Genomic DNA, 279,557 nt, shown 5'->3' with positions numbered 1-279,557 from the left:
ATTCACTTTGCTTTTGTCCTTTTAGATGTGTACTCTGCTGCAATATTTTTGTGACTGTGAGCTACGTCACAGAGTGGAGGCCATCACTGCCTTTTCAGACCAGTTTGTCAGCCAGATACAGTCCAACCAAAGGCAGCGCTACAATGAACTTATGATGGCCTTCACCATGAGTGCAGCCGAGACCGCCCGCAAGACCCGTGAATTTCGCTCCCCACCACAGGAGCAGGTACACCAAGACAAATACACACAAAGACCAAATTTTTTTGATTGTTTAATTGTATTAAGAATTGTTAAGTTAAAGATAATGTCCATTCTAAAATACACAAACGGTGTTTGAAATTAAAATTACCATACTTGCTGTTGTGTAGGTCAACATGCTCATGAACTTCAAGAACTGCGCTGAGGATGAAGAATGCCCTGTTCCTGATGAAGTCCGTGAATCTATGCTACTTTTTCACAACGCTCTGCTGGTACACTGTGGTAAGTCTTCAACAACAGTATTAAGTCTTGTGAAATCAGCATTTAGAATTAGCAGTGCAGATTGCAGCTTTTAGTAGAAGTTACAGTATCGTGTTTAAAACCTCAGGTGTTCATATTGAAGAAGAAGAACAAGAGGAAGAAGTGGATAATTCTGTTCGTGGACGACTGCTCCGTTTGTTGGAAAAGGTGAAAAAATTCCGTGAGAGGAAGGTAGAGGTCGAGCCTGAGCCACAGGAAGATAAAAAACCAAGTGAGCCTCTCATCTTTTGCATGTTATGTAGAATTTACCATTTCAGTTTTTTGCCAGCCCATATATGTACCCCCACTCCATACATATCACCAACCCTTATAATCAGTTTGTTACAGTACATAGCATCTTTTGTTATACTATTGCTTAACTCTTTGTACTCTATTTACCAGGCACATTGCAGGAGCTGATTTCCCACACTATGATCCACTGGGCCCAGGAGTCATTTATCCAGAACCCTGAGCTAGTGCGTATGATGTTCAGCCTCCTTCACAGGCAGTACGATGGGCTGGGTGAGCTCATGCGCGCCCTTCCCAAGGCCTACACCATCAACGCAGTGTCAATTCACGACACCATGGACCTGCTGGAGTGCTTGGGCCAGATCCGCTCTCTGCTTATTGTCCAGATGGGTCCAGAAGAGGAGAGGCTCATGATTCAAAGCATCGGGTTGATATATTGATTGATTCTTAATTCCTTAAAGTGAATTCTTTTATAATTGCATATACGTCAATTTTTTTTGTTTGTTTTCCTCAGGAACATCATGAGTAACAAAGTTTTCTACCAGCACCCAAACTTGATGCGAGCTCTGGGCATGCATGAAACTGTCATGGAGGTCATGGTTAATGTACTGGGTGGTGGGGACTCAAAGGTATGTTTTTTGTTCTACTCAACTGTATTATAAGAATGCTTAATGTACAGTTAGACCTTAACACCACGTAATAGAAAATAATAAAATAAATAATAAAAGTAAGCAATAAGACCAACATTATATGTTACTGAACTTTACTTTTCTAACATGCCTTCTTCCAACAGGAGATCAGATTCCCTCGAGTGGTGACAAACTGTTGCCGTTTTCTCTGCTATTTCTGTCGCATCAGTCGTCAGAATCAGCGCTCTATGTTTGACCACCTCAGCTACCTTCTCCAGAACAGTGGCATCGGCCTTGGTGATTGTCTTTGTTGAGTTCCAGTATTACTCTTGATTATTTGTTCTTAATGTGTGAACTGTTCTAAAGCTGGAATATTCTCTGCTGTTCTTTAGGAATGCGGGGCTCCACCCCTTTGGATGTGGCTGCAGCCTCTTGTATTGACAACAACGAGCTGGCATTGGCTCTCCAAGAGCAGGACCTAGAAATGGTAAAATACAGTTAATATGCACAAAACAGGCATTGTGCAACATTCTTCTCATTTCGCTTCTTTACTCACTTTAGTACACTGATATCTCTTCAGGTGGTGAAGTATTTAGCTGGATGTGGACTTCAGAGCTGTCCAATGCTACTGGCTAAAGGCTACCCTGACATTGGCTGGAATCCTTGTGGTGGAGAAAAATACCTTGACTTTCTTCGCTTTGCAGTATTTGTCAATGGTCTGATTTTTTATTTGCTACACAATGCAATATTTTATTCTAATGGCCCTATTGTTTCCCTTTTTCTCCCTTATTAATAACAGTTAATGTTTTTCTTTCCTTCCTGTAGGAGAGAGCGTAGAAGAGAATGCCAACGTAGTGGTACGTCTCCTCATTCGCAGGCCTGAGTGCTTTGGTCCAGCCCTAAGAGGGGAGGGAGGTAATGGTCTGCTGGCTGCAATAGAGGAGGCCATCAAAATATCAGAGGACCCTGCAAGGGATGGCCCCAGTGTAAAGAAAGACAGGCGCTTTCCTATGTAAGAGCTCTCAGCTTTGGTTCGAAAGCCATCTGATGGTATTTAGGCGCCAAAGAGTGCATTATCTCCTCGTGCTGTTGCAGAAAGATTGAGAGCCACTGTCTTTTTTCTGGTAGGTTTGGAGGAGAAGAGCAGCATGAGGAGAACAGGGTGCACCTGGGAAACGCCATTATGTCTTTCTACTCTGCCCTTATTGACTTGCTGGGACGTTGTGCTCCAGAGATGCACGTAAGCTGTTTAGTAGCTACCATACTGGACAAAGAAAGAAAGTTACAGGAATAAGAAATCTAATTGAAAATGTTCTTTGTAGAAAAACTGAGCTTTTGTCTCTACAGTTGATCCAGGCTGGTAAGGGTGAGGCTCTGAGGATCAGGGCCATCCTGAGGTCTCTGGTCCCTCTTGAGGACCTGGTGGGAGTCATCAGCCTTCCTCTTCAGATACCTTCTTTTGGAAAAGGTAAACACTTGGGTGAACATACTGAATTTATGAAGTTAGGTGGCTTTAATCAGTGTTTATCCATGTAATCAACACACAGAGTATGCTGTTAGTATCCTAACCAGTGCTCAAGGTTTAACTACATGTAATGTGAACATAAATTGTATACAGCTGTATGCTAAAAGCTCCCTTTGCCATCCGATCACTTCTGTCCAACTTTGCATTTTGTTAATCATTTTTCAAAAATGTTTTCTTTATGACATGCTTAGACAACAGCATCATAGAACCAAAGATGTCAGCTAGTTTTGTGCCGGATCACAAGGCTCCCATGGTTCTGTTCCTGGACAGAGTGTATGGTATTGACAACCAGGATTTCCTCCTCCATGTGCTGGAGGTGGGCTTTCTGCCCGACATGAGGGCTGCTGCCTCTCTGGACACGGTGAGCCTCAAACTATTTGCAAACACACAGTTGTATATGGTTGTTGGGGAGAAGTGCAGAGCAGGATTATAACCAAACTGTTGGACCTGATTCACAGGTTGCTTTCAGCACCACAGAGATGGCCCTCGCTTTGAACCGCTACCTGTGTTCTGCTGTGTTGCCACTCATCACCAAGTGTGCCCCACTCTTTGCTGGCAGTGACCACCGAGCCATAATGATCGACTCAATGTTGCACACAATCTACCGGCTGTCTCGTGGACGAGCCTTCACAAAGGCCCAAAGGGACATCATCGAAGAGTGCCTCATGGCTTTGTGCAAGTGAGTTTAACCTCACGGCAACTTTTCATGTCATTTAATATTGCCGTGTTTCACAGGTGATGTTAACTTTGTTTATCCTTCTTTCAGACATTTACGTCCATCCATGCTTCAGCACCTGCTGAGGCGGCTGGTGTTTGATGTGCCCATTCTCAATGAGTACGCCAAAATGCCACTGAAGGTATGAGGACCTTAAGATATTATGAAACTCTTAAAAAACTTCCCGTTCAGTTATCATGTTTTTCTGGTATTAATTTTTTTACTTTCACTTGTTCATCAGCTTTTGACCAATCACTATGAGCGGTGTTGGAAATATTATTGTCTCCCTAATGGTTGGGCCAACTTTGGAGTTGCATCAGAAGAGGAGCTGCATCTGACTCGCAAACTGTTTTGGGGGATCTTTGAATCGCTGGCACACAAGGTGGAGCTCCTTCAATATGAGGTTTCTCTTTATCCGTACATTTGGTGTATGGGCATATTGTTATATTTTGTTATTGTGATTACAGAAATTTGATGCTGAGATTTTCAAAATTTCAATGCCATGCATCTGCGCCATTGCTGGAGCCATACCCCCCGACTATGTGGACGCCAGCTACTCCTCCAAAACCGAGAAAAAGGCATCAGTAGATGCAGAGGGAAACTTTGATCCTAAACCAGTAGAGACCACCAAGTAAGAGGATTTTTGTCATTATGTCTTTCAAGATATAAAGTATCTCTCTGTAAAAGAATCAAAGCTAAAAATCATCTGATTCTTCCTCCAACCACAGCACTATCATCCCTGAGAGACTGGATCCCTTTATCAACAAATATGCTGAATATACACATGATAAATGGGCCTTTGAAAAGGTACGACTTTTGTTTTCATCCACACCTAATCACTTACAATTGTCTAATACTATTATTCAGCAACATTGCTGAGTTAGTTTGATCAGAACAGGTATTAGGATCTATAATTCCAAATGGATTCAGACTTAGTGCAAGTAAGAAGGAAGGCATTAAATATTTGAAAACCTGAATGACAGCTTTAATCTATATTTTGTATATACATGTATTTTCAGATCCAGAATAACTGGTCATATGGTGAGGTGCTGGATGAAAATGCAAAAACTCATCCCATGCTCAGGCCTTACAAAACCTTCTCAGAAAAGGTAGGTCTGCACTCACGCTGTGCATTGACTCTTCCTGTAACTTCATCAGTACCTGCTTCTGATCACTGTGAAATTTCTTCTGGCAGGACAAAGAGATCTACCGTTGGCCAATCAAAGAGTCAGTCAAAGCCATGATTGCATGGGAGTGGAACATAGATAAAGCTAGAGAGGAAGAAGAGTCCGAGAAGAAGAAAGCAGCATCACGAAAAATCTCACAGACCGCCCAGGTATAGATTGGATGAATTGTACTAATACTTATTAGTGTTATCACAGCAGTATATAATGATTGCTCTTTTGATTTTAGGCAACGTATGACCCAAGCCATGGCTACAGTCCACAGCCCATTGATATCACACACATGGCTCTTTCAAGAGACCTGCAGGTATGGCACTAAATATTTGAACCTTCTGTGCTATAATCTTAGTATCTGATCAATATTCATATTGATAGATTATTAATTCATCATCTGTTTACAGTCTATGGCAGAGCAACTGGCAGAAAATTACCATAACACATGGGGACGGAAGAAAAAGTTGGAGCTACAGTCAAAAGGTAAGATAGTTTTTAGTGGAGGGGACCTAGACCTATGAAAAATGAGAGATTTGACTGTTGCCCATTTTCTTTAAGAGTATTGATTGTGTTTCTGTTATGTGTAGGAGGTGGAACACATCCTCTGCTCGTGCCCTATGACACTCTGACAGCAAAAGAAAAGGCACGAGATAGAGAGAAGGCTCATGAGCTGCTCAAGTTCCTTCAGCTTAATGGATATGCTGTCACAAGGTAATAATGCAGAAGAATGGTTCATGTAGAAAATCTAGCAAGGACCTGTATTTGTTTTTAAACTTTAGTTTAGTATATTAATTATATGGCCCTAGCAGATAGTATCCTCAGATCACCTGCCTATACAAATGACACGATTAAGAGCAACAGGTTACATCTATATGAATTAATACCAATATACATCATAGCAATAAGTTGTAGTTTTAGGTAATACTTTATGTTTCTGTTTATGATAATTGATCCTTTGACTATAAGGGAGCCAGTAATGAAGTTGCATTATTTGCATCCTGAAATTATGTTTTATGATGTGTCACACATACTCATGGTGGAAAGTGTTCATGTACAAAGATTAAATTCAGTTTTACTTTAGGGGCCTGAAAGATATGGAGTCTGACATCTCATCCATCGAGAAGAGATTTGCTTATGGTTTCCTGCAGAAGCTGTTGAAATGGATGGAAATTGCCCAGGAGTTCATCGCTCATCTTGGTACTGTGGAGCAAGGATGAAGAACAGATACTTTAACATCTAATAGAATTGTGTTGGTGTAATTCAAAGTAGATCTTTCTTGCTAGCGTTATTGTGAAACTATCATATTTGTTGTACAGAGGCTGTGGTAAGCAGCGGACGAGTGGAGAAGTCTCCTCATGAGCAGGAAATCAAATTTTTTGCCAAGGTGAGACTATTGTGTAAAGCTAGAGTGGTCACAATTTTGAAGACCCAACTTGTTATCGTCACTGTGCTAAGTGTGAAAACTTTCTCTCTCAGATCTTGATGCCTCTCATCAACCAGTATTTCAAAAACCACTGCCTATACTTCTTGTCGACACCTGCAAAAGTTCTGGGGAGTGGTGGGCATTCTTCCAATAAGGAGAAGGAGATGATTGCAAGGTGATTTCCTGTCTTATACAGAACACACAGAGACGTTATGTTTTGTATTCTTTTTGTAAATCACTTTCTACCTTTTATGAACATTTCCCTCTTCTTGCATTTTCCCTTCCTTCCCATTCCTTTCCTTTCCTTTTCATCATAGTATCTTCTGTAAAATGTCCGCTCTGGTGAGACACAGAGTTTCTCTCTTTGGTAAGATGTCAAATTCTTTCTGAATCTTTTCACTCTTTCCTGTGTTTCTCATATGTGGCTGTATTGTATACGATGTATTGTCATCCAGGTTAGAGCAAGTGCAGTTGATCTTGCTTTATATGTATTCAATATGTTGTGATCTGAATTCTACATCACAGCAGAACTGTATTTTTATGTGCAGGAACTGATGCTTCAGCAATCGTTAACTGTCTCCACATTCTGGCTCGGTCACTTGATGCAAGGTTTAGTATTTTTAATTTACTCACATGATGTGTGTAATATAGTTAAGATGATTATGTTTCTTGTTTTGTTCTTCATTAAAATCTTTCTTATGTGCTTTATTAGGACCGTAATGAAGTCGGGGCCTGAGATTGTGAAAGCGGGGCTACGATCATTCTTTGAGAGTGCTGCTGATGATATTGAGAAGATGGTAGAGAACCTCAAACTGGGCAAAGTATCCAAAGGCAATCAGGTAATACAAGGACACCATATTTGAAATATTGCTATTCCTGACTGCAAACAATCTGTTAAACATTGCACCTTAAATATCCTGCTGCCTCCCTTTTTTATAGCAAGTGAAAGGCGTGTCCCAAAACATTAATTACACAACCATCGCCCTGCTTCCAGTGCTTACCTCCCTGTTTGATCACATCGCTCAGCATCAGTTTGGAGATGATGTTATGCGTGAGTACTTTAACATTGGTACTATTTCTGATTTTACATGGTGTTTATTTATTAATTCATCTATCCTGACACTGCTGTACCTGTCACTGTTGTTTGCATACAGTGGATGATCTACAGATGTCATGCTATCGCATCATGTGTAGTATCTACTCCCTGGGGACTGTCAAGAATCCACATGTTGAGAGGTAACTCCATAGCTGCATACATTACAATCTGTAAAGTGAGTTAGAAGTAGATACGTGTGACCATTTTTTGCACTTATCCTTTACGTTTACAGGCAGAGGCCAGCTCTTGGAGAGTGTTTGGCTCACCTTGCAGCAGCTATGCCAGTGGCCTACTTAGAGCCCTATCTAAATGAATTCAACGCTTTCTCCGTCTACACCACAAAGACACCCAGGGAGAGAGCCAGTGAGTGCATTACTCTTTTCTCTGATTTGTTTTCTGTCTAAAAAAATCTTGTTTTTAACTTTTTACTACTTCTCTTGTGAAGTCTTGGGCCTCCCCAATGAGGTCCAGGAATTATGTCCAGACATTCCAGAGCTGGATGCTCTGCTGAAGGAGATTGGGGACTTGGCGGAGTCAGGGGCTCGTTATACTGAGATGCCTCATGTGATTGAAATCACTTTGCCCATGCTGTGTAACTACCTGCCCCGCTGGTGGGAGAGAGGACTTGAAAACTTCCCAGAGATGGAGTGCCGGCTCTGCACCAGTGTCACATCAGAACACCTCAATCAGTTGCTGGGCAGCATCATGAAAATTGTTGTCAACAACTTGGGTATTGATGAGGCCTCTTGGATGAAGAGGTTGGCTGGTGAGTTTTAAATATTAATGTTTCACTGAGTACACCTGAGTCATTTTTTGTAGAGGTGTCATGACACCATTTGTCTTGTCTCTTAGTGTTCTCTCAGCCTATTGTTAGCAGGGCAAAGCCAGAAATGCTGAAGTCCCACTTCATCCCAACAATGGATAAGCTGAAGAAACGCACTTCGAAGGTAGTGGCTGAAGAGGACCATTTGCGGATGGAGGGTAAATCAGAGGGGGATGAAGAAGACGGCACTATACGTGATGAGTTTGCTGTCCTCTGCAGAGACTTGTATGCTCTCTACCCTCTACTTATTCGTTATGTGGACAACAACAGGTACAATAAAGTAACAAACACCAAGATATTACACATCTTGAACCATGAATCCTAACTGGTACTGACAGAATATTTCAACATAATGCACTTATGTGTTCAATTATTGCTTATTAGCCAAACGTTTTGTGACTTAAAGTAATGTATTCTGCTACAGAGCAAGGTGGCTGACATGCCCAGACCCAGATGCAGAGGAGCTCTTCCGAATGGTTGGGGAGGTCTTTATTTTCTGGTCCAAGTCTCATGTGAGTATGTTCATTTGGCCTTTGAACGCAGCCATTTCTTAGCAGCTCATTCATCCTTTACCATATGTTTCCTGTTTCTCTCTTTATTGTAGAACTTCAAGCGAGAGGAACAGAACTTTGTGGTGATGAATGAGATCAATAACATGTCATTCCTCACCGCTGACAGCAAGAGCAAAATGAGCAAGGTGAGTTAATGAAAGGCAGAGCCAGTGCTGCAGTGACGCTGGTAGTGTCAGATCTCAAATCAGGCATATTGAGCAACAGCTATATGTCTCCCTTTCTTTGTGCCCTTGTTTTTTTATCATGATTTTAAGATGTTGTTACTTTACCGACCATTTTCAGCCATCCAAATATAAATAGTAATTATTGAACTCTATAGTTTTGTATTGGCCTTAGGAAATTCAAAATATTGTATCATTGACTATAATCCATCAAAGCAATCTAAAACAGAAAGGCACTTAACCACCAGGTCAGTGCCTAAGTTTCTGGTAGTTTCTGATTTTGTGTATGTACTATTTTTTTATACTCTTGCTTACTGGGCTTGGTTAAACATAGCGAAGCCTGCTATACCTTTGGGAGGTTTGATTTTAATTCGCAAATTTGAGAACGATAGCAGCTGTGTTAACATTATTCTCTCTTTGGCTGTCCCTTGTCCTCTTCTTTTTGGTTGCGGCTGGGTTTCCAGGGCGGGGACTCAGAGGTTAGACTTTGTTCCTGCACGACCGCTGTGCTGATCGCATGGCACCTCACTTTGGGGGAGCTTTTCATCAACCTCTCCAGCACACTGGCACATCTGATCCACATACATTTAAAACCACACACTTGCACAAGCCTACTTACTCGCTCATGCACACAGACACACACAAACAGACATGTGCATTCCATTCATAGAGACACAACCCAAGACAACTAATTTGGTGCCAGTGACAAATGCTTTTTCTGTACATGCAGCTGTGTCTGCTTAGTCATGAATTCTTTGCAGTCTATCATGACAGGAACACAACTCAGTTGAGAATTTGTCATTGCTATAAATATATAGTTATTTATATTAATAGAATTTGAAAATCCTAGCCAGAAGTTTCTTCAAAGAAGCAACAGATGGAGTTTGGATCCCCTTACACCGCTATTAGCATTGCTATACCCCAGGGTACGAGCCTCTGCACTTGTGCACTGACACACAGTCTTAGATTGGATCGCTCCATGTCTTACATAAAACTACTGATTTATGCCTACATACTATAGACCTTAACTAGTGCAAACTTATACATAAGGACAAACTTTAATGCGTACGCACTAGAGAGAGACATTCACGTTATTCTCATAAAGGATCACTGGACAAAAGGGAAGGTCCCATCTGTGGGCCATCCCCGGTCCTGCCAGTGTGTGAGGGGGGGAGTCTGGAGGCGCTTGATGAAAGTACTCAGCTGTAGAGTTGGGCTCATGGCACTGGGCTTTACACCAAGCCCAAGGTGGTAGTGAGAGCACAGTGCCATCATCCTGTCACTGAGTTTGCTCTTTTTTGATCATAGTTGAGTTGGAGTCTTCTAGTATGTCTTTTGTTTCTTTTCATTGAAGGATGGTTGACCTGTAGTTTTTGTAATGCAGCTTTTTGCCTCTAGGGGATGATGTTAGTCTTCTCTGTGCTCTTTCTTCTCTCCTCCCTGGAAATATCATTTCACATCCTGGTTTCCTTTACACTCCCTAGTATTCACACTAACACAAGACTTGATGCTTAACATCACTGAAGCAGATTTCTTAAAAACATTTGTTGGGTTCCATCTTTAGATTTTGTGCTCAAAATGACCATGAACCTAACCAATACATTAATTCACTCTTATTATCTAAAGTATTCCCTGAAATGCTTTGCAGCCTGTTTCCTCTTAACTAGTCTTTCATAACACACTTGCATCTGGCACTGGACTGAAGCAGAAGCTGTACATCTGGCACTGTTTGTTATTTAACTTGAATAGGGGGGCGAAGGGCCTCTGGGGTTCACTTAATTGTACATGTCTGACAATGACACCCCATCAAACACCTATGATGAAAAGATTGCCATTAGATAGCCTGTATCCAGCCTCTTCTGTTCGTTTTTTCCATTTCAGCCTTAACATATGTGGCTGAATTGTCAGGTTGCAGACACTTGATGAACAGATGTACCGATAAAATCTAGCCATTATTTTCACAAGGCAAACACTGTAAACAACACCATAATAACTGACTGTGGATTTTGTAAAGGTCAGTGGACCATATTAGGTTAATCAGTAGTATCAATATCACTCATCAACACAGTCGCCAAATTGTGTGAGGTGGCTGTTACTGTGTGATGCTGATATCTACACTTCTATGGCTCAAATAGAAATACCATGTGACCTATTCATTGAGCATGCATTTAATAGACTAAACATTCATATGGCAAAATGCATTTATACTGTAAACTGTAAACTCTCATACATGTCAACATACATTCGCACATCTTGGAGGACTCCAGAAAGAGCAGATAACAGAAGGACTGAACTCTCACAGGAACAGAAAAAAAGAGTTCAGGAGCTGAGCACAGGGACATATCCCATAGATTTGTTTTACAGTAGTTGTGTGATCTTAACAGCCTGCTATTAATCGGTCTAATTTCAAGAGTTTTGTGTCAGTAACTTCGTCTAATATTTTAATCTTTCACCACTTCAGTTGTTCCAAAATGTAATTCACAATTAGAGAAAAAAACATTTGAGTTTATTTTAGCTATGTATCCTGTTCAAGGAATGCTGAATGGGTTGTCACTTGAATGAAATCTGTTTTCTGTTGCATGTTTTTAAAATGCAATTTCACTGATTTACTTTCTTATCCCATTCCTTTCAGCTTCCCTTTCCCAAAGCCAGCTATATCCCCACTTTGCCCTCACATTGTCACTACACCCTCTACTTACCAGTCTGAGCTCAGAGAAAGAATGTTTTTCATATTTGGGGAATAACAGGAATGTAGATATTTAAATGTAGGCACTTATGTTTTATTTACACGTAGCTGACAGTAACATGTTTAACAAGAATCCCCTGTGAATGTAGCTGGGTATAGCTACACAGAGAGATCTACTCATTACTAAAAGATAGGGTGATGTTCAGTAGTTATTATTAAAACAATCACCAAGGTTTGTCATGAATTCTAATTAATTCTGACTGTGTTGACAAACTCATGCTCATACTCATGTGATGTACAGTTGCATACTGTGTAGAATCAGTAGCATATTTACTCTTGTGGTGTTGCAGTCAGTCCTAGCATTATAGGAAAAAGTAGGTAATTACTAATGAGAGTTTATATCCATGAAAGTGACTGTCTGGCATTGAATCAAGGCTGTTTGATACAAAGCAGTGTTATCTGTGGTGTTATACCTCTGGCATTTTATGAGATACTGTGAATGCTTTTTGGTTTTTTGTCCCTTTTCTCAGAGTGGAGGCTCAGATACTGAACGTACCAAGAAGAAAAGACGGGGAGACCGTTATTCTGTGCAGACTTCACTTATTGTGGCTGCCTTGAAAAAGATGCTCCCTATAGGCCTCAACATGTGCTCTCCCGCTGATCAAGAGCTCATCAACTTGGCCAAGATCCGATACTCTTTGGTATTTTTTTTTTCTGACTTTGAATGAACTTGGTTACGGTAAACATCTGATACCTGATTTGTATCATGTTGAATATGTAGTATAGTAACCATTCCATAGCTATTCTCTATTCTTAGGAGGAAAATGATTGATAAAGCTTTTTACTTTACAGAGAGACACTGATGAAGAAGTAAGAGAGTTCCTGCAGAACAACCTTCATCTTCAGGGCAAGGTATAATTCCTGGATTGTTAGTCCAAGAGTGTTGTATTTGCCTCTAAGGAATCAGATTTTAATCTGTCACAATATATCTCAGAAAACTTTTTATCCCTGTGTTGTGGACAGGTGGACAACCCATCCATGCGTTGGCAGATGGCCCTGTACAAGGAAATGGCAGGGAAGGCTGAAGATGCTGATGCTCCCATGAAAGTTGTGAAGAGAGTGCAGGAGGTTTCTGCTGTCCTCTACCACCTTGAAGTTGTGAGTGGCCATACTCAACCACACTCACTGTAGTAGACACACACAGTTTCTCCAGCACAGAGAATGAGAAAATGACCACTGACAGAGATGGAAATAGCTTTGAAAAAAAGGATTGTACTTAACCAGTTGCGTACATGTTATTTGAATTAGATATAAACATTCTACTATAGTGTGTGAATAATAAATAAAAATAATAAACAAAGTGCTAAATATTTTTAACAACACAGCAATCATTCCTAAATTCCAGAAAATAATGCACAGCAGCTTTGAGGTCATAGAAGAACATGTCATGTTTTCAATAATTTTACAATCTGACTTTCGCCACCAACATACTACAGAAACAGCAGTACTAAGAGTAACTAATGACATCCTCAGGCAGGCTGACAATGGCAAACACTCTGCACTTTACTTTTTTTTATTTTACTTACTATTTAATTTTCTTAAAGAAACCTAAGAAATTAATGTTGTATAACCAATCCATGTTTTATCAGATAGCAGATAAAAACAGCAACAGCTTAATTTCAGGCGTTGCTGTCTTTTTTTAACTACAATATACTCCATATTCTTATCATGGGGTTAATATATAATATATAATAATATTTCCCTGGTGTATATAAAAAGTTACCATAGGAACTCTTTTGGCCACTTTCCAAGAATGTTTACCTTTTCTGGTATAGACGGAGCACCCATTTAAATCCAAGAAGATGGTGTGGCACAAACTGTTGTCCAAGCAGAGACGCAGGGCCGTGGTCGCTTGCTTTAGAATGACGCCGCTTTACAACATTCCAAGGTAAAAAACTGTGAGAACTGACATGTTACCACAACAGATGTTTGAAAATGCAAATACAAGCTGTTTTTTGTTGTATTTTTTTGCATTGCAGGCACAGAGCTTCAAACATGTTCCTTGAGGGATACAAACGCAACTGGCTGCACACTGAAGGATATTCATTTGAAGACAGGATGATAGATGACTTATCTGTGAGTGTCATCTCGCATCTGTTTCATCTGGAATTGTTTGTTTTTTGTGAACCATTGCTCAGTCTTCCTCTCCCTGTGCACTCCAGAAAGCAATGGAGCAAGAGGAAGGAGATGAAGAGGAGGAGAAAGAAACAAAGCCAGATCCCCTCCACCAGCTTATTCTGCATTTCAGTCGTACCGCTCTAACAGAAAAGAGGTTAGATAGGTTCTCGCTGATACAGCGAGACTGAAATGCAGAAATGTAGAACAAACACAGGGCTTTATTTATTCATTTAGATTTTATGTATTTTGTGTTATTCCTTGTTCACCAATTGTTTCCTCTTGTCCCCATTTCAGTAAACTTGATACAGATCATCTTTATATGGCATATGCCGACATTATGGCAAAGGTGAGTGATTGCAGAGGGGTTTGGCTATGAGTTGAGGTTTGATATATGCATAATAGAAACAAGCTTATTTTTTTATTTCCCCTCTCTATTTATTTAGAGTTGCCATATTGGTGAGGAAGAAGAAGGGGGAGAGGAAATGGTGGAAAATGCTGAGGATGAGATGCCCTTTGAGGTGCGACAGTCAGAACTGGTAATGGGCGGCGAGGGGCTGGGGACCAGGAACACAGTGGAGCGGTAGCTCTCAACGCATTGAGTGACCTCATCATCGGCACATTACTTCACAGCCACATCTCTCTCTTTCTTTGTTTTGTCTCATAACCTCTGTCTGTCTGTGTTCTGTCTCTTCTGTTTGTATGTTGTGCTTCATTCATTGTGTGTTGCTTGATTTAGAAACTCAAAGTTCCAATCCAGAGTTTTTTTTTATATCTCTATCTTTTCAAATACCACGACAACTTGAGACAAGAAAAAAAAACACTGCAATTATTTAAATGTACCATTTACTGTATCAAAAGATCTATTAGTCGTGTTTACACTTTTTTGTGCCATGAATCTGGATTGGGTCTAAATAGATTAAATTAACTGAATGTTATTTAACATCAATAATAATAATAATAATGATCAAAATAATATTTATAACAATACAGATATTTTACTTTTTAAAATAAGATATCAACTCGGCTTGATGGACAATGGAAACCACCTTGGATAAAGTTATGAAAAAATGAGAGTTAAAGTTTTTCCTGTTACACCACATAGCCCACTGCAACACTGCCCATTCATCTTGTTCTACTCCGTATAGCTCATAGAACTGGAGTGGACTGGCAGGGTTTTCTATACTATAACTTACTTTGAAAGGCAATGCCAGCTGCCACTGTGCAGTCCTTTACTACATTCCTTGTGTCAAGTTCACACAATGTAGTCATCGATACACCCAGTGCTGACTTCACTGTTCGAATCAACTGAAGGTGAACTATTAAAGTTCAAGATTTTTATTTGTTTGACTATAAACTTTTTTTCTTCTTTGTCAACATGTACTGTCGATTTAAACTACTAAAAGATATTTATGAACAAAAATGCTTTCAAAATGTGTGGGCTTATGTTAAACTGGGGAGTTAGACATACTACAAGACTGTACAAAAAGCCTGGAGATAAAATTGGATGTGTTGTTAAAGGCCATTGAAATTCTGTGTCTGTGAATTTGATCCAACACAAACAAACATCATTGACTAGTGATGTCATTCCTCCCAGTTTATATAGCTGTCCCATTTGTCTTTCTCTCTGTCTCTTTCGTCATCGTTCCATGTAATCCTTCTCACCCTCATAACACCAGTCTTAATTAACTGAATGTTACTGATCAATGTTCCCTTCCCCCACTCACATAGCATACTGACGGACTACAGTGAAAGCCAGTATAGAACATGCAATGTTAAAAGCTATATATTCATACACATAGTCATAGTTTTAAAAGTCAATTCACACACATCATATAGTGCATAGTTCATAATCAGCATTCATTAGATAGTCAGGGACTGCAGCGTAGCCTTGAGGTCCAACTGCACGACACATAGTGGGTAGAGCATGGCCAGGCATACGTGGGTGGGAGGGAGGGGGGGTTGGGCATGGGAAGGGAGGGAGGGGAGGCTAGGGGTGGCAGGGTGGGGGTTGTTTTAGGGTCAGGATGTGGGATGCTACAAGTTGATTTGTGATGTGGCTGAACAGAGGAATGTCAGTTTGTCCTCTGGATTCAGAGATATTCATTTGATTGCCATTTTCTTTCCATAAATGGCATTTCATTTCCCAATTGGCTCACCGCTGAAAATTTCTACTTGGTACAAGTAGAAATTTACTTTGCATGAATATTTCGAACCATTTCTTAAAACAAAGGCACAATACTATAAAATGCCAAAGAAATATCTCTGATACAGAGGGATCACAGCTCGTGTCCAAAGTATGTTATTTGCAGGGCTACTGCAATAAAGACTCTTTGGTAAGCTGTATGGCTAAAATGCTAAGCCAATGGGGCTGTTTCCTGTAGTCTAACGCTTGCTCCAGCCAGCAAACGTGAGGAAGTAGTGTAACAACTCCATGACTAATACAGTGGGGTGACAGAATGTGTGAAAGTGTCAAACAGGTACTTTAAATGGACAGTAACAACCCATAATGCAAATGAAGCGAGTGAATATTTTGATTTAAGGAAAAAGCATGACATGACATTGATTTTATTAATATGTAATTCCCAGAACCTTAGTTCCATGATGACCTGTGGTAAGTTGATTAGACAGTAATAAGGTAAACAGTTAGGGACTTGAGTGAAAGGTGAGTGAATGTGAGTTGACATTGAAAGAATTTGAATAGATAGAATGGACAACTTTTTAATGAACAACACCTGCAGCCAGTTGCACCAGCTGTTTGTAATTTCAAAGTTAGATGATTTCTAACAGAAGTGTTTACAAATGGAGTTTTGTGCATGAATAAAAAGCAAGTTGCACCACACAGTTTAGTCCTTGTGTAGAGATAAGTTGTTACTAAATATTATATTATACACCCAGTAACTGGCAGTTGTAACTGTTGTGTACCAACTGACTAAACTTTCAAAAATCTAATATATGACCTTTTTATAGTGAAGAGTGAAATATATAATAATGACAACACCTATATATTGACATATCATAAATAAATTAAAATAAATCTTGAAAATTCTGCCCTACATTAAAATAACAGACTGAACAGAAGGACATAGTAATGGATTGGTGCAACCCAGTCCTGGTGTATTGGAAACTGCCACTGAATATTTCAACAAATACCTGACCTGAAAGAGTCCACTCTATCTATTTAAATTCTCTGTGATAAATACAACAGCAGCATATGCTCATAATGTTTGTGTCCACCGCAGGAAAAAGAAATGGAGAAACAAAGGCTGTTGTACCAGCAGTCCAGACTTCATAATCGTGGTGCTGCTGAGATGGTCCTACAAATGATCAGTGCCTGCAAAGGTAGTCTTGCTTGATCTTTAGTTTTCCATTCTTGCCTGCAAACCTGCCTGCATAGTTATTCAGTTTACCCCTGCCAAGTTTATGACTATGTCTTTTTTAATGTAGGTGAGACCGGCCCTATGGTGACTACAACCCTCAAGCTGGGTATCTCTATCCTTAATGGCGGAAACAGTGAGGTTCAACGGGTATGTGTTCTCAAAACAAATCCTTTTAGGTTATGTCATTTTGAATTTGACGTTGGCTTTAGAGGAGCACTTTTTATGGATTACCCCCTCTTTTTTTGACAGAAAATGCTGGAGTACTTGAAGGATAAGAAGGATGTAGGCTTCTTTTTGAGTGTCCAGGCACTGATGCAGACATGCTGGTCAGTTTTCAACAACAATCTTTAACTTTTGAATTGTAAAGTAACTAATGTGTCTAAAAATGGGTTTACGTTTATGTTTATGCTGCAGTGTCCTGGATCTGAATGCCTTTGAGAGGCAGAACAAGGCAGAGGGGCTGGGCATGGTTTCAGAGGAGGGCACTAGTAAGTCTCCCTACTCTTACAGCGGGCAAAACATCACACCACAGACATTGATGTTTAATTTAATTTGAGGGCACAGATTACATTATTGATTACACTTACCTTACCCATTTCATTAAACAATAATGTACACAATCACCACCGATGGGGTACAAGTGAAAATGCCACACATTATGTCTGCATGAGGAATCAAATGCATATACCGTACAGTGCTTTGCTGTTCCTTGTATGCCACAACAACAAAGTAAACACATTAAAAGCACATTCAATTCACAAATAGGTGAATACCAAATTATGCCATTGTCCCACAACTTTCCACTCAGCAACAGACTCAGAACAACATTTACTAAGCCTACATGGACTATACCCCTAAATTATTTAAGCAGATGTAATAATTGTATTTCCTAATTTCTTGTCACTTAGCACTATAACATTTGCTGATGTATGATTGGCACTTGTGCGCAGCAAGTACGCCAAAATAAGCTGATAAAAATCAAAATCATGCTTATTTGATATGGTTGAAGAATAGTTTCTTCATTTGCAAGAGATATGTGTGTCTTCACTTGACTTGAAAACTGTGTATGTCCAAAAACAAACAAACAAAGTTTATTCTGTGCATTGTAGATTAACACAAAAACACAAGGGATTTCATATTTTTGAGCAACATCATATGCTTTTTGAAGAGATTATTATGAAGTAGACAACTCTGAGAGAATATGCTGATCAAGTGATGTTTTTGTTAGTGACTGTAAATAAGGTATTTGCCTCATCACCATTAACACAGAAAAAAAATGAATCAGTCAAAATAAGACATGAATTAATAGATACTTTTAAGACCTTCTGAGCATCTATTAATTCATCTTCCATCTGCAACATTTGCTGTACAAACTTGAATTAAATCGAATGATTAGATACCTAACATTAAATATTATTAACACTTGATAACTGTTAAAGGATTCAACTTAAGGATTTCATTTAACTTGAGTCAGTTTACTGTTCTTTTCTTTTTTTTTTCCACTTAGTATGTCCAGTAGTTTGACTTGTTGATTGGGCTTCACCTACTCTTTTACCAACTTTTGTCATCTAATTCTGGAGGTTTCATTTGAAATTCTACCTGAATGAATTTGCCATGGAATGTTGTTAATCTCCCCCTCCTCATCTCTTAGTCCTCTACTGTTGTCAACACACTGATCCTCTCTCCCTTCCTCACGATCACTGCCACCTCTCCCTTGTCCCTCCTTTCATGGTCCTCAGACTTGAACCTAGATCGGGGTAAATCATGTTTCTGCCCATCTGCCTCTCTTATTCCTCTCTCTCTACCCTGTCCCTCTTGCTCCATCACTTCATTTTCTAACACTGAAGCTCCACCAAGAGAGGATTGGATGCCTCTGTCCATCTTTCATGTTCATAGCTCGTGCCCCTTCTCACATTTCTTGTTCATTTCCAAAGCAATGAATGGAATCTGGTCTTTTCTGCTCATGAAAAACTACTAAAATTGTGGGTGAAACCTTGATGAAAATTGTTTGTTAGAGTATGTACCCTGTGCAAGAGTGATGGAAGTCTTCATTTCAACATTAATAACTTATTTAAATTTTTCAGTCGCATCATTTATAGAGAAGCTGTTCTTATTTTGAAATATGGCTACAAACACTGTTGTAACGTAGTCAGTCTTAATGACCAATGTGCATGAAGCTTGCAAAGAAATGGCACACACAGATCTATCGGAATATTATTTTGAACGCTATTTAAACACAAATATTGAAAAAGAAAAGTCTGGTAGATTAGCCTACACCAAATTTTTAATTTAATAATTTAAAGGACCAGTGTTTAAGATTTAGTGGTATCTAGTGGTGAAGTTGCAGATTGCAACCGACTGAATACTACTCGCCTTCCAAGTGTGTAGGAGAAACTACGATGGCCACAAAAACAACATGGTGGTCTCATTCTGTGATAACAAAAACATGATCCTTATTTTTAGGTGATCATATACTAATGAACACATACTTATTATATTACATTTTTGCCAATAGAGCCTCCTAAATGTTACACACTGGACCTTTAAGAGATTAAGTTCAAGCCATGAAACCGTTTAATATGAAAGATTAAACATTTCCATGGTACATCCAAGTGCAAGTCTGTTGGAAGTCATTAGATGGAGAATGTGCAGTCCCTTCCTCTGCTATCATACACCGATCAGCCATAACATCAGGGTGCCCAGGTGGCCTTTTTGTTATGTCTGATCGGTGTATATCGTTGCTCTGGATTCCCTTCAACATTTTGATGGACAATGCCCCAATCTCTCTGACATTTAACTCTGCTGCATTAGAGCAAAGTTAGTGTGTGCTGCATGATTCTGTGTCTGTGTGTCTGTGTGTGTTCATTATGGGCCAGTGGTGGACTGGGATTTTAAGAAGGCATATACAGTATACAGACCAGTGACGTTACATACAGGATGATACACACCTAAACACCCTGATCATCCCTTATCTGCTATTTTTATTTATTTTTTACATAATTAAAAGTTTTTTTTAAATAGCAAGTTGATTAACAGCCCATCAGTAAACTCACCAGTTCACCCCTGAGTACTGCAATATTTTAACTTGAATGCAGTTTTTCTATCTGTACAACAGTGCATTATTATTGTCTGCTTAGTTTTTAAATGTCGTTAATGTCACTGTATGTCTGATGTGTTTTCTGTGTTTACTCTTTATCACTGGAACTTGTTTTTATGTTAACTGTGTGCATGTGATGCATGTATGTTGTTTGACATTTGATGGTATGTCAGACCATTGTCAGACCCCAGTCATTTGTATTTGTTCCATTAATATTATTTATAATATTGTGTATTTATTTTTAGTTTATTGTAAAACAAAAACCAAAAAAGCAACAGTGGGTCAGAGGTGGTTATTGCAGTGTCTGTTACTAAAATCTATTGAGAGATGAAGGTGAGTTGAGCAATTAATTTTATTCTCATGCTGATTATACTCAGGCAAACTGTTTCAGTAATTACCAGTAAGACATTTTACCATCATATTTAGCGTTATCTCATCTGAATTTAGGGTGTAATTTAACATTCTCGTTGGTTTCATTTTTTTTAGATGAGAAAGTGATGGCAGATGATGAGTTCACCTGTGACCTCTTCCGTTTCTTGCAGCTGCTTTGTGAGGGTCATAATAACGGTGAGAATGTTTTAAATGCGAGTAAAATTCAACTGAAACCAAGTTATGAATTTCATTGAAATGTAAAATGTTACTATTTTTCAAAATGATCCCTATTTTGCTGCAGATTTTCAGAACTACTTGCGGACACAAACAGGCAGCACAACTACCATCAACGTCATCATCTGTACCGTAGATTATCTCCTCAGACTCCAGGTGCAAACCTTAGTTCAGCCTAAAGATGGTGCAGTTAATAACGATTAAAATCAAAGTTTGAAAGGCCATATTGGGGATTATATTGTCACAAAATCTACACGTGCTATGGGGGATGTGGTATTGAACGTGTAGCTGGTTGGATTGGTACAAAATTGGATTGGTACACATCCAATTTTGCTATACAACTTTGCCTTCAATCATGGATTTTCAGTCATTTTATAGCTCCAAAGGCTTTTCATTTGGTAGCTCAGATAATCAAGAAAGTCAGATGACCGGGACACTGTAAGTACTTTGTATGTAGTATTTTAAAAATAGTATTTTAAAATAAGAAGGGATTTATATACAAAGACATTTTTTTTTCTTTTACCCTGATAAAAAAAATCTTACTTCTATGGTATAAGAATACTGTACTTACATCTCTTTTTTTCAATGAAGGAGTCTATCAGTGACTTCTACTGGTATTACTCTGGCAAGGATATCATTGATGACCCCGGCAAAAAGAATTTCTCCAAAGCCATGACAGTGGCAAAACAGATTTTCAACAGTCTAACTGAATACATTCAGGTAAAAGCTGAACAAATCAGGCATTTACACTTGCTGGTTTGATTGTTTATTATGTGCGTAACACACAGTTTCTCTCTTTAGGGCCCATGTACCGGCAACCAGCAGTCCCTGGCCCACAGCAGGCTGTGGGATGCTATTGTCGGATTCCTTCATGTCTTTGCCCACATGATGATGAAGCTGGCACAGGTACGCACATATCATTCAATTAATTATACTTCCTAAATGAAAAATATTATATAATATCTTTAAACATGTCAAATGAAGGAAACTTAGTGTTGCCTTTCTGTATCTTCATGTGTGGACTGAGATCACTAAACTCAAATCTACACTTACACGATCAGTATTGACAGAATAAATCTGTTCTACAACTTTGATCTCATGACATATTTTATTTTAAGGGATGTTCACCATTGCAGCTTATTTTCTGTTTCATTTTGGCTCTCTGTTGTTATCATGAGTCTCAAAAGTAAGGGTCAACATTGCACTTATTGTGCACGCCATCATTACCAAGCCTTCGGGAATGTCTTTCTGTGGATTTTTGGTAGAGTTTACCTCTACTGGGTACATACAGTATACTGTACATATAACAGTATAAACAACTCCTTACATGTGCATGAAAAGGACTATGTTGTTACAAGCCTAATAGTAAACATGCTTGCAAACTTTTGTTTAATAGGTGGCCAGTATACACTGCATACAGTACGCCTGAATATTACATGTAGAGACCAAAGTCACTTTGGATTTCTTGAGTATTTCAACCATTTATTTGTACCTACACAGTGGGGTGGTTTGAAAGTGGTTCTTCACATTCACTTTAAATCTGAAAGGATATGTCACAGTAGGAAATGCACAGGTGTAAATAATAACATTAATGATAAATTACATTTAGCTGCTTGAGTCTCAGGGTCATGGTATTGTTCACACTGCTGTGGCTTACTGGGACACACTGGGAATAGCACAGAGTCATCTTTAATGTTATAGTAACTCCTGTGCTTTTCCTTCTTCGACAAATCAAAATGTCTGCTCTAAAAAAAGGTTTTAATATCCACTTAATGTAATACACATAAAACACATAAATATAACACACTTAGTACCCCAACCTGACCAAAAGTGTGGGATCACATTGATTTCAGACTATCTTGTACAACTTTATTGCTACAAATGAAAGGTCAAAATACTTTGAGGGAAATCACATAACTTTTCCACTCTATACAGTGCAGTCATCCTCTGTGGATGACTGAGGCTAATGGCAACTTTATTATTCGCACAATGTTTTGCATGCATAACCCTTTAATCATACATTCAAGTTAAGAGCCGAGCCATACTTCATCCATACGTTCCCAGCTCAGCATACGCTTAACACATATGGTGCACCTAACACAAAATTACTTTCCTGTGTGCTGTTCTGCTTTACAGTCATTGTGTTTGAGGTACTATGGTAAACCAGTGAACAGGGGATTTTAAATGTGCAATTCCAAAAAAAAAACATTAACCATAGTAGAGTATGTTAACGATGTGATGTATGTATTATTTAGTGTGGAAATCTATACTAGCCCAAACATTGTTTTACTGTCGAACAAAATATTTTTTTTGTCATACAAAAGAGTATTTGAAAATGTAATACTGTTTTTAACTGTTTGACAACTGAATAATTGATTTATTATTTAAACTGTCTTCCACATGGTCAATGCAGGGTAAAGTATGTATCCATTTTATTTATCTATTGATGTGATATTGTGTTTACTAGTTTGTAATTTATTCAATGTTGGTTTCCCTTATCAGGTTGTTTTATATCCACCTGTTTTTAAAGATGAAATAAGAACACTTAATTAGAAATGTCTTAATTAGGGGTTTGGTTATTATGGAAGCTCTAAAATGCCTAAATTTAAACAAACCAAACAAAGAAATAAAGTTAAATACAATATAAATTGTTAATTGGAATACCTTTTTATGTATGCATTAATGTTTCATAATTAAATGAGAAACAAATGTAAAAGATGATTATTTACATTTTTCCACTGTGACATGACTTTTCCATGCCATATTTAACTCAAATTACAACACAGAAAACAAAGTGAGAAGGTGTATTATATTTCAGGGTTGCCAAGCAGAGGGTAACTTAAACTTGACAATACTAAATACAAACCACTCTCATTAGTTTTCATGAGGAGATGCAAGGGAGCTTCTTCTTTTTAGTAATGTCACAGTCAATATAATCAGTTAGTAACACATACAAAGCTACATAACTGTCTTTTAATGAAGGTTTTTCATTTAACTGTGACACACTAAATGCATACATAAAAACAAAATATTATTATAAAATAACAATGTGTATTTCACTTTATTTCCTTGATTGATTTATTTTAATTTAGGCACTTTAAATCTTCCACAGTAAATAGGACTTACTTTTTAATGCTGAGATCAATGTCTCTCCAAACTAAACACAAGGTAGAAGATGAGTTTTAAAACTCAGATTCTTCAGCGCCTTGTTGAGTCATTGTGAACCACAAGTTTTTCAACTCATATGATCAAATACACACTTCAGAAAATACTAATATTTGTGAGAGATCTTGCTGAGAGGCCCACGTTAGCTACATTAGATCATTTTTGAAAAGCATTAAGAAACTTGTGTCTATGCTTTTATTTTTTGCATTAAGTAAAAACATAATGCAATAACTTACTCTCAAATATAATCTGAAAATGTTATATACCACACAGGTCATTAAACCACATATATGATTTTTGAAATGTTTTTTTTTTTTCAATATAACCACCAATTGACAGCTATTTAAGGAGTATAAAACTAAAGGTCTTTTTAAAAAGATAGTAAACATCTACGTGTGTCTCATAAATCAGACACAAAATAATGTATTCTGTGAGAATGAAACCTCTATTACTCTGTAATTACTCATAACTGTCAGTACATTTCAAGGCACGCCAAATTACTGTATAATTCTGGTGCAAATGGTGAGGTCATTATTCAAGAAAATACACACAAACAGATCAATAATATGAAAGTACATTATTATCTGGTCAGTGCGTCTTTTTCTAAACACTTGAATTAAATATTGAGGCACGCCTGCTTATGCATATGGGACCATACTAGGCTACAGGAATAACTGAATATATTATTTATATAATTTAATATTCTCCCTACTCCAAAGCCTAATATGTACAGCACCAGACATTATTATACAACAATATTATAATTACCAATAAACATTGTTTTTTTCTGAATCAGTTCATTCACAATAAAGAAGCAGGTGACTACAAAACTTCCTGAGAGAGGGACCGACTTTTAACTTCCACTGTTGGAGTATAAACATGAGATTATCTGGTGTTGGAATATACGTTTTAATGTGATATCCACTTTGTGTGCACACATTTAACATGGGCTACAATTCAGTTGCCATTTTCATTCACTAATAAATTAACCTTATGGAATATGCCTTTTATTTGTGTTGTGTTGCTTTGTGGCTTCTGTGTTGCTTTTATTATAACACTATTTAAGCATTAATATAACATTTGTATATAATATAACATTAGTCTTATTTGTAGTATTATTAGGTTGTCCTAACACAAACCATAAAGACAGTAAGATCGGGCCATCAAAAAGTATTCCGATCTTTATTTTTAACTGGCTACTATATCTACTGAGTTCCGGTTTCTCTAGATGAAGGAATAATTAATTGAATAATGAATTAGCAGGTGGTGCAACGTTTGTTTGCAGTGAAACGTGTAGACTTTTTCATTGCGCAGGCATTGCAGATGGAACCTTTATTGATGGGTCGTTAAATACTAAGCTGTTCATTTTGTGTCACAAAAGCTTCAGCTATTGAATCTAATGTGCACTGTCATGAGGATTTAATCATTGTTCAGATAGGAAAAGACATTTCCAAAGACATGGTTCCGTTTACATTTTCACATTCAATATTTTCCTAAACCATTTTTATAAAGTCTCTCAGCATGAGGGTTTGGTTATTTAACTTCTTTTTGCAGCACCTTCTTTGTTGTGAATGTGACTGTATGCAACACAGTGTTTTGAATGCACACCTCATATCATAACAAGTATTTGTAAAAGTATATGTTAAAATAATTTTGTGTGATAATTGTTGACACTTTTGACTTGTGTTTTCCTCTTCACCGGTGACTATTGCATCTCTATAAGTCTATGTAAACCCCTAATATTTTTAAATGATATAAGACCTGTTGTCATTACTGTAAGATCTTGTGCATCTTTTTATGGTCACAGGACTCCAGCCAGATTGGTCTGCTGAAGGAGCTTCTTGACCTACAGAAAGACATGGTTGTTATGTTGCTCTCACTATTAGAGGGTAAAGGTTTCTGTCTGTTGTTCAGTTTTCAACAGTTTTCATATTTTCCTGTCTTGTCCTTTTTAAACATCTGCTTGTATTTTACTCTGTATCATACAGGAAACGTGGTAAACGGTACAATTGCCCGCCAGATGGTAGATATGTTGGTAGAGTCCTCCAGCAACGTAGAAATGATCCTCAAGTTCTTTGACATGTTCCTCAAACTGAAAGACATTGTGGCTTCGGATGCTTTCCGGGATTACGTCACAGATCCTCGAGGGCTGATCTCCAAGAAGGACTTCCAGAAGGCCATGGACAGTCAGAAACAGTACTCCCCCTCTGAGATCCAGTTTCTTTTGTCCTGCTCAGAAGCAGATGAGAATGACATGATCCACTATGAGGAGTTTGCTAATCGCTTCCAGGAACCTGCCAAGGACATCGGATTCAACATCGCAGTGCTGCTAACCAACCTGTCTGAGCACGTCCCCCATGACGCCAGGCTAAAGAACTTCATAGAACAAGCAGATAGTGTGCTGAACTACTTCCGCCCCTTCCTTGGCCGCATTGAAATAATGGGCGCCAGCAGAAAGATTGAGCGCATCTACTTTGAAATCAGTGAAGTAAACCGCAGACAGTGGGAGATGCCCCAGGTCAGAGAGTCCAAACGACAGTTTATCTTTGATGTTGTCAACGAGGGTGGTGAATCAGAGAAGATGGAAATGTTTGTCAACTTCTGTGAGGACACCATCTTTGAGATGAATATAGCCTCGCAAATTTCAGAGCAGGAGGAGGAGGAAAGGGGAGAAGAAGATGATGAAGGAGATGAAGTGGGAGGTGAGGGTGGAGCAGTAGGGGAAGCAAGTGGAGGAGGTGATGAGGAAAGCAACGGAGAGGAAGGGCAGCCTGAATCAAGCTCTGCCTTTGTAGACTTCATAAACAGCATAATAGGCTTCTTCAGCATTTTCACCTTCCGTAACCTCCGCAGACAATATCGCAGAGTGAGAAAGATGACCATCAAGGAGATTGTAGTGGCTCTGTCCACTTTTTTCTGGACCATCCTGATGAGTATACTACACTTGATTTACAATGTGTGCAAAGGCTTCTTTATGATCATCTGGCAGACACTCTTTGGAGGTGGCTTAGTGGAGGGAGCTAAAAATATCACTGTGACTGAGATTCTAGCCAGCATGCCAGATCCTACGCAGGACGATGTGCACGGTGATGGACCAGGGGAGCCAAGGACAGGGGAAGAACAAGACACTGGAGGTGTAACGGACACTGGGGAGACAGGGAGTGGAGAGGAGGAAGAGGAGGATACACAGGAAAAAGAAGGTGGGAGGATACCTGGTATTGATGCTCCAGGTGGACTGGGAGACATGGGTGTAGAGACACCAGTTGAACCTCCCACTCCTGAAGGAACTCCCATAACGAAGAGGAAAATGGTGAGAAAAATTTAATAAAATATGATCTAATTCACCGGGTGGTTATCAATCCAGTTCCTCAGTGGTTTGCAATCAGGTTTTTTTGATAGACATCTGACAAACATTGACAGAAAAAAAAAAAAATATTTGTACAGTGTATTTGTAAACAAGAAGGTTTGGAGCTATTGTGACTGTTGTTTTTGTTTTGTTACAGCCAGCCGAAGAGGCCGATGCTAGCCAGAAACCACCTGAACCTGTTCCGGTAGAAGAACCTGCTCCAGAGCCTGAAAAGGCTGAGTAAGAGCCTCGGGTTGTTTTCTTGTCTTTGCTAATTTGCTCTTAGCATTCCTTCTCTCTGTCATGGTTCTGTATAGCAGACTAGACTTTTTAGCAGTACAGTACATAAGAATATTTTACTCAGTTTAGGATGGTTTGATGTTGTTGTGTTCTGAATTCATAGCCTTAGTACATGCCTTGGATTCATTGTTTGTGCTAAATGCCAAAATACTGCACCATCGACATTACTACCTACTATACCTACAATATACTACATAGTATGTATGTATGTGGGGAGGAGAGACATAGACAGACGGATGGAAAATACAAAGGGTTTCACATCTGTAGCAGTGACAGGGCTAGTGCATCATGATTTGATTTATATGTTGATGAAATGCAGAAATAAAACAATAACTGTACTGTGTTTGGCTGTCAGTGTTGAAACCGGAGAGAAAGCAGAGAAAGAATCCCCGAGCAAAGAGGAAGAACAGCCAAAAGCGCCGAAGAAATCTGCGAAAAAGAAAGAGAAGCCCAAAAGGGAAGGAGGTTTCAATATCTGGACTGAGCTGGAAACCCAACGAAATAAATTTATGGTGACACATTTGCCAGTATTTGTTTCAGAACTGATTGCTGGCATTATTTCCATGTCGCTCTTCACCTAAAAATATTCCTCTCTTTTGTAGAACTACCTGTCCAGAAACTTCTACAACCTGCGTTTCTTGGCTCTATTCCTCGCATTTGCCCTGAACTTCATTCTGCTGTTCTACAAGGTAAAAAGGTTATTTTGTATTGCACTTGAATACTCAGGTTACATTCTCATATCAAAAGAAATACACTATAATCACATTTTGTACTTAATTATGTTGTTCAGTGTATCAAGCTGTCTTGTCTTTGCATTGTTTTGTTCTGTTTAGGTGTCTGACACACCCCCTGAGGGCGAAGAGATGGAAGGATCTGGACTGTCGGAGGGCAGTGGGCTGTTCGAAGGCTCTGGGTTGTTTGAAGGCTCGGGGGTAGAGGCTGAGGGATCTGGAATGGGTGAAGGAGGAGATGAGGATGAGGAAGACGTCCCAATTTATTTCTATTTAGAGGAGAGCACCGGCTACATGCAGCCCACACTGGCCTTCATTGCCGCCCTGCACACAGTCATATCATTCATCTGTATCATCGGCTACAACTGCCTCAAGGTACGATGGGCACAAACTGTGAACCGTGCTCTGTCTTATAACAGAAACTTATTCCAAAATCTTGCATACCTCGGTTAAACGGCATTTAAAATTGTTTTTGTCAGATTCCACTGGTGATCTTCAAAAGGGAGAAAGAACTTGCAAGAAAGCTGGAGTTTGACGGCCTTTACATCACTGAGCAGCCTGAGGATGATGACATAAAGGGCCAATGGGACCGACTGGTCCTAAATACACCGTACGTGGATAAAGAAACAATTTCAAACTAGTTCAAATACCAACAGATTTTCTTTCTTAATTGAAATAATAAATGATGACCCTTTTTCCCCCACAGCTCCTTCCCAAACAACTACTGGGATAAATTTGTCAAACGAAAGGTGAGTTGAGTTTGATTTTGGTTGTTTTAAAATGATCTGTGTAGAGCAGGTTTAATGTTTAATGTAATGTCTGTGTCCAGGTTCTGGATAAGTACGGAGACATCTATGGCAGAGAAAGAATTGCTGAACTCCTGGGTGTCGATTTGGCCTCCCTGGACGTGAGTCAACAACACGAGAAGAAACAGGAGGAACCAGACAACTCTGTGTTTGCATGGTATAGTACACATTTGAATAACAAAGATTACATTTTGTTCATTTTAAATGGATATCAACCAATATTGTATCGTTTTAGGATCACCTCCATTGACATCAAGTACCAGATTTGGAAATTTGGCGTTGTGTTCACAGACGGTGTAAGCAAACACTACATTATACAGTATTATACTATACTATGTGAGCACAATGTTAATTTTAGGAACTAAAATAACCTTCTTTGTTATCTTTTTGTAGACCTTCCTGTATCTCTGTTGGTACACGATAATGTCTTTGCTTGGGCATTACAACAACTTCTTCTTCGCCTGCCACTTGCTGGATATTGCCATGGGTGTTAAGACTCTGCGCACTATCCTGTCCTCAGTCACGCACAACGGCAAACAGGCAAGGGCATAAAGAAAACTAAACAGAGTTCATTTGCCGTCAGTTTGAATGTACTAACTCTGGCACCTTTTTGTCTCTGCTAGCTCATGATGACAGTGGGCTTGTTGGCTGTGGTGGTGTACCTTTACACCGTGGTTGCCTTCAATTTCTTCCGCAAATTTTACAACAAGAGTGAGGATGAAGATGAACCAGATATGAAATGTGATGACATGATGACTGTAAGTCACCGTTGATCTAAAAAATATTAATAATAATAATACATTCATGTCCGCACCACTTCCCAAATGATGTGTGTTTTCTTTACTTCACAGTGTTACCTGTTCCACATGTATGTGGGCGTGCGTGCTGGTGGTGGCATTGGAGATGAGATTGAGGACCCTGCTGGAGATGAATACGAGCTTTATCGAGTGGTTTTTGATATAACATTCTTCTTCTTCGTCATTGTCATTCTGCTGGCCATTATTCAGGGTAAAGACAATGCTGGCCTGGGAGACAATTTTAAAATTTTACATTTTTTGGAGACTTACTTAAAAACTGTTGGGATTTCAAGGCCCTGTTCACACCTGGCAGTAACGTGCAACTTGGATGATCTGATCACAAGTGGACAGCTCCGAGTACATCAAGTGAATTATTTAGTTTCTGTTGTACAGACTCAAATGAAAATGCGTGTTTTGTGTGTATTCCATCCATGAGAATCAATTTTGCCTGTTGCTGTGTCATGTTTCTTTAATATGACGATGTTGGCTCGTGATTTAATACGTACTTCCGCTAAACGCAAAAGACATCAGTTCAGTAAGAGGTCCTTTAGTTTGGCCAATGTGACACACCGCTAAAAGAATGTTGCCATATGCGGCACCACCTCTGAATGTGATCTGAGCGATAGGATCTCAGTGCGTAGAGCTGTCCACTTGAGATCGGATCGCCCAAAATGCATGTTAATGCCAGGTGTAAATGGAGTGTCAGGTATATTTGACAGATTTTATAAACGCCTCTAATCATAACATTACTGTAGGTCTGATCATTGATGCCTTTGGAGAACTCAGAGACCAACAAGAGCAGGTCAAGGAAGACATGGAGGTACCGTATAATACTTTAACTTGTACCTACTGTCACTTATTCACAATGTGGCTTTAATCCACATCACTGTTTTTGTGCAGACAAAATGCTTCATATGTGGCATTGGAAGTGACTACTTTGATACAACACCGCACGGCTTTGAGACCCACACTTTAGATGAACACAACCTGGCCAACTACATGTGAGTGTACCTCCTCTGTGTTGCAGTGTGTGCATGTAGAAATGAAAAAATATTAACATGCGAGTCTCTTTCAGGTTCTTCTTAATGTACCTCATCAACAAGGATGAAACAGAGCACACTGGACAGGTCCGTCTGATTTGTTTTATTACAATTTTTACATAAAGTCAGCTCCCATCAGTTTCTTGTCTCATGCTGTGTCCTCCTTTGAATTCTTCTGTTTTAGGAGTCGTACGTGTGGAAGATGTACCAGGAGCGCTGCTGGGACTTCTACCCTGCTGGTGACTGTTTCAGAAAGCAATATGAGGATCAACTTTCCTAGCCAACAAAAACCTTTACACACATGGAGTGAAAATGACAACTATTGAACTACCCGTGTTCATCATTTACTGACAAAACTCACCACAGATTGATTTTGTCATGAAAAATGCTAAATCATTTTCTTGGAACGATTGGAACAGCATGAACATTACAAGAACCTTTTTACTACAAAAATGTTAGCAGATAGCGAACAACTGCCAGTAAAGAAAGATACTTTTTATATGCAAATGGGATTCACACAAGTTTTAAGTGCAGTCATTTATTTAATCATATGAATACATTTGTTTTAATTTGTTGTCCGTTGACGAGGAGAGGTTAAAACCACTGTTTATGTGACAATGTGATAAAGTGCCTTAGCAGTAACACAAGTTGCATCAACTAGCACATAACAGAGTGTAGTTGCTATAAAGTTAGCTTCACACTTCTGTAATCAATAGTTTTATTCAAATTCATTATATATTTCCTTTGTGATTAATTTCTCACTTTCAGTTTAACGTATTCATATGTCTCACTGAGTGTTTTTTTTTTTTTTAGTTTTCTTCAGATACTGTAGCTTAGATGTTTGAATTTAAGTTATTTTATTTATTTTTCAAGACAACTTAAAGTCTGTGATGATGAATAAATTCTGTGTAAGAAAACGCTTCATTGTAATGTGAAATTGATTTGATCTTGACCTCAAACTGTATGTATAATGTAAAAGTTATGTAATAGTTATAACTGTCCTGTCCGTGAATGCTTAAATGTTGGTCCTAACCTGCTTCGTTTACAGTATAGATTCAGTTATTGTTCAATGAATGATTTTTTTTAACTTTAGATCAGTCTGCACCTTTGCAAAGTCAGTATCATAATTGAATATCTTTTTTTCTCTTCAAGTTAAGTATTTAACAATAAATGTTCGTGTTAATGTTACTCAATGTTGTAGTCGGACCAGATAAGCCAGTCTTTTCATGATGGCTGTGGAACTGTTGGAAGGTAAAAAGGGTGCATTTCTGGGCCACAATGATGGTTATGGTTATTATCATTCACACTGAGGGAGTCATTACATTTACTAGCTGAAGTACTGTAGTTGTTTTCTCTACCACTTTAATGAGCCCAAGAGATTTAGTGAAACTGATATCACTTTTAATTCTGTTTATGTAAAACTGAACTGATATTAAAGATGAATAATGCTGACACACTACAGCAGTGTGTGTGTGTAACATCTCATCACAACCCACTTTCATACCAATCTGTTGAACTGTGGCCCAGTGGAACATCCCGGCTGAAATGCGGATTAAGGCTGAGTATTAAAAACTCACATTGAGCCTCATGTGCATTTCACTCATCCTGTCCTCAAACATTTCTCTCCGAGCCTGTTCGACTGGAACATGTCGGCTGTTAACATGAACGTCTCGGGGATCCACCATGGGACGCTCAGGATGTATGGTGAGTTGATCCTCTTCTTCAATGAGCAAGTGGTGATATTATATATCTCTATAGTACATGGTGTGGTTTTAAAAAAGATATGGTAACCTCCAAATGTGATGTCTGTTCACTCTCAAGCCTTTATAAATGTTGTTTGTATTTTATCAGCATTGTATAATTTTAATTAGATTCAGCATCATGGAGGTGTGATTATGTTGAATAATTGTTTAGTAGGATAATGAATAAATTTTGTGTCTCAATGAAACTCATCAGACTAAAATGAGACATTACAGCATGTTATCATATTGTTAATAGAGTCAGCAATACTCCTGACACCAAGTAAGATAAGGAAAAATAGCCTCTCTTTTTATCCGCTAAATGATCCAAGTTATCAGGATTTAAAAAAACTAAATAATATTTGTTCAAAGATAACCCTGATAAAACCATAATCTCAAACTGTAACTGAAAACACACTAAAAAGATCAGCTGCTTTGTCCTGTCTCATTAGCTCTTGGTATTGTCATTGTTATGTGCTTTCTATGTTTAATGCCCATGTGCTTTTACTGTATGTATCTAAAATGAGTAGACCCAGATGTGGACTCCGGTCAACACTGGCTGATTGGTTCAGTCCCACATCCACACCCCTTGATCCTCCAACCATCTGACTGTCTCTAATCTGTTTGTATGATAGAATAACAGAGTGTTCGTGCTTTAATCCAGCTGTACGCTGCTCCCACTGCTATCAGGATCACTGTGACCATGCTTAATACTGTCAATGAGATTTTGGTGTTGGGTTATGATTAGACGTGTTTATCACGGCATAATACTTCAACAAATACTATTTACTATTGAGTGCTATTTCCTGTTCCTGTTTCTTTTCCCCAACCTACTTCTCTTATTCAGGTGGATTTATTTTCAAACAGTGGAAGAAGAGGTTTCTGCTCCTAACAGCTGAGGGCAGTCTCCTTGTGTGCCATGATGTATCATCTCCCCCTGACCAGCTGGTGCTGTTGCAGAGCAGTTGTGAGGCAATTGTGGAAGGCAAGGATATCCTTGACCTGCCTAAGTTACCCTCCGGTGGATGCAGGGATTGCTGCTTCGCTCTGATTCTCCCCCAGGATAAATTCCTGCTGTTGCTGACCGAAACCGCTACAGACTGCAGGTCACTGTGTTTGCTTTACTGATTGCTTTGCTATGTTCCAGTAGAATGATATATACTGTTCACATCTTGGATTCAACTTAAGTTCAACTGAGTACATTTAACACCAGTTACTAGCAGTAGTAATAGTAGATAGTTCCAGTATATTGGAAAATATGCTTTTTCACATTTTTACCAAGAGTTAGACGAGGAGATTGATACCACTCACATGATTGGAAGGCTGAAAACAGGGAAGCATCTTAGCCTGGCTACCCTTAATGTATAAACGACAAGAAGAGAGTCCAGGAAGTCACACTGGTCCCGGCCAAAAAATAGTCTGGCACATAACCCCTGCAAGCGACTTGTAATTTTTTAAAATATATATACATATATTTGGGCTTTTATTGCCTTTAATTGATAGTGACAGCTGGAGGGTGACAAGAGAGGGGGAGAGAGAGAGAGAGAGAGAGAGAGAGAGAGAGAATGGCACGCAGCAAGGGGCCGCAGATCGGAATCTAACCCATGGCAGCAAATACTGCATATTCTGTTCCTGAAACCTATGCATTGAACTATTAGTGCTGTATTGATGGATGTATGATTTGTATGGAGGTAATAACAGAATATTTTTTATCACTTTTTAGTCAATGGCTGAATGTGCTGAGAAAAGTGAAAAAGGTGAGTTAATAATACATATTTATTAAGGTAATTGTTTATTTTGGAAATTGCGTATACCTAACAAGACTATCGGCTCTGTGAGGCTGTGTTTAGGCACAGTGATGCTTCGAGCTAAATGCTAATGTCAGCATTACATCATAGTTTCTTCTATTTCCTACAGAGTCTCTCATCACCTCTCAGTCCTTGTATGCGACATCATGGGCCACGCATTACTCTTCAAGACCTGGTGCCCGAGCAAATCCTGGACAAAGATGCACCAACTCCACCCGCCAGCGACACAGAGGCACCCTCCCCGGGGCCTCTGACTTGTGGTTCCCCAAGGGAGAAAGGTGAGTTTGGAGCGTGTGCTCCTCTTGTCTGTAACATTTTCTTGTAAATAATCAGGTTAACATGTTCATCATGTTTGACTTCATAACATGTCATAAAAACATGTATGTTTTCTTTACACTGCTCAATCCAACAGGCAGGATTTCTCCCCATACAAAGTCTTACAAAGGAGGTGCACATTCAGTAGGGTGTCTGCGTCATGGCACTATTAGTAATGCCCAAGCAGTGCGGGCGGTTTATCTGCTGATGGGAGGGGCTGCTGCTTCCTCTGCTATGGGTTACCTAGGTGCATGCTCGCTCTCTAATCTGGAAGCCAAAGCTCCTGACTTGCCACTCAACACGGATTTCTCTGGTATGGGACCAGCAGGAGCATACCACACCGGTGGCCCCGCACTTGACTCCCCTCACTATAACAGTTTTGACTTTGAAGTGGCAGACTCTGATTTTGATGCTTTTGATTGTGGTGGATTTACTTTCTAATGATGTGCAGGAGGAGGCTATGCATACGGACAGCTTTCATGAAACTCACTTGATATTTCATCATAATTTGTCAAAATGACACAACTATATGAAGGCCTCTAATTAAAGCTTTTCATGCTTTTATAGGGAATAGGGTAAATAACTGCAATAAGGGATTGGCCAACAGAAACAAGAGTGAACACACTACTGACATATCACCTTAGCCAACTTACACTTACACAGTTCAAAATAGTAAAGTAGTACAAGTAAAAGTACATAAGTATTATCAAGAATATGTATAAAAGAAAAGTTTGGCTGTGTAGTTTTAACATTATTATATATTATACTAAAGGTCCAGTGTGTAGGATTTAGTGTCATCTAACAATGTAGTTGCAGATTGCCAGTGTTTGGGTTGTCTGTTCAAGGCTACTGTAACAAACATGGCGGTTCAACATGGCGGCCTCCGTGGAAAGCAACCCGCTCCCTCTGTAGATAAAAACGTCTAATTTTACGGTAACAAAAACACAACAAATTTTTACTTTAAGGGCATTATAAACTAATGAAAACACACAAACAAACATGAATATTGTATTCCATTTCTGCCAATAGGTCATCCAAAATGTTACACACTGGACCTTTTCAACTGCATGATACGACTTGGCTCGACTCTACTCACTCTTTTTTGGTTTTCCATTGTGGATAATACCTACTACCACCTTGGTTGGGATTCCAGGCGAGCTGAGACAATACTAAAACGTGAAAGGAAAAGACTGCAGACCAATGACTGGTCAGAGTAGTGTAGTGAGTATGCGGTTGAGTAAAAGAGAGAGCGAGCAGCAGAGAATGACGGCGAATGTGAGCGGTGCAGAGGAAAAGGAGAGCAGTGAAGTTGTCAGTCTCAATAATTTAGAGAGCTGAGTTTTGGTTAAAGTTTGTGAGTGAATAAAGGCTGCAGCTTCTCAACACCAAACTAAAGCTCCTGTATGTTGTTTCACAACTGCTGGAGAAGTGTTGCCATGACACTCAGCTCCACCTCCTGAGGGAGATTTCTGGCTCTTTAGCTGCGTAATGCTCCAGATGCTCACCAGTCACTGACTTTGTCTGCCTAATGTTTGGTGCTGAGCAGCGAGTGTAGCTACTAAACACATTAATCTGTTACTCCAGTTAAACTTCCTCTATTATATTTCACTGACTTTAAACCAACTCCCCGCCCACATATATATATATTTTTAATTATAAGTTTAAGTTAAGTCAGGCAAAGTAAAAAAGTTGTTACCATGTTGTTGTATTATATGCTATAACACCTGTGTTGTGATATGAACACTGTGATAATTATTGCTATAACAATTTTGTGCATATTGCCCAACCCTTGTATATACACCATTTGTCACGATAATGACATCATCAACTCTATCATTGATTGTGAGTGTGATAAGAGTTTCTGAGAATGCATAATATGCTATGTATGTACGTGTGTATGAACTGAATGTGTAAAAAACCATGCTATGGGTACTGATGGGAGATTCGCAACTTGACTCACTTGTGTTCCAATTCTACATATTGTTGTAGGAGTATTGTGCTTATTTTATAACGTTCAATGGATTAAAATAGATCTGCATCAGATTTTTCATTTAGTTTACAACAAGTTACAACCTCTGGCTGTGGACTAATAAACCTACTATAAGGCTCTTCCAAATCTCAGCACCATCCACTTTTGTGCATGTACTGTGTTTCTTTCAAAGATCCAACTGTTACTGTGTGCTTTATATCTATGTTAGGTTAAAAGCAAAATTTGTTGGTCTATTTGAGCCAATTTCACTTATTTGAATAAAACTGACTGACTGGGAATTTGTCCATTTTACTTTCTTTTCTTCATACATTTTCATAAATGTAACAACCTAGACTGTATTTCCCACAGTGACTTTAGTGAAGTAAATTAACAAACACATCTGCAGAAAGAAACTGAGCTGAGCTGTATGAGTGAACAGAGAACCATAAGAAAACTGTGTTGCTTACATACTCAATTGTACAGATCTATTAGTCCATCTAAACTGTCCAAATACCTGAAGCATTCACAAGAATGTGCACCTTCAACTAGTTTTACCAGCTTGTAGGGTGAATCACAGGGCAATTTGGTGAAACATGTATTGCCAAACAACTGCCTTTGACATACACACAATCATTTGTGATCAATCACAATAAAACCAATCCAATTGAGCTGGTGGCAGGAGCTGTATGACTGAAATTAAGCAGTTTAAATGTGTTGCAAGTCTCTTATTTTGAAGGGGAGGCATCCTCAGGATAACGTCACATAGCAAATACTAAAACAAATATCCAGTGGTATTTAGATTTCTGCTGCTGTTACTATAAATGTTCTCCCTCACTTCTCTCAGAAGATTCATTGACTTAAAAGTGATTATTCTTTTCTTAGCTCCACACAAATCACCAATACATCAATTAAAGTGCACACCAATGAAACAACAGCATAGGTTGCATGAATGAAATGTGCAGCATTTACACACTTTATTGGGTATATACTGAATTGTTACTATACTGTATGATTGTACTCTAGGAACCCCCCACTCAAGCTGCAAAGCCACTTGTAACTGTCACCAGCACCTTTCAGCTTATTTACCTCACTGACAGTGAATATTCATGTGACCTATGTGTCTCAGATGTGAACTTTCTGGTTATTAATACGTTTTTTTTTTTTTGTTGTTGTATCTTATTCTGCATAATTTAAATACCAGAAGCTAATTCATATTTAAAATAAAGAATCACCATTTTCCTGGAGGCTCATCCATTCTGCCTCCTCTCCTCTTTGGGATTGCCTTTTCCTTTGTGTATGACTATTTGTTCTGCAACCAACTGCACATTATTATCATTTGGCTATTTCCTGTTTTTCTCATTATATGTGTGTGGGGAAAAGGGGGGGGGCGTGGCCTCTGCTGCGGGCGCTCGATGACGCGGTGCCGGTCTGGTGCGCCCCTCCGTGGATACCGCCGCAGTAGCCCCGCCTGGTTCGGTGAGTGTAGTAGGTAGTGGTAGCAGCAGTGGTAGCAGCAGTGGTAGCAGGGCCCTCCCTCTGTCTCTGCAGATAAATACTCGCAGCCTGCCTCTCCCAGGCATGGATGACGGTTGCACTCAGACATGGCACTCCAACTTTCCCCTTTTTTTTTCCTCTTCGGGGGGGGGGGGGGGGGGGGGGGTGGGGGTTTTGATTTTTGTCTTTGTTTCGGGTTTAGGCCCCCACCGGGGGGGGGGGGGTTGTTTGTTTGGTGGCTCCCCCCCCCCCCCCCCCCCCCCCCCCCCTCCTAACATCAACCTGCTAAATCCGTGTATCATTCGTTCTTTCATATTCATTGCGACCAAAAAAAAAAAAAAAGGTTTGTTATTTCCTTATTCGTTATGAATCACCAAAAAAATAACGTTCATTTTTACTTTCGATTTATTCTCAGATCAAACCAAGGAAATTAAATAACGGGCCACGGATCGATTTCATTTTGGTATTTAATGGTTTGTGTGAACCGGAAGTTATTGTCTCTTGTGTGTTGCGACTTGTTATTTAAACCAAAAAAAGCAGTATTGTACTCTGTAACACAGGACTTATTGTACTCTGTATTTAAGGACTTTTTTTACTCTGTATTTAAGGACTTATTAAGGACTTATTTGAAACTGCAGGTTACAGCCACTGGAGATCAGTTGTTCGACAGCCCTTTTTTTTCCTCTTAAAAATCACAATCAAACACTTTAATAAACCCAGGGGGAATTACTTTCGGGACATGCTCCATAGAATTAACATAAATATATTAAAATATAATATAATATAATAAAAGAACAGTGTAAAGTGGTCAGGCTTCCTCTTCAGCAGAGGCTCATAGCAGATGTTGGGTTTGCAGAGGGATGTACGACAACGATTACGTCACCCTCCCTCTCCCCCCGACTAACATCAACCTGCTAGTCTGTCACTGCCCTTCAAAACAGTAACGCTTTATTGATCTGGCGATCAAACCACCGGCATTATCAGCTGTTCTTTGACACATGTGTGGCGACATAAAAGAAAAACACAAAGTCTCAAACAACCGTAGGGCCAAAAAAAAAGAGAATAAAAGTTAAGAAGTTAGAAAGCAGACTGGAGTAACAGTCACTTTTCGCCCACGCGCCAGGAAGATGAAGATGAATGAAAGATGAAACTCTCCATCATTGATCCCAGTTTTGAAGACTAACGTTAGTTAAACTGAAGAAGTGAATCAAGAAAAAAAAAATATTTTTTTTTTTTTAAAAAAAAAAAAATATTTATTAAAAAAATAAATTTTTTTTTTGGCCTTTTTTTTTTTTTTTTTTTTTTTTTTTTAGAAAAAAAAAAAAAGTTAAAAAAAGGAACCTTTTTTTTTTTTTGGTATCAGATTCATAAACGAATAAGGAAATAACAAACCGTTTTCATTTTGGTTTTGGAATCAATTGAATAAAAAGAACGAATGATACGGATTCTGCTAGTCTGTCACTGCCCTTCAAAACAGTAACGCTTTATTGATTGGGATCAAACACGGCACATCATGGCACATGCGTGTGTGTGTGTTTTGACAAGTTGGGGTTTAGAAGTGAAAGTTAACGCGGGGGGGGATATATCGGTTTAATGTTATTTGCATGGTCGTGTGTTGTTAGACGTTACACTTTTTTTTGAACTTGTCTGTTCAGTCCTATTGCTCTGGATAGCGGCCCCTCTGGCCATGTCAATAAAGTATGTTCAATCCGTGGCTGTCGCACAGGAAGTGGCGCATGTTCGGCCATGTTTGTAGTTTTATGTGTCGAAATCTGAGACGTAGAGGCAACGCTGGCAAAAGTGTTCAAATCCTTTACACGTGTAAAAGTAACAGCTAACCAGAAGTTATGCGTTGATATATTCATGAAATGAAAGTAGGTATTAATAGCTAGATGTAGTTAATGTATTAAAAGTAAAAGAGCTGATAATGCTGAAGCATTAATACTGATTGTGTATTATTGATATGGTGTTACTGATTTATTAGGATGGAACTTAGCATTTTACTGTAGCTGGTCAAGGAGGTTTTTCTAATTATGTTTTTATATACTGCTGGGTTGTTTAATCTGTAACATATTTTATATGATGATCACGTGCTTTCTATGTAAAATCTTAATAAATAAAGTTGTCAAATAAATGTTGTGGGGTAGAAATATAAAGCATCTTTGAATATAAATACCGAGACACTGAGGAGCTTTGAAATTATACTTACTTATCTGGCAAGAATGTTGTGTGTGAGGTATTTGAGTATAGCGTTTTACTCTAAGACTGCTAAAATGAGTGGTTACGTTGCAGATTAGGATTTTAAAATGAATAAATGATGACCCTATAACATACATTGCTTTGTTTAACACTACATTAAACTACAAAAAGTGTTTCAGCCACAACCAGCTACAACATTAAAATGGTGCTTACATGTTAATCCATCTGTAATAATTTAGTGATTATCCAGCTGTATGAAATATACTGATATGACACTTCCAGGGGCCTTTCAACCTGTATTAATGAGTACTTTTACTTAAATACTTACCTTGAATGGACCTTTACTTGTAATAGAGCACATTTTACATTGTGTTTCTATTTCAGTACATGGTCTGAGTTCTTCTGTCATAACTGATGCCGAGAAAGTATAAAGGGTTATTATTTTTTCATTGTTCCATCCTCTCTTTTTCTCAGTTGACTCTTCTTCGACAGTTCCTGGTCTACTGTCCATATTTCATGAGCAGGAAATGACAGAGACTGTCCATGACACAAATGGGCATGGATACCTTGCTACTCTTGTAGGGAAGAATGGCCGGTAAGAACAACGTCTTTCACTTGCCACATTTTTTTTTTTTTTTTTGGACAAACAAAATTTCTTTGGCCTGTCAGTGCAGGAATTTTCAGAAACATCTAAGGGTCATGTTGTTTGTTACGGATCTGGTTCTAACCTTCCTGGGGCCCTAAGCCAGATATACCTGACCCCGTAAACCATGTGAACACTCTCTACAATTCTTCCTCCTTTAACATCTGCTTACATCTGTCGGGTCTAAGAAATTAGTAGATCAGTACAGAACAGAATGAGGTAGAAACAAAAAATATTTATTCAATATAATATTTTCTATAGAACATGATTAACATTAACATTGCAGAAAATATAAATGTAGAAAATAATAAAAACTAAAAACTGAGATTTTGTTCTGCTGCCTGGTAATTAGTCCCGTATTATCCTCACAATATTATAAAGTTAGTCTTGTCTATACAATGTAAACATAAGCCTATAGGCTCTAGCTGCAGCTTTAAGTCTCAGAATATATCACGCCCATTTACACTGGAAAGTAGTTACCATAACTGGATGTGTAGTAAGTTTCTCCAGAATTTGTTGTTGGGCTTCACATATTTTTTTCCTCATTGTAGCAACAAATTAGCTTGCCCTGACCACACAGCTGAAGTAACTGTGTTACACCGTTGATGTTGAACTGGATTCATGAATCGGAGCTTGCCATTTTGTGGGTATTTCATTAAGGAAGCCTGCAATACACCCCTGACTATGAAACAGCACACTTTATACATACGATACGACACACACAGACTCTGATGCATGTAGAGATGAACTACTATCTCTCCCTATCGGTTTCTGTTGTTCAGTTAAATTTAGTGTTGAAAGGCCGGTACGGTCTGCAGCATGTGTGCATCGTGCAAATGTCTTTTTATTTTAAAATAAAAAGACATTTGAAATTAATTTTATTTATTTTTTTCACTCAACACTTGTTTGAGATTAAAAGCTCTCTGGTGTTTCTGTGGACAGATTCCAATCATTTGTTAACAAGGCTTTTTTTGTATTGTATTTATCAAAGTGGATTTAGAAAGACTGGTCTGGCAGCGCAGCAACAGAAATGCTCTCAGTGGGGTAACCACAGGCGTGTGTGATTCGCAGCAGTTCAGCAAGGCAGTCGTCACACACTGCTCACGCATGCTGTGTGCACAGATGGGTAGAGGACGTACTGATGCTTTCCACTTTAAAAAGTGTCACCATTCAGAGTTCTTTGTAAAAGAGGGAACAACTAACGTTTTTATAGCCACCTTTCAAGGCAGGCTGTAAGGTTTTGAAAGTATACATTTTGGATGGAGTATCAATTTAGTCACATAAAATGTGTTACTCAGTTTATTGCTTTGTGTCCATCCCTTTATCTCCACCACTTCTTTTCTCAGGTTTGCTATTCTGCGCGTGCACTCCCATGGGTTGGTCACCATTGATCTGCAATGTTATGAAGAGGATAACATTGCACAACTAGACAATGTAGGTTATACATAAATACTACACAATATTTGATCCATTACATAAAAACCAAAACACACAGGAAGTCCCACGGTGTAGCACGTCATGTGATGTTGCTGACTTTTAAGTTTGTCAGGGGGTTGTAAACGTTTCTGTTATCACTCATAACATTTAGTTGTCAGTTAAACACGCTTTAAACCACCACATAAAGATCTGTGCCAAAAAATATTGGCATAGAAATGAGGGTCAGTGTGCATGTTCTCTACTTGCTTCCGGTGCCCAAACACACACTTTCCATTACACAGCACATTTTGCACTCCTCTACAAATACAACTGTGCCCCTAATTGCTGTGGAGCACTAGTAGAGCTGAGTGAAATAATATGGCTGCTGCACTGTTCACTGTGCCTATGTGTTTTGGCATTTGAGTGCTGCCTATGGGGCCATTATTATAGCAAAACTATTTTACAAATGTGCGTGTGTAACTGTATCTGTATCTGTGTAGGAGATTTGCAAATATATTTAGATTTGTCTGTGTGGAGAGATGTTTGTTGAATTTTTTTTAACCTACAAAAACCACTGATACACACGTGGATTCTGAACACACATTTGCCGATTCCTGTACACATTGACAAATCTCTGTACGTATTTAGAGATCCTTTTACACATTTTCAAATCTGATTACGCACACACATGGATTGAGATACAGTTACACAACTCTCCACTCATTTTTGTAAATAGTTTCGCTACAATAATGGCCCCATAGCCACTTATTTAGCACTTTAACGTATTCCACTAATTGATGGAGATTGTTGTGCCCTTTTTTTGGTAACACATACTCAGTTGTTTCTCCACAGCTTTTAAATGCACTGGAAAAGAAGCTTAAGGTTCTCTTAAATGGCAATATTACAAGGATTAAAAGGTACGTATCTGGAGGGTCATGTTGTCGAAAAGTGATCAGCATATTTCATGCAGCTTGCATTTTGCAGTAATATTGATTAATTTTGTTGTTCATCATTCACCTCGAGGCTCCCAGCACTCGTACGAGGAGCAAAAGTTGATCGCTACTGGCCCACAGCTGACGGCAGACTGATTGAGTACGACATTGACCGGGTGGTGTATGAAGAAGATTCTGCATACCAAAACATAAAAATTTTGCACTCACAGCAGTTTGGAAATATCCTAGTGCTCAATGGAGACATTAGTAAGTGTATACAACACTAAAGTACATGGCATGTTTGTCAATTGTCTTTGTTGATGGTAAATATAGAAAGTGTACATAAAGGTAATGCAATGTACCAGATAAAACTCAAATTCAATGGTGATTATTGTATTAGTTTGTATTATTTATAATATCTATCAATTAGTTTAGTGTGTGACTGATTTATTTACCTTTCAGACCTGGCAGAGAGTGATTTTGCCTACACGCAAGCCATCATTGGTAGCGGAAAAGAAAATTATGCTGGAAAAGAGGTGCTGATATTAGGAGGAGGTGATGGAGGCATCCTTGCTGAGGTGGTCAAACAAAAGCCAAAGATGATCACCATGTTGGAGATATCCTTTATGAATTCTGTTTTGCTGAACTTTTTTTTTTTTTTTTATTCCTCAGTCTATGTAGTTTTCTCTCACAGCATTTTACAAATGTGTATAATTGTACGTCTGCACCTGCATTGATCACACCTTAACAGAGTGCGTACATTGACCAGAAGGTGATAGATGGGTGTAAAACGCACATGAGAGAAACCTGCGGCAATATCCTCGACAACCTGAAGGGAGACTGTTACCAAGTGAGTGCTGATTAATTATTTATATTTTACTTCCTAATGTTGTGATCCTGAATAACCAGTTTCACAAAGCTGGTTATTGGCAGGCTGCGTTAAAGCTGTTCTGTGGGCCTTTTCTTGTAAACTAGTCAGTCTTGTTTACAGTCATTGTTACCCAAATATATATATATATATATAGAGCCCAAAAGATAGCTGATTAACATACTGAATTTGATACAAGAGCAGCATATATACACATCTTAAATACAATTGAGCATAAACTGAATGAATCTTCCAGATAAAAGAGAGAAACTTAGGAGGAAAGTTGATTGGACTCTCCTTGTCTCATTACAGATACTAGTTGAGGACTGTGTCCCCGTGCTGAAGAAGTATGTCCAGGAAGGAAGGACGTTTGATTACGTAATTAATGACCTCACTGCAGTCCCAATATCCACAGAGCCAGAAGAAGGTTTCTGTATTTCTCTTACACATACATGCATTAATGCAGTACAGAGATGTCATTGTTCAAGGTATGTCTGAACCTGTCCAACTGCCTGTTGTAGACTCTACATGGGAGTTCCTGCGTCTCATCCTAGATCTGTCAATAAAAGTCCTGCATCCCTCTGGGAAGTATTTCACACAGGTGAGTCCTTTTAGCAAATACTGAGTTAGGGAAATGCAAACTGTTAATATTAGCATTGTTAATACGTCAATGTTTGTTTGATGAACTAAGGTGATCCAAGGTCAGACAGAGATGCTTTTAAGTTTTCCTCCCCACCTCCGTTGAATAACTATGAAGAAACAAACTTACCCTGAGACTAACCTTTAAAACCTTAAAACTGCATTACTACAGTATCTTGCTTCCTTTATTGTATGTATTTCCTGTTGAAACAGGCTATTTGGCCAGGACATATGGCAAAGAAGGTGATAATGGCAGTGTTATATAATGGGAGAGATGAAGTAGTTCTTATATAGAAGCCTTACGGTCAATATTTTAACATTTAAATTTAGTTTTAAATTGTCAAACAGAAATGTTTTATGGTGTGGGAAATCAGCTAACATGGGCAGAAGTTCCACTTCTCCAGTTCTTGCTGGAGAAAAAATCATTAGCTAAGTTAGTATGCGTGTCTCCTGACATTTGTTTTTTCCTGTCACTGTTCATCAGGGAAACAGCGTGAATCTGACAGACGCACTGAGTCTGTATGAGGAACAGCTGGGAAAGCTCTCATGTCCCGTGGACTTCTCCAAAGAGGTGGTGTGTGTACCCTCCTACTTGGAGCTGTATCCTTTTTTATCATCATACGCTAAAAAAACAAACAAAGACATACTGTTATCTGTTTACATGCTGTCCCATTTTGTTGTGTACAGTCCTTAATTGTACTGTCAGATGGGTTTTCTACACCGTGTGGAAGAAGTAAAGACCTCCAGTTTCCTCTGCTTGAAGCCCCAGCGGCTGGAATGTTAATGCTCCTCCTATTTCTGCTGTGGCCTTGAAGGTGTGTTCAGACTGAACATGACATGAAAATTAGAAGCAACACAAAGTTTGGATAAAGGCATTGTTAACGTAGCTTTTAAAATAATAAAATAAAGAGTGGATCCAGAGAAATATAACAAAACAATGTTCCTGCAATGTAAACTGAGTCTGAGCAGTAGATATGTACACAGGCACATTGCACACACTCCTGGCAGTCCATCCTTGTTCACCAAAAACAGCCAATTACAGAACAGATGTTAGCTGTAGTCAGTCAGCTGTAGCTCGCTAATAATAGGCATAGACTGCCTTGAGTATGTGTGAAATGTTTCTGCTATGTAAAATTAAGTATTTCATACTTACATCAGAAAATATATGTAGTGCCTATTATTAGAGAGCTACAGATGACTGACTACAGGCAATGTCTGCTGTAATTGGGTGTTTTTGGTTAACGAGCATGGACTTCAAAACACTCCAGCAGAATAAATCAAGATGAAAATTCACTGTGTTCAGTCTGAACACAACTTAACAGGCACAATGACTTTGAGTTTTATCATCCCCTCTCGTTTCACCCTGCTCTCTACCCTGACCTTCCTTCTCTTTCTTCCTGGTTTAGTTGTGTTTTACCATTGTTTTGCTACAACTTATCAGTTGTACTTCATTTGTGTAACTTAATTTGGGATGTCCATTTGCATGTACTCTGAAGGAACTGTTAGATGTTTGAACAGTGACTTAATACACTGATAATGTGGTGCAACTCCTCACTCAAGGTGTGCGTTCTCTGTTTTCTTAGTCTTTTTTTTCTTTACTTTGAGTTATGAGCTCAAATGGTGTGATAGGGCAATCTAGAGGCTCAGCGCAGCTGAAGTGAGTTGCTTTTAAGCTCTGTTTTTGTTACTGCCTCTCAAATGTGATTTGATTCTTTCAGGTTGTATCAAGACAATGTGATCATGTCCAGTGAGACTGAAGTGTATGAGTCCAAATGTGTTTTTAAAAGGGAAACGATTCCACCACTTTAAGGCCACCTCTTTGCTTGTGCTGTTTATATGTCATGTTTTATTAGCACCTTTGGTTTCTCCTGATATATTTTAAGTTTTCTAAGACTGTGTTAGGTGCATGTAAAGGACAGTGAATGTAGCTTACATATACAGTACACAGCACGTTTACGCGTGAGCAACCCTGTGGGACTGAGTTACATTTATTTATTCAATATGATTTCACCAAATGCTGTTCTGTCCTACTTGAGACCATTTTTGTGACCATCTACAATTAAAGTGTTTTGGGGGAAAATGTCTTGACTTTTTTTTTTTTTTTTTTTTCAAAAGAAAAAATAATAATCAAGGACACACTTTGGTTATGTTAAGATAGTATGTCTATAAACAGTGAGCAGGGGAAAAAACAATGTAGATCCAGCATGTTTTGCACAGTTGTGTTATGGGTCTCAACCAGTATGTTCTGCTGGAGGAAACAATTGTGAAGGTTTCCAGCTTTTCTCTGTATTATATGATAGTGAACTAAATATGTTTCCTGAGAAAAGCTATTTTGAAGACATCACCATGGCCTCTGAAGACTTTATAAGCCAAACAGTTAATCAAGAAGTTAATAAACAGATGAATTGATAATTGTTTAATAGGGGATATTCTGCTGCACACTGCTTTTGTAAAGCATCTGTCCTGGTTGTGTATTTCTCAAGACAAAAATCTACAGATTATTTTACTGTATTGGAGTTGGTAATAACGTTTGTCATATATATGTATTTATGTACAGTTGAGAATGTGAGATCTGTGCTGTATATCTTGCATCAAGACAAAACATAAATATGTCCCCATGTTGTCTGGCCAGGTTTTAACACACTTTGCATTTCTAATATATTTAAAATGCCACTGGGAACAACATCACAGCGTTATGGGTTGTTAGGAGCTTCAGTGCTAGGGTTTCGGTGTTGTGGATGTAAGGGCCCTGCACACCCATGGTACATCTATACAGGTGTTTTCACTTATGTTTGCCAGATTAGACATTTTCCCAGTGTTCAGGAAAGTGCAGACTGTGTTTGATTGATTTGTTGCATCTGAAAAGAAACGAATGGGCCTTTTTTCACAGAAGACATTTTAAAATGTTAGAGCAGGAAAAGCACACATGTAAATAATAAAATTAATGATTGCTGAATTCCATGTATCTGCTTCAGTTTCAGGGTCCTTGTATCGTGCACACTTGAATAGAACAGAGCCATTGTTAATGTTAGTAGTAATACCAGTGCTTTTGCTGTGAAAAGAGTCTATAACATCTTATTGTTATTAGTCTGGCCCTAAATCCCAGCATAGCCTCACCCACATTCAACCTGAGCAGAAGCTCACCGATAAGCCATAAAATTATGACCACAGACAGGTGAAGTCAATAACACTGATTATCTGGTTGTCATGGCACCTGCCAGTTAGTTGGGATATAGCAAGTGAACATTTTGTTCTTAAAGTTGATGCATTAGAAGCAGGAAAAATTGGCAGCCTGAGGATTTGAGCGACTTTGACGGGGGCCACAATGTGATGGCGAGACGACTTGGTCAGAGCATCTCTAAAACTGCAGCTCTTGTGGGGTGTTCCGGGTCTGCAGTGGTCAGTTCCTTTTAAAAGGGGTCCAAGGAAGGAAAAGCAGTGAACTGGAGACAGGGTCATGGGGGGGGGGGGCAAGACTCATTGATGCACTTGGGGAGTGAAGGCTGGCCCATGTGGTCCGATCCAACAGACGAGCTACTGTAAAACAGTCAAACATCCTAATGCTGGTTCTGATAGAAAGGTGTCAGAACACAGTGCATCACAGTTTGTTGGTATGGGGCTACAGAACATTATGACCACCAGGGTGCCCAGGTGGTCATAATGTTGTGGCCAGTCTCCTGCTGTGTACACTACATGCATTCACCCATTCATACAGTGATGACAAAGGCAATCACAAACAGAAAGAAACTCATTCATACACATTCACACACCGATGCACAGCATCAGGGGCAATTCAGGAGTTCAGTATGTTGCTCAAGGACACTTCAACATGCAGCAGGAGGATAAAACCGACAACCATCTGAATCGTGGACAACCCGCTCTACCACCTGAGCCTCAGCTGCCCCTTCAACTAAGCTATACTGTTGATATGTGTTTATTTGGGGGCATTCATTCTCTCATTGCTTGGAATCTTTTAGAGCTGTATCAAACAGCCTCTTCCACCACATTTGACTGTGTAACATAATGTCTCTGACTGAAATGTATATTTAAAATAGTGATACAAAAAAAACTGAACTGAATTGCTGATATAAGGAGCTCGGTCTAGACCTGCTCTATTTGAAAAGTGTCCTGAGATAACTTCTGTTATGAATTGGCGCTATACAAATAAAATTGAATTGGAATTGAATTGAATTGAATAGCCACTTCTTGTCCTAACCCTAACTAGACTACAGCCATGTACTGGCTGTACTGACTCAGTGGTGCTGTCAACTAACTGCTAACTTAGTTTGGTATGTTATAATGATAACATTTGCCAATTAGCATGAACTACAACCAAAGAATTTGACTTGATGGTGCCAAATGTACAGAATTTCATCTTAACCCCTCCTCTGTTTGATTTCAGTCTGGAAAGTCATTGCCATTACTGTAACCACTGTAGCAAGACTAAAATGGGTGCAGGGAGGACAGTTAAGAAGATTATTTGAACACGTAGTAGTCAGGAAGTATCCATGAATGTGATAGAAACATCACAGTTAATGCAAAGTGCTAGACTACGGAAGCGTATTGCATTCACTTGAAAATGTATTTTTTGGTATGTTTTTCGGAGTATTTTTTTTTTTCTGTTTTTCAGAGTAATTTACTTTTATGGTTGGTTTTTCGGAGTCATTTTTTTCTGATTTCTGAATAATTTTTAATTTTCAGTTTTTCGGACAAATGTTTTTTTTCTGAGTTTAGAGAGCATTGAGCGATTGCACACTAAAATTTTTTTGGTTTGTTTTGAGTAATTTTTTTGTCTGTTTTCGAGTAATTTTTTCGTTTTCTGAGTAATTTATTCAAATTTTCTATTATTTTTTCTTTTTCGTTTTTCGGAGTAATTTTTTTTTGGTCTGTTTTTCGGACTAATTTTTTCTGAGTTTAGAGAGCATTTGAAACAAGAGACGCATTCATTCCTTTATTGAGAGCTCGATTTAATGGAAACAAACATAACGGCTTGTTTAGTTCAATCAAGTTTTACTTTGATCTGGGTTTAAGACACTGGGAGATAGTCCTGTCTTTAAGTCATATAGATGGTATTATCATTAGTTTGTCAACTCTACGCAGGCACCTGAGGACTTTGCGGTTGTTCAGAAGGAAAGCCCGTTCAGATCTGCTAGACATAGCAGTGTTTCTCCAGGATCAGCTGGACAGATATGGCATGCTCCATGGATACAAGATGATGCATTTGAAATGCATTCAGTCTGGCTACGTGGTGACTCAAGAGACGATCAGGAGACTGCTGAAAATATATGACCCATTGGCGTATGTAGCAAAATTGAATCCAGGCCCAAACTTTTGTGGCATGTAGACTCGTATGATAAACTCAAACCGTACGGGATCTGCATCAATGGTCAATAGATGGGTTTCACGAATGGTGATTTGGCTACATGCTTACTCTACTAATAGTGATCCCAAGATAATCGCGCAATACTTCATTGATGAGGTGTCATCAAGGAATGGAACTGCTGCCCGAATTCGTTCGGACCTCGGAACCGAAAACTGTTACGTTGAACAAATGCAGATGTTCTGAGGCACGATCATCTGGACAACTTTTCCACAGATGTTATCTGTATGGATCGAGCAATCACAACCAAAGAATAGAGAACTGGTGGGGCTTTTTAAGAAGGCAACACGCACAGTTCTGGATGAACCTGTTCCAAAATTAAAACTCAGACTCCTTTCGGTGACTTCCTGGACAAAAGTCTCATTCAGTTCACATGTCTTGAAATAATAGAGGTAAGAACTGCAATACGTTTATGTTGTTTTTTTCCTATAGTGCTATATTATGTCAGAACAATACTGTGACACCTGCTTAGGGGTTAAAGTATTCAGATGTTTTACTTCACCAAAAGCAGTAGTACCACCCTGTGTAGTGGGTTCGTTTTAGTGTAGTGTTACTAATATCATAGGCCTACTGATATTAGTGAAAAGAGCTCACCCATGTAGGCTTTATTCAAAACCTTACTAAAGTAAAGGGACAGTATTATCAGCAGTATATATTCAAAGTACTTAAAGTATGAAAAGTATAAAATGTTCCCTGTCAGTGTTTTGATGTTTTTAATTGCATGATAGTTTACGATTGCAGATGTTTAAGTTGGAGCTGATTTGAACTACATTACTGGCTAGTTTAATGCATTATAATATCTACTGCAGTTGGTATAGCAAATGTTCGACCTGATTTTCTCACTTTCTATTTTTATTTTTATTTAGAGAACTGATGGGTTGTTCACCCTGGAACACTCACAGAATTCGCCCATGCAGAAATGCTGTGTCTCCAGGTGGGCGCCCAGTGATATGTACACCCACCCCAACTTTGGTGCCAGAGAGTACCGAAAAGGTATCCCAACAAAAGATAGAAGCCTGCTTAGAGGAATGCCTTCAGAGAGGACCGTATCCCTGTATGATACAGTGTTTGACATTTGCTCCCCATGGCAAAAACAGTCTTCATCCACCCATCTCTCCAGAGAAGCTATTCAGCTTTACAGGTTCTTACGTCTTAATACAAGCTCAAATTTAATGATCACAACCTGCTCTACTGGATCAAATGACTGGATGTAAGCCTCCACATAAGGGTAAAAATCTATGGACCATGAATTTCACTGTATAGGGTATTGTGTTTAAACAGTAAATAACTGTGAACTCTTACTATGGACATCTCCCCTTTGTGCTTGTATATCCACTTTCTATTAATTATGGAAAAATTACACATCAAAATAAGTGCTTACAGTCCAAAACAGCAAAAGCAGCAAAACAATTACATGTAACAAAATTTGGTGAATATGTATGCATCTAAAATTAGTTGGTGATTATCATGTCATCTCTCAAACATATAAACAGATCACACATCATTTTCTTATGTATTTGAATGAAATGTCATTCTACAAATTTATGTTGAAATGCAGTTGTCATTAAACTTTCAGCAAATGAAGCATATATTATCTTTTATTAGGGCATGCATCTTTCCTTGAGTTTACACACATTTGATAACTTTAACATTTCACAATACAAGCACCCCATAACAAAAGGACATCTTCAATTTTAAGATTGTGGGTGGAAACATATCATGTCTCACAGAGCAGGACTCCGACTACATGACTCAACAGTAAAGACAGTCTGTTTGAAACGTTGTACAAAATAAACACAACCTGTGATTCTATTTGTAAAAAACACCTCAAAGTACCTTTTAATGTAACAATCAGATTCACAAACACGTCAGTATTAACATCGACATGAGGTAGAGGTTCAAATGATATTATGACTTAACAGTGAAAATATAACAAAAGTATTTCTAATGTCCAAACATTCTCATCCTAGACTGATAACAAAAGTGTCTTAAATCAAAGTAAATTGTTAACTGTTTCTGATATGATAGAAAAAAATATCCAAAATTAAAAATCAATCTGTGTTTATCACACAGCCCGAGCTAGTCACATATTCTCTTTACATGCTCTGATAACCAAAAATGTCAAGTAAGTCTGTTAAGTTTTGTTTCTGATATAATAAAAATAAAATCTGAAAGGTACAGTAGATAGTTGATTTTGGGGAGATCTCTTCCATTGGTGTGTTTCTCTTGTCCAGATTCTGTTGTGTTTTCATGTTGCACATCTGTCTGTATATCAGCTCCTTCCTCTGGGTCATCTCCACTGGTCAGGGTCTTTGTGAACAAATAAAATCTTAATAACCCCAATTTGTGTGTCTCGTGTCCCCCTCCTCTCCTTCCTGAAAGTCAACTACATCGTGACTGAACTCTTCCCACTTTCCCATTATTGATTTTCATTAGGGAAAAACAGTTTTTAGTTTGTGCCAGAATCTCAGTTTTAGTGGCATTCTTGTTAATATCAAGAACTCTGGTTCCTCCACCACTGCGTTTTCTGACTTGTCTGTTGTCATGTATCCACGCTAATTCTATTTTTCTGGTTGTCTTCCAGGCTCTCTTATTACTTTTTAGACGCATATTTGTTGGTTGCACTGTATTCTCCTCCACAAAACTTTGATCGCTGTCTTTGTTGCTCATTGTGCCCATTTTTTTTTAGTTTTGGAATAAGGACAGTCTTTTGTATCATCTCCACCTCTTCTCTGTTTTCCATACAGAAACGCCTTGGCAATTGACCATAGCTGAATGTAGGAGGCCATAGTGGCATCATCTATTTCTCCAATTATCGAGCTGTCAATCTGCAATAAAAACAAAAATATACATTAGACAGAAATTTTTTTTCTTTAAAATCCAACCAATTTTCCTAATAAATAACACAAGGGAAAAACAGCTTAACTATAAAAATTCAGAATTTATTCCTTCTGCTAAGTTTATAATACATCAACAGTAACTTGAAAGGGTACCTAATCCTGTTCACCTATGTTTTAGGTTAAAGTCATTTTTTTTTTAATTTATTTTAAATTGTTTTTTTTTTTTTTTTTTTTTTTTTTTTTTAATTTTTTTTTTTTAAAAAAATTTTTAATTTTTTAAAATTTTTTTATTTTTTTTTTTTTTTTTATTTATTTTTGACAGTGTTGCTCTAACTGTTCTTATACCATGTACATCATCTTATGATCATGATGTAAACATTGCATCTAAGTTATCAAATTGATTCATTTGTTGCACATTAATATTATTAAAAAATTTTTAATTTTTTTTTTTTTTTTTTTTTTTTATATTTTTTTTTTTTTTTTTTATTTTAAAATTTTAAAATAATTTTTTTTAAAAATTTTTTTTTTAAAATTTTTTTTTTTTTTTTTTTTTTTTTTTTGTTAATGTTGTTTTCTCCCCTCCAGGCTGCATTGTTGGAAGGGATGCTTGACAAATGAAAATATTTGAACCTCTGGAACCCTTTGTTGTCAAAATATAGGCATCGTTTGAAATTCAGTAAAATATAAAAAATATAGTTGGGAAAATTATTTTAAAAAATATACCCCACTCCCTGTGACTTACATGATCTGCTGCATTTTCTGAATACTCTCCTCAAAACACCTCTGTTGCGAAAATATCAAACCATCACTTTGTGGGAGGGCAGGGGTTGAGGATGTAGCCATTGCTGGCACTGCAAAAATGGTTGGAAAAAAAAATTTTTATAAATATTTTTTTTTTAAAAAAATAATAAATTTTTAAAATTCCAAAAAAAAATTTTGTTTTTTTATTGTTGGATTAAAAGAAAAATTAAAATTTTTTTTTTTAAAATGGGTGTTTCATGCACGATTCTTCCTCACTGTGTTTCAGGTATGCATGCATATATTAAATTGCCTCCAGGAAATAGCAAGGAGAGGGAGCCCATAACAAACCACAGCAACCTCAGCAACTCAAAACATCGTCATGGTGCGTCAATGATGTCAATATATAGTGACTAGTCTACTGGCCACGTCTGTTTGTATGCATTTTTTTTTTTTTTTTTTTTTTTTTTTTTTTTTTTTTTTTTTTTTTTTTTTTTTTTTTTTTTTTTTTTTTTTTTTTTTTTTTTTTAACTTTTTTTTTTTAAATTTTTATTTTTACTTTAATTAATTTTTAGATTTTTTTTTTTTTTTTTTAATTATTTTATTTCCCTTTTTTTTATTTATTTTTTTTTTTTTTTTTAAAAAACCGGTTTTTTTAAGAGTTGGAAAATTTTTTTTTTTTTGTGGTTTGGGAGTTTTTTTTTATTTTTTTGTTTTTTGGGGTTAAAAAGTATCTCGAAAAACAGGGGGAAAAAATTACCACGAAAAACAAGGAAAAAATTACTCAGAAAAACAATGAAAAAATTATTAAAACAAAAAACATACAAACAGAAAAAAAAATTACTCAGAAAAAAACGAATTATTTTCAAAAAAAAAAAAAAAAACAAACAAAAAAATAAATTACCAGAAAAAACTGAGTTTTTTTTTTTTCCCAGGTGAATGCAATACGCTTCCGTCCTAGACCCTAGTCCTGTGGCTGGGTGTGAATATTTTTTTAGCCACTCGAGTTGCAATTATTGGATGGATTGCCACCTAACACAAATTCAGTTTCCCCACAGGATGAATCCACAGGAAGTTCCCCTTACTTTTCAGCTAGTATGAAAGTCTTCACTCTTCTACCACACAGCTCGTAGGATAATTACTTAATTACTGTCAACCTTAGCAGAGAATAACTGGAAAGCTGTGACATTAGGATGCTGACATGCTAATCATTAGTCTGCTGCTCAAATCAATTATGCTAAATGTGAGTGTAATTCTTTTTTATTTGATATAATTTACAGTCAAAATCTGTAAATGTACAGCTCTACTTCGTGTTAACCCATTTATTTGACTAATATAGGCTATTCAAGCATTATAAAATGTCAACACAGAGCTTTCTTATTAGAAATGTAGGATTTATCTGCAGCATACAGGCGTTAAAGGTCACTGAGTCTGTGAAGTTTCTCAATATTGAATCTAACATGTTGGACTGGACTGGTACCAGTCTGTTGAGTCAGCATCAGAATATAAATCACTGTACAAAGGAATAAAGATTGTAAAATTAAAAAAAGTATAAACATAAGTGTGTAAAAATCAAGTGCCATGTATAATGTGGGCCTTCCATTGCCCCATTAAAAGTCATATAATACATGTGACATGCAGATATACAGTACATAAATTATTCTCTATTAATGTACATTATATACAAGTCAGATCCACTAAACAGTCTGTTCTGTCCTTCTTGGATCAGGGCGCTCATCGGTTTCTGTGCTGGCTGTTGAGCTCGTTGAGGATCACATCCATACTGGGGTCTTCATCAGCTGTGATTGTTCTGTCTTCAAATGGGCTACCTGTAACACAGCACTTCTTCATTATTTCTGATAGATAAAACTATTTTATTTTATACAAAAGCATCATCTGAAATCATAATATATATAATAATAATAATAATAATAATATATTATTATATTATTTTTTACAATTTTAAGCCAGTGAGCCCTCGTCAAACATCAGACTAAACACATGTCAATTCAAGGTAAATTGGGATACTATATTCAATGAGCTACAGCAGTAGATAACACCTGTTTATGACCCAGTTTTGCAGATTGAGCAAATCCTGCTACTAAGACCTACCTAAAGCTTATTTAGTGTATGAATCAGTAGTCTAATCGTGAGTCTCATTGTTATGAGTTACAAAACATCTCACTGTCAGGGGGCTGTAACTTGCACAATCACAATCGCAGACTGTCTTCACTTACCAATGCCGTTAAGCTCTGAAGAGTCGCTGACGAGGAAAGTAGAGGAGTTGGATGAATTGTTGGACGTGGAGGAGTTGGAGGAATGAAGAGATGTTACTCTGGTCACTGATGACTTCTTCACAGTCTTCTGTGTTGCAGTGCGACTCCATTCTGTGAAAAGAAATTCAACAAGGTCAAATGCAATTAGGTTAATTTCTCCAGTGTCCTTGACCAAGGCACTGGCTCAGATGTGGAGTTGGTCCCTGGGTGTTGTACAGTGGGTGCACACTGCTGTACTTAGGATGGCTTAAATGCACTGGACAAATTTTATTATGCCGTGCATGATTGGTGTATAAGGTTGATTTTATTCCACTGAATCTTTTACTTTGAAAGAATAGATGTCCACATTCAAAGGAATCAGAAACCAAACAGAAGGATACATGAGTGTGCAAATGAAATGTGAAGTGAACATCTCTAACCTGAGTTTTCTGCTAGTCTCATTCTGCCACAGCACAGGTAGGTCCTCCACTGCTTTCTCACATTTTCCTTTACCGCACAGTGGAACACAAATATAAAGAAACCTACGAAACAGAAACAGATACACCAAACGTTTTACAATGTGGTGTACAGTGTGTGTCAGTGTGGACATGCAGGTAACAGACAAACAAACACTTGAGAGCCTATGAAAAAATACTTTTTAATTAACATTACAAACACATGGGGGTCATATTGGTGTGTCAGCCGGTACACAGTTGGTCTACATTTGTCGTATTGAATTGTTTTACAGTTGTCTGGACCTGCAGTTTTGCAAGAGATGATTTCTTTAGGGCTCAATTTTTTTTTTTAAACTATCAAAGTGAAAAAAGGTTGACCTATTAAAGACAAAATGAGGGAGAACATTAAAATTATTACCTAAAATGTCTGCAGTAAACATCGATTAGAGTTTACAGGGCAACTTCATTTTTGACTTTGACCTACTCTACTTGCCGAAGTTGTGCACACTCGCGCATTTTCTTATGCATGAGGGATTACTACTGACATTGCCTCATGTGCCCTTACTTTGAGTTTTATCACCAAACCAAGTGGTTTAGATAATCTGGCTAAAGTGTTAGCATGTTGTACAACCAGTGTGATGCAGTTTCTTTCCCTGCTGGAATTATATTGCCATTGCCAAGATTTCAGCAATTCTTTGGTAAATAAAATGTCACAAAACCGATTAAAATGATGGCCTAATCTGAGTTACCCAAATCCAATCTACCCAAACAAAAATGTATTTTGACCCAATGACAGAACAAAAGTTTTACATTTCTTTTTACCTTTCACCATACCTGTCAAAAATTATGTGTGAATGACCATAGAGTACTCGTTAAAATTAACACAGTATTATGTTATGCAGTGATTTTTAGTGTGTACAAATAAAGGACCCAAGTTGTAATACGCTCAAATGGTCCTCCTTTTCCTGTGGATCCCTCATGGTTACAAAAATGACTGTACCCAGGCTTTACTTGACCCACTATAATGTGAACAACCAGACCCAAATGAGTCAACTCACCTTGCAAGGAGTTAAAGATGGCAAAGAGGTACATGAATGGCAGGTTAACGGGCCCCCAGGCAAAAAAGGCAAAGCCCCAAGTGAGGCCCAGGAGGATGGTTATCCCCACCACACTGCGCGCATCCTGCATTGTGGTGCGGTGACTCGAATTGTGAGGGTTCTGCCTCTTTATCCGACACAGCTGCACCAACACCACAGTAAACATGACAAGGTTGAAGAGAAAAATGACACAGAAATAGGCCACCACTGCCACATAGAAGGCGATGTCATTTTTCAGCCAGCAGCTGTGGGAGAAGATAGGGTGGAGGATGGTGGATAATTAAAGGGTTGGTTTTGTGCAGGTTATATATCATGTATCTTGGTATTCGTGGAATATTTTGAGTTTGTGTAGAATAATGTTCATGTAACTGCAGATAAACTGTCAAAAGACTCACAAGTCATCACTAGTGCCATCAGGAAACTTCCCATAGGAGACAAGGCCGTAGTTATCCTTGTCAATCGCAATGACAATAATGACCACAATCATTGGGACCCCCCAGCCGACCAGAGAGAACTTGAGCATGTAGTGTGATATGTAGCTATTGAAGACTTTCACAAGGGCCAGGTACATGTGGACAGCCTCAAGTCCCATCCAGGTGAAGGTAACAAGCAGGAAGTAGTGAAGGAACCAGGCAGTGGAGATGCAGAGGCCCACGGCGTCCGGGTAGAGCGCCAGCCACGCATCCACCAAGAAGACCAGGTTCAGCAACAGCAGTGCCGTACACAGCTGGATTAGGATTTTGGATGGAATGTCCTTACGCAACTTCCTGCAGTGTTCAAATGGTGTAGACAACATTAAACATCTCAGTCACCTGTCACATGCATTTGTGAACTCTAGTGGTAATAAACAACAGTCTGAGAGACAGAATAATATATCTGTTATATATGTCGTAATTTGGTTGGTGTTAATCAAGAATGCAGCTTTCACTCTTATATGTAACAGTTGCACAGGCAAGTTTTTGTTCAGCATTGTACATCACAAGATGATATGGCATTAGATCGGAATTTGAAAAGTTGAGAAACGTCTTTTAAAATATGTCTGCACTGTTTTGGTATTGGATAACTAAAAGAGACAAGAATCCAAGACACTTAAAACCATAAATTAGTTTAAAAAATGTTGTTGTAACATGGCCAGAAACCAAAGTGTTTAAAAATAAATTTTTGGGGGATTTCTGTCTTTTGCTGGTTGGGATGAAAATAAACAGGAAGCGGGGGGGGGGGGGGGGGGGTCTAACCCACTGCAGCAAGGACTCAGCCTTGGTACATGGGGCGCCAACTCTATCAAGTGAGCTATCAGGGTGCACCAGGAAGTGTTTAACCTTTGGTGACCATTCATGCTACTTCAGCGGTAATTGCTGCGTGTTGGATATGTGTAATTTATCTCATGGCTCTCACCCAAAGGCCAAGTAGGTGAGGAGCGTGATAGACAGGAAAATGGCAGATATTCCACAGCCAATATACGTGATGAAGGTAAGGATGGTGGCCTGGAGACGACTGGTTAAAGGCTCTCTGGAGAGGTCCTGTAGGAAAAAAAAGAAAACGAAGTTACAGACGAGTGGAATTGTGTTTAGAATTAGGATGGGAAGTATTATTATTTTCACCAAACAAAAGGATGCAAGAAAGCGATCTGAAAAATGATCTTCTTCTTACCAGCAGGATAGCAAAGCTGGTTAAATGGTTGCAGCCACAAATTGTCTCATTGTCTGTGCTGTTTCGGACAGAACAGCCATTTGAATTCCAACCACCTGATCCGTCTGCAAGTAAAAACACAGATGCACCATAATTTCATGTTTTGTTTTTTGTATATTCACTTAATTCTGATTTACTGTCCATTGTTATAAAGCTTACCATTGAATGTAAAGTCCCAAAAAACACATTGAGCCACAAAGTTACCCTGTAGTTTGGGAAAAAGAGTTTGTATCAGTTTATGATCTCTAATCATGTTTCTTTTTCTCTGTTGAGAGTGACAGCTGCTACTCCTCCAGCACATTTGTGGCCTATCTGTATTTTGTATTTGGCAAACAGACTCACCGGAACGGGTGCTGTGTTCCTCAGGTGAATTACAACATCGTCCTGCAGTCCTTTGATTGACAGGTTGGCCACACTCGCTCCCAGGATCCCACTATTAAGTTTGCGTTCTCCCAAAGATTTATCCTGTATGGTTGTGTGGAGACAACACAAGAAACACAAGATTGTAAAGACAGTGTTTCAGTGCTTAATTTCAAATTTAGCCCTTTAGTTTCCTTTAAAACACAAAACCAGGGATTTATAATTGATAAAAGTAAGACATTTGCTTCTCCTTGAATAGGGATGTTGAATGTACAGACCTGGAACACTGTGCTCTCCTGGTAGAAATTGAACTGGACTCTGGAGGCCAGCTGCTGTTGCTCGGAGGTTAGGTCCTGTGTGAGAGATGGGGGCAGCCTGATGGAGCCCTGTGGGATGGAGGAGTCTGCTCTCACACTCCTTCTGAGCCTGGGAACCCCACGGACCTGCGACACACACGGGACATGAATAAAGGGACACGCAGGCTTAACAGCTAGATTTTATTATCATAGACTTTAATATCACTTTTTCATTTGGGGCAACTGTCCAATCAGTCCATCAGAGATCACTGTTTGCAATAGCTGGGCTGCGATAGCTCAAATTAATTTCTTCTTCAAAATGTTGCTACATGTACAAAACAAAAAGTTTAATCCCGGGATAAACACATAAAAGTCCTATTAAAAAAATCACGTCATTGTGATGAAAAGAAGTAGGTTGCCAGACTTTCTGACCCAGTTTACCTCACTGAATTTTTTCATGCAGAAGCAGCAAAATCCTTCCACATTTGTAGAATATACTGAATTCCAGACTATTTATTAATGCAAGTATTTTTTCAGCTTTGAGTTCATTGTTGAATTCTGAGAAATTCACAGTTTAGAGCAAATTGCTTATAACTTGTGTGCAAATATATGTATTTACAGGTTATGTTGGAGAAGTATTTGTTACCATTAAGAGGTGAAGTAGAACATTATGGAATCATTTGCAACAGACACTTTTCCACAGCAGAAAATTTTACTTGTAATAGCAGGTACAACATATGAATACCAGGGTACTGGAACTTGTACACCTAAATCAAAAGCTCAAAGGCAGCTATCAACCATCATTCATATCATTGATTACACTTTCATGTTGTGGCATGTCAGTGTTTCTGTGGTATAAAAAGATGCTAAACTTGCTTCCACTTGCAGAGTTTTAAGATGGTCCAATGTTATTAACTCTCAACTGCCTGTATGAAAATGTAGCTGCAGGTATTTTAAGTTATACATTAAGTATAGTACAGATCTTTTAATAGTACCAATATAGTATTATAGTACTAATACACCAATACTAAAAATACACTACAATACAACTAAAACTCCTGCATTCAAAATGCTACTAAGTAAAAGGATGGAAATATTATCAGCTAAATGTACATAAAGTATTAAAGTACAAGTACTCATTCTGCAGTAACATGTCCCCTGTGGCTGATATATTATTATGTATGACATTGTTCGATAGTTAATACTGATGCATCAGTGTGTAAGCTGCATTTTACTGTTTAGGTTTGACTTATCTTCAAACCTAAACATAAATAAAATTACTCAGTGGGAATTCCTTTAAACAAAAAAATACACTGCTTCACAGCCATGTAATAAACTGGACTATTCATGTCACATACCTGTACATTATTGGGGTCTGAGATGGAAAAAAAGGTTTCCTGGAAGTTGGTGCCATCTGCTGGTTTCACAGACACAGCAACAGCCGGGGACAAGAGGGTCTCAGGCTGGTCGTCAAGGACAAGCTTTAATGCCACTGTGTCAACAATCCCTATAATCCTGATGAAAAAGAAATGCTATTATGCAAAGTAACAATCATTCTAATATTTGCAGAGCCAATACAGTTATATCAATGGTTCCCAAGCCCTGGGCTGACCAGTAGTAGGCCTTGGAACATTTGTTATTAGGAAGTGATATGATTAATTAATGATTATATGCATGTACCTTTATAGGCTATTATATGTTATTTTTGTGGTAAATCTTTAATCCATAATTACAACGTTCGAGCATTGAACAGTACATACAATCTGTGAGGCCACTGGTCCACATTCATGTGAACTCACAAACAGACTAATGAGAGACCCCCTGTCTAACTTTATTTTTCACTTTGTGTAGTAACAGGGTGTGGAGAACAATTAGCTCAGCTATTATGCGCTCCCTGGTAGGGTCTGCAACAAGACGGTCAATATAAAAATGGCTCGAGGGCCAAAAAGAGTGAGTAATATCATCTGATTCCTCTAATTTATACACAATATCGAGAGATGATGTCAAATAAAATCATCTGTAACCTGTTGGAGGAGTCGGACAGCGTCTCAGGAGAAGCACCCAGCAGATTGCTGACGATGTGGACAGAGGTGTTTCCCAGCGCCAGGCTGACGTTCGGGCCTGATAAAAGATTCTCCAGCTGAGACACCAGCTGATCCACCTGGCTGGAGTTCAGCATGGACACATCCCTGGTCATCTCAAGCAGTGCATTGGCTTGGCTGTCAGCTGTAGTCAACAACGTATTAAAGAGATGCTATAATGATGTAAATGTTGTACACAGAGTTGTACGCAGTACTGAGGTGATAACAAACCTGATTCTGTGGTTGTTGGGATCTCTGATGGGGTCACAGAGACATTCGTGGTGGTTGTAGCTGTGTTGAGTGTCGCTGTGACATTGGGAGCAGTGGTTGTGGCATTTGGGGCTATAGTTGTTGTGTTGAGTGTCGCTGTGACATTGGGAGCAGTGGTTGTCGCATTCGGGGCTATAGTTGTTGTGTTGAGTGTCGCTGTGACATTGGGAGCAGTGGTTGTCGCATTCGGGGCTATAGTTGTTGTGTTGAGTGTCGCTGTGACATTGGGAGCAGTGGTTGTCGCATTCGGGGCTATAGTTGTTGTGTTGAGTGTTGCTGTGACATTGGGAGCAATGGTTGTCGCATTTGGGGCTATAGTTGTTGTGTTGAGTGTTGCTGTGACATTAGGAGCAGTGGTGGTAGCATTCAGGGCTTCAGCAGTTGTGTTCAGTGGGGATGATGTTACATTTACAGACGAGGTGGTGGTGTTAGGTTGTGCAGTTGTCACATGTGGGCTGGGTGTGATAAACGGCTGTGGAACACACTCCTCTTCCAGCAGCACAAGCACATTTTGTCCATTTTGGCTATTAAAAAAAAGGACAAATTCAGATAAGAATTATTTATTTTTATAGTATTTGTGTTACATTTTTATCAACAACAATGTTACATTAGTGCAGAGGTGGAAAGAAGATAATACAAACCAATTAAGGATGTCAGAGTCTTCAATTGTCATACAAAAGTTAGCAGGCTTTAGGTTGACTTTAACATATGTTAGCTGGGAATTTAGTGGATTGTCGCTGTAATTTCCACAAATTGCTATGTGACATACAAGACAAAAACACAAATTAGAAGTTTTACAGGACACAGACAGTTATTTTCTTGACTGTATGAATTGATGTTGAATGGACCCACTGACTTCCTGTAGTTAATATACAAACCTGCTCGAGTCACCAATCCGTTGTAAGTGATTTGTTCCTCCGACTGAATGACATTCATCACAGCCGCTGCCAGAGGGCAGATAGGAACCATGTGGGCAAAGTTTAAAATAACTTTGCAACTAGAATTAAAAAGTCAGAAGAGCAAAAGGTTTCAGTCACTTCAAATCTATCAGTGCATAGAAAGGTTGTTCCTTCAAAGCTAGTAATATTATTAGACTCACTTTATTGGTAGGCTTCCACAGATCACAATGGCATCCTGAGTAGAGACTTACATTTTAATTAAACTGTTAAACAACATAACTAAATATATAGGAAAAATATACTGAGTGGTTACTGAGTAGATGTGCAGATGTGCTCAGCTTGTCAGATAGATAGATAGATAGATTTGGCTCCTCAACTAGCTACTGTGTATTGTATTGTTTCATCACATGAATCATTATTGCATATCTGCATGTGACAAAAAGTACAATAAAAATATTCATATTCATTTCATAGTTCATGTAGAATAAGCAGAAAACTGTGTTAAAGACTCCTGGAGAAAGCGGCCAGTGTGATCAATTCACAGATATTCATGAACTAATCATTACAAATAATAATAAATAATTCATTCATATAAGAGTCTGTTGAGTCTGTTGTAATCATTGTCTACTATATAGTCCTCCATTAGGAAGTAGTATCAGTTCAAGTATGATTCATCAGTTATCAAGTCGTTCAAGATTCATTTGTCACTCTTAATTAACAAATCATTAACTACTTTTGATTAGGAGTTACTCATTAACTAATTGTTCATTGTTTAACATTTTGTGTCCCTTATTGTACAGTGTTACCAATCAATTAAGTAAAGTCTATGCAACAGTAAAAGATACATTTCCTTTAAAACAAATCAAAAAGGCATATTAGTTCATCTCTTACTAATTTTACTTAATATGGACAAAACGGTTTGAGTACATCTGGACTGGTTTTGCAAACAGTCATAGTAGAAAAGGGGAAGGTTTAGGTAAAAAATTATTACCTTGTATTCAGATGCAATGATGGACAATGGACATGAAACACTGCAACGCAACATTACAAAGATTGTGATTTATTTTAAATGTGATGAAAGGGTATGTAAAGAACATATGACATTTAATTTGGATATGCTTAAAGAATGGCAAAACTCACTTCGAAGAGCATGCTGGTGGATGTGTTAAATTATTAATCTATAAATATTCAAGAGATTATGACAAAAATTGACAATTAAAGACAAATAAAACACACACACACATACACATGTATAGATGTTCTATGTGTGCATGTAAACTTACCAGGGTCGAGATATTTAAATCCTCCATTGTGGGATCATTTAATAATACATTGAAAGTATAGTATGCATCTAAAAACAAACAAACAAAAAACAAATTAACTTTTACATTAGTTTTCAGATGAAACAATCTGGTGGTTTTGTGACATGACACTCACCAGTTCTTTTGCAGTAAGCAGAGCAGCTGCAGCTGTCGTTCTCCTTATCTGAAACATGCAACAAGCATGTTGGTTTACTGTATTCAAATGTCAGTGTGAACAGAACCACAGCCCTTCAAATTCTTCATACAGTATTTAACTTGTCTTACTTTACTATACAGTTTGTGGCACTGTGCCATAATGTAAAAGTTGACTGAGGAGAAAAGAGACTAAATTGAAAATGGGCAGTTATCAGATGTTAAAGGAAATCAGAACTCACCTTCACATTGGGTTGAGTTGTGTTGAACAACCTTATATACAGGCCCAGACTCTTCACTGTCGAAAGATAACCACATTTGATAAACATAATAAGTGTGTATCACCCAGTAACCTCATAAAATGTTACAAAAATGCAAAGGCAATACATTACATGCAGACAATGCTTTAGAAAATACTGCTGGGGTTAGAAATGGGAAGAAATACCAAACATCTTACCATGCTGCACCAGTTTGACCAGTATAAATGCAACTGTTTTCTTCCGGTGGATTGCTATTGCACTCATTTTGCAGCTCACCTGTTCAGTGACACAGAGGGTTAATTACATTATGCAAAGTTATTAGGTAGGTTAATTCTGTATTTCAGAGTATGCAACACTCACTCGTCCTGTCTGCTTTTTTCCCCACCACAGTGATGTTAGAGGATGTTTTGTTGGCCGCACAGAGCGTGCGGAGGATACAGCATGGAGGTATGCTCTGCTTCAGCTTCAGCATCAGGGTACAGTTGGTGTTTCTGAAGTATAAGGTCAGTGTTAATAATGTTAAATACGTTCTTTACACTTGTTTTAGTCATTTGAAAACAGTTTGTTTTGTCACTTACCTTATTGCGGTCTCCATGGCGCAGGTCACCTCAATTCCCTGTTAAAACAATAAATCTTGATATAAATGATCCTTCTATCCACGTACTGTCACACACAGATACATTTAAAAGTTAACTTACTTGAAATAAGCCAGTTGTGTTGTCACTGGTAACCCCACTGAAAAATAAAGTGAGACAACATTAATGAGAAACAAAATCACTTTAAAGCAAGACTATATAACTTTTAAAACATTTTTTTTCTCTTACAAACACACGCTTGTGTAATTTAATACCCCCAGTGGTTTTGTTACTTCAGTGTCTGGTATGACTCAAGAGGATAATAGGAAGTGAAGTAATATTCATTGTGCCATCATCTTGTAATCACTGTTCAGCTAAATAAATACCCTCACCTTAAATCATAAATACAACAAATCACATAAAAGGTAGGCTAGTTGTTCCTAGAACCTGTCACTAAAAAATATGCAGTTTGAAGTTTAGCACAGCACAATTACAACCGTTTACAGCAGAAGCTGCTGCTGAAGTTAATGCTTGTTACTTGTTTTTCCTATTCAGTGTAGAAAAAGAAGGATTTTTGTACTAAATCACAAACAACACCAACAAAAGAGTGAGTGGTAGTCACCCTTTAATTCATTTATTTATTAATTTTATGAGAAATCATTGTAGTGATACCTGGTTTGTGGCACAGCAACAAGAATCTCACGAGCTACTCGCTTGATTGAATTGGAATTTGGGTTAGGATTGTCCTTTCCTCCACTGCCGGGCACCTTTGCGGTCACACTGGAATTGGGCAAAGAGGTTGTTGTTGGAGCCACTGTGGTTAACTGATTTGTTGCAGCTGCAGTTGTGCTGATGGGTTTTAACGTTGTTAAGGTTGCAGCTGCACTTGTGCTGACGGGTTTTAACGTTGTTAAGGTTGCAGCTGCACTTGTGCTGATGGGTTTTAACGTTGTTAAGGTTGCAGCTGCACTTGTGCTGATGGGTTTTAACGTTGTTAAGGTTGCAGCTGCAGTTGTGCTGATGGGTTTTAACGTTGTTAAGGTTGCAGCTGCACTTGTGCTGATGGGTTTTAACGTTGTTAAGGTTGCAGCTGCAGTTGTGCTGATGGGTTTTAACGTTGTTAAGGTTGCAGCTGCAGTTGTGCTGACGGATTTTAATGTTGTTAAGGTTGCAGCTGCAGTTGTGCTGACAGGTTTTAACGTAGTTAAGGTTGCAGCTGCAGTTGTGTTGTTACTTAGTAACGCTGTTGATGTTGCAGCTGCAGTTGTGCTGATGGGTTTTAACGTTGTTAACGTTGCAGCTGCAGTTGTGTTGTTACTTAGTAACGCTGTTGATATTGCAGCTGTAGTTGTGTTGTTACTTAGTAACGCTGTTGATGTTGCAGCTGTAGTTGTGTTGTTGCTTAGTAACGCTGTTGACGTGTCAGCTGTAGTTGTGTTGTTGCTTTGTAATGCTGTTGATGTTGCAGCTGTAGTTGTGTTGTTGCTTAGTAACGCTGTTGACGTTGCAGCTGTAGTTGTGTTGTTGCTAAGTAACGCTGTTGATGTTGCAGCTGTAGTTGTGTTGTTGCTTAGTAACGCTGTTGACGTGTCAGCTGTAGTTGTGTTGTTGCTTTGTAATGCTGTTGATGTTGCAGCTGTAGTTGTGTTGTTGCTTAGTAACGCTGTTGACGTTGCAGCTGTAGTTGTGGTGTTGCTAAGTAACGCTGTTGACGTTGCAGCTGTAGTTGTGTTGTTGCTTAGTAACGCTGTTGACGTGTCAGCTGTAGTTGTGTTGTTGGTTAGTAACGTTGTTGATGTTTCAGCTGTAGTTGTGATGTTGCTTTGTGATGTTGCTGCTGTCGTGTTGAGTGTCGTCTCATATGTGCTTGCAGATGTAGTTTGTGGAGAGGTAGGTAGGGCAGTTGTTTCTTCACGGTTTGGAGACAGGCAGCTCTCCAGGTTGTTTTGGAACACCTGGACAAGCTGAGAAAAAGAACACGATACTCAATATATTACGTCATAAGATTTAAACATGATATAGCTATAATATTTATTAAGCAACTAGTCCATAACCAGTTTTCCATACCCAGGCCTTAATTTCTGATGCGTTCTTCTCCTTTCCATTGACATCCACAGTGACATGAACAAAGTAGTATACTGCCATAAGAAGGGACAAAAGAAGAAAGTTAAGGAGACGATAACTGCAGCAGAGACCAAGATATCCTGACCCTGGGTCCTGTATTAGTCATAATGCAACCAATAGCAACCATTTTAAAGCTCTGTGTCAGCAGTTCGTAACACAGGCTTTCTGTCTTAAACTTGTAGTCTCTTAAAACCCAAGCTGAGATAACCTAGATGATTATCCACATCTGAGAACCACAGAGGACATTATACAGCTGTTTTTACAGGTTTCATAATTAGTAAACTGATTTTCATATTAGTTTCTGTTGAACTTCACAATAAATTTTTAAGTGACACTGTTAAACATTTTCAGCCATCATATTGTGTGGTGAAGCCAGCAAGGCAATACAGAGAAAATACCCCTTAATAAAGTTAAAATACTTGGGAATTTGGGTCACACATGACTTTAAAGACTTCTCTAAAGCTAATTTCCCCCAACTGCTACTTATGCCTGATAGTGATATCAATCTTGTCATCTACTGCTCAGCAAGAGGAATAATATGCGTTTCCACAAAAAGTGTCAAAGAATTTATTTATGTGAATATTTCCATGAATATTCACTGAGTGATTATCATTGATCTCTACTGCATGACACGTCTTGTGTCCTGTCTTTAGTCTTCATCAGTTACTAAGACCAGATTGGACGAGAGAGGTTTGGATTGAACAGGTTGGTTTTCATTTTCAACCAGTGACTCATTATAATAGATGGTTACAGCAGCAGTATGATGATGAAAAGACTGGAGGACAGGTTGTGAGAGACAGTTGCAGTTCAGAGGCTTAAATGAATATTTTTGGCCCCCTCTGATTACAGACATTTCTACTGATATGGCAGTGAGTAGGATGGGTTGTTGTTTACCTGAAGTTGGTGCATTTGTTGTAGCAGAAAAAAGGGAAGGAGCAGCAGAGGTCTGATTACAGGAAGCCTGACCTGATGGGGGGGAAGAACAACACAAAATGAATAACAAAGAGGAAGTTCAAACTTCAATTATATAACTTCAGTTTAATGATTATGACCTACAGCCATAACACTGTATAGCACTGACACTGGACATCATGACAATATTATTGTACATTACTTTGGACTGGACTTGGGCTTGGACTTCAGTTTATACATGAGAATGTCTTAATTCAATTCAATTAAATTATATTTGTATAGCACCAATTCATAACAAAAGCTATCTTTTAGTAAAGTCATCACTTTTCAAATAGAGCAGGTCTAGACCGTACTCCTTATAAAATTATTTACAGAGACCCAACAGTTCCCACCATGAGCAAGCACTTGGAGGCAAAGAGAAACTTCCTTTTAAGAGGATAAAATCTCAGACAGACCCTGGCTCTAATTTACAATACTACATTTAATTAGTGAATGTATAAAGGTTTCTTGAAGATTTTATAGACAGTTACATTGATATTTAATAATTGGTAAATAAATAAATAAAATAAAACAGAAATATACAAATTTGTAATTACATCTATAAAGGAAATGATTAATTCTAAAATAGACAATAATATTTATAAAATATTTAAAGAAATTATCCTTCATAATAATCCTTAAAAGTGGCTGAGAAGCTCGGGTATATGTGGTAGTTGTTGTATGCTCTAATATCCTTTGTTTCTTTTTATTTAAAGAAGTTACAGTACTGTGAAGTTTTGTGTTATTAGGAAGCAGACAACAATCAGACGAGAACAACAGGTTATGGAATAAATTGTGAAAGAAAACACATTCATTGTGTGTGTGCGTGCGTGTGTTACATGACAAACGTTGAATGACTGGCATGTCAGACATTACAGTTTATAAATAGAGGTGTAGAGTTGTCCATCCAGATAAGATAGCAGAAGCTGCTGCTCCATTGTCTACAAACAGCCTTTTTTGTTTTATTCTAACTTGTCATAGCTGATGTCAGACCATACCTGCCAATATGACGACCAGCAGCTGTATGTACAACCAGTGTGGATGTCTGACATGTGAGCTGGGCTTCTTCATTCTGTAATATAACAAAAAAGAGTTATTGACTTAGATGGAATGACAACATTTTTTGATTTTACACATCAGCTCAAAGGAGTGCAAGAGTGAGTCATACAAAAAACTTCTCAGGCATAATCATGAACAACTCTTCCTATCACACCCATGCTAATGACTGCTTTCATTAGCCTTCCCTGTAAATATGTCTGAAAGGTTTTATGTTTGCTTCTGAACATTTGGACAATCTTGCAATGTCCTGAAAAAATTAATAATCAATCAAGTAAATTCAATGCTTGAATGCACTCCTATTCAGACACACCTTTGAGTATAATCAGTGTACAAACACATTACCTTTATCACAGCTTTGGGAAACACTAACATATAGAGAGTAGCACATATTGTACTGTATAGACACACATGGTGAATGTTTGCTTGGGCCAGAGTGTTTCAGAGGTGTTTACATCTTTAGCGACACAGTGCTGTTATCATGCAGTGAATGAAACAGTGCTGTGGGAATAGAAGTTTCAGTTAACTTTAACTGCCTGCTTTTCTATTTTAAACATTTGTGTTAATGTATTTAAAAATCACGAAGTAAAATTAAATAAAAAAACACAATATGTGGTCTGATTCTACAAATATTTTACCAAAACCAAACCAAAACGGGCAGTCCAGACATATCAACAGAATGAGATGTAGCAACAGTAAAGTACAGGTTCATAGACTACATGAGTGACTATAAAGATTTTGTGGTTATTTTAGTATCAGTAAAAACATTCACTCCCTCTCACAGCGAGTTTCACAAACATCTTTAAAAAGTTTCCTGGATGGAACAATAAACATAAAGCGTCCAAATATTGGAAGTTGATTGGGTGATAAGATGCTAATGGTGAGACTCATTTGTGAGGAAGAACAGAGTGAATGAGAATAAAAAACAGATTATCGAGAGAGCGACTGAAGAGAGGAACAATGTTGTCTCGCCCCACAAATCCAGATGTTTTGTGTAAGTTTGTAGATGTGGATAGATCTGGACAAATCTGTGGACCCATCCTTCCTTAGAAAGTTTTCTTCAGCTCCTTAATGCAACACCACACTGTTGCTGGTACTTGCTCTCATATATTCTTAGACAGATTATCAATAACTGCACATAATATTTAAGAATAGAAAAGTAGAATTAAACAGTATATTCACAAACCAAGAGAATTAAAAACACAAAGATAATTTGACAAAAAGGAAAAGAAACATATATTTTATTTTTAAAAAGTGATTAGGTTGGTGGTTTGAATCAAGAAATAAGAAAGGTAAGGAAGGCCCTGAATTTATGTCTATGTATCTAAATAGATGAGCCTGATAAGTAATCCTGAATTAAGATCCGCCTGTGATTTGTGAGATGATCTGTGATTGGAATTAAGGAAAAGGAGACACACTACCACCACAACTTTACCTGACAGAAGGGGCAAACATGTGCCAGCCTGAAGGTCCATCAGAACACCGGCTGGGAACTTTATTTTCATTTTCATGGAACATAATTATCCTTGGGCTAAATCCAGCACTTGAAAGAAAAGCCAAACCCCAACACGTTAGATATTCATCTCCTCCTCTTAATCGACACTGCTGCTATTGCTGTTAGCAGGCTGCTGTGTAAGTTCCCTGTGAGAGTGTGTTTCACACACAGGATCAATAGCTGTCACATGTGGCACGCCCCTGAAACGTCAATCGAACAAGTGAACATTGCATGCATTCACTTTACCTCAAGTAAGTCTCACTCAACAATTGTCCTTCTAATGAACTGGAAATTAGTGGATTTTATACAAAATCAGAACACGCCCATTGTGCTGTACTATCATCCAGAACAATTCCTGTACACCACTAATTTCCCTGTATGTTTTCTGAAAGGGAAGAGATTGATGTTTTTCTATTTTTGTTTGGCAGTAAGGGTGCGCCTCAGGGTGTGGCCTAAGTAACCCTGTGACTGTTCTCAGTGACAGACGTGGTTATGAACAAGTGTTTCCAGGGTAACACTACAGAGTCCTGGCGTTGAGACATTTCACTGTTGCGTCAGAAGAAGTTACGCCCCTGCAGCAGTTTATGTCTGTAATGTTATGCACCTGCTTTTCAGGACTCTGAATGGGAGAGACTTGTCACACAATGACACTTATTAACATAACACACATACACACACACACACACACACACACACACACACACACACACACAACAAATGATTTCCTCCATTATTGTGGCTCTATAACCTGTATTTAGCTAAGCAAACACCATATTTAATACAGTTACACCCTGAAGATTACGCTCACCTGGAAGTGTGTGCAGGTGACTTAATATTGAGATTATCTTTAAAAGTCACATAGTCACCTTGACTTGAGTATATAAGGAAATGACGATCAAGTATGAACATGAACAAGAAAATGTTCTAATAATAGATATAAAAAGCTACCAAACCTGTTCTGGGATAAAAAACAAAATAGTTTTGCGTCATAAATGGAAAGAAAACCGGATCTGCAGGCTTCCTCCGGGAGCTCGGGGGTCAAACTGCAATGCAGAAATAAACCAAATATTTTTTAATATAATCACATTTTCTTGTACTGAGCAAATTTGCCGGTGGGGTAAGTCAGTTTTGCTTGGCTAGAATTCTTAAAACTAACATAAAAAGCCACTGAGAGACTAAAATATTTTGGTCACTTTATTGAGCTGAATTTAAGAATTTGTACCTTAATCTTAGATTAATAATAAGCAACAAAAAAGTGACCTTGTATTAAATGAAGGCATCAGAACTCTGGGACAAAGACTACTTTCTCTTAAATTGAAAAGTTATGCAAGTGGTCTTACTCTTAAAATAAGAAGTGCTGGGATATTATTACCATTGTTGTAACTTGTTACAATTAGCTGTAAAATCTTAAATATTAAAAGTTAGATATATTCTCTTCAAACCAGATTCATTTTCTAACGCAAAACATGCTTGACAAGATCATTTTTTCTTTTAGACTAAAAATAACACTCATTTCCCAGAAACAATGTTATTTTTTTACTTTCTTGATACTCCTTTTTGTGTCATTAACTAATAAAAAGGCAAACTATGCAGGCAGAGGATATAAACAAAGGGTCTTGAATTTTATCCATTATTATTATTATTATTATATGCTTTATTAGTAAAGTTTTGCTGTACCAGTTTGAGTTTCCTACAAATAAAAAAAAATTAAACTGAAGAATAAAAGTTATAGTTCTCTATCTGTACACCAGGGGGAGTCTGGAGGACACAGTGATGGCAGAGCAGATCCAAATAGTTTCTTTCAACTTCAAATGCCTTAATCTTTGTAGGGCTTCTTTATTCTGTTTGAAATAAAATAAAAGAATGAATATCTTTATCAGTTTAAGATTAAGCTGCTGATCGTTGGGCATAATGTTTTGGTCTGATACCGCAGCATTCACAACATCTTCAGAGATCAGTAAGTGCAGTCACACCCATACATCATTACTCGTATGACAAACTACCGTGGCATCAGATAAACAGGGTGGTAGAGGAGTCAAGAAGATTTGTATTATTGAAGCTCTGGCACCTCACTGTGGAGGATGTTTATAACCTATGACAAGTTGTTTCTCTGCCTCTCTTTAAGCAGTTTGGGAGACAGACGCCTGGAGATCTGACAAGTTGCGCAAGCTGAATGATACTTCTTCTCATACCTTACCTTAAAGGTTATATATAAGTTGTTAAACATTGATATAGCAGCAAACAACTATCTGCTATGTAAAGCTATTGATGCGTAATGGCGTCCATGACATCAAAATGACATCACTCTCCCTTTGCCCGTGTTGCTGTCCCAGCCTCTCTGTGTTTTGCTTACAAAGCCGGTCCGACCTGCATGTTAGTGCATGTGAGACCTCCATGTACAACTGAGGAGACTGAAACTGCTGTTTGTCTCATCTATTTTAGTGAATTAAGGATTTATTTTGACCAAACCAGAATAGGTGATTAAAGGCTGTAGTAAAACTAACAAAGATGGTGTTGGTGAGTTTTATTTTTTTCTATCCAGTTTGAAGTGTTTTTTTTTTTTTTTTTATGATTTTCTGCTTTTATTTTAAATTACTGGTCTTGTCTGTGGAGTCTGGTGAGCCATTGTTTTGGTCTGAGATGCTGATGCTTTATAGCAAGTGGATGTAGTATATATAACATTTGAAGGTGTAAATACCCTTTTAAATGAATAGTTTGACTTTTTGGCATATATGCTTATTTGATTTCTTGCCAAGAGTTAGATAAGAAGTTTGATACCACTCTCATGTGTGTCAGCTACAGTTAGCTTAGCTTAGCTAAACATAAATACTTGAAACATGTGGAAACTGCAAGCCTTGCTTTGTTCGAAGATTAAAAAAAGAAACCTGCATACCAGCACCTCTAAAGGTCACTAATTAACACATTGTTTAATCTGCACAAAAGCGTAAAAACAACAATCCTATCGACAGCATGAAGATGCCAGGAAACCACTTAAATATTTTTATCAAAATGAATATATATATAATATATGTATATATATTTTTAAATTGCCTTAAAAGTTTAAGATAAAGCTTAAATACCTAATGGTCACTTTTAGCCATATTTTGATTTATGTCCCCTGCTGAACCTTTTGAACAGCTGGTTCTGGTGTTCCATCACTTTTTCATTATTGTTATTCATCACATTATCCATCAATCACCTCTGATGAATCTGACGTCCTGCTGGCTTCATGTACACAGCACAATGTTATGCAACTGAATATAACTGACTTTATGGCATTTAATCCCCTCTCTCCATATTTTCTCCTACTCTCCAGTTCTCATTTACTAATTGCTATTTTATAGAAATTAGTTTAAAATATTGTTTGTATTGTATCGTATTGTGTATTATTGTAAACAGTATAGTATGTAATTGTGTGGACAAAGTTTTGAGTATATTGTACATATATATTTATATAAATACAAATATAGTCACTGTTGTCCCACTGAGGCAGACAATACCAAACATTATTAGGGGCTTGTATGTGTGTTTTCTATCCACAGTATTAATTACATAAGAAAACATTCTCACCACGAGGTCCATTTAGTAGATGTTGATATAACCATAATTTTGGTTTCAAGGCTGCAACTTTACTGTGTTAGTTCACTCGTGGCTGCAGTAGCAGTGAAAAAGCTCTAAAAAGTCTGTACCTACACTACTTACCCAGCAACAAATGGTAGACAGGCACAGTTAGTGAGTAACTGGTGAGCATTTAGCAGTTAGAGTTTGTGGAGTCCAAAAACAGAGCTTAACTTTAATATTGAACTTACATTTGTCAAAAAACGTGACTCCAAATGAATGATAATGTTGCTCGGTATCTATAAGTACATAGGCAACTTTTTCTGAACACTTTCATAATAACAACTTAAAAAGTGATCATATGTCAGTGTTGTGTTTACAGCACGTTCTGCTGCCCCCAAACAATCAATTACTGCTCAGAGGAGTAGTGGAGGAAGTGAACAGCAACGATTTCATGATCAAAAGCTCTGGAACTGCTTCTAAATCAACCTTGTGGTGAGATTAATTTCTGAACTCCTGTTGCCAGATCAAGAATGAACTTGATCTTGTCCTTCAGATTTTCTTTTGTGTGCCTAGGCCTTGTGGCTAAACCTAGCACATCACATTAATGTAAATTGCTGCCCAAGTTAAATAAAAAGTAAAACAAGCTTATCAGAAAACACTTAGCTTGACACACATCTTTTAAGAGCATACATTTATTTTTCAAGACGTTGTACAGTAATTATACAATTGAATGTTTTGTTTCTAATCAAGCAATAAAATAAAATCCTAAAAATGTAAATATATTTGTTTGTTTAAAACTTTTTCTTATAAAACAGGCATGCCAAAAACACACATAAACATCTGCAAAAATTGCAGCCATTCAACGCAACAGCTGATCTCGGATTTTTTTATTCCAAGTTACAACTGAAAACCTCTTGAGTAGAAGACATCATGCAAGATATCTAGCAGACGCTGTGCAAACTTGAGCGTATTTGCAGCCTGTTGGTGTTACACTGTATAATGGTGAATCCTGTTTATTCTGCTGCACAGTTAATGTACTATGCATACATACTCCAGTAAATTATGTTGAAGAGCAGGTAAGCCAGGGGAAATATGACTCTGGAGTAGGAGTCGATCATGTAGCTGTTGCTCATTATGAAGCTGAGGTTTTGTCTTAAAGGGTGCTTGCGGCGTAGCCTGGTGCCTTCCGTGGGTGCAGAGGCATTAGAGTTTCGAGACTGGGTGTTCCTCTCTGTGTTTGGGGTGCTGGAGACCTCTGGAAAAGAAGTCAGGTCAATTTCGTTGTCATGGAAACAGCCGTCGAAAGCCATAGCCTGGCTGGCATTGTAGTTGGGGATCTGCAGCGACAGGGGGAGGAGAAGAGAGTTAGGATGTGAGGTCAGCGAGCTCCAGCTGTCAGAAAGTGATTTTCTGCGGGTCAAACATGTCACATGAGGTTTAAGGAGACATTCGAGGCCACTAAAACAACTGAATATGAATGACCTTTGCACTCCTGAGCTTCTTCATCTCCTCCACTGTGGTGAAATAGTTGACAGCAGCGTACTCGATGACAGACAGGAAGACAAACAGGAAGCTTGCCCACAAGTAGATGTCTACGGCTTTGACGTAAGACACCTGTGGCATAGAGGCTGAGACACCGGTGATGATGGTGGACATTGTCAGAACGGTGGTGATGCCTGGATACAGAAAGCACCAGCACAACACATCGTGAGTATTAAATATCCATTGTTTGGATGGTTTATACTACACTGGTGAATGGAAGTCACCAGGTCAAACACCACCATACTATAGTGGATTGGTAACCAAGAGCAGCAATAAGATACCCAAATTACATGGTAAAAAATATCTGTATGATTATTATATCTGGTTGTACTTTACCAATATTTTTTCCAGTCTCTGAGTCTCAGTTGTGTATTGGTGTCTCAGTTTGTTTAGCATTTTAATATTTATTTGTAGGAAAATACATTTAATATTTTATATCTAATGCACACCCAAAAGCAACAGACCATTTAGACTTGAATCTGTGTTTTTCTACCATAAAGTAAGAAAAATTTAACAAAAATGCCATTTTACTTTTAACTGAAATAACTTTACCTAACTTTAGCCACCAAAGCGCTTACAGGAATAGCTCAACATTGTAAAACATGCCTATTTGCTTTCTTCCTGATAATTAAGTATATGAGAAGATCAATACCACTTTCATGTCTCTTCGATAAATGTGAAGCTAAAAGAGAAGATTAAACAGTTATAACACATTAATTAGTGAGAGGTGATGGTAGGATATGTATTTCCCCATATGTTCAGTCATTTTTGTGCTAAGTTAAGCTAACCAGCTGATTGCTTCTTTATGTTTAACGTATAAATCAAACTCTCAGCAAGAAAGCAAATAAGCATATTTTCCAAAATGTCGTTATTTCTTTACCAAACAAAAAAAAAACTAGTCATAGTGATATATTTGTGCCAATTTGGATGAAGATACATAGCCAACAGTACAATTATTTGTTTAAAATAATCTATCTGTCATTTCCAGTTGTGCATAAAATAAAACGTGTGTTTTTTGTAGGATACTCTCTACAACATGTGTGAATGTAGGCTCAGTACCCAGAGAGACACGGGCAGGTACAGCCCTCCGGTCTATCCAGAAAGACACCCAAGATAGCATCACCATCAGCATGGTGGGAAAATAAGTCTGAAGCATGAAGAAGAAGATATGCCTCCTGAGAATGAAGTTTATGTAGAGCCGATTGTACCAACCTGAAACAGAGATAAATGGACAGAAAGGGGAGGCAGGCAGGGTGGGGACCAGGGGAATAATAACAGTGGATGGCAAGAGAAAACAAGACAGTCACTGGGAAATGTCACACATGCACAGGATTGTGCTAGTTGTCAATCTAAGAAAGTACAAGATGGACAGAAAGAACTTAGAAGAAAAGTAATTATTTTCTGGGGCAGATCTGTCTAGAGCTGAAGTTATATAACAACCTCTTAGAGCGGATAGGTCTCCACAAGATTATTTCACACTGAGAAGAAAATCTCCCTGGCCCCCTTTCTATCTTTCTTTCTCACACTGAAAATGTGACAGAAGAAGCAGGCAGGGTTTCAAAAAGTGGGCTTAGCAGTCAGCAGTAGCAGCATCCCAAAGAAGCTGTATTACATTACATTTAATGCTGTAAATACAAAGGCACACAGTAATATCTGACATATGATAGTAGAATTTATTTTATTTGCCATATGACCTTTCAAAGAGATGGGGAGCCTTAAATCCTTTAATTTCTATTTAGTAATGGCCTTTAATTGATCTATTACAGATTCTATTTCAATATTTTCACAAAGAATAAAATGTAGGCTAATATTGGTCCTACAATGTTATTGTATGGATTTTAGTACGAACACAGTCTGTCCCCACTTTACCATAAATTGTTGTGCACACAACACAAACACTCTCCTCACCATCTGTTATCATATCACATCATGTAGTTAAAGGTCCCATATGTAAGAGTCTGAAGCATTTTACATATTATTTTTAATTATTTATAAATGAATGGGATGTAACATAATTTAAAAACTTGGTTGCCTGTTCTATGCATTTCTATGTAGGAATGTGTGACGGATTTTCCCCGAAAATCCAAAGGATGTGACGATTATGTGCGCCTTTGTGTGCCTTCTCTCTCCGCTTCACTACAGCATCAACAGTGTTCAGCAGCTAACGTTAACTTAATAAATTAATGAATGGAGCCCGCTGACATCATGCAGACTGTTGGCGCTGATCTGGCTGGATTGCCGTTTGCAGGTTAGTCTGTTGGCTGGGTTGCAGCCGGCTGGCTAACCTTAGCTCACTTGCTTGCTAACATTATCAATAGCAGTTACGTTCTGAGTAGATATGTTAGTTGGCATGCAAATTACTTCCCCAGGTAACATGATCTTATGTATTATGGCTTTAGCCAACAATAAATGATGTAACATAACAAAGGTAAGGTAAAGGTACAAAGCAAACAATTGCTTTCTACTAGCCAGCAGTGATACAAGATAGAGGCTTTCAACTAACTGCAAATTAGCCTAAACTAAGCTGCGGTTGGCCGGCTGGCTGTGGCTTGGCTGCATGATGTGGGTCTGGCATTGGTTGCTTTGTGCTGTTGGCTGATGTGGTGATTTGGGAACAGCAAGCTACTCAGTATCATGAAGTCAATAAAATATAGGAACGTTGCAGATAGTAAAGCTGTCTGAGTGCAGTTCACTTAGCGGCCACTGGTGTCCCTATTAACAACGGTTTTCTAATAGTTACATATGGAACCTTTAAGCTGAAGCCACTTTGCTTAAAGCTTACTGACTGGAAACAGGGGAAAGAACTAGACTGGCTCTGTCTGAACAAAATAACCTGAATTAGTGAGCTTTAAAGATGCTGGTATGCTCATGCCGGTTTGTTACCTTTGGACAGATCCAGGTTAGCTCTTTTCCCCTGCTTAGGCTTGTCATGCTCAGCTAAGCTAATAAGGGGCTGGCTGTAGCTTCATATTAAGAAATAAGTGGTACCAATCTTATTATCTAAGTAGTTTTTTTTTTTTTTTTTATGAGGGTTTTAATGAAATCAGGAGCTCTCTGGTTGTTCCCAAACCGGGTACACCTCAGAGGGACCCAAGGCTCCAACCTCACATACCAGTACTGCTGTAGAAGGCAAGCCCAAAGGAAGGCTGGAAGTCTTCAATAAAAAACTGAGAGAGCACGATCTCGTCAGTCCTTAATGAATCGTTCCCGTTCTTCCAGTAGAGCATTAGGTCGTTCTCATTGTAAGCATCTTCAAGAGAGGAGAGAAGGGGAGGAGGGAGAAGGAGGGGGAGATGACACCTTCACATGTTGCCTCTCTTAGAAGAATCATGGATGTTTTTCTCAGAGGAGAGGAGAGAGTGCACAGAAATGGGACTCCCGACTCTCCTCTGAGATCAGGATCCATGCTTTACCCATGTAATCATTTCAGGCAGACAAATAGCGATAAAGAGGGAAAAGCAGGACAGAAAGACAAAATAAAATCCCTAAACTCTACGCAGAAAGTAATCCTGACTCTGTCGTCATTTTTGACCAACTTCAATCTCAGAGCAGAGCAGAATGAAAAATAATAAATCCTGCATCAGAAAGACTGACATGTATAATAGACAGAGATTGACCTGGTAGAGGATTATGATTTTATTTACTCCATGCTAAAAGAAGATAGTGATGGTTACTGTGTGTTTATGAAGTACTTTAACGCACTGTGAGCTGCACCGTGTGTTTCTGTCCCATCAGTACAATGCTTAAAGGTAGTATATTTATAGATGGTGCTTTACCAACATGGATGCTGTTTGATCTAGTGAGCTCAAAAGCATCACTAGCTTGTGCATTTAGACTACAAATCCCAGCGAAGGTTGTGTAAAATGTTTTCCAGTAAAACATGTCAACATTATGTAAAGTTGATTTTTTGTACCTGTTTAATGAAATGAACCATGAAGTCCTCTTAAAACTGCTTTGGACATTAGGCATTTGCAAAAAGCAATATCCCAACTGTAGTTTGATACTCACAGCTCTCTAGCTCCAGAGAGCAATTCTGTGTGTCCAGGGGGAAACTACTGAAGTCCATTGAGCAAAGTGCAGTCACAGTGATCCTAAAACAAAGCTCACAGTTAAAGAAACGCCCACATATATCAAGCAATCATTCAGCATCAGCAGTTCACAGAAAATGTCATATTTCAATTAAACTGATTAACCTCAGTCAACCAGCTACTGTAATACGATTTTAACAAGAGTATAAAATAAAACTACTGGACTGATCTGTTCTGTCTTTTTCTGTCTGAATGGCTCTGTGGCTGTAGCAAGCTGTTAGGAAAGACGCCATATTGTCGACATCTGTAGCTGAAATGGATATGATGATCTCAGTCTGAAAGCTTACTGGCCACCCTCTCATATTCCTTTCAGGCTTTGCCCATTAAACCTTGCGGTGGTATTCCAGTGGATTGTTTTATATCTTGGTTGACTCTTCAAAACATTTTAACAATATTCAAATCACATCGCATTCAATTATTGATGTGCACGTCTGTCATTAAAGCAAGACTATGTGACCTCTGAAAGTAGAACTGATCCACTTTTCCTCTTACATATTATTGAATTCATATGCAATAAAACATACCCTTATTTATTTCATTCAAGGTTGTTTTTTTGCTGCTACAGATATACTTGGCCTAATATGATGTGTTAGCCAATGTCTTTAAAGCAACTGGCTGAAAATAATCTTGTATTATTATTATTATTATTATTATTATTATATATTATAATCCTGTAATTACCACTTGTAGCCACAGTAGTCATTCTCACTTTAATAATTTCTACTTTAATGCTGCTAATCTTTTCATGACTAACATAAAATATATTTTCTTTACCTGACACTATAGAGGATATTGCCATCAGGATAAACCCTCAGCATGATGTTCTCCATGGTTGTGTCATGGATAAAAGAACGCTTAGAGTGGACAAAGAACACATCAGGAACCCAAATCTTCTTCACGAGACGTGCATCAAAGGTACGACTCTTGTTGCTGCTGGAAGGGAAGGCCAGGCGATCGTCCTGCCAGTAATGCCTCAGGTACAAAGTCATGGTGAAGTCCTGGTAAAAACACTGGTGTTAAAGCCCAACAGAGGAAAGGGGACACTGTATAGCTGTACAATCCTAGCGGCACGCACCATGTTTACTTCTGATATGCTGTCAATGCTCTCCACCTGGACGTCGATGCCAACAGGAATAGCTGAACCTGCAAAAGGTCAAACGCTATAATACATCAGCTTTAAGCAACAGTTGGATCACATCCTCCATGAATCATCTGTCTGCACATCTGCCAGAGATTATATATGTGTAAATCCCACTGCTGAGCTATACGACATAAGCCACATCATAAAGACAACAGAGACAAAAGGTTGAATGAAAGTGATGACCCTGACATAATGCTGGTTCTTAAGCATGACTCCGCTTCAAGTTGGATTGATATCTTTTGATAAATACTGTATATCTACAACATCAGATACACTGCCTTGGGTGAAGCAGTGATGCTCATTCTCATCTCCACAGGTCTGCTGTTCACTCAGGAAGCACGGATAAAATGCCACGAAAATACGTGAAGGTTTATAGCTTGTAATCAGCTTTTCATTTTCTGGATGAGCTATAAGTAACCAAACCGTATTATGAAATACATGTCTGGGAAAGACTATTTTCTGAGAAACTCGAACAATTGTATGTTTTCAGAAGATCACTAACTGTCCTGCTGTCAAAATCTGTGACTAAATCTCCTTAAGAGACCATATAGTTTGAACTTACATAATGTTATTTGTAACAGTTGTGTAATTGCGAAAATTACAGGCAATAGATCCAAAGCTGATTTTATCGTTTCTGTGAAATCTGGCCTGTGGGAAAAACTCTGGCTCCCTAACAACCTACATCGATATAAATATCCCTTGTGTTTCGCAGTCAACAACCTATGTAGATTAAAAAAACACTCATTATTTAACTGCCTATTTCAATAAGAGTCCGAAGCCTATCCCAGCATGGACTAAGACCAACAATCACTGATACTAACAATCCTATCAATGGGCATTTAAGTCCACGTGTCCTGGAACAAACCCAAACAAATACTGGAACAAAATGTAGAGAAGGGGTCAGAGCCAGCAACAAACCAGGGCTTTTCTTGCTGTCAGTTGCCTGTTTCAGATCAATGACAAAACAAAAGAAGAGCCAGCTCATCATTGAATATTACAACAAAGAGGTTCAACTTGGACTGCAAGCACAAATGTGAGTGCAGCAGTCTGAATGAATAAACCCAAACGTTTGCTCAAGAAACTGAACTGTTACAATGCTACGTTAAATACCACCACATTGCACTTTTGCATAAATATTCAAGTGAAATGGTCCTTATGTCATCATCCAGTGGCAGAATACTGTAAACGTATGACGTGTACTGTAAACATCTCGTTCTCTCTGTGCCATTATCTAATGAAGGCAAGCACTCAAAACCATCCAGTCTACAATAACAATAGAGTAGTGAAGTGGGAGGGATTATATCAGGCAGCTAGGGTCCTGCAAGTCCTGTTCATTTTTTTGCAAGGTCACTGAGGCTCTTTGAACTCTTTGACGGGGCATGAAACTCTCCAGTGCCAACAAAGAACACCTGCAGTTGAAAGAATCAGACGCATTGAATAAAAAAGGAAACAACACAAGACACAAAACATAAAGCATTTTCCAAAACATTCAGTCCAGCCATCAACACTTTGCTAATATTGTATCTTATTGTTTGCAAAAAAAACATAATGGCGTTGATGGAGTTGACACAGCCATAGAAGAAGTCTGTTACAGTCAACTGCTCACAGCACAACACCCCCACAATGTATGTTTTATGTGCAAGAATGCATATTTGCTCTGTCATATGGCACAACTGCTCTTACAGTAACTAAATGGCAGGTGGGAGCCAGGTTTGTATTTAGGAAGGACTGTTACTTTTGAGTCTCAGCCACATTCACAAGTTACAATATTTCATATATTATAACTTCTGAGGTAGAATTCAAAACAGAGAAACCCACTCAGAAGATTGAGACATCCATTCAATTTACTGAGCCTATACAACCCCTTCTGACTGCAGGAAATGGGCCTTCAAGGGGAATTCAAGGTGAAATTGGAAAGGATTTGCAAACACGGTGAACATGAAGAGTCTGAAGCACAAGAAAAGATTATTTGAATGTAAATGATAATTGAATTATTACTGTGCACCATTTTATGGAATTACTGGCCAAAACAAGAAATTAAAATGAACTCCAGACTTATACAATACAGGTTTCTGAATATCCTCTAATATCAGGCTCTTCTTTTCCCTTTCCCCCACACAGAATTAGGTACGCAGTTCAGATTATTTCATCTGTACTACCGGCTGCAGTCATTGTCTCACACAGCAGACTATCTAGGTCACTGAGGGTTTTTTTTGGAAAGCGTAATACCAAAGACAGCACAGTAACCTACATTAACCTTATTGAGTTGCCAGAGAAGCACATGGTTATCAGAAATAATAAAGAAAAATAAAAACAAAGAAGAAGAGGTGAAGTAAAATACATAGATTAAGTGTGTGCCTTACCTCCAAAGCCCGGCCTCATTGCAAAGTCATGATCTTCAATCCGAAGCAGCTGCTCAGATTTAATTAGCATAGACTTGGTGCTGTCCATCTTTTTCAATTTAAGATCCACCCGTCTGAGAACCAAAGAGAACAAATGACAGCTTGCGTAGAAACTCCATCTTCCTCTTTCTAACACACACACACACTTGAAGCAGAAGTGACATCTGGTCGAGGGAGTTAGTGATGGTTAATTGGACTTTAGCACTCTTGATTACAACGAGAGGCCTTGGTCTAAAGGAAATTAAAGTCCTTTTACTTTCAGGGTACTGACACTGGTCTAACCCGGTTTAACTAGGTCGGACATATTGTGAGGCCTCTCTTGCACCTGAATTGTTTGTTTGCTCTAAGAGGCCCATCTGTCCTCATTGTTTTGAACCAGCAATATACTATTTTAATGATGAAAATAACAGCTTTTTCCAATCACTAAGTAATATGCACAAATATTGATATGTACTTGAGAAGTCTGAATATAATTTTATTAGAAATGAGAAAGTCAGTCAAATGCACAGATTATCTTTCACCTCACATGATCCTATCACCTGCTCCTACCTTTACAAGCTTATTTCTGATGGCATTGTAAAGTAGCATACAGGAAAGCCACAAAATATAGCTGTCAGGGGTCAAAATGTACATTTTAACTGGAGAAGCAGCTCCACAATTACTTGTCATACAAGAAATCCCACTTTGGCTTACCCTCCATGTTTTTGTTTGGTGTTCTCTCCGACGTACAGCTCCTTGTGTCTCCTCTTGTTCGGGAAGTTGCTGCTGTTGAGCTGGGTGACAGGCCACAACCAGGCCAAGCACATCAGTCTAAAGGCCAGGAGGACCACTCTCATGGTTAAGCTGGGGCTGGAAAGGCGAGAGGAACCCAAACGTCCCTCCCACTGCGTCAGTGTCTCGCCCAGGGAATGCCACAGCTGTCCCTGTCCTCTACTGGCATGTCCATGTCCCAGCAGCACTCATTCTGCCCCACCACGCACACACCCGGCTACTTCTGCATTATCCGGCTCTTTCATCTCCTGTAACATGGTGAACATCAGTCGAGATATCCAGTGCTTAGCTCCAGTGCACAGACATCCCCCCTGGTTGAGTTTGCTTGTCACTGTGCCATCCCTCTGCTTACGTCTCCTGACACAACATGTTGCTCCTCACTGTCCCCACCCTCTGATTTAAAACCAAATATCAATTTATTCCTACAGTGACAAAGGAATAGCCTACCATTAATTCCTCTCTAATCTTCTTATCTGTGGTTGGTAAAATCTTTCACTAACCTACAAACTGGAGGCAGCACAGGGTTGGGGGGGGGATAATACAACCAGCAGTTTCATCATCATTCTGACCAGATAAAAATAAAAAGCCTGTAGCCTACTTTTATGCATTGAGTTGTGGTGGGAGGACACAAATGATCCCATCGAGAGGGGGCAGATGCAAGCATATGCCTGTGCAACGTCTGAAAACATTGCATTTGCAGCTCCTGAGTGAGCAGATATTATTCACGGCAGAGGATGTGATTCCTACACTGAGGCTTTGAACTGTTTGTACAAATGCAACTGCATGCAACATAATTCACAACATGGGAACAGCTCATGCACTTCTATGTGATCTAGCATTGTGGTTTAGACCACAGGATCCCCTGCGTTATGGACAATAAAAGCAATTCTTTATAATAAAATTCAATCCAGTTCAACAAAAAAATACACTGAAATCTAAAAAATAGAAAGCTTCATGACATCTCAAAAGTAGCGTTTGTTGCAGATGTATTTTAATGTATAATAGTTCTGTTATTATGTTGTTCATCCTTTGTATGCGACATCCCTACCAAACTGTAGCCATTTACTGTTAATTGTCACTTCATCACCTTGTGGTCAAATTTGGCTGGCTATCCTCTACTAAACGCTAGGCAGCTCCAGAAGCAGCTGGGTCACACTGACAGGGCCGTGGTCGCTTTGCAGTGGTTAATAAGAGAGGGGAAAGCTGTTTGTCCACTTTCCCCACCCAGACTTTAGTAGATTAGGGACTCTAAATGTCCCCAAGCCACCTCTAAGAAGTTCAGGCTGCCACCACAAAACAGTCCCTAGACCTACATAGGCCTATACATATATGATATCAAAGGATGAGTGACTTCAGATATCGAAGGCAGGCAAACATTGTTCCCTCTGAAAAACTTGATTTCTAGTCTGTCAACACTGATTTAGATTTTTCATTATTATTTCAGGAATATCTTTCAATTGCACTTTAAGGGTCAGTTTCAAAACAGTTTTTACAGTTTAAAGCCATACAGACAAAAAAATAACTAACCTCAGACTTAATGTGAGATTCATTTTGTTTCTTGGTATTTTTCTAAATGCTTGGAAACTAATGCCATGACATCACCAGCAAGCTGTCCACATATAGTAGATCTGCAGCGTGCAATATACATTCAGCATGATATGATTTAATGTGCTAATAGTCTATGAGTTTATAGTGAGGGAAAGTAACTACTGAGGCAATGGAATAATTCTTAATAATTCAATAAGAAATGACAAGGCAATACAACAGGCTTATAGAAACAAGCATGTTTAATGATACTGTATTAAATCAAGGAAGAAATGAAAACCTGGAACAGAGAAAGAGAAACTTAATAAAAAATCAGTGACGAAACCAAAACATGGACAGCATGACTCCACTCGAGTAGCATGGTCTCTTTAATCTGGGATTAAAGTTGATTGAGGGCAGACATGAGCAATGTCATCTTAAAGAATCACGCACGTGGACCTTGGCTCTCTTGTGCATGTGACCACACAGCTGCTGGACAGCAGGCAGCCATTCACATGTGGAAGTGGCATCTCATCTGTGCCCTCTAGAGGTCATCATCTGTCATAGTATGTGAAGAACTGTATTGTGCATTTTTATTCATGAACAACCACATTCATGCCATAAACCTCCTGTTAATGCCAAGATATGAAAATAGATACATTCCAAACTTTTTGTAACTTTCTATTAATGTACCATCACATCCATTTATTTTCTATACAATGTAATGCTTCCATGTTGTTGAACAAAAAGGAAACATCCATATATGAAACAAGACAGCAATTTCTGAGATATTAGTTTTTGTTAATTTATCACTTTAATCTAGGAGATTTACTGCAGTTCTAATCAATCATATCACAAATAAAAGAAGAGTCTGTAAGAGAACAGCCCTTAAGTCAATGTGGACTAAACTGTGTATAACTTTTTCATTCATTGATTGAACACAAAATGCATTCAGTCATCACATCTTTCAGAACTCATAAACAGTTTTCTTACTTAAACTAAACCACCACCACATCTCTGTATTTACACTCAATTTTGTATTTACACTTAATATTTATAAACTATTGTAAAAACTGTTATATGTCCAAAACGTAACAAAAAATTTGTGTAAATTAAACCGAAATTGGAGGTGAAAAGTTTATGACCACCAGTCATATGACCAGATGTCCCTCTTGGATGAAATTAATGAATTAACAGGGACGGATCAGTCATGCAAAAAGATTCTTTCTCAGGTGGATTGCAAGAGCGGACATACAGTGAGATGTCATGCAGTAAAGACGTCCCCTTACCTTTGTTGTAATAGAATCTTGGTTTATGCTAAATAGATAAATAAATAAAATATACTTGAATATACTTGTGATTTGGATGTGAGAGGAGAACTCAGTTTAGAGAATTGTGGGTTGCCAATTGTAAAAAGGTGTAACATTTTTCATCAGGTTAATAAAATGAATGGAAGTTAAATTTTTAACGATCGATTTTTAATATTGGGATATAATTTAAGTTAGAAATATCTGTAGGTTTTGAGTCCTGGCATCCAAAAAAAATGCAGATAGCATACTAACTGTAACATTTTTCAGGATAGTGACAGGATTGTCACACAGGAGAAACAGACAGGCTTCCTTAACTGGTGTGTTCTCTTGTTGAATTTATTCAAATTACTGTAATTTCTGTCATTATGAGGATATGTCATTTGTTGGAGCTTCTTTCAAGATACAACTGCTGAACATCCTTTTGTAGAGAAGATATTTCGTGTATAGAAAAGAATACTAGGTGTTACATGTGTTTTTGTGAACTGTTTCTGTAGAGGTGTTGTGTAGTGAAGCATTGACAAGGAGGCAGGTTAAACGTTTACCCACCGGGTTAATTAGTCAGTGTTTCATTAGTGTTAGGAAGGATGTAAAGTGGAATCACACAGAAACAGTTCACTGCACATCAGTGTGTTTTCACACACATGCTTGCCAAAACTGTTACAAGATCGACAACTCAGAGCAGATTATCCGACATGGCGGAGGCACATGGACTTATGATTATGCTGCTTATTATCTTGGAGAAACTGTTACTGACAAACTCAAAAGGTATTGTAATACTCAAAATCTGTTACTATTCACACATGAGTAATTTATTCTGAGCAAAGGGACGCCAGTGGATGAGATGCTTTAAAGAGTTTTGCTGCATATAAACCAACCAACTGTTATGCAGTAAGAAAATGCTTTGTGGTACATTGCCTGAATTGTGATTTATTTTGATACCATTATCATTGGTCAGCTGATTTTAGATTTGCTTAAAAAGTATTTTATTGGCAAAAGAATAAAGTGAAATGTTGAGGAAGATATAATCCTTTTTGGTAAATAGAGTTGCTTATTGTTGCATACAACAATTTTATTAATTAATCTTTGGTATACTAAAAAGCAACAATTAAAATTGTCACTTTTTCACTTTTTCTCAAAAAATGCCTAAAATCATCAACATACATTGCAATTTTTTTAAATAGCTGCCTTGAAACCAGGCATTTTAGGCTGCAGCAATCCCCCCAAAAACAGCAAAATCCTGGTTTACTATTGTGTATCATATTGTGTTGTGTTTCTGCAGCAGTATGTGTTGAAGAATGACACAGAGCTTCAAATTACAGCTGTTACGGAGCAGCAGTAAACTCAGCTGCTCTGTGTCCAAAGAGTGTTACCCAGCTGTGACAGCTGTGCTCAAGAGCTGAACACCCATTAGGGGGAAAGAGACTCATAAAAGAACAATCTTTACTCTGGTAAAACAAACAGCTCAGATGTTTATTAGACAATTAAAAACAGAGGACAGAGAAATCAGCTGAGCTCTTTTGTAAGAATTTTGCATTTTTTTAAGTGTCATGCTGTTGTGAAATATCCAAAATGGCGACATGAATAAAAATTATGCAAAATTCCTAATTCTGATGCACTCTGTTGTTGCTGCAGCAGTAGATGTGTCTTTAAGGTCAAATGAAAAAATACTGAAGGCATGAGCACGGCAGCAGCAGTGATCTAATCAAAAACAAAATCATGTATTTTTTTTTCTACAGTTGTTCAGCATGTTCAAACTGTTTGTGAAGTCTGTTGACTACAGGCTTTTGAAAACTACAAACCCCAAACACCACAGATGTGGCAGGAAAAGGTCACAAAAATGCCTGGAAGAATACGTAATCATGATGGAAAATCCAGGAAATTGTGGTTACTTTTCTTGTAATTGTCATACTGTAGAAGGAAATTCTGAAACACAGAAATAAAACATGTAATACAGATTGACTCACTAATTTTAGCCTACAAAAGAGAATATTGATTTTTGACTATTAATCTAGAAGTCCATTATTTGATTTAACATTTAAAATGATATTATTATTATTATTAAGTCTTTTAAAATCTTGACTGTAGCTTTACCATCTCAAAGTTTTATTACCAGATGCCAACGTCACCTGTATCATCCCAGACGACTGCATCCTGCCCTGTAGCTTCAGACCCACCGGCACTGTGGTGATCCACTGGTACAAGCAGCAGATTCCTGTTCACAGCTACTACTACAACAAAGACCAGTTTGGACTGCAGAACAAGCACTTCAGTGGAAGGACTTGTTTGTTCAACTCCCACATCCCTCATGGCAATGCCTCCCTGCTCCTCAGGAGGGTCAAAGTTCAAGACAAAGGCAGGTACAAGTGTTACACGAGCACACGAAAGGGCAACCAGGAGATGTTTGTCAACCTGGAGGTGAAAGGTCAGTACAATTTGACAGTATTACAGTCTTATCAGAAACACATGCCAATTTCACTATGTTGTTTTTGGCTTTCTTCTTTGGTCTGAATTCAGCCAGTAGCTTTGAGTGGTGAAGCGTCTTCATTCATAAATTACCTCCGAGGACGTGACAACAAGGTGGAACATTTTGAACATTTTTTTCCACTACTGCCCAGCAGAGCTTAACTGTTAGTGTAAATTGTCGTATATGTTATACACTCAGTTTCTAGTTTATTAGGTATACCTAGATTAAATTCAGTCTTATACAACAACAACATTGTAATACATCAGATTCAGTTTAATTGCCAGATAACCCACACAATACCTAAAAAATGTGGATAGGCCTGCTGCTCTCTGCCTTTGGATAATCTTCACAGGATCCTCAGAGAAACTGCAGTATCTACCAACACTCTTTATCCATTATATCTAGTTTGTTTAAGATTAAGATAAGAGATTCTTATTTATAGTTACTAGCTTATAGGAAGCAATTGTTATGTATTTGGCTTCTATCTGTTCAAGTACTATTGATATTTACATTGAAATCAATATAATACATTATTTACAATTTAATACATTCAATTGGTAGCTGAGATCTGTTAAGCAAGCCACCTTTAATTTAGTTTACTTTATTGTTTTTGTCTTCTATATCATTAATTATAGCTTCTTCCTTAATTAGTGGAATAACAAAATGAATAACCAAAATGTCAGTTCATCAAAATGGATATTTTTAATTTGCAGACAACAATTTGGGGAAAATCAATAAATAAACATAGTGAAACAAATAGTAAAAAGAAAGTCAGATATGGGTTATAACTCAGTTTTGACTAAATATGTAGTTACTGCATTTTGCCTTTGTAGGGCTTTGAAGAGCAGCAGAAAAACGATTTTTTGAAAGAGAGAAGCAGCACACTGTAGCTTACAGTAAATGGACTGAGATAAGGTTCATATCACTGTGTGGGAGTGGGAGAAGCACTCATGAGAATATGTGTCAGTTGTTATTCCCATTAAAAGTTCAGTGTGTAACATTTAGGTGGATCTATTCCTACAAATGCAATATAATATGCAGACTCTAGTTAGGTGCTATTCGCGGTTTGTGCACATTTCTCTGCCATGGTCGTTTCTCCTTCGTGCTAGGAAGGGGAGGGTGAAGCGAGGGAGTTGCAATCTACAACCACACAGCTAGATTCCACTAAATCCTACACACTGGTTCTTTAGATGCTTACATGTTTTTGTTTTGTACGTTTCCATTCTAGCTCTCATCCAGTCAGTGATCATGGAGATGTCTGATGAGATGGTCACATGCTCCTCTCACAACATCTATCCAGTTCCTCAGGTGACGTGGGCCACAGACCCCCCCTCTGCCCAAGAAGCTCTAGAAAATTCAACCATCAAAACCACAGACCACAAGGGTCTGTTCACTGTGGTGAGCACACTGAGGATTCTGGATAGTCTGTCCAACTATACCTACTTCTGCTCTTTTATATCAGCTGACAAGACCCAGGTGTGGACTGCGTCTTGGAAAAACCACGGTGCGTTTTGGTTACATATAATTCATAAGGTTAATGATTTCTGACAAATAAAAGCAAACAGGTTTATGTGTAATATCTTTCAGAGGGTATAACACATGGAGAGGGTCACGCACTGTCCATCCCATGCATCACCCCACACAGTCTTCAGAATTTCTCACTCACCTGGACCTTCACCTCGTCCAGTGAGCCCACAGTCATCTTGAGATATGACACCAAAACCAAACACACCTTTAACCTGTGGGAGGGCCAAGCTGAACTGGACCAGGACCTGCTTTTTCTGGGAGACGGATCTCTTCTGCTTCACAAGCCAGACACCGAGGAACACTCTGGGACGTATACTTGCACCTTTTCAGGCCTGCAAAGCAAACACATCGTTCAGACCAAAGTAAACATCACTGTTTCACCAATAAGTGAGTATTAAATTATTCTGTTTCTGGGGCGATGTGAACTCTACTGTCAACGCTTTAAACACAGGAACTAAAATAGAAACCATTCACTAAAAGAAATGTTTATGAAATGTTTGCTCTGCAGGTGTGGATGAGCAGAGTTTGAAGAGGTCATGGTGGAGCACTGCAGCTTCTGCAGCTTTTTTCTTGTTCACCATCATCGTAGCTCTTCCTCAGTGTGTAAGGCAAAGAGGTATGTAAGATATTAAATCAGTAAGATAGCGTTTGTGACGAAGAAATTGTAAAAGTGGCATTTACTGGAGCAGTACTGAGATATGATGATATAAATGTATGCAATATCTCTGTGTCTTTATACTGTTGAATAACTCATTTTGATTTTCTCTTACTGGTACAGCAAAGGAGACCAGAACTGCCTCACACAGACACAATGGAGCAGGTTTTGTTGAGGGTGGACTTCACAAAGATCTGAACGCCACAGCTTCATACATAATCGGACAACATGGAGTTGAATGCAACAGACTAGAACTACAGTTTGAAGCGCAGGACGAACTGACAGACAGTACGCCAAACACAGCAGAGGACTGTACTGTGGCCTTACCCGCAGGTGCTAAAATAGAACCAGAAGAAAAACCAGTAGGACTACCTGTGGACTGAAATGATGGGCTTCAATTCAGTGGATTTGGAAACATCGAGCCCGGACTTCATATGCCATGAACTTCATGTTATTAAATACGCAGGAACAAATGAACTACTTTCAACAAAGAGATGGGATTCTGTCAAATTCATTAAGAACATCATCGTCAGTATACAGTAGCTGTATTGTATACCATAAAACACTATTATCAACAATGAGTGTGAGCTTGTTGTCCTGCCTTTAAAATAAACAGAAACTTAATTCTCCTTTTCTGTATCTTAAGAATCATCTTATTAGTTACACCTGTGTTAGGTGTGTCACAAATTGCAGCATTAATTGTATTACAATGTGTGCTGGGAAACTCAGTTTATAATATTTTTGACCCTCTGATGATATTGTAGAAGCAATTTATCATTTGTTTTGAGTATTCTATTTAAACTATTTATGTTGTTTTGTTTAGTTTATTTTGTTTTGTTTTGTAAGAACTGAAGGTTTTATATTGGCAGTCAGGTATAAGACGAGAATGAACCTGGGGGGGTTATTTGCCAGAGCGACAGAGACAACATGATTTTTTTGTTCTATTGTTGGATTACTTGCCAAGGTTAAATAATCCACAAGACAACCACAAAAGGTCTGCGGACGATGGACAAATTGACACTACAGATAGGGACATGATGTTTGTACAAACATGACACCGCTCAAAGTCAGCCTACATTACACCACAGCCATATAATTACAGGCTCAGTGACATAACCAAGACTCAAACATCTTGTTTTGTGGTTTTCGAGTGGACTTTAAGGCAATTTTCAAATTAAACTGAATTTGGTCATCTAGATAATTTAATTTAGGTAATCTAAAAATCAGCCTGCAAAGAGATGGGATGTGTAAATACATATTAAAGCCAACATCCTGCTAATTAAGTTTTCTTTATAGAAATAAACTGTGGGGTGATTCCACCAAATTGTTCATTTTGTCATTAGTGGACACAGGAAGTGTACTAAGTATATACAAATCTTTCAGTTTTAGGGGGTTAAACTTTGTGCCACTGGGCCAAAGTATAACAGTGTAGGTGAGAAAGTTTTTCTTTTCTTTAAAGGAAAGTCAGTTAACAAAATTAAAGATGAGTCATAAAAGCCAAAGAAAACAAACTTAACAGATCCACATTTAACACCAAAAAATCACCTAATGACTATGGCCTGTTATGATTGGTTGAGACACTTGAGACTTCTCACGCTGTGACTCAGATCTCCCGACAATTACCAGAGTTGATCATGCACCCACTCCCACAATCTGACACTAATTTTTCTTCCATCGTTCTCCCCTTTTCTCTACTTTTTCCATAGCCTCCACTCAGAATCACTCCACACATGGTTTCAGTCTATAGTTTAGAAAGGACATATACACACGCAGCAGTTTGAAGCAAATGTTGTGTGTGGTTTCTTTAAAATCGTACCTATTTTTTTAAAAACCTTATTTGGACGGGAAGTGGAACAGCTCAGTGACAATTAACTTTCTGTGTTAGCAATAAATTTAAAGGGTCCCAGTTTTCAAATGAGACCCTCCTGAGATTTATATGTGTCATTTTATTTTCCTGAAATTGTAAAGAACGAAAGAGAGAGCGAGGCAGACAGACTTGTGTGTTTGTGCATGTGTGTGTTTTTTATGACAAAGACCCCGGCTCTGTGTCTGGAAGTAATCATCCAGTCCAGCCTGCACTCCGCAGCCCCCTCCCTATGATGTAATTGGAGTTTTTTGCGGGATGGTTCAAGATTTTCGGTGGGATTCAGGGGATTTTTCCAAAGTAACGTTTCATTCATTCTTCTCTGATCTTGCTGCTTTAGCCTCTATGTTTTATTCACTTGTTTATATCCACATACTATCAGTTTTTAAAAAATAAATCAATTAGATCAAAGAATGATCAGAGCATTAGCTCCATGATAAAGTATGTGTAATGCCTCTGACTGTAAGGGGTTTTTTACTCTTTGCCTGCACAGTTAAGAGGGGGAGTGAGGTTGGCTGTGTTTCAGACACAGCGATGGGGCCTCCTCCCGCCTCCACATACTGCTGAAACAACAGTCTAAGAGTCAAGTATTTACCTACTCTTGTCTTTTCTCCCACTAAAAACACACATGGTGGGACTTCTCTGTGTGAAAACTGGGAAGAGTTTAGTTGGGGGGTGTTGATCAAACTGGCCAGACAGCATTAAAACTGTTGCCATTTTAAATAAAGTGTGTAGTGCAGACAGCACAGTCTATAAAGGTTTAAGGAAAGAGATTAGACTTTGTCACATGACAACTACAGATTTGCAAACCCAGTGTCTCCATGTTGGAATATAACATAATGATAACATGACACTGGAGCCTATTGATCATTGTGAGTGAGGTCAGAGGTCAAAATCAGCTAGAGACACAAGAATTATACTAATTCCTTTAAAGCACTTAATTAAAACTAATTAGAGTAATAATGCTGCCTTCGTTCCCTCCTTTTATTTTTATCCATTTTGCTCCTTTGCTTCTCAACAGAAGAAAAATTCTCTATCTAACCAGAGAGGGGCAGCAACAGAGCCTGAGGATGAAAAGTAAACACACACTACCCCCCCCCCTCTCTTGGGGAGGAGAGTCTGAGCAGAGAGCTGACGGAGAGGAGGGGAGAGGGTCTCCTGTCTGATCCTTTGTCATGGGAAGACTTTACTCTGCTGTTTCATACACTCAGAGAGGAGGGAGAGGACTTCAGCTTCAGCAACAACAGACACACCAAAAAACCCAGTGCAACTATGTGAATGGGACAGAAAACAAAGGTTAGTTTTTCTTTTCAGTCAGCGTAAATGTGGATGATATGACCAATGATCTGGGAAAACCACATGTCTATTTTACACCACTATGTTAGACTTCACGGTATTTTAAAGTTTAAGTTGTTTATCACATCCTACTGCATGTACAGATGTTGCCAAATGTAGAGCTGTTAACATATGCATGTAATTACAAAAATGCCAGAAAAATGACTTAACTCAGGCAGATGTGAATGTGTCTATGTTGCATAAGAAATGTGCAAAAAGTCAGAATAATGATTTTTGAGCTGTTATCTGGCTTAAGAGGCTAAATGGTGGTTGTTCACACACAATGTTTGTCTCTACTGACCTAACATTGCTGGAAAATGACACAATCATCTAAAAGAAAAGTGGATGACAGCCAGGAGTGGTTATCAGGAAGTTTTCAAACTGTTGACTGCATCCCAATGTGTGTGTTCGTATGAATACAGTATGTGTGTGAATGTATATGAGTTGTTAATGCCTGATGTTGAATCAGAATATTGTAAAAGCAGTGCATTGAGTTTAGAGCTGAAATGATTATGAATGATCGGTAAACTGATCAGTTGATCGATAGATCATCTATGTAGATGATGGATTAATTGTTTACGTTATTTTTCAAGGAAAAAAGATAAAAATTTCTCATGTATGATGTTTTATAGACCTAATTATTAGGTCAGGAAAAGAATGTGAAGATTGTTTGTGAATGAAAATAATCATTAGTTGGCCTGATCTATCAGACTTGTGAAGCAACAACAGTTTGAGCTTCATGCAATGTGAAAGCGTTTATCTTCACAGCGTTACCACACATGAAAAACATCTTATCAGACGCCATTCCTCAAACTGTTTACATATCTCTGTGTTTATGCTCTTCACTACCCTTCTTGCCTGTAGGCTGATGCAGTAAAAACTCTTGCTCCTGACAAGAGGCTGGGTTTTTTCCCCCTTTTTTCCGGAGGTCTGGAGAATGAACTCATGCTGATTGATTGTGTGACTGTGTAAAAGGATACCCTACTTCCTGTAGGCCTTCTCTCCAGACAGCAGGACCAGAAAACCTTGGATCAGCCATCTCTGTCTTTCTCTGCGGTGTGTGTGTGTGTGTGTGTGTATGTGTGTGTGTGTGTGTGTGTGTGTGTGTGTGTGTGTGTGTGTGTGTGTGTGTGTGTGTGTGTGTGTGTGTGCTGTCTGTGGATTCAGGAAACTGTAACGTCTGACTTTTAATATCCCTCTATTGGAACCAAGAATATCCTCACTCAGTTTGATCTTTCTGAGTAATGACCTGGGGTTTATTATTAATTAGATGTATTTATTTATTTTATCTTGATTTTGTCTTAGAAGAGAGAACAAGATTTTGTTTTTGTGCTGTTGGGCACTCAATTTGGCCAACAATTAGGCTAATAAGTCACCAGGACCCAATATTTTAAAAAAAGTATTTTTTTCACAATGATGTGAAATTGTGAAAAGGAAGCTATAATCTCCAAATATTTGGTATTTTTACTCAATAAATGTGAAAAATGTTTAGTGGAATTGTTTCAAATTGTATTAGAGTCAGTCAATGAACTAATGATTTCAGCATGGGCTGCAGGAACCCTCAGGTCCTCAAGCAGTCCACATTAATGCAGTCTGAACCTCTACCTTTGGCTGCTGTCTCAGTGAGTCTGGAGCCTTGAGGGAATACTTTCGAGGACTGGTCATGGGTTTGGGGCTAAAAGATCAATTAAGGCGCAGAGTGGGTTGCAGAGTGCTGATTTTCAGACTCGGTTTTTATTGGTAACACTGAGCCAGGCATAAAAAGTTTCCTCCAGATCTGTTTTCCTACTTAGTCTTGAGGAAAGTTCTTTCTTTTTTTTTTCTTTCCGTTTAAATATGCACATCTGAAATATCTGCTTGAATTGAGGTATTGTTGTAGAATTTTTAGAGGATAAGTTGGGGGGGACCACAAGGCTTGGATTCAACTTCCTGTGATGTTCTTTAAATCATTTGTTTCTATATTGAAAGATGGTACTCTATGAGGCTAGAATACTAGAGCAATGTGTCGAGAAGGAAAGTTGAACAGATTTTTACTTACAGTGTTTATTTGTATTCCAACAGATTAGGATGGATCTGTTTTATATCAGTATTTTTTTTTTTTTTTTACAGTCTTTTTCCTGTTTGTGGGTTTCATATTGATTTCTTCTTCTCAGGGAGCACAGCACACAGGGCCCAGCTGAATCCTACATCCTCAGACCGAATCAGAGAAAGGAGGTCAGTGTAATGAACAGCATGCTTCCTCAAAGGAGTGCTGTCGCCACTCTGGGCTACAACTCTGGTAAGACAACATTCAAGATTCAAGTTTTTGTGAGTGATGTTGAGATGAATCCTTGATACTGATCACTTTAATTGGGTCAAATCTCAGTAATCTACAGTTTATTTTAGTCATCTGTATTAGTTAAGTGCCGCACTTATCTGGATAACTTTTCCTAACCCCAAACCTGGAACAGCTCCTTTTGCATCAGTCTGTGTTCAAGACTTTAAGGGCTTCTGGGTTTTAGTCAAACCTATCTCCTGCTGGCTTATATTTTCAACCACGATCAGCTGAAAACACACAAAATGCTGATTTTAGCTCAAACTGAAGAGCATGCCAGAGCCATTTATTTACAGACAGAGGAAGATGCCAGCTTTATTCCTTCATGATCTTCGACAAAAAGTCTTAATAATCCAAGTTTTGAGGAAACTTTTACTTACATACATCCATTTTAAAGGCCCAGAGTTAATGTATAACACAGCAGGAAGGCATTCTTTAATATCACATAATCTCTGTAATTATATGTTAATCCAGCGTCCAGCCACCCATGACTCAGGGCACCGTCCTCACACTGCTGGCTGAGATATCTGGGCCATAGGGGAAGGTGTCCTCAGGATTTCTCTTCCAGTCGAGACTATGATGCATTCTGCCTTGTCTTGGTCCACCAGCATTCTTCCATTTTTAGAAGAAGCTTAACCACTGATTGAGCCAATGTTTATATTGGGCACAGAACTGTATGAGCGTACATTCTTTACTGCCCCCCCCCTCCCCTCCCCTCCCCTCACTCAGCACAAGTGTGATAGCACGACTCTTAGCTGAGCTGGTGCTTACTAAAGAGGTCACATTAAACCTGACTCTCTTACATATAGTCCAAAAAGAGGCAGGATTTCATGCTCTGAAAACTTTCTCTTTCTTTCAGACTGTGTGAAGATCGAGCACAGCAGCAGTGGCTCAGTGGGTGGGACATTGCTGAGGGGCTCCCGCTCCAAGGCAGAGCTACAGGAACTGATGGAGACGCTGCAGCGCAGGAAGAGTGCTCTGGAGGCCAGCTTGAGGGCAGCTGAGTGCAGCCGCAAGTACCTCAGCGTGCCTTCTCCTGTTGGATCCCAGTCCACCAGGCCGCTGTCAGTCCTCAGCAATACCGAAAGGCCTCCATCTGCCTCCAGAACATTCTCCTACATGACCAGCAGCAGCGTGCCTCCATCACCACGTCAAGGTGAACGCCAGCTGAGCACCAACGGTTTGCTTCGCCATTCCCACTCTCGCCACCAGTCACAAGACAGTCTGCTCCTTTCTAATGCAGCAGATGGAAGCTCTCTGCTCTCCTCCTACGGGCAGCCTCTACCTCGTTCTCCCAGGGTCAAAAGTGGAGCAGCCAGTGTGCCATCCAGCCCTCGCATGGGCCGCAGGCTCTACTCTCAGGGCAAAGCTGGAGGAGATTCCAGGCAGAGGAAATACTCCACTGGCTCCCTCAACAGCCTGGGCATGCACAGCCGCTCTCTGCCACGGCTTCACAACGCAACAGACCCCCCTGCTCTGTCGCTACCGTCCCGTCACTCAGTGGGTTCCCACAGAGGAGTGGGTTCAGCAGGCCCACGGCGCAGTCTCTCCTCCCTAGAGCAGCCACCAGATGTGACAGTACCAGCAAGCATGCCCAGCACTCCCAGAAGGGCCAGCCTGGCCTCTCTGAGCTCTCTGGGGATAGAGATGGATGGGACTGGCTTAGATCTGGGCTTTGGAGAGAGGAGGTTATCATTTGGGAAGGGTGGACTGGGTCCGGGACAGAGGGTGGGCAGCATCAGCTCTTTGAATGGCAAAGAGGAGCTGAGAGACTATCACCAACACCAGAGAGATGAACGACTCAGGGAGCAGAAAGTGCAGAGATTGGTGAGTTTCTCTTTGAACCTGATTCGTCCACTTTTATACTACTTGGTTAAAAAACATGAAAATAACTCAAACACTGTAAAATAATGTATGGATCATCTGTCTACAGGAGTGCCAGCGTCTGGAGACCATCTTAAACATGTGCACCGAGCTGGGCCATGTGGAGAGAGAGCCGGCGGGCTCAGCTGTGTCGGACCTGCAGAAGATCAATAAAGAGTTGGAGAAGCTGCAGGTGTCAGACGACGAGTCGGTGTTCTCCGACTCCCCCGGCAGCACTGCTCCAGAGAGCTGCTTCGGGGCCAAAGTCAGAGACTTCCAACTGGCTGAGGAGCAGCAGGTCGGCCAGCGCCAGCAGAGCAGCTACAGGGAGGCCAGGTCCCACTCACCTGCTATCAGCCTCAACAGCAGTGCTCCCTCACCCTCCTCCCACCACAGAGCCAAAGTAAGTTTGGCTTACAATAATGGAGTATTGAGTAATTTAAAATAAATGTTTAAAATTCAATTATGGGAAGGATTTTGTTATAAGTGGGTCATTGTGTCAAGTAGCTCCAATTCAAGTCAAGTAGGCTTAATGTTATTTATACAACTAAAAATCATAAATCATAAAAGTGTTTTCCTCAAAGTGCTTTGCAACAATACAAACAAACTACAGACAAATATATCTGAATATTAAGTTGCTAAATGCTCCACTATGTTCACCAGCGAGTCACTAAATATGTCTGCTTTGCTATCTTTGGTGCTGGGCAGCGTGTTTATCACAGTGGTGGAGACATTAACTCTAAGTGTTGTTCTGAAGTACAGTTTTAATCTACTTGTACTTTACATTATCTGACCACGTGTGTGATTTTGGCAATTGAGATCAATAATAAAATATTATCAACTATTAAACTATAACATATTATTATAGATTGTTGTAAAATACATATATAAAGTGGTTCAAACCAGCTCCACATTTACCAGCTTAAACACTGAAATGATGAACACATAATGTTTCGGTAATTATAATTAAATGATATAATATTATTCTGAAATCTAACTATACTTGAGTATTTCTACTCTGTGGTATTACTGCTTGTACTGAAAGTAAAAGCTCTGAATACTTCCACCTCTGGTTTATGAGCTTTTTTGGTGAAATTAGGAGGTTGACAGTGCGAGTGAGCCGAGAGTGAACCAAAATACAGATTTAGTTGCATTAACACAATGCACACTGGCTGATCACTGCAAGCGGCATATTTGACATTACTGGTATTATATGAATTAGGCTACTGTTAATATGAAACATATCTAAAGTTTATCTCTTCAACAGCAGCGTTTTAATATTGTTGGTAGTAGGGAATTAGCACAGGTGTTAAAAATTAAATGTATATGTCTGCTGTTGAACCTTGTGTCTGACTGTAGGACATAGGATTTGTGACTGGGCTGCATCACCTGAACTGATGTCAATCCACATCTTCTTCTCCTGTCTGCTTTCCTCCCATCCTTTATTCTTTCAGCTTTAAAGTGAGCAAGAGAGGACCAAGCTGTAGTGAAGACTAATGGGACACACCCCTCGTGTGGAATGCAGTTTATCAGACTCCTAATAGCTTGTTGACCTTTGTTTGTTTGTTTTTTACTATAATATCAGCGTAAATGCTTTCCATTTCCCTTTCCACATTTCCACAGAACAACTGAATTATGTGGGAAATGCAAATAAAATGATGTTGAAGATATCTGCTAGGGTTTGGAAACAACCAGCAGGGCTGAAGGGCATAAAAAATGTGATCATCATACACACTATGACAAATCTTGCCTTTTATTTGGTTCAAACTGGATTTGGATGAAAAGTGCAAACATGTGTGGCCTGAAGCTCTTGTGCAGAATGAGTCATATGCTGACATCCATTGCAGTTGCTTATAGTTTGTGTTTTTTTGTTGGTAGGTAGATTCCTCAACATCATTGAGCTTTTAGTCAGAAGTACTGTACGTGCGTGCAGTTAAAAGTTTGTACATTTCCTGTTTATGCGGGTTGTTCTGACTCATAAACAGGGAAATCACAGTTGCACAGCTCTCCTCACAGCTTTGATGTTACTGATTTGACCTCATCTTTTATCTCATCAACTTAATGATGAGAGACAACTGAATGTGTCAAAGTGGGAAGACTTACTAAGAAATGAATGATCAAGTTCAATTTGCAAATATAAATTCATCAAATATTGTGATTTTAGGCAGGCTACCTCCTCCAACGTCTTTGTCCTAGTGTCACTGATTTACTGTCTCTGTAAAAGTGGCACTTTTTCCCCAGTTTTCCAGTAACAACCTAGTGGTGTGTCTGGTTTTAATGAAGAAGCCCTAGTTTTGTTTCAGCACTCAGCCATTCAAACTGTTAAAGGAGGGGGGGATAGGGTGGGCAGGAAATGACTTTATTCCAAGGAGAATTAGTGTGCGTGTGTGTGTGTGCGTGTGCGCACACACACACATGCACAACTGTGGGTGTGTGTGACTGGAAGAATGCTAGTGTATATGCATGGCAAAGGCATGCGTTTTTCCAGATGTTTTGAACTTCATACGGAGGCTAAATGGATGGAAAGACATTGTGAAAATAAAAAAAGTAGTTAACACATTGACACAGGTAATCAAGCAATGTTTTTTATGTGAAACAGGCACTTTTAAAACACACCTAGAGTTTAGAGTAATTTGATTTCCAAGTTGAGACCATCATGTCTTCAATGTGTCACTTGTGACATTTTTTACGGGCTTCAAATACACTCTTCCATCTCTTGCATTCCTCAGAGCAGTCTGTGCAGGAGGAAAGAGCGTTCACTGCCCGCCTGGGAAACTATAAATCCTAGAGCTGCTGGCCACATGAGGCTTTGGCCACAAAAACAATCCTCCTGACTCCAAAATGGAAGAATACCTGTTAATGCAGGTTCTCTTAAATGCACCCACACAGGAGTATGCATGAATGTTTGTAGGATGTTGGTAGACATTTAAAGATGTGGGAGTTCTTTGGCATGACTGGCAGTGGAGTGCACTGATAGAGATTTCCATTACACCAACTGGAAAAGAATCCGGTTGTCAGTGATCCAGCTTTGGATGAGTTAAAACAGCAGCTGTCATCTAATTCAGAAAAAACTGATTCTACTGGTTGGCAAATTAGTTTAAGAACATACTGTATGTGTTATAAAAACTCTCTAAAACTTTGAATATGCAATCACCAAGAGAAGTTACTCCCAATAAACTTTATAATGGGGATTTTTATGTGCATTTCTTAATTTATTACAGTATGCATGAGTGTTTAATTGTATGTGTATAGAGCCAAACATTTATATGCATTCCTGATGTCACTACAGGCTTTGGAGAGTGTGCAGCTGAAACAGGAAGTAACGCATATAGAGGAAGAGAGGATTCAAGTCCTGAACAACATAGAAGAGCTGGAGCAGAAGATCAAAGACCTGGACAACCAGATGGAGGAGTCTGTCAGAGAGGTAGACAGCACAGTGCAGTATATGAACACAACTGACACCTGAGCAGCTGATATTGTTTGTTCTTATCTAGTGTCAGATAAACTGATTTACTTAAAAGCATTATGCAGTAGTTTATCCTCACAGTGAAGCTGATGAAATGAGCTGCTTAACGTTCAGTGGTGTTACAGATCGAGGCAGCCATCACAAATCGTGCATTATAGGTGTGCATTACTTTTTATTTTTCAGCTGTAGTGCCACTGTGCTCTTTTGTCTCCTCTGTCTCATTATGTATTTAATTCAGTTTGTTTTAAGTGGACAGTCTAAAGATGTTTTTTTTACTCTGCTTCTGTTTCCTGCAGATGGAGGTGGAGTGTGCTCTGCTGGACGGGGAACAGGAGTCGGAGATGGCTCAGCTGCAGAGGGACAAGGAACTTCTGGACCAACTTAAGGAAAAGATTCACAGTAGTGAGAAGAAGAGCCACACTGAGAAGTCACAGGTAAATCACAGGGACCAGTTCAGTTCAACCACAGCTTCCTCTAAAAGGGGTTCACTTACATTTCCTTTAAAACCAAACAAACAAACTATGTTTACAAGAAGAAATTCTTTCCCTAGACCAAGAGGCCCTGAAAGGCCTTGTAAAAGATCCTCACCTAAAGCTATTCAAATGACCTGAAAGACTCCAAACAAAGTAATACAACAACGTTGAGTACTCTGCCGCAGTACTCTTTTGACCAACTACCAAAATCAACTCTGTTGGACAATAAATGGCACTTTATAATCTATTCTCCAGAATTAGTTCATGTTAGCAGTGAGTGCCAAGACTCACAGGAAACCAAAGACCTCAGTTCTCATATTTCACCTGTGCAAACTATTTTTTCTTTTCTCCCCAATTTGTATCTTTTTGCACCTTTATTATCCCTCTTGACCTTGTTCTCTGTAATCCTGGTTCCCTTCTTTTACTTCCTGTCATTCACAACTTCTGTTTCGGACATGGTACCCCGTAGGCCCACATTTGGGAAAGGGGACCAAATAGTTACCATGTGCAAAAAACATTGTTAGTGCATCTGGTTCTAATTTGGTGGAAAACTAAAATGACCTGAAACCTGACATCACTTGGAAAGGCATAAAATTATTACTGCTAACTAGCGAGTTATAGTTAATGTGTGTGTGTGTGTGTGTGTGTGTGTGTGTGTGTGTGTGTGTGCGCGTGTGTGTGTGTGTGTGTGTGTGTGTGTGTGTGTGTGTGTGTGTGTGTGTGTGTCCTGTTTCTCAGGAGGCTGACGAGCAGACAAAAAGTTTGGAGGATTTGGAGTTTCAGAAGCTGGAGAGAGAAATTAATCAGGGCGAGGAAAAGGAGAATCAGAGTCAAGAGGTGCTGCGAGAGATCGCAGAGTGTCAGCGTCTTACTGTTACACGCAAGGTACAGCGAGTGAGGTTTTGTGAATGTGCATGTAGCATGTAGTGCATGTTTGACACTGCAGGTAGTGCTGCCACCGCATAATCTTTAATTTTTTAGCCAGAAATATGTACAGTATAGATACTACTGTAGGTATTTTTGGAGCATGATAACATAACGCACCTTTTGACCAGATCTGAACAAGATGTGTTCTGTTTAATGATTTATATAAAGTAGATCTTTAGTATTAGTCTGGAGTTTTCAGTGGATGTTCATACCAACAGAAGTCCCAGAAGCTCAGGCTCATTCTCTCACTTTCAAGTTTCAGTAACAGGCCCACAGAAATATTACTATTTTCATTTAAGAGGTAGACTTCTTATCAGTACTTACTTGTATGTTATTTTTCTTTTTTTTTTTTAGGGGCTTTTTCAGTTACTACATTGTGGTTTGTCATTAATCTTACTACAGGTTTTGCATGAAAATAAAGCTGCAAAATTGTGAGATTTGCAGCTCAGAGCATGAACTAATTAGAAGAAACAACAATACCAGCAATGGTAAGCATTAAATACTACTTGCATAGTAATAGAAAGATGGAGAGATTAATAGATTTTTTTCATTCGAGGGCAAAGCCACAGAGAGGCGGCAGAAACAGGGTGAGGATATTAGATTAATGTGTAAAGATGATTTAGTTGTAGGCAAACCAAATTAAATTTTCCCATCTCAAAATGAGAATTAGCTCTTGTTCACTCTGCTACTGCTTCATAATGAAACACCTCTGCTAACATGACAGCATTACTTTGCTTCATATTAAAATTGCAGGATATTGTCTAGTGAGTTTGTGCTGTTTTCTTGTCACAGGAAAGACTCATGACGCTGAAAAAACAGTCCACTCAGATTACCTTACAGGCTCAGCAAGAAAGAGAGAATTTCCAGAGAGAGAAAAACAACCTGCTCATCATGCTCCAGAAGGTAAGAACAATCTTACTACATACTGATATTGTAGTTATTTGTATTGTATTGTATTTACTTGAACATCCTATCGATGTCTGCAGGAGAGAGAGAAACTGGCGTCTTTAGAAGGAAAGTATGCAGAGTTGTCTGAGGGGCAGGCCTTCACTAACAACCCTGTAACCATCACAGAGGTGAGTGTCAGTTACAGTTACAATAATACTTAATATTTCCACCAGCAGAGTGCTCCTCTGGATTTTAACAAAGTATCTCACACAGTTAATAACCAAAGTTTCAATGTCTCTGCTGTGAAGTCCTGTTATTTTTATCCTTTGTGATTCCTCTGATTTCTGTGATCAAAGCAGCACTTGCACTCTCTGAAGGAAAGGAGAAGAAGCAGCAAAGAAAACTCTTCCCACCCGAGTGACAGCCTACCTCATAAGAGGAGCCAGCAGCTCCTCAACTCTTACGGCAGATCCTTGGGACGCACGCTTCCTCCCAAGGTCATTACTGTTTGTTTTTTGATCACAGCAGACATTAAAGGCTGGACACAGTGAGATCAAACTGGATGTCTTAAATCTGAAAAAAGGAAATATTTCTCTTATTTAAAGCACACTATAATACTACAGTAGAGCCTTAACAGCAAGAATTACCCAGATTCTGAAAGCTAGATCTTGAGATATTTTAATAAAATTGGTTTGGAAGAACAGTTTCAAAATAATATTCTGATTCTGGACTGCAGAAAAGGGGATTTCATTGCCCTGATTACATGTATCCAGAACTTTTTGTCCCCAGAGAATGATCCACCCAAACAGGAACACCCATCCAGCCCATGAACTACTTTGCAAATGAGATAAATTTTGTAGTTGTGTGAAGATTGTAGAGCCGGTCCTGAACAGCATGTGTGCTGCTGTTTCCTCCTCAAGGCCCACCTGCCTCTGTCCCAAAGCTCCAGCTGTGGCAGTGTCATCCCACAAGGCTTCAGCTTCTCTCCCCGGGACCTGAACACCCGCCGACTTCCCAAGAGTGAGTAACAGATTGTGTGCATCAAGTCTTTTCTGTGCGTGACTGGCTTTAAACCTCAGGCGTTACACATGTACATGTGTTAGGACAGGAAATGCTGTCGTGATGCACAGAGGAAACCACAAAGTCCAAATCTGATATCAAAGACTAAATGTTAGTCTTAAAGGAGCAGTGTGTGGAATTTAGTGGCATCTAGTGGTGAAGTTTCAGATTGCAACTAACTGAACATCCTGCTTGCGCCTGTATTTGACGACCTGGGAATGAGAATGGGCTGGGAAGTGTGTAGGAGACTAGAGCCTATCTAGAGCCAGTGTTTGGTTTGTCCGTTCTGGACTACTGTAGAAACATGGTGGTTCAACATGGCAGACTCCTGACTTGGGTAAAACTCCCCCAAAAAACATTTAACAGGGAAAAAATAGAAGAAACTTACGGAGGAGCCACAGAGGAAGGATCCGTCTCCCACAATGGACAGACATGCAATAGATGCTGAGTGTACAAACAAGGGAACAAACAAAGAAAATCACATTTTATACAAACAGTGTAGGTTTCCATCTAATGAAGCCATAGCTTGACGCTCTATCATCCCTCTCGTCCGTGTCCAAATCCACACAAAATCTGGGAGACCACTTGTAAAGTTAAATTCTTTACTTTAAGTCAAATAAGGTGATACAAAACAATATCTTTTCCATTTACAAGATAATAAAAATCAATATACAGAAAAGGAGAGATAGAGAAAGAGAGAGAGGTCAAAAAACTGTGTGTCTCCACTCTCTCCGCTTGTCTGAATGGCTTAAATACCTCTCAGTAACGCCCCAAAACTCCGGGATCATTAAAGGACCAAAATAAGTTCTAATACATTCCAATCATTTGCAAATTAAATCTACATATTTTCAATTATTACCACATTTTAAACCTAAAGAATCGTACAATTAACCTTTTGCATTACTGAAAATATTTTAATTACTTAATAATCAATGAACTCTGTAATTTAACCACTGAAACGTCAACAAATGCTTTTAGGCTCCTACAAACAGTGATGATTGATTGTTTTGAAGACTGAGAATGCAACTGCAAAATTTAAGCTCAATAGCACAATGTTCGTTTCTGTTTTAACTTGGCCCGGTTGCTGTAAACAGTTTTCATAAAATTATGATCACAAGATGCTGTCCCACCTGGCCAACTAGTTAATGAAGTGCAACTCTGTTGTTGTATTCTGCCTGATCTAATGTTTGACCAACTTTATCATCATGCATGCTGAGAGAATTTCCACTTTGTTACCGTGACATTCTCTTCCGTCAGCAAGCAACAGCCATGCACACATGAATGAAGACAGACAGAGAAGAAGTGATTTCTGCAGCAGGATGGTCTCTGACCCCAACGTGTACTTGGACTCCTTCACCTACCCGGACAACAGTCAGGCCTCAGATACCGTCAGCGTGGACAGCTCTGACAGCCTGGAGACCAGCTTCTCCGCCTGCTCCCCAGACAACATCTCCAGGTTAGAGATATACAAATGAAAGGTTACTTTGAAAAGAGAATATGTGTCAATATGTTGTATTTTTAGAAAAGAAGCTGGTGCCAAAAGGCTTTATAATATGTTGAGGAGAGATATTTTGAACATCAAGCAGAAAGAGGAAGTGCTTTTGAAGAGCCTGTGATGTTCTGTGTTAGGTCAGAGATGGTAATATCCACATGATATCTAGGTGTTCTTACACTTTCTCATACACATTAGCAAATTTAGTCACTGCCTTTGTAATGGTGTTCATGGCAATGGCAGCGCTGGCAGTTTGTCATGTTTATAGGGGGTGGTTTGTTATCGTCCCTCCGCATGGTGTTATTATAGTTACCCTCTTTTGCAAATTTGAACAAAAAACTGTGAACTAAAAACCTATATCAATCAATCAATCAATCAACCAATGAACCAATTACACTTTATTTGTATAACATACAGTTTAGTGCAATTAAAAGTGCTTTACAGACGATTGACAAGATGATAATCAGACAGGATGGAGTAAAAATTAAATAAGGTAGATTTAAAAATGAACTGTAATAAGAAAAATGACAATAAAATACAGGTATAATGATAGTATTTAATAAAAGGTATACTAAAACAAATAAAATAAATTAAGAAAGCAGGCAGAAATAACTATACTAACTATGATAACAATAAAAAAGTATACTGAAAATAATTTAATGAAATTTACAAAAGAAAATACAATCAGTAAAAAATAACTTATCTCCAATCATTTTATATTTGGTATATGTACAAATGAGTTGAGATTGTTTGCATGGCCCCATTGTTTTTTATCACCTAGATTTAGATTTTTTTTTTAGCTTACACTATATGAGTGTCTTCCTCCTTTATCAGAGAAATCTGGTTCTTCTTGTGTTTGACAACTTGTGTTTTCCATTTTTCATCAGTGCCAGTACGTCCAATATGGCGAAGATCGAGGAGATGGAGCGGTTACTCCGAGAGGCCCAGGTTGAGAAGCAGAGGCTCCTCGAGCATCGGGTAACTTGTCAAACCTAACCAAAACTCACCGTGCATGTGGATGTGTGTGTGTTTGATGATGAATGCAATTTGCTCTATGTGGCATATGCAGGAGCGCGAGATGGAGATGCGCAGGCAGGCTCTGGAGGAGGAGCGAAGAAGACGGGAGGAACTAGAAAAACGACTGCAGGAGGAGACGAGCAGGAGACAGAGACTTGTGGAGAGAGAAGTGAAACTCAGGGAGAAACAAAGATCACAGGTATTCAGAATAACAAGAGGTTCAAATCTGATGGGGTTTTTTGCTTCATGTAAATAACAAAGTAGTGCCCAATATTCACATCTGTTATGTAATTTCAATGCTTTTTCCATAGTCCCGGCTGTTGACTCGCTACCTCCCTGTAAGGAAAGACGACTTTGATCTTCATGGCCATATTGAGGCAGCTGGACACAACCCAGATGCCTGCTTCCATCTGGCCATCACTGATAAAACCTGTCGAGGCTTTCTGGTCAAAATGGGCGGAAAGATCAAGACCTGGAAGAAACGCTGGTTTGTCTTCGACCAGAATCGCAGGACGCTCACCTACTATGCAGGTGAGTAACTCTTCCTCTCAATTCTCTGTTTAAAGTCTGAGACAAAGTTACTGCAACCATATCAGGATACTTTGGATGCTGAGAACGAGCTTTGATCACAGTGTTAGTGGTCCATAAACTGTTCTGTTTATATTATCTGCTTCAGACAAACATGAGACCAAGATGAAAGGAGTCATTTACTTCCAAGCCATAGAGGAGGTGTACTATGACCATTTAAAGAATGCACACAAAGTGAGTCAGTTCATGTGCACGTGTCTGTGATGTTTAGCATCTGGCAACGTCTACATATCATTTTCTCTGAATATTGTTGACATCTGTTTTTCCTCTGCCTTTCTCCCTTCATTTCTCCCTCCCACACATATGCACAACCTCGCCCCTCTCCCTTCTACTCTCCATTATTTCACTTTTGTTTCTCAAAATTACATTCACTACCCGAGAGCCCCAACCCCTCGCTGACCTTCAGTGTGAAGACCCACGATCGGGTGTACTACATGGTCGCTCCGTCGCCTGAGGCCATGCGTATCTGGATGGATGTTATGGTTACGGGTGCTGAAGGACACATGCATTTCATGGTGTAACTGATCCCAACAGATCAGGGTACACGCCGCTAGATTCCTTTGGTAAACATTGTGACACATGAGACGGTCCCTCTGCACTCTGCTTGTGTCAGCAGCAAACAACAGCGTTGTGTAGAACTGAGATTGGATGTTCATCAGGTCAACAAAAAATGAACTTCTGTTTACACTTGTAGTATTTGTAGCCTACTACTCATGCTCAAAAGCACACTTTATAATGCAATTATGTGTAACAGATCAAATGAATCGATATACCAGTTTCATAATTAAGCTATTTAGGTTGTTTTTTTATTTTGTTTATGTACCGTGATTTGCTGAAGCATCACTAAATGTTGCTTTTCCCTTTTTCCAACTTTCTCCCTCCTTTTATAAAATCTCTGCTTGTCTCATATTCTCCATGTTATTTTTGGCTTTTGTTCAGACAAAACTTCAGGGATCAGGAAAGCTTCTAAATGATCAGAAACCCAACGTCTGCTACATTTCTAAACCGTGGTACACACTGATTGTGCTTCACTATAACAGATCTGTCTAACAGCTTTCTATAAACTGCAGCATTTTGTAATGTACGTATCCAATATTTAAGTTGTAGGTCCACCTCTGTTTCTTTGCCTTCTTCTTTGTCTTCGCTCCTCTTAACTTGTGGTTGGACTTTACAGTGTTTTTATTCTACAGTATATCTTAGTCAAACTCAAATGTATTTTCCCTTTGTATGTCTGAATGCCTGAATCAGAGGGTCACAACTTCTTCCTGATCTTTTCACAGATCATCTGCTCCGTATCAGTGGTTGCAAGAATGCACATTTTTATTTTAACTCAGATTTATTATTTCTATATTGACACTAATAATCAAATTTAATTAGTGTAAGTATTATTTTACATAGTTAACTCAAGCATTTTGATTGCTGCTGCCAAACTATCAGCATAACCTGGTCTTATTTAAAGCAAGGCTGAATGTCCACCATCAGTATTTCTTCAAACCAGATACATCTCTCTCTCCTTGCATCAGCTTTCATTCCTGTGAGTCTTAATTTGGGGTTTACTTCATTCATGAAGGAGAGATGATTAGAGGCACTTTTTACATTTTATTGTTATGTATTTTTAGCAAACATGCTACTCATAAAAGTAGTAACGTTTGCCCAAATCACATTGGTACTGTGTTTCATGCCACTGTGCAGCTATCTCCCTCTATCTATAGTAGTAGCTGGAGGCCTGATATGATAAGGCCATGTTGTGCAGTAGTGATGCTATATGTACTGCGTCACCCACATTTTCCTTGGCATTTCATTTTGTTTTTTCACCAGCAGAGGTCCTCAGTGCAGAGCTATTGCACTGAAATGACGTAATGCTCTGGCTGGCAGGCCCATACTCACTTAACTAAATGAGCAGTTCCTGAAGCATCACTTGGAGGATGGAGCGTCAATGATCCATATTTTCCAATGCTATATGTATATCTATAAATATGTGCATTTATAAGCACATGTATATCAAGCTTAAGATTTGCTTTTTTTGAAAGCAAAACATAAATCATTATTATGATCTTGAACACACAGTGATTTTTATCATTTTGATTTAAATGTGTTATAAAATCAATATATTTGATCTGTATATTCTTTGACTATTTGCAGTCTGACTGTATTTGATAATGAATGATCACTTTAACACCAAGTGACCAGCTGTTGGTTTACAGACTGCAGATCAGGCTGCAGGGCTGACAGTGTTGCAGATGAGCTGTTGCCTTTGCTGGATGCTTCTCAGTGAACAGAGATATCTGTCATGTTAACATCTCATCCACAGCCTGTCGTCCACTGTATGAGACACAAGCCTTGAAACCAAACAAATGGCCGCTTTGATATATATTTCTAAAAAATTTAGTATTTTATATTTTGTATACGACTGGCGGTAATTTTAGTCAAGACTATGCCACGTGTTTTTATAATTGACACTTCTCATGTTTCAGTATGAATAAGAATAAATAACTTTGATTGTGACGCATATTTGTGAAATGTTATGGTAACTTTGTCTGTTGAACATTATGTTACACAGGCTGTAAAAACCTGCTCATGTAAAATACTGCAGGATAAATGGACTCTTGTGTTTTGCTTTGTATGTTGAAGCACTGAAAAGAAGCTTTATGAATCCCAACACGGCAAGATGATGTGTTTTCCCATGGATATTGAGTACCATAGCATTGTTTTTACACTGTTATGTAATGTATCACCATGGGAGTCTATGGCCTTATTATACTGTATATGGCTGCATAATGCCCCTGTAGTGCAGTGTAACTAGACTCAAACCTCTTAAAGGAATCTGCCTTTTGTTTATCTTATAATAGCCTTTATGAGAGTCAATGCTACCATTACTGTGGCATTTTGTGCCAATTCACCAGTTCCCAGTATACTTGTCTGAAATGTCTCAGAAACTCAAAAATAAGATTTTTCTGGGAATGTAATACTATCTACCATACTACTCAGTGTGGTGCAGCCACAACTCACCAAATTATTTAGCTTTTTGACAGCATATTCAATAAATCACATTGTGTAGGTGTTTAGGATGGGTGTCTTCTGCTGGGTTTCACTTCATCCACAGACATACAATTCAGCATTGTTTATTTGTTTTTCTACTTGACTGGTTTAGCTCAGGTCAGTGCAAAAACTGTGTACAGTGGAGCATTATTATGATACACTAAACTGTTATAATGCAATAATTCCATTTTAAATGGTGTCAAAAGTAATAACTGATCTAATTAGCATGTAAACTGTGCGTGTGCTCATTAAGGCACTCATGGTTTTAAACTCCTCCTCCTGCCTTTCATTGGTTGACCTACTGGGGTTGGCATGGAAACACAGAATGAAGCATGCTAAATTAGGTTCTAAAGAGGCGCATCGTCTCTCCAGAGGCAGAAGTAGACACAAACATACAGATCATAGAAAGCCAGGGTGGCCTCAGTGCATTATGGGTGCTGTTGATCTGTATAACATATTTAAGGGAAGGGGCTGGTCTTAAAGGTACACCAACAACCTATAAACAGAGGTACTCAGACAGCTTATGCAATAGCTCAAAAGTTTATTCCTGCATGTTCCCTGGTTGTACTTCACTTAAGGCTGTTGTCATTATAACTTACAGTATAAGCATGAAAGCCACACTGCTGGGAAATCATGTGAATGAATGCTGACAAAAGGCAGCATTCAGTGAATATGCCTGTTTCAGTTTCCTCTTTGAAACTGTAGGAATCATATTCACACCAGCCGTTTCCTCTAATGGAGAGCATAATGTAATTTTTCACACTGTGGCACAATGTGAGCCCTCATAAGCAGTCTGATCTCTGCTCTAACAGGCCTGATTATAAATCTACATGCTGTTTAAGCCAATTTTCAAACATTTTAATCCCAAATTGCAGGTGTTAGCAAGAAGCAAACCTGTGTTATGTCAAAGCCTCAGGGGGAAACTGTTCTTTTTCTCAGGGAGATACTTTTACCCTCTGTAGTCTGCATCAGCACCTGATGTGGTGAAATCCTCGTGTTTTTCTCAGGCAAATGATGGTTCTCTCTTCTCAGCTTGCAGCCTCTGGCTTTCGTAAAGTAAACAGAGGTCTTTTTGTGTCACATCCACGATGCTTTTTTTGTAAAAAATTCACCCTTTGTCCTTTACTCCTTACTCCTAACATCAGACTCCTCTAAACATTGCCCCATGACTCAGATCAACTTCCCATCCTTAACCTGCGCTTTTAGTCACACCAATAATAGCTGTTAGAGTTGCTTTTCAGTGTTTTTTTTCCTGCATTTACTTCCTTTGTGCAGCATTGTAAGTAGTTCACTCCAGCCTTTTGTGTTCAAATAATGATCTGCATTTTGTTCTTTTCTGCAATGATATCAAACTGATACTAAACGTCTAAATCAAGTGATCCACTCAGTCTAGGGGTTGTTATTCAGCAGATGCATTGGTGCATTTCACACTAAGAATAGCAATGACACACATTTCCAAACCCTTTTCCTGATAATAAGGTATGCATGTTAAGCGTTTTCCCTCGCGGCTGATTGGCCAGGCTCTGCTGACATTCATGTGCTCGCTATTCAGGTCAGTGAGCTTTGAGTGTGGATGATGTTTGAATTGTGTTCTTATGAGGACACTCTGAGCGCAGGCTGTAGTAAGATGGTGAGCCACTGTGAGGATTTGTCAGTAAAAATATAAAATGTTTGACATTTCTCTTTACTATGATCTGTAGCTTTTAGCTAGATGACAGAGTTATGTAATTTCCTTCCACATAAGATGAACTCAAAAGATGATGTATTCCTAATACAGAGACAGTAAATCCCTTTAAACTGTATGTGGTCACATTTCTTATCTGGAAAAGTAGATAAAATACATTTGACAACTTAAACAGATCTCATCTTGCTAATTACTCATATTGTTTTATTGATTAAATAGTAAACATAACAACATATATGAGACTATACACAGATATTGTTCTCATCTGGTGGGGTAAGGATAAGGATATGCCAGTGTACGAGCTGGAGATCTCATCTCAGCATCCTCTGTCTTATTCAAATGTCCACAGGGCCATTCATAATGGCTGCTGCCCACTGTCCATTTCATTGGAAGGAGTTATTTCCATTCCTCCCTTAAAACCAGTCTCTCCCATAGTTCACAGTGAGATCAGATCAGGTTACATATGAGCAGACGGACACACAGGCGCTGTACAGTTCAACATCTTGTGCAAATATTAATGGCACGTTTTCTGCTACATACATCCAGAGATAGGTGTGGAATGTAAATTTGGTTGTTTTGCATTAATTTATAGAGCTCCTGCAGTTTTTCTCCTGGCATAAATAAATACGTAAAGGGACTGGTTATTATCAAAGAGACTTGCTTGAAAGAAAGACAAAAAAGATTTGACGGTTCCTACAAAAAGTGGGAGTAACAAAAGTTAAAAGTACTGTAGAAAAGACTGAACAAATTCTGAGAGTCTGTAGGAAAAGCACCCTTAAAAAGGCACTCGCCCATATTGTGTGTGTGACTGTGTTCGCAGAAGACCTTTAATCTTGCTTATCCTTAGTAACCGATGCTGCTGCGTGTTCAGGTGTGACCCTGAACCTTTCCTGAGTGCATGTCCAGTTGGCTCAGCACCAAAGAGCCAGGCTTTTTGCTTTGGCTCCCTGTGGAGAGGTTTTGTGCTTGAGTGCTGTCAGCCTCCTTGACTCTGTTACTGTTACTTATGATGTAGTGAAGCCAAGAGATGACAGAGAGACAAGCCAAGACAGTTATAGTATAGAAATATGAATTAAAAAAGAGTGGCCATGTAGTTATATTGGGAAAAAAATTGCAGTCAAAGCCATAATCTGTATTGTTGATTGATCAGTCCATTGTTTCATTTTCTTATCTGTGTGCTGCCACCCGTAGCTGCAGGTTTATTACCAACCCTGCGGACAGGAACCTTGGACATGGGTATCTTGGTGCGAGGGGGTTCTTTTGCTTGAGGGATTTGAGAGGCAGTGTGAGACTGTGCGCAATGCTTCACAGGGATCTTTGAGTCACGCGGTGAACTGGTGAGAACTTTCGGCTGTGGAGGGTGCTGACTCTCCTCCTGGGTGTGTTTTGAGGTGGGCACAATTGCCCCAACATCACTGATTTTATCTTTGCTCCCTGCATCATGTGAGTTGAAATGGGGCCTCTCTTCTTCTAGCACAGGGGTAGGTGGTTCCCTTCTTGCTTCATCATCAACATGTTGACTCTCCCGGACGGGTAGCTTACCTGGTCTCCCCCCTCCAACTACAGGTATTTTGCTAAGTCCTGATGGCTTTATTTGTGTTGTCCTCTTTTCTCTTGAGGGGCCCTGGAGGCTTGTTCGTGATTCATTGTGTAGTTCATCTGTTTTGGACGGCACTGTCTGGGCCCCCTGGAAACCTGTGCTACTTGGACTTGCTAGTTGCCCATCCACTGATGCCTGTCCATTTCCTCTCATCCTAGCAGAGGCTGGGGCCTCACTTGGGCATGGTGCAGGGGTAGAAGAAACAGAAGTGACAGGGTAATGGGCAGGGGCAGAGGTAGGTGCAAGAGGGGCTTTAGATTGAAGAAATGGGATCTGAGCAGGAGTAGGAGGTTCTTTAGATACAGAAACTGGGATCTGAGCAGGTACAGGAGGATCTTTAGATACAGAAATTGGGATACAAACAGGTGTAGGGCGATCTTTAGATACAGAAACAGGGATATGAGCAGGAGCAGCAGGAGCAGCAGGAGCAGCAGGAGCAGGACGATCTTTAGATACAGAAACTGGGATCTGAGCAGGAGCAGGAGGATCTTTAGATACGGAAACTGGGATCTGAGCAGGAGCAGGAGGAGTTTTAGATACAGAAACTGGGATTTGAGCAGAAGCAGGAGGATCTTTAGATACAGAAACTGGGATCTGAGCAGGAGCAGGAGGATCTTTAGATACAGAAACTGGGATCTGAGCTGGAGCAGGAGGATCTTTAGATACAGAAACTGAGATCTGAGCTGGAACAGGAGGTTCTTTAGATACAGAAATTGGGGTACAAACAGGTGCAGGAGGATCTTTAGTTAGAGAAACTGGGATCTTAGCAGGGGCAGGAGGTGTTTTAGATTGAGAAACTTGAATTTGAGCAGGAGTGGGGGGCTCTTTACACACAGAAACTGGGATTTGAGCGGGGGCAGGAGGGGATTTAGATGCAGAAACTGGCATCTGAGCAGGGGCAGGCGGCTCTTTAGATACAGAAATTTTGATTTGCGCAGGAGCAGAAGGGGCTTTAGCTTGAGACACAGGGATCTGACCCAGAGCAGGAGGTGTTGGGGATGCTGTAGACACAACAGCATGAGTGGTAGGGGCTGAAATTGGCGTGGGAGTAGGGGGCATCTTGTCTAAAGAGACTGGTGCAGGAGTGGGTTTAGTTGTGGGAGGAATCTTATCTGAAGAAGTTAAAGGTGGAGTTGGGACAGATGCAGGGCTGGATTGGGTTTTAGTTGTGGCAGTCGGGGTAGAGGAAGAACCAAGATGTGGAACAGTTACAAGGAAGGGAGGGGTCTTACTTAAGTCCAGTGGGCTAGAGGTGAGTACAGGCTTCGAAAGGGCCACAGATGCCGAGCTTGAGGTTGTAGTTGATGTGGGAAACGTTGTCATCTTGGAGAGGATAACCGGTGAAGAGGACGGTTTGGTTGTAACAGTACAGGCTGGTGATACTGTCACTGGGGCTTTATATTCTCCTGCAGCTGAACTTAGGGAAGGTTTGAAGGAAGTGAAGGTTTGCAGGTTCAAATTGCTAGCTGAATCTAATTTGGTAGGTGGAGGTTGAGTAAAAGCTACTGGGGCGGGAGGGCTATGGGTGACAGGTGGAGGTTTAGCTGGCGCAGGAGATGGAGTAGCTACAAGGCTAGATTTATTTACTGGAGGAGTCATTGGAGTAGGCGCTGCAATCTCTGAAGCCAACTTGCTGACCGTAGAGGTAAGAGTTGGACTAACTGAGGGAGCCTTGATTACAGTGGCCGGGGTGTTCGGAGGGGCGGAGGTGGAACTTGGTGTGGATTTAATTGTCGTCGAAAAGGAAGACATTATTGGAAGGCTTGATGTTGTTACAGGGGTAGTTGAAGGTTTTCCTGCAATAGGTGTAGGAGTTGATTTAATTTTAACGCTGGTAAAAGTCTCAGCGGCTTTAGAAGAGTCTGAAGTCAGTTTGACTGAGTTAGTAGTCAAAGTGGAAGTTTTGGTCAACGTTGTGATGATGGCACTCGGCTTGGCAACGGGAGAAGAGGATGGCGTTGTCTTTGTCAGAGGGGTAAAGGATTTGGTCGACGCTGTTGTGGGGACAGCTACAGGAGAGGGTTTTGCCGTAACAGCCGTGCTGACAAAGGTAGAAGTCAATGGAAAGGAGGGGGTGGGTTTGGAGAAAAGAGATGTGGATGATGGCGAGACTTCAGTCACAGCAGCACTGATGGCACTGCTGGCTTTTCCCCACTCTGCCTCTACATCAGCCATGATGTCTCCACCCCCTGAGATTGAGTCAAAGGTCAGGAGAGAAGAGATGTCTGCCAGCAAGCAGCTCAGGCTACTATCACCAGGTACCATGGGTGGTTCAGAGGTGGGTAAAGGCGGCACATACTCATTAGTTCTACTCACATTGCCTGCTGTCACCTGGGGTGTTATAGTCTCTGATGGGGTCGTGGCTGCACTGTCCTGTGTTGTGAAGCTCCTGATGGGCTCACAACTCTCAGTCTCTGGGCTGTCCAGAGAGCGAGGCTGGGATTTGGGAGTGAGGGTGAGGTCCTCTTTGATGATTTCCACACTGTTGGCACGGGACGACATGAGAAGTGGGCTCGGAGGAGCTTCCTCCTTCTCCTCTTTATCCTTTGATCGGAACATAACATTGCCAAAGAGACCCTTCAGCCCTCGACGTTGCCGACCCACTGGCTGGGACACGGTGTGGACTCTGCGGTCCCCTACTCCTCTCCGGCCACCCCTCAGTAACGACAGGAAGCTGAGGGACTTGGCTGAGCTTGCCGAAGAAATGGAGGTGCGAGCATGGGCGGCAGCTAGAACGCCATCTTCGCCAAGCTGCTCCTCCTCTGCCTGCTCCCTCTCTCCTTGACTCACCTCATGTCCCTGTTCCTTGTCTGGCTCCGGCTCTGAATCTGGTGCAGTGGTCTCCGATAATCCATCTTGGGTTTTGCTCCTGTTAACAGGTGACTTGTTGTTTCCATCCCCTTTGCTTCGAATAGAAAAGATGTTACCTGGCTTGCGTTTGCCAAACAGCTTGAATCCTTTTCTGATTTTTCCACTCGACTGGGATTCACAAGGCGGGGGGTCCATGTTATCCGTTTGTACATCCATCTTCTCTCTGTTTCCCCCTTTCTCTGTATCCTTCTGTCACTTGCTGCGGTTATTATTCCCCAGTCAGTAGTGTGAGCATTTATATCCAGACGTTATCTTTATCTGTGTCCGTAGCCTTGCTTTACCTCTGGTGCTCCAGTGTGTTTCTTTATCGGCTGTCTGTATCCCTCCCTCTTTCTATCTTTCCCATCCAGCCCTTTCTCCTCTATTTCTCCCTTGGAAGCCCCTCCCCTTTGCCTCGTTTTTGTCTGGCTGCACTCCCTTGTTGCCATAGCAACTGAGGAGCTAAGCAGCTTTCGTCAGCAATGCAGAGCCAGGGGCTGTGATCAACCCACCCTGAACGCAGCTCTCTCTTCCTCTCTGTCTGATGACTCTGTTTACATAAACAGCAAAGACAAATACTCCATTAATAGGGCCAAATTTTGAATTCCGAATGATCTGGCTTTATATAAACATTTCATCCAGATTAATGCAATGTGCTTCTATATGCAGCCTAATAATCTTTTAATGGAACAGATCAGATTTTTAGGGTCTTATTCACAGCTATTGTTTCGCAGCAACCTACAGTAACTCATCCCCGTCTGTTAAATATTTTATATAACCTCATAAAATTTTATAACTAGTTAGTGTAACAATTTATTAAATTCTAGTTTGGGAGATAATTAGCATTTTGACCTATATGCCTATTTGTACAGTATTTTCCTCTTCTATCCACATATGACTTTGGAAAGCATAATTTTAGCACCTATTAATAAAGTGTATTAAAACAAATGTAATACTTCCTGTGAAGTGTGAATGTAGCTATTACTGTCATAAAATCAAATTAAAAACGATTAAGTGTGTGACCTTTTGAACATCTTAACAGAGTCAAAAACAGTCCTGAAGACAATCGAGCCATTGAGAATGATTACATAATCAGGAGTGAATGAATAGATTTTATTTAAAAGGAAAAAAGGAAAACAGGACAGGGGAAGAAATGTAACTATATTTGGTAGTGTTTATACGATCTATCCTATTATCTGCTTTTGTCATTATTGTTTTAATTTGAGCATTTCCCCTTAGAATTCCAACATGCAGTAGAAGCTGAGATGAATCACATTATATGCAATCCTCTAATTGACACAGTGCTCAAGCTATTATTTATTTTCACACTTCAGGTGACTGATGTGACAAAACATTGTTTGGAATCTTATTTGCCAGTATATAGGAATAAATACCACATAAATGGCCTGATCATCTGAGCATCTCGTTAGTAGATAAAGATAAGTGTTATCAGTTTAATGGATATTCTGCTTGCTTGGCACAAGCATTTATAGGTGGATTTATTTATTCCTTTTAAAATAAGCATGTGTAATAGTAGTTTACCCAGAAACTTGCTGTCTATATTGTTTTGAAATGTAAACCTTTTGTTTGGGTTGAACTGAACTGTTTTTTGTTTTTTTTTATAAATTATTCATGTGAGGCAACTAGTTTTTTATTACCAGGTTAATGAATGAGGGGTGGATGGGGTGGAACAAGCATGGCCTCTTGTGGTTGCGGAAGAAACAACATGTGGCATAGTTTGGCTTCATATGGCTGTAAAAAGTGCACAAAGTCTGAAAATAAAGCTGCTGTCTCATCCACAGGCATTCCTTGGCCCAAATAAGTCTGAGTAGTGTAAGTAGGTCGACAATCTTTTAACAAATCTTTTCCAGGCTGCTTTAAGACACAGTATGAGGTTTAAGGGTACAGTCGCACTGGTACACAGCTGTAGAGGATGAAGAAATAAGTACTGGTCTGTTTTTACAGGGGGGCATAAATGATTGCAGGAGAGGTGATTGACATGAGATTCACACTAAAATTTAATTTAAACTAAATTAAAAATGTTACAAATACCTTCTTGCTTCTCAGTGAACAAAAGAGAGAATAAATCCTTTTTATTAAATGCATTTATGTTTTGTGCTTAAATACTCAGTATAGGTTAATACATAAACCTGGGCACTGTAATGAATACATACAGTACATACATAGCCAACTAAGTGCTGTGTCAGTATTTACTGTCCACTTTTTCTACAAAAAAATACATCAGATGTCCTTGCAGGACTCATTTTAACATCTCCACAGCTCAGCCTAAATAACCATTACTATGATGACCGTGGTCTATTTTTCTCACACACACAAACATGCATTAACACAAATAAATAGGTGTTATTATTTTTGTTTTCTAAGAAAATGTAAATATCTTGTTCTTCCACACACAAATATTCATAAACCTACACATTACCAGTCCAAAAGATCACTTTGCCAGTCGGCAAATATACAGTATGCTGTTACAGTTGTTTGTAAAATCTGTATTTTGTAGGAAGGCTCTGTTCCTCTGATCCAGATATCAGTTAAAAGCTGAAACTACAATTACTGCTCTGTGGTTGTATACTTCCACCAACCAGTCAAGTTGCAGTTTACATCCACGTCTGCTGAGACTCACATAATATATAGGCTAAATATATATATATATGTATATATATAGCTACACATATAAACTATTTTAGGCTAAATTGAAGTTATCACTATATTGATGATAAATATGATTCCAATGAATATACTTGTTATAAAGGAAAGAAGGATTATCATAGATGTATTGGCTAAACAGGTACACATGTAATTAAATTCTATGTAAAGATGGATTCTTATGTAGAGAAAGCTATACTGCATATACAGCAAGAAACGTAATAAGTGCATGCTGTAAAATGTCTGTTCCTTTAAAGGGTTAATTCACCCAAATCAAAACGGGAAAAATACTACCTATCAGATAGTGTTGATTCATTTCCACATGTTTTTGAGATATCTGTCTCTAATTTGTGCTGCTCCAAACATGGAAAAACATGGAAACAAATCAACAGCCAGCATCTCTTTCCAGAATCAATGTCCTGTTTACTCTGGATAACCCATACACCTCACTGTGGGCAGTCTTTAGAGGGACTATTTCTTGGTTCGAAAGTAGTAATTTGGGTGAACCAACCCTTTACGTTACCTGTTATCTACAGAATACAGATATTGACAAATGTCAGTGAGTGCTGTGTGAAAAGTACAAAAAATAGGCTAAAAGTCACCCAAGTAGTTCTCTTCCCTTACATTACAGAATGCTGTAATATAAGGGAAAAAAACTGTTACATTATTACATTATTATTACAAAATGTAATACATGTACAAACTATGTGTGTCTGAAGATCATCATTAAAGAGCAGTGTTGACATCCACTCTGTCATTGTCTGTTTTTTAAACGTCATGCTCCACGAGAGCTGCCTGCACGGCAACTTTGGCATTCTGGTCGTTGTCATGTGCCTCAGAGGGAAGTTTGTCATATATACGACGGTACAAACACCGGTTGACCAGAGTGATGATGAACATCTCCATGATCATCATCTGCTGACTGAGCACTGCAGGACAGAGAGAGAGAAAGAGATGGATTATTTCACTGCACACATAAGCAGTGCATGCAGAAAGACATTCAGAGGTGTTTCTTACTGGATCCACGAGCTTGAGAAGAGAAGGGCGGAGCACAGGCGATGGTTCCATCCAAGGCCAGGATGTTAATGATAGATGTCTGCAGCTGACTCAGTACAAGTACTAGCTACAGAGAAAGGCAATGCCTGATCAGGTATACATACAGTTAAAGGTGCACTGTGTAACATCTCAAAAAATCTGTAGTGCTTTTTAGTGCTTATGTTTCTCTAAACTATATTTCCCATAAACACTGTCACTTTATTTATATTATAACATGTTGGCAGAGATCTCTCCACAATACTTTCACTCCTTTATTTGCTGTGGTAGGAAACTTAAGAAGAGCGCACAAAATGTCATAAAAGGAAGATATACTTAATTGTATAGTAAAAACATCAGAATTTTTCATCATTTTGAGACATAAATCAAGCCGTAAAACAATTTGACACAATTTGGGACTAAATTTGCAGTGAAACAACTTATTGATTTAAAAATTCTACACAGAATAGCAAATGCTGCTATTTTTCATGTCAAAGCGTACAAAGAGGTTTCCCCATGTTTACTCACTTGATACATGGCATACTTAGGTACAATCTTGATACTGCGCAGAAAGCTGTTAGTGTTCATGAAGATAATAGCAACAGGCCAAAGGGAGATGATTGTGAGAACGCCAATGAATGGGTTAATCCAAATGGCTGTACCAGTGATCTCAAGCTGAAAGAGAAGCAAAGAAATATCTTGATAATTTCCTGTCATGTTCATTTAATTTTCAGCACAGTCAGATATGTATAGTGAAGCATTTCAAACACTTACATCAGAGAGATCAAAGTTGCCGTTTGTCCACAACACTATGGCAAGGACAGAGAGAACTGTCTTTAGGATTGCATACTGAAGAGCTCCCAACTTCAGCCAGAATAACAATCGTCTGAATGATCCCATCCAAAGAAAGAGCCACATTAGAAATGTACACCACCATAAGACAATGTGCAGTCAATACAGAAGGAGTATAAAGAATATAGAACAGGATTAAATGGATCTGAATTTATGAGCATTAAAGAACACAGGCTTGAGTTTTTAGAGCCAGACCATTAGTATCCAGACTGTATATAGAAAAGGTTTGTACCGTGACATGGGCACGCGGGGTAAACAGACACAGCAGCAGCAGCAGGGTCCAACGTTGATCCTAAAGGTTTCACCAGAAAATCGCTTCAGAAAATCACTGCTGCCCCCAAACTCCTCGATTATCAGAACCAAGACCTTATACACCACGACTGCAAAATAACTACACAGAGAAAGAGAAGTCATTTAGGTCGGTTTATAGAGAGCAGGTACATATTATTCTCAAAAATCACTTTGGAGTACTCAACTTTATTTATACAGAATGTGATGTTATTTTTGACCTTTTTCAGCAAGTGAACCAAATTACAAATGTTGTATCTCATTTATTCATTTATTACAGAAAAACACACTTCTGACACGTGAGAACAAACCAAAACCACTAACAAGGATATAGGATTTTGACCCAGCTGTTAAACAAACTGTACTGTACACAGAAAGTGCATAAAAGTTATCACTGCAGGTGGCAAAATCCCATAAAGATTCCTTGCATTTTATTGGAGTTGAAGGCATGTTGTATGTGGCATGACCTTTGTGTATGTAATGATTCATGACAAGTGGTTTAACTATACAGTAATCAACAAGTAAGCTTTTAAACTGTCATGGCTTTTATTACGTTTACTCTGTAGTCATTTTGTAACTTACGCTTGTAATGATTTGTCCAACCAAAACTACACGTACGTAGGGTTCTTTTCAGCAAGTTGCATTTTGTTCAGCCTTATTTACAATGACAGCCTGGCTGTTTCAAAGGCAATGAGTCTGCTGAGCTAATTAATAATTAGATACGTTGGAATTAAATAAAGTTATATGGGGGGAACTATAATAAAGGAAGATATAGATTTTTATTATAACCCGGAAGCCGATATGTCAAACATGACATCAGTAGTGGTGAGTTTACTGTAAAATGAGACATAGCTACCGGTCACAGCTATTAGATAACAGGCTAACATTGTGATGGTAGTTGTTACTGTCTGAAATCCAGATGAGAGATAACATCCGTAAATGCAGATTATTTTGTTTGCATATAACAACAGCTCCCATAGGGCATTAATGGCACTTCTCTGGCCAAGACTAAAATAACATGGTTGGTGGTTTAACTGATCTCATTATCAGGTATGCTAGAATATGGACAGATACCCCAGCAGCACATGTCAGCTTTTAGAAATCTCAAAGGAAGAAACTATGTTAGATTAAGAAGCAGAGTAGAGATTTCAACTCCACCTACTTCCATGGAGAAATGACAAGGTCAAAACTCCAGCTGCACAACAACTACATTATTGGACTGACATGTATTGACTTTACTTTTAACATTAAGAATAACGTTCTTTGTAATGTGTTTTATGAGGACAATGTTGGTCTGACAATAAAGTTCGGTGTAGTTGAGTGAAAACGCACCAGTTAGACGTCATGTCCGTGATCATGACTGCCCTCGGGATCCACATCCCAAAACAAGACATGGTGGCAATGACCTGAATGAGATAAATGCAATACAGTGCATAAAAAACGTAATAATGGTTTGTTTTTTATGTTCCATTTTCTCTGTTTCAATCAGATTTTATGTTGTATTTCAAAGAGCCTTTTACCAGAGTTGCTGAGTTGTTCATTCCATAAATAAAGTGGTTGATAATGATTATATTTCTATTGGTTTTAGAATCAGCAGCGTATTATAACATAAAATTAGGCCTGAATGCTTACAGGTGCTGCACCATTTATCCAAACGATGGTCGTCTTCTTGGGGTAGGGCAGCTTTTTATAAATAAAGATGCACAGCTCCAGGTACAGCAGCAGGGAGATGCAGGACATGAAGGTGAGCATGGAGTACAGGCAAAAATCAAACACATCTAGCTCTGATATAAAACAGTAAGAGGGAGAGAGAGAGAGAGAGAGAGAGAGAGAGAAGTTAGGATTATTACATACTACAATACATATACAGTATAAAAACATATATATACATTAGAAAAAAGAAATCTAAAAGAAATATGTATGAAATATGTAAAAGACATCTCAAACAACAGCACACAATGGATTCTGCTTTGGATACAGTGTGTAGGATTTAGTGGCATCTAGTGGTAAATTTACATGCAAAAGGCCCTATCTACAGCCAGTGTTTTCTTTGTCCATTCTGGGCTACCGTAGAAACATGGCAGTTTAACTTGGCGGTCTTTACGGAAGGCAACACGTGGTGTCTGTAAAAATGGCTCATTCTAAAGTTAGCAAAACCACAGCAATTCTTATTTTTAAGTGATTATACATTAAATCAAATAAGCTATATTATATTCAATTTCTGCCAATAGATCCTCCTAAATGTCACACAGTGGACCTTTAAAATAGGTGAGGAATGCAGCTTTTTTTTTAAAAGATAATTTGAATGAGAGGCAATGTGAGTATTTCAACAAAAAAAAAGTATTGTGTTGTTCCTACTGTAGCACAAACACATTTGACTCTTACTATACATCTATGACTGTGTACTTTTAAGTTCATGCAAACTATTTATTTTTACCTGGTGCAACATTGTTATATTTAGGAACAGAGGCAAATAAATTATCAAAGAAGAAACCATTATCATCTGGTACATTCAAGACACACATTAAGAGGCCTGACATTTACAAGTGAACTGTTAATGTCATTAGCTCAGATAAGAAAACATTATCAGTGAGCAGGATGTGGTAAAGTGGGTCACTTACGCTTGATCACGTCGATAGCCAGCGGGGGCTCTTGTAAACAAGCTGGGTCAATGGTAGCGTTGAGGGATTCCTCCATGGCGTATAGATATTCCCCTTGAGAAATTCAATGCACTGAAGCTGGTCTAGACAATTTAAATTGAATTCAGCTTTCTCTTCCAGCTGCAATGACTTTAGAAAAGTACCTGTTCAGCGGGCTGTGATTGTAAAATGAATCTGTTTTCCCTTTACATTGAAAGCAAGTGCACTTTACCCTTGTGGCGACATTTAAGGAGTGAATGTGGGATGAGCTCAGTTTAGAGCTTACACGTTTATGAGAGCACTTTAATATGTAACTGTTGCTCATTCATTCACAGACTTAAGTCACAATAATTTCAGTGACACCAAGGTCAGAGTTTTAGTTGAGAGGGTGCGACCCAATGAGTGTGTCAGGAGAGATGAACTTTGACAGGGTGAGTTGTTTCTTTCCCAGTAAATATAAAAAGATAAAGGAATTTCCTTCAAGTTTAAGCTATGAGGAACATAATTTAGTTTCAGTGCTTCTAGTGCACATACAGTACTTAATAATAATAATAATAATAATAATAATAATAATAATAATAATAATAATAAACTTAATGAGTTTACAAAGTGCTTTGACAGACAAAGCAAAATGATGGCCATGATACACAAAATACAATTAAATATAAAATAATGAATTTTAAAATACAATAATAAGAGCAGAATATGGGCCATAAAATAAAATGTAAATAAATAACTAAACAAATAAATAAAACAGAACAAAGTAAAGTCTAGGTCAGGTCACTGATTCTGCAAACCTTGTCTCCTCAGGCAGATCGTTCTAAAGCCGAGGGGCCCTGATGGTTACTAACTAACTCTGAGTAAAATAACATTAATTTACAGTTAACTTTTCAATACAGTTTTATTCACTTTTATTTGTATAGCACCAATTCATTCCAATAGAGCAGGTCTAGACCGTATTCCTTATAAAAATATTTACAGAGACCCAACAGTTCCCACCATGAGGGTGCTCCTGTGTTAAGGATGAGGATGGAACAATTGTGTCTGCCCTTTGGCAATCGGGAAGTCTAGGCTCCACAAGCACAGCGAGGCTCAAAGACGGATGCCAAGAGTGAGCTGGTGGTGAGATGGTAGTGGTGACTGTCTGCGTTACTGTGCTTTAAACCTGTATCAAGATCTCGATACAAAGCTACACAGCTTTGTATCAAACAGGCTGGGGTGAAGCTGAACATGTCATGTTGGTGTCAGGGAGGATGGTGTGGAGGAGGCTTTACATTCGCTGACAGGTGGAATGTGATGGTGTTACTGTCTTGATTTTTTGGTGCTTCTAGCATCTTCTTCATCATCTTCTTCCTCATCTCTTTGCCTCTTCCTAGTTGCCACAGGAAGTGGGTCCCCCTCTTCTTCTGCGACTTCATCTTCCTCATCACTGTCTTCAGAGTAGCTGTCCGAGTCACTGTCGGCAAATTCATCCCACCACCAAAATCTTTTACATTTACCCTCCTCTTCCTCATCCTCCTCATCCTCCTCATCCTCCTCCTCCCAAGGACGCCGCCTCAATCCACCACGCTTGGTTGGTTCTTGTTGTGCAGTGTGCTGGTCGATTGCCACATCAGCCTGAGCATCTGGGTGAACATCTGCAACATTGTGATTGTTGTTGTTGTTGTTGTTGTTGTTGTTGTTGTTGTTGTTGTTGTCATTGCCATTACGGTCAAGTTCACCCAGCCCATCTCCAGCAGCTATTAGACACCCCACTTTTTTGACAAACTGAAGGATTCTGTGTTCCTTTATGGGTTAAGAATATTCTCCTGCTTCTTAAGCTAAATAAACTATTGAAAACCACCTTGGATTATCTGTAAAATGCATTGTCACAAAGAGCTGTTTTTCTGAGTCCATGAAAAGCTGATTTCTTTACAGACACTTGGTTCTCACAGGACAGCGACAGCTACAAACATGTGATGATTCTATAGTATAAGATGCATTGCTGTAAATTAAACTACTTCTCAGAATATAAAGTAGTTAGAATGAGCTCAGTATAATATATTGATATATATATATAAGAGTAAAACAGTGACTGGGACCATTTGCTGCACAATAAGCACTTTTATTTTTGATTCTTTAAGTACATGTTACTAATAATACTTACATACTTTTACTTATGTATGGTTTTTAATGCAGGACTTTTACTTGTAGTGGAGTATTTGCACAGTGTGGAATTAGCATTTTTACTTAAGTAAAGGATCCAAACATTTCTTCAAACATTGCTTTTAAAGCCTATAATCAGAAGTTAAATTAAATTAAATGTGGGTGGTTGGTTAAGTGTTGCATTCAGATTGTCCTTCTTACCCTTCTTGAGTGAAAAAAGCATGAATGGTGTTAACCTTTTGCGCATCTCTTTTAAGAATATTACATAAAAGTAGGACACCTGAGTAAATAAAGAAGAAACATATTGATAATTATAATATCCTGGATAATTCTTCACAAGGGACTCAAAAGGGATCAAAGGGTTTACTCTTTGTGTGTAACGCTGAGCATTGAGACTCTTGCAACTTTATCTGTTGCATTGTTTCAGACAGGTGAATGGCACTGAGGTCATTCACCCTTCAGCAGCTACTGTAGCTGGCCAATCTTGTTCCCTGCTCGTATTGTTCCTGTGCCAGACAAAGATCAGCAAGTTCTCAACGCCTGCCTGAGCATGTCAGCAGTGTGAAGGGTGCAGTCTCGTGTCACAACTATTGCTGTGAACTACATATCTGTACATCACCAGCACTTTCTTATGACTGCTGATCTGAGGGCTATATACTTGCAACATTTACGACAGACAAGGTTAATTTTAATGAGCTGAGACGTCATAATCTCTTAATTGAGAATTGAGGGAGTACTGTTCCACGTTCCTCATTTAACATTTCTTCTACAATATGCTGGAGGGTGGAACATCCACTGCTGAATATTATTTGCAATATGAAATATCACAGTGACATAGTTTTACACACACATTAAAAATAAACATTACTGATCTATCATTATTGAGTAGTACCTAATGTTAAATATCAGATTGATGCATATTATGCAGACAGTACTCAATACGGCCCTCCTTAAGTCCATGTAAGCCAACACTTGCATTAGCACTAAAGACAGGAGAAAACCCGATGCAGGGAGAGTATGCAAACTCAGTACAGGACAAGGACAGGACAAGCTGAGAATTTAACCCAGGACCTCGTTGCTGTGAGGCGACAGTGCTAACTACTGAGCCACTGTGCTGCCCTGTACACATATATGTATATATTTCAGCCTGGATCAAAGTGGTGTACCAATAGACCAACGTCGTCATTCAGCCACATTAATAGAGGTTGAAAAACCAAGACAGCACTAGAAATTTCTTTTCCTCTTATTGTACAGATTTGCACCACAGATATGACTGTCACAGGAAACAGACCAAAAAGCAGAGATAACCCCAGTTTGACGACTGCTTTTCAATATTGTGAGGCACCCGCAGAAATCTAGTTTAAGACGATTATGATAAATATATCTGAGCTGTGGCTGTAATCCACAATTTCTACTCTGCAGAATTGTTTCACTGTAAAGTTAGGATTCTTTCAAGTCCACTAATTTGCTACAAATCACAGCACACAAGGGTTTAAGATGAAGAATTACACTTTATAGTGTCTTTACATTTATTGTTACAGAACAATGGGGATCAACCTGCATGAATCATTTCTTCCCATTAAAACAGTTCGTTACAGGCCGACCCTTTACCTGCTTGGTTCAATCAGTGAAGTTGGTTATTAAACTACTGTGAGGTTCTGTAAGTACATTCACATGTGCTACCATTCAGTCAGTAATATCTACACATCATTATTTTTATTATCTACTGATCACACAGCAAACCCCACACTGTGCTGTGTGTCTAAAATGGATGCAGTATAATGAAACAGCTGCCAGGAGCACAGAGAGGAGCATTTATGATGACACTAGCCTACTCTTCACTGGTATATGAAGCCCTTCTTATCTATTCTGGATCAGGCTCAAGGTCACAGTACATCAAATGTCCGTGACCTCTCTGGCAATATCTTTTTAATCATTTTATTGTGGTTTCATTTTGTGCTCTTACATTCCAACTTTCACATAAATGTCATCAATCTAGAAAAAGAAATCAAACAACACAGATTTGATTCCTTGGCATTAACACTCAAGATTAATTTTAAAACAAACACATAGTACACAGTAGCAAAGGATTGATCAGGAAAGTGAAAACAGTTCATGGACTCAATGAAGAGGACAAATATGACCGTCTATAAAAATAACTAAATAAATAAAACAAATAAGCCATAACGATAAAATCAACACACTGAAAAACAATGCAATTAATTTATAAAGCTTGAAAGCAAATAAATTATAAATGTTTATAGTGCAATGACAACTGGCAATCTCATTGATACTAACGGCATTATACGAGAAACCGGTTATGTGTCCAAAAAAATTATATAAATGAGATTAAACCATTTTAAACTGTAGTTAAACTGGATTTGGTCCTCACATTTTAAGCTTATATCAACGGTATGTTTGACAATAGTATAAAATCTGAAATGTAAAAAATAAATATATTAAAAGTGTAAACAGAAAGACCTTTCAATATTTTCATCACGTAAACTAAATTAGACCATGTGATAATTTACTGCTGGTCTAAGTAATTGCACTGTGCTTGGAGATTTGTGCACACTGTTGACAGTGTTGAAATGTCTCACCATTTTAGTGATCACTTTAGTGATTCCCACTGCTCTACGTCAAACATGACCAGGCTTAGTTATTAATGCTTGATTAATACTGATAAAGGATGATCCTCTATTTGAAATGTATAATGTGAATAACCAGTGTAGCTAAACACAGACCATGTAGACATACACTGGCTCAAGGGGGGGCGGAAAGCAGTCCCAGAGTTTTTACAGATGCAATAACAACATTTGAACGTCTTTGGCTTGAAACAAAGACAAAAGCTGTGAATCTCCTGTGCTTCAGACTGGTGCAATCTACGAGGTCGCTGTACAGTCTAATGACATGATAACAGTATTGTTGGGGTGCTGGTTTAAAAGCACGCGAGATGAAGGATGAAGGTGGAGGACGGCTCCTGTAGAGGTGCTGATGCTCCTGGTTTAAGGCATCATAGTTGACGAGCTCTTTGCTGATGCGTCTGTGATCTGCAGAAACGGCCATCAACTTATAAATAAACACAGGAAGAGGACAAACCAGAAGAAATTCTACAGTATTCAAAGCCATGTCCACATACCTGCTACGGCTCGCTCTCCATTGTCACAGAGACTGTCTGGCCTCTGTCTGAAAGGTGACAGTGAGGACACAAGAGATGTTACATAGCAAAAAAACACTTTACATACAAGCAGAAAATGAAAACCTGACAACATACCAATTTTTCCTTTGCTGTCGTCCACTGTGTGTTGTATGTTGTTACCAAGCACACAAGGGTTGGTCTCCCCATCAGCAGGGCTGTGATTAAAGTCACATTAAAGAAAACACCTAGTAAGCAAACCTGAAAGGAAACCGGTTCAATATTTGAAAAAAAAAAAAAGAAAAACAATACTCACACTTTGCCATTTTGCTGGAGGATACTGTTTGCTTGTTCAGGATCTATGTGCACCAATCTGGTAACAAAGGAATGTCCTTCTCCCAGACTGATGAACAGAGATAAAGTCAGCATTAGATGGATTCAGGGTTAATTGTATTTCAGTGTTTTCTCTTTGTTTCTCTACTCCATTTAAACAGCTTCAGTAGTAGATATGGAGTTTGAAGTCTGCTAGTGTAGTGCTGATCAGCACAGTGCAGAATTAACAGTAGTGCTGCCCATTTATTTGCATAAGTGACTAATTGCTGCTGTTCTATCAGGTCAGAGTAGACTTACCTTGAGAAAACAGGAAATATCCAGTACTTTGCTTGGTCTCCAAACACCTCAGTTACATTTCGGCTAAAGCCTAGAGAAAACCCGCTCTTGTCTGGACCGTTTGTGAAGACAGGGGCCCTAAATGCCTCTGAGAATTGATATAAAAATATAGTTAATCATGGCAACATTTAAAGGATATAATCAAAAGGTAAATTTAAATAACACATTTATTTAAAAAAGGTACCTATAGTGGTCCTGTTCTTTCCCACAAGCCACAGATGGTAACTGAGAAGTGACAGGATGCTGATAAAGAACAGGGCCGCCACAAAAAATAGAAACAAGATGTGGAATTTGGCATGCGTGTCAGGCAGTTGTTTCTTCAGACAGAAAAAAAAAAAAAAAAAAGCGTTAGTCTTGTCAGTCTGCAAGAATATTTCATGTCAAGTCATCTTTACCCAACAACTGACTGGAGTGGACAATTCACCTCGGCAGAGGACAGGTCAGGTCACAGGAAAACACCATCCATTACTCTCTTTGTATTTCTTACTATAGTACAATATACTCGTTCACTGTTGGACTACGTCACAGGAGCCATTGTCTCGTGGAAAGCAGCATGCTGAAGAAGATCTGATAAGCAATCACATGACACACTTGTGCACCACAGTGACACATTTGTAAGCCAATTGGTCGATATCTTACGATGCAGATTAGTGGCTGATCACATGCCTCATCACAGCCTGACTGCTCTTCATTTTTCAATTTCATTCAAGAAGATGAAAGTTATCCTAAGTTTAAAGCAAAGCATGTTAATGGTTTTCAAAACCAAGCCTGCTGAATGCTGATCTTAAGAGTAAGAATGGGCCTCAAAAAGATCCTGCAGCCTTTAATAAACTGTCACCACAGCAATCATTTACATGCAAGAGTACGCAGATATTTCTTTTTTATGAAAAGGGGAAAAAAAGGAGGAAGTGTCTGTACTTACGGTCCAGAATTTGATGAAATACTGGATGACTGTAGCACAAATGACCGCACAGTAGAGTGAGGCGTAGGCCAAGAACAAGACAAAGTACTTGTAGTTTGAGAATCCAACACAGTTATTCACCCTGAAAGAAAACATGACACAGACAGTGAAATGTGTTTAATTCTCTACATTTTCTTTATAAGAAAACAGATAAAAACTTGTATCATGATGAACTAGAAAGCAGCTTAAATGCACAGTTAAATGAGAAAAGCCTACCAGGGGCAGTGGTGGTCCATTTTAAGCACACACCTTGAAGAATACGAAAACATCCTGTTAGTACCATTTTAACATTTAGACATTTTGCTGATCTAGTGTCCCAGAGCGGATGAAAAAGCATAAGAAAATACACATATTGCTCATTGTTTAGGATGTGATTTAAAAACCACCACTTGCAACCAAAAACAAACATTGTCTTATTTCTCAACAGCAACATTTTCTTGTTCACTTTCTGTTAGCAGAAGTTGCAGTAAAGGTTTTTCTTAAATTTTACAGTGTGTACACTCACATCTCGCAGGTTGAGCAGTGATGGCAGCGGTCAGGTTTGATTATCTGGCAGTGGTCGCAGTATCGGATGGCTATTAAGAGAAAGCAGAATTATTAAAGTATTACTGTGTACCTACTGCCCTTCCCCACCCACACACCCCCATACAGACTGCTCTTATATGAAAGCCTGCATCATCACGGTGTACGCTGAGGAAGCCGATATTGCAACAAAAAAATTATTTGAGGTGTAGTCCGCATTTTTAGCACTTTGAAAATAACAAATAAATTAATAAATAATAAACTGATCAGCTACGTCTGCATCTTTCCCAACGTCCCTGTGAAACCCAGCGTGTGCCATCAGGACTGTTGACGAGGAGCAGAGCCAGGTGCAGCCTGTAGAGATAACAAGGTGCACCTGAGGCCAATTAACCCTCCGGATGCAGCTCAGTAAACAAAAGACAGACGAGCTTATCGGCTCATATCATACAGTGCGTTCTTTTTTTTTTTTTTTTTTTTAAGATGTTAACAGTGTTTTACTTTTATCCAAAAAGGGAAGAGGCGATGTAGCAACACATTTACGCAATTTCATTTATGTTGCTTGTTTGATGTGCTGAATCCTTTGAACGATGAGGAAAGTGGCACTGTGTGTGTGCAACAGTCCCCGGTGTATTACCGTGCGATAAAGTAGTAATCCCACCACAGTTAGTTTTTCCGCTGTGGTGAAAGCCTCACCTCCTCCTGCCGTGCGTGTATACACAGGTAAATTCCTCGCCACTTTCTTCAGAATCTCTTGTTGTGCTTCTGCTCGCTCCTCTCGCTCAAACAGGTCCTTCTCTGCTCTGGGCAGACAAAACTGACAGGAGGAGAAAAGACTGGTCAATAAAAGTCCCACAATGTTAAGATATGTTGTAAACTTGTATTGGACAGACATGCAAGGGTTTTTTTGTGACATTTCATTCTAAACATGAAAATAGGAAGTGTTCATTTGAAGACTTTTAAGGCTTGAATGATGAGTCTGACTAACACACACTCTTGGCTTACCTCTTTTGAGGGGCTGGCTGGTCTGGACCCAATAGTTTTCCAGTAGGACCATATAAACATGGCGAGGAAAATATGAAAGATGACCAAATAGCTGACTGTTGAGAGAAAGAGTTTGGTTTGCAGTTACATTGGCATCTCTGAATGTGACTGGAGAAAATGTGCGTGTGGATAACACTTACTTCGTTCTGCATTATTTGGGATTGTATCTACATTAAGCAAAGAAGAAAATATATTAGTGGGCAGTTATTAAAGTCCTAAGAATGCATGACTACACATCCCCCCCCCCCCACACACACACACAGACACACAACCCCTTTCTCGCACCATGTGGCAGCAGCCTGGCACGGCCAGCAGTGACCCACCCATAAGAGAGAGCTTTGTTTAAGCAGCAGGGATGTCCCTGTCCTGTCCACAGCCGCTGAGTTACAGACATAACTACAGTACGACTACATGCTGAGAGTGGTATCATCAGCTCCAGGCTCAAACAAACTACTGAAGTGTGGAGCTGAGTGTGGAGAGTGCATGCCATGGTACTCATAACTGATCAATATCTATCTAAATTAAAGATACATGAAGACCATCAATACTCATGTAAGCTGAACTGCTTTCAGACCTGCTCGTTTGAGTTCGGATGATCACGTTGGATTATGAGATAAAAGTAGGAAGTCATATCATCGGCTGAATGATTAACTTCTTTGTCTGAATAAATCATTTTTTATGGATTTTAAAATGTTGCTATTTGATCCTAATTAATTAGGAAGAGCACCATTTTGTGTTGTGTCAAATTAATTCAATTACAGCTTAATGACCACAGCAAACGTGTATTTTTTATTACAAATGTTTAGGTGTTGCCTGCACATTGGTAGTTTTAATGTGTCCTCTGCAGCCCTCATTACATCTTCAGTGAATAACTTGAAGCATCAGAGAGCCATCTCCCACTGTAACATTATGATTTAACTGCTGCCTCCCAAGGACTGTCCATTGTCACTCAAACTACTTAAGAAAATAATAAAAAATCATTGCCATTTGTAAAATGTCAACTTCTGGTCAATAGTTACACTAAAAGTAAATTTAATATGTCAGAATTAAGGCTATAATGGGATCATAGGAGCTGACATTAGGAAACAGTCCATTAACATTCATCATTTAACTAAATGTTTAAAACAGTGAAAACAAGGTGAATGATTAAAAGGGGATTTTAAATTAGAAAGTTAATGTCCATTAATTTAAAAAACACACGGCATGTTTAGAAGAAAAAAAACCTCAGTGAAAGTTTTACTGTTATCTTTTTGTATTTTTCCCAGTTAACTGACTATAATATCTAATGTAATATCTGATGTTACCCGCTGCAATACAACAGTCATTATAAAGTCATTCATTATTAATTATTGATTGCACAAGCTACCCAGACACTCTCTTTCCTCCCCCAAACTAACTATAATGAACTAAACTACTTATATAAACCTTATAACATTGCTGTCATGCAGGACTGCCTGTGTGTCAGTGGTTGGAGGACCAGCTGTAACATTGTCCCCGAGGTTTAAACGCATGTATCTGCAGCTTCGGGGATGATGTTAAATCTCACTTCAACTAGCCTGAGTCAAAGTTGGCAACCCCCCCCCCCTGACACTGTCAACACACGCCGATATCCGCCCACAAAACCGGTTAATACTCAACAAAAGTGAGTTTACTTACAGACACAGAGCTCCACCACGTACGCGTAGTAAGACCAACCAACAACCAGGTTTATAAACAGGACAGGTACCCAGTTCAGAGCCCGTTTACAGCACCTCAGCGCATGAGAGGGCGCCATCTTTAATCCGTGTAGGACGTTTGCTGGCGGTGACGTCATAGCCATGTTTTTTTTTTTTTTTTTTTCTTTTTTTATACGACCGAGCCAAAGACGACACGAGACCGGGACAGTTGACGGGGAACACTCCGGGGGGGGCACATGCGCAGATATGTTTGCAAGGTCCCGCGTGTTTTTGAATATAATGTTAAGTGATTGATATATTGTACTTATCGCAGTCTGCTGTGAGTTGACTACAGAGCGGTCAGACGATAACACAGTGACAGATCAATGGCCCTGCTGCTACATCAACTAGGTTATCATACTCAAGTCAGACATCTGGCATCTCACCCTCTTTGTTTGGCTGTGTCAACTCTTTAAATCACAGGCTGTTCATTCATAACCCTTACAAATCGTTTTAAATTGTGACTAAAGTACAAATATTTTGTTACAGTACTTGGGTTGTCTTTTTCAGGTGTCTGTCCTATACTTGAGTATTTATTTATCTGACAACTTTTTTTTTACACTTTTACACAAATATCTGTTTTTACTACTCCTTACTTTTCAAAAGAGGCTTGTTTTTGCATTATTGCACATCTTCCCAACATCAACAAAGGTGCAGATCTCACATGACAGACCTAACATGACGTAAAAGACATTACAACATAGCCTAACAAGACCAGGGGACCAGAGGGAGACTCGACCCCATCTAAAGTGCACAGAAACAGTTGATAGAAAACAGAGAGAGTACTTTTTACTTTTTTATACTTTGAGTACATTTCAGAGCCTGTACTTTTCCCTTTTATTTGAGTAAAGAAGTTGAATCAGTACTTTTACGAGAGTCTTTTTTTTACACAAACAGCTGTACTTCTACTTGAGTAAAGATTGTTTATACCTTTGTTATCTCTGGATTTAAAGTATCCAATGCCGAACAGTTAAGTTTAAAGCTACACTAATTATATTATTGTTTTTTCCACTTGGGGGCAGAGGAACTCCACAACAAGGTAAAAACTCATAGCATCTGACATAATATCACCTTAAAGTTATGGCAAAACGAATAACATTTGCATTCATGTGGAATCTTGTTAAACAGTGTGTTTGTTTTAAGATGCCAGACACATTTCAGAAAGATATTACATATATATTATAAACTAAATGTTTCTAGCCACCTAATTAGTGTAAGCTACACTCAATGTAGCTCTGTTTTGATCTCTGTGAACTCTTTTTATATATACATACATATATATATTGTTTTTTTATTTAATAGGACAGTGGGAGGACAACATGCAGCAAAAGGACCACAGATCAGACTTGGACCCATAGCCACTGCAGCAAGGATTCAGCCAGTGCAACCACCAACTTCTGGGTCTTTAGCTGCTAGATGTTCTTTCATCATCTGTCTTTGTCTGTCTTCTGTGCTGGACAGGTGACAGACAGGTGGTTTATCTGATTTTTTTTTTTTTAAGAAAAAGGTTGTAAAACTAAAACGTGACACCTTTCACATCACATATACAGTCATTTGATCCATTTTAATATTAAAAAGAATATCGATTAGAGCAGCTTAAACCTGTTAATAGATTGTTTTGGCCACTTGGTATGGATATAAAGAACCTTTATAACTTAAATAGTTATCAATTCCTATGAAGGCACTTTGAGGATGGGGATAACTATGTATGTATTTAGCTTCTAGACATATAGAAGGGTAACAAATGGCAAGAGACAAATCACATCTAAGCAAAATTTTAATAATCTTTTTGTTTTCTTTTCAGCAGATAAACCTTATGCACATTATGAGATATTGCACTTGCACTTGAATAAACTAGTAATAAAGTAGCCTACTCCCTTTTTATTTATTATTAATGACTGTAAGAATTTACAAGATACCCTGTAAGAAGACCAATAAAGAAAACATGATGAGCTCATTGACTACTGTATGTGGAGGAGGATTTGAGAGAGGAGCGTGTCCCTTTTTTGGGTGAGGAGGGGGAGGATGGAGGGGAGAGAGAGGAGGGGGACGGGGATGGGGAGGCAGAGGCGGAGGCAGGGGAGGAGTCAGGAGAAACCGAGCGTCTTCTGGTGGGACTGCTGCTGGGGGAGCCACGGGGTGAAGAGTAAGGTGACAGGGCCTGGAGCATACGGCCACTGCGCTCCTGGATCGCATGCTGGACAAGGACAGAGACAGAGGAGAGTGTTACTGTGTTGTAATGTTGAGCTTTGCAAACGTTCAGTGGATTATTTTGTGATGAATTGTTCTGTGTGTGTTCTGTTCATCAGTTATTTCCCACATCACCCAGAGTGCCTTTTATCATTGCCCACAGAATGACTCAAAATTGTGTTGTTTAGTTTGTTAAAGATCATAATAATTGTTGTTTTTAAAGTTCCAAATCTACGGATTTAGAAAGACTTGATAATGAAGAAAATATCTAAACATGCTAATTATGAGGCATGATCTTATATCTTATAAGGAGCCTCTTTTTCCTATGATTTTTAAGTATATTTATGGATAAGTATCCACTATGAGATACCCTCATAGATACCACTAACCCTGTTTCCTTCTTCCCCAATTTGCCCCACACAGTGGCTATACCATGAACTGCAACTGGTAAGCATAATGCAGCTTCTTGGCTTTTTTTATGCTTTTATATGAGTGCAAAATAAATAAAACACTTTTTAAAACACTTTCTAGCAAGCAAGCGTTGTGTCTTGCCACGTCCTGAGATTGTATTGCTCCACTGAGGCTACTGTTGGTGGATGTACAGTTGAAGTGTCTCTGCCTCCTCTACAGAAGAAACAGCTCTTCTCATTTGATAAAAATGTGCAACTAAGTGAGTCTAAACTGAAACACTTGCTCTCTGATTCTAATAAAGAGATGATAAAACCTGATGTTTACCACTGAAGCATAGAAATTTGGTTTCCTTCCACTTTCTATTGATACCATTTTCATATCTGTCAGTACAATCTGAAGCCAGAGTTAACAAAATCCTCCGACCATTGCCTCTAAAGCTCCCAAATTAACACGTTATATCTGGTTTCTTTAATCCATCAAGGGTAAAAAGTGTAAAAATGAGAAGGCGGTTATGTGTGAGACTATTTTTTGCCCAGGTTCAGTGACTTAATGGAGTCTCCCCTGGTTGCTTGGAAACCAAATTACCTCAAAATAACATAAAAACACAACCAAACAACAAACTCAACCTATAATAGAAGGTTCTATAAGCTCTTATGGTTTTTTTTCCTTCAGTTAGTGTGTTTTTGCATTAATGTTAAAGTAAACGTGCCCAGGCTCCATCAGGTCCAAAAAGCTCCAAGAAGTTGCCAATAAATTCCCGTGACTTTTCCTCCCACTTGTGGATGAGGTCTTGGCTCTTCTCTTCCACTCTGTAGACAAAGTGTTTGGACTTCTCCTCCACCGTTCGGACTGTCTCTTTCATCTTGTCCACCTGGTTCTGGAGCCGGTATTTCTTCTCCTGTCAGAAAAAGACAAAGCAAGTGACCATCAGCACATTTGTCCTTTTATTTCTGTATTGTTTGTTTTAAAAACATCAAATATTCTGTTTTTTAAATATATACTATAGTTTCACTAACATTAATGAATCCAACGTTCAGTTCTCGGGCTGTGTAGCCTCTCTGCAGGTTGCGTCGAACATAGATGTCATAGTCTCGGACGATACGAGTGATCAGATCAGATGTGGAGATGCCCTCCGTCCTCTGAGTGGCCACAAACATACCTGACATTAAAACATAAATGATTAACTCAAGTGATTAAATACATAGAATTCATTATGATGAGAACTTATATGATCATTCATATCCTCACCTGCTTCCTTGATGTGTTTATAAACATCCTCTGATCCAGCAGAGGTGTAAGGGATATCATCATGGGCCACAAAGTCAATCTGTGAGTGTAACATTACAGTGTTCAGACTGGTTGAACACCAGATATCTTTGCTGTTGTCACTGTGTGACATTGTAAGAAGCTGTGTGTCCAGTGCCTGCGTGACCTTTGACCTTATGTTTCTTAAGGAACTCTGTGGTAAGGGTCCAGGGAGCATCCCGCACCACCTCGTCGACGTAACGGCAGTGCGTCAGTGCGTCATAGCGTTCGTCCTCTGTCATCACCGTGTAGCCCTTAAACTTGTGGGTGAGTTCGTCGCTGCAGACTGGGGACACAGAGGGAGAGAAGAACCGTTGTATGTCTAAGCCTTACTAAACTGAAAGATTTATCCGCCTGAGATTGGGCTTCACGCTCAACTAATAAAGCCCCATTTCATTTACACACTTTTCCAGTGTTTTTACTGAAGGTCATTTCTCTTTGATACAGGGATCCATTCTTTACCTCCTACTATCAGGTATGTGTTAGGGAACACATTTTTGGCTTGCATCAAAGCTCGAGCGTGCCCCGAATGGAAAAGATCAAAGATCCCATCAGCGTAGACTCGTACCGGACGATGAGCTGCAAGATAAGAAGTATTTCTTCAAATACCAACATTACCTTACAAAATATCAATTTCTTTGATTTGAGATTTACTATATTGTGAAGCTGAGGGCAACATCTAATCAGCTTTTAAAGACCTTTATACTGTCTGTTTCTTTAATAGAATGGCGTGACACATTCCTGGAGAAAGACATCATAAATAACACCAACCCTAATTAGCCAAATAACCAGCAGTAAAACAATATGGTTCTGATTTATAGCTGATATCAGCTGATACCAACGTATGTAGTCTTCCCTTATTCCTTGCTGCTACAAGCAGGGACTGACAAGATCTGACATTCTCAGTTGCATGACAATTAGCAATGGAAACAAAACACTATTGAGAAAATGTGACCTGGTGTGCCCCTCCGTGCTTTGGCAATGGTCAGCTTTTCATGGGGGATCTCTGATTCATAACCTGTAGACTTGGCAAAGGCAGCCGGCTCCCTCAGAGCCTGAATAAAGAGACAACACAGAGAGAGCAAACAGTTTGATCAACTTAGTTAATCCATCTTATCTGACTGTTTATCCTGTTCAGGAAGGAAAACAAAAAGAGCAGTAGGACAATGATATGCAGCAACAGTATTGCAGAGCTGAGAATTCAAACACTGCAATATTAACAGGGCTGTTATAGGTTGTAGGGGTTGTAAATTTGTTGGTTGGAACTCCGCCATAGATCTGAAATGGTTAAAAAAAAGATATTATCAAAGCCCGATAAGCTTTGGTGATATATTCAAGACAGATGCAAATAATCTCAGCACTCAGAGGTAATGAGTCTCATTATGTCATGGACTTTGTGTTGTGTGTAGATGCATATACACAGCTTTATCTGCTGTGTTGTAAATTAAACTTTGAACTCTGATACTGATCAAATGTCTGGTGTGCTGTGTACAATTTTTCAGTTTACCTGATTGAATTTTATTTTGAAATGATCAGTACTCTGCGAATGTGAATACTATTGGCCTGCTTCCATGCTACGTATACAGTTTAGTCCTATAGTTATCGTTATAGCTATAGTTAGCCATGAAGTCAGCATACATGCAGGCCTGCGTATGTTTCCACATTCGCGACACAAATATTAGATATGAATTTCCACCATATAAACTTAAATCCTATTATTAAATTATCTGATACATTTACAGCAATAAAAACTGATTACAACAGAATGACTTCATGTTAAATAATGACTCAATCTATGATATCAAACAAGTGTATCACTTGAGAATAATCATGTATTCCTTGTCCCACCCAGCTAATCAGTAAACTCTCCACTCCCAGGCACAAGTCATATAACCACAGAGGAAAGGTTTACTTCTGTAATATTCAAAGCCTGACACATGAAAACTAAATATATAAGTCTGACTAATACCACTTGTACCACTTGTATATTATCTTCACTACATACTGTCCAAAAAACACAAGACAGCCAGAATCTCATTTATGGGACTCTGAATTCTCACATGTTATTTGTGTAAGTGTAAGAATAAAGACAGTGTCCACGTTTCATATTGACAGAGCAGGACTTACCCTGCGAGGGCCTCCTCTTTGGCTCTGTGAGGCCTGTTGTTGCTGGACGTTGCTGCCTCTACCTCGTCTCCTTCCAGCCATTCTGGATGTTCTGCTTCCTTCTCTACTAACTGCCCCGCTGCGCCCGCCTGCCGCTCCTCTCAGCCTGACTAACTAGCGAACAGGGGGGACTTCTCAGCCTGCGTGTGTTTTTAAGTATACATCCCATCGGCCTGCCTGACCCTGATGACGGAAGAATGTAGTGAGCAAAGTTCAAGCCAGCCTGGTAAACGTATTCAGAAATGTAGATTGCACTTGTCATCTCTCTTTCTTCATGTAGAGTGTAGCAATAGGGTGGTGTAACACTATTAGTAAACTCTAACACTGTGTAACAGTCCAGATTGCAGTGATTGTGAAAAATGCTCATGTCTTTGAAACATTTCTCATGAGAATAGAGGCTGCTAATAGTGTCACATTTTATGCTGAGGGAAGCTAAATAACATATGAAGTAAGAATGTGCCCAGAGCCTTTACATTGGCAGCCTTTGGAACCAAACACAGAAGGACGACATGTTCCAACGTTTCACAAAGCTGTCACAAGTGGCCCACAGTGTTACTATGCTGGATATTATGTAATTTCTGGTTTGGGTAAATTTTGAAATCAATGCTGCCTGCTTGTTATGGTACATTTAGTTTTTGACACCAACTGCTTCTTTAGCGTACAGGTTGTTTACATTAAAGTAAAGGTGGTAGCCTAAAGCTTAAAGGGTCTGATCTAGAGTGGGTGGCATGTGGTGGCAGCTGCCATCCCTAAAAAATGCTTTGACATCAAATTTAACACATAAGTTTAACTTGATTTTACAAATAACATGTTACAATATGGAAACCATCACATAGGCCTATGATTTCATGATCTGTTATGGCCACATTTTAGTCTAAATTATAGGCCTAAGTTTAAAGAAAAAAGACAATTCAGAAAATTTGTAAATAAAACATTGATTATTGATCTCTAATGTCACCTATTGACATTTTTATTCAATGCTTTAAGATAAGATAAGAAGTTCCATTATTGATCCCCGTGGGAGAAATTCAAGTTTGTGTAAGTGCGAAAGTGGAAAAATATTGGAAAAATACAACCCAGAATAGATAATAGAGAATATAAAAACTATAATAAAAGATATACACTATATGCAATAAATTACTAATGGGTTAATGTGCTAATATTGATATATGTGATTATTTTGAGCTCCTACAGAAACGGTTTTTAGAGCCACCAAATGACTGAACTGGCTGCCTAACCATACTTATACTATTTTTATACAATAAATCTCACAAGGTAAGGCTAATAATAATAAGAAAACATTTAAAGACCTTCCATGGCTCGCACATAAAAGCCAGACTACTCTCGACTACTGAAACAATACACAATCCTCCCACTTTATGGCCCGTGTAATACTTTGTGTACAGTCCCTTAGAAACACTGGCATTGCTATAGACTTGCCTTGTTATAATTGTGGATGTATTTGTATGTTCAAAGGTAATATTACGGATACACTATCATACATATTTTTATAATGCTTATGGTAATATAAGGTCAAGCTTTTGCTAAATGTCATCGTTATATGTTGTAGGATTTTTTTTTATCTATATCCTGAGAGAAATAGGTTGAAGTTTATCTCTGTTATCTTTATCTTTTTAATAGTTTCAAGAAGAAACGTTACACATTGAGTCCCTTTCAGTTTTGAGACAGCTGGTTGTCATAGAGAGAAAAATAAAGGACCACAAATGACACCATCAACTCCCATTTTAATTCAATTCAATTCAATTCAATTCAATTCATATTTATATGTATCTATTTGCACATAAAAAATACAATTACTATAAAACATATAACGTGTATACAAAAATACACAGAAGATACACAGACGCCACCTTCATATACTCAGATATACATGAATTTAAAGTAAAAAAAAGCTTGTGCAGGAGAGGTAGGGAATTAAAAGCTCATACAGAGACCTCTCTTAAAGTACCTAAAAACTCAACATAAATAGAAATAATGGGAGGTGGAAAGACTGCTACAACTTCTCCCAAATCTCTGAAATGTTCTCCAAACAGGCTATAAACATCATACTGTATGCAGATCAGTTTGCAGTGTAATGTAGGGAAATGCTGACTTTAAAGACTGTTGTGCAACTTCTCACAAATGTCAGTGGAGTTTTTCCTAAATCCAGGGAAGTAGAGCCTGACTAATTTCTAATTTTGGGTTGTAGTATTAATTTCTGTAAACCTTCTGGAAATACCCATACTATGTTTCACTTTCACTCCTTCTTCTTGCACATACATAAGAATGGACTCAATAAAACAGAGACAGTTTGTGTTAAGAGAGTTGTTTTTGCAGATTTAAGTTCAATAGAAACACAACAAACAGCCGCACAACCGGTTCAGAGACCAGGAGTAACTTCACAGGAATGTTTCACCTGTGATCACAATGACCTGGGGCAAGGGGTGTGGTTATCCTTGTGAGAGCATGCAGGGCGGGAGTATTGCTTTGCTGTTCCTCCTCTCACTTCCTGAACACTGCCCAAATATGTGGAGTTACAAACGCAGGATAACCTGTAGTATACTGGACCTTTGACAGACCGGACCAGGAAATAATATCCGACAGCAAAGGTAAGACTCTGATATTAATGAAGACATGTTATATTCTCTCAATGTTGTCAGATTTGTGAGGTTAAACATAAGTAAGACATTGAACAACTAGCAGACATTTGACGTCTAACTGTAAAATCTTAAAGACCTGTTTCTGCATATTTCAGTTTCACTTACAAAAAGTGTCATTGGTTGAGATTAATAACAGTGGGTGGAGCCAGACACAGATTGTCTGTAAGTTACCTAAATGGCACCAACAAAGTTAATTATTTAGATGAGCATTTCATTACATTGGAAGGTAAGTAGATAAGTAACTGACCTCTTTTCTTCGCTCTCCTTGTCAGAGAAACATCTGAAGGGTTGGGACAGTGTTCTCCTTCTGTTGCTGTACTGTTGTGTTTGTGTACGTGCGATTTGCTATGAGACAAATAATGATTGATGTGTTTATATTTTTTAGTCTGACTGTAATAACTCTGTCTACAGATTATTGGCTCGAGCTGGTGTAAACAAACATGTTCCTGTGGCAATATCTGACACTGCTCCTGCTGTTAACTGTTCAAATACGCAAAGGTAAAAGCCTAAAATGAAAATGATATGAAAATGTATGTATGCAAACACGCACACACACAGTAAGGGCCAGTAAGTCATAAAGTTTGTAGCAACTGTACACTGGAAAAAGGATATTCAAGCAATATTTGAGGAACTGACATTTCTTGGGAAAAGCAAGATGTTTACACAAATAGCCTTCATCGTGGTTTTCAAAAACCAATGCCACTATGTAAACCTACACAAGGCTCTCAGCTGATATATATGCAGTCATGCTACGGTCACATAATTTACATCTATTGTGTAACAGTTACTGAGAAGAACTGCTGATTGTTTTTCCTAAATATAAAGCTATACATTTTCGATCGCAGAACTTTAGTTCAGATAAAAATCATTATGATGTAAATAATTTTCTTAGCAGACTGATAGTAGAAATGTTTGTTTTTTGAATGTCTTAATGATTATTGGTTGTTTTGGCTCAATTACCATGTTGTTTGGTAGGTGACATTGACAAAAGATTTATATATAATCATTTTCTTGCTGAATTATCAGATTGTTGCTACCAAATGAAGCAACATAGTCCTTCTTGGTTGGGTTGTTAGACTGTTTTTAAGCATTATTCTTGCGCTTGCAGTCATGAATGGCTCTGCTAAGGCCCAATGACTAGTGACCCAAATTAGATTTTTTAGCTCATATGTGAAGCTGTTATTTTCATAAGCATGAACAGCCACATCAGATATAATCCGTTGTCATCGTGCAGGTCACTTCAGGGCTGGGACTTGACACTGAAATCTAACAAATAATGTTAACAGCCAAACAAAAAAGTTGAGCACTAAGACTTTCAGTGTGAATGTAGCCCAAGTGTATTAAAATGTGTCACTCAGTGACTACATGATCTGCTTTCCCAGTCAAACTTGTTTAGGATGTGTCTCTCTGGTGGGCGAAGCTGGGTTTGAAAACAGTTTCAGTATTAGTATTGCATCAAATACACCCACACTGAGTCATATATGGGCATAATGTCACTGATGATGGCAGTAACTTTGGATGAAAAATATCTTAAGGTTTTGCAATCTCTCTTCAACAATGCTTGTTCAGATCAAAATGGTCATGTCTCATGTATTCTTTTTTTGTCATCCTCCCCTACCCCCAAATTCTGCCTTCCTCACAGCCCAGGGATGTGATGAATTTACAGATCTAAATCTCAGTCACGCAATAATTGGAACCAGCCTCAAAACTAGGCTGTTGCTGTACACCAGGGATACTGTCTCCTGTGGTACACTCATATCCCACACCAACATGTCCACCCATCCCCAGTTTAACTTCTCCAGACCAACAACCTTCGTCATTCATGGCTATCGGCCCACAGGATCTCCACCAAACTGGTTGCAAAAAATCACGGAGCTGCTGCTGGCCAGGAAAGATGTGAATCTCATTGTAGTGGACTGGAACTACGGAGCTGCTAATGTGAATTATTTTAAGGCAGTGGAGAACACACAAAAGGCAGCTGACAACCTCACTGCTTTTATTCTAAAGATGCAGGTATGAGATGTATCTGATGCTCTCTGTGACCAACTCTGCTGTGTCTAGACACAAATGTCTTTACTGACTAATGGCTGATCTTTTCAGGAACATGGTGCCTCACTGAGCTCCATCCACATGGTCGGAGTCAGTCTCGGGGCTCATGTATCAGGCTTTGTAGGTGCCAAACTGAATGGGTCACTTGGAAGAATTACAGGTAAGACTGTGCATGTGCTGGCACATTCAAATTCAGATCATGTTCATGTCTTAATGTTTGTAGAAGAAGTCTGACATCTGGACTAAAAGTCCCAGTTTATAAAATAATTCTGAATATTGCTGTCTAGATTCATAAAATGTGAAATTATTCTTTTAGAACTAAAATTCAAATTCCTTCAGCTAGAGGAGAGCCATTGTTTGTCTGGGTGTGGAAATTGTCATAGTTCATTGCCAAACAGCATAATAATGAAATAAAGATAATTTAAACTTGTTTTTGTCAATTTAAAGGTCCAGTTTTTAATATTTAGAAGGATCTATTGGCATAAATAGAAAATTAAAAAAATAATAATAATAATAATATTCAAATTTATGTTTTCATTAGTGTACAATCACCTGAAAATAAGAATCGTTGTATTTTCGTTACTTAGAATGAGCCATTTCTATCTACAGAGGGAGTCCACTATGTTGAACCACCATGTTTCTACAGTAGCCCAGAATGGACAAACCAAACACAGGCTCTAGACAGGGCTTTTTGTGGATTTTGCAAGTTTTGCAGCTACTGTAGTTTGTCATGCTTTGAAGGCAAGCGGTATTCAGTTGGTTGCAATCTGAAACCTCACAGTTAGATGCCACTAAATCCTACATGGTGGTCCTTTAACCTTTACAGAAAGCAGTAAACATACAGTATGGATATCTGTGTAGAATTGCATGTTGTTTATTCTTATAGTTGTATGTTGACACCTACATCAGTAAGAGCACATATTGCCCCCGCAGTTTATTGAGTTACACAACCTTTGGCCACTTCTGCATCAGGAAATAAACATCATAGTTTTGGGCACTTAGCTTAGCACTCAAGGACATTTCTTGATAATTGTGACACTCGAGCGACCTGTAATTCCTAAATCATGCACATTACAAGTAACTACTAACGCAGATAAGTGCTTGCTGATAAAGGGTTTGGCAGATGGTGATAGAGTAGATGAAGGATTTTGGTTACGGCTGAGTTGTGGAGTTGTAACATATCACAGTCAGGTATCACTATAAGAAAATCTGCACAGTTTCGATGATTCCACCTGAAATCCTTGCAGAGAGATTGTAAGATGAAGGCAGAAAGTCCTCTCCACAGTGCCTGCAGTGTCAGTGACGAACAGAACCACAGATATCCAGGTCAGCACTGCTGTAAAGGAGTGGCAAATATAAAAACACGGAGAAAGCAAAAGCAGATCTAGAGCTTGCTTGTGAAACAGTCACATGAAACCAGACATAATGGTATCACAATACTAAAAATAATAAAAAAGATGTTTGGAAAACAGTAACACTGGTTTGTCAGATGTTTGACTGTAATCGGGATACAGTATCATTTGGATACACAAAAGGCATAGAAAGGTCAAGCAGTAAGCTTAGTGATGTCTTTATAATACCCGAGCCTTTTTCAGCTAATGTTGATGTGCTGCAACTGCTGAACTGCTGTGATGTCTCTAGCTCTGGACCCTGCTGGGCCTCAGTTCACTGGCACTCCTCCAGAGGATCGACTGGACCCCTCAGACGCCCAGTTTGTGGATGTTCTGCACACAGACATAGATGGTCAGTTAAACTAAAATACAATATTATATACTCATGGAGTCATTTATAATTGTTTTAATTTGGTTAAGATTTCTACGTGTAACTGTGTCAACTGTGTTCACAGCCCTGGGCTTCAGGGAACCTTTAGGTCACATAGATTTCTATGCTAATGGTGGAACTGACCAGCCTGGCTGCCCAAAGACCATCCTTTCCGGTAAGGTCTTTAACATGATGGGGAAAAAAGACCACAGTGCCTGTTAATCTTTGTCGGAAAGAAAAGACTGATTTTATAATCTCATGTGGTGATTTGTATTATCAAAAATGGAACAATACTGTATGGTTACACTCTCCTTTATTTCTTACCCCTTCACAGGAGGAGCCTATTTTAAATGCGACCACCAGAGATCAGTGTTGCTCTTCCTTGACTCTGTGAATCAGACGTGTGTCAGCAAGGCCTTCCCCTGCTCCTCCTACCAAGAGTTTCTGAATGGGAATTGCTTGAACTGTGACCGGTTTGGTGCAGCTGGATGTCCTGTCTTTGGTTGGTACTTTACTTTATCTCTTAGTAATTGTTTCAGTCTCAAGCTGATGGTCAGTTAGTCAGTATTTAAAGGTCCAGTGTGTAACATGTAGGAGAATCTATTGGCAGAAACTGAATACAATACTCACAGGTATGTTTTCATTAGTATACAATCACCTGAACATAGAGCCGTTTTTTATCTACAGCCATGTTGAACCGCCATTTTTTTCTGCTGTAGCCCAGAATAGACAGACATTTCGCAAGTTTTTTAAAAGATGCCACTAAATCCTCCACACTGGTCCTTTAAATAAAGAATGACAATACAGTTAATGGAAGGACTCAGTGTGGTGGTCGTTGTTGTAGATCTGACGCAGCTGTTTCACTCAAATCCAGGTTATGACGTCACAGACTGGAGAGACGTCCTGCTGAAGCTTGGCCAAACAAAAACATACTTCACCACAAATGCAGTCTCTCCATTCTGCAGTAAGTAACAGAATTATCACAATAATAATCACAATCTTAATATAACAACATAAAAACTTCAACTTCAATGTGGCATATAGACATATATGTTAGTAATGTTAAACGGGACCTAGAACTGGCTAAAGTTGCAAATGTTTAAGACTTCTCTAAGAAAGGGTCAGGTCAGGGGATTTATAAAAGAAATTTAAAAAGATACACAAGGCAAACTAAGATAAATAATTGTATTTAAATACATTATTCACTAAAAACACCATCTTCAAAATTACTAGTCCTTTTGGTGTGACATTTCCTCTCTGTGTCTCTCTGGACTGTGTGTCCATGCTGAGGTGCAGTGAAGGAATATAAAGAAACATAGACAGACTTTGAACCCCTCCTTTAAGATTTTAAAGGAAGAGGTTTTTTTTTTTGCTTTTTTAGGTTTACTCCATCATGTACTACAGTCTTCATTTTTACATCCATCTTTCCCCCACACTGGAAATTCAGCTGCACCTTGCCATCAGAGAAAAATAAAGTGACGATAGACTTTAAATTTAAATTGAATTTAAAAAACAAACAAAAATACAGTCTAAACAAGGTGCTTCTGTATTCTGAGCATCGAGCTATAGTGAATTTATCATCATCCTGCCAGATTTAGATGAACTGTGGAGTGTTTGTCAAGATTTGTCTTCTATTTGGAAAGCTGCACCTTCTTGAACTGTATGAAGAAAAGGATGGATGACTGTGAAAATGACCAGCTGCAGTTACATGTGAATGAAGAGCGTAAAATGAGACCAAAATTCAAAATTAATTCCAACTTCATGTGACAGTATTTGAATGTTAAGGATAATTTGAGTTAGAGTTCAGTTCTAAGAGGGACATTAAATAATTTAAAAAAGGTGGACGTATTACTTTTGAATAAACATTTTTAATGTCCTTTCTCAGTGACAAACTACAGGATGAATGTGATGATATGGAACAGGGATGTGCGCTGGGGATACATTACTGTTAAACTTCATAGTAAGGGTAAAGAAGCAGTGGCAACCATCAACCAGTAAGTCTCCACTTTATTCATCATAAGTTCTGTAGCAAATATTCTACCATGATTTATCTTTGTTCGTCTGTTGCTGCTTTCTCTCAGTAACGTGCTTTTGTTGTTGTTGTTGTTGTTTCACATCAGTAAAGCTGTAGAGTTCAAGAAGTACACAGAGACGAAGTTATTGGCCCAGTTTGATAAAGACTTAGAGTCAGTGGAAAAAGTGTCTCTCAAATTCTCCACCGGGAATGTGTTCAAGCCCAAATATAAACTCCGTGTTCTACGACTCCGTCTTACACATCTGGAAGGCACGAAGAGGTATGCAACGAACACTGATTTTTAAAATGTGCGATATTTTTCCAAAATTTGATCTATCAGCTCTAGATTTATAGTAATATTTGACTTTGTCCTTCACAGGCCTCTCTGTCGATATGATATCCTTCTTGAGGAGAACAAAGAGGTCACCTTCAGGCCCCTTCTCTGTGAGGAATCCAACTTCTGAGACTAAACCTGACCCCATGTCGAGAAAAAAAAAAAAACACTGCTCGTGCTGGAAAAGATTCCGCTGACTCTTCAGTCCAGTTCCAGGAGTGAACAGGAAAACAATGAGGACAATAGCGTATCAAAGATATAAGCCTGGCAACGATGAGATCATTTGTGATCTGAAAATCTAATGTGATATATTATTATGTGTGTGTGTTTATAGGACCAGTGTGTAGGATTTATTGGCATCTAGCGGTATAACTGCAGATTGCAACCAACTCGCCTCACCCTCCCCTTCTAAGGGTGTAGGAGTCTCATTCTAAGGTAAAAAAAAACTACTATTCGTATTTTTAGGTGATTATACACATATGCAGAACATAGCTATGAATATTATATTCCATTTCTACAAATAGATCCTCCTAAATGTTACACACTGGATCTTTAAGAGAAAATATATGTGTGTTTTTTATGAAAACTTTTGCCTGTAAAGGGAATCTAAATGCATTTCACTGGTAGGGAGATGCATATTATTTCATGCATTTGAATTAATCTCAAATGATTTATGAGGACAAGTTATCTCAGTAACGAACTGACTGCAACAACAAAACTGAGGCTGGTTTTAAAAGAATAGTGGACATTTTTTCCTTGTCTACTCTGTTAGTCTCGATTTAGTAAGACTGAGAGAGAAACATTAATGATATAAATATATTCCAGCACAAAATTATTATTTTGGATAATCAGGGTTTTGATCCCTGGTTTTCTTTCCATATAAAGTACTGCACTCTCTTGACACTTTCTCAATTAAACATGGATTTTTTTATATATATATATGTATATAACATTACTAATAACTATATTTATTTGTGTATTTGAATTCATCCTTATTATGAATAAAATTTCAAGTCAATAATGGATGACATCTTTAATGAGTTCACAAAGCTTCTATACATCAGCAACTGATGAATTCACTCACAGCTTAGTCTGACAGGTTTTTGTCATCAAAAGGCAAACCTACATTTCTAAACCATATGTATATACAATATGATAGGAGCTTTATGTTTGAGCCTCTACAGCACATTATTATATATATGTGTGTGTATATATGTCAGATGGATCCACTGGATAATGGAGCAATTATTAAAATCCAATGAAACAACAATGAACTCTCTAACATTCTTTATAAATCTGGGTTCCCACAGGAAACAGAAAACAATTTTTCCTCTTCATGGAAATCTCAACACACTGTATAAAACATTTCCACCACCAAAGGATGCTAAAGATGTCAGAGTCCATCTACAGAAATAAATAAAACAAAACTGGATGTATAACAGTGTCTTTACATGTCTGCTCCCACTGTGCTTCACCTTTACAGCGTCAGCAATGACTCAGTAAACTCAGACGCAGTCGGCAGTCCAACAACAAAGTAAATAGAATAACTTTTCATCAAAAAGAAGCAGTGATGTTTTTCTTTAAAACTTAGAAAAATATCATTTATCTGGTAAGTGTACAACAGGACCTTTACAACTTGTCAAATCAGGATATGTCGTCTTTGAAGATGATGAAGTCCTCTCATTTAGACATGTGCTTCTTCATACGTTGAATCTCCATCTTAAACAAAACAAAAAAATCTAATTATGTAGTGCAGTTGTAAGATATTGAGTCTAATATTCCCACCTTAAAGGAATTCTGCCCAGTTTAAAAATAATAATAATTATTATTGTATGTATTGTACTATTTTTTTGTAAGAACAAAAGAACAAAATAACATTCTTTGGTATGTTCTAGCAGCTACATTTCATTTTTTTATTTTTCTTCATGCCGCACCTGTAAAGTCAGGCGAATCCTTTTCTCCTCATCGAGCTCATTCATCAGCAGTTTAATTTCTTTGCTGGAACACAATACATTGTCAGATCAGTGCGGCAAAATAACTCCTGACTGAAACTACAACAGAGGCAGAGTGTGAGAATGTCAGCCAGGAACACAATATATAAACAGAGATTACATTAACAAAGCCCATACTTGTGCTGACTCTTCATCTGATCAAACTGGTCCCTCAGGTCTCTCAGCTCTGTCTGCAGTTGTTCCAGGTTCGGTGGAGCGCGTTTCACTGATTCTCTGCTTGGCCCGGGATCGGAGTTTGGACCTTGCTTTAGCGCCGGCTGTAGCACGGCAGAGAGGGCCTTCGGTAACAGAGAGGAGAAGGACTGCGTGGGCAGACTTTTGGGCGCTTGACTTGCTTCCTGAGAGTTTTCTTGAAGTGTTGAAGAATCCAGCTCTTCCTTGTGGTTTTCTTTTCTTTCCTCCTCCATCATGAGTGTTACCTGTAAGTTAAGTCTAGTTTGAGACATCTGATAAGTAAAATACATTCAATACGTTTTTTGGTGTCCCCAGAGAAAATCTTAAATATGGCCTTATACGTGAATACAATTCAGAAAATATAGCTCATATTTATTACAGGGCAAGAACCTTTTAACCTTTAAAGTAAGGCGTTAAAGGAGATATCTTTCACTGCTGTGCGTGGCTGTGTGTGTATGAGACAGCTTAGGAAAGTTAAATTTATCCCAAGGACAAATGGGACACAAGCAGACCAGACCACACACACTCTTGTTCAAACAGTGAGTGCTATTTTTTATTCTTGATAACAATTATTAAACGTGTATACTTCCCAGATTCTGAAGCTCTGACTGTAACCTCTCATCTGCAACATGAGCTACCTGCTCATTCAGCTTCTCCGCGATTGACACAATTGAATCAAACTCTTCAGTCTCTTTAAGAGAAACAGAATAAATGTTAAAACCCAGAACCACTTCAACCCCATCACTGTAGAGATTGTGGGACATTTTCACAGTAATAACCCTACATATTTCTGATTCCAAAGCCTGCATTAACATTCAGCCTTTTGAACATGCAGCATTCAACCATGGTAGTATTTCAAATGATGTTGCAGCAGATGTAACAACAATAGTTGGCGAGGCTTACCAGGAACGAGGGCTGAGCTATAGCTGCCCATCACGACAGAGAGGGATACAAGTGTAGAGAGTGAAAGACAGAAAAACCTGCAGTCTTTAAGTCTACATCTACAAATGACAGATTGGAGCAAGTCAGTGGAGCAGAAATTAACAGAAACCAGTCAGCTCAGTGCAGTCTCACACCACATCACATCAACTATTACCTCTGTTTGTCGTAATATAACAGCAACTTCAGTTTGTACATTAAGCTGAGATAGTTCTTTGTCAAAGTGGGGGAAGCTAAACTCAAGTGCTACAGTAGAGGCAGCTGTGTCTCTCATGCCACAGCAGTGAACAAATGTGCAACACATGCTGGAACCAATGCACAGACAGGATGACAGAGACAGATTATGAAGTCATTAGTAAACACAGTAAACCAATTACCAGATAATTGCCAGTAACTGTCGAGGATCTGGAGTTCACACTCACCTTGTTTGGCCGGCGGCACTGGTGAGATACAGCAGCATCTGCGGTAACACGACACCATCCATTGTAACCCAGTGTGGTCTGCAGAGTATGTTGTGATGAGGAGTGGTACTGTCAGGGTCTAAGTTTAGCACAGGACCGATTGGAGCTCCACCATGCTCACAAATATCACCGGGGCAGAGGGAAGGGCGTCACAGGCTGAAGGGCGAGAGCTGCATTTAAAGGGACAAACTGGAGTGCAGTTATACAAGAACTGATGTTTAAACTGGGCAGAAGAAAGATTTTCATTTCACCTCAAGCACTCTTTTCTTTTACTCCATTGATTTTTATTAGTCATGAGGAGTCTGTGAAGTCAGCTGTATAATGTCTTCTGTGGCTCTGGGGGGTTTCAAAACAATGGGGGTGAGGGCTTTGAAGAAATTGGTATTTAGGAAACTGGGTGGGTTTAATTAAATATGCTACTAAATTGCATTATGGGAAATGTAGGACCCAGTGTTTTTGGAGACTGCTGCTTTAATAAAGACCATTAATTTTCAAAATCTGTCTCGAGTCCCCCAACTTAATGGATTACAGGAGTACAACACTAATGCAACAACCTGACTTCACCTCTCATTTAACTATGTAACAGTAATTAATACAGTAAATCAAGAAAGACTCAGTAACTGTATTAAGACAAAATTTGGGGACACAGACACTGGTTAGCAGGCAAGATAAAGCCCTATGAAACCCTGCATCATAGGTTTGATTCTTAAAAACAGCATTATTAATGAAGTGTCCTTTGCTTTGATTGTAGATTTGGACAAAAGGCAAAAGAGCTTGTTAAATTTGTTTTTATTTCAAGTCTCAAACAACAAACTTAACATGTGATTATACAAGTTTTACAAGTAGTAGCTAAGTGTCTTTCGACAAGCAGCGTTTTCTAATCAAAAACACCCATGATTAATCAAATATCTCATGTGATAAGTCTTTACAAATAAAAAGCTGTCATATTAAAGTAAACATATTTTAGACTTTACAAAAACAATTGATGCTGGTCAACAAAAAAAAGCTAAAACTATTCCTGTAAAATGAAGACTGCTAACACCAGGAGCAGCAAATCCCAAATAATTATACACAGAAAAAAAAAAGCAGGTCAGTATATAGCAATGGCATATGTTACAAATATTCTAAAACAAAAGTACAGCAGTACTTCAAAGATGTGTATAAACACATGTACAAGAGAACAAAGGTAATCAACAACACTTCCATAATACACAGGCAGGTTGGGATTGTAGTCAGAGAAGGGTTTGGTGCAGTCTACCCAGTAGTGATTTTTCTACTATGTCCAGTTTGTTGTCTGCAGAATGTGGGACCTGTGCTGGGATCAAGAAACAAAAACTCCACTGAATACAACATTTCTTAAAGATCTTGGTAAGTAAAAGAAATCTGACTACATGACAAATTCAGAACAAGCACATACTGAAGACCAAATATACCTAAACATTGAACCATTTGAAGAAAAAATGACTCATGGAACTTACCGAAACGTATCACCAGCGCTGCTGATTGGGTCCTCGGTTGTACGGTGGACGCTGACGCATCACTCTCATGGTGCGGTATTTGGACGTGATACTGTAACTTTTTCTGAACACTGGCCTCTGATTTGGGAAGGGACGTGGCACCAAGCTCTCCTTAAAAAACACAAGAAATTCAAATATTAGTAATGAGCGATTAATATTTCCCAGGGGAACCAAGAGATGGGATAGGAAGAGGTTATGCGTACCATGAGTGGTCTTCTAACATTTCCAGAGAGTTCAGGACCCATCTTTCTTGGACCACCAATAAACCTTGGTCTCTGTAAAACACAACAGTGAAGGCTGAGTACATACAGCCAGCTGACTCAAGTTGTTCTTCACAATAAAGAGTTCAACTGTAATTATACGGCTACAATGTTTGAGGCCAACACACATTCTTTACCACTGTTCATTAACTGCTGTAATTACCACATATACAGATCCACAAGCTCTGCACAGTCTTCATACGCATAAACATGTTTCACTCACCTGCATGGGTCCAGGTCCGGGCCCCGGTCCGCATCCGGGTCCGGGTCCAGGTCTCCTGAAGGGCCTCCCAGGTCTGTGGTTGTCCTGCATCATATTAAAAGGCCTGCAAAACAATCAGAAACAGAACAATCTACAATCTGCACTTCTAAATGAACAGAACCTTGTTCCAGACAGTACAAAATAATTCTATGATGTGTACCTGAACTTCTTATCCATATATGCCCGTTTTCTGTCTTCAGGTGATGATCTGGAATCATTCGTCTTTGAGAGTCGGCTGTTCGGTGTGGTATCTCCGTCTGAATCATGTTCTACAAAATTTAGAGAAGACGTATGAAAGCCTGGAAGTTTAGAAATGTATAAAACAATAAAATAAAAGGCAGGTAAAGTGATATGAAATGTCCAAACAAAACATGTGTACAATAGATATTGGCCTTACAGTACATGAGATCACTAAAAGAATAGACTTACCACTCTTTGGTTTTGGGCTGCGAGTTTTCGGAGGTGAGCCGCCCTTGGAGGAGGTGCTCGGCCCAGGCGGCCAATGGGACAAAACAACAAGGTCACGTTTCTCTATGGGAGAAGATCTGGGGAGATATTAGTGGAGACCGTGTTAATGACATCGGCTCTCCTATCCCAGCATCATATGAGGCTTATGTCAGTGTATGAACATCTTAAATGTGGCCTGGATACATTAACATCAAGTCATACAAGTTATCACAGTGTTTAAAAGGAAAGATATAAAAATCACCCTGTCAACTCTTAGGAGTAATGCAATTTAAACCAGTAATGAACAGCACTGTTTTGCAGGCAGACACATGATCATAAAGGCACACATCACATATAGGTACTTACAAAAAACCATGGAATGTCCATGCTTCTTTACTCCTATTTTTGTACCCTGAATCAATCTGAGCTCTCTTCATTTACTCGGTGATTGTTAGAGTGGCAAATCTTGGAGACAACTTTTAGATATCGGTCTAGGTCACATCAAATCTTCTATCATCCCTCTCTCAGAACCACAGGAGGACAATGCCTTGTTTTCACAGTCAGACTGAACTTCAGAAGGTTTTGTCATCAGGTCATTCCTGGTCACTCTTTCATTTTCACCATCCCAATGGTTTCACCAGATGTACATCATAAAGCAGCGGGAGATGTGAGTGCTGGAGACATCTGCCGTTCTGAAGCAAATCGCTGAACACGTCCAGGCTGGTGATCATGTCAGCTTGACAGCTTCTTCTCCAGAGCTGTGCAGTGGTTTTAAGAGATGATCCGGTGTTCGTCTGTCCACAAACAAGTCCAAGGTAACTTACTAAAAAGATTAGCAGTACCCACAAGGGAGACTTTTCCTTTAGATTTCCTATTCTTCATCGACTTGTGTGTGCTGGGCATGATTTTTATAAAGAGCAGCTCGTTTCCTCTTCGTGTCGTAGTTTTAAGTTACAGCCAAGAACATCTTTTGTGATCCCATCTGAAGTCTTCACTGGTTGACGTGCAGGTTTGGGTTAGAGACTATTTGGCTTTGGTTCCATTAGCCTTATAAAGTGGCTACTGAATATGCTGATTCAGGCTGATGACACACATTTATACATTTAGGTCACACGTCAGATTAGACAGACAACTGACCACAGCACACGCTGACCTGTCGGTGCAGCCCAAATGCATTCACACTGATAATATAACCTGGTGGCATGGTTCAGACTGTAAAGACCAAACTGATCTCGCTTAGGTCCCCACATAGTATCAAGTTGGAATTCTGAGCACTTGCAATCTCTCGTTTCACCTTGTTCTGGTCTATTTTAAATCCATTATTTTAAGTTTGAGTCTCCTTTGATGTAGCATCTTCCTTTGGGTTCTCTGGCACTTCTTCTGATCTTTTTCCAGCCGTATAAAAATTACACATCAAGGTCTGTTTCACTGCAGGCATTGCTGATATGATTAAAACGGAGGTGGTCATAAAGTAGCTCTATAGTCGCAGGTTCGGCTCATTTCATCAAAATAGTTGACAGGGTTAGTGAATGTGTCCTTGAAGTTTTCTTGACTGCAGGAAAAAAGGAAACTCCAGTACTAGATGCACTATATGAGTAGAAGTATTGTGGCTCCTCTTCCTTCCGTCAATTCTGAATAAGACTTAGCGCCAACATCCTCAAGGTTTCACACTTCAGGTGGTGCAGATTCTGATGATCCTTCTGGCATAAATTTTGCACACTGCATGAAAATGATATCCGCTTCCAAATTTGACTTTGGTGTAACACACAAATGGGGCATTTCTCCGGCTTTATAATGCATGTGTACATGTAGGTATGCATCTCATGAAAGCGTGAAGATTAAAATTCCTTCACATGGTGATTGCCGGGCTCTACTGGTCAAAACTCATTCTTTGTCTTGGATTTTAACTTTTTGTGTTTAAAGTCTAACGTTAACCACTTTGGAGCTTAATAAAAGACATTATTGGTAATTCCATGTGCATAAACAATGGAGTCAGAAATATTAATAATTGATCTAAATAAAAGCAGGTGCACTTCATCATTTAGTTCTGATGGTGGTTAGTAATGTCCTTCAACAGAAATTCCTCTTCATTGGTTTTGTCTTCTCTGGTATTCAGCAATAGCCTCCGTCATCCATATTGACATGGTTTTATTTAAGTGTCATGGCAGACTAGCTTTGTTTTTTGTAAATTCCATGATCAAATATGCCACTTGGTTTGCTGTGTGGTGTTTTTGTTAGTGCCGTGAATGGTCGCCATTCAATGTTTGACATTGATGCATCTCTTTCCCAAGGTCCATGTACGGCTGACATGTTGAAAGGGGCAGCAGGGCACTTAGTTTCAGTTTAGGTCATGTTAAGTGTCGTCCTCTTCATGTCTTCGTTTTGCATACAGATACACTGTTAAACTTTTATACTACATGTTACTTCAGCTTCAATTCTTTTGTTCTCTATTGATGATGAAGGGGTCTTCAACATGCTGAAGAGCACTTCTTTCAAGCTTACGACACTCAATGCTCACAAACTGAAGAATCCTTCAACTGCACACAGATCAACTAATGTTTCCACACTCCTCATCAAGGGCATTAAATATATTTTGTCAGGTCTTATAACAGGTTGGCTTTATTGATATGCCACGTAACTTTGCACTCTCTTCAGCCCACTTGATAGGAAGATATTTTGAAACATAGGCAGCACGCAGACAGGGAGGCATTTGAAAACGTTTGCAGCTTTTCATCATTTGAATCAGTGTTGCACATTTAGCTCATCACGACATCTCCATTTTCCACAGCTGGCACCCCCTTCATATAGAGACATTCTTTCTTGACCTCCTAATCATCATCAAGCCCCTGCGAACAGTGCTAGAAGGATAATACCGTACCTGTGTGTGTTCAAGGACCGGCGAGACTCCACCTGTTCTTTGCCAGTATCAGAGTCTCTTGCAGACTTGCTATCTTCTCTTGAGGGTGACTGTTGCGGTTTTGGCCTCCTTGGTTCCATCTTTTTCAGGGGAACTGCATTTGACTGGAAACGTCTCTTCCTGATAGCAAGAACAGAGCTGACATTTCCCTGTGAGGCAGAGTCGCCCAGGTGAAGCCTGGGTTTCACAGATGGAGGTATTCTAAGCCTCATGAGAGACTCAGCTCTGATTTGTCTGTTCTTAACCAGGTAACTTTTATCCCTAAGAGACAAAGGTTTACCGCCAAATGGCCTGGGAATATTGAGCAGCTGGGGTCTCTCTCTCCTGGGGTGTTTTGGATTGCCATGCTCCAGTGCAGGGTCTGAAGAGGGCATGCTGATGTCTGATATCCTCCTCTTGCGGGGTCCTGCCAGTTGCCTCTCCTGAGGGTTTCTGTGGTAGGAGGATGATGGTGATGGACCTCCTTTCCATGTGGGGGATCTGAAAGGGGGCGGGTGAGGGCCATCTTGAACCCTCTCTCTACTGTGGGATCTGCTGCCCTGCCTCTCCACCGGGCCACGCTGCCGCCTGGAGTCTTGCTCAGATGACCACCTGCATATCCATCAAACAATAGAGAAATCATTACAATGATAGATCCATTGCCATGTTAAGTGGGAGGTGGAACTTTTAACTTTTATCTTAATGCAGCCCCTTCATAATGCCATGACAGAATGAAACAGGTAGGAGAAGTAAATTTTCAAAGAGCAATTACAGATGCAACACTCCTCTCACTGGCAGGTGAAACCACATTTACATCAGACCCCCATTAATCCCCCCTAATAACTATGAGCTGGGGCAGAGTAGAGGACTGGGCCAACTTCAGGCCTCCTCTTTAACAATTTTACCCAGCTGGGGTTGTTGCTTCACTCCTGTACCTCTCTGGCATTGGGCCTCTCCCATGCATCTCTCTGGGGCTCCTCTGTGACCCAGAGGGCCCGTGTTCTCCATTGTGTTGATGAGAGAATGCTCCAGGCTCGTTCCAGCGCTTCATGCCATGACCTGAGTGCTCAAAGGGCCTTTCTCTGGGACTGTAATTCCCACGGGGGTCTCGATTCCGCTGCTCCTGATGCGAAAAACCTGACTGCCTTCTGGGGCCCCTGAAAGACCCCTGGTTGGCTGGTGTGAAGCCTTGCCTCCTGTCAGCTGGGTGGCTGCGAAAATGTCTCGGGGAGGGTGACCTGTGACCTGAGGGGTGGCCATGGAAAGGCGGGCCCCTCTGATTAGGGGATCCATGTGCAGGACTACGAGAAGATGACTGATGCTGGACATGGGGGGAACGGTTTGGCCTAGAAGGAGAAGGCCTCCTCTGGCTATGGTGTGGTTCCATTTTGGGAGGGTATGAATGAAAGGAATCCTGATTTGGGGACCTCCAGTTATTGAATCGTGGTTCCCTTTGTTCTCCCATCAGGGGCACTCTTCTGACAACCGGGGGCCGTCCTCTACCTCTGGAGTCTTTCCAGTTAAAAGGGGCCTTTACTTGGTAGCCCTGGACGTCTCTTCGACTTTTGGAGTTGGGGTTGTAATTCCCTTCATTCGGTCCAATGCCATGACCATCTCCATAAGGTCTGATAGGACACAAGAAACACAGAATTGGTGTAAGAATTGATTACAACGCATAATGCTATTTTTTTTTTTAAATCCATCAGTTTGCAAAAAATGACAGCCAGCAACTAGCTTAGATCATTGTTGCATTATTATTACGCATAATAAGAGATTTAACAATCACAGAAATAACACAATATCTGGGTCCAACTGCACATAATCACAAGACATTACCTTGGCTTTAAGCGTGGCGGTCCAAAATGTGGTCGGACCATCTTGGTAAGCGAGTGTAAGATCTATGGAAAAAAAAGAAACGTGTTGAGTTTGGACAAGCCTAAGCAGATATAGTGACTGCTTCCTACAACTAAACACAATCTTAGGCCTGCCCTGACCCCATAGTTGATACAAGCACTTTAAAGTCTGAAGCAGAGTCAGTTTGGTTTGGTTGAGCTTTCGTTTCGTGCTTTTATAAGCAACTCTAATAAAACAAGAACCAAGTAAAAGGTAAGTTTCAGTTTCACCCTCCATTTCATGTTCTCTTTATCTCACATTTTAGACATGCTTCCTGGGTAGTCAGTTAGATAAAAGTTGCTTAAACATTAATAGACTAAGCAGCAATCTAATTTCTTGGTCAATATTTACACAAAGTACATGTGACCTAAAATAGATTTAAATTACCATTTTAAAAGTACTACTGATTTTAAACGCGTAATGTTTAACTGCTGTAAAAAAAAACTAAATTTACTGAACAAAATTCAATTGTTTAGTAAATACTAAACAACATAATGTACAAAGGGCCACAGGTGGGAGTCAAACTCATGACTGCTGGGCTTCCCTTAGTGTGTAGATTTTAAATTAATACCAGTAAAAGCTGCATTCAAATTGAAAAGGCAAAATACAAAGTCCATATTTCTTTTAACATTCCTGAAGCCAACCCGCAGAAATATGTAATCAATTCATCACCACAGATAAGAGCTCAGTCACTCTTAATCTAATCAGTACTGTCATAGATAAAAATGACAAAGTACACTGTATTCCAGTAGCCTTCTTTCAAATGTTTTAACAAAACATCTAAAAAGCCACATGTTTGACTCTAATAGCAATTAACAGAGCTGCAACAATAAGTCACATTGATTAGTTGTCCGTTAAATCACCAACCAACGTTAATTTGATGATCAATGGATCGTCAAATGTCCAAATTCTCTGATTTTCTCCACATAAACGTGAATATGTTCTGGTTTCTTTAGTCCTCTAGGACAGTAAACCGAAAATCTTTGAGTTGTGGACAAAACAAGACATTTGAAAATGTTATCATGGGAAACTGATGATTCTCTGACATTTCAAGGCGCAAACAAATTAACTGATCAATCAAGAAAATGATTGACAGATTAATAATGAAAACTAAATATCAACTAAATTGCTGTTAAAATAAAGTGTGTAGACTTCCATGCGTGGTTTGATAAACCTTTTTAAATAAAAAAATAAAAAAATAATCTCCTGCTATTGTTATAGCAACACGCACACAAACAGGGAGTGTCTCCGCCCTCGATATGGGGCAATTCATTTTTATATCACCATAGAAACCAGATATTACTCACTACGACGTAACACGTTGGTTGGCCCGACCGACGGCGTGGAAGTCACAAGAGTTCACCCAACACCCACCACACAAACAACTAACGTCAAATAAACATTTAAAAACATTTAAAAACACGTACACATGTACAAAGAGAATACGATTATAAAAAGGGAGCCGGTTGTTTAGGTGGGACAGGTTTCTACGGTACAGTCGGTTCAGTTTCAATCCCTTAAATCCCGACGAAGGATCTGCTTCCATTTTTGGTATTAGCGACAGGGAGAGAAAATAACACGGCTCAGTCATTTTATTCTTTCTGCGGGGGGGGGACCAAAGCCTACACTGAGCTCGGTGAGTATCACACTGACGTTATTTAAGTAGTTAAGTTACATCAATGTTTCGGATCTAAATATAAATTTAGTAACACAAACGTGAAAACGCAAGTCGAGCTATCGCTAACAACCCTACCGTGTTGCTAAGTTTGCTAAGGCCAGTTAGCTCGCCTGGTCCGCAGGACGCAGCTCTCCGCGAGTGACATTCACCAAACACAACAAATACACCGACAAAATGACAGCATAAACTACGAGAATTCAACTTTAACTACAAATATGTGCAATGTTATAATCTAACTTACTTACCGAGACCAACCGTCGATTAGACGACTGCTACGTGCGACACAGTCGAGCTGCTCTTCTTCTGTGGTGTCGCCGCGCCGCCCTCGCCCTTCAACTGTTTGACATCCAACCTGAAGCACCATCTGCTGGCGGGGAGTGGGAACTACACGTCTCCGCAGTCTGCTGCAGGGTCGGTGTAGACTGAATGTGTTGTGTTTTCTTTCATTTCATGCATATAGTCTAAAACAAAAAACCCTAATGTTCATTTTCTCTAGAAACTGAGGAGGTGCAAGAGGTTATTATGATATTTTATACATCCTATTTCTAGTAATCAGGGTAGACTGAATTCTAGAAACACATTTCAACGTGTAAGAAAGTGAACATTATAAACTTCATGGAGGTACTGTAGAATTCATTGTCGGGCTGTTGTATCAGACTGCATTGGTTTTAGCTAGTTGTACCTATAAATGGAGAATAAATATATGTTTTAATGGCAGTAAGCAATAATCCATGTCTGTGTGATTTCCTCAGCTCATGCCCTATCTCAAAAGTCTTCTGCCTCTTTCTTCATCTCACTTTATGTTTGTCTTCCAAATATAATCAACTTATCCCCAAGTTAAGAGCTCAATAACACATCAACACAACACATTCAGAGTTTTACATTTTATTGTTTCAGATAACATTGTTATGACCATGCTAACCATGCACAATGTCTACATTAATTACATAACTTAAGGAGTTAAGCTGACAGTGATTGACTGTTTTGACATATGGCTATGAGCAGACTTGAATACTTTTTGAAGTGGTTGTATACTGTATATAATTTCTCCTAGATTTAAAATCAGTCCCTTTTGCAAAAAGCAGCCTTTTAGTCATTGTGGAACAGCAGTGTTTGAATATGCAAAATATACAGCAAACCCTAAATTTCAAAACCTGTATGTAACATACATATATGGCTACTTCACTTAAGACAATTAAAAACACCTTGCTATGTATTGTCTGAGGAACACAAACTCTAAATGTCACTTAATAAGAGACCCACTAATGTGTACAAGCTGTTGGTATAATCGTTTGCAGATTGTTGGCGGAGAGAATGTGTGTTAAACCGAGGTTCAAGTATTACAGGTCACACACAATGATCCCAGTGGCCGAACAGAAAGGATAAACATACACAGCCAGAAGACTGACACTAAAATCCATTAAATCAGTCCCTCTTAAGGCATCTCTATTGAAATTATATTTAGACATGACACAGAAAATGAAAAATTGCAATTATTAGTCAGTTTATGAATTGCTCAAGAAGTGTAAGGAGCCCACTGGATAATTCCTACAGGACCACACACGTATAACATGATGGAGGGAGAAAAACTGTAACAGCAAACAGCATATTTATAGCTAAAGGGCACACTTACGAGTTGATTGTTAAGCAAACATTCCTGCCCCAGTGCACTTCAGTTTCACATCAATAGCCAAAAATCTATTGATTAGAATGTGTGTATGTTACTGGATGTCTATAGATTAATGCATCCATTAGTGCTGTGCCTGGGAAACCCTTTACATAGCAAGGCACACCTACAGAAGTTGAAGGTTGCTCAGCTGTCAGTATTTCCATCACTGGAAACATTGAAAAATGGATGCCTTGCTATTGAAATAAGCTTTTATAAATACAATAACTGGATATTTGCAAGAGAGTCCAAGTTAGCGATTAGTCTGCAACAAACATGAAGTATGTACCATCATTTGTGTTGATGTCGTGTTTTCTTTTTCAATGTGCAATAACATTCAAGTTGACAGCTTTGGGATCATTTTCCTCACTCACGTGCAGTTAGAAAGTCCCAGTTAAAGATTTAAAAAAAATAGAATAAAGGGAATCATATCTCATTGCCATGAAATTAAAAATGTGAACAATCCCATTATGAGACCTTGCTGGGTTAGAAAGGGTGAAGGACTGCAGTGGTCCTGAGAGTCTTGCTGGATTTTAGTTTGCCAGATAAATCCATTACGTTCCAGCCAAATCAGTCACCAATACATGCATGAATAACATTACCTAGAAAGGACACGTATTAAAAATTAGGTCATGCCTTTCCCAGCAACACACTGAATTAGATTTAAAGGCTTAAGAGGGCATGTGGAAAGGCAGAGGTACAAATGCAGTCATCGGTGCTCTGAGCAGGGTTTTATTACTGGGACTGAACTGGCACCCAGTGAGGAATCTATGTTATTTGTTTTTTTTTGTTTTTTTGTCAATCTCTATGGCTCTATTCCCATAAATGTAGTGACTCCCAATGAGTGTGTGACAGAAAGAGGGAAGAGAGAGAGAGAGAAGGCAAGCGAGAGAGATTAATGGACTACTTAATGCTAAGTTTATTTGAGGACGGGGTTGACACCCCAGTGAGCTTTGAGTCTGACATGGGACTAACAACTCCCTCAATGAGGTTCTTGTTGCAGTCACCTATGTTGCCATCAGAGGACAGTTTGGGGTAGGTGACACTGCCCGTCAGGTCCATTAGATCTTCAAGAGCTCGGGTGTTGCTCACACTGCTGGGCTGGATTTCGTTGACTGGTGAGAACTCTGGGATTGAGATAAGTTCCTCCTTTGAAGCCGGGCTGAAATATAATCATAAAAACACAATAATATTGGTGTCCATAATTATTGGTAGACCAAGCATGTAATGTGGTACAGGGTTACCTGATGACTCACCTGACCTCCATGGACTGCACCTCGTCACAAGACCCCGAACGCTTCACATCTAGCGGCTCCAGCTTGATGACTGGCGGTGATAGGTGTGCAACTGGCAGGGTTGTCAGAGAGGGTCTAATAACCTGCACCTGGGACCCTCCTTTAGCTTTGCCCTCAGCTGTTGATACACGCAGGCTTTGTTGTTTGCTTGCCTCGGCAGTTAGATGACTACTCTTCAAGGCTGTTTTCTCACCCTTCACTGCTCCATTCATCATACCGCCCTCCTTTTGGTTGACTTTGGCATCTGCTGCCTGCTTTGTCTGCTGTTTATTTATTTGGTCTGTGGCTTTAACATTTGCTTTGTGCTGCTTGTTTACATTCATTTCCACCTCTCTTCCCTGCTGCTTTAAGACACCGGAATTGCCCTCTTTGTGAGTCTGGCCGCCGTGCTCTTCACTGCCTTTTTTGGCTTCCGGTCTCTTGTCAGGAACACTGTGTGTTGGTGTCACTTGATGAGTGTGGTTTTTAACTTGGAGACTCTTCTGACTGTCCATCTGTGCTGTTGCTGCTGCTGCTGCTGCTTCTTTCTTCACCAGGGCACTGTTGACCTGGACTGTGACCTGCTCTTTAACCTGAAGCTCAACCTTTTTGATTGCTTGCTCGTTCACCTGAGCATTAGTCTGAACAGGCTTTACTTCACCTGTGGAAGATAAAAAAACATCACAGTGGGCTTCACTTTATTTGGACGGTCCAGTTAACCAGTCAACTAATCAATTGAATTTCATCTGAGTCGACTTGAGTCTATTCCTGCCAACAGTAACAGTGGCTGTCACATATTACCACTATTACTGAACAAGTTGATACTGAATATTGACATCGGCTCAACTGTAAAAGCCAAATTATTTGAGAATGAATGGTAGACAGTCCAAATAAAGTGTTAGCTCACACTGTGCAGAGCAGTCCCTGAATACATCTTCCAAGGGCATTTTCAAGAGCAGCTAATTTTAAAGTCAGCTCCCAAAGCACTGCTCTACAATAAAAGGCGCCCTATCAGCACAGAAAGGAAAGTCCTTGGCTGCTGCTCCATATTCCAGAAAATATTATATAACCCCAAACCAAATGCTTTTGAGTGTGTGGTCCAAAGCACAAGCAATATACCAATGAACAATTTTGCATGGTTGACTTAAGCTGGTGCAGACAAGCATCCTAGCTGTTCAGGCTTCTGAATAGCCAAAGCCCAAAAAATGTATTACATAACAAGACAACTGCAAGAATGCTGGAAAAATATTGGCATCTGCCCCCTACTGAGATGTCACACAAGCCAAGTCATAAAAATGTAAATTACTGCTGCGCATGCTCAAAATAAGCTAATAAATGAATCGCATCATACAACACACATGCCCTGTTTGCATTTTTACAGCTGCAAGGCATACAGGGAGGGGTTGAGTAAGCAGGGACAGCAAGCAAACTAAGGATTTGCAGAGTGACTGAATAACATACTAACCTGGTGGTAAGACGGGCTTTGTCTCCACCTCTTCCTCCTTCTGAGTCAATGCAGAACAGACGATCAAGTCAACGTTTGGGGTAATCAGGACACAAAACCAAAGTAGAACCAACAATAGAATTTAATAAAGATAATAAACAACAACAGAGAGTTTTTAACAAAATAAAGTTGAGGGGAAAAAATGTTGATCACACAATCAGCAGGTACTTAAAGGCAGCAGGACTACTGTACGAGAACAGAGGGTGTCTCTCACAGTACCTTCAGGTCGGCTTCACCCTTCCTAGTTCTCTTCATGATCTCCTCAATTCTCTGCAAAAATACATTCATATTTAATTATCAGAATTCAGATTTTGAAATATTTTAAGTACAACATGTAATATGTGCTGTGATCCTCTTTTCTGAGGGTTTTTTCAGTTAGAAATAACCTTTTTTCTTAGTTGCCTCTCCTCCTCTTCTTGTTGTGTCAGCATTTCTCTGTCTTGCCGCTGACGCTCAGCATCCTCTTGTGCCTGGGCTTTGGCTTTGTCTCTCTGTTAAGATCAAGAGGAAAAACATTTATAACCAGAAACTCTAAGACAGAAAATCATTTACCTTATATATCAAAGATTCACAAGAAATTAAACATTTTTACATTTAAATCATGCAGCATTAGGGCAAAAACAACTGCCTTATAGCACGTAATAATGATCTCTTACCTCATTGTCCATCTGTTGCTCCTTCTCTTCCTCCTCCTTCTCTTGTATGTCTTCTTTTTTCATCCTTTGAGGGTCTTCCTCATTTTTCGCCTTTTCCTTCACTTGTTGAGTCTTTGCCTCCTGTTGCCGCTGCTCTTGAGCGAGTTGCTTCCTCAACTGTTCTTCTCTTAGTCTGTTGGGCAGGTGAATACACTTACTAAGCTCAAGTACAGACTTAAACCCAACAGACTATTTAAAGGAGCAGTGTGTACGATTTAATGGCATCTAGTGATATTGTTGCAGATTGCAACTCACTCGCTTCACCCTCCCCTTCCAAGCGCAAAAGAGAAACTACAGTGGCTGCAAAACATGTATAAAATCTAGAGCCAGTGATTGGTTTGTCCGTAGAAACATGGTGGTTCATCATGGCGACCTCCATTAAAGGTAACAGTGAATAAAAGCAGCTCATTCCAAGGTAACAAAAACACAACAATTCTTATTTTCAGTTGATTATAGACTAATGAAAACATACCAATGAATATTATATTCCATATCTGCCAATAGATCCTCCTAAATGTTAAACACTAGACCTTTAATGCTGTCTTAAATTCATGATTCATTGAATGAACTTACCTTTCTTGTTCCCCTAGTTCACGTTTTTTATCTTCTAGTTCTTTCTGAGCTCGAGCCTGACGCCTACGCTCTGCCAGCAACCTGGTAGCCTCCTCTGCATTTGTTGTGCCAGCTGCCACCTTCACTGTGGACGCACATGGTGCTGATTCTGTCAAACACACAGAAAGACGGTTGTAAGAGCATTGTAATTCAGTGTAAGGTTATAAATACTTGTTGGTATAAAGTCCACCTTTTTTCTTGTGTGTATCCTGAGCATTGCTCTGCGTCTTCTTCTCTGAGGATTCCACTTTGGGAGACATGTGGTCTTTTCTGTCAGGGGACTGATTTTTTTCACATGTGTCACCTTTGAGCTGCTTATCAAAAGTTTCCCCTTTAGGTGATTTGGGTTGAGTGGTTTCAACGTTGACTGCATTCTTCTCCGCTTGTAGGGTTGTCTTCATGCTGTTGTTGTCGGTATTATTTTTCACTGCAGTTTCATCTTTGGATTCACTGTGCCTTTCCACCTTCTTCTCTTCTGCTTTCCAATCATCACTTGACAGGTTTGGACGATGTCTTGTAGGAGAGTAATGGTACTGATGTGCATTGCTAGGAGACTGGGCACGCATCTTTGATGCCAGCCTGCACACAGAAGATTTGTTTGGCTTAAAAATTCTATGTTTGATGACAGAAAAGACATTTTAAAATTGTGTTAAACAAGGTAATGGTCCCAGCTGACCTTTCAGTTCAACACCAAACAAATAATCTTACTTGGAGGTAGTAGGGGAAGCCAAGTGCTTGGTGACACTAGCAGGGGATTCAGATCTTCTCGCAGGGGATCCACAACCTGGGGATGCAGTTCTTCTGTCTCTGCGCAGACGCTCTTTCTGTAAGTTACAGTGATGTAAGATCTTGCAATTTGTATCCATTAATTATTGATTATTACAGATTCTATGCAAGTATATCGAGGTATGAGTATGTGTGAGGTCTGACCTTGGGGGTATTGGGAGTGGACCGAGAGCCACCCTGAAGTCCAGCTCTGTTGTGATCTGCAGGGTTCAGCGAGCTGCAGAAAGGTGACCTGTGAGGGCTGCAGGGCGCTGCATGATGACAAACACAATGCTTATCAAATCCGATGATGGCAAATAACAAGTGACAGAGGGATAATAATACAGTAGCCAGAGGGAGGGATTGACTGGACAGTGTGTGCTGCACCCAACTAAGCATACAGACTCACTTTTCCAGGTCAGTTAGATGATGCAAAACTAATTATATGCCACAATCTTAAATTTTAGACATCCATGTGATACGTTTCTCTTCTCTGGTTGAAGCTGTGGTAATAAGCTTTTGGTTTTGGTAGAAAACCTGCAAACTTACAGCTAAAATCAAGCTCTTCTGTCCTTACTGGACTTTATAAAATTGAATATGGAAATATGGAAGGACACATTTCTGCCAAAAAGAGGCCATTGATTTTACCAGTATTAGATTAGTCCTGACTGAGAGATACTGAACACGCATGTCTTTCAACTGCCAATATGACTGGTTCAGCCAACAGTCAGACATAATGGGGTGTGTTAACATCCCTGTTAGTAATTTTTTATGCTGCTGCTACGCAGTGTGATACAAGCACACACACCAGCATGGTGGCTGCGAACCATAATCCCAAACCCAGTTCCCAACACTTCTGTCCTTGCCATACCCAAAACAATGACAGCAAATGAAAACACACACACAGGCCTTCTGCAGACTCACAATCACAAAAGCAAAGGACCTAAACATGGAACAACAACAACAACAACAACAACACTAGAAGCAGTCTTCTTGCCATCTCTTGTAACTTCTCATCCATCTGCCATCATCTGTAAAGAGTAATCTCTAAAGAGTGCAGCCCTCCCAGTGGGAGGCCTGTATCTGTGTCTATTTTAGGACACATATTTTTATTCTAGGTCATGTGCGATTAATCTCCAAAAACGTCTGCTCGGGGGGACCCGGTGTCAGCATCCCAGGTTATCAACACAAAAAGGAAACAAATAAATCTACAAACTGTTAAAAAAAAGAGAGATTTTCAAGTCGATGTGATCAGCGCCCTTTAGCCGGTTTGTAATTAATGTGAGGTTACTAATCTGGGGCAACTAATCCGGAGGTTGACTTCTAGGGAAATCTTAAAGAGAGTTATACATACTGAAATGATGTGTTTACTAAAACACACGTCACAGAGGAATACCGGGCTAAAGGTGATGAATTAATGGAGGAAAACATGTTTCCGCCGACAAGATTCAGTCTATGAAATAGCTGATGGTGGTGCATTTTCTTATTGTCCTCTTTTTCCTGCACAATGGAGTTTTCCTTTGCAAGAGAGAAGAGAATGAAAGTCCGCCCTCAGGAGATAAGGAGGATGGAACTGTTTCAGCATGATTCTGCCTGAAAATTAGGTTAGCTCATGATAAAACCAGCACTTCTAGATAAATGTTTGGATATATATCAGTATAAGCTCCTGTTCTGATAACATCTGCCTGTTAATTTGCGTGATCCTCGAAGCCTGTCTCCACAGTGTTGTGACTCCACACTGCTTTTGGTGACAGTAACTCAAAGATAAAAGCCACTGCAGCAGAGCACAAACACAGCAAACATATAGATTACTTTGCAGAAGTGCATTATCTCATTTGCACAGCAAGGGCACCATTAAAAGTTCAGCAACGGCGCAGCCTAACATGCACGCATCACAGGAAGAAGACATTTGCCTTTGGTTTACGTTGAAGTTTCAGACCGCCCAAAGGCAAACAAACACAGACATGGTAACTGTTGGATGAACAGGAGGGGAAGATATAGTTGGGAGGGCAAGGGGGGCTTAACTTTACCAGATTCGCTGACAGCAGGAAGGGGGGAGGCAATGCCATGGGAAAAGGCGGAGGCAGCAGAGAAAGGGAGTGGGGCATTCTCACTGTCACCTATAGGCAGCGGGCGGAGCAGAGCAGAGCAGAGCGTTATGAACAGTTTATCTGAGCAATTCCTCATCCACCTGTAGAGTCCTGGATGGGAGCTAACATATCAGCAGGGGTGTCATGATGTAATGTAACCTAAACTGTCACTTTTTCAGTCTGATTTAAAACTATTATGTATAGGTTTTGAATATTTCCAGCTGTCCTTCCCAGTGGTGATATCAAAAAATTCTGTGTGGCAGACAGAACTGAGATGATTTATGTGTTATTTTCACACTTCCGCTATTTAAATCAAGTTCAAAAAGTGTAGTTTAGTGTTACATAGACACCTGTGTAGATGTGTAACTCCATCCTTTTCTCTGTGGGAAACCAGGAACACATTTCTGCTCATGCGTACTTCAGCAGCCAGGCTGTCAGCATTGATCAGGCCAGGAGAAAGGTTTTCTTTAACACACACACACACACACACACATTCACCCACTCTCACTCACTCACTCTCAAACGCACACACGCACACACACACAAACAGGACCCACAGCATACATGCACACGCATTCTGTGTCATGGTGTCTCACAGAAATACAGCAAAATGCAATCCTTCTGGAAAGAAAGCCATTTTTTTCTTCCATATCCTGCTTTTCAGTTTCAGATCATTCACATGTCACCTTTCTGCCACTCATGCCTCTTGTATCCAAAACTATTTGTAAGCTCAGTTCTTGCCTGCTCCAGTGGGGCAGGCTCTGCTCCAGCGTTTGGTTCTCTGCTCCAGCTGAAGGCTTCGTTCAAGGGAGCGTTTCATCAGGGCCTCCAGCCGCTCCTGAACGCAGCACAGCAAAGCCGACCATTATTTCAACTCTGTCGCCTCACTTATTGTATGTAATATTACATTTGTATGTACATCTTGCACACACACACAACCACACGTTATATAGGCCATAGTGTATTTTTGATTAAGATTTTTTGTTAACTCAGCTCACCCTCTCCTCCTCGAGCTGCTGCCTCCTCTTCTCCTCCACTGCAGCTCTGCGGAGCTCCTCTTTCTGCCTATGCTCCTCCAGCCGCCTCCAGCGCTCCTCCACTGTGCGTTCGTACTGCAGCCGAGCCCTGCGCTCTTTCTCCCTGATCAGCTGCTCCCTGGCCGCTGAAAGAGACAAGACGAATTCTGTTACAGGTTCCAGAAAATACAGTTAATGGAGCAATGTTGCTGTTCAGCATTCAGAGTTACTGCAGACGAAATTGAAATTGTCTCAATTTTGCAAACATTTTGCAACAATTTTATTAGTACGTTTTATTCTCTCATTAAAATACTTTTTTAAGAATATTGTATTTTGTTCTTCTTTGTAATATTTGGTAGTTTTTTCTTTCAAAACACACTCACCAAATCTGACATTATGTGAACTTGTATTTGTTACAGCGAATTTGATTGTCATGAAGATAGAAATCCTTGTCATCATGAGGCCACTGCAAGAGCTGCATGATTAACTGTGAGTGTGAGACCTACTTTTGTGGATTATTCTATGTCACTGTCACATCCCCTGAAGTGACTTAGCTCATCACATCAAAAACCCAGTGAACTCAGAATATCTCTTCTACTGGCTAGCAAAGCCCTTCAATGACCAATTAAACTGTAGAGAAAAAAAAATGTCATGCCAAAAAAAATGCACTGAAGAAGGAACCTACAGGCATCCCAGAGCTTCTCAGTTCACAAAATCCGAACCTGACAGAGTCAGAAAAATTAACTGAAAGGACATCACCTACCCAGGCTTCTCTCCCTCTCCTCACGTCTCTCTTTGGCTAATCGCATCCTGTCGTCCGTCTTCATATAACCTTCCACGACTGAGAGATGAATGAAAGAGTCAGAGAACAAAAACAAAGGTAGTGGTAATGCAGTCAAATGAAAGCCCAGAGAAACACCGAGACTTACTTTGTTTACCTGCATGGTTGTTGTTGATGTTAGCCGCTAAGTGAGAAGGGGACGCGTGTCCATTCATGTGTGGCTTCTTCTCTGTGTTTGATGGAGCTGGGATCATCATGACAGAAGGAGAGAGAGAGAGAGAGAGCACACACAGCTTTGTCTAGAGAGGAATGACATCAGCGCCCCAGTACTGACCTGCAGTGCTGTTCTGTTACCAGCAGAGGGATGCATTTCGTCAGCTCTGTGTGGGGCTGCTCAGTGTTAAATGCACTGTGTTGCAAAATGCCAAGCAGCCCCAATGCCAAGGGCAAACTGCAGCAATATGCAGGAGAAGGGAGGAAACTGTCCTTGATGTGATAGTCACTCTACACATGCTGAATGTCTCTTTTGGTTATTGTTGCTGAGCTTGTGTTGCGGCTGTAATCTACTCCTCCATTAACTGATAACAGAGCAGCCTGAAACACATTTTCCTCATATGCAGAGGCCTACAGAGTCATACTGTGCATTCTGTAATGTTTCTCTAGTAATTATGCAATAATCCACATCATTGTGTGCAAGTGGTTTTCATCCAGATGAAACCACTTGGAAGGAAAGAGTGAATTACGTGACAGAAGCCGGAGGGGATTACTCACTAGTTTTTCCAGTTCGGACTGGAGAGCTGTGACCGTTTGTCGGAGATCTCTTGTCGGGAAGTAGAGTGATGGATGGTGGGGCCATCTTTTCACCTAAAGCACAAGACAAATAAAATAATTTTTAAAAAGTATTGTATCTAAACAGTAAGCTCATACTACCACATCCTATTTCACAATGGTTGTAAATGGTGTGAATGCAGAATTTTACTGGTATACGGCCAAGAAACTATAGTCACTGTGTGTGTGTCTATGTGTGTGTGTGTGTGTGTGTGTGTGTGTGTGTGTGTGTGTGTGTATAAATTATCACAGCTCACAGATGAGACACATCAACTCATATACTGTAATAGGTTAGGAGGCAAGTAGACGCCTAAATTGGAGTAAATATTAGTTCAACAAATGTCTTATTATAGTTGTAATAATAGTAATATAATTAATAATAACTGAGACAAATCTATTGTGTAATATGGAGAGTTAACAGTAACTACATCTAAATCTAATCACAGTGGGTGGGTTCTTATCTGAGAATGCGCCTCTAAAAAAAAAACCCCATTTAATCCCACAAATTCACTCAATCAATATGTGCATTGTAGGCTGAACTGCCAACACACTCAGTCGCATCACTTGATCAAGTGAATTACTCTCTTTTCAGTCAGGGCTTTTTACTGTGTAGCCTACTGAAACTTGGCAGACCTCTTAAATGTGGCTTGGCTGATGTCAGACAGGAGAGCTTACGCCTCAACCGACAAACACATCACTGCACACATTCAACATGCTCAACTTGTAGCATTTATCATTTTCCATGATAACATTTTATTGATTTCTTCATGCCACACTGGTAGCCTACCTCCAATGACCTGGGTGTATTTATTATGGCTTTTATGGCTTTGACAGGAATATTGCTCTATGTTATTTCTAGATCTTATTATTCTTGAACATAGAAAGCATTTTTATCTTTTTTGTTTCATGTCAGAGCTTTTAAAATAATAGGTCTAAAAATTCCAACATAGCTGAGATCTCCAGTATTCATCTTGCACTTTACCAGTACAGTCTCAATGAAGCAGTGAACTAGTGTGACAAGTCTTTTCTCCTACAGTCCTATCAGATGTGATTATTGACCTGCAGGGAGCTCCCTCCGGGGCGTGGAGGGTAAATACAATGTGAAAGGTTCGTCTCCATCCTGCTCCAGACAATCACACAGCTTTCAACCTACAAAGTCACCACACAATGGTTTTGAAGCTCATACAAATTATACAGTAATCCATGGGTCTGTCCAGTCTGTCCTCTCTCCACTCATTTGAACCCTTTCTTCGATCCGATGGAGTCGCGTCATCACCCAAAAAAATAAAAGGTTACAGGACCTTCATCATCATCATCTATAATGCTGATATCCCCTCATGAGAAAATGTAAATCGGAAAATGACAAAAAACACAAAGAGGAGGCACACGCGTGATATAAACCATTAGGCCTGCTGTTTCTGGTTTATTTTCAAGGGAATAAAAATCTATTTTCCATTATTATCTAGTCTATTTCTTAAACCACGAACCTTACATACAGCAGGCCTGCATCATGTGAAGCTGTAAAGCCTTGGCGAACAAACACAACAGTGAAGCCGGTTGATCCGCGCACAGACCAGCGTCATGCACATAAAGCGGTGCAAATGTCAATTGCGTCATTCATGAGTCTGCTTTAAACCGCGGCGCAAACACAACAACACAGCCGCACAGCGTGACCATACAACCATCGCACCAGGCTTACCTGTTATTGCACTGGACGGTGAGACTGTTTTCGCCATGGTCACTGTCACAGGCAGAATACACCCAAATGTAGGCTATGACGCGCTGTCACCCCCCAAAACACTCTGCAGTGATGCCGACGCAGCAGCAGCAGCAGCGGCGGCGGCAGGGCAGGTATCCGATTCCCTCCACAGCAGCAACAATGAGGAGCGCAGCCACGGCGGATAAACAGCGACCATTCAACTAAGACACAGCCTGAAGGTCATTATAAAGGCTGGAGATGATGGGCAGGAGCAGGAGGGTGTTGGATGGAGCAGAGAGATGCTGGGACTGGAGCTGGTGATGCGCACACAGTCCGGTTTACTATCGATCGAGCACCGTGCGTCGCAGCGTAAGCCCGCCCATACACGGGCTATTAACGCGTTACCGGTGGATGCAGGAGATTTCCTCTCTGCACACACAAAGCTGCCAAGGTCCAAACCACATTTTTTTTTTTTTTTTGCTGACTTGAATGCCGGGTTGGATGCAATGAATGACAGACAGAAGGACAACATGCAGGTCTAGTGCGCGCTCAGGCCGGTCCGTTTGCACCCCAATGCAACAAATAAGTGTTTCCTAACTTGATTTCACAAGAGGTTCACCATAGGCTTACAAACCCTGTATCATATATCATGATCAGAGGCTGACATCATTCATCTCCCATCGATTTGCTGAACACTGTGCTACAATAAAGCTGCTATTTGATATCTTCTATTGTCACATTTTAAAAGATAAATCATGGAGAGCCATGATGATAAAAAAACAACACTAATGAGTTGAACTAACCGTTTTTCAGTGACTATGGCTGGCTATCAACATGTTTGACCCTAGCATTTGGATAGGATCACATATTTTATATAATTTAATATAATATCTGACCATAGTAAAAAAAAAAACACTGTAGTGGTACTGGCTGGCTGCTCTGGGGCAAAAAATGACCCGTGGGCCCCAATATACTCCCCCTTCCTCTAACTCTCTGTGCACTGAGTGAATGTAACATCGACTTTAAGTGCCCATCTACTAAAGTGCACACTGCAGACTCAGTTATAGTTTGCCTGCAGTCCCAAAAACGTGTTCTCCTGTGTTGAAATACTTCCTATCCGTGGTGTACTGTGGGTCAGATAGTAAATGTATTCAAGAATATGCACCAATAAACTGAGGTACAGCTTTAAAACTAAATTTGACAGAGAACACTTTTAAAGGTTTCTTAAAATTAGGAAATACTAATAATAAATCATAAATAATAATGACCTCAAGGCCCTTATCATTTCTGAAATTAATCAGCTCATATAATCAGATGGGTGATAGAATATGGTTTAAAAATAGTTTACAAACATATTTCTGTTCATGTTACCTGTTCTGGCAGCACATAAACATTCAGGTTGGAGTCCTGGAGACCCTGATACAGCTCAAAATACTGTGATTGGTGTTGACACTAGTTTTTAGTTTCATGCAGCACTGCCCCTTCAAATCCCAAACAAGTCTATTAGGATTAATGTTATTGGAGTATCATAACAGTCTGTAACAGTCTGTAATGGGGGAGTTAGGCCTGTGCTGGCTCTAACTGAACCCAAATATAATTAAGGTCACCAAGTAGGATAATGTTAATATACTGTTTGACAAACCTATATCCATTTACCTATTAATTAATTTAAAAAAGAGATATTCCTTCCAGTGTTGTCGCCTGCCGACCAGAGGGGTGGCGGCGGCAGCAGTGAGTTCTTGCTGCCGTTATTGAAGCCATAGAAGAAGAAGAAGAGTGAGCGGAGCCGGAAGGACAGAGCAGACAGAAGGACGGAGCCGTGCAGGGATTGAAGTGAGCTAGCTCGGGAAAGATGCTGTCCAATATCTCCAGTGTGCTCAGAGCTGGTGCTCAGAGAAATGTAAGTACACACGTTTTAAACTATGGCCCCTCTCTTAGTCAAACACTGCGTCACAACCTCTCCGGTAAACATCTGATGTTTACTGTAAACAACGCTGCCGTCGCTGTCCTGACCTTGTAAGGCCGATTGATAGCTTGTTTGGCTAACACAGCTAAAGTGTGAGCCCTGGACTCGTTGGGTTGCTTCAGTGTGGCGGGCAGTAATGACACAAGCTTGTGAAGTGTAGGTTTCAGTCTTCAGTCCTCATTGTGGAGTCGGTCAGGGCTGTGTGGGTGTTGTTTTTAAGGAAAGTTGACAGCGAGCATTAGCCACTTTACAACTAGGTGTTGTCCTGTATACCACAGATACCTTTCCTTTCAGACTTTTCTATTCCCAGTGTATGATGGTAGTTGTAGTTATCCTGTGTAAGATATGAAACTATAACCATTAATGTCAGTTTAAATCACATCTTGTGTTTAATTGGCTGCTCAAACTATCAGAGCACTAGCTGGGAGGTCGTGGAGGATTTCCTGAGTTGCCCTAACAAACTATTACAAATTATACTTTAGATTTTTCCTAACTGAGGCTGATTTCTTGGTGTTTGTCTGTTGAGCTGCACTTAAAAAGTACAAACTTGAGAAGGTAGTTTGTTTAATTTGTTATTCTGTTAGATAGATACTATGTTATAAAGTATGTTGGTTCAAAGTAACATGAACAGGAGGTGAATGGGCATACTTGTTATATTTTATGTGACTTTTATATTTTACCAGTGTATTTGCATGTGTTCTGACAGACAGCATTTATTTCTGCTCTGCTGCAGAGTAGTGTAGAAGATTTTAAGTCTGGGTAGCAAAAGCACTCTGTGGTATCAACTAACTTCATTATCAAAATACTCATTGTTAAATAAAAAAAAAACATGTTTATATATATATTGTTAAATAAGAAAGGAAGTATTGTTTTGGTTTTTCTAGTATTGAATAACCAGTTTATTCCTCTGTCTTTCAGGGAGCTGCTGTGGTCATGTCAGTGCGCTCCTATGCTGATTTCACAACCCAGGCTACCTTTGAAATAAAGGTAAGCTTAAAACACAAAGTTATATTTTTCTGCTAAACTGATCAATGCACGTGGCAGTTTGTGAGTCATTATGGGTATTTTCTTCCCCCTAGAAATGTGACGTCCACAAGCTGGACGAGGCCCCTGCCACTCAGGTGGTTATGACTCGTGATGAGGGTCTGCAGTACTACCGCACCATGCAGACCATGAGGCGTATGGAGCTGAAGGCAGATCAGCTGTATAAGCAGAAGATCATCAGAGGATTCTGCCACTTGTATGACGGCCAGGTTGAGTGCACTATAATTCTTTTCTGGGGTTTCATTTTAATGTTGGAGTAATGATTTATGTTTGCTCCTCTGGGAAGAATATTAAATGGCATTAAAGTCTTTGAAATACAACCAGAATTTAAAACTGATCAGTGATTAGTATTATTTAAAAATATAGTAAGATAGTAATAGTAAGTAGATTTTACAGTTTTTTTAGAGCACATCTCCACACATGTAAGCTCTCACACAGAAATCATGTAAAGCTTTTTGTTTTCTCCATGTAGGAGGCCTGTGCAGTTGGTATTGAAGGAGGAATTACTTTGTCGGACCACCTGATCACTGCGTACCGTGCCCACGGTTACACTTACACCAGAGGAGGGACTGTGAAGGAGATCATGGCCGAGCTCACCGGTGAGTCTGCAAACGCTGTGACATTTTAAGTCTCTAAATCATTTTAAACTCCAGTCATGATGGATTTTGAGTTGCAAATTGTTATTTTTCAGTTTTCTAACTCCTGCATGTTTTTGTTTGTAATTTACAGGCAGAAGAGGAGGTATTGCAAAGGGCAAAGGAGGCTCTATGCACATGTACTGTAAAAACTTCTATGGAGGAAATGGAATTGTCGGAGCTCAGGTATATCACCGAAGTCTTGTTCCACACGATCTCTGAACTTGGTATTCAGTCATCTTGTTCAACTGTTTTTGAAAGGAGCAATAAAGAGATTGGAACAAACCAATTCACATGTTCTGGGTTTAGTGTTAACATGTAAACATGCCCTACCAGTATGCTGCCAATGTGATGAAATTGTGATAAGACGCTAAACGCAGTGCGTCTGGTTTGATAGTGTTGACTGATATTGTGGGAATATAGCTGAACTGAAGGAAGGTGACATTGGTCATAAACAGGAGAGGAGGGGGAAACAATTATTTGCCACAGTAAGTTAGCAAACTTGGATGGACGAACCTTGCAGGGCGTCCTAGAAATAGATCAATTAATAATTCATTTACAAAAAGAGAAAAGGGAGCCAAAACTTAATTTCATTGCTTGGCATCAACCTGTTATATGAAGTCACAACTCAGGGGGAGTAATTAGTGTCAGATTACCACATAAAAGCAACACACATAAAAGATGATACTGGCTTAAAACAATATTATAAAATATATAAAACAAACAGATTATTCTATATGATGCTTTTGTCGTTGTCAAAATGAACATTGTCTTTTGTTTTGATGAATTTCATGTTTTAACTTCGAAGAATTACAACCTTCGGGCTGTTGAACCCACTGAAAAATGTGTGATGTCTATATCAGCATAAAAAGATGTTTAAGTGAGTGCTTTATTCATTAAAATGTATATAATGTAACCCCAGACCTCTGAATTCTCCTCAGGTTCCCCTGGGTGCGGGTGTGGCTCTGGCCTGCAAGTACTTTGGCAACAACGAGGTGTGCGTCAGCCTCTATGGTGACGGCGCTGCCAACCAGGTATGACACACAAATCTCTGGTTTTAATCTAACTTTGTAATTACTGGATGGAATCAATAGCACCACATTGCTGCTATATTACTATAACAATGTGTATGTGTTATATGCTTAATAAGTACTTTAAATTTAACTGAAGTTAGACCATCCAGGTATTATTGGTTACATTTAATTGTCTGTTTCTCTTTGCTGTATAATGTAAGCTAACCAGGACAACAATAAAAAAGAGCAATCATATCTTTGTGCCATGTTAAAAAAAGAAATCCTCTGTGTATTTCACAGGGTCAGATTTTTGAAACCTACAATATGGCAGCACTTTGGAAGCTGCCCGCCATCTTTGTCTGTGAGAACAACAGGTATGGCATGGGCACATCAGTGGAGCGAGCTTCAGCCAGCACAGACTACTACAAGAGAGGAGACTACATCCCTGGTCTTCGGGTACTATTCTTTACATTTTTTAAATATAACTTACATATATTATTTCTCTGTATTTTACACAGCTATGTTTTATTTTAGTCAATTTGATGTTTTTGTGTCCAGGTGGATGGGATGGATGTTCTGTGTGTTCGGGAAGCAACCAGGTTTGCAGCTGATCACTGCCGATCTGGGAAGGTGAGTTAAAAACATTGAATTATATTAAAACAGGAAATGTGGTTGTCATTTTCTCAGCTAAATAATTTTTGTCCAACCTTTCATCAGGGTCCCATTCTCATGGAGCTTCAGACGTACCGTTATCATGGACACAGTATGAGCGATCCTGGTGTCAGGTAAACGATCACAGTTCCTGAACTTTATATACGGTATATTTTTATTTGTTACGGTTTAAATATTTGCTGTAACTACTATAACTCTGTCCTGGTCATCTTATAAGCACTTTTATTTTAATGATTGATTTATTAACAACAATTTTATTTATGTGTATTAATAATAATATCTATCCTCACTGTGCTGCTGCCCCTTGCTTCTGCCACTGTCCCACAGTAGTGTTCACATGCTCTCCTTCCTGCTGTAGTAGCCTTGCAACGCCCTGACCACAGCCTAGGGATGGACTGAACACGGATACTAATATGGCTGCTGGCTTTAGCAGATGAATGCCTGGTTTATCTAATCCAGGAGGAATTTTTGTGAAGTGCTAATGAGAAATGTAAACACACCACAAATCATATAAAAAGTTACTTTATTTTGTTCTGTTGATTGGTTTTGCACAATGAGCCCAAATTAATTATCTTCATTAATAATTAATAGTAGTTAGTGAAAGTAATTTATTGCTGGTTTTTGATTGGTTTTCTAATACTTAAGTTGGATTCGGTGTCAGCTCAAAAAACAAAATGATTGTATTAGTGCGTCCCTACAACATCCCTGCACAAATCTCTCCCCTCTCAGCTACCGCACACGTGAAGAGATCCAGGAGGTCCGTGGGAAGAGTGACCCCATCTCCTTGCTGAAGGACCGCATGCTTAGCAACAACATGGCCAGCGTGGAGGAGCTCAAGGTAGCAAATATATTCAGTTTGTAAAATGGAAAAAAATCATGCTTCTTTCTGTTCTTATCTCGTTGAAAAAGTCACACATCTTTATCATACTTTTTTAAATATATATATTTTAACCCTTATTAATTCAAGGGTCCCTCAGTGGGTTTTTGACAAGATTGTTGAGTTGCATAATTCCACAAAAATGCATTGAGACAAACAGGAAGAATATTTTATAGTGTTGATGACTCCCTTAATGAAGTATTTGGAGTAATGGGATTGAAGCCCCAAAATACTAAACTAATTATAAAAAATTATAAAAGAAATCTTGAGATAACTAATCACTAAGTGCCCTCAGCTGTTTGGATCTACGAGGAATATAACAAGTTTGTCATAGAACTTGTAAAAATTGACAATATGAAGCTGAAAAAAGTAGAATTTCTGCTGCTGTCAGCGATATTGTTGAACTGCAGTACATTGTTTAAACACGAGAGAGCTAGTTTCACTGGTTTTAGCATTATCCCTTGGTTGCTTAGCTGAACTCACGCAGTTTGGAAGTTTTTTTAGTTTCCAGTTGAATAAGAAAATAGCAAAAATACAAGATCTATGAACACATACACATTTCCTTAGTTGTGCAGGTGTTCTGTAAATGTCACACAGCAAATGACTATAATTCTATGTCTTACCTGTGTTGTCTGTAGGAGATCGACGTGGAGGTGAGGAAGGAGATTGAAGATGCGGCTCAGTTTGCTACCACAGATCCTGAACCCCCACTGGAAGAACTGTGCAACCACATCTTTTACAACGATCCACCGCTGGAGGTTCGCGGCACGAACCCGTGGACCAAGCTGAAGTCTGTTAGCTAAGGTTTTTTTCACCCAGCCCCACCACACATAATTATATATTAACTCCCATGCCCCTAACATATACGCACACATCAGATAATGTACCATAAAGTAGTGCCTCAGGCTCAGAACCGTCAACAAGCATTAATGTGCTGTACATTTTAACAGCAGGGACCATGTTTACAAAGATGTTCTGAGAATAAAACAAACAAAGAATGACAGAAACACTAATAGAGAATTAATTTATTAGAATGATTTTGCTAATTGCCTCCCCTATAGTCTCTCTTCTTTACATTACTCGTATTGTTGTCTGCATATGGACACAGCTCATTGTTCTACCTTAAGAAGAGGCATTTACTGCCATCAGTTTGTACATTTGGAAAAGCGGCTTCCTACATAAGTTCCTATAAGTGCACTCAGAGTTGCCATATTCTCCTGAAATTCTGCCCCATATTTATTTATATTTTTCGTAAAGAATATACCAAAAGATGTAGATTGATACTTGTGTTTTTATTTTTTATTTTAGTGAGATATATTTAAAGTATTTGTTTCTCTTAATATTACACACTTTTGTAAATCTGGTCCCAAGTGAATATATTTATATATTCTAAATTTGCTTGTTTGATGATTGTCTGTGGTCACTTTTGAGGTGTGATTAAGCAAATGTCCATTCGTCTCTGTTGATCTCATAAAAAGACTGTCTGACCTGTAAAAACAAAAAAAAAAGACTTTGTACTCTTTATACTGAAGTGCACATGATAAAACCCTTCAGTTTGAGTTAACTAGTTCTTGTCTTTTTTTTTTATTTAACCCCCTTGTTACAAAGATACCACTAGAGGTAGCAGGGTAACGTTACCAACAACATTCTCAATATTTCTCCATATGTTTTTCCTTTAATATGTAGGACAGATTAAAGATTACCAAGGGAAAGGTTTGAAATGTTTTAATTTATCCTGCCAAACCAAACATGTGCCTGGCAGATCTTGTGTTGTTTAGAGAGTGTGTGTCTGTGTGTCTGTGTGTGTGTGTGTGTGTCTGTGTGTGTGTAAGCTGAGCAGGTGATTATATGCATCTTAAAGTCAGATGTTTGAAGACATGTTCACTGAGTGTCTTTACATTCATAGGGTTATTTTGCAGATACTCAGGTGCTTGGGTGCCTTTTTTCAGTTTCACAAACATACATTGTTCATTTGATATATTTGGAGAAGCTCATTAAATTTCTGCTGTACATGTGTGAATATTTATTATCCTAAATATTCACAATGAAAACTACCACAAGCTGAACGATCTACGGTGAAAATGAACTTAATGACTTTTAGTCGGAGCGCATTCATCGGCTAAGCTTTGTTATTCACATTAACTTTCTCCAATCAAAGAAAGATGTTGGGTTAAATGTGATTCAGTTGGGAGAGCATCAGCAGTTCAGGTGCCAGGTGTATGTTTTGCTCAAAAGGTGTTTGTGATATTTCAACACGCCAGCAGTGGTGCATTATTTGCTCAAATGTACAGAGACAGTATGTGGACATTTTGAATTTCAGTCTGTTTTCTTTCTTGTCAAGTACTTGGACACATTGTTAAAAACTTTGGACCTCTGGTAATAAAATGAAAACAGCCTTCATATCAACATGTACTGCTAGCATCAAGCTGCTATGTTAATTTTCAGTTAATAATATTCATAAACATTGCAGCAGTGCTTGTAATCCTTTAACAGGGAAACAGAAGGGAAAGGGGTTTCCTCTGTAATGTGAGTCAAATAGTAAGACAGACTAAACTTTAAAATGTCAGTACCTGTCTTAATACAACTGAAATTGCCTACAATGAGTATTTGTTGTAGTAAACTGTTACATTCAGGGTGGCTGATGATGCAAAGAAACGCTCCATGGAAACTCTGGTTTAATGTGTGAACTGTAATAAAAAGACTGAACCGCACTGTGTTTGCTTCATTCCCATTAATGTGACGTAAAACAAAGAAAGAGCCGATGAACTGCCTTATATGTCATTAATCTTACACTACATTAGCAAGTCTTGTATGCACACGTTTATCAAAGTAGTTTTTTTCAAAGGTGAGAATTGCAATCAGTCAATGTCCTGAAACAAAACAATGAAATAATAAGAAGGGTTTCCATATATATGCTTTGTCGAAGCTGTGTGTGCTGTTGCATGCAGGTTATCAACCTATGTTTATCTACTGGAAGTGATCAGACCAGAAAGACAACCTCGCTGTGAAGAATGACAACTATAATGTACCATAAGCAGCATCAGTCGCTGAAGAGAAACTGAAATTTCCTAACATGTTTTTGTCTAATTTTCTGTTTCATATATATAGATATAAGACAGTACAACAACATACAACATAGAAAGTAACATGAAATTAGACTATAAAGAATTATTACTGTGGCTGTAACTAGGATTTTTTAATCTTTATTTAATTAGGCAGTCTCATTGAGATCAAAATCTCTTCTCCAAGAGAGACCAACAAACATTTACAATATCACAATCCCCAAACAGAAACACCACAACCACAAGGAATTAATAAAAAAACATCAGATAATAGTCGAGTAGAGTATTTGACTTGACGTCAAGTTTGAGTTTCCAGTTCAGTCCATTTAAAATTAAAAGGTTCATCGTACCTGAAACCAGTTCCACCAACATTACACACATGAGGAATGTCTAAGGTTATTTTACTGGAACGAGTTCAGTAGTTACTAGATTGAAAGGAGAGAAGAGATGTAGTGGTTTGCAAGCTTTAACAGTAGAGCTTTATGAATATTTCAATCAGGAGACTTCATTAGGAGTGAACTCATATTTAAGTTTCATTTGCATAATAAAGAGGAGAAATGTAAATAGTCTTAGACCCCATTGTGACGTCATCATATTTTAAAGGGGGGAAGTATAGGATACCTGGCCCCCAGTAGAGTCTAGACCATGCTGGTGGTCCTGATGGGGGGGGGTAATGGCTGAAGAAGATCTGGGTGGATCTGAGGAGGAGCCAGCTTATGGTGAGCTCAGATGTCGGGTGGAAGTCATGAAACTGGAGGTGAATGGAGGCGGAGGAGGGCTTCAACGATTTGCACTTTAATGTCAGCTGACAGCAGCAGAGAGGAGGACAGATTTCAGATTCTTAGCTCACAGAGATTGTGGCAAAATCTGGTTGGTTAACTGAAAGATTAAACGCCCATAGTCAGCTAAATACAATGAAAGTGTGTGTGTGTGTGAGAGAGAGAGAGAGACTTGTGACTGAATGAAAAGCATAGAGAAAGTCTTCCTGATTGAACTTACGCGATGCTTCCTTAAGCTTAAAAGGCCTTTTATTTCTCTTGCAGGGAGCTGCAGTGGTGATGTCAACATGTAGATGTGCTGACTACATTTGAACAATGGATATTTACTCTGATATATACATACAACTTTATTTAACCAGGACTAGGCCTCACTAAGATTAAAAACGTATGTTGTATTTATGTTAATAAATATTGTTACATAATATCGATTATTATTGTGCTGATTCATGTTGGATGTCATTTGAAATAGAGACAAATACACAGAGATGACAGGACATTGAAATACACTATGAAGCTAAGGTCCCTGAGGACAGTCAGTGGGAGGGGAAGTTTTTAGGTCAGCAAGTTCCACCACTGAAGTCTAGACTGAAATATCTCAACAACTATTGGATGGATCGATGTGAAGTTTGGTCCCCACAGGATGAATCCTACTGACTTTGGTCCTTGAGGAACACCAGCAGGTCAAGATCATCACTTATTGAATAGTGAATATCTACAGATTTACTGTATGGATTGAAACTAAAGGTTGTACATTTCTGACTTTCCTGGTTCCAAGACACTGTGCTCCATAATGCCTCTGGTTAATATTCCTCTATCATCACCATGAGGATGGTTTCTGAAATGGAACAGTTTGATTTAAGACCAAATCCCTTTAAAACTGATGACATTACCATCAGCCTCAGCTGCACTTTGTGTTTAATGCTAATTAGCACACGTCTTACTATTGTCATTGTGTGTGTTACCATCACAGATGTGGTTAGCATTTAGCTCACAGCTGTGAGTTTTGTTGCAGCGTTAGAATAAGTTACCCGATGACAGTAGCTGAGTGGAAACATTAAAAAGTGTTAAAAACAAATGTGTTATTTTATTCAACTGATTTAATCCTTTTGTTATCTTTTTCATGTTATTATAATTAATGAATTGATTGTTGCATTGCATTGTCAGTTTGCATCCATTTCATTCACCGTGAATGCAACATGAAATGATTATCAAACAGGAAGAGTAAGTTGCATTCAGTGGTTGTTACAGTAAAGTAAAAGCTATGATTCATGGTGGTATTTTAGAGTTTTAGTATTTTATTTAAGAGTCCACCACTGATATAAGCATTCAGTGAAGAGAATGAACAAGCAATCTAAAAAATATATTTCAGATTAGACTAGAGAGAGAAAGTAAATGAAAACATGATAATAATGGTAAAACAATTGAAAACTGCATACTAATATGTAGCTACTGATAGTGTGCAGGAAATATGTGACAGGGAGACATGGAGCTATAGAAGAAGGGGAAAAAAACCTATGACAAGGTAGTGGTATTTATTTATGTATTTGATTTTTATGTATTGACTAAGAGAGCAGGGGTTAAAGAGGGACGCATGTGGAGAAAGATGCGAGCGCCATGGGCTAATTAACTCCAGGAGATGGCAGTAATGCAACAATAAGGACGCCAGCTGCTGCGCAACCCTGGATGAAGAAGAAGAGAAGGAAGAAGGTCTCTTCAAATCCTGCCTAAAGACGCATTGCCAGTCAGTGGCTACGTGCTCCCAAAGCAACGGCACAATGGAGTTTCTCTTCCACATGAATCCAAAGAAGGAGCTTTTGTGGGCGCTTTGTGCCGCGCTCTCCCTCCTCTTCCTCACCACAGTCACATCTGCAGAGGAAGGCGCTCATGCGAAAAACTCCCAGTGTCACAACTACGCGGGAGGACACGTCTATCCTGGAGAGGCTTTCCGGGTGCCCGTGTCCGACCATTCCCTGCACCTCAGCAAAGCCAAGAGTGAGTCTGTCTCATGATTTCATCCGCAGGTGATCGGGTGTGTGTGTGTGTGTGTGTGTGTGTGTGTGTGTGTGTGTGTGCGTGCGTGCTGTTGTGCATAGGTTGCAAACAGCTGCTGCAGCGGTGGTGCGTCTGTCTGTCAGGACAATGGGAACAAACACAAACAGCGACTGTCTGCGGTCCTGTCCTCCTGTTTGTCTTGTGGGTTAATTCTCAGTTGAAAGTTTAACAGGTCAGTAAACTTTTTAATCAGGTTTTGGGAGGACACGTCACTCTATAAAACTCATTGCTGTTCCTGCAACCACCCCCCCGGCCCTCCCCCTCCGACACATGACTTGGTTATGGCCGAGCACAGACAGTGCACATGATAACAAAGGTTGGACAAAATAACAGAAACACTAAGGAAAAACTATCAGAGGCGTCCAGTGAACATATGTTGGAGTTAGTCATTCTGCTTAAGGCCTCTGTTCATCTTCACTAATGCAGTTTTTCTCTGTTTTCTGTGAGTCGTCATGAGTTCTGAGACTTTAACCCACATGCCACAGTACCTACTTCTGCACCAGCATGGGCAGTTGACATCCAACATTTCAAAATGATGTCATGCATACAGCAGGGGAAGAAAAGTCATAGATATAATGATGACATTGTTTGTTTGTTCTAGGAAAACTGCACTGGCAATAAAGATTTAAAGATGTATTTATCGCAATCACAATAACGCAGTGTGCAGTTAAAATGCTTTACCATCCCCATAGACTGTGCATATGGGGCATGTGTATTAAAGAAAAATATATAAACAAAGAGATTTCAACAAGAAAATGTATGTATAAGAAAATGAAAACAGAGTAAAAGTGTGAACAAAGTACTAAATAGTAGAATACAAGCAAGTCATTAAAACCTGAATATGGGACATGAAATATAGAACAAAATGTAAAAATGCACATTATAAAGATTCCAGATATCTGAGCTGGAAGTAAGGTGAAACATTTAAACTACCTGTGAGAGTAGCATTGTTTAGAATTTGTATCTAAACTTTAGATACACACTTAACAACAACATGGACTCAAAACATATATGGACGTTAAATCAGCACCTCTAAAAGTCTCAGTGTGCCATTTAAAAGTTAAATCACTACTTAAATATTTATTTCAATCCTTGCACATGTTTGCTGAAGTACGTATGTGACATTTAGTCATTTGCAGCAACCAAACCCATCATGGATGTAGAAATTCTTCCTACTCCAGTTTCACAGCCTGTCTCTTTCAGCAAAGCCAAGAACAAGTTTCTCTCATGATTTCATCCACAGGTGACAAGTTTAGTATTTGTGCAATGCAAGTGCAGCAGTTTGCTTTCCTTCCCCTGGCTGACAAACAGCTGCTGCAGCAGCTTCAGTGCAGTGCTCCTGCTGCCAGGACAATAGAAACAAACTGACAGTGTCTGTCTGCAGTCTTGTGTTTATATTTGATTGCCTTGTGGTTTGATTCTCAATTGAAAGTTTAAGAGGTCAGTAAAGTTTTAATCAGAGGGTTTTTTTGAAGGACACGTCATTCTATGAGTTTCCCCCCCCCCCTTTGACACGTGACGTTATCTGGCCCGGCACCAACACTGCTCATAATGACCCTAGAGGGTTGGACAAAATAACAGAAACAGATGCATCAATCAAACTTGTGGTATTATGAGACATAATGTAGATTAAAATGTAAAAGTTGTAAACATTGTATAGAAAACAAATATTAGATATGGAAGTAAAATTAAAAGTAATTTAAAGTTCCTCTGATAATAATACTGTACAGTTCAATTTAGATATAAACATTTAAAAACCTTATGGCCTCAAAACATATATTGGTGTTATATGTACTTAAGATTATGTCTCTCTTAAAATGCTGAAGCACTACTGTAATTTCACTTTTAATCCCTGCACATTGCAGACACATATCTGACATTTGCAGCCACAAAACACATTTAATGGTTTTATCAATCCATTTATTTTTATTCCTACTTCAGTTTCCAAGCCTGCACCACACTGGGAGGGAACAGCCGTCATTAACGGTGAATTCAAGGAGCTGAAGCTGTCAGACTACAGAGGGAAATATATTGTCTTTTTCTTCTATCCTCTGGATTTGTGAGTAACATCTAAAGCACACATTGCATAATCACTTCATTTGTGCTGCTGGGATCGCTGCACCGCAGAGGATATTCTTATGTAAATGTGTTGGTTCTGTCATTTGCAGCACATTTGTCTGCCCCACTGAGATCATTGCATTCAGCGACCGTGTGCATGAGTTTCGTGCCATCAATACAGAGGTGGTAGCCTGCTCTGTTGACTCCCAGTTCACCCACCTTGCCTGGTAAGACTGCGTTCCCCACTGCACCCACAAAATGCTATGAGACTCAAAGTAAAAACCTAATAATAGCAGATATCCAATAGTAGATGCTAGTACTGACATTTCAACAAATTCATTTTAGGGGTTTAGGTGCTTTTTTATGTTTTGATTGTTTATTTTTGGTTGATTATGTCGTGCTTAAGAGCTCTATTCTAAAATCTTTGCTTTTCTCTCACATTTGTTGTTGATACCAGGATCAATACGCCGAGGAAGCAGGGTGGACTTGGACCAATGAAGATCCCTCTGTTGTCAGACCTCACTCACCAGATTTCAAAAGACTACGGGGTCTACCTGGAGGACCAGGGACACACACTGAGGTGCAGTTTCACATTTACATTTATGACCATTGTCAAAGGTTTATAGGTGATCAATTTAATGAAACCAGTCCTGTTATGTAACACTGTTACGCCACTCTGAGGTGCTTTAGGAGTGAACAAAAGGCGATAAGTTGTAAAAGCAGCCATGGAAGAAACTGTAGGTTGTGTGGCATCAATGTGTCTTCCTCCAACACTTATCATATGAATCACATTAGATGTTTCTACATAACAAATATGCAACCATATAGAGGTTAACAGTAACCAACTAACAGTGAGTCGTGCTTCAATCTCTCTCAGAGGACTCTTCATCATTGACGACAAAGGCATCCTGAGGCAGATCACCATGAACGATCTTCCAGTGGGAAGATCTGTGGACGAGACCATACGGCTGGTGCAGGCCTTCCAATACACAGACAAACACGGAGAGGGTACGAGAAGCTCATTTAAAACAAATCAACATGTAAAAATTACACGATCTTCATCTGGAGTTCACCTATATTAAGAGCTGAAATGCATTCATTGTTTTCATGGCTACAGTGCAGCTGTACCTGGACACTGATAGTTGTTTTTCTTGTGCTGACTGGAATTATGTCCTTTACAGTGTGTCCAGCAGGATGGAAGCCAGGCAGCGACACAGTGAGTATCACTGCACTTACAAACCAGTCTGTCTGTGTCCAGCTAGCATAATAACAAATATTGTCACTGTCTGTGTAAATGACAAGCTGTCTCTGATAAAAAAGAAAAGCATTTAGTTTCACAATCAGGAGGTCTGAGGCTGCATCCACACTACGATGTTTTCATTTTAAAACACACATTCTGCACATCTGCAGCAGTTGCCATTGCTGGCAGCTACTTCTGATGCATTATGTGCAACATGGTCCAAGCTTGAGATCAAGGATGTTCATTGAGGAATTACACGTCTTAGTATTTTGGGGAAAAAATTCTGCTTTTAAAATAAGTTAATTGTGAAAACTAAGCAATAATTGGAATACTAGTTGACTAGTTTGTTGTCAGGGATCAACATTAGTCACAGATAGGTTTATGTCATATTCTAGTATATTTCTATTGTCTAGTGATACTTATTGTGCACTAATTTAATGAATTCTCTCCCACAGATCATTCCCGACCCTTCAGGCAAGCTGAAGTATTTTGATAAACTGAACTGATCTTGATCATCCCAGTCTGTGAAATCCACCACTTACTGAAAGTACAAATAAAATGTGTTTTCCTAAAATTTCTGTCTGTCTGGTCTTTTAGATTCATCTGACTTGAGTGACAACAACATAATATGCTTTTGTCTTATTTAGTGCAGACAGTGTCAAAGTCTGCATCATAGTGGGAAGCAGCTGCTGTCATTGATGTGAATTCACCCAGTGGGTGCCAGATGCTAACTAGCAACAACAAGATTACAAAGAGTCAAGAAACAAAGTATTTATGTTTTATCAGACATTATGGTGTTTTACACATCTTGCCTTGGAAACTAGCCCCAAGCTCTGCAGTCAGTTAAGACACCTTTCATTAACCATTTACTCAAAAGATGAAGGCAAGTGTTGCAAGTGTTTAATTTCTTCATTCAGCAGTGAAACAGTAATTGGCACACTCCGACAATGCTCATACAAATATGTATAAAAAAGAAAAAGTATGAAAATTGTTATCACTAGAAGAAACTGAGGTCAACATGACATCCCGTTGTCTTAAATAATAAAGCAACAGAAATAATACCTACACTACTACTAATGTGCTAAGGGATGTTTTGCATGTGGGAACGTTAACTGAAAGCGTAATCAGTGTGAGAGCTTGTGGAGAAAACCATATTCTGTATTTTCTTCAACTGAACTGATGCAAAGTTAAAGAAAAGTTGTAGAGTGTGTAAATCCTGCATGCGGAGTACATGTGCACTGATTTAAAAACGGGGCAAACAGGAATGCATGACTGACTTGTGGCACACTTGCATAACAAATGACCAAACTTTTTGAAAATAACACGATTGCCTTATTAGGCCTTGCAACTGCAACTAAAATGCATGCAGAAGCATGTATGTCATGTTTGTGGTTTGTTTGTGGCAGGAGAAAAATTGCTCTTGCTCTGCAAGTCAGCCGAATGCAACAGCATAAAGCCTGTTTAAAGGACAGATACTGAACACTATACACTAACTCTATCCAGTCTCTATGACAGGATCATCTCCGGCCATTTGGAGTGTTAAAGTCTCAATAGATTTGACTAAAAGATGCTTTTCTTTCTTGGCTAATAATCACACCAAAAGATGTCACATCACCGCCTCTAAGCTTCCACATCAGCTGCCTGTCCCTGGTTATCAATAACCTAAAATGTCCCTCCTCATTTTTATTGAACGTACAACCCATTAACTACATATTACATAAATGGGACCATCAATTTAGATCAATAAAGATTTTGTTTTTCTGATCTCAGCAGTGCAAATGACTGTTTGACTGTGTGTTTGCAGAGTAGGAGTGACCTACTGAAGAACAACTGGTTTATTGTTAAATGTTGCATACGTTTGTTTCCCATTGGGCTTATCCTTTACTCAGATAAGAGTATGCACATACACCCTAACTAAAACATGGCAGGTGCTGAGCTGAAAATGAGCAAATCATTATTACGTCACCTAGGTGTAATAAATAAGTGGACATTGGAGCCGTATGCAAGTTGTTTATTTATTTATTTCATCATTCCTTGCTCAGCTCTACAGACATTATGTGCACTGTGTTTTTTCAGGTCTGGTTAATCATTACCTTTTAAACAACATTCAAATGAAGTACAGTGATGCACACAAAGATAAGGACAGAATAAGAAAAAAACAGGATGTTAAGTGCTGTGTGACCATATGTTGATTATTAACCAGGTTTACCTCTTCCTGGGATACATAAAAGTGAAGTTACTCAAGGTGCTGCACCACTCTGTGCGACACATCCAATGCAAATCGCTATTTACTGGTTTTCTCAGTTCACTGCCGGGGGATGAACTCCTGAGGAGCGAATGAAGAAACAAATTTTGCTTTTATTCACATTCAGAGGATTAGTAAGCAAAGGGAAAAAGAGTAAAAAGAGAAAATGGCCAGTTTTATATTACGGAAAGCTGAACCCAACGACGTGTCCGATATCCTGCGACTCATAAAGGTAAGCCAAATGTTAAAGCCTAATACTGAAACAACCAATAGGACATTTGGTGCTATTTGACAGCAACTCTATCATCTCTGTCACTTGATTGTAGTAAAAGCATAATTCACTGGCCTTCTTGTTTCTGTCTTTTTGCCCTTTAGGAACTTGCTAAATTTGAAGAGATGGAGGAGAAGGTCATGCTGAGCGAGAAAGGTGTTTTAGTTTACGTTGTTATAAACATACATTTAATACATATTATTTACCTGGATGTTCAAAAATCTTCACACATTCTTATAAAAGCAATGTCCCACTTGTAGATCTACTTGAAGATGGCTTTGGGGAACATCCTTTCTACCACTGTCTGGTTGCTGAAGTCCCAAAGGAGCAGAGCTCTGAAGGTAAGTGAGTGAGTCATAGTTGTTAAGAAGTTAAAGGTGTACCCATTACATTCAACCCCTAACCTTTGCCGTTTTCTTCAAGGATACACTGTGATTGCGTTTGCCATGTACTACTTCACGTATGACCCTTGGATCGGGAAGCTTCTCTACTTGGAAGACTTCTATGTCATGCAGGAGTTTCGTGGTAAGGTGCTGTTATATATATATATATATATATATATATATATATATATATATATATATATAGATGATAATAAAGGTTAATAAGTTACAGAGACAATGCATTTTACACACACACACACACACACACACACACTCGTGTACTAACTGTTTTAACTGCTCTCTGTACACTTAATGTTTCACCAGGTTTTGGCATTGGTTCACAAATCCTGAAGGTTCTGAGTGAGGTAAGGTCGCATGTACAATTAAAGCTTAATAGATTCAACTTAATTTCAGCTGCATTCAAGACTTCACTTCCTTATGTTTTATGTTTTTCTTCCCCTAGACGGCAGTGAAGACTCGCTGTAGTGGCATGCACTTCATCGTGGCGGAAAACAACACAAAGTCCATTGAGTTCTACAAGCGAAGAGGAGCAGCTGACCTCTCCTCCGAGGAGGGCTGGCGTCTTTTTGAGATTGAGAAGGAGGAACTGCTGAAAATGACTACCAAATAGAGTTTACAGTGAAATGACTTGTACTTTTATGACTTGACATGAAACTAATAATCCTGTTTTGTTTGATCAGTGACACAGACCTAATAAATACATTTAAAAATCAACTGTAAACTTTAATAATGAATTATTTCTGTAACTTTCAGTTAATCAGAAATTGTATAAAGACCTTTGTTGGTAAGTGAATGAAGAAATATTAGGATAACTATGCTAACCATACCGCTGGCAGACTGTTTTTGAAGGCCTGTAAAGGTAAAACCTGTCAATGATTTGAGAAAAAGTCACAAAAACTAAACACAATCTGTGTATAAGTAAAAGTCCTGTATTGAAAATGTTCTTTAAGTTAAAAACAAATGATCAGCTACTCGTATTGATCACAATTATGTACTGTAAGTATCACAAATAAAGGACTCTTTATATAGTAGAATGGTCCCTGTGCGTGTTAAATTATTATGTTATAATATTGGATTATTATTACTGATGCATTAACATGTAAGAAGGCAAAGCAAAATTATTTATATAGCACATTTCATACCCAAGTCAACTCGAAGTGCTTTACGGAGTTCACAAGAACCTGATAAAAAAAAATAAATTATTAAAACAAAAGTAAGCAAAAGCAAGTAGGATAAAAACAATAAAATCAGGCAGAAAAACAATAAAACACACTAATAAATGAATTTAATTAAAAATATTACATTGATTAAAAGCAATGGTAAACATATAGGTATTTAGCTTGGATTTGAAAGTCGTCCGCAGAGTTTCAAGTCTTCTGGCACTTTGTTCCACATTCGAGCAGCACAGAAACTAAAGGCAGATTCTCCACGCTTAGTTTTAACTCTGGGAGCAGCCAGTGATCAGAACCAGCCGGCCTCAGAGGTCTGCACGGTTCCCACTGGGTCAGGAGATCTGATAAGTATGTTGGACCTAAACCATTAATACACTAATGGACGAGCAGCAGAATCTTTAAGTTTATTTAGTGAGGAACTGGTAGTCAATGTAGTCTGACAAATGGAGTCATATGCTGCCTTTGTCAGAACTCAGCTGTTGTCTGATTGCTGTCTTACTTTATATACAAATGTATTGTGGGTTATAGGCTGATTATCAGTTTGTGTGTAGTATATTATTTTGTAAACTCCCCATGCACTGCCAACAATGGTCAGGTGCTGGTAGGTCTCAGGACCATGTAGTAAGAAATCTGAATCAACCAACGCACACTGAAGTGACTTTACTGTGATTTATATAAGAGCAAAGTACCTTTAATTCAGATTTCTTGTATTATTTTGTAATTTAAATGTCAAGCAAATGTAAAATGTACAGTGTTTCTTTTATACTCAAGTACAAATAATTTTTTTACATAAGTACAGTGCTTGAGTAAATTCTACCACTGTTTAAAATTGTACTTACAAATACATTTGATTTGTAAATGTGTGATATTTTCTTACTTTCTAAATCTGCCTGCATCAAAAAGACGGGTTTTTACTGTAAACACTAATACCTTTATATGCCCATTTGTTTTGCTCCCAAAAATTAACTTTTTTTTATTTTTTTATTATTAAATTTTTTATTTAAATTAAAAAGCTACTTCTTATATTTCTAAACCTCAAGAAATGCCGAGAACTTAAACTAATTTCGCTGTAAAGAGTGTGTTAACTCCACTGACACTGTGCAGTTTCTTTAGAGACAGCGGTTTGTTTAAATGTGGGATGTCTGGAGGTCATAGTTTAATACCTCTTATTGTCCACCTTCTGCAGCCGCACACAGTCTGCTGTTAGGGTGGTGGTGGGTTGAAAGCAGTCCCATCACCAGCTACACCAACCCTGGGGGCACAAGCTAATTAGAAATGAACAGTGCGGTGCACGTATGAACACCACCCGTCTGAACCGCGGTGCTCAGATTATGGCCTGTTTGGTGCCTGCCGGTGTGATTTCCACCACAACCCTTCCGCATTTTCCTGCTGCTCTCGGGCTGTGACGTGTCGTGCTGACGGCGGCCTCGGAGCTGGAGGAGCGGGGGGCTGTAGCATGACAAGATCTGGCTCCAGACGTCCTGCTTTGCTTTCAGCAGAGCTCCAGAAACAACCCCTAACCCCTCCTTCTCTGCTCCTCACCGGCCCGCCCAAATAACACAAAATTCCCGACTGAATCCTGCCCGAGTCTGGGGGAACCAGGCGGCCTGGGAAGCCGAGGAGCGGACGGAGGCCATCCCTGCAGCATACATCTGGTACGCGGGTCATTTTTGCTCCCGGTGCGCCTGTTTGCAGAGCTGTGTTTGCATTTCTGTGTGTCTCTTTGTTTTTGCATGCATGTGGTATTTTAATTTATTTCTTTATCCTCGCCGAGAGGCCGCAAAGGGTTGGGCCTTTTCTTCTCAGGGCCCAGGCCTCTACAGAGGCCGTAATTGGTAACTGCGGCCTATCCTGTTAGCTAGTCAGCCCGCTGAAAGGAGCGGGGGCTTTCTACTGTAATCGCCGGTCGTCGTTGGCTACCGTCGTTTGTAATCGGTAATAACAGTTAATGTACATTGTGGCTTTCAACAGAAACGCAATTAACATTTCCTCACCGCGGAGGAGCTTTTACAATGAGCGTTTAAATTATCACTCGCTCAGACGGCAAGCTAACAAAATGGCGGACGCTAGTGTGATGAAAATCGGTTGTAGAAAATGTGTGTGTGTTTGTGTGTGTGTGTGTGTGTGTGTGTGTGTGTGTGTGTGTGTGTGTGTGTTTGTTTTAGCCTCCTCCTGCTAGCTGGCTACTACAGAGTCGCGCCACTTTACACCTAACGTAACCTCGCTTTATTTATTATGTGCTCGTAATAACACTGCATTATGTGTGTGTCGGTGCACCCAGCTGTTTCTATATATATATATATATATATATATGTGTGTGTGTGTGTGTGTGTGTATGTGTGTGTGTGTGTTTTGTCTGTGACAACCGGACTTTGCGGTAATATTGAGTTAATCAGTGCTAACGTTTACTCCAGTGGTCAGTGGACGACACTGCCGTTAATCACCTCATCGGGGGGTTTACTCTGTTTGGTGCTGCATGAATGAGTAGCTGAGGTAGTGTGGTCACCGTGGTCGGGGTTATTTTACGTGTTGGCGGCATCTTTTTTTTTTTTTTTTTAAAACACACGGATGTTTCTGTGTTTTGCGCCACATCTCCACACACACACACACACACACACACACACCGTTGTCATCATTTTCCCACCTGGAGGTGGGGGATGGTACATTCAGTGGAAATTAAATGGCACCCTGGCTGCATCGTCCACACCACTGTTTACATCTCTGCATCCCCCAGTGTGTGTGTGTGTGTGTGTGTGAGTGAGTGAGAGAGAGAGAGAGACAGGGAGAGAGACAGGGAGAGGTTTCTGTCGCATATTGTCTCACCTGTAAAGTCCATGATGAAGGTAGAGCCAGTTGGGCTGAAATATTGGTTTAATTTCGGTGGCTGAAGCAGTGATGCAGTCAATTATGCCACTGGTCATTTCACTTGCTGTCATTTGTCGCAGACACAATCTAGCACTGCTGAAACCTATCTTCTTAATGGTAATTTAATCCATTATTTAGGATTTTTTGACTATTCACTCAATTTGCCAGTGAGGTCAGACTTACTTCCAGTGCATCTTAATTGTTTGTGTCTAAATATGTGAAGAAAATGTCAAAATGAATGAAGCTTTACACAGAAAAAAACTGGGATATAAAACAGTGCAGTTATTTTTTAATTTTTTAAGAGTAATGTATTTCTTTTTATACTAATGGCGATTCAATGAATAAGGACTGTGAACTATGAATTAACATTTTTTTCCTTTGATGCCAGTTACACATTAGTTACACATTTTGGTCACTACCAAAAAAGTATTGAGGTTCGAAACCCAGCCCTATGTAAGTCTGTGCAATGATCACCTTATTAAGTCCACTGAAACCATTTCGTACAGTACTTGCAGCTAAAATGACAAAGACAAGTCTTTTAAAGGACATAATAGCTGTTAGGACGATGCTCGGGCTGCAGTAGTTTTGCAACACCAGGCCAGTGGACTGGATCATGTGAATCACATTAAAATGTCAAATTAACAACACACACACCATGTTTGTGTTCAACACGCAGAGGGAGGTAAGCTTATTGTGGCTTCCCCTGTGTGCATCTGGAAAAGAAATGACTTAAGTATGTTTGGTTAACATACAATGTTTGGGTCATGTTTAATGCATCATCTGGTTTTCTGTTATATAATTCAAATAGTTTAAATTCGCATTAATGACCACAAACAACATATATATCATTTATATATTATGCAAATAATACTTTGTGTGAGAACATTATAAAAAGCATCATACTGAAACAGAAGACTGTAGATGTATGAAATAATGTGTGAGGACTTAGTGACAGACTGATTTAAGTTAGGGTGGTGAGTAATAGCATGATAAATAATATGAATAAGCTATCTGTTGAGATTGCTGGAGTTAGCATGGTTCTTCTGTTTAGCTTTGTTTTCAACAGTTTTGGCTACTAAAGATCTAAGCTTCCTCTCATCTCTTTTCAGCTCTTCAGTAACAAATGCAGTGCGAGGACAATGGATGAGGATGTCACCAGGCTTGCCATACATTCTGAGGAGCCTAAAATAATATTACACGGATCGGGTAATTAGCCATCCTTATATTAATGTGTATTTGTATTGATATAAAGTATGTTTGTGGTTATGTGAGGTCTCATAAACATGGTAGTGTTGGGGTATTTTCTAAAGAAGCAGGATTCTTTGGTTAGCCAGATAACTGGAAATGTTTGAATGACATACTGTAAGTAAAGTGTTGGCTGCATGTCGTCAGTAAGAAACCAGTAACAACATTTAATGTGCCATTTAAAACATCCACACACAGACTGTTGCTCTCGACTGCTATCTGGTTAACTGGTTAATCCTGCTTCTTCCAGATGAGGGTGGTGCCGGTGGGCAGGAGTTTGTTGTGGAGCTTCAAGAGACTGTGTTGGTGTCAGAAGGCGAGGGGGAAGGCATGGCAGTTCACAGGTTTGCCCCAGATGAGCTAGTCATCCAGGATGCTGTTGAGGATGTGGTTTCTGAGTATGTGCACTGCGATGAAGATGAAGATGTCGCTGTAGAAACCTGTGTGATGGCTCTGGAGGGCGAGGAGGAGGGTGTTGCCATGGGAGACATCCCTGAAGATGGGCTGGACCCAGAGCAGCAGGAGGACGACCAAGATGGCTGTGGAGATTATCTAATGATATCCTGTAAGTTTACTGCTCTGCTGTGCTTGGACTGGATTCAAATGTGCCTCCTCTGGAAAGCATACTTGGATAGCTATCTGATCTCAAGTGTAAAGACATCCAGGAAGCGTTCGAGCAGCATTAACAAGTGAACTATTTTAGACAGATGTGAAATTGTAAACATCTCTGGTACATAGCAACATTATTGGCTGGGGCTGCACAATTAACAATTAACAATATTATGGAAATTGCAGTATGACCAAGTTCAATATCCAAATCACAGGAAGCTGCAATTTTTTGATAAACATAAAATGTGTGACAAAACAGCACTATAATGAAGTACTGTAGTTCTGAAGAGTTGCCCTGGGCCTACAAATCTTGTTCTCCAGATTTAAGAAAACATGTTTGTTTGCCACAGACCCCCCCCCCAAACGAATGTTACATCATCATGATTTTAATATTATTTTCAGTAAAAAATAAATTTGAGATGCAAAAATGATCTTTCCCAGGCTAATTGCGAATCATATCGCAATTGCAATATCTGTCAAGATAATCGCAATATTATGTTTTTACCATATCGCGCAGCCCTGTAATTGGCACAAGAAGCCACTTTGCTTTCATTCTATAATTGCAGCAATTACGCAGCCCTGACTACCACACTGTATATTTTCCTTGTCAAACAACCCCAAAGTGGTACTTGTTTCACAGTCTGAACGTAAGTATGAAGCAGACTGTCATTGCTAGTCTCTAATGAAATGAAATGTGATGTGTTGGCCCTCTCCCTAGTGGACGAAGCTGGAAAAATGGTGTCCGAGGATGGAACAGAGGTAACGGTCGAGGGAGCTGTGGAGGACCAGGAAGTGGAGAAGGATGAGGATGGACAGGAGGTGATAAAGGTGTACATCTTCAAGGCTGATTCTGGGGAGGATGACATGGGTGAGTGGTGGTTGAGCTTAAACTTCTGTTTGGCTATAACTTGACCCTTCATTATTTCTGAATTTGCTAGAATATTTCTTTGTTTTGCAAAAACCTCTCTTCCTATTGTTGATTAGAAGAACCTCCTCTTATTATTGGCCAAATGTAAAGTTTTCTGACCTGAAAACCCGGTACACTCAGTTCTTGAAATGACTTTAAATTAAATGTTTCCAAAGGTACTTTTTAAAGTCTTTAATTTCATATTCAAAAGTGATGGGCAGTAATGTTAGTTATAAAATGTTTTTTATCAGATTGCAGGCTGTCGAGAGAAGTCGGCACTATCAGACTTGTAGCAAGCACTCTCACTACTCTTAGCTACAGTACTTGGAAGCTCATTGGCTCATAATGGAGAGCTTAAATAAACTTGAATTAATGATGTTTAATTGGTTAATCCCTGCATCCATTTATTTCATTAGTCATATCATTAGGAATTATTATGTACTGCTGGAAAGTACTGAAAACAATGTCGTATAACAAATGGGCTTGTGTGTGTATATACATACATATATAGCCCTTTTCTGGTCTACTGAACACTCACAACGTTTTATACTTGGTCTGGTTTTCCATTATACTTTCTCACTTGTCATACTTGTTATGATTGTAATTAAATTGCATTCTGTGTGGTGATACAGAGGTCTTTTAAAAGTCTTAAATGTAACTTAGTGAACCCTGCGAAGACCCTGGAAAGGGGTTGAGGGCTTTAAAAGATGTTTTTATTCTGCAGGAGAATCTGTTGACATCAGCGATGGAGACACAGAGAGCGTGGCGTTAACGGAGTCGTCAGGCCAAACGCTCCGAGAGAAGATGGTGTACATGTCCGTCGGGGATTCTCATCACAATCAGGGGAACCACGGTGAGTCCTAAGATCTAATGAGCGGGGATGACTGTCATGAAAGTAAACGTCACTAGTTTTTTGGTTTTGTACATCTTGGGCTCATCTACAGGTGGGTCCAAGGTGACTGATGAGGTTTATATGGAGGTGGTGGTAGGAGGCGAAGAGCCAGTAACTCACGACCGCTCGTATGACAGCGTGTCTCTAAGCAAGGACTTCATGCCTGTGGCCTGGGCAGCTGCTTATGGTCAGCACCCCTGTCTATTAAATTGCTTTTAAAACAACACTGGAAGCCTGTGCATCACCCACGTCTCTGAGTGTCTTGGCTTAAGCTTTACAGAAGCTGGTTTTGTTTATTTTTGCGTTAAAGGCATTCTTTTGGCCTCACAGGTGCAGAGGATAGCGAGAGTTGTGAAAACCGAAACGGTGCAGCCAGCGCACTGCTGCACATCGATGAATCTGACGGGGTTGATGATATCAATAGACAACGCAACAAGAAGAGACGGTCAGAGCCTCGCCAGGTACAGACAGGTAAGAGCAACACAGAGGGAATAAATATGGATGTTTCCTTCATAGATATTGAATGTAAATGGTAAATGCTCAGCTATAGCAGAAAGCATAACAACTGCATTATTTGTGTCAGTTTGTGACTTTTGCATCATAGTCCAAACACTATCAAAAAAGTATTGAGGTTTGAAACCCAGCCCTATGTAAGTGTGTGCAATGTTCATGTTATCAAGTCCACTGAAACCATTTCGTACAGCAAAGAAATGTTACCTTGACAAACAAGATTATGGCCATGTTGTCATTTTTGTATCCCTCTTGTCATTTTTCTTTTCCAGCCATCATCATCGGTCCATATGGTCAGCCTCTCACCGTTTACCCCTGCATGCTTTGTGGTAAAAAGTTCAAGTCACGAGGTTTCCTGAAGCGCCACACCAAGAATCATCACCAGGATGTTCTGACCAGGAAAAAGTACCAATGTACAGACTGTGACTTCACCACCAACAAGAAAGCCAGTCTCCACAACCACATGGAGGTGCACGCTCTGAGCAGCAAGGCCCCTTTCGAGTGTGAAATGTGTGGCAAGGAGTTCCACCAGCAGGCGGCGCTGTTCTCTCACAGACTGCAGCACCACCACCGAGAGCCCAAGAACCAGCCGCCTCCACCGCCCACCAAGATGCATAAATGCAAGTTCTGTGACTATGAAACTGCTGAGCAAGGACTGCTCAATCGGCACTTGTTGGCCGTTCACAGCAAAAGCTTCCCCCACATCTGCGTGGAATGTGGAAAAGGCTTCCGACATCCTTCAGAGTTGAAGAAACACATGCGCACGCACACGGGCGAGAAGCCTTACTCCTGCCTGTACTGCGACTACAAGTCGGCCGATTCGTCTAACCTCAAGACGCACATCAAGACTAAGCATAGCAAAGAGATGCCATACAAATGTGAGCGCTGTTTCCAGACCTTTGCGGAGGAGGAGGAGTTAATGCAGCACGGACTAACACACGAAGAGAATAAGACCCACCATTGTGCCCACTGTGATCACAAAAGTTCCAACTCCAGTGACCTGAAACGCCATATAATATCTGTTCACACCAAGGACTACCCACACAAATGTGCCATCTGTGGTAAAGGCTTCCACCGGCCGTCTGAACTGAAGAAGCACTCGTTATCCCACCGCACCACCAAGAAACTCCATCAGTGCCGCCACTGCAACTTTAAAATTGCAGACCCTTTTGTTCTCAGTCGTCATATCTTGTCTGTCCACACAAAGGAGCAACAGGCCTCTCCTGAAAAGAGTGAGGCTAAGAGGACAGAGACGCACACTCCTGTTGCCACACCTAAAAAGTCTGCACCTAGCGGGTCCAGCAGCTCTGGCCCACCTGGCAGAGTCAGTGCAGCCAGCTTAGCCAGCAGTGTGACTGTAGTTATTGGCAAGGGGCAAAAAGAAAGGAGAATTTACCAGTGCCAGTACTGTGACTACAGCACCGGGGACGCTTCGGGGTTCAAGCGACACGTGATTTCCATTCACACAAAAGACTACCCGCACCGCTGCGAGATCTGTTCAAAAGGCTTTCGACGACCCTCGGAGAAGAACCAGCATATCATGCGCCACCACAAGGACGTGGTGCAGGCAGAGTGACTCTGACCGAGCCAAATACTGTGCCACAACAAAGAACAATGTTGAAGCAACCATCACACCCCAATCACTGCACCCTCAGCACGGCACCATTCACATTGAAATAATGTGGTGTGTGTGCGTGTGCTGCACTTAGTCTGTTCTGTTGTTTTGCTCTTTTTTGATCCTCAGCCTAATGTTTGTTCAGAAATGTATACACGTGTACATAACGTTAATGCTCCGTCAGAGTTAGCAACAGAACCTCTCCGTAGACTTGCACTTTTAACTGCATGTCCCTTGCTGGTGACAGTGTGCATGGCAGATTGTGCAGATGTCTCTTTGTAGATATACATTTTTTTAATTTTGCAGGCAACAGTCAGTTGTCAGTCACGATGGTCCTAATTATTTGTCTCAAAACTCAAAAAAACAGTCTCAAAGTGTAATTTGCAAAACGTTTGCGTCATTTTGTTAAAATGTACTAAACACAGCAGTATGGATTAACAACCTGTTCCCAGTAGCACTTGCCATCTTGGTAAAGATCATGATGAATGCAGTAATCAAGTCGTACGTGTGTATGCTTGTGTGTTTGTATGTGAGCGAGAGAGAAAGAGAGACAGACACATCTGTTGTGCTTCCTGGTGCTCTGACTCCACCACTCTGTAACATAGTGCTTTTTGTTGTGTTAACAAAAACACAAGGCTGGCTGTGTACAGCACCCGTAGAAAAGAAACAATCATTCTTAGCTTTGTACACAGGGGTCTACGATCATGGAATGAACACAAAATACACAGTGAAATAGTGGATTTGTCATGGTAGTGAATAAAAGTTCACATATGCACCTATATCACCATGCGGTCATTACCCCATCGCTTGATTATACACCTGTCCAATATTTCAGTTTTAAGTCAGTAAGTGTACTGTAAGTTGCTCAGAACTAGTGCCCAAAGCAGTAGAGATGAAACCCCGACTGACAGTATTTTTAATCTAGTAACGCTACCTGGGGAGTGAAATCCCATCAATTTGAAAGAAAGAAAAAAAGCTGATTATTGTGACGAGGAAAATGTACGTTGTCAAACATGATTACTGATGTTGAGCTGTTTGACACATGGTTTCTTTTTCTATGAACTAACTTGTTTTTCATATTAATTGACACAATATTTGTTAAATCATAGAAAAAGTATCATTTAAAAGTATTGGTGTGATACTGATATTAGGCTGGGTTTAAAAAAAAGTTCACATCAGTGTCCTAATATAACTGTTTGGTCTGAACAGGAATCCTACAGTATATATGTGGTGCTGCTGTTATGAAACTATGGACTGAACTCTTTGTTTTCACCCACACACAGATGTACTTTTACCAGTAGAAAGGGAAATGTATATCTTTTTAGATGCAACTTCAGAAGACAGGTGCTGGTGGTGTACTTGTACTATGGCTTTTTACATTTTTGTTATCACCTGTGATTATTTCTGTTTTTATATTTATTTCATTTACAAGTTGTTGTATAGTTAAGTGTAACTAGACTTCTATGGGACGTAAATTATTGTTTTGTATACAAATCTGTACAAAGCGTGTAGATGTAAACACTTGATAAAAAGGAAATCTGAACTGTGTTGTTATGGATGTACTTCAGCGTATTTGTTAAAAAAGGTAATAAAAGCAAAGTATTTTAGACGTTTGTCTTTTTTTTTGCTCATATTGTTAAAGTTGACCTCTCCTGGAAAATGTGTTTTGCTACTTTTATTTGAGTTGTTTTGTCCAGTGGAGTTCTCTTGCAAGCAAACAGAAGTTATGTTTACATTCAGTGTCACTCATCAAAACACTCAGAGTCCTTTAAGGGTTGGACAAATGTGTTAAATCCATTTCTTCTTCATAAAACATTTGCGAAGCTGATAATTGAAAGTTGTTTACATCCATTTTACTTACTTGCAGTCTTGTTCTCTGCCGTTGTTGGTGTACGGCTGCCTTTTTTTGTGCATTACCACCGTCAGTAGATCAGTGAATAGTGTGAAACAATTGGCAGGAATGTGTACCGCGTCGCTCGTGCACAAGTACAAGAGGAACAAAACAGGGACTCATAAAAAAAAAAAAAAATGCTCCGTAGTGCTACTAGAGGTCTGAAACTCCGCAGGGAACCTTGAAGATGAGCATGTACAAGCAGGATTTTGTTTTCGCAACTTTGGAAGCCAATCGTGGTCCTGTTATGCAACTTACAGCAGTGTGATGTGGAAACTTGAAGCCTCTAGTGCACGCACTGAGAATGGACTTCCTAGTGAACGAGGAGATATCTTGTGTCCAGCACTTAAACATTTGAAAAGAACAATGATTCTGGGTTTTTCAAGAGAAGGAATAGAAAGTTTCTAAGACCTTTAAACCAGGTTATGGAACCTTTTTGTGGAAAAACCAAATCCGACACATTATTATTGAAAGAGCATTTTATGTCTCAAAACATGTCTGAAGGAGATCTGTAAAGTACTACTGCAAGTAAATAAAAGCAAGTATTGTATATTGAAACCAGGCTTTACACCATGTTTAATGGCATTTGAAGCTAATCCTAATGCATCATCTGAAACAGCAGAGTAAATAAACAGAAAAAACTAATCATTGTCTCATTGTCTTGATAAATGTTGAATATGCCCAACAAATGTTAAGTTCTTCAGACAGCATCATTGACATATAAGATGGCCGGAAAACTAGGCAGCCGGGCACTCCGCTGAAGAAGGAAAAATAAAAAGGCAGTTAGTGCATAAAATCACTCTTATTCACAGGTTATTATATTTTTTACTTAAAACCTCTATTGATATTTGAAAAAGTACCATTTTTGGGAAGGAAAACAATGTTTTCAGCCAGGATGCCAGTTTCCAAGGAGAGCTGCCTGAACTTCTCCTGCAGTTCAGCACTGAGGTCCTTGCCACGACCTGTTAAACCACATGAGATTCATCTGCTACAGCCCTCGTGACTCCACTGAACACATTTAGATTCACACAACAGACTGCAGCGTCATTGCTAATGATGACTTTACCATATAGTTTGTTGACAGCGGTGAGGACGCCTGCCTTGGACTTAATGGTGTGAATCAGGGCGTACTCATCATACTTCACGTCAACCATGCGCATGTCGTTCTCATTCCCCCAGCCTGGCAGAGAGGGAGGTGTGCAGAACAGACCATGTGACCGAAGAAACTCATTCCTTTATGTGCATGTATGTGTATGTGCCTGTGTGTGTATGTACTCACGCTCACTTGTGTATGTGAACTTTCCAGGCACACTGGTCTTCTTGGCCAGGTTGTTCATTCTCCAGCAGGAGCCATCGGTGCTGTAAGGAAAGCATTGAAACATGATAAATAGTGTGACCATTTAAAAAAAAAAAAAATCTCCTGTGTCCCTGTCTGTCCTCTCACTCTTACTTGAGACTGGCGTATGAAAGTTCCAGGTCCCCATCTGCATTTGGGGTGAAGGTGGCTGTGCCCATCTTCATGCTGGCCTTACGGTTGATAAACCACTGAGCATTAGTGGCAAATCCGATCAGGTACCACTTCCCTGCCATCTGTGGACACGCACAAGGCAAACATAGAAGAATAAAACCCCACATTAATAGTATAACACTCACTCTAGCCTACATTTAAATAGAGAGTGTTTTAAATGATAATCAGCATTCACTATTGAAGACCTTAGCTGTGCTCAGAGCATTTGATTTGTTGTCAGTCTGACTTAAAATAGTGGGAAAAGTTAACTCAATCTTCATATTCCTGTACAATGTGTACAATTTTTACATAGAATTGTCTGTAAAAGAGTGTGATAGTAGGTTTAGGAAAGCTGATTCCTCACAATTCTTTTCCCCTGAATGTCACCATTCAATTAATTCAAGTACAAAATAGGCAGGAAGTATACAAGTTTACAACATCAGTCAAAGTCAAATACTTCTTGTATTTCTTATTTTAGCTCATCGTATGCGTACTATCACATCAAACATCCTAAAACATAAAACATAATGCCAAATGCTCAGGCTGCAGCTGTTGTGAGGTGGAATTAAACAAAATGCATACAAGCACCATCAATCAACACTGTGGCCAAAATAAACATTTCTGATAGTTCATCCAGTACCCAGTTGTGTGTCTTACCGCCTGTAAATTGATGTCTGCCTGGGGTGCGACTTCAGAAGAAGCCATCAAGGAGCAGAGCATGGCTCCCAGCACTGTCAGCAGTAAAGTCATAGCTACTGATCAGTCACAGAAACAACGATGGAGAAGAGCGTGGATGAAGATCTGGAGGTCTGTTGTTGAAGTTCTGCCTGACAACCCTTTATATAGTCGAGAGTGAGGATACCTTTTCCCTCCCGGCCAGCACACACACACACACACACACACACACACGCACAAACCCTGGAGCTGGGATGGGTTCAAACACGTCAGTCAAACGTACAGTTTCACAGCGACAAGGTAAGCTTTTAGCCCTGCCAGGGCATAATTCAATCAACCATGTGAGAGGTGAATGCATGGCAGTAAACAGCAGGCAGGAGAAACATCATCTGAATAACAAATGGGCAGAGATTATAATCCTGTCTGTCACACAGAGCTGGAAAGTGCTGTATTTCATAATGAAGTTTCATGTTGGAGCCTCCCATTCGTGAGAGTAAGCTGTAAAAACACAGTAACCGAGAGCGGTAAACAAACCAGTGGATGCCCTCCAGTGCTTTCTGTGGCAGAAACCACAGAATCAAACGCATCCGTCAGCAGTTGCGATAGTACAACACAGAGACAACACAAATGCCCTTGCAGATTGGATTCCTAATGCATGCATCACCATGTAGTGAATTGAAATGCTTTCCTGGGAAACTGTAGTGTCTCTTTTATTGGTTTAAAATATGTGAATGCTTGATGGCCTTTTCCCTTTAATAGATAGCACAGCTGAAGATAGACAGGAAAGGGGGTAGAGAGAGAGGGGATGATACACAGCAAGGGGCCACAGGTCTGATTCGAACCCATGGCCGCTGCAGCAAGGACTCAGCTTTGGTACATTGGGCTGCAAGCTCTACCAGATGAGTTTTCCAGGCACCCCAAAGTTTGTGAATGCTTCTTAAAATTGCACAAGATACTAGATAGATGAACAATAAGAATATTTTTTTCCTTACACAGCTCATAGCTCACTCACAGTAAAAAAGATAACTGCTTTTTCCAAGTTCAGCAATCTCACAAGCTTACCTCAAGTAGCTCATCTGGAGTTTATGATCATATATCGCAAGATCTTCATCAACAGATGGAGTATAAATTAAGTATACCTCAAATATACTTCATCTGCTGATAAAGATTATGTGATATGAAGGAAAGCACCAGAGCAGCTACTGTTGGTTGTGACCATTTCTATACACCAGATATGGGCTCCATTCACTCCTTTCCCTTCTGCCCAGAAAGAGCTGGCTTTATATAAAATAGGTAGGGAAGTTAGAGTCAGCTCTAGCCTAATTTATCAGGTTTTACAAACATGCTGGCTGTCCTGGACCAGAATCAGCACTGATGAATTGTAACATAAACAACAGCAGACTGGCTATGGATGATGTTATCCATGAGCCACAGACCAATACACTATTTCTACCACACTGTGAAATAAACCACCATGACTGAAGTATACTGGGAAACAACATACTCATACTAGGGTGTGAATACCAATATGGATACATTATATATTAACTAGTAGGTAAATACAGTATATCTTAACATATATGATTTGTTTCAAGGAGTATGTGGCCAATAGGTGCAGAGGTTGTGTGTAGCATGTAGTTACATTACCACCAGTACTGCACAATTCAACAGGTATAAATATAGCTCTCTACCAGCTATTTATTTAATTATAGCTAATTATTTTCTTTAGTATTGTACTTTAACAAATAAATCAGGATTAAACTATAGTTGCAATTAGCCCCATCTCTACCAACTTTTAAGCGACATGTGCATTAGTGCATCAAGAATCGAATAATAAATTCAGTGAAAAAGTATAATATATATTACTCTGAAATGGGGTCATTCTCCATAATGAGGATTTTTACATTTGGTACTTTAAGTATATTTTGACACTAATGCTTTCATATATTTAGAATTTCCACACTGAAAGTTAAGTAAAAGATCAGAGTACTTCTTCTGTAGAAAGTACAGTTGAAAACATTTCCATTACAATTAGTTTTGTCTGTTAATTTGATTTTATTGACAGGATATTACGTCTGCACAGATATGCATGATGAGGAGATGAGGGGATGAATTAGTATAATGAATTGCAAACCGACTAGTGCAGGCAGATACATGCTACAGGTAAAAGATTCCTCCAACCTGCATACCTTGCCAGTTTAAACAAGCATGCCTTTTGCTCGGAGAAAACAAATATTCAAGGTAATGTGTCAGAAAAGTGTTTTATATTCTCACACTTTAAAAAGCCTTAAGCTACATAGTGCACATTCACTAATAACTTGCGACATGTCAAACTAGTGCAGATATGTTCTTTTCTTGAGTCATTAACAACAGGTTAAATTAACTGCAGCGGTTCTCAGAAAGCTAAAAGTTCTTGTGGGGTCAAATGAGTTCATTCTATGTTGGCAAAATGAGAAAAAAGAGTCATCTTCCAGTTGTTCCAATCTGTTCATCCATCAGATTAGAAGCCTACATTCAGTTTAATAAGTGAAACCAGATACTGACAAATAATGTAGCCCCTTCTCAATGAACTAAATTGATTGAATGAGAGTTAAAGGTTCCATACGTAATATTCTGAGGCATTTTCCATATTATTTTAATGTATTAATCACTTTTTATTGTGGTATAACTTAAAGAAAAGAGACCTTTCCCGCCTTTTTCGGCTGCCTGTGGACTGATTTATATGTGTTTCTATGTTGGGATGCAGGTTGGATTTTCGACAACATTATTCTACATTATTCTGCTTGGGTTGCAGCTGGCTTGCTAACGTTATCACTATTAACATACTATCTGAGTGGATGTTTTAGCTGACTAACATTAGCTGGCAAAATAACTTTGCCAGCTAATGTGATCCATGACACTAACTTATGTATTATGACACACAATGTTGATTTTGGCCAACAATATATTATGATAACGGTACACAGCAAATGATTGCTTTCTTCTAGCCAAGAGCAAATCAAGACAGTGACAGTTAACTAACTGTAAATTAGCCTAAACTAAGCTGGGGTTGGCCGGCTGGCTGTGATAATAATATAATATACAGAAGGTAACTAACCACAGAAAAAATATGACTGAATATTTTCTTAACAGCTCATTGCCCAAAGCCGTTCTCTGCTGAAACATCTGTCCTGTGTGCCAAGAAGCTTCAAGGCAGGCACGCATACACGGATACACACACACACACGCATACATACACACACACACACACACACACACACGCAATGATAGCACGGAAGAAGACTGGAATCAGAGCATAAGAATAAATTATATATTCTTTAATTTAAATGAATCAGGAACAAAATGTTAATAATAATATACAATTTGGTCATTACCAGTCGAAAAAGGTAATTTGTTTAACTCAAAATCCAAACATGTCAACTAAATGGTGAGATGTGTAAAGATATCAGTCATATCAGCAACGTTAGAGGTGTGTGGTTGAGTGAAATGTGGTGTAATGTGTTGTATGCCAGGCTGAAAGAGAAAGAGACTCCCAGAAGGGCAGTCTTCTATAACTTTCTGAGAGCCACACCCACATTAGCAGGTAAGGCAGGTGACCCTCCCAGCTCCAGCTACCAGCCAACCCAAGTACCTGTAAAGCTGGGAAGGATCGTCACAACCCTAAGTGGTAGATAGAATGAACAATATTACATTCATTTTTCAAGCTACAAAAGCAGTTTGGCCTCAGGGTGGCACTAGAGGAAGGGTTCATTAGAGTCAAGAGAGGTCACAGGAGTTAAATGTGCTGAATCTACATTTTTGATCATGAGAGTTCTTGTGGATAAAGTTTACATATTGGCCTGAGGATGGCGCTAGAGTAAAGATTATGGAGTGACCAAGCAACCATGAAAAGAGTTGGCCCTTGAGGCTGAAAGAACCATCACAGGTCCATTAGGACTCATCCTCTGGGGACTGACACCTACCCGTATACCTCAATACCGCTCACCTCAATCGGAATCAGTAATTGTATTGTAATGTATTGAACCAAAGCATAGCACAGCAATAGTCATCTTTAGACACTGCCACGAGACAAAGTTGATCAAACACGCTGAAGACATTGTGATGACAATTGGCTGTAGGCCATTCACATGGCAAATTAAGAGGAGAAATGAATATATTTTGAAGCAGGGGCGGTTATGCCCCCCTTAGGGAATTGTTAAGAAAAATCTCTTTATAAAGAGAGCTCAGACTTACAGATGTATGCATTGGTACCACTGAGAGAACCAAACTCTGTGGGGATTGAATACAACACACACATACAAAGTAGATGCAAATATCAAATATTAAACACCTGCAGAACTGAATGAACTCCAGCATAACACCCATTCTTCAACTTGTGAGCACTTGCACTAAAAACAGAAATATATTTATATAAATACACAGAATACCTATTGACCTGGCAGTCAGTGTGGACTGTATCTTTGTGGACTGTGTATGAGCAGGCCTTAGGGCAGTACGATATTACAACTCAGCAGCTAAACAACTCAAAATAATACTCAGTTAGAAATGTTCATATGAAAAATATAAATCTGATTACTGAGTATTAAAGTCTTCTTGAGCCAGTCAGTGGGGGTCTATTGGCCACACGGCTGTAATACACTGACTGGCCTGAGGGTGGCAACAGAGGAAAGACCATTCTTACAAACTGACTCCAGAGCTATTGACATGGAGATATAGGGGGCATGGAGAGAATAAACCTATCAGTTAATAGACTGAGTGATTTAAATGGAGGAAGTGTATTGATTTAAACAGCTTGATCGATTCCTCCATTCAAGATGTGCATTATAAGAACTGATAATGGGAAATAATGGGAAGTGTATGGACAGAAACACTGGAGTCTAGACATTACTTGAGGCCACATACACTGTTTAGTTTTCTGTTTATTAAGCTACGTATGAGTGAATAGATGTACTTAAACACATTAAATGTTATACATTATGATGGTGGACAGGATTGTGGACTTGAATAAATATAAATAAATAATATCAGTAATTGACTCTTTCCAGAAACAATCGCTGCATATCGTAAAATGTGTGGGTCTGGACAGTGTAAAAAGAGCACCACAGGCACTATGAGACAGCAATGGACAAAAACCATTAGATTAAAAAATCAATAACACAGCAGCACACTGCAGAGGAGTAATATCAAATAAATACAGGAAAAGCCTGATTGTATCAGTCATAACAGTAAAGATGAATGCAAGCTGCTGCAGGAAGTTATGGCTGTACACTGACCACTGACTCACAGGGGTCAGATGCAGAGCTCTATTCGTCTGTGCCAGGTTTTCATGCCTGTTTGGTTATATCTAATGCTGACTTAACAGTCTAAAATTAGGTTTTATAGAAGTGCTGGGATGGGATATCTAATCTCCCCAGCATGTCCCTGTGATTTCTCACAGTTTGATGACCTCAGCTGGCTCCATCCTTTCGTTTCGTTTCATTCATCAGACTCAATATTCCAATCAGAGTCTGAATGACAAGCTAATATGCTAAACATTACATATTAGCGAAGCATATAAACATGTTAACATTTAAATATGCAAATGTGCTAACTGATGGCATGTTGCTAATGTGCATTTAGTTAGTCAGAGCTGAGTAAAGTACATCACAACAACTTAAGCCTGATAAGTTGAGTCTGGTATATCCTGTGGCCACTGCACATTGGAGAAACGCCTTAAATTGCTGTCACAATGTGGGATATAATATGGCCCCACCCTAAGGCCAAGATACATTTTTTATGTTTTCTAGTTGTATAATGACCATCAGCAGAGCGCACAGAGCTGAAAGTGTGGCTCTTGTTCTTCTTTTACATGAACCCCACCCCTCATTTACTACAAGGTTAAGATTTTTATTCAATTCTTTTATTGACATGCAGTCAAAAATATTTTGAATTCAGTCAGACAGCATACACGACTTTCTGCAGGTAGAGAAAATATATACAGTAACATGGCAGTGCCTGCAGCCTTATGCCTGTAGATTATTTCCTTTGATTGACAATTGTGCAACAAATTCCAACAGCAAAACAGTTATCGATGTGCAGTCTATTAAGCAGTCATTAGCACCGTGGTATTCCCCCTGCAACTTTATTTTTGAGTTTTTAATACATTATATTGAGAGGCTATAATGCACTAAGCATTGGAAGTCATCAGCTGATATATCCTAAGAAATACATGCTGTATTATCAGTCTGTTATCTTGATGTTACTTGAGAGTCTGAAGTGAAACTAGACCAAGTCAGTGAGGCTGGAGCGAGGAGAAACCGAGGCATCTGCCATGGTGAGGAACTCAACCCAGTTCTGACAGAAGCCACGTGAATACTCTCCTGTGTCGATAACGAGTCCCCACAGACGGCTCTGGCCTGTTTTGTTCCTCACAGCCAGCTGAGACTCCCGCTCCGTCACATTGAAGCTGATATTCAGAACTTGTGCCACCAAGAGGTAAAGCAGTCCACCTGTGATGATGCTGCTGTACCACGCACAGGTGAAGCAAAGCGCTGTGCTGAAACATAAAGAAAGCGTGAATATCACATTAAAGCAATATACATGTTTGAAATGCATTTAGTACAACCTTTTAAAACCTTTAAATGTTTTTTTTTAACAATACTAGGCTATTCCATCTTAAAATTTGACTTCATGATGGAGAAAAACAAAAACATAACTGGTACTTGTGGCCCTCTAGTCTCTCGAAAAAATTACTTTATCACATCATCTGTGTTTCTAATGCCACATAACTATTGTTTAAGCTGATCTGACTATCAGTATTAACCACTCTTCATTTATAATAAATAGACACAGTCCAAGGCAAAAAAGAGGGTAAATTACAATGTTTTTTCTCTATTTACCAAAAATTTATGTGATGTTAATGCTTTCCTAAAATAAACAACAGACAATAATGGAAACATAAATAAAGGTATTACAGCAATTTAACTATGACACAAGCTGAAAAGGTGGGTTTTGAGTTTTCACGTAATTTTTAATTCTCTATAAACAGTTGTCAGTCTATAATTTCAAAATATAACATAATATAACAAGCACGGATAGGTATACTGATACTAATAATACATTTCACTGAAATTCATTATAAAATGTTTATTGATTATACATATCTGAGATTATCTAATCTCAGCCAGGAAAGTTCAGTTCAGAATTCCTATTTTGATATTACTTTCAAGAACATTTACAATGTTGACTTCTCATCTACTCTTACATCTAGTTTTATAGACACCTGCGTCCTGTGGTGGAGACAGAATAAAAAAGAGTTGTGTACCTAGACTGACTGTAGACTGTGGGGCAATAGAGGAGAGCCGTCATCAGATACTGCCGAGGACAGAGGCTGCGAAGCACCAGACTGATCCCATACAGAGAGGTCAACACGAACACAAAGAGGGTGAGCAGGAAACAGCGATGGTTTGCTTGTCCAACACAGCTATTTATCCTACAACGTCTCAACACATACACGCATAACACAGAAGACACACAACACAATGTACCAGTCAGACCAGATTGAGGCAGCAACACACCTCCTGCCTGCAGGGTGTGGCTCCATAGAGTTTAAACCTGACGTTGTATGTTGTTTTTTAAGTTCACATTCAAGTGACTTTTGTATCATTCCTGGTAATATCAGAGGTTTCCATCTACAGTGAATAATAAATAAATTTTATCTTTAGGTTATAAGTGTATTGCGGAGAGCATTACCTAATCTAGGAGACAATTCAACACTTTTCTTCACCTTTGGAGGATAGTTTCTAAAATGTCAAAACTGTTCACAGTAAGATCTGTCGATTATGGAAAAACGTTGATGCTTTGGAGTTTTCGAAATGTCAGTTTTCTATGCTTCAGCACAATTTACCAATTTCATTTCCATTCACCTCCACTGTTTCAAGGTGGCAGCAGAAATCTCAGACACTTCACTTCTCAAAAAATAAACCCAAACATACAACAGATACAACTATATGTGTAAGTGGGAAAAATATTTTATGAATTAATTACAATTTAATGGCTGACTCATATCTATTATTAAACAGTGATTAATGGTTCATTTAAATCTTTCTCTACTGTGGAAGAAAACCGGAAGTAGATGTGAAGATATGACTGTATGGCAGTTACCAAATCCATCATAACTCTATATTCATTTTCATGATCTGTTGTGAATGCACAATACAGAAAAACATCACTTACTTAGAAGTGATTCACAGGCCACACAAGAAATATCTAAACTTGCATGTTAAATCCAACCCACCAGATGCAGTGGTGGTCCAGACGTTGCACACAGGATCCACAGGTTCGACAGTGTCCAGCCCGTGGGGGTCGCATTATTTTGCACACAGGACACCTGCTCCATTTTGCTGTCAGGGCCTCTTTTGTTGTCTGCAACCCTGCTAGAGTCCCTGAGGAGGACGCTTCTGATTGGGTAGATCCATTAAGGTGTCTGGTGTCCTTGTTAGCCTCCTGACTGGGACTGTGTGCTTCTTGTGCGGAAGTGGTCACTACTCCTGGGCCTCTCTTGGTGAGAATAAGAAAGACGACAGTGAGAATCATGCCAGTGGTCACAGTACACAACTGCAGCTGGCTGATGTCCCCACGTGGTAAAATCTCTGTGATGAAGAGGTAATACATGTAGAACAGGGAGTAGAGTGAAAGAGTGAGGAAGAAGAGGGTGCGTCTCCTCTTTCGGTGCGTGGCGTAGTAGTACCACAGCACCAGGCCGGGCAGAGCCGTCAGGATGATGATACCCAGCAGGTAGTGCAGAGCTGCAACACGCAGCAGCAGAGGCAGAAGCACCAGGGCCGGGATCATGGAGATCTCCAGGTTGTCAATCATGGCCCCAAGTACAGCGGACTGACATCCACTTTTAGGTGGTTTGTCTCTCAGCCACCTACAGAGAACAGTGGTCATCAAGTCATAATTACAGAGCTTTGTAATTATGATTGTAGCTAATGCAGTTGCTTGTTCATTGGTGGAAAAAAGGTAGTTTTTCATGTGTTTGAGCTGCATACATTTTTCAGTACACTCTAAAATCAGTGATACTACTTTCACATAAGTAAATTTTACTTTTAGTTCTGTACTCCGCTTTTTAAAGGATTTACAGTTGATGCTGTAATGGCATATTAAGAAAGATATTAGGTTTATTTGTTTTTACTTTGTGAGGAAGGTTTCTTATAATAAGGGCCAGATTAACTCTTCAGGGAGAAAATAATGAACCGGGCCCTGGAACAGTTTGACCTTATTCACACTGGCTCACTCTTGGTTACCATACATAATAAAACATATTGTAAATTAGAGCAATGAGATACTGAACTTAAGTTTTAAAAAAGTGCTACTTCTATGTGAATAAAAATCAAGCAACACTAGGCTTCTTTTATTTTTTTGTTGTTCAGTATATTGTAGCGGTTCTCAGTACTGACCCTTTTCCTCAAGCCCTTCATACCTGTTAAAGGCTTCATCCAGATCTTCACAGTCACAGCAACATCCGTACTGGTAGATATCACACTCACAGCAACACATAGGATCATCTGGCTCTGGAGGCTTTAACTTCTCCCATTTCATAATGGCTTGCTAAAGATGACTTTGAAGTTTACAAGCTGTCATTTCAGAACAAAAGGCCGTCATTTAAAAACTCTGTACTGTTGAGCAATGAACCATGAACAGTTACAGCACATTGGTGTCAATGTTAAAATATGTGACTCACACAAACAATAGCAATCCTCAGAACAAAGAGGTAGAGGTTTTTACATTTTCTTGCATGGGCGAGCAATATTCTGCAATTAGTATCTAAACGGCAAGCACGCACACACATACACACATACACACACACACACACACACAAACACACACACACACACACACACACACACACACACACACACACACACACACACACACACACACATACGTATATAAAGATCGGAAACTAACTGACTGACTTCTGACTAAGTTCATTTACTCAAATACCGGAACAAAGTAGGGCACTGCATTTGTCTGACAGCTTACTTTAAGACTTTTTCACACAAAACAGATGAAGAACTTATAAAATATTATGTTTTTTTATAAATTAAACCGTCCAACAGTACGCTGTCCAAGTACAGCTGACTGACACAAAAGTCATTTTGTGTGCATTAAAAAGTATAATTTAATAAATTTTTAATAATGAGGTTTGGACTATTGGTTGGACAAAAAAAAAAGAGTGTGAAGGTGTCACAGGGTACACTTTTCTGCATTGAGTACTTTTACTTTAAGTACATTTTGCTGATTATACTTTTACTTGTATTTTACTTGTAATAAAGTATTATTATTATTACTCAAGTAAAGGATCTAAATACTTCTACTGCTTCTCCCTTAACTGTTTCTCCATATCTGCGAATCAGTGATAATGATGGCAAATATTAAATCCAGAACCTGGTGTGAATCTGACTCCAGGTCTGAGTTTGTAAAAGAGCACAAAGGCACAATGATCATGATTACAGGAGACTTAACATGATGCACACAGCAAAAACACACATGTACAAGTATGAGCGAAGAAAAACAAGACAGCAATAAAGCCATTATTACTTTTACTACTTATGATGATATTAAACCTCTAGTCCTCTAAAACAAGACATGAAATGTATAAAGACAGAATAACAATACAGTCATATACAGGTTACAGCAAGTTATACTGGACTCAACCTGTTAGTTATAAAAAATAATCATTTCCAAACTCAGAGGATTCTCAGCCCCCGAGAGCTTATCACGTAATTTGTTGAAACAAGGCCACTGTGTCCACAGGGATAAACTATCTGGGCCATTAAACCCAGGTCCTCAACACTCAAAGATGTGAGTTATTGTCAGTGCGAGTTATTAATTTAGCCAGGTTCAGGCTTGTGTTATACAGCCTATAACACATAATAAACAGAACAATATTAAAAATAAGAAGATAAAATTTACATTTCAGTCAGCTTTGAGTCTCTTTGCCTTATCACAGTTTCCCAATTTATAAGATTTTCTATCAGACTGCATTATCTAATAATGATCACAGTTATTCACCAACAGTATTTGACTCGTTATCCAAATGTTCTAGTCGTGTAAAAAAGAAAAACTCCACAAAAGAAAGATAAACCTTTTCTCTTTTAACTTACCTTTAGTCTCCACAACAAAAATACAAAACCATCAGCACATGTGGTCTGAAATGTCAGATTGACTCTTTCCAGGTAAAAGTTCTGCGATCTTCAGCAAATGATGAAGAAGATGACCCCTTGTCACCAAGCTCCTTCTGTGTATGACTGAAGGAAGGGGGGGGAAAAAAGAAAACAGCAGCCTACTTTCTCATCAGTCATTTGTGTTGAAAAAGGAAATTGGCATGTTTCTGCTCTGGCGGGGCTGCACCGACACCATATCAGTGCAGTGAGATGGTTTTCATTTCTTGGATTCCCTCGGTGGAAGTGTCCCAACAGAAGGCAACTGGGATCCCTCCTGACAAGTGGTTTGATATTGTGTTGCATCTGCCAGCTCACTTTTCTCCGAGACTATCCTTCTCACGTCATTAAATAGTGCACGAGTTGTCCTATCCCATAGCCCACTCCTGCCTCACAGATTCTATGAGTTACCATTTGAAGTTTTAATACTGGCATGCTTGGTAAATATAGGCGCTACCTCAAATGGGAGCCAGAGAGTCTTTCATACCTCTATCTACAGCTGACAAGGCCATGTTGAGGTGTTCAAAAGCAGCCCTGACAATCCACACACTGAGCTGGACCTGAGTCTATGAGAAGCATGACAGGCACTCATAGATGAGAGAGTGAGCGATGATCCAAGGGGCAGCCCCACCCTCTGGGATCATATTTCTTCCCACAAGCAACCTGGCCTCGCTGCTCACACACACACTCACAGAGAGAAAACTCTGGAAGGCTGTATGTGTGTGTGTTGCTGTTAATATACCTTTGTTTTTGTTTTTCATTTTTGACAACACTGCATATTGTATACAGGAGCCTGACCCCCCCCCCCCACTGACCCTGCACAGGGTCAAACACAAAGCAGTTCCCCGAGCATGTGTTAAGAATTTGGATTAAAATTCTTGCTCATGAACACTTCAGCAGAGACCTTGTGTGCCAACATGGGAGCTTGAATCCAGCCTTCACCCTTGCTGCTACATTCTGTATGTCAGTGGGTGTCACTTAGAAACAAAATACACTTGGTTGCAACAGTCAGTTATGTGATAGGAAATCCATCAAATATGGAAGAAATATGTTCTGAAATTTGATGTCAGCTGTAAAATGGTGCTTTAAAAAAAAAAAAAAAGGTCCAACAGGAGTGACTCAGCTCAGAGAACTTGGAAAACACACTTGTGTCTGGAGGATGAGCAGGTAGCAAATACCCTGAAGTTCATGAAGTAGTCAGAGAAGTGAGGCAATTGCATGAGTCATCTGTTTTCTGACATTAGAGACAAGCTGGTCAATAATTACATAAAAGAGTATTTTATTATTCTGTTGTCCTTGAAGTGGACGAACGATTGGTGAGCTTCAGCAACGGCCGCACAAATGTTATGGATGTGACGGAATCTGCCTCTTTCACATATACACACAAGCACACACACACACACACACACACACACACACACACACACACACACACACACACACACACACACACTGCCCATCAGTCATTGCAAATTAAAGAATGAGAGAAAGAGAGGCAGGTGCATTATAAGCTATAGGCCGGTATAGTCTCATACCACTGAAACCTCTTAATGTCTGCACTGGTGTGATGAGTCTGGATGGATTGAATCAATGCATTGAAAAAGATGCTGCTCTTGCTCCTGTGGGTTGTGCTTCCATTAGTCTTGATGGAGGCCGGAACCCGAGATACCGGCTCTAATCTATTTTGGAGGAATTAATGCTGTGTGAGTCGTAGACGAAGGGCTAAACCAACAATACATGCTGAAGATCACACATCAGCAAACAACAACAGATGCTGTGTTTTCAACGAACAAAGGGTAAAGGGTAAATTGTGCAACCAAGATATTTTTTGCGGTCATGTTTGATGAAACTGGGCTTCTCCTCTCCTCTTCCCTGTATTTGTTATATCCCTCTACATTCCTGAGCAGCAACAGCAACATTTTCCTTGCAGAGGAGACAGGAAGCAGTCCATTAATCTAATCAGCTGTCTACCTGTCATAACACTGTCTGCGCTCCAGGACGACCTCTCTTTTAAGTTTAGAAAAAGACATTATGGTGTCCGGTGTACCCTGGTGTTGTTGGTCCTAGTTTAAAGGTCCTGACCTGTATTCTCAGGTAGCGTCTTACTACGAGTAATCAGGTTTTATATGAACGTTTAACAGTTTGGGTTATTTCATGATGGACTTTTATATTTTTTGTTCTGTCTGTGTGATTACCATCGATTTCAAGTGGGAGGGACTCGCTGGTAAAAGTTGATGTCACGTACTTCTGTGCACCAATCACAATTTAGACACAGCGGGATCAAAAAATAATGAAGGTCAGTTGAGGGATTGCTGCTCATCCACACAGTCCTGATGAAGCATACAAAGCTGAGATTTTAAGTGTTAAACACTTAATAAATAATAAGAATGTTTCTTTTTTCTTCTTTTTTTTTTTTTTTTTTTTACAAAACTTTAAATTCTATTGTTGTAAAGAATATCAAATGTTTTCAGAAAATTATTAAGACTTGAAACCATGTTTCCAGAAGCTTTAATTATTTAATTGCATGTTCAATATCAGGCTTGTTAAATGTGAAAATTATCATTGTTATTGTTATTATTATGGTTGTTTAGAGAATTCAAATATACCAAATCTATCAGGCTGAGTTTTGTAGGGAAATTACTATAAAATTACACACATGATGTTTAGAATATTTGCATTTGACAGCACAAGCAGGAAAACTTTGGTGTTCTGGGCTCATATTATTCTCACACTATCATATACTGTAGCTTCAGTAATGTGTTGATAGACATTATACTATAGATCCATACAGCGTTTGGTGTAGTGATGAGTAAAATGTTTTTCCAAACTTCTTCAAAGCTACAAAAACACATTTATGGGGAAAATATAGTTTGTTGTTAATGTTTTCAATACATGAGTCAGACCCTTTTCCCAACAGTCCTGCAGCATTCAAGCAGTGTGTGTGCGCCACCTGGAGGTGAGACTCTTTCACTGAATATCAATGCACTCAGGAGCTGCAGCAGTAACAAGAATATAATATAAAATGGACTTTATATGGCCTTCCTATAGGTATAGATATAGGTTTATCACACGTTTGTATGCTCTGCCTTTATGGAGCAGGCTTTCAGACATTCACACAATAAACTTAAGTTTGTTTTTTTGAACATTTATTTCAGGACACCGTAACATACCGTGAATATAATAGTGAGACATCTGTTACAACACAACACTAACCGACTCATTCATTCACATTTTTACATATAATATCAAGTATATAGTCCACAACATCACACTGAAGAGGTAAGAGATGGAAGAATGCCTTTAACCCCCTGATATACAATAACACAGTGCTTCTGTCCCTTTACCCATGTGCATGATCCCATTTCATTAATAATCGGCATTGATCACTGTCACATCTGGGGGAAAAGAAGCGTTCCACTCTTTGTTGCAGCTATTAGTTAAGTGCAAGTACAGCACCTGATATGGCCCACTGATTGTAACCACAGCATGAGGGTGTAGTGATCTATAAGTGCTACGTAATGGGCTGAGTGAAGGTGTTGCTACATCCGCAGAGCAAACCATATCTTCAGGTGTCTTATGGGATTCCAGTACTGTGTTTCTTTTGCAGCAGACGAGTCAAAAATCAACAAAACTAAATGGACATTTGTGCAGCTCATGGAATGTTTAAGGGGACGTAAACAGAGGAATTAAAAGGAGTTCAAATGATTGAGGCAGACATTCAGAACAGGGGCCATTTAATCTGCACTATGTTGCACTGCACTGGGGGGTTTGGATGTTTGGGAGAGGAACTGAGGGGGGAAGAAATCTCATTCCTCCAGGGTCCGGAAGGAGTTCTGCATGTCCTCCAGCAGCTGTGCGAACTCTGCTTTGATCTTAGCTTCACCATCCTTAACAGGGTCCTAAAGAAGCAGATGAGCATAAACAGGAATCAACCGAGAATAAGTTATTTATCTTGAGTGATAAATAACATAAAACATCATAGAAAATGTAAGTAAGCTGAAGAATAATCGTGTACCTTGAACTTCATGGAGCTCATTTTGTACAGGGTCTCTCCCATGTGCTCCTTGATCATGGCCCAAGTGATTTTGTTGTCACTCTGCGCTGTGGACTCCACGGCGTGTCGGGCCATGTCGTAGAAAGAAATCATGTTTGAGAGGATGCCAACAGTTTTGTAGAAGGGGCAGAACCTGTGTGTGTAAGGAAGTAATACTCAGTTGAAAGACAATATTTACAGACCCCCCCCCCACATATCTACTGATGATCAGTAGTGTAACCTTGTTTAATGTTAAACTAATGGACCACATTAGTTTTTCTATTATTAGAAATCACTTGTGTCTTTAAATAATGACTTTGCTGTAGCTCATGTCTATATTTATGTTTTCAAGTTTTGGTCCTCAATTGCTATGTGAGATTAGCTACTTCTATGTTTACAAAATTCAATATCATCATTGTGGTGTCATTTGAAAAATAAAACAAAGGTGGAGAGCTTCTTCTGAATCTAAACGACATGCATTTTGTGGCTGGTGAGTTGTTTCGTCTTCACCTGTCGTAGGGCGTATAACCGTTCTGCTGCAGGAAGTCATCCTTAAGGAGCTTTGCAACCTCTAGAGTGATTTTATCAGACTCAGCAAGAGAAGCCTGTGAACAAAAAAAACATTGTTTCAGAGTTGTTGATTAACCAGGTTAGCATGCAAAGAATTTAAATGACTTGATAGGTCTGTCAGAAGCCTCTTCTATAAAACACAGGCTTCACACATCAAATGCACAGATTAACTAGCTGTAAAAATGTTCTGAGCCAGTTTGTCAGTCACTTATTCTAACTTACAGACATTTTGATCGTCTGACCTCCATTTTATTAAATTTATAAATGTCGATGGTACTGTAAATACATACAAACAGAGCAGGGAAAACCAACCGATTGGAGGGCAACAGCAGCACCTCCCTGGCATCCATACAAATAAAGGTTAATGAGCTCTTCTAACTATATATTGTGATGTCTGCCTATGTGAATTCACCTAATGAAGACCTAAGAACCAGCGTCATTAATAAAGTGGGTAAAAGTGTGTGGGATTCTTTGTTGATTCAGTCAAGACTTTTTGATCGAGCGTACGTCCAACTGAACTCTTTAGTTACTTTTGAGGCCATACTTGTCCTCACCTTGCCTACAAGCTGTACAATTTCAGCCAGGTCCTCCTCCTCCTGCAGAATCTCCTTGGCTTTAGTGCGGAGAGGAACAAACTCGGGGAAATGTTTGTCGTAATATTCATCCAGAGCACGTGTGTACTTGCTGTAGCTAATCAGCCAGTTTACAGAAGGGAAGTGCTTTCTCTGAGCCAGCTTCTTGTCCAATCCCCAGAACACCTACGAAAAATAAAACACAAAAAACATTGACACGCGCTCAGAATGACACACAACGAAGAAAAAAAATGTTGGCTACAGGGTGAACTGAGCCAATCTTAGGATCAAGGGCTGAAGAGAACACTGCCGATGGCTTACCTGAACAATTCCCAGTGTGGCTGAAGTGACAGGGTCTGAGAAATCTCCACCAGGGGGGGACACACTAAGAGAAATTCAGAGTAATTCAGCGAAATGTCAGTCAAATAACTGATGATGTATCTTACATGCCTTCATTTGCTTTGTTAGGCTGCCTGCTTTTCTTACTCCTTTAAAAATGATATTAATATTCTTGCTGTCAAAGACCTTTTTCGGACCCCAATAAATCTCTAAAAATGCCACAGAACAATATATAACTTAGAGTTATCGATAGCTATTGCACCACTAAAGGTAGCTACGACATGTGGTGCAGCTGCAAGACGTTATGTTGTGTGCATTTGATTTCCAACCATCCAGGAAATTCATTTTGAATGCTTAGTCTGCTTCTGAAACATGGAGGTAAGCAGTAACAGCAGTATTTGTAACTGTTGGCAATTCATAGGCTAAAACAAGCAAAACCAACAGTATATAATATTAACGCATTTTCAATTTCAACAGATGTTGGAAAAAAGTACGACATTATTTTCCCTGCTTATACAAACGTCAACTTACGCTCCTACGATGCTAACGCTGCCTTCTCTCTCTGGATTTCCCAGGCACTTCACACGTCCGGCGCGTTCATAGAAGGAGGCGAGCCTGGCGCCCAGGTAAGCAGGATACCCACTGTCTACAGACAATGACATACACAGCTGTAACCGCTTCTACTGTCACAACTACTGTCTCACAGCGTCTTAACAAATACTATCAATCACATCCATCATGAACTTACCAGCAGGCATTTCGGCTAATCTTCCAGAGATTTCTCTCAGAGCTTCGGCCCATCGAGATGTCGAGTCGGCCATCATGCTCACATGATAGCCCATATCTCTGAAGTATTCGGACAGTGTGATACCTGCAGAGGTAATTATATTTAATCTATAAATGCTTTTAATGGATTCTCCAAACGATTACAAACAGAAAAGAAACAAAAAGGTGTTTACTATATGTTCTCCAACATCCTTTAGAATGGGATTTTAGGGCCTTTTAAGTTTCCCCATTGTTTATAAAGAAGCAAAACTTAACTTCAACTAAAGGAAAATTATGTAGTAGCATTTAAAACGAACAATGAGTGTTCTGTTTCATATGAATGGTTGGTACCTGTATAAATTGAGGCCTCTCTGGCAGCCACAGGCATGTTGGATGTATTAGCAACTAGCGCGGTTCTCTTCATGATGCTTTCCACCTTGCCATCAACCTCCATAGTAAGCTGTTGGGTGAGAGCAGTGTTAAAAATATACAATGTATACACACTGAAGGGTTTTTTTAGCTCTAAAACAAATATAAAATGAAATCATTCATCATTCGTTTATTCTTTTTAAACATATCAGATCTGAAAGTGACCCAGTGAAATACGTACACAGCAACACAAATATGACAAATACGTTTTTATCCTTCCACCAACCTCGGGGAAATCCCGCAGCACCTCAGACATTTCATTTCCACGCTCGCCGCAGCCCACGTAAATAATCACGTCGCTGTTGGAGTACTTGGACAAGGACTGCGAGATCACAGTCTTTCCACATCCAAAGGCACCTGGTATAGCTGTGGTGCCCCCCTGCACACAACTGTAACAGCACAAATGAGGGTTCATATGCAGCTTACAGATCTTAAATCAAATAGCATTAAATAAGCAGCTCCACACATGTGAACAGCAATCAGTTGAAGACTATGAAGACTATCTATGAGTGTTTATAAAGAATAAAAGGTTAAAGTTAAAATGGAGGCTGAAGTCGTGACAATCTTGAAACCAAATCATTAGAAACAGTCAGCAAACTACAGAGAAGCAAACATATATACACACATATATATATATATATATATATATATAAAAAAAAAAAAATATATATATATATATATATAATAAAACACTTCTATAAAAACACAAAGATTTCCTGCATCCACAACCCATTGTTTAACATCTGTGGTTATGAAAGCAAATGAGTGCACAATGTCCTCTTTAGGGGACTACTTACGGGAAAAGTGCGTCCAGAACTCTCTGACCAGTCAGCAGCGGATGATTAGCAGGTAGCTTCTCTGTGACTGGGCGGATTTGTCTTACTGGCCAAACCTGCACCATGGTGAACTTCTCTTTTACGCCTTCAAATTCGAGCTCCAGAACCACATCCTGAATGCAACAAGATCAGAAAATCAGTTCACAGAAAAGTTTGATCCAACGGAGAAGCATTTTGAATCCAACACTCACAGAAATGTCATAGTTTCCAGGCGGGGCCAGGTAGGTGACAGTGCCTCTGTTGCGAGGTGGAAGCATCAGCTTGTGCTTGATTAAGGAGTTTTCAAACACATTGCCGTAGATGTCACCGCCTGTCACGTGACTGCCAACCTGGATAGGAGATCACATGACATTAGCCAGAGAAGTTACATAAGAGAGAGAGAGACAACCAAGTCCACACCTCAATCAAATTGTAATTTCTGTTTACCCGAAGACTCTGGCCGGGGGTAAATTCCCATTTGATGTCTCTGTTAAGAGCACTGATGTTTACTCCTCTTGGGATGTATATGCTTTGAGTGAGGTCATTGATGTCTTTTAGTGGACGCTGGATACCGTCGAAGATGGAGCCCATGATTCCTGGTCCCAGCTCTACAGAGAGGGGTTTCCCTGTCCGAAGGACAGGATCACCGACTGACACACCAGCTGCAACATTAGGTCAAGGAAAACAAAACAAACTGTACGCACATCACATTCATACTCCTGTTTTCTATCAGTAAAGTAGCTCTAAAATGTGTCTAGTAACATGGCAGCAGAAAGGATACAAGTCTCCTCGTAGACTTGGATAGTTGCCATGTCGCCCTCTAAACGGATGATTTCTCCCACCAGCTCACTGTGACCTACACGAACCAGCTCGTACATGGCTGCTCCTGCCATCGCAGTAGCTGTCACCACTGTTGATTGGATAGGTTTGAAAAGAGAGAGAAAAATATAGAGATTGTTGTAATGAACAAATCTGGTGGACAATGAATATGCTGTATTCTGGCAATATTAGATTTTAATATGATTGCTGCATAAATGTGATGAGGTTTCTTGAATTGTCATGTCACCAAATATCGTTATATATCAATGTCACAATATAAAATGACTGTAATACAGGATTTTATGCAAATTACCCACTTGTATGGGGAGCTACTATAGTGTGAAAGGTTGTCACAAATATTTAAGCCTTGCCTAACCTATAGTAGCTGGAAGAAATGACTTTTGACCCATCAGATGCTAAACAATGCAATCTAGCCATTTCAAGAGAAGGGCAATAAACCAGACCTGGTCCAGAAACTCCATGTACGTATCCAAACTGGCTTTCTCGCTCCTCATCCTGGATCTTAGGAAGTTTTGAGGTATCCATCTTGATAGTTTCTGTCCTGCAAAATCCCTTGAGGAATGGATACAAGACATAGACTGAACACACAAACCTCTGACACAGTTGAACACATGCACATTATATGTAGCACATCCTCTTAGCTAATGATAAAGTTAACAATGAAAACGTGTCAGTCTACGGCTTTACACACCTCGATCAAATGGACATTTAAATGAGCACCATAACACATTAGGAAGTGGCAGCAGTGTAAGGTCACTAGCTAACTCAGCTGAGGCTACACATGGATTTACCTTTCACCCAGGGTTGAAGATACGGTGAAGAAGATACGCTGAGGATATGTTTAGTAAGCCAGATGGCAGCATATTGTTTGTTACTACAGACACGGAACGTATCAGCAAAGCTGATTTGTACGTATAAGTCAGGCAGGTTAACCAGCTAACAAACACTAGCTATCTTCATCATCATCACAAGGTAAATTAAAGATTATTCACGAAATATTTGGTCCAAGATTTAAAGGTAATCTAAAGAAGTAATGAATCCAAAAGCCACTATAAATATCTTACCTTGTCTTAATGTGCAGTTGTCCAGGTTTGTCTCTAACGTAGCAGGCAGAGGAGGAGCTTCACTGTGCTAATCACCTGCTAGGCACCGGACTATCACGGGAAGAAAACATCTCCATTGCGGCTCAACCGGGTTTCCCTGTTCTGGCTTGCTGGGCTATCTGTAGAGCCAACATGGCGGCCGACGCTCAACAGTTTCCTGGTCGACGCCGGTCTCCACCACGTCCACCTGGCGCATTACTGACCTCTGCTGGATATACATGAAACATTCAACTCAACGAGCTACAATTATTTCAAACTGTTTTTAAATAAATTAACCAATTTTTACAAATGTTATTAATTGTATTGTAGCGTGTTGGCCACGGCTCTTTACCTTGGTAATAACCTTTATAATGTGACTACATAGTACTAACTACATGTGATATCTTTGTACCAATAACTACCTCATAATAAATACCTAGTATCATGAACTGGAAGTGCTTTATTGATAATTTTATTAAATCTTATTATCTCATATTATATGCCAATCAATAATAATCAATAATATCAGAGGCTGACTGACATTGTCTTAAATATGCCTTGCTGCTGTCATGTGCACACTATCACTATGATATGAACACAGTTATAATATTATTTACTATTTAGGTGATAAATATAGCTACTGAAGGACTATTGAGAAGGATACGGAAGAGGAAGAAAAAGACAGTAAAAGAGAGACAATCACAACATGATTTTCTTGCTGATATTGAAATAATTTAATAATATGTCAACATTTTCACAAAAAAAAAAAAAAAATTATGGCAGAACAAACTGTATTCAGACTGGCTATGATACCCTACTGCACATACTGTGGGACAGTGAAATAATCACAAATTGAGGTAGCAATTACAAAATGTCTCATGGAATTATTCACTCACATAATATATGGCGGAGTACATTTAGTCAAAAATATTACCAGGAATGTGTGATTTAATAAAATGATAAAAATAAATACTGAACTCTTTCAAAGTTTTACTTTATATTGCCATATAACAGGCTCTTTTCATAGCAGACATGTTGACTTATAGGAAAATACCAGGACCCTGAAACTGAAGCAGTTATGTAGAATTCAGCCAATCATTTTTATTATTTATACCTGTGCTTTTCCTACTGTGACATGTCAAAATGTCTTGTGTGAAAAAGGTCTCAGTACACATTTCATCAATGGAGTGATGGGTATGGTGTGTTCAAGGTGTCAGTTTGTTATTAGGAGAGGGCATTTTATTAGTAGATTAGATTTAGATCAACACAAAACTAATGGCTCACATTTTATCAGTGGTAGAAAACTAAACATTTTTCTATCAATTAATCAGTGGACAGTATACAGTATATCTGAGAATTCACCTGTTTCAGAAAAATGGTGCAAACTGCTCACTTGTACAATTATCCTCATGAGAAAAAACATGTAGCTGCAGATTTTAATAATATAAGGTGAAGTAAAGGTACTCTGCAGCAGTGGGTTGATATGTAAGGCCCACTAGGGGGAGCCAAAGCGAGGGATTCACAGTTCTGTTTTATTTGCGCTGAAGATCCAGTGAAGCAGAACTTCAGCCAGGTGCTACACTTTTGTGTTTGGTCAGTCTGACCACTCATTTTCATCAAACTCAGAGTCATCTTCAGAGTCACTGTACTCCACCGCAATGCGTCGAGACAGGATGGTGGCCACGTCGTTCCCCACCGGCTCCCGCTTGTTCTGCTGCTCCTGCTGCTCTTGGACTTTCTTCAGCTGGATGCCTATAAAGGGCACACATCCAGTTTATTAAAATAAGATCACATATTGTACACAGGGTCACATACAGAACAGGATGTAGTTTTATACAACCATGTTTGCTTTTATCTGACCAGTAGAAAACCATGCAGAATAAACCACCCCGACTCACCTATGCGGATAGCGGACAGCAAGTCACTTCTTGCACCCCCCGCGGGTTTAGTTTCAGCTCTGCTGCCTCCGCTGTGTCCTGCTAGGTGCGAGGGTGCAGCTGGAGGAGGGAGAGGTGGAGGTGGGGGACCTGGGGGAGGAGGGACCATGCGTGGCCCTTGAGGAGGTACAGGTGGGAGCGGGTAGCCCGGGCCTACATGCACGACCCCATTATGTGGTGTTGGTGGTAGTGCACCCAGAGGAAAACCAAAGGCTGTCTGGGCTGATGGGATGGGTGGGCCCGAGGCAGGAGGTGGGGGGCCGGAGCTGGTGGACAATGATATAAAGAGGATTATGTTGCAGTGGAAAAGTGATATTATATTTAACTGTTTCTCTGATTATGCAAACAACAAACAAACATACTTGTAATCTGCAGGTGGACGCATTGAACCGTTCATCCGGTCTGCAGCGTGAGGCTCTGCTGTGGCATACGTTACTCTCTTGTAGTTGACATCAATGCTGTGGTATTCATGCTCCACAGGTGGTGAGGGGTGTGCGTTCCCAGGCACGTAATCATGTGACTTGGCATAATTACAAGCAGCGTGGGTAGGCACTGGAGGGACGGGGTAGTCTAGGAGGTCAGGCCTGGATAAACAATGAAAGAGCTTTTCATTCAGATGCCTTCACATATCCAGATGGTGGATTTTGTTGTTATAAAATCAAAACTAAAGCTTTACACAACAGAGATAATTGAGTCCCATGGTCCTATTCATCAAAATACCCCCTACTGAACTCCTGTTTAGATATTATTTCTCGCAATCTTTGTCTTTAATTTTCAATAAAACTTCCAGAAATCTACATTTTGACTGCATCTGCATATAATTCAGTTATATAATCTATTTAACGGTGTGTTTTCAAGATAAATGTTGCCTTTTTTTAAAATATATATTTGCAACTTAAGAGTGACAGGAAACATGTAGACCGAGACAAACAGGACATGTTATGGCATCACACTCAAGACAATCCTTATTTTTATATTTTATTATGCAATTTTTAACATATTATCCTAATATTTTTCATCATGAACACGCCAGTGAATATAAAACTCATTCCATTCCATCTAAAAACACACATTTCTCTACTTTATGGCAAAAAATAAGCACTAACCTGCCGTCTGGAGAGAGCGAGCCCTCGGACGACGCCCCTCTGCGCAGAGTCTGCGGATGACGGTGATCCGGGCGAAGCTCTTTATCGAATGCCATCATGTTCCACTCTTGCCTGCGGTTTCGAACCTTCCTCACCTTCTTCACCTCGCGCTGAAGCGTGTTGCTATCCACGCATCGCTTCTGTTCCTGTGGAAAGTAGATGGAGGGACAGACAAGGAGTAAAACACACTAAATAAGACATAAAATACATTTTAAAAAAGCAGTGATTAGAGTGTGCGCTCACCCTTTGCTTTCGTCTTTCTTTCCGTTTGTCTTCTGTGTCCTGAAGCATTTTCTCTTTCCACAAGTCAAAGAAGTACGACGGGTCTGAGTAGAATTTCATTGCATCAGTGGAATCCTCTCTGTAATTAAAAAAACAAAATCCATTCCACATGAAATGCAACACTTTAATTGGAAATGCAACCTGTCCATATGTGTTTGAATGCAGGCAGTACCTGTAGGCAGAGAGGGTGCTGAGGGGAGGAGGCTTGTCGCTCATGTTGTGCATCTCAGCCACAGAGTTTGGAATGCTGCCTTTGGACAAAACCTGCTGGTCCTGGACAGTAGAGCTTCTGAATGCCTTCCTCATGTTTATGTCCTGAAGAGATACTACAAAACAATAGGAGAGAGGTTTTAATGTAAAGCAGAGTGAGAATGAATGAGGGGAGTAGAAAATACGATATCAAATCAAGAGACAAGCGATTGGCAGTGAACTAACCCTCCTCCACGCTGGAGTCCAGCTGGGTGACCTTGACAGCCAAGCGGTCAATGCGGTCCTGGAGAGAGTTGGCACGCCCGTAAAAGGTGTTGGCCTCATTAAAAAGCTCCCCAAAAACATTTTCTGCATGTGTACCTGCAACCAGAGAAAAGATTTATAGAAATACATCAACTTCTGTGTCTTACTACGACCACTTGAGTTTCTTATTTGATGTTTGTGAATGCATTATATTTCTCTGGATTAAATAACATTAAGTGTTCGGTCGCTGTACATAAAAGCATGGACGGCACACGGCAAACAGCTCAGATCCACTTAATGTGGAAGCTATCATTAGACTGCTTCTGTTTGTGTCTCCGCCCACTCCCTCTCTGTCTTATCTGCCTGTGATACAAAGCTTTACGGTAAGCTCTAAGCTCCTGTAACTTTACTAAATCCACACACACACACACACACACACACACACACACACTAATGTCAGAATCCATGGACCAGATGTCCAGGAGTAAATTTGCTTCCCAAAATAGCCTTTGCTTCTACATGATTCCCTCTTGGTCTCACATATTTCAGTGTTACTTTCATATCTACACAACAAAAACATTTATATATAGACATCAGCACACTTCATCAAGCATTTAAACCAGTCCACTTATGTACAAATTGGCCGATTAGAGCGCAAAGTAGATAGATAGTACCGACTACAGTGTTGGATGAATTAGGTGCTAATTGGCCTTTAACATGATAGACTTGTATATAAGCCTAATAAACAGCAACCATAACCTAATCAAATTGACACTGAGATATATGGTCTCTGTTTTCTGATAATCACCTTTCAAGGATTAAGAAAATGTAAACACTCCTAACACAAAGTAGTTGTAAGTCAGTATGTCATGGTCAAATCACCTTAGAGCCTACAAGGAAGTTCTGATCTGCTGCTGCATTACATCACAATGTCATGTCAGCATCCAATGTCTTTTAATGAACTTGTTGTGGTTTTATGGTAATTTGGGGGGATTTTGCTCAGGTTGATAGAGTTGTCATAAACTAAATTCACATTTGATTAGAGAGATATAAATATATAATATATGAATAGTTTACAGGCAAAGATTTGTGGCAGTGGTTCATTTTGTGTTGTGTGTAAACCCCCAACGCTGGACAGCAGTGTTCTACTCTCTTCTACTATCTTCAGCCATTTAACTGTTCCACTTTAATGTAACAACATTAACTGGCACAGTAAGCACATATTGCTAATGTAAACACAAAGAACACAGGCCTATGTAACTCACAACTAGTATTATCAAACCTAGCTGACTAGTAACGTTACCACCGATGGCTGAACCTGACAGAATTAGACCAGCTCCCGCAGAGTGGGAAAATAAGCTTTGTTTACTTAGACTCTATACATATGGTGGTGTTTTCTTTATACGGTGACAGTTTTAAAGTCATAATATAAAGTCTTGACTTAACTATTGCAATATATTGACTTGTAACCTTTGTATCGTGATACATATCGTATTGATATTCTTGCCAATTCACAGCCCTACTGAGTAGTGTTTGTGTGACAGTGACAGGGAGATGAGTCACACAGCTCCCCTCCTGTAATGATCTCAGGTTAAAGAAGCATCTGAACATGTTACGATACATAGCTAAATATGAGTAACTGTGATCTTACTCAGACTACTGAGCTGGCGGATGATGGCGGACAGGGTGTTGTTGGTTACACATTCCAGCTCGTTGCCAATCCCATCAGGCACTGCACTGTGGCACAGGTGCCGAGGATCGATGTTTCTCTTGACCAAAGGCATGACTTCTTCTCACATCTCGGCCACAGCACCTGCTGGGGGGAGAGGACAGCTCTGACAGCGCACTGGATGCTACAATCTTCAGAGTCAGCACATGAATCCATATTTATAAAGCAACATCAGTGGTAATCAAACATGGTGTCTAAATACATCTGTTACACTGACCTAATACATTAAGCATAAAGTCCAGGTTAAGGCACATAACCGTTACTGTATCGTTATTGATTTTCTACCAAATAACTAGAGTGATGATTTTCAGCATTTAATTTTAAGTTATTATTTCACAGGTGTCAGATACAAATGCTAATTAATAAAAGATATTAATAGTATATTCACATTTAGTTTAGTTGTTTGATCTAAACTGAATTGAACATTTAAGTAAGCAGTTGATAGGCCTGCTATCCTTTTTTGTTTTGATCATATTAGTTTAAAAAGAGTGGTATATGGACAGCATCAGAATCAAACCTTTTATAATTTTGTCATATTTGATGTGTTGAATATTGGGCCACTTGCGGTTGAATGTCACAATTTATCACCACCTGTCAAAGTGGTACACCTATTGTACGTTATTGGGATTGTGCATTATTTTTTGTTTTGAAGGATTAAACATGTTCGTCAACAGCAGTTTTATTCAGACAGCTTATTGTGAAGGTGTGAAGACAACAGATGTGACAATTATTAAGTGAATTTGCAAGTCACTTTACACTCCTTTATTACATGGACTTGAAACAAGGGATTGAGTGATTGCCGTTAATTACAGGTAGGGGTGAGACAGCGCACTAGTAACAATAAGGACAATTTATCGTCCCTATTACAATTTTTATGTTCTTTGCACCAGGACAAACAAGTCAGAGCGAACCCCTGGAGTTTGGTTTCACAGGGGAGTACATGGGGCTGCTTAACTGGCAGTGAAAGTAGGAATTTGGAGCTATGACACCAAAAACAAGTTGAAGGTCTAGCATTTTTAAAGGACCAGTGTGTAGGATTTAGTAACATGTAGTGGTGAAGCTGCAGAATGTAACTGGCTGAACACTGATGGCGTCTGGGAACGAGAACGAGAAAAACTTCAGTGCTGAAAAATGCAAAACACTAAAGCCAGTGTTTGGTTTGTCCATTCTGGGCTACTGTAGAAAGATGGCAGTTCAACATGGCGGACCCCCAGTGTCTGTAGGTAAAAAACTAACTATTCTAAGCAAACGAAAACACAACGATTGCTTTATTTAGGTGATTATACACTAATGAAAACATACCTCTGAATATTATATTCCATTTCTGCCAATCCCCCTAAATGTTACACACTTTTAACAATTATGAACCAGGATGTGAAGTAATAATTCCAGGGGTCAATAACTTGGACTTTAATTCCTCATCAGTGCAGCCCGGACATCGAGCTCGTCGCTGTCGGACTTTGTCCGTGTTATCTGCCACGGTGGCTTTCCAGTGTTGTAGCTATCACTGTCTGTGTTCCTCACAGTGGTCTTCATCATCACCATCACTGTTTACATTTATGATGTCTTATTTATTCTCCTGTACAGCACTTTGGTCAACTTTGGTTGTTTTTAAAGTGCTTAACAAATAAAGTTGGATTGGATAGCGAGCGCTTTGTTCCTCATTTGAGATGTAACTTTAACAATAAAAAAAAAGTTCTTGATAGCTACATTAAGCCAAACCCTGCTTCAGATGTTAACTATTAAGTTTATGCAAACAAACAAACAAACAAACAAACAAACAAACACATGTGTATTAAACAAACTAACAAATTAGCTAAGTATCCAATTCAGTGTTCAGAGTGGAACCATAGAGCGGCACAAGACCACCATTCTCTTTCCCATAATTCACCGCGGGCCCGTTAGAACGGAACCACTCTGTTGCTAGGTGACGACGCTAGCAGTAAGTGGGTCCTGAGCCTCTAGGAAGCGGCGGTCAGTTCACGGAGCTTGTTTGTTCTTCTTGACAGAAACTTTAAACAGCCGACAGCAGGTAACTTTTTCAACACACGAAACATGTAAACAACATGTCGGCAGCGGCACCAGAACATAAACACAACAGTATCCATCCTACCATACACAGTAGCCGTTGGGGTTAGCTTGTCAGTTGGCACTTCTTTTTTTTTTTTTTTTTTTTTTTTCCACGTCAGCACGCTGGGACGGAGCAGTGAAAGTCGAGTCCAAGCTGTTTCATCCAAATTAAACAATCTGTCCGCTGGCCCGCTGCGGTCGTGTGTTGGACAGTGGTAGTAGTCATCTCTGCAGGGCGGAGTTCACTCTGAAAACAAATCTCTCCGGTCCAAATCACAGCTTGAGCCATGAGGGGATTTGATCAGCAGATTTACTCCCTGTCATCCAATCACAGTCCTCATGCCAGCAGTTTGACATCCAGTGTTTTATTTCAGGGTGTATTAGGCCTATTTTTATTCACTGTAAGTCTTTGGCTGCCTTCTATTAATTGGATATGTTATATGGTAATTTTTTATTTAAATTATTCATAGTAACAACAAACAATATCATGGCTTTTATTACCGATCAATGTGTTGATAAGGGACATTTTTATACTGGATTTATTGGTAAATCCTTGAGTGTAAAAATGCCTGTCACAGTATTCCCACAGCACAATATGAAGTCTTAAAAGTAAACTACTTGTTTTGTCTGAACAAGAGTCCAAAACTGAAAAATAATCAATTTACTGCTATAGAACACAGAAAAGCATCTTTTATGGCATTTGATTAATCTTTGATATATGATTCATTGTCTATATCATCAGCACTAAAATTAATTGCATAGAGCGTTTGATCTGCATAATGGTCGAAAGGTGCATCTTGTTCTGCAGCCTTTGAGTTTCTTCCATGTACCCTCATCATTATATATATATTTATATTGCAGATGATCAAAAATGTGTGCTTTTTTTTATTTAACATTGTTCAACTTTTCTCAGTTTTCTCTCTGATTTTTGTTTCAAACTATCCACTTGGCATAAACAGCAGTATGTCGGTTCCAGCCGGTCTATTAAGATCTAAGTGGGGTCGACCTGGATTAATAGTGAAATGAGACACTCAGTATTTGATTTGAAAGCTACACACACACACACACACACACACACACACACTGCTCTTTTCTCACAGATGGCAGCATCTGGATTGCGGGACGGACTAGTGTAACCCAGATATAGGGGCTTAAATCTTTATAAGTAGCACATCATGATTCTATAACTCATAGTTGTTTCACAGAAACATTTTAAAATCTGACTATAGATGTAATCTGCATGGGTGATGGTGGGTTTACAATAGGTTCACTTTTTTCTAAGAGTGAATTTTTAGCAGGTAAGCAAACTTTACATAATACTTTTCAACGCAGGAGTTACAAGGAAGAAGAAGGGGTGGAATAAACAAAGAAACCGTGTCGTACACGTATACAACCCACAAACTAAAAGTTGTAAAACTAAGAAAAAGTTGAAGATGTTGCGCAGATCTGCTGAGACTTTGCAGGAGGAAACAAAGGATGACCTGAAAATCCTCACTGAGACCATCGTGAGGCAGATTATTAAAAGAAAAAAAGAAAACCAGAAAGCTTCACATTGAGGAAGTCGGCGTTCACCATCCCCACCTCATTTTTAAATCCCCCCTTTTTTTTTTCAACCAGGCCTTTTAATGTGTAATCTGAAAGCTATTTTCTGTTACTGTCTTCCAGTACACGTACTCCTGATGACGTCAGTTTGCTATTAAGCCTGGAAGTAAAGCATTTCAATGAGGGGTCTTCCATATTTTAGACAGTGCCATAATCTCTTGGCCAGCTCAGAAGTATTAACCCCAATACAGTACTTACCCTCCCCATTATCACCATCATTGACCCTGCTGGTTTCACACAATGTAGCCAACCACCAGCTTACCCACTTACTGCACACCGGCCCAAACACTAACACCTCTATCATCCATTACACACAGACACCCAGACTGCCTCTCCTCTGATATTTGTCCTCCTATTATGGCTTTCTAGTCCTACTCCATATTGATCACTGCCAATGCCTTGCCAGTTATTACCCAGTGTGAGTGAGTGCCACACACACACACACACACACACACACACACACACACTTGCACACACTGAGCTGTGTGATGAGTATCAGTGTTTATATCCTTAACAGTCAGTTTACTTTACATATTTAGCTATTCATGAATATTTCATATTCAAGTTACCTTGTGGTATCCATATCAGTCCTGCACATGTATCATCATTTTATTAAAGGGGCACTCCACTGTTTTTGCGCAGGAAATTGAGTTTGCTCATCATGAGGAGGACTAGTTGTATGTCTTGTGTGGCTCTGGAGGGAGTCCAGGTCAGGGTTATGTAATATATTCTAATGAAAGTTGAAAACATACGTTGCATTAGGAGAAATGTACTGAAAGCATTCTCGAATTTTTCTAAAATCTGTCCTGTGGAACTTTATGGAAGTGAAATTGTAAAACACTGGATTACTCTGTTAGACCTTAACTGATAGTGGATAATGGAATTAAAATTACATAGGGCTGAAGTATTCAAATAGCAACATGTTTAAGAAATAAAATAATTAACCTTTTTGTGTAAGTAAAAAATAAATAAATGCAGTTTAGCGACACTCAGGGACACCCAACTTACTTTGGCCGGGGGCCACTTTTACTGTATAACAGGAAGACATGGGGCCACTTAATGAATAATATTTATCATATAAAATAATAGAAGAGAAATCTTAAGTTGAAATTCTTTATTTTTAAATTAACTGACTTATTAATTCAACTTATTAACTAAATTAAGTTGGTACAAGGGTTGACACCAGAGGGGCATTGCACAAAAGTAGAATAAATAAATCCAGGATAATTGAGCAAGCGCGGCTTGACTTAGCCTGCTGGGCGCATAAATTGGTTGCACGTTTGCCGAGCCAGGATGAAAAGGCGCGGCTATGTTAAGCCAGGTGTAGATAGTCGGGATAAGTGCGTGTTCACGGCATACTGAAATAGACGTCGCGATCGCTCACTGAATCACCGATGGGAACATGGATAAGAGTCGCGTTTCATATTTCACGGCCGCTGAAAAACAGCTCCTGATGGAGTTCTATGAAGAGGTGAAAGATATAGAAAAAAAAGGCAATACCAATGCCATAATTAAAGAAAGAGAGAAAGCCTGGCAGACAATAGCGGATCGGCTTAATGCTGAAGTAGTCCAAAACTGTACAATGAATAAACAGTGCTCCACTGGAACTGTCATAATTCGGCTGGTGCTGTATTTTTGCACCAAGCAGCCTACATAAATATCTTAGTCCATCACCTGAGAGTCTGTATCTCTCAATGAGATAGTCATCTCCAACGGCCAATAGGTCTGACCTGTCCCGGAAGACTCTTTCATGCCTAAATGCTCGTCTGAGGATTAGGGCTTCCTCATCCAGTACATCCTCCAAGAAAGGGCAAGCCATTATGAAGAGGGAATTGCCCTTGTCACAGATTTCATTGAAAACACCTCTGCAACTTCATCAGCTGTGTTTTTTAATCTCAATTACTGCAATAAAACACATATTTATGAAACCTCTGACGGCATTTTGACAAGCAGTCTTCATTAGCATAGCAATATAACACTTGACCTGAGTAATTTTGAGAGAATGAAGCATATAGCATATTTAAGCTATTTTAGTGTGTTTGTATGTGAAGGCTAAGATGCAACTTCTCAAGTAATAGCAAAGGGACATTATTGAACATTCACTAATTGGTATAAACAACAAAAATCCCAGCGTCAATCAGTTTATTGTGAGTTAGAAAATGGTCGACGGGCCTCTCGTCACACTAAGTTGAGTATACGGGTATACAATTTAGTCCTTGCTCATACTCTTCACCTTCACTTTTCATTTAGTGCCATCTGTTGGTTATTGTTAGTAGCACACATGAATGAGAAGTTAATATTGGTCCTTTAAGGTGATTTCAAGAATTTCTAAATATATAATTTAAGACAGTTTTACAGCTATGTAATGGTTTTGAATTGTTATTATTGAAAAGTGCTATGAGGCTTGCACAAAGATTTTCAAATTAATATATTTTTTTATTGAGCAGACCCGGCTGCTGATCAGCTATATGTGAGCGATGAAGAGGAAGTTAAGGAGCAGCACTTGAGGTGACTATTGAGTCCTACTCTTCTCCTGAGCTTAGTCTTTTCACACACAACCAGAAATCAAGTAAGGGATCGACTTTTTTACTTTTTTAAGTATTTTTTTTGGCTTTTATTGCCTCTATTTGATAGGACAGCTGAAGACAGACAGGTAAGGGGGGCAGAGAGAGAGAGAGGGGATGACACGCAGCAAAGGGCCGCAGGTCGGATTTGACTGAGCCTCGGTACATGGGTCGCCAGCTCTACCCACTGAGCTAACCGGGCGCCCAGGGATCAACTTTTAAAACAACTGAATAATCCATAAACCTTTATGTAAAACTTTATGCATATATATTGTGGTTAATCTTTTTCCTTTAGTATTTGGATAGGGAAAAAAACAAAACAAATTTAGGTCCATTTACTAGCTTTTTTCAGAGCTTTCAACCATATCACATGCTTTTCATCAGCAGAATGAGTTTGCTCAGTCGTCATAGAGATGGATCTGGCATGAAAACTCACTAGGTGTTATGATTTCATCCATAGCACTTTTAGGACTTTTAATCCGTGTGACTTTATTGAAAGTTAAACTTGAAATTGTATGATGATTGTAGTTTGACAGAGCAATCCCAACCCAGTTCAAGGTCCACTTGCTAGTTTTCTTGGAAGCTTTCAACCGCACATGTACCATTTGGGGGCTTATTTAGTTTTATGTTTATTACTGAAGCTTAGTCAATTTATTAAAAGAATGAAAAATCCCTCTGTCTATAAAAATAGTTACATGTATCTAAGTATCAAGTTATTTTTGTTATGATAATAACTGTACAGTTTCACTTCAGCATTGAGAAATCTTTCAAATACACCATACTTTACCATTATAAAGCTATCATCAAGTAATTATCAAACTGTTTTCTTCTCTTCTTGTTTACAATGGCTCTTTACAAAACACAAAACCTTAAATTTTCCCATAGCAGAGTGCAGCACACCACATGACAGTGGGAAAAATAATCAGCCAGAGCTTAATGCCGTATCAAAAGCCTCACAGTTCCTGAGCAGCCGCCTTTAGAGGGGGTGACTCTTAGAATGCCTCAGCTTGTTTGTCTCATGGTTTAAGTGGTGCACATAGCCATGGAAAGATCATTAAATCACTGTTTTACCACTTGGCTTAATCCCCACAACAAAAGGGGAAGATACAAAAAAGGAGAAAATGGAGAGAAAAAAGTGGTGGGTGAGATTAAGTAGAAACTTGATGGATCTAAACTGACGGCTCTGTTTCCCAGCGTTGCTAAGGGGAGTTAAGAATCTTGATTCCACATCTCCCAGGCTGTAGAGTGGCTGCTTATCGGACATTCCCCGTTACCCCTGCAGTGGCCAGCCGCGCTTGTAGTGTCCGCTGCTGTGGCCATCTGCCGGATTACCCAGCAGGATATATTTTTATAGAGAGCATCCTATTCATATCCTGCCTGCAAAGGTTTACATTAAGGTTGAACTCGGGTGCACTTACAATGGCAGATGAAGTAAGCTCTATCCTTCTTACAGCACCCCTCCCCATCTTCTCACTGTTTGGGAGACTGATAGCACTCGGTTGAAAGGGGCTGCTTCACCGTGGCATGAAAGAGGATCTCATGCAATGCCACTGTCTGCTGCTGATTTTTTTTCACGCGCGCGACAATAAAGTGGTGCCCAGCATGAAAAAAACATTTGTATGTGCCAAGTGCGATTGTTTCTTCTAATAGGCATCAACAGGCCAACTTCTCTGTGTTACCATACAGGTGAACTCATTCCTGGGAAAATGTTTTTTTCTTTCTCAGCCTTGTAGGCGCGATGGCGTCCCCTTTTTTCCTCGGCCTAACGGGATTAGTCGTGCCAGTGCTACCCCGGCTGTCACGGTACTGTCTACTTCCCATCTCTCTTCTGGGCCTCTAATGTGATTAACCCATTCCCTGTGGTCCAAATGGTTCTGGAAAGGGGGGAGGGGAAGAGGGGGGCACCTCCTTGGCATGTTCCTCCCCATGCCTAACTCACCATCATTGGCACCTTTGTCAGGCAGGAAGGACTGAGGTCGAAGGTCCGTTAGGGTGCGGAGACGAGTACAAGTGGCTGAGGAAAGAATTCATAGACTGAGACGCTTACAGTTCAAATTGTAAAGTTATTAGTGAAACTTTTTAAATATTAGATTAATATTTGTCCTCAACTCTTTCATATGGATCCACTTGGTTATTTGTACATGTAAACCTAAGATCTCATTTTACGAAGGCCTCTGTGTTCGAGTCTGATCATGAGCTATTCAACACCTCACTTATTAATGAAAATCTGTTCAGGCTGATTTGTATTATGGCTTTTGCTTTCACAGACATCAGCCCTGAATATTTACTGCTTGCTTAAGTGGAGACAATAATGATTGCCTACGCCCATCATCTTGTCAAATGTCAGTGTTGTGGGGCTTCGCCTGTTTAACACATGTCACGCTCATTTTCGACTCATCTGTCGCAAGTCTTCTTCGGGGCATCTGCTGCACGCAGAGGACCACATGCCCTTTGCCACCGCCCAGGAGGGAGAACCCTCCAAACCAAAGGGCTGCATACAAAAACCCAGAGCTGCAATCACCTTTACAGTGCAAACACTTGTCACTTCATATTTTTCCATGTGTGGTGATGTACAGCATACTGTAGCTTTTTCGGTATAATGAGGAAAATTCATTAGCATGTGCATGTCTGTTAACAAACCAGACTCCTGTTTGAAAGGCACGGCTCTAGAAGATCAGACTTGTGTTTAGAGAAACACCAACAATTAAAAACATGAAACTAATCTATTACAATAATATTTGCTCAAATTCCATATTTGTTAAACTCTTTTTATATAAATATTTTTAAATATAAATAGTTTAGCTGCTCAGAAACAGCTTTTTGGATGTAAAGTTTGCAGAAACCAACACAATTTACACAGTATCAATCCGTCGTTGCACATAATGGCAGCAGCACAATTACTGCACATAAAGCCAAATATCTGTGAATGTTAGCTAAACTAATTTAAACTTTTGTTTTTGAAGATTACAGATAAATGTTCCCTACACCCTTTTCTGTGAAAGCCAGCAAAACTACAGTTTCTGTCCAACACCATCACCATCATGCTGTGTTCAGCAGCGCTTCACGTGAGTGCACAGCTTCAGTCAGGCGACGACACGGAGAATTAGCAGTCTTAATTAAGATTTTTTACAAGTCTGCATGTGCTGTTCATATGCGAGACAACAGACTTGAATAGGGCGGGGTGTGGTGGATCCTTAAACAGCTGCCTGCTCTGAAACAAACGCCAAAGTTAACATGAAGCTCCACACGATGAAGGAATGTGTGTCACTTTACTTTTGCCGCCAAAGATGGCCCATAAGATTGTTTATACGTCTGTGGAAACTCTGTTTGTATCTGCATTAAGAGTCCATATTTATATTTTAGACATGAAAGAGCAAAGAGAAAACAATTCGACATTGTGGCTGAAAGACAATACCGTGCATGAGGGGGTAGCGCCCCTTGTGTGGAGATTTGGTGGGTTTCCAATCCTGATATCCAGCCCAGCACCATGTAATGGAAGGTGACACTTATTGTATTAGTAGGGGCTAATGAGTGTCTAAAAGCCTGTGTGACTGTGTGCGCCGAGGAATCTCATCGTGTGTGTTTGGCGGCAGGAAGAAAGGACAATATCTCTGAAAAGTAAACGAGGCCATAAAGTGCAGCCTAAAAAAAAGAGAACGTCCACCACCATCACTGCAGATCTCAGGAGGCACGCGAGGCCTTTGAGAGCTTCAGTTCTAATAGAGATATAAAGAGGAGAGAATGAGTAGCCAACTTTATTTGATGCCCAATCCAGATTATTTTAGGCGGGTTAACTTTAGCTATATTCACAGAATCATAAAACAAACAAGACTCCATGCTTTCGTCTGATCAAAATGTCAACTTAAGGAATCTCAGACTGTAAGTGTGACATCCTGGGTTTCCTGAGGCACAGAGCCAAAATCTCCCTGTTATCTTGTGTCTAAAAACTGAACAAGAGGACATTAGTCACATTCACAGGTGTATTTTACCTCAATAAGTCTAAATGCCACAAATAAAAGCAGCACCAAAGCAAATCAAACTCATAATTGACCTTTACTTTATGTATGTGCTTCATTAGTATTTTGATGCCTTCTGTTGTTCATGTTAATATGAGAGACTTTTTTTGGCCTCTTTTGGACAGAACAGAGTTTAGATGAAGTCAAGTCCTGTGGTACACCAGCAGAGAAGATCAGTGTTGCATAATATCAATTTATTTATTGCATTTGTGCAATGCAGTGTTTATAAAGGTTTATCTTATCATGTTATTTTTAATCTTCCTCATTGAATTGTGTATTTAGATCCATAGACTACAATATATTACAGGCTGGCAGCCACAGATTAAAACATTTTTATATTATATTTTGTCAAAAGGCAATATTCACAAATAATTCAGTTTGTTGGAGTGATGATGAAAAAAAAACAAAACAGTGAAAGGTGTAGTACCACTTTCTAACCACAAGGTGGATATCTAACTAAATGAATTGGGTAGCACTATCAGGCGGCACAATCACTTCTTGGAGGCAATGCAGTTCTTTTTGCTTTCATAAGCTGTCCATATAATTTTATTCATACTCTTTAAGACAAATCTGTTTAATAATGTAAGTTTTGCAGGGATTATTTGTGTATAGGGTTTGCATTCTACTTTAAGAAAATACAATAAATATATTTTAGAGTCACACACTGAATTGTCAGTGGACTACTACATGTGCCAAGCTCTTTCTTGAATCTTTGTCATTTAAAATATGTAAACTTCTGCTAGTAGAGTCATCAATAGAAATCCACTGCAGTTATTCTGTGGTTTATTTGGTCAATATGTAAAACATGATTATATTTTGTGTACTAGACAGCTACATCATAGCAGTTTGTGGTTTCACTGAAAGTTGTTGGTGGGATAAAATGTCCGTACCTCTTGTGGAAGGGACATGAACGTTGCCAGCCACTCAACACAGGCTCTCAACATAGTCTCCATTATCTGCTGTGACATTTGCTGTTGATGTCTGACTGGTTTACAGAGGCACTAAAATCTGTTTACCATGAGGACAAAGTCAGAAATGTGGCTTGAGTGTGAAATGCATACAGGGCATGGCTTGAAGGCCTTTCCTTTTCACACCGTGTCCTCTGCTGTCTCTGTGCTAGATTCAGGTCCTCGAACCGCTGCTCCCTTGAAGAAGAGAAAAGGAAAATGTCATGAATATTTTAAAACAGCGGCTGATGGGACTCTATGTCCTCAGTGTCACATTGTGGGTGATGGCGGCGATACAGGAAGTGGGACAGACGTATTCAGTTGTTATTATACCCACATTTCTTGCTTGTTAAACCAAACAATTACCATTTTTACTGTTAATGTCAAATTGTTCTTTGACTTATTAATTGTTGTTTTGATGATGTGTGATAATGTGGTGGAAAACAGACTGTCCCTGAAAATTTATGATTGCTAAATTAAGTGTGTGACATTGTTTTTCAAATTTAGATCATGACTCATCAGTGGGCTGGTGGAGATTTTGAATGGGTTTCACCAATTGAAGCCCTATTTAGCTTATTGGTACTTCCCTTGGATGTTTGAGCGTCAGCGTTTAAAATTGTGTATGTGCAGAGTGTGACACTGGAGAACAGTTTTCACATTCATCTGCTCCTTTCAAGTTTCTCATGATCACCTGAGCTAATGACTGTGGAATAACTATGGAAGCCAATCGTGGTCCAATGATTGATGTGGAGATGTAAAATGTCCAGTGCACATACACATAGACATCTTGTGTCCAGTGGGTGAAGTCCAGTAGAGTCATCAAATACGGTTACTGTAGGGACTACGTGTTTGTATTTAAACTTGAATTATGTTCTTTAAATCCACCAGGATACTCTATTAAACTGTGTAGCACGAAAAAGGAGTTTGAAAACACCTGTTATGTGATGTAGGATACATAAATCTAGTGCTCGGTGATCATTTGATTGACATTCACATTTACCCTTTGTGATTCACTCTAATGAGGAAATTAACGCCCTACTCCGCTTCACATAGTAAAACAGAGAATTTTGCTTCTCTGTTCCGTAGAAAAGTGATTTATTATGTGAAATATTCCCTGTAGTATGACCGAAGTGAACCTGTAAAATCTACAATGAAAATGTTTGGATGAAACTACCTGAGAGCAAATTCAGAGATCAGATTGGGACATACAGTCAGCTGATTCAGCTGCATTTTAGCATGTACAGACAGAAATACAATTTGGCTAAAAAATGTCACTTCATCACATGCCATCATAATGTCTTATAACATCAGCAACTTAATCGCCTTTATCACTGAAGTTCCCGCCAAATATTGTAGGCAAGTGGCCCTCATCTCCTCTGTGGGACAAGTTAGCCACAAATAACAGCAGCCAAGTGTGTTTGGCATTTTTACTAGTTTAATCACAACCCATCTGCAAGCCAGTGCTTCCACTATACTTTGTACATGTCACTCCACAAATGTTTGCTTTAGTTTTATTCTTGGTCAGAGATCTTAATGTAGTTCTCTATATGCAATAAGGTACTCTTGACCTTATTGCATAATGCTTTAAAGCTGCAGCAGCTGTCTGTATGATCATGTGATTCACCTTCAGTTGCAAACCCTAACCCATTACTGAGGAAATCCAGTCCGATATTATAAGACATTTAAAGGGTTTTAATAAACAAATACATTTTTAATTTGTAGATTATAATAATTTACAACCTTATTTTGAACCCTACTATACGCAGACAGGCTTGTGTTCTTTCACTGAAACAGGCATTTGAAAAGTTATAATCCAAACACTGGAATTCTTGTCATTGTTCCAGCTTCATGAATGGTCTAATTTGTTGCCACATCACAGATGTGGCATTTCACAATTGCGGCCGATTTCGGGATGCTTTCACCGATGGGTGGCTGTGAAAAAATAATGTCATCAAACCAGGAGGCTGTCAACTATCGGCACATGGCCCACTGGAGATAGAATGACATCAAGGAACGGGAATGAAAGTGGGCTTTTTAAACAGGCCGGTGCAGGCTTACACTTGGTACACAGGTCAACTTCAGTGCACTCATCTGAACGTAACTCAGGTTGACACAATTTGACCTCAGCTGATACCCCTCTCTGCTGGCCTTTGTTTTCGTGTTTTCTCCTGGGAATTGCATTTAATACTATCCTTAGTGATTCTATAAAAATTTCTAGTCTTCTAAGCTCTCATTTCTCAACATTTGCTTTTCTATTATTTCCCACAACTCCGTGTCCTTTCAGAAATGGGCCTTTGTAGGCCTTTGCTGAGGCTGGGGGTCTGACAGAATTGTTTCTCTCAGCCTGGCCTTCAAAGGAAAAGCCCCTTTTAGAGGCTTGAATGAAGAGGCTATTGTTGTTAGCTTTACTTAGATGTTTTGAAATACAAACATTTAAAAACTGTATCTTTTATATATCATGATATATGATATAGAGTTGATTGTAAAACACTCGCGATTGTGTCACTTTTGCCAAACTCTAAATATCAGTAAACTTTCCATGAGGCGGGTTAAATGACAAGCTTCACTCATTGGTCTTTAGAAACAGTGATTCCAAAGATTTCACAGTCAAATGAACAGCAAAAGATTAATATGTTTAATGCTGCTCAGCACAAAGGTAGTCTAATCTGTGCTTTCTTCAGTGGCTTTAAACCACGGCGTCAAGCAGCGGAGTGGAGTGTCTTAAACAACTGTTTTAAATAAAGCACCATCACCTGCTCGTCACACAGGTGTCTTCTCACTTTTACTCGGATTTTTACTTCATAGTTTGTATAAAGGGGAGTCGGAGCTTGTGTTTGGTTGGAGGCTCTGATAGCAATCAGATTAACGGCCGTAAATCAACTGAAACATGTCTGATGATTCATTGCTTTATTTCCAATTTTAGATTATCTTTTTATTTGTTGATGTCATAAATCATTAGCATACAGTGATTACTTCTGAGTTTTGGTTTGTTTTTTCAAATGTTAAATCGTAATTATGCATCTATTCCATGTCCTGTATCAATTGCAAATTGCCTAGACTTATTTAAATTGTATAATTGTCTGCCAGCTTTTAAATTGGTCAACAAAGCAACTTTATGATGAACAACATAAACTAAAGTGTATACACTGCTGAGTTTTTGTACACCGCCAAACACAAAAAATCCAGCACCCCCGTGGCCTGGCAGTGCTTTTCCATGTTGTTGGACACAAAGTGCACAGTTTTGAAAACCCATCTAAATTCTTTTGAGGGAGAATAAAAAAAAAAAACACCCATCATTTAGAGGTAGCAGGTGGATGATTGTTCATGGTTGACCGATCGGAAATAAAAAGATGCCCGAAAGAGCATTCAAGATGGGATAGGCGATGTTCCTCATTTCCTAATTAGCGTTTGGATTCTTCTTCCTCGTGCAGCATCCCACATTGTTGCGACGAACCAACAAAAAAGTTGAGTTAAGCCACAAAACCTTCCGTATCTTTTCAGAGGAAACGGTTCTTTTTTGGGGGCCAACACAGCCTGTGTTTATTTTCTAGCAGTGAATGGGTGTGAGGTGTGAAGCTATGAATACTGTCAGGTCAACCCACCATGATGCTGTAAATACTGACGGGGCCAGTTGGTAATGAGTGAGGCCACGGCCCAGCTCTCTATTCAACCATTTAACCAAAGAAACTGAACAGGCAACAAAGATACACATAAAAAGAGATACGTTTACAAGAGACAAAATGAGAGACTAATTGCCATTGATCTCGCATTAATCCTGTCAGTAACTTCAGCTGCTGGCATTTTGTGTGATTTTATAAGACAAGATGACAAGCAGACTTGGTGACCCCTTAAGATAAATGTTTAAATTGTTCACAGCACGTATGGATAGATTATATTTAAAATAATCATATTATAAATATAATATTAAAAAAATCATCAGATCAGTTTTTTGTTTAATAATAACAATTACCAAGGGTAGTAGACCAGTAGCAAATGATAACTAACACTTATTTTAGATTTTTAATGCATTGTGATTCAGTGTTTCTCTGGGGATGCTGGATAAAGCACCTTTACAGCTATTTCAGGACTGTGTGATGATAATTATTTGTGCTGCTGAAGGTCGATTTATGATGTTATATTATGTTGCAGATTTGTTTGGTTACCTGAAACCTACATGGCCAAAGCCACTGTGTCCCGGCTGTGGTTTGAACAAAACATCAAACAGTGAATCAAACATTATTTGTATGGTCCCTTTCATGACTTCAAGCAATAAGGTAGTATAAATTAAATTGTATTTGTTTAACGCCAAATCATAACAAGTTATCTCAAGACACTTTTCATATAGAGCAGGTTTAGACCGTAATCCTTATGAAATTATTCACAGAGACCCAACAGTTCCCAAAAGTATGGACAGTAAATCAATTTCAGACTAATGTAAAAGTGAAACATAAAAGAAATTAATAACGGTCTGATGAAAAGCCAGACTAAACAGGCAGGTTTTAACCACAGATCCTCAGTTGTGCTTCTGCTCTGGATTGGAACATAAAAACCAGAAGCTGCCTCACCAAACGTTTTCGTCCTGCTCTTTGGAAAACCTAAAAGACCAAAGTCAAAGTTGTTTGACTGAGGACCTTTGTCACATGTCCATCCTTTTCCCCTCTCTGTCATTTTTAACCTATAAGGCTACTTTCTGGGATATGACAGAAGATTGTGAATAACTGTGTTGTTTTGACTGGAGTGGGAACCAGAAGGAGCTTTGATGATGGAGCTCTTGGGTTTTCAGTGTGATGTGAGAAACCGCAGGCAGCCTGTGGGGATCTGCAGGGCTGCTGTTAAATGAAGTGTGAGGATTATTGTGAACAGATACCTTCATATGCTAATGAAGCATTAGCATTAGTCCATTTTTATCTGGATTAAAGAACAGCTATAGGTATTTAGCTACAGGTATGCTTCATTACCAGGTATTTAAAGAAAATTTCACTTAAAGTTGGTCATGTCTCAGCTGAACCCCTCAGAGACCTTAGATGGTCATGCAGACAACAGGATTTAACCAGGGGGACATGCAGCTTAGTCTTGTCAAGGCTGAGCTTAACGTGGTGAGTTCAAAGATTTTCTACCACAATGTGTTAATAAAACCAGACTTGTAAATGGCCAACCATTTATTCTGAGAAAGTTGACTGGAATTCATCTGTTTTGAAACTAGATTTGACAGAACTCTGCATAGCTTCTTTTTTTTTTTTTTGTCACAGCAAGATTGTAATAACAGATTTGAAGAGCAGTCTAAAGTATAATATTTCAAGCAGCAGTCTCTGCAGATCAAAACAGTGTATCAGTGAGGAGTTATTAGGTTAATAGGTTTGTCATTGAGTAACTGCAGTTGCACTATTTGTCCATAGGATGTCACTATATAAATGATTATCTTAAAACATCTCTTGGGATACAGTATCTACGTTGTCTGGTGAGTTAATGTAGCGCTCATCAAACTTGATAGTGTCTCATTCTTCTTTTACTAACTAGTGATACTTATATTTCTGTGACAATCTGTATTAGGAGGAAATTAAAGTCATTCAGTATAAGTATGCATTGATTATTACCTATTATTGTTAGGATGGTATAAAATGTATTTATATCTTCACTGGTTTATGACACCATCTGATCTGAATCCATCACATTTAGACATAAATGGCACTAAAGTGAAATAATCAAAAGTCGTCAGTCAGCTAATAAATGCAGCATTTAGTCTTAGTGGCACTGATGAAATAATAGATGTTGTATTCCTCAACAATGTTTCCACACAACAGATCATCAACATCCATCAAAGTAGAGGGAAATAACAGGGAAAAGATATATTACATAACAGACCATGTAGTATGTTCACTGAATACACGCCAAGTAGTAGCACCCAACAAATTACCCCTATGCACTGCTTTTTACCATCCAAGACCCTATTGTTGAGCAAGAAAGCAGCAGAGGAAATCAACAAAATCCACAGTCTGGTGTGAGCTGGTTCCACCATACTGTAGATAAAGGCTTCACAATAGAAAGTGATGTTATTTTAATGGCTGATGACGCTGTATGAGGTTTTGTGAAAAACTGGGTAATGTGATTCTGGTTAGGGGAAATGTCTTCAGGAAAAAATAAAGTGCTGGTTGTTAATAACCAAACAGTGTTGGTAGACACACCCTGCCCTCCCCTCCTTCATCTCCACCTCTTTACAAACTCCTATCCCTGATATGTTGAGAGAAGAAATCTATAGTTTGGCATGTTTGCTGCTTCCTTTAATTTAGTCTGGTTGGCCTCTGGTAGGCTGGTTCAGCAGGCATCTGTCTTAGCTTGTTATCAATCTATCACTATCATTAGGTAACCCATAACGTGTGTATCAGACCTTTTCTTTAATGCTTTAGTTATTAAAAGGATAAGATTGGTTGTGAGTCTAGTGTCTCTGTTGTATATGCTACCTACTTTCTGCTGATATGGAAGATGAAGCATTTCAGGGTGCCTTAATATAACTGTATTCATTCATGTGTCTGAAAAACAAGGCTTTCACATGAAACACAGCCAACATGGTGGAGTTGTGTGGAAATCTTAAATATTCGTGCGAAAATCTCACCTCGTCTGCTCCTTAGTTACACAGGGATTTAATGAAAAGATATTGTTTTAGCAGACACTGTAACCTTTAAATACCTATAGCTGTTTTTAATCCAAATAAAATCAAGGCTAATGCTTCATTACCAGGTATTTTTACATAATGATCCTCATGCTGCTGCTGTTAATTTTTTTATTAACGCAATTACCGGGCTCTTAGTGGACGGGGTCAGAGAGGTCTAATTACCCTGCGTCATGCTGGTAAATAGTTGGAGGTGTCTCTGAGCAGGTGGCCCTGGAGGTAAGAGGGAGACATGGGGCATACCGAGGCGGGCAATTACTGGATGAATTTCACTTTAATAAATGTTGAGCTACATTTGGAAATTCAGATAACAGAGCTTTCTGCCTAATGGGTGCTGCACTGAGGCCACTTGAGCAAGAAAATGATCTGAAAGAGGGTTTAATTAACACAAGCTACATGATCCAGGGAGCGCGTGACAGAATGTTAAAGTGAGGGGGAGAGCACACAGCACAGGGATAATATGAAAATTAGTGAGGAGGAGGGTGAGATGGGGAGGGGAGGGGGCGCTCGGGGGGTGCCAACTTTTATTTCACAGGTTTAAAGACTAGAATTTGCTCCTGTTTTTGCACATTACTACAGACGCAGGAGTCACAAACATCATCAGCATCTGGGTAAATAGAGACGAGACACAAGTGTAGAGCACGAGCAGCCAGAACCAGAATGTAGTTTTATTTTATAATATCAAACTGCATATTCATATATTCACATATAATATTCGATTTAATAATAAAGTGGCACTGATTGTTTTAGAACTTTGAGAAATGTAAACAAACCTACATTACTATATTACTTACCTGCACTGTATTCATATTTACCCCTGTTTATTTAATTTATTCTATGTATACCACCATACATACGTACATACATACATACATACATACATACATACAGAGGCCCTAAACAGACCTCAAGTGGACGACACAACCCTCTCATTCACTCTCTCAGGTCCAAGCTGGGTTGGTTTAGCTCGGTTCTTAGTTGTCAACTATTAAATTAACCCCTGGTTGTCTGCTTTAAGTTGACCACTGTATGCCTGTCTTTTACAATAATTAGCCATAATATGAATTCCCTCATATATCATCACTATAGGAAAAGCATTCTTACAACAAAGTTCATAAAAAGTTTACATGGTTTTGTTTTGTAACTCCCAAACCCGCCCCACACAGCATTGTGTATATGTCCTGGTCCATTCTTATGAATCTTAAGAAGTCTTTTATCTTATCTTGAGAAATCTGCCTATTGTTTTCTCATGATAATGAGAGGAATTAACACGTTAAATAGAGAAAACAATCTTTGTTGTTCCGACATAACGAAATAATAAACGTGTGAATCAAGATGGCGGCATTAAAAAAAAAGTTTGACTCCATGACCCTTTTAGGGCTTCCGTACTCACACACATTAAACCGGACATTTTTGCACTTCTAGATGCTAAACTGCATTGTGTTGTCTCACTACTTATACAGCTGCAATGACAATAATCTCATCTAATCTGATCTCTCTAGTCTGATAATCAGACTGGATTATCATTTAGTTTCAGTTCATTATTCAGTCACACTTTGTGTTCCTGGTCGCTCTATCAATCAGCCCCCCCAGTCCATTTTTTTTATTCAAAGACATATGCATATTAAACAGTCATTACTTCTTTTAGTCAACTAAGAACAACTGGTATAGGTGTGTCGTCCAATTTTTGGCCATTTTCCTGTCACATTATTTGTTTTCTAGCTCTGGCACAGGGAGATTCCCGTTCTTGATCCCACCTACAACACTCTACAATTTGGCTCAGTTGTTTTTGCAATCGAGGAAACGAGCACAACACCTACTGGAATCACTGGAAAAAAATCTGATGTGTGCAACAACTCAGAGGTCTGGAATGAGGCTGAAATCTCTCTTCCTTCCCGTGAATAGGAACTTTAATCTACAGCATCGACAAAACATTCCAATGGGTTGCCGTAGTGGTGGAAGTTGAATAGGCAATTCAATCACTTAGCAACATTTTACTATTCTTGGGGAAACTAATGTTACTCTGACCAATTTTTGGTGAGAGCACTTGATGAACTATTAAAGAGGTCTGTAGCAGTACACAAGGCCTTCCCCACTCCCCTTTGTGTACCTGAAAGGCTGCGACCTGCTAATACTTTGACGTATTGCTGGGTACGACAAACCAGTCATTGTCCCATTGCAGATAGAATCACACATTCGGGACGTGGAACATTTCTTTTTCTCCCAGCGCTGTATAAAGTTCCTAACATTCCTGCACTGGAGCATCCAAAATATCTCTCTTTTTTAATGAATAGGTCAAAGATCCATACACTGATGGGTGACAGACTAGTTGTTATTAAACAGGGTCGAGATCTAGTTGGCCGTAGAGTATGATTCACATTGTTTTCATACTAATCAAACCATTTACTGACCCCTCAATAGCTTTTATGGATGCCATCATTCTCCACTCATTTATTCAAGTTTTTCCTTTAATTTGTCCCCTGTATGTATTTTCTGTGGCGGTGTGTAGGATTTGACGTGGGGATAAACTTCCTTTTTACCTGTAGCTGAAATGACAAAAGTAAAGCTGCAGCCTGATTGTTAAGCTCTGAAATGAATCTTGTAGTTTCCAGCTTTCTGATGATGCACAACACTTTTAAGTGGTACCTACTGTTGACCCTGTAGTCTCTATGCACCAACTGCAACCCCGCTACCTTAGCCCCCCCACCCCTCTAAAAACTCAGCAGGTCACACAGTAAGTACTCTCAGCTATTTATAGCTGGTGGTTACTCAGATGAGATGTCGTTTAAAGGGGGAACCTGGAAGAATGCATATGTACATGAGCTAGCTTACCATGCAGTGACATAATCACATGTCTGAAAAGTTACACATAATTCAGTGTTGCACCTGCATTATGTGTCACTGAAAGGACTGCATTTTGGCCTGTAGCTCCCGTCGCTTTTTATGTTTTTAGTGTTTGTTGCACGAGCTGCACTAAAGCTGCACCGTATAGGTCTGTGTTATGTGTATAGAGGACGTGGGGTTTTGTTTTTGTTTAAACAGTGTATATGTGTGGTTTTGTGCATGTAAGGTCCTCATGGTTTTACACACCGCGGTCTCCCTCCACTCTCCACTGGAGCTAAAAGCCCCGAAACAGAACGGTAATTGCCCAATTAGGGCCCTCGCTCTGTGGGCCGCAGAGCACTATGCGCCTCCACATGCTCACAGAGTCAGATAATTGAGCTGAAAGCAAATGAACGGATGGCAGACAAACAAGCTACTAGAAAATAATTACTTGGAGTGTTTCTTTTCAGTACCTGTACAGCGAATTTCATTATTGTCAATAGCCTCTAAAGCTGCTCGAAACGGTGGTATTTGTCATTTTCATAGAGACTTGATAATGACATTAATTTGTCTTAATGGGTTGGTTCTATTGTTAAAAATAGTAAAATGAGCAGAAATTGTCTTTCCTCAGCAGGTAGAGAGGACTTCACCACACTCCCGTCAGGCATGAGGAGATAATTTGGTGTGCTTGTCAAATTTCCAATAATTTGTTATATGGAACATGAGTAATGCTAATACCATTAATGTCCATTTTCCTCTAAATTCATTACTGCCCTTTTTCCCTTTTATGTTTTTAATGCCTCTGCCGTTTTTCTGTGCTTCAAGAGGTTATACCAGGACTGATTAAAAACATGCACATTTAGACTTTTGCCTTATACACACGTACGGAACATAAACACATGCACATAATTTAAAAGATCTGTAAGATATATGCCAACCACCAGTCCTCCTCTTAAACAACTGGAGGGTCTGTTAAACGTGAAATATCATTACAGTTTGTTAGAAAAAGGGTACAGTCAAACAATAAATGTGATTTAAATGACACAGCTGTAAATAATCTGTAAAAATCAGCCTCTCAGTTTCATTTAACATCACTATGATTGTCACCACAGGGTGAATTTTAGAGGGTCATTTGTTTTAAAATGTATAAATTTGAGTTTAATGATACAGTATATTTTCTGTTTAAACCAGAGTAATCACATATATTAACTACAGCTGATGACATCCAAATAATATTCAGATATTTTTAATACAGTTTGTTGAATTCTTTAATGTTTTTAGTTTAGAAAAATGAGACTATATATATATAATATCTGAAAGCTAATATTTAAATGTTCAAATGTTCACAACACGGAACTTGCAGGGATGAAATGGAAGATAAGCTTTAAAGATAAAACATTTAGTTAAAAATATTTATTATAAATTAGCACTGAATAAAAATTGCCAAATCAATTTCCAAAAATGATATTTTATGATCATTCAGGTTTTTAAAAAATATACAGACTGAAAGATCTCGTTCACCGAACATATTAAATAGCAGATCAAATATTACTTATCCACAAATTCATGGATATTTAAAGTACTTTAATACTGTGATAATGTTAAATACTTATTTTTCATAAATAAAAGAAAATTGTGTATAACGCAAATTAATACAATTCATGATAATTAAATTGTCATAATGATTCCAGTGAAGGTTGAACACTACAAAAGCTGTTGAAGGAAGAAACAAATTTAAAATTAGGTCAACAAATTTGTCTGTCCTGTGTTATTTATCAAATTAGACATTAAAAAGCTGAAAAATATAATGCAGTAATTCCTGATTATTTCCCAGCTCCCCCACAACATTACAATATTATATAATATTATTACAAATAAAAGTATTGAAACTGGAGGCAACAGAGGCAGCTGCTGGGAGGCGATACTAAATCTGCCTCTGTTGTTGGCTCCCTGCCTCCATGTGACCCCAAACAACAAAAAATATTCTGAACTTGTACACACACTTAAAGTTTTCTGTGGCTGAAGAGCAGACGGCGCAATTTCTCCTCCCTTTCCTCCACCGTACCGTCAGCAGTCAGCAAAGTGTTGTGAAGTGGGAACAAGAGGCGGATGACAGCACAACACAAACAAAACTAATACGAATCCATTGTGCAGATATAATTTAATACTGCAGCGCGCTTTCAACACCCATAAAAGAAAAGACGTGGACTCAGCAAAGCAATTACAAGTTTAAATGCTGAGCTGTAATTGAGCTCCTGTTGACATCAGGACATAATGCAACATGTATCAGCTTTATTCTTAGAAATGCTATAAAAGTTGCCACATTTTAAAAATTATATTAAATTCTGAGATTAATTTTATGCGTCGGAGAATTTTAGCAAAACGGAGAATGATAATTTTGGATTATGGACTAAATATTTATTTCATTCTTAAACTGAGGATCTAAATACAATTTATTGTGGCCATAATTCACTAATAAACTATTTCTCCCTCAACTGATCTCACATGATTTTACATTTCAAAGATTAAGATTAAATATCTTTCTCTAAATATTATATCTAAGAAAACCTTTGAATAAATGCCCTGTAAACAGAGAGGAACTTACATGTAATTATTCTCAAATGTAAAGGTGACACTGCTCAGTGTGGGGTGTTCGTGGTTGGGAAGTCTCCCTCTGTGATTTTAACAGCCTGCAGAGGGCGCCAGTAAAAATAAAAGCAGATACTAATAAAAGTTCAATATTTAAAGTATTGGTCTGTAATGAGTTCAGTGCACAGTAAGTGAGTCATGCTCTCTTATCAGAAAGTGGGGTGAGAATAATAGAAATGTTTTGATTTGTTTTTGTATTTGACGTTGACAGACTCAACATATAAACTAAATAAATGTGATGTTAAAATGTTGAAATACTACAAAGTTTGACATTTACAATATATAATAATAATAATATCTATGGATTCTTTGATGTTCTAGTTGTTGAGTATGTTTTCAATGGCAAAATAAAAGAGGTACTAATCTGATAAACTAGATTTCTTGAAATTAATCTAAGTTAATTGCATCAGATTAAATTCTTTCACTCACCTTTCATGATTAAGTGTTTATATAATTAAGTACTAAGCATGTAACTCAAAGAACCACAAAGGTTTCATTGTCACATTCTGGTGATTGAAAATGTGTCCATGTGATAGGAAACACTCAAAAGGCTGTTTGTTAATCTATAAATCAAACTCTTATGTGAATATAGAGCACTTATACATTGTTTTATCAAACACTGACAGCCCGTGTTTTTAATAATAAACTTATTATTATTATTATTATTATTATTATTATTATTGAATTAATAATTTGTCAAATGTGCCACATTATGAAAATGTGATATTTCTGTATGTCTGACGTCAGTCTGGACATTAATGGAAGAGATGATCCAGCTGCTGCTCTCCACTCACAACAACTTCAAACTCCACTCACCTCATAGCATTACCACTAAACCAGTGATGTTTCATCTTTGGTCATTTTTAAAGAACCATTAAAGGTCCATTGTGTAACATTTAAGAGGATCTATTGGCAGAAATAGAATATAATATTCATAGTTATGTTTTCATCATTGTTATGTTTTTGTTACCTTACAATCAGCCTTTAATACCTAGAGACGTTGTTGGTCGCCTTACATGGAGTCCACCATGTTGAACCACCATGTTTCTACAGTAGCCCAGAAGGAACACACCAAACACTGGCTCTAGATGGAGGCATCCATGTTTTTCAAGCATTTTGGGGCCACTGTATTTTCTCCTTCATACTTGGAAGGGGAAAGTGAAACAAGGGAGATTTGATCTGCAACTGCACCATTAGATGCCACTAAATCCTACACACTGCTCCTTTAATGTGATTTTTGTGTGGACAATTGTCTTTATAGTTCTATGTTTGACCTGCAGCCACTTCTCTTGGGTGTGGTTTATGGACATAAAACGGCTTCTGCCTCTCCTGCCTGTGCAGGTTATCCATTAATATGCAGTTTATTCACCCCATCACCCCGATCACTAAACGGCATTACCTCTTTCTTGCCTGGTACATTTTGCAGTGGCTTTCCTGTGGCTTTCCTGTGACCAGTAAATCACATTACTTTTTACTTTTTTTTTTGTCACCACTTCAACTTCACCTGGAAGTGTGGCTGCTCTATTTTACCTGAACAAACACTGTTTTCAAACTTGTCACAGATGCAGGGAGACGCCTTATAGACAAAAGGCTGCAATTTCTTTAGCAATGACTGTAACTTTCATAAACATTTATTTAAAATGATTTGATACTTTTCAAAGACTCACCAAAGTTTCTCTTTTATGATTGAATAGTGTGTCGTGAGACAGACCTTACCTTCTGCTCCAATCATCATTACCAATCATCCAATCACATTCGCTTTTGTTTCCTTCGGGTTCAAATGATGGATTGAGAGAAGTCCTTCGCTTGATGTCTTCATTATATTATATCTAACTGCATATAAAATTATGTACCCCTGGTGTATGTAAATGATGGGAGGCAGAACATTAGAAACATTAATTAACATTAAACGTTAATTCAGGTGTGCCTAATGAACTAGTAGGTCAGTGTAGTAATGCTAGTAATACTCTATTGGAGGGCCGCTGGCTGGTCTCACCGGCTTATTTTGATGAAAGTAGATAGCAGCATTTTATAAAGTGGCAGTCAGCTGGCTGCATGCACCAGTGACAGACATCAAAGCAGTCAAACACTGTCTTATGAGGTGGATTATTATTTCATTTTAAACAAATCTGTTTATAATCTGTAATGTTAATTGTAGAAATTACATTTAAAATTTAAAAAAAGGTAAAGGTTTTATTTGTGAAACTTAATTAATTAGATAAATGTTAAAACAAATGACGCCTGTATGTTATTCCGATCCAAAATCATCATATTATCTATGGTATTATTTCAAGTTCGGTAACAGGTTTAATTTGTCTGTGATCTTTATTATTTTGACATTAACATTCTATTTTTTCTCCCTCAGACACATTTAAGTATTTAAATGCATAATCAGGATCAACGTACTACAACTGAATCTAAAACAATAACTGCAATGGTTTGCTTACATTTACTTCCATTAGTATTGACTTCTCTGTGCATCCATACATAAAGCTGGAAGTAAAATGTGTTAATGTTCATCTAAGTGATACTTCTGCCTGTATTTAGGTGTGTATGAGTCTTTTTAGATTGTGTAAAATGGTATGAAGTGCTGTGAGTGCCAGAGGATCGTTGTTTGACATGATGACTGAGCTGATGATTCATTTTTGCGAGGCCTGACTCCTGTTTGGAGCTTCTTATGTAACACTCTGTTGAATAATACTTTTTAAATAGAGACACGCTTTTTACAAGGATATATGGGAAATTATGTCTGAGTGAGGGGTATCTTGGGATGCTACTCCTCAAACAGGGAAAAAGTAGGAGAATAACTAAATACAGTATTTAGATACAGGTTTCTTGCAATGAGTTGGTCCCTTCAACTTTTTAAGGTGAATGGCAGTGAATAAATATGCTATACTGAGTTGTAATGCTGGTATTTTCTTACTGGTAATCGTTGTGATGTGTTTATACACTGCAGTCCATTACATTTAGATGACCTGGGTTTAAAGTTTAATACAGATTTGCACGTTCATAAACATAAACCAGTAAAGGCTCTATCATGAGGAGCAAAGTGGTGGTTTTATTGCCCTTAACCAGGCTGTAATACATTTAATGTAATAAGCTTTACAGCTGGAACTGATAAAAAAAATACTTTAAGACAACTTGTTCTTAAATAGTTCTGCCATCTTCTCACAGAGATGGTCAAATCATGCGTATTAAATTCAGTGCTCTGTAGTATTGGAGAGAAGAGCCAGAGAAAATTCAATATCATCATTTATTAATTTTCAGAAGAATCATACCAGAAAGAGAGAAAATTATTAATGTAGACAACAGAAATGTGTCAACAGTAACAATAGACAGGAGATGAAGAGAGAGAGAGAGAGAGATGTGGAACGACATGCAACAAAGATCTTCGGCCAGAATCAAACCGGGGATGTTGTGATTCATGGTCGGCCACCTGGGTATTACTTTAGTATATTTGGTGAAATACCTTTTTAACATTGTGATATTGATTTCAGGTGTATTGTCTGTCAGCTCTTCAACAAACACCAACTGATGGAATCAGTTGAGTACGCTGGTAGGCCGTGTTGGTTTGTTTGTACAAATGAGTGAGATTTCACTGTGGACCAAAGCGATGTGGTCTACATGTTCACTACGTATGTTGTTTGGAGTCATTGTAAGTATTTTTTATGTTTTACTTCTCTTCTTGCTCTGATAATTACAGAAAGGTCCGAAATATTTTTAAAGTTTGGTTAAAAATGTAATATAGAGCATGTATAATGATTTATATTATTTTTAAAATTAAGATTAAGATTTTGTACCTTTTTAATAATCCAGTTTTTCTGTATTCTCTTTCTATTTCTGTATTGTTTTTTATTTTTAATTCCATTATTATTATTATTATTATTATTATTATTATTATTATTAGTCGTAGTAGTACTATTTTTATTACTACTACTGCTACTAGTATAACTTGTTCTAGCTAAAACAGTATATCACCCTTGTGCATAAATGGCAGTAGAGACCCACTAAACAACATTAACCAAGTATTTAAATTAAATTTAAAGGATATGCCCAGTGTCTCATTTGACTAATTCATTGATGGTGTATCTCCACCTGCTTCTGCCTCTGTGCCAGTGTCTGAATTTGTGTGACGGAAGGGCTGAATGGTGATGTGTGACACACTCCTGATGAAAAATAACAGCGGCCCTCAGATCTGCACAACGGCTGATGAAGAATCACTGACTTTTATTGGTGCCGAATAAAAGGATGTGATGAAAGAGTCAAAGGCTGAGAGAGAGAAAGAGGGATTCAGAGGGAGGGGCGGAGGAGTGCAAAACAAGGCCCCATCCATCACACGAGTTGAGAAGACACATTCCAGTGCCCTTAGCAAGAGGATACATTCACTCAAAGTCACAATAGAGGGGGAATCTGGGAGAAGCTGGGAGGGGCACCCATCAATACAGAACCTCACCCTTGGGTTCTCTGTGCGCACAAACTCAATGCCCCTTCCAGTCCAATTCAATTCCCTCTATAAGCATGACAAATGTACATTTTGCTGCCGATGAATGTGTTCATACTCAAAACAACAAAACAGAAAAGGGGAAAAAAACAAAACAAAATCACGGCATGGATGCTAATAGTTAAAATTCTTAATACCCCTTCTCTTCCTCCCTCCCTCTCTCGGTCCATCTCGCTTTCTCCTTCTCTCTCTCTGTGTCTCTCTCATTAATCGGAGTTGGAGAAATTTGAGCTGGGGTTGTAGTAGGATATCTCTGTCTGGCAGAGTTAGTGGGGATTTTAGGGTGGAGGGAGCAGGTGATGGCTTTCTGGAGTGCACTCATTTACACTCCTCCCTTTCTCTCGCTGAGCAGCGTGAAGAGGTGGGAGAGATGAGGGGCCGCCTCCTCTCACTCCTGTGAGCTGCACCTGCCAGGGGTGAGAGGATCAATTGTGAACTCTGACCTCGTACCTTCCACAATGCCCAATTATTACCCATACCATGTAATATATACATCATACATTAAGAATGGACAAAAAATGACCTTGCTGGCATTAAAACATAGTTGTGCAGCTGCAAAAACAATCACAAGTGGAGAGCAAATAGAGTGTAAAAAAGGAAAGATATTAAACTGACTACAACCTACACATTGGACAAGATATAACTAACATTGATTTGGATATTGCTAACCTTTTGCTGATATTTGGCATCATAAAATAAAACGTGTTTTTTACTAATTCACATTTCATTTCACATTTCAAGTGTCAGAGTGTTTTTTAGTGAACTTGTACAAGGCCCAATTATTAACAATAGCATATATACAAAATTACATTTTAAACTCCCATACTGTGCAGCTGCAGAAACGGAGAGAGTAAGGATATAAAGGACTCAGACTAGAAGAGATTTATTTTTTTTAACTGACTACAACTGCACCTTCTTCCCGATTGACAAGTTAAACACTGATGCAGAGATTGTCTGTACAGTAAATATGAAGCTAGGGCCAGTCAGCTTAGTTTAGCACAAAGACTGGAAACAGGGAAACAGCTAGCGCCAATCTGCCAAGTAAGTAAGTAGTAGTCTGGCATTAACTTAACTTAAAACCACAATGTGTTTGTACAGACTAAACAAGCAATATAAAACCTGTTAGTGAGCTTTAGAAGTGCTCTTAAGTGGATGTTATTACCTTTGCACAGAGCTAGGCTAGCTGTTATAAGCTTCATATTTACCGTACAGATATGAGAGTGGTATTCATTTTCTCATGTAATTCTATATAAGCATATTTCACAAAATGTCAACACCAAATTGACAACAACACACTCTGCTCCTGGACAAGATTAACATGGATCTAGATACTGATAACCTGTTGCTTGCATTTCCCATCGTGACATGTAAACTTCTGTGTCTACTGCTTCGTTCCATATACGTGCCCGAGTGTTTTTCCCATCTTGTGTTTATTACAAAAAGTGTCCCAAAAAGGAGGCCTCTTTATTTTTCGGTGTCATAGCATACAAATGGGCATTATTCAGAGTGCTGAGATCCATTTGGGGTTTTTTTGTCAGGACTTAGAGCAGTGTGAAAGTTGGTGTCAGTGGACCCCTGGCCTAGACCAGCTGAAAGCCAGTGTGTTAGTTTCTATGGTAATGGAGAAATAGTAACTACCTCCCAGCAGCGTCCCGCCGCGTGTCGCCTCCTGAATAGAGCGCATCTGCAGAAAACTGAGGGACCCTGTGAGATGGGCAGTGACCCGTCATCACACCGACTCTCACATATATGGTCATATATAAACATTGAATTAGCCTAAATCTCTTTTTCACACCGCTTACGTCATAACTCTTGAGAGAAAGTTGAGACTGAGCCATATATTCCCTGTTTAGTGAAAAGCAGAGTGTGAGAGTAAAAAGCTGTCGCAGAGGTCATTAGGATTGGGGGGGGGTAAAATGCAACAACCACAAAGTGGGGGGGGGAATCTAACAAAAGCTGACTCCAAATCACAATGCCTGCAATAGAAATTTGAGAAGAAAAGGGGATATTGGGTTATGAAAATCATACAGGGGGTCTGCTCTTACTTATGCAAATGTCCCTAAATTTCTCATTCATTGCCCTGAAAGTGTTGCTCTCACCCAGGAAACAACACCAACCTTTCAAAGAGAGCGGGTACAGTTTAATATTTGGAAAATGTAGCAAACCTCAACATTTGAAATAAAAACGTCTGAACTTCATAAAATATTCTTTTAGTTTGTTTTGTCCTCAGATTTCTCTCCCATCATGTGGCTGAAAAGTGCACAGAATGACACAACATCGCTTTAGCTTTAAAATGTCAAACTGTTAAGATGTTTGTGTTGACAAACATTTGTATCTCTAAGAAAATGAAAACAGTCCCAAAACAATGGTGACTTCTGAAAGGAGGCTAATGTGAGATGAATGGAGAGGAAATGGGCCAAACCGCAGGGGGTCATTAATGAGAAAACCATAAACTTCAAGGAATCACAGTGCTTTTAGAAACTGCTTCCTTTTAAGACTTCTTCCTGAAGCTCATCCTCATCCTGTGGTTTACAGAAACACACTGAGAATGAGGTAATAATGAACTGCTGAGCTGAAAATTTGTATGTAATGTTTACATGAGTCGTTTTTCAAGTGTTTATCCCCCCTCTCCCTCCTGCTCTAACTCTCTGACCTCCCTCCTCCCTAACCCTTACCCCCCTTGGTGGTTTCCCATGGGCCTCCAATTGATTCAATTAAGTGAACACACAAATACCATATGCTTAAAGATGTTTTTTCTCAACCAAGCACAAAAAAACTTCACAGCTGCATCAAGGAAACAAACTAAAACGAGACAAAACTTGAAATAGCAGGAATTGTAGCCCTCTGTTTCTGTGTCCCCTTATCTTTTGGTTTTCAAATTACCCATCAAAGAAAACCTACTGGAAACATCAGAGCAATGAAGATGAAAACGCGGAGAGAAAAAAGTGACAATGAACGAAGGGGAAAGTGAATGAGGGGAGGGAAAGAGGGGAGGATCAGAAAAGTAAAGTGGTGAAAAGGAGGGAGGAGTAGCGAGTCGCCATCAGAAGTTGTTCTGCACCGTAATTCTGCTTTGTTTTCTCTACAATAAAGTCTCCTGCTTGTTGGCCTACAGCATTACATTTGGGGGAGAGAAATGAGGCAAACAGAACATCGCAAAAGACGCTTTGCATTCTTTCGCTTTTGTACTTGTGGGACTGTTCATGAAAGAGCAACAGACACAAAATAGGGGACAAAGGGGGGCAGTGTGGATGAAGGCGCTATCACTGACATCCCCAGCACTTTGAACAACTTGTCAGCGCAGACACTGAAGCAACTGCATTCTGTCACATTTGTGTACAAACCCCTTGAAAGGGCTGGCTGACCTGCCCATATCCCTTTATTGGGGTTCAAATGGCAAGAGGCATTCATTGTGTCTGGGAGAGTTCATTAAATTCATTGGTTTGACCTGTTATTTCTAGGCCAAAAGTCTGCTGATTTGGAAAAATGTGAGTCAGCCATACGTAATAGCCTACTGACCTCCGCAGGGTAACAAACCCTTTTGAAGAGCATTTCAAGGCTTTTATATGAATAGGGTCAAAGGGGAAGTTTGAGACATATCTATGGCAGAACCAATGGATTTACATCAAAAGGGAATTTGAAATCATCCAAAGATATTTAGACCTCTAATGGCTCTGTGAAGTTTTTTTTAACAAAACCCAACTTCTAATTATTTTTCATTTACGAGGAGGAAACGTGAGGTTGGATGAAACTTTTACGTCGGAAGAAACTGTTGGAAAATTCATTAATTAACAAATGCCTTGTGTGTTAGGACGTTGGATGGTGAGTGGTATTGCTTTTTAGGCTCCTATTTGTCTTAATCTGAAGACGAAAAAGTTCACAGAAGACATACTTAGACCATTTTAGTTCCCATAACATCATCACATTTAGATGTAAATTGGCTCATTAGAAAGTCTGTCAGGTTTGCATCTATTTCCCATTTATTCTTGTCAAAACCAGCCCAGGCCCTTTTCTGTATGTAAAATGATTCTAAACTGCTCTCTGTTTGCCTTAAATGAAGCAGCCTCCAGTTAACTCACTTGCATATGTGCATCATTGTGTGAAATGAATCGAATAATACGCAAGTGATTTCCGGAGCCAGTCTTATTAAAATCTACACCCACAAATGCGAGAAGTTGAAGATAGGTGTAAAGGGAATGTCAGTTTTTATAGGCTTCTTGTAGGAAAGGGGCCCAAATGGATCACAATCTTACACAAAAGGCCCAAGTGTCTCAAATATGTTACTTTTCCTTTACTGTTAAGTACAGTTTTGCTGCATTAAAATGCATTCACTGTTTGAAAATGCGTTAACACACTCACACTATCAAATTATTGTTGGCACAAGAGTCCTAAATTTATGTCACAGTTGGCCATTTGTTGTGCTCATTTACAGACAGGTGACAGATTAAAGGAACATTTTGAATTAATGAGTGTAGAAACATGACAAATGCAGATACATTCATAAAGGACACAAGGCATCTTTGAATGTTTTAATGAGAATGAAAATTATGTGAATCAATTGAACACCTTTGGCAGAATGGAGAAGGTTCCAGTCACTGGGAGGTTTGTGTTGGAATTTCCTTTCAGTCTTCACCCATCTGTATGTTTTCAGGCTGTCTTTTTATGTTGACCCAGTTACCACAGCCTGCTCCATCCTCTTCTGAGATGTCCTCAACAAAAACATAACAGGAGTGGCTGCAACGCCAAAGACAGTGCCCTCAGGAATGATACAAAATAATACATTTCAGTCCAAATCATCTGAATGTTTACATAATTAGTATTTTTAAAGCTCCAGTTCTTCATAACTTGTGTGTATAAATAATCATAAAATCTTGAGGACAGGTGATTTGCATTTGGTCCATTGTTGAGCAGTTCAAACTTGGTTTAGAGGTGCGGTGAGGAGACTGGGAGTAAGAGTATAGACCAGAAAGCTCTAAACATCGGGTGAAAGAAAACAAATCATTGGACATTAGCTCCCAACGATTATTACTTTCCTACAACCAAAACCAATATTCCCTCAGAAAGTATTCATTTTTAACTTTACTGAATGGACCACCATCAGCAATGTAGCTCTCTTGTATTTTTCTGATTGTAAGGTATTCATTAAAAACTAATCGTAGTCGTAGTGTTCAGACCTGACCGCCTTCCTGAGACTGTCAGTGTGCCCGGCTGTGCAGAAGCAGCCATAGCTGTGAGGACGCACCTAGCAACAGCACTTGACCTGGACTCAACCACATCAGAGAGGTTCAGCACGGCAGACAGAGGCATAAATTTAGCAACTAGATTTAACATCAGGGGAGAAATCATAAGAAAGAGTTAAAATGCTAATCAAAAAAAAAAAACCATCTGAATGAAGCAAACTTTTAAGCATTTCAGTCACATGAATGCTTTATTTTAATTGTTGTAAGTATTTAATCCTTATCGAGAAATAATGGTATAATGTGCAGATTTCTAAGGCCGTGTATTCATGCTGTCTGTATGTGTTGTTTGTGCTTTCCAACTCAGGTTAAGATTTTTTCCACATGCATAAAAATACTAAAAAGTGGCACTTTATGTTTTGTAGTTTTCTTAATACTTTTGATATGAAACACTTATTTAAGTACAATAATTAGCACTAAATTATATCGCCTTTAATTTTGTTGAAAGTGGGTTTTCTGACACTACTGACTGTAGAAGTGACTTTTCGTGATCGCACCTATGATCCTTCTACACTGTGGGACTCGGACTTGCTCTCTCTGATGGACCTCCGCGATGGAGGTTGCTAGGAGATTTTTTACGAGGCACCTCAATGAACCACAGCTCAAACGTGTCAGCATGACGTATGATCCATCATTTGTCATATTCACACATGCGGCGATGTTTCAGTGTGCAGCGTGGCCTCTTGCTTTTTAGTGGTAGTATCTTTATGGTGAAGTGTGCGTCACATATGACTTTACATTCCCAACTAAACACAAGTGAAATGTTCTTAAGTTCATGTCAGTATGTAAACACAAAAGGCAACACACTCGCTTAGTGTTTGTGATTGAACATTAAACTCGTAGTCTTTTAAGATATTGACTTGTAATATCAAACTGGTAAAGATGATAGTGATCGCAGGGTGTAATATTGGGTGGCTGTGCTTTATATTGTTAATGGGGTTCCCTTTACAGCATAGTGAAAGTGGCCATAGTTCAAATCATCAGAAAGCACATAAATATGGATGGAAAATTATCAAATGTTGTCATTGTCAACGCTTTCTTTGCTCCTTTATCTTTGCTTTGAAGTTGTCACATGTGGAGGAACCAGAGGAACCTCAGTGCCTCAGTTGTATTGTGGGAAATTTAATAAGAAGAAAAAGACAAGTTCTTCATATTACGATGAAGCATTGTGTGACCCCCATCAACCATAATGAGTTAACTTTGTCCACCACACGTTAGACAAACTCCTACACACTCATTTTCACCACTTGATGTCAGTTTGATGGTTAATCATTACAATTCCAGAGAGTCAAAGAAAAAAAAATCTCAAAAGCGTCTAAAAATAGCATCTAAAAACAGTCTTTTGCACTTGTGACCTCTACTTCAGAGGGATCTGAAGCTACTGTTGCCTGCGTTATGATTAAGAGGTTCCTGAAAAATATCAAAACATTCCCACTAAACTCGATCACAACACATCGTGTTTGGGTGTCTGAACTAATAAAAAAATTGTCTCCAATAGGCAGCAACAGGCTTTACATTTCAGTGCTGTGAGACAGAAAACTCATCCTGTGTTATGTAGAGTCCCTCCTTTTAGCCCTTTAACAAACATTCACTTCTTTGTGAACAAGCCAGAAACGGACAAATCCTAAATAAATGGTTTCTGTTCTTGAACCCTTTTGAATACAGTTCTGATCCTGGAGTTAACTGTCAGAAAAGTCTGAATCAATCGAAGGATTAGCAAACCAAATTTACAACGGCACAAACAGTATGAAACAAACATTTTTAAGCTTTTTCTCACTTACTGTACTTTTGAAATTTTCTATGCACTCCTGTTATGAAAGCAGTAACGGTTGCAGCAGTAAAACTGGGATCATGAAGAAGTTCACAGAGCTTGAATCATGAGGCAATTTACAATTGCAATATTACAACAACACAATACATGAAATATTTAACAAGCTCAACGTCTCGAAAACAATTTCTTGTGTTTTGAAATTGTATTATTTTGATTTGCTGAATGTTTCTGGTAACTTCAGGTAAAGTAAAAATGATATTTGATCTGTTTAATTGTGAGGTCAGGCTGAGTTAAGCAGCACTTTTACATAATTATCGTCTTGAAATGAAGATTAATATCCCCAATTTCTAGATATTATCAGTCACCTTTAAGCATGATAAAACACACACAGATTCTTTAATTCCTTATATTTACAACCACCACAACAAAAAAGCATTTAGATTCCTCTGGTTCACTTTAGTTCACGTTCACCTGTAGAGCCTTATATCTGTCACATTATGGTACCTCAACTGACTGCATCTCTTTGTCAGTCTCCCTCTCTCTTAAGGATTCATTAGTCCCTATAGACTCCAGCAGCCTAAACATATTGCACCATTCAGCTGGTACTTATGTGTCATCTGTTATCTATTGGACTGGTGTTTGTGGTGAGCATATGAATGATAATCAGGCCTTTGTGTGTCCATAGAGGTGCAGCAGGATCTGCAGCCTGTGATGTTGCCTCAGGGGGAGATTAGGAGGGGCAGCCAGCCCTCTGTGTCACGTCGACAGTCACAGCGCCCATCCACGGCTGGGCCAAACCCCACTGGGACCTTAAATCCTGTTACACTGTCAGCTAAAACCATCATTTGTATTAGAGATGTGTGGGTGTTTAAGTGTGTGTACATATTAAGTGAGGGGGATAGTGTCTTAAACTATGAATTATTCATACCAAAAAGAAAAGGAGATATTGACTACATCTCCATAAACAGACTGCTCTCTTTATGTCATCAGGCACGAGATCTTTGGGTATAATTGCATAATAGCCCCTGAAAATGTGCTTCTCCAACGGCACAGCAGGCACTGGTCAGTGTTATCATCAGGGATGAACTTGAGTGATGGCAATTGTTCCAACTTAATATCTTATAAATAATTTACTATTTCAGGGGCATGAACGTTAAGAAGCTTTACCAACCCACAGCTGTATGCTAGTTACTAGCACATGAAGCTGAATTAGTTTGGCTGGTTGGTTTATGAGGGAAAACACAGATATGGATGTGATGATACATGAACCGTATCATAAGTGGCTATAAATGTATATATATATATATTTTTTAGCTTGGGACTAGTGCACAAAAAAAGAGGAGAGAAAAATATAATAGAGTTGTTGTAATGTGAGTGGGCTATTTCCCTCCATTATTTATCTCAGTAACAAGTGATTATGGAGAATGAGATTCTTTGCACTTCTGGCCCGCGCCTCCAGAGGGAGGTCAAAACTATTTGTCAGTCTCCAGTTGGGATTGCAAATTAGGATGAGCCTCCCTGCGTGGCGACCCATGAAACCTCTATTCCTATCCACAGGGTGACTGCTGTACATAATTTGAAAATTAGGGCCTTTGATAACATCTTTATGTTAAGCAATACATCAAGCTGCCAGGCTATCTGCCGCTGCACAAAAATATATAAATAATAAGAGCTGGATTTGAGACATAATTCCTTTTTAAATGTGCAGTGTTTAGGGCCAGGGCTGGGGGGGGAAAAAATGACACATTTTGCCTATTTTATTTTGAGCTTAAGCACATGATCTGGCAAACTCTTCATGGCAATAATAGCGCTTTTAACTTCTGATGAAAACATGTCATTAACTTATTACCTAATTAAGAATCGGAATAAAAGCGATACATTTGTATTTAGCTACAGGTTTCAGAGAGTGCAACAAGATTGACGGACTAGTTAATGGCTAATTCCTGGCAGGGAATAAAAAGGATACAAAAATGAAAATGGCTCTCGCAGATATAACAGTCATCCGGACAGATATTTTGTGTCGTTAAAGGGTTTAACTGCTCCTAATTTGTACCTACTTTAATGGCGCAGCCTAATTACAGGTCTAGCCTTTATGGAGGATTAGTGATGTGAAGCTGAGCACATTAGGCCTCTTTTATGAGGAGAAAACAGATAGCATCACACCGGCATGTGCATGTTTTCAGAGCTGAAGAGCTAATTCACCGGACGTGACAATTTATGGGAAATAATGCCTGTAAAGCAGATGACATGTAAACAATAAACCCTGAACAGCCCCCCCAACCCCTCCACCACCACCACCCCTGTCAATAATTGAATAGACAACCCTCCAACAGTGCACAGAAAGTGAGGATAATAAAGCAAAAGACAGGTTAAACTCTGGAGCTGTGCAGGAACTGGGTGCTCCGTCGGGCAGAACGTCGCGAGGCGTTGGGTGCCGTGTGTGATGTCATATTTATCAGCAATATTTATTTTGAATTTGAGATCAGCTATTTTTTCGGCTGTGTGAGAGAAGAGAAAAAACTCAGAGGAAGAGAAATCACATTCCACTATTTACTCACACATTACGGCTCCCGTTCGCTTTGAAGGTCTTGTTCGGAGAGCCTTAAAGTGAAAGAAAATGTTTTCCTATTACTTAATTCAATCAGAGCGCGAGGCGGGGGCTTCACGCGCCGCGCATTGGGCTCCTCTATGACAGAGTCGCCTTTGTTGCGTCTATCCGCCGCTGTCACACACTTTAATTCGACTCTCTTTCTCTCTCATTGAAAACCCTCCACAATGACATTCAATAAGGGCCGCAGAGTGAAAACCTGGTTATTTTTACATATTCTTTCCCCCGACTCGGCAGGGGCCCGAGCAAAGGAATTAATCACTGCTCTTTAACAGCACTGCCTTCAGGCAATGACTTGTCCCTTTTTTGTGCCCAGAAATGACACATTAACCTTAAAATGGATATGCATAAACTTTACATTCAGCTGTTGCTATGTTTGCGCTCAACACTGTCAACAGAGTAGCCACACAAGTGCAGGAGACTCGTCAGGATGCATATATAGATACACAAAATCATTAACCACAGCGACACGCAAACAGTTCATAAGAGGCAAAAGTTGAATGTATGCGGGCTGCAAATGCAACTGATAACAAACCTCGCCAGATACAGGCACAGTGAGGCTTACTTTAAATTCAATTATTCTGTAATTTATCTGCTGTTATTAATGATAAATGTACATTAAGAGTTGGAAGTGTTTCTGAAAGTTGTCAGCAGTGTTCTCTCCTGCTCGCCCTGGTTATACAGACACAATTAAGACTATAACTCATCCACACACACACACACACACACACACACACACACACACACACACACACACACCTAATAGGCTGCCCTAATGTCTAAGACAAAACTTGAATACACACACTGGCTTTCCGAATGTGACAGAAACGTTTTCTCTCGCACATTTAAGCTGTGCTCTATGATAAAATGAGAGTGATGATAAAAGGGAGAATGGGCAGTGCCGCCTCTTGCGGCGTGGGTGGGGCTGACAAGAATAGACTACATTATGCAGTTCATTTAGTTAACAAGTGAAATAATGGGGAAGCGTGCAGTGGGAATGCCGAGAGAAAGGCACAAAACCCTATTGAGAGCTCTTGGCCGCTTGCAGCGTAACCGTCACATGGCCGAACCGAGTCCACGGCGGCTATTTAAGGAGCGTCGGTGCGCCTTCAGCACCACTTCGCTGTCCACCGTCCCGAGGAGAGCAAGGCTGACACGACGACGCGCCAGCTTCAACTTCGACCACACTGAGCAACAAGTTTGCAAACATGCCGAGGTCTTTTCTCGTGGATTCCTTGATTTTAAGGGAGGCCAACGACAAAGGGAACGAGAACAACCCACCTTTATTCCCGTACGCCGTGCACTCGCCGCACCACCCGCACGGGCTGCCGGGCTCCTGCCACTCCAGGAAAGCCGGGCTGCTGTGCTTCTGTCCGCTGTGCATGACCGCGTCCCAGCTCCACCCGTCTCCACCGACGCTGCCGCTCCTCAAGGCGTCTTTTCCTGCCTTCGGCTCACAGTACTGTCACTCAGCTCTGTCGAGGCAACACTCTTCATCCAACAGCATCAACCTCAGCCACGCACCGGGGATATACCAAGCTGCGTACTCAGTCCCAGACCCGCGACAGTTTCACTGCATTTCCATCGGTGAGTAGAGGCTGAGTTAACGTTTGATCGTGTGGACAAAGCCACATTTCACCTCTTTTTATAATATAAACTGTGGCTGACAATCTCTCTTCTTATTATTTGTTTTTTACAGAAAACACCAACGGCAAACTTCAGAGCAGCAAGCGCATGCGCACCGCTTTCACCAGCACGCAACTTTTGGAGCTGGAGCGAGAGTTCACCTCGAACATGTACCTCTCCAGACTGAGGCGCATCGAGATCGCCACATACCTGAACTTGTCCGAGAAACAGGTGAAAATCTGGTTCCAGAACCGCAGAGTGAAGCACAAAAAGGAGGGCAAGAGCAGCGGCCAAAGGACTGGATCACATAACTGCAAATGCTCATCCCTGTCAACCGCGAGATGCTCGGAGGAAGAGGAGGACGACATTCCCATATCTCCCTCCTCGTCCGAAAAGGAGGACGTGGACCTGTCGGTCTCCCCCTGAACTCTCCCCCCAACCTCCCATCTGAAAGATTTTGGTCCTCATGATTTTGAATACAGCCAAAAAAAGACTGATCCACTTGCGTTCAGTCGTCTGTACATAGAAAGAGAATATTTAATCAGGGAATTGCCCTGAATTATTGTATAGCTGTATACATGTTGTACGTTTTGTATGTAGTTTTTTTCTGAAAACGGTCCATTTGTTGTTGCCAATCCGATGAGTATGGTAGGCATATTTGTAAAGACGAACCCAAATGACAAAAAACAAAAAAACAATAGCAACATTGTTTATTAGTATTTTGGGGAACACAGTATTTTGTATACATGGTGACTATACTGGTTAGATTCATTCTATGTGGATGGAACTGTGACTTAAAATATGGAAAGCTGGAAAGAAATTCCCTCAATGTCACATCGCTGAAATCACTCTGAAATTATATCTTCAGTGTAATTGAAAAATATTTATTTATTTAAAAATGTTGATACTTAAATAAAAAAATATTTCTGAGCGGCAGACTACGTTGTCATGTGAGTTAAATATTTTTGGTCTTTGCGCAGCACTGAGAGCGCACAGCGGCGCGCGTAAATTCTCGTTAATATTAGAAGTTTGGACATGAAATCATATTAACAAAGATGCTGTGAGAAGACAATCAGATGACGGTAAAAACTGTGTGATAGTCTTTGGTCAAATGTTACAATGAAATGCATCTCCACACATATAAACTCTCCCTGGCTGCGCTGTATGTGGAAACGTGTGCAGTCCATCATTTCAGACGTAGGACTCAAATTCTTTTGCAAATTAAAATATGTATTTTAATATTCTCCTACACGAAGGTAAAGCTGCTGTGCGTAAGGGGTGTTTGGTGTTCAGGCTATGAGGAGAAGACAAAAAAAAAGTGATTGACAAGGTTCATTATTTTTGCTCAAAGGGCCCAAAAGAAATTGGGAATGACAAAAGTAATTTTCAGCCTTGCACTGCCTCAATAGACCAAATGTGCGTGTGTATCTAGAAGGAGCTCATTAGGCCACATGAGCTGAACTCTATCCTGGACGAGTAAATCAAATGCTCAATAATCTTTATCACTTAGAGGTGATAAAGACATTGTTATGGGGGCCCTTTATGTGCTTTCCCTGGGGGACACTCAACCCAGATATCACTGCCTGGCACTTTGGGGCCCCTTTCAAGTTTCATCCCAGCTGAAATGATCCGTCTCGTGTGACTGAGTTAATAATCACTGTGGGTGTATAATGGTGGACCAGGAGTGTGCATATCTTAAGATATTGATCTAACATGAACATAAATGAGGAAAAGACACAGTTTGGTGTCCATGACCCATATTGTTCTTTTTGTTGACGCACCAGTGTTGGCAAGTTTATTGTCGTTTTTATGAGCTCCAGGTGGGGTTTAGACCTAATAAAAGCCTCTTCAACTCAGCCAATATTAATCCTAAATAAAAAAAAACATAATTAGTCACTAGCATATAATGTGACTTTTATGGCAAATCATTTAATGTACAAAATAAAATAATATGCCAAGTCAAATAATACACAGCATCCTCAAATATAAATCCACACATTTAGGACTTATGTATTCTATTCTGGTTTGAATTAGTGTAAAAAGAGTATATTTATATTTATACTTAAGTTAAACATATATCATCTGATCACTGAAACATCTCCAAAAAGACCAGACCAGGCGTTTAGCTTATAGTTCCAGTTTTATTCGCCTCTTTTACGCACCGCTTCAGCTGCTCTCTGACTGAAGCTTTGGCTCTCAAATGTATATTTCTTATGTTGAATAGGCTTTAAATAATATCTGCTTCCTTAGAAACGTATCTCTGGACTTTTTTAAAGGGAGTAAAAACGGTTCTTAAATTGCGTACAGCACATTATCTGCATCAGTGTGCCTTTTTTGGATGTGAAGTTTCACTTGTAAACTTTCATTTAATTGTTCACTTAACCATTTTAACAAAACTCTAATATTTGCATTTGTTAAGATATGGGATTAGACTATTTTGTTAATTGCACCAAAGAGCCCCATTTTGCTCACAACGTCCTCTGCAAAGCGCCCTTTATCCATTCAATAGCCCGGGGGTATGCGCCCTGGGGGAGCTTATACGCTCGGTGCTCCAAATGCTCAATTTATTTATTCTTAATTTTGTGCCGATCAATTCATTGAAGCAAAAAGGACTACGGTGTCTTTTTAAAAAGAAGAAAAGGGAATTGTGGACGTAACCTTGACGGAGCTGAGGAGAGGGCTCCCCTGACGCTGGAGAGCCGCTTGAGTCAACAGGCGCCCATCTAGCAGACTCGCCCTTGTCTTTATTCTGGCTAATTTTTTATTTACGGCTTTTCTTTGACATGTCTCTTATCTATCAGATTAAAAGAACAGCTTGTAACAAATCAGTCTGCACGATTTACAACAGCATTAAAAGGGGACAAAGGGAGCAGGCAGTCAGTACCTGAGAGTCTGGTAGACGGCGCGGCGCTGCAGCTGATTCGATGGTTTGAAAATACGCACGAAACAAAATACTTGAATCCTGAAAAAGAGCCTTTGTACGTTTCTTTAGAAATCAAGCAATTCTGCATGACAAAGGACAATTAATAAGCCGTCTTTTCACGACCAGCAGCTGGTTTCCCCGTCAAGGAAAGTTGGAAAAAATTCAGACTGAATGCGCGCAAAAGCCCTTTGCGCGCAGACAGCAACCCAAGGTGACCCATTTGGCACAGTTAAAATAACCAAGCCGAGGTAAAAGCGAGGGAACTGTCAAAAACATTTAAGCTGAAATATCTTGAAATTGCAAATCCCTTTATGTGGAGGGACGCTGCCGATGTGGGTTAGTCGTACAAAGGAGGTGGTTAAGTTGGAGAGGCTTTGGAAACGGACACGTGGCTTCTCAATGAGAGCTCTTTTGGACCCGCGTGGCTTGCTGTGGCACTGCACATTCAACTACTTTAAACTTATCCAGCTTAGTAAATGTGTGTAGTAAACCTAAGATGTTAACCTGTTAACTTTAACAAAACTGTTAATAAACTTTTAAACACTTTAGTACATTTATAACCTGTTTGTTTACTCACTTTTAAGAGACAAACGCCTGCTGCTCCAGGCTTCCAGTCTGGTTTGTAAATGTCGAGTACTGAGTTATTGTTGGAGGAGAGGAGACTATTCTCAAGAGGATGTTTTCTTTAACACTCATTTAATGATTTAATGCACTTTTATCTTCACATTTATTTCTATATAGTGTTTGGTGGCGTTTTTTATTTTGCGTACAGCTGTTTTTCGCAAAATAATAATGTCTAGTGGAAGGAAACATATTACTGATGCACATATAAACGTGTGTTTGTATGAACTGAAGAAGTCTTTACTTTTACATTAACACGGGGAAGGCAATTTAGAATATTAATTCGGTTTATTATCTGTATAAGTGGTATTTTCTTGTATATTTTGGTGCAGCTTCATCCAAACAATCCCACCTGCATCGATGGACTGAAACAGTTTCAGTTGCTCTCGACGTTTATTTCAAAATGACTGCGGTTAAAGTGGCAAAAATGGAACAGCAACATGTTTCATTATGGAGCTGTTAGAGGTGACAATGTGTGTTCAGCCGGCTGAAGTGGCAGGGAAGGAAACCGCTCGCCATTGCCTTGAACTCCGACTGTTTTCTGCTGCAACATTTGAACCCATTCAGCTGTATATAATCTGTTTAACAGCTAATCAGTAGTGTAAGATGAGGGACTGGCACGCAGCTTCACTTTTCCTCTGTTGCCCCCCTCTCTAATTGAATATTCAACGCGCGCACCGCGCTCTGCTTGCCTTTTTCAGGGTGCTGAGAATGCGCCTTTTTAATTCTCGGCCCATACACAAGCAGTGTCAAAGGTCGGGAAATAATGAACTGTGCAGACATGGAAGTGACCTCTGCGGGCGCCAAAAGGAATGCTTCTGAATGGGATTTTGGTCACAAATATTAAATATGACTTTTGGATAAAATTACAGTGGACTTTTTCTACCATCGTTTGACTACTGTCACCATGGGAACATGAATATTAGACTGCCAAGACTAGAAAGCTGGAAATAAGAAGCTACCAGGTCACTGGGGTAGTAAAGAAGACTAAATGTGTTGGGACTGTTGTAAGTATGTGAAAAATTGTTATATGTAATAAAAAAAATTAGAGACACATATAATATTTCTTGCTCTGTATTAGTGGACTGTTTCCAGTTTAAAACAAACACTTGTTGTGCTTGTGCACCACTTTTGAGTGCTATCCAGCCTAATGCATTGTGTTATTGTGTATTTTAGCAACCAGCAGACATGTGCTTTATGCAGCTGAATGACCCTGTAATGTGGCAGGGATTTGACTCTACTGTGGTTTTGCAGTATGGAACCACGCAGTGTAAAGTCAAGGTTTATTTTGAAAAGGAGGACATAGAGGCCAGTGCAAGTGTCTTTGGTGAAGGCAAACTACGCGCACAACCCACGCGTACACGCGCACTCTCACACACAAACACACAGGCTCAAAACATATTGGAGCAGGGTTGGCAGAGCGGTGATGTTTTTTTTTGTCTGCAGATAAAGATGAGTGTCCCTTTCTCGGCCACAGTGTATGAGGAGTATTTGGAGCACTTTATTTACCTATAGCAGACTTTCACCGCTTTCAGCAGGCCTGTCTGTCTGTTTATCTGCTCGCTCAGATGTGCAATGTGGAGCAGGAGCGTCATCTGGTGGCAAAGACCAGAGCCAGTTTTTTAACATGGAACTGCACAACCATGCTTTTTACAGAAGAACCAATTTTATGAAGAGTTAAAAGCAACTTTTTTCTCTATATTATTATTTTTGTAAAACAGAGACAAAGAAGCAAGCACGCTGTTATAGGTCTCAACCAGACTACA

The 279,557-nt window shown here is 39.3% G+C and overlaps 23 protein-coding genes across 58 annotated transcripts in view; 11 read left to right on the top strand and 12 right to left on the bottom strand.

Annotated features, from left to right (window-relative positions):
* LOC127364044 (ryanodine receptor 1) overlaps positions 1 to 32,457 on the top strand; it is a 48,998-nt gene extending 16,541 nt beyond the window's left edge. Inside the window, exons 38-107 of one of the 7 annotated variants that reach the window (XM_051401139.1) lie at positions 26 to 226; positions 369 to 480; positions 587 to 730; positions 901 to 1,174; positions 1,262 to 1,376; positions 1,541 to 1,673; positions 1,769 to 1,863; positions 1,957 to 2,092; positions 2,202 to 2,388; positions 2,505 to 2,616; positions 2,724 to 2,844; positions 3,093 to 3,262; positions 3,360 to 3,580; positions 3,668 to 3,758; positions 3,858 to 3,998; positions 4,084 to 4,247; positions 4,345 to 4,423; positions 4,636 to 4,725; positions 4,812 to 4,952; positions 5,030 to 5,107; positions 5,202 to 5,277; positions 5,382 to 5,505; positions 5,876 to 5,991; positions 6,111 to 6,178; positions 6,271 to 6,392; positions 6,535 to 6,584; positions 6,766 to 6,826; positions 6,930 to 7,056; positions 7,157 to 7,268; positions 7,372 to 7,453; positions 7,546 to 7,676; positions 7,759 to 8,079; positions 8,166 to 8,406; positions 8,561 to 8,648; positions 8,741 to 8,833; positions 9,334 to 9,348; positions 12,086 to 12,256; positions 12,408 to 12,467; positions 12,579 to 12,713; positions 13,391 to 13,503; positions 13,595 to 13,691; positions 13,778 to 13,887; positions 14,028 to 14,079; positions 14,177 to 14,269; positions 16,973 to 17,072; positions 17,178 to 17,257; positions 17,360 to 17,436; positions 17,525 to 17,598; positions 18,850 to 18,867; positions 20,694 to 20,774; positions 20,881 to 20,969; positions 21,405 to 21,533; positions 21,615 to 21,719; positions 25,786 to 25,867; positions 25,967 to 27,288; positions 27,482 to 27,564; positions 27,980 to 28,136; positions 28,227 to 28,313; positions 28,458 to 28,730; positions 28,835 to 28,965; positions 29,062 to 29,104; positions 29,185 to 29,318; positions 29,397 to 29,457; positions 29,555 to 29,701; positions 29,785 to 29,919; positions 30,013 to 30,169; positions 30,714 to 30,778; positions 30,859 to 30,959; positions 31,034 to 31,085; positions 31,183 to 32,457. In XM_051401139.1, coding sequence (XP_051257099.1) covers positions 26 to 226; positions 369 to 480; positions 587 to 730; positions 901 to 1,174; positions 1,262 to 1,376; positions 1,541 to 1,673; positions 1,769 to 1,863; positions 1,957 to 2,092; positions 2,202 to 2,388; positions 2,505 to 2,616; positions 2,724 to 2,844; positions 3,093 to 3,262; positions 3,360 to 3,580; positions 3,668 to 3,758; positions 3,858 to 3,998; positions 4,084 to 4,247; positions 4,345 to 4,423; positions 4,636 to 4,725; positions 4,812 to 4,952; positions 5,030 to 5,107; positions 5,202 to 5,277; positions 5,382 to 5,505; positions 5,876 to 5,991; positions 6,111 to 6,178; positions 6,271 to 6,392; positions 6,535 to 6,584; positions 6,766 to 6,826; positions 6,930 to 7,056; positions 7,157 to 7,268; positions 7,372 to 7,453; positions 7,546 to 7,676; positions 7,759 to 8,079; positions 8,166 to 8,406; positions 8,561 to 8,648; positions 8,741 to 8,833; positions 9,334 to 9,348; positions 12,086 to 12,256; positions 12,408 to 12,467; positions 12,579 to 12,713; positions 13,391 to 13,503; positions 13,595 to 13,691; positions 13,778 to 13,887; positions 14,028 to 14,079; positions 14,177 to 14,269; positions 16,973 to 17,072; positions 17,178 to 17,257; positions 17,360 to 17,436; positions 17,525 to 17,598; positions 18,850 to 18,867; positions 20,694 to 20,774; positions 20,881 to 20,969; positions 21,405 to 21,533; positions 21,615 to 21,719; positions 25,786 to 25,867; positions 25,967 to 27,288; positions 27,482 to 27,564; positions 27,980 to 28,136; positions 28,227 to 28,313; positions 28,458 to 28,730; positions 28,835 to 28,965; positions 29,062 to 29,104; positions 29,185 to 29,318; positions 29,397 to 29,457; positions 29,555 to 29,701; positions 29,785 to 29,919; positions 30,013 to 30,169; positions 30,714 to 30,778; positions 30,859 to 30,959; positions 31,034 to 31,085; positions 31,183 to 31,278 — 9,342 coding nt within the window. In that variant the 3' untranslated portion in view covers positions 31,279 to 32,457. The remainder of the gene's footprint in view (positions 1 to 25; positions 227 to 368; positions 481 to 586; positions 731 to 900; positions 1,175 to 1,261; positions 1,377 to 1,540; positions 1,674 to 1,768; positions 1,864 to 1,956; positions 2,093 to 2,201; positions 2,389 to 2,504; positions 2,617 to 2,723; positions 2,845 to 3,092; positions 3,263 to 3,359; positions 3,581 to 3,667; positions 3,759 to 3,857; positions 3,999 to 4,083; positions 4,248 to 4,344; positions 4,424 to 4,635; positions 4,726 to 4,811; positions 4,953 to 5,029; positions 5,108 to 5,201; positions 5,278 to 5,381; positions 5,506 to 5,875; positions 5,992 to 6,110; positions 6,179 to 6,270; positions 6,393 to 6,534; positions 6,585 to 6,765; positions 6,827 to 6,929; positions 7,057 to 7,156; positions 7,269 to 7,371; positions 7,454 to 7,545; positions 7,677 to 7,758; positions 8,080 to 8,165; positions 8,407 to 8,560; positions 8,649 to 8,740; positions 8,834 to 9,333; positions 9,349 to 12,085; positions 12,257 to 12,407; positions 12,468 to 12,578; positions 12,714 to 13,390; positions 13,504 to 13,594; positions 13,692 to 13,777; positions 13,888 to 14,027; positions 14,080 to 14,176; positions 14,270 to 16,972; positions 17,073 to 17,177; positions 17,258 to 17,359; positions 17,437 to 17,524; positions 17,599 to 18,849; positions 18,868 to 20,693; positions 20,775 to 20,880; positions 20,970 to 21,404; positions 21,534 to 21,614; positions 21,720 to 25,785; positions 25,868 to 25,966; positions 27,289 to 27,481; positions 27,565 to 27,979; positions 28,137 to 28,226; positions 28,314 to 28,457; positions 28,731 to 28,834; positions 28,966 to 29,061; positions 29,105 to 29,184; positions 29,319 to 29,396; positions 29,458 to 29,554; positions 29,702 to 29,784; positions 29,920 to 30,012; positions 30,170 to 30,713; positions 30,779 to 30,858; positions 30,960 to 31,033; positions 31,086 to 31,182) is intronic. The other 6 variants (XM_051401142.1, XM_051401140.1, XM_051401143.1 and 3 more) reach the window with 6 other exon arrangements.
* A 94-nt stretch (positions 32,458 to 32,551) lies between these two features.
* On the top strand, positions 32,552 to 37,128 carry LOC127364055 (uncharacterized). Of its 2 annotated transcripts, none has more exons than XM_051401190.1 (5): positions 32,552 to 32,702; positions 33,585 to 33,843; positions 34,461 to 34,494; positions 34,655 to 34,823; positions 34,962 to 37,128. In XM_051401190.1, exons 1-5 carry the CDS (start codon positions 32,645 to 32,647, stop codon positions 35,006 to 35,008), a joined length of 567 nt encoding a protein of 188 aa, XP_051257150.1. In that variant the 5' UTR covers positions 32,552 to 32,644; the 3' UTR covers positions 35,009 to 37,128. The 2 variants fall into 2 exon arrangements, with proteins under 2 accessions (XP_051257150.1, XP_051257149.1); XM_051401189.1 differs by having other exon boundaries at positions 34,958 to 37,128.
* A 1,113-nt stretch (positions 37,129 to 38,241) lies between these two features.
* sms (spermine synthase) lies at positions 38,242 to 47,100 on the top strand. The gene is made up of 11 exons (XM_051402198.1): positions 38,242 to 38,300; positions 40,956 to 41,117; positions 42,512 to 42,599; positions 43,434 to 43,498; positions 43,605 to 43,780; positions 43,976 to 44,130; positions 44,274 to 44,363; positions 44,694 to 44,808; positions 44,903 to 44,982; positions 45,505 to 45,620; positions 45,727 to 47,100. The coding sequence occupies exons 1-11, from the start codon at positions 38,242 to 38,244 to the stop codon at positions 45,755 to 45,757; spliced, it is 1,137 nt and encodes a 378-aa protein (XP_051258158.1). The 3' UTR covers positions 45,758 to 47,100.
* An 8,120-nt stretch (positions 47,101 to 55,220) lies between these two features.
* Positions 55,221 to 71,675, bottom strand: LOC127364045 (adhesion G-protein coupled receptor G2). Of its 17 annotated transcripts, none has more exons than XM_051401160.1 (32): positions 71,236 to 71,675; positions 69,743 to 69,816; positions 68,688 to 68,759; positions 67,737 to 67,807; positions 66,669 to 67,633; positions 66,543 to 66,584; positions 66,342 to 66,500; positions 65,793 to 65,829; positions 65,673 to 65,710; positions 65,455 to 65,585; positions 65,292 to 65,370; positions 65,077 to 65,132; positions 64,818 to 64,865; positions 64,664 to 64,731; positions 64,521 to 64,558; positions 64,372 to 64,411; positions 63,581 to 63,615; positions 63,360 to 63,478; positions 63,123 to 63,237; positions 62,443 to 63,005; positions 62,155 to 62,356; positions 61,489 to 61,645; positions 60,113 to 60,277; positions 59,817 to 59,939; positions 59,634 to 59,679; positions 59,436 to 59,539; positions 59,181 to 59,305; positions 58,181 to 58,552; positions 57,747 to 58,030; positions 56,674 to 56,775; positions 56,216 to 56,365; positions 55,221 to 55,807 (listed from the first exon to the last, which is right to left on the bottom strand). In XM_051401160.1, the coding sequence occupies exons 1-32, from the start codon at positions 71,316 to 71,318 to the stop codon at positions 55,713 to 55,715; spliced, it is 4,758 nt and encodes a 1,585-aa protein (XP_051257120.1). In that variant the 5' UTR covers positions 71,319 to 71,675; the 3' UTR covers positions 55,221 to 55,712. The 17 variants fall into 17 exon arrangements, with proteins under 17 accessions (XP_051257120.1, XP_051257117.1, XP_051257116.1 ...); XM_051401157.1 differs by lacking the exon at positions 66,543 to 66,584 and adding an exon at positions 66,585 to 66,668 and having other exon boundaries at positions 66,342 to 66,542; positions 66,711 to 67,633; XM_051401156.1 differs by having other exon boundaries at positions 66,342 to 66,626; positions 66,669 to 66,710; positions 66,753 to 67,633.
* Positions 71,676 to 75,532: 3,857 nt separating this feature from the next.
* gabrr3a (gamma-aminobutyric acid type A receptor subunit rho3a) lies at positions 75,533 to 85,197 on the bottom strand. 2 transcript variants are annotated; one of them, XM_051402222.1, is made up of 9 exons: positions 84,723 to 85,197; positions 83,991 to 84,103; positions 81,562 to 81,629; positions 81,261 to 81,484; positions 80,407 to 80,489; positions 79,511 to 79,648; positions 77,458 to 77,610; positions 76,339 to 76,532; positions 75,533 to 76,193 (listed from the first exon to the last, which is right to left on the bottom strand). In XM_051402222.1, exons 1-9 carry the CDS (start codon positions 84,863 to 84,865, stop codon positions 75,894 to 75,896), a joined length of 1,416 nt encoding a protein of 471 aa, XP_051258182.1. In that variant the 5' UTR covers positions 84,866 to 85,197; the 3' UTR covers positions 75,533 to 75,893. The 2 variants fall into 2 exon arrangements, with proteins under 2 accessions (XP_051258182.1, XP_051258183.1); XM_051402223.1 differs by lacking the exon at positions 79,511 to 79,648.
* Positions 85,198 to 88,326: 3,129 nt separating this feature from the next.
* hhla2a.1 (HERV-H LTR-associating 2a, tandem duplicate 1) lies at positions 88,327 to 92,892 on the top strand. Its single transcript, XM_051402197.1, has 6 exons — positions 88,327 to 88,399; positions 89,736 to 90,056; positions 91,327 to 91,602; positions 91,686 to 92,012; positions 92,134 to 92,241; positions 92,404 to 92,892. The coding sequence occupies exons 1-6, from the start codon at positions 88,327 to 88,329 to the stop codon at positions 92,661 to 92,663; spliced, it is 1,365 nt and encodes a 454-aa protein (XP_051258157.1). The 3' UTR covers positions 92,664 to 92,892.
* Positions 92,893 to 95,279: 2,387 nt separating this feature from the next.
* Positions 95,280 to 113,984, top strand: phldb2a (pleckstrin homology-like domain, family B, member 2a). 2 transcript variants are annotated; one of them, XM_051402322.1, is made up of 17 exons: positions 95,280 to 95,440; positions 97,633 to 97,757; positions 98,653 to 99,620; positions 99,727 to 100,059; positions 102,946 to 103,080; positions 103,419 to 103,556; positions 104,334 to 104,480; positions 105,315 to 105,425; positions 105,509 to 105,598; positions 105,770 to 105,907; positions 106,331 to 106,430; positions 107,727 to 107,925; positions 108,849 to 108,939; positions 109,031 to 109,177; positions 109,290 to 109,509; positions 109,655 to 109,740; positions 109,947 to 113,984. In XM_051402322.1, exons 2-17 carry the CDS (start codon positions 97,703 to 97,705, stop codon positions 110,085 to 110,087), a joined length of 3,099 nt encoding a protein of 1,032 aa, XP_051258282.1. In that variant the 5' UTR covers positions 95,280 to 95,440; positions 97,633 to 97,702; the 3' UTR covers positions 110,088 to 113,984. The 2 variants fall into 2 exon arrangements, with proteins under 2 accessions (XP_051258282.1, XP_051258281.1); XM_051402321.1 differs by having other exon boundaries at positions 105,767 to 105,907.
* A 483-nt stretch (positions 113,985 to 114,467) lies between these two features.
* si:ch211-244c8.4 (APC membrane recruitment protein 2) lies at positions 114,468 to 119,106 on the bottom strand. Its single transcript, XM_051402320.1, has one exon. The coding sequence runs from the start codon at positions 118,914 to 118,916 to the stop codon at positions 115,449 to 115,451; it is 3,468 nt and encodes a 1,155-aa protein (XP_051258280.1). The 5' UTR covers positions 118,917 to 119,106; the 3' UTR covers positions 114,468 to 115,448.
* Positions 119,107 to 121,981: 2,875 nt separating this feature from the next.
* Positions 121,982 to 126,459, bottom strand: LOC127364654 (organic solute transporter subunit alpha-like). Its single transcript, XM_051402338.1, has 8 exons — positions 126,197 to 126,459; positions 125,208 to 125,359; positions 124,908 to 124,981; positions 123,520 to 123,678; positions 123,210 to 123,321; positions 122,964 to 123,110; positions 122,421 to 122,526; positions 121,982 to 122,332 (listed from the first exon to the last, which is right to left on the bottom strand). Exons 1-8 carry the CDS (start codon positions 126,270 to 126,272, stop codon positions 122,172 to 122,174), a joined length of 987 nt encoding a protein of 328 aa, XP_051258298.1. The 5' UTR covers positions 126,273 to 126,459; the 3' UTR covers positions 121,982 to 122,171.
* Positions 126,460 to 129,850: 3,391 nt separating this feature from the next.
* On the bottom strand, positions 129,851 to 136,492 carry zdhhc20a (zinc finger DHHC-type palmitoyltransferase 20a). Its single transcript, XM_051402337.1, has 13 exons — positions 136,345 to 136,492; positions 134,829 to 134,855; positions 134,650 to 134,744; positions 134,341 to 134,461; positions 133,631 to 133,700; positions 133,342 to 133,374; positions 133,087 to 133,207; positions 132,349 to 132,481; positions 132,126 to 132,252; positions 131,812 to 131,898; positions 131,634 to 131,713; positions 131,499 to 131,545; positions 129,851 to 131,409 (listed from the first exon to the last, which is right to left on the bottom strand). Exons 1-12 carry the CDS (start codon positions 136,460 to 136,462, stop codon positions 131,502 to 131,504), a joined length of 1,056 nt encoding a protein of 351 aa, XP_051258297.1. The 5' UTR covers positions 136,463 to 136,492; the 3' UTR covers positions 129,851 to 131,409; positions 131,499 to 131,501.
* A 1,670-nt stretch (positions 136,493 to 138,162) lies between these two features.
* Positions 138,163 to 142,679, bottom strand: pcyt1bb (phosphate cytidylyltransferase 1B, choline b). Its single transcript, XM_051402336.1, has 8 exons — positions 142,437 to 142,679; positions 141,265 to 141,364; positions 140,772 to 140,888; positions 140,444 to 140,595; positions 140,253 to 140,331; positions 140,021 to 140,163; positions 139,714 to 139,902; positions 138,163 to 138,600 (listed from the first exon to the last, which is right to left on the bottom strand). Exons 1-8 carry the CDS (start codon positions 142,515 to 142,517, stop codon positions 138,358 to 138,360), a joined length of 1,104 nt encoding a protein of 367 aa, XP_051258296.1. The 5' UTR covers positions 142,518 to 142,679; the 3' UTR covers positions 138,163 to 138,357.
* A 1,690-nt stretch (positions 142,680 to 144,369) lies between these two features.
* lipia (lipase, member Ia) lies at positions 144,370 to 152,563 on the top strand. Of its 2 annotated transcripts, none has more exons than XM_051402334.1 (11): positions 144,370 to 145,084; positions 145,547 to 145,633; positions 146,778 to 147,148; positions 147,236 to 147,344; positions 148,826 to 148,927; positions 149,031 to 149,120; positions 149,280 to 149,447; positions 149,820 to 149,909; positions 150,831 to 150,939; positions 151,066 to 151,239; positions 151,339 to 152,563. In XM_051402334.1, the coding sequence occupies exons 2-11, from the start codon at positions 145,576 to 145,578 to the stop codon at positions 151,421 to 151,423; spliced, it is 1,356 nt and encodes a 451-aa protein (XP_051258294.1). In that variant the 5' UTR covers positions 144,370 to 145,084; positions 145,547 to 145,575; the 3' UTR covers positions 151,424 to 152,563. The 2 variants fall into 2 exon arrangements, with proteins under 2 accessions (XP_051258294.1, XP_051258295.1); XM_051402335.1 differs by lacking the exon at positions 144,370 to 145,084 and adding an exon at positions 145,411 to 145,466.
* Positions 152,312 to 154,840, bottom strand: si:dkey-71d15.2 (SH3 domain-containing kinase-binding protein 1). The gene is made up of 4 exons (XM_051402339.1): positions 154,796 to 154,840; positions 153,423 to 153,724; positions 153,228 to 153,291; positions 152,312 to 153,012 (listed from the first exon to the last, which is right to left on the bottom strand). The coding sequence occupies exons 2-4, from the start codon at positions 153,713 to 153,715 to the stop codon at positions 152,974 to 152,976; spliced, it is 396 nt and encodes a 131-aa protein (XP_051258299.1). The 5' UTR covers positions 153,716 to 153,724; positions 154,796 to 154,840; the 3' UTR covers positions 152,312 to 152,973.
* An 811-nt stretch (positions 154,841 to 155,651) lies between these two features.
* si:ch211-114c12.2 (uncharacterized protein LOC336578 homolog) lies at positions 155,652 to 164,169 on the bottom strand. 2 transcript variants are annotated; one of them, XM_051402331.1, is made up of 10 exons: positions 164,078 to 164,169; positions 162,098 to 162,159; positions 161,197 to 161,886; positions 160,244 to 160,873; positions 157,348 to 157,463; positions 157,079 to 157,187; positions 156,880 to 156,982; positions 156,600 to 156,671; positions 156,358 to 156,507; positions 155,652 to 156,194 (listed from the first exon to the last, which is right to left on the bottom strand). In XM_051402331.1, exons 2-9 carry the CDS (start codon positions 162,136 to 162,138, stop codon positions 156,367 to 156,369), a joined length of 1,902 nt encoding a protein of 633 aa, XP_051258291.1. In that variant the 5' UTR covers positions 162,139 to 162,159; positions 164,078 to 164,169; the 3' UTR covers positions 155,652 to 156,194; positions 156,358 to 156,366. The 2 variants fall into 2 exon arrangements, with proteins under 2 accessions (XP_051258291.1, XP_051258292.1); XM_051402332.1 differs by having other exon boundaries at positions 155,652 to 156,189.
* A 532-nt stretch (positions 164,170 to 164,701) lies between these two features.
* On the bottom strand, positions 164,702 to 177,147 carry map7d2a (MAP7 domain containing 2a). 7 transcript variants are annotated; one of them, XM_051402325.1, is made up of 17 exons: positions 176,763 to 177,147; positions 175,007 to 175,099; positions 174,384 to 174,479; positions 174,218 to 174,295; positions 173,437 to 173,600; positions 173,180 to 173,276; positions 172,379 to 172,468; positions 170,514 to 170,620; positions 170,292 to 170,407; positions 169,774 to 170,195; positions 169,545 to 169,692; positions 168,933 to 169,104; positions 168,663 to 168,767; positions 168,496 to 168,546; positions 168,238 to 168,274; positions 166,755 to 167,433; positions 164,702 to 166,660 (listed from the first exon to the last, which is right to left on the bottom strand). In XM_051402325.1, the coding sequence occupies exons 1-17, from the start codon at positions 176,797 to 176,799 to the stop codon at positions 166,402 to 166,404; spliced, it is 2,751 nt and encodes a 916-aa protein (XP_051258285.1). In that variant the 5' UTR covers positions 176,800 to 177,147; the 3' UTR covers positions 164,702 to 166,401. The 7 variants fall into 7 exon arrangements, with proteins under 7 accessions (XP_051258285.1, XP_051258284.1, XP_051258286.1 ...); XM_051402324.1 differs by having other exon boundaries at positions 168,238 to 168,277; positions 176,763 to 177,146; XM_051402326.1 differs by having other exon boundaries at positions 168,238 to 168,277; positions 174,393 to 174,479; positions 176,763 to 177,146.
* A 1,357-nt stretch (positions 177,148 to 178,504) lies between these two features.
* pdha1a (pyruvate dehydrogenase E1 subunit alpha 1a) lies at positions 178,505 to 185,680 on the top strand. The gene is made up of 11 exons (XM_051401360.1): positions 178,505 to 178,662; positions 179,647 to 179,715; positions 179,808 to 179,981; positions 180,245 to 180,371; positions 180,502 to 180,593; positions 181,349 to 181,441; positions 181,721 to 181,876; positions 181,979 to 182,050; positions 182,138 to 182,205; positions 182,822 to 182,930; positions 183,608 to 185,680. Exons 1-11 carry the CDS (start codon positions 178,615 to 178,617, stop codon positions 183,770 to 183,772), a joined length of 1,173 nt encoding a protein of 390 aa, XP_051257320.1. The 5' UTR covers positions 178,505 to 178,614; the 3' UTR covers positions 183,773 to 185,680.
* A 2,808-nt stretch (positions 185,681 to 188,488) lies between these two features.
* On the top strand, positions 188,489 to 192,734 carry prdx4 (peroxiredoxin 4). Its single transcript, XM_051402056.1, has 7 exons — positions 188,489 to 188,802; positions 190,804 to 190,921; positions 191,031 to 191,147; positions 191,378 to 191,500; positions 191,798 to 191,928; positions 192,102 to 192,136; positions 192,616 to 192,734. Exons 1-7 carry the CDS (start codon positions 188,586 to 188,588, stop codon positions 192,664 to 192,666), a joined length of 792 nt encoding a protein of 263 aa, XP_051258016.1. The 5' UTR covers positions 188,489 to 188,585; the 3' UTR covers positions 192,667 to 192,734.
* A 1,658-nt stretch (positions 192,735 to 194,392) lies between these two features.
* On the top strand, positions 194,393 to 195,794 carry LOC127364016 (diamine acetyltransferase 1-like). Its single transcript, XM_051401061.1, has 6 exons — positions 194,393 to 194,637; positions 194,781 to 194,832; positions 194,937 to 195,017; positions 195,100 to 195,201; positions 195,384 to 195,424; positions 195,523 to 195,794. The coding sequence occupies exons 1-6, from the start codon at positions 194,572 to 194,574 to the stop codon at positions 195,688 to 195,690; spliced, it is 510 nt and encodes a 169-aa protein (XP_051257021.1). The 5' UTR covers positions 194,393 to 194,571; the 3' UTR covers positions 195,691 to 195,794.
* Positions 195,795 to 197,480: 1,686 nt separating this feature from the next.
* LOC127364005 (zinc finger Y-chromosomal protein 1) lies at positions 197,481 to 206,502 on the top strand. Of its 2 annotated transcripts, XM_051401045.1 has the most exons (8): positions 197,481 to 197,907; positions 200,227 to 200,323; positions 200,613 to 200,927; positions 201,690 to 201,839; positions 202,603 to 202,731; positions 202,823 to 202,957; positions 203,101 to 203,241; positions 203,553 to 206,502. In XM_051401045.1, the coding sequence occupies exons 2-8, from the start codon at positions 200,257 to 200,259 to the stop codon at positions 204,854 to 204,856; spliced, it is 2,241 nt and encodes a 746-aa protein (XP_051257005.1). In that variant the 5' UTR covers positions 197,481 to 197,907; positions 200,227 to 200,256; the 3' UTR covers positions 204,857 to 206,502. The 2 variants fall into 2 exon arrangements, with proteins under 2 accessions (XP_051257005.1, XP_051257006.1); XM_051401046.1 differs by lacking the exon at positions 202,823 to 202,957 and having other exon boundaries at positions 197,483 to 197,907.
* A 745-nt stretch (positions 206,503 to 207,247) lies between these two features.
* On the bottom strand, positions 207,248 to 218,565 carry LOC127364017 (palmitoyltransferase ZDHHC23-A). Its single transcript, XM_051401062.1, has 9 exons — positions 218,432 to 218,565; positions 217,244 to 217,879; positions 216,272 to 216,439; positions 215,266 to 215,503; positions 208,237 to 208,376; positions 208,066 to 208,145; positions 207,853 to 207,966; positions 207,647 to 207,748; positions 207,248 to 207,543 (listed from the first exon to the last, which is right to left on the bottom strand). Exons 1-9 carry the CDS (start codon positions 218,548 to 218,550, stop codon positions 207,524 to 207,526), a joined length of 1,617 nt encoding a protein of 538 aa, XP_051257022.1. The 5' UTR covers positions 218,551 to 218,565; the 3' UTR covers positions 207,248 to 207,523.
* A 4,739-nt stretch (positions 218,566 to 223,304) lies between these two features.
* Positions 223,305 to 229,734, bottom strand: LOC127364007 (V-type proton ATPase catalytic subunit A). The gene is made up of 15 exons (XM_051401049.1): positions 229,603 to 229,734; positions 228,982 to 229,090; positions 228,480 to 228,608; positions 228,146 to 228,360; positions 227,911 to 228,048; positions 227,681 to 227,832; positions 227,110 to 227,272; positions 226,806 to 226,914; positions 226,438 to 226,560; positions 226,221 to 226,335; positions 225,672 to 225,735; positions 225,333 to 225,536; positions 224,719 to 224,813; positions 224,191 to 224,362; positions 223,305 to 224,074 (listed from the first exon to the last, which is right to left on the bottom strand). The coding sequence occupies exons 2-15, from the start codon at positions 229,061 to 229,063 to the stop codon at positions 223,982 to 223,984; spliced, it is 1,854 nt and encodes a 617-aa protein (XP_051257009.1). The 5' UTR covers positions 229,064 to 229,090; positions 229,603 to 229,734; the 3' UTR covers positions 223,305 to 223,981.
* Positions 229,735 to 230,339: 605 nt separating this feature from the next.
* wasf3a (WASP family member 3a) lies at positions 230,340 to 237,463 on the bottom strand. 2 transcript variants are annotated; one of them, XM_051401054.1, is made up of 9 exons: positions 237,280 to 237,463; positions 235,089 to 235,253; positions 233,420 to 233,554; positions 233,157 to 233,310; positions 232,946 to 233,063; positions 232,664 to 232,848; positions 231,920 to 232,141; positions 231,519 to 231,823; positions 230,340 to 231,372 (listed from the first exon to the last, which is right to left on the bottom strand). In XM_051401054.1, exons 2-9 carry the CDS (start codon positions 235,219 to 235,221, stop codon positions 231,215 to 231,217), a joined length of 1,410 nt encoding a protein of 469 aa, XP_051257014.1. In that variant the 5' UTR covers positions 235,222 to 235,253; positions 237,280 to 237,463; the 3' UTR covers positions 230,340 to 231,214. The 2 variants fall into 2 exon arrangements, with proteins under 2 accessions (XP_051257014.1, XP_051257015.1); XM_051401055.1 differs by having other exon boundaries at positions 235,089 to 235,250.
* Positions 237,464 to 273,669: 36,206 nt separating this feature from the next.
* gsx1 (GS homeobox 1) lies at positions 273,670 to 275,183 on the top strand. Its single transcript, XM_051401060.1, has 2 exons — positions 273,670 to 274,208; positions 274,321 to 275,183. The coding sequence occupies exons 1-2, from the start codon at positions 273,830 to 273,832 to the stop codon at positions 274,671 to 274,673; spliced, it is 732 nt and encodes a 243-aa protein (XP_051257020.1). The 5' UTR covers positions 273,670 to 273,829; the 3' UTR covers positions 274,674 to 275,183.
* Positions 275,184 to 279,557: the final 4,374 nt, after the last annotated feature.

The sequence above is a fragment of the Dicentrarchus labrax genome, unplaced genomic scaffold, assembly GCF_905237075.1.
Source record: "Dicentrarchus labrax unplaced genomic scaffold, dlabrax2021, whole genome shotgun sequence".
NCBI lineage: Eukaryota > Metazoa > Chordata > Actinopteri > Moronidae > Dicentrarchus > Dicentrarchus labrax.
Note: the sequence above shows the minus strand (reverse complement) of the source record. Positions and strands in the feature narration are given on the sequence as shown.

Bases quoted from the DNA above. Each gene is read 5' to 3' on its own strand.
- si:ch211-114c12.2 (XM_051402331.1), bottom strand. From the start codon at position 162,138: ATGGTCCGACCACATTTTGGACCGCCACGCTTAAAGCCAAG. The intron at 161,887-162,097 runs GTAATGTCTTGT...GTGTCCTATCAG, and splicing joins CCGCCACGCTTAAAGCCAAG to ACCTTATGGAGATGGTCATG. The intron at 160,874-161,196 runs GTACAGGAGTGA...ATGGATATGCAG, and splicing joins AGAGGCCCAATGCCAGAGAG to GTGGTCATCTGAGCAAGACT.
- si:ch211-244c8.4 (XM_051402320.1), bottom strand. From the start codon at position 118,916: ATGGATGTACAAACGGATAACATGGACCCCCCGCCTTGTGAATCCCAG.
- pcyt1bb (XM_051402336.1), bottom strand. From the start codon at position 142,517: ATGGCTGGAAGGAGACGAGGTAGAGGCAGCAACGTCCAGCAACAACAG. The intron at 140,164-140,252 runs GTGAGGATATGA...TTTTAATGTCAG, and splicing joins TAAACACATCAAGGAAGCAG to GTATGTTTGTGGCCACTCAG. The intron at 139,903-140,020 runs GTTAGTGAAACT...TTTTTCTGACAG, and splicing joins TGAACGTTGGATTCATTAAT to GAGAAGAAATACCGGCTCCA.
- gsx1 (XM_051401060.1), top strand. From the start codon at position 273,830: ATGCCGAGGTCTTTTCTCGTGGATTCCTTGATTTTAAGGGAGGCCAAC. The intron at 274,209-274,320 runs GTGAGTAGAGGC...TGTTTTTTACAG, and splicing joins GTTTCACTGCATTTCCATCG to AAAACACCAACGGCAAACTT.
- LOC127364654 (XM_051402338.1), bottom strand. From the start codon at position 126,272: ATGGAGGAATCCCTCAACGCTACCATTGACCCAGCTTGTTTACAAGAG. The intron at 123,322-123,519 runs GTACAAACCTTT...GGGATCATTCAG, and splicing joins CCCCGCGTGCCCATGTCACG to ACGATTGTTATTCTGGCTGA. The intron at 122,333-122,420 runs GTAAGAAACACC...TCTGTCCTGCAG, and splicing joins TTCTCAAGCTCGTGGATCCA to TGCTCAGTCAGCAGATGATG.
- LOC127364005 (XM_051401045.1), top strand. From the start codon at position 200,257: ATGGATGAGGATGTCACCAGGCTTGCCATACATTCTGAGGAGCCTAAA. The intron at 202,958-203,100 runs GTCAGCACCCCT...TTGGCCTCACAG, and splicing joins GGCCTGGGCAGCTGCTTATG to GTGCAGAGGATAGCGAGAGT. The intron at 203,242-203,552 runs GTAAGAGCAACA...TTTCTTTTCCAG, and splicing joins GCCTCGCCAGGTACAGACAG to CCATCATCATCGGTCCATAT.
- LOC127364007 (XM_051401049.1), bottom strand. From the start codon at position 229,063: ATGGATACCTCAAAACTTCCTAAGATCCAGGATGAGGAGCGAGAAAGC. The intron at 227,273-227,680 runs GTAAGTAGTCCC...GTGCTGTTACAG, and splicing joins GTTCTGGACGCACTTTTCCC to TTGTGTGCAGGGGGGCACCA. The intron at 226,561-226,805 runs GTACCAACCATT...TTACCTCTGCAG, and splicing joins AGAGGCCTCAATTTATACAG to GTATCACACTGTCCGAATAC.
- pdha1a (XM_051401360.1), top strand. From the start codon at position 178,615: ATGCTGTCCAATATCTCCAGTGTGCTCAGAGCTGGTGCTCAGAGAAAT. The intron at 182,051-182,137 runs GTGAGTTAAAAA...ACCTTTCATCAG, and splicing joins ATCACTGCCGATCTGGGAAG to GGTCCCATTCTCATGGAGCT. The intron at 182,206-182,821 runs GTAAACGATCAC...CTCCCCTCTCAG, and splicing joins ATGAGCGATCCTGGTGTCAG to CTACCGCACACGTGAAGAGA.
- map7d2a (XM_051402324.1), bottom strand. From the start codon at position 176,799: ATGGCGAAAACAGTCTCACCGTCCAGTGCAATAACAG. The intron at 174,296-174,383 runs GTAAGTCTCGGT...TTCATCTCTCAG, and splicing joins CAACCATGCAGGTAAACAAA to TCGTGGAAGGTTATATGAAG. The intron at 169,693-169,773 runs GTGGACTTTATA...TGTGTTTGACAG, and splicing joins GGATACACACAAGAAAAAAG to AATCAGCACCATGTGCGTCC.
- lipia (XM_051402334.1), top strand. From the start codon at position 145,576: ATGTTCCTGTGGCAATATCTGACACTGCTCCTGCTGTTAACTGTTCAA. The intron at 147,149-147,235 runs GTATGAGATGTA...TGATCTTTTCAG, and splicing joins CTTTTATTCTAAAGATGCAG to GAACATGGTGCCTCACTGAG. The intron at 147,345-148,825 runs GTAAGACTGTGC...TGATGTCTCTAG, and splicing joins GTCACTTGGAAGAATTACAG to CTCTGGACCCTGCTGGGCCT.
- zdhhc20a (XM_051402337.1), bottom strand. From the start codon at position 136,462: ATGGCGCCCTCTCATGCGCTGAGGTGCTGTAAACGGGCTCTGAACTGG. The intron at 133,375-133,630 runs GTGAGTGTACAC...GTATTCTTCAAG, and splicing joins CACTGCTCAACCTGCGAGAT to GTGTGTGCTTAAAATGGACC. The intron at 132,482-133,086 runs GTAAGTACAGAC...TTCTGTCTGAAG, and splicing joins ATTTCATCAAATTCTGGACC to AAACAACTGCCTGACACGCA.
- si:dkey-71d15.2 (XM_051402339.1), bottom strand. From the start codon at position 153,715: ATGATGGAGGAGGAAAGAAAAGAAAACCACAAGGAAGAGCTGGATTCT. The intron at 153,292-153,422 runs GTATGGGCTTTG...ATTGTGTTCCAG, and splicing joins CAGATGAAGAGTCAGCACAA to CAAAGAAATTAAACTGCTGA. The intron at 153,013-153,227 runs GTGCGGCATGAA...GTTTTGTTTAAG, and splicing joins GGATTCGCCTGACTTTACAG to ATGGAGATTCAACGTATGAA.
- LOC127364017 (XM_051401062.1), bottom strand. From the start codon at position 218,550: ATGAAATGGGAGAAGTTAAAGCCTCCAGAGCCAGATGATCCTATGTGT. The intron at 217,880-218,431 runs GTATGAAGGGCT...TGTTCTCTGTAG, and splicing joins CTGGATGAAGCCTTTAACAG to GTGGCTGAGAGACAAACCAC. The intron at 216,440-217,243 runs GTGGGTTGGATT...GAGACGTTGTAG, and splicing joins CTGGACCACCACTGCATCTG to GATAAATAGCTGTGTTGGAC.
- hhla2a.1 (XM_051402197.1), top strand. From the start codon at position 88,327: ATGGCGGAGGCACATGGACTTATGATTATGCTGCTTATTATCTTGGAG. The intron at 90,057-91,326 runs GTCAGTACAATT...TTTCCATTCTAG, and splicing joins TGTCAACCTGGAGGTGAAAG to CTCTCATCCAGTCAGTGATC. The intron at 92,013-92,133 runs GTGAGTATTAAA...TTTGCTCTGCAG, and splicing joins CATCACTGTTTCACCAATAA to GTGTGGATGAGCAGAGTTTG.
- sms (XM_051402198.1), top strand. From the start codon at position 38,242: ATGACGCGGTGCCGGTCTGGTGCGCCCCTCCGTGGATACCGCCGCAGT. The intron at 43,499-43,604 runs GTACGTATCTGG...ATTCACCTCGAG, and splicing joins AATATTACAAGGATTAAAAG to GCTCCCAGCACTCGTACGAG. The intron at 44,131-44,273 runs ATATCCTTTATG...CAGAGTGCGTAC, and splicing joins AGATGATCACCATGTTGGAG to ATTGACCAGAAGGTGATAGA.
- phldb2a (XM_051402321.1), top strand. From the start codon at position 97,703: ATGAACAGCATGCTTCCTCAAAGGAGTGCTGTCGCCACTCTGGGCTAC. The intron at 106,431-107,726 runs GTGAGTAACAGA...CTCTTCCGTCAG, and splicing joins CACCCGCCGACTTCCCAAGA to CAAGCAACAGCCATGCACAC. The intron at 109,741-109,946 runs GTGAGTCAGTTC...TCACTACCCGAG, and splicing joins ATTTAAAGAATGCACACAAA to AGCCCCAACCCCTCGCTGAC.
- LOC127364045 (XM_051401146.1), bottom strand. From the start codon at position 71,318: ATGTTCCATGAAAATGAAAATAAAGTTCCCAGCCGGTGTTCTGATGGA. The intron at 64,866-65,076 runs GTGAGTTCTGAT...TGCATGTTTCAG, and splicing joins CAACTCAACCCAATGTGAAG to ATAAGGAGAACGACAGCTGC. The intron at 59,540-59,633 runs GTAAGCTTTATA...TTTTACTTGCAG, and splicing joins TTGGGACTTTACATTCAATG to ACGGATCAGGTGGTTGGAAT.
- prdx4 (XM_051402056.1), top strand. From the start codon at position 188,586: ATGGAGTTTCTCTTCCACATGAATCCAAAGAAGGAGCTTTTGTGGGCG. The intron at 188,803-190,803 runs GTGAGTCTGTCT...TTCCTACTTCAG, and splicing joins GCACCTCAGCAAAGCCAAGA to TTTCCAAGCCTGCACCACAC. The intron at 192,137-192,615 runs GTGAGTATCACT...TCTCTCCCACAG, and splicing joins GGAAGCCAGGCAGCGACACA to ATCATTCCCGACCCTTCAGG.
- gabrr3a (XM_051402222.1), bottom strand. From the start codon at position 84,865: ATGAGAGTGGTCCTCCTGGCCTTTAGACTGATGTGCTTGGCCTGGTTG. The intron at 80,490-81,260 runs GTAAAGAAAATA...GCTTTGTTTTAG, and splicing joins AATATCCTCTATAGTGTCAG to GATCACTGTGACTGCACTTT. The intron at 76,194-76,338 runs GTCATTCATATT...CTGTCGCTGCAG, and splicing joins AGAAGCTCAGGAGTGCAAAG to ATCCCCAACTACAATGCCAG.
- LOC127364016 (XM_051401061.1), top strand. From the start codon at position 194,572: ATGGCCAGTTTTATATTACGGAAAGCTGAACCCAACGACGTGTCCGAT. The intron at 195,202-195,383 runs GTAAGGTGCTGT...ATGTTTCACCAG, and splicing joins TGTCATGCAGGAGTTTCGTG to GTTTTGGCATTGGTTCACAA. The intron at 195,425-195,522 runs GTAAGGTCGCAT...TTCTTCCCCTAG, and splicing joins TCCTGAAGGTTCTGAGTGAG to ACGGCAGTGAAGACTCGCTG.
- LOC127364055 (XM_051401189.1), top strand. From the start codon at position 32,645: ATGTCGGCTGTTAACATGAACGTCTCGGGGATCCACCATGGGACGCTC. The intron at 32,703-33,584 runs GTGAGTTGATCC...TCTCTTATTCAG, and splicing joins TGGGACGCTCAGGATGTATG to GTGGATTTATTTTCAAACAG. The intron at 34,495-34,654 runs GTGAGTTAATAA...TATTTCCTACAG, and splicing joins TGCTGAGAAAAGTGAAAAAG to AGTCTCTCATCACCTCTCAG.
- wasf3a (XM_051401054.1), bottom strand. From the start codon at position 235,221: ATGCCTTTGGTCAAGAGAAACATCGATCCTCGGCACCTGTGCCACAGT. The intron at 232,849-232,945 runs GTGAGCGCACAC...TACTTTCCACAG, and splicing joins AAGAAAGACGAAAGCAAAGG to GAACAGAAGCGATGCGTGGA. The intron at 232,142-232,663 runs GTTAGTGCTTAT...TTGTTTATCCAG, and splicing joins TCGCTCTCTCCAGACGGCAG to GCCTGACCTCCTAGACTACC.